This window comes from Plectropomus leopardus, chromosome 11, assembly GCF_026936395.1.
Source record: "Plectropomus leopardus strain MGB_pleo_1.0 chromosome 11, ASM2693639v1, whole genome shotgun sequence".
Classification (NCBI taxonomy): Eukaryota; Metazoa; Chordata; class Actinopteri; order Perciformes; family Serranidae; genus Plectropomus; species Plectropomus leopardus.
The window spans coordinates 18,392,632-18,679,161 of record NC_142186.1 but is presented as its reverse complement, the minus strand read 5'-3'; the positions used below and the strand labels follow the sequence as shown (position 1 = coordinate 18,679,161).

The window sequence follows — 286,530 nt, the reverse complement described above, 5'->3', positions numbered from 1 at the left end:
ACATCTTCCCTCTGGCAGCACCGAAGATCTGAACCATCACCACAGTTTCATCAGTTCATAGCTGAGTCCAAGTGAATGTTTGTGCCAAATTTAAAGAAATTTCTTTACAGTGTTCTTTAGATATTGTGTTCATAAGAATAAAATGGACGCAAGGTTACAGTGACTTTGATATAATACTAAAGTCCAATCAGTTTACCCTTGAGTCCAAGTGGACATTTGTGCCAAATTTGAAAAAAAAAAATCCTGTTCATATCCTGTTCATGAGAATGGTATGTACAGATGGACAGATAACCCGAAAATGTGTATGTTGTTGTGCAGAGGTATACAAATTTTACTCACAGTTGTTGGCAATACGGCAGAAGTCCTCCTGCAGCTTGGCCACATCAAAAGTGGAATCCAGGGATTCGGTGTCGGCCTTGTCATTGGCAAGTGCGGCGGTGGAAAGGTTGGGGTTTGAGGCGTGGAGGCGGATAGAGCCGGCAGAGATGCAGCTGGGTACCTACAGTAGAGCAGGAGGAGGAGAGCTTGAAGGGACTCGTACTAAAAAAGATGAAATATAGTCACACTTCATTGCCACTACCTGCAGAGTTGTTTTGACATCTTTGTTGTAGTTTTTACTGCGCCACTTCCTTGGTAGTCTTTTTTCCTTTTTGGGGCTGTCAAATGTAGATGCCTATTGAACACAAAGTAAGACTGATGGCACATTTAAGAGGCTTTTTATAGGAAATGATTTCATGGCTGACAGTGAGGTTGTATTCTATATTTAGTAGGAAATGGCTCAAGGGCAACAAAAAATATGAGCAGAAAGAAATGATAAAAGACAAAACAAGACAGGTTACTTTGCATAAGATTCCGAGTCATCTAGTATTTTGGATGTGATTAGGTTCATTTACAACACAGTTTCCCAGAAATGCAATTCTTATGAATAAACCTGCCCTACTTGCAAAAGTGAAATTACTTACGTATAACGTGCTGACCTGTAGTGCCTGGATAGATGGAGCAGAGTAGGTACGGTGCAGGACTTCCATACTCTGAAGCAGGTGGCTGAGCTCCAGCAGGTAGGCCTCACACACTGACAAATCTGTTGATAGAAAGAAAAAGATCCACAGATAAGATGATTAAGAAGCAGGTCAGCAAGTCAGCAACTCCAGATTTCCCAGGGTGACTTGGGCTCTACGTATGCTCAAAGAGTTACTGTTACAATGTATACTTGCTTACTTAGACTCCATTAAGATGGCAATGCTTTAAAATGTACATTTCCCTCAATATGGGGATGCTTTTGCATCATGTGAGACTCACATACTTGTGCCACAGACAGCCAGCAGAAAGCTCACTGCAGGAAGCATAAACAGATATATTTAGGTATCTGAATATGAATTTGAATAAGGAATGGCAAAGAGCTAAACTTCTGTTTATGAATGTATGCTCAAGAATTTTTGTTTCCAAGCTTCCTGGTTTAGAAAAGTGCAACTTCTGACTTAACATCTAAAGTAAATGCTGACAGAGCACATCATTAGAATCCTAATGAACAAAAAATGAAACAGTTTTCATCGTCAACATCATCCTGTCTTTATAAACAAAACCTTGCCAGTCCTTTCTTACTTGCAAATGAGACAGCAGGCAGACACAGTTATTGGTGTTAACTGAAGTATTGGACAAATAAAAAAGTTCAACTCACCAAGGTTGGAGCTCCTGCCTATCTCCTTGCCAATAGCAACTTGACTGTGACTAAGAGGCTCTTAATAGAGCAAGAAGCTTCATGCACACTGAATAATAGAAACCTCCCTTTGGGTTTAATTTTATTGATATTTTGTTCATAGGTCTCTAAAAAACAGAAATTAGGGCATTCTTTTACTATGGCCCATTTTAGTCTGGAAACTTTTAGAAAGTCACATATTTAGATAAATGTACTGATACAATATTTTCAGTAAAAGAACACTGGCATTGTCATTTTCATTAACACATGCCTTTTCCATCACAGTAAACAAAGTGGTGAAAATGACTGTTGTGGACAGAACTAGCTTGCCAATGTCCATTTTAGCTTTAGCAATAAATAAATAACAAAAATATCCAATATATATTTTTTGTTATTATTTGTACATTCAAAGGAATTTGAGCCATTAACAAAAAATATCTGATTTCTCCTAATTCAGTCACCCCTATGGAGCCAACTGTCAGTGCTTTTCTGTCACATGCCTGTTGCTTGAGTCATCTAGTATACAAACTCTAAAAACACCTCCCTAAATTTACATTTTTATACAGTGTAGTGGAAATGTCAGCTACCCAATGGGACAGGTGTTCTTTTCATAAAAATCAATGTATCTGAATATATCTCACAGCAGTTGGTAAATTTCATTAAAATTGGTGTTTATGTGTCATTTGTATTTGACAGTAAGTTAGATCAATATTAAATTCAAAAATTAAGCAGGGTTGAATACCCCCAATCAGCCTCACAGACAAAGGAAATATAGTAAAACCCACATGTAAAAGGTCAGTTTTTATATAATATAAATAATAACTGATCTATCATTTATTTTTTGTAAGTTTCTTTTGCTGTCAAGTTAGTGTTACAAAAAAACTTGAAAGAAAGTTGTCAGATGCATATCGCATAGTTGCAAGGCTATCCAAAAAACAGCGTAAATGAGGAAAGAACACAATAATCCCAGTAGCTGAGCAATCACCCAGTTACAACAATTTTTATCATCCAACTTGAAATGTATCCATCTATCCACCAGTACAAGAATGTATCTTATAGCTTAATAAAAGTGTGTGCATTATCTCTGTATCGAAAACCTAGATTTCACCAAATATAAACCAAAACTTCTAAGCATGTTTTAATTTTGCTTACAAACCAAGACAGAAGGGAAGCCACATAAACTGGTACAGAGACATCAGTATGGTAATGACTGTGTAGAAAGAATGAGGGACAACTCCACTGTCTCACCTTTGGAGCATTTGTCCATGTCGTCAGATGACTGGAGCCAGGCTGCTACTTTGGCCTGGCTGTTGCAGTTAAAAGGAAAGGCTCCTGCAGAATGCACTGTGGACTGCCTTCGTATGGGCATGCACTGCAAGAGCAAACACACCCAAAGGTCAGTCCAATAACAATTTTGCTTCCTTCCGTCCTTCCTTCTATAATAGACAGACTTCAGTAATTATTGTAGATTAAATAATGATATGCATGAGTAGAAGCAAAGCAGAAAGCATTTACTACTTTTAACAGACCACATAGTTTTCAATAACAGTGCGCTGTGGTGCACAGGTATACCTTTCTGATAGAGGCACTCTCTGCAATGCTAGGGGAGTTGGGGGAGGGGTAGTGCGGATAGTAGAAGGACTTCTCGGCAGGGTACATGGCAATCTCATTTTGCCGATAGAGCCGATGGTGACGCAGCTTGGAAACCCATTCGTCAAACAGCTCCTGTGACTTAATCTGCAAAGCAGATACCACAATCAGAAATCAGCACAAGGTGAAAAAGGCGTGAAGGTGAAAAAGCTCACACATACAGGTACTGTAATTCTCCCTCACTCACATACAGAACACAAGGTCATTTTAAAGACATTTCAATGTTAGCATCTGTTCCAGGAAGGGAAGGCAGAAGGGAATATTCTGAATAATCCATGTTTAACATCACTTCCTGTAAATCTGTAGGGAACACTTCATATTCATTAGCCTTGCGGTTTACCTTCAGGTGATAGATGTTTTCCTCAGCATCAAGATCGATGCACTTGGCTTTTTTCTTAATGGCCATGACAGAGAGACCCACGTCAATGCAGCCATGCAGTTTCCCCTTCTCAATCTGCAGGGCAACACACACTGTTGGGAATATTTTGTACTGTTTTTTTTTACCACAAATGCAATCTGATGCTGTTCAGCTCTATAAGCACTATTATCCTTATAATCCTTTCACTGGCTCCCACAACCCTGGTCAAGCTGAGTCTCTGCATGGGTGATATATAATTATGTGAGATTGGCAGGTGCAGAGCACTTTGTGATTCCTATCAATGACAATGAGATTGTGAGGGAATGAGGGCCTTTTGTATCTACGGGCACAGACAGATATTCTAGGAAAGACAGCAAGCAGCAGTGCCACAAGACCCAAAATGTCCTTTGTATTCTTCTGTAACAAACAAACAAACAACCACGCAATATGCAGCCAGCAGGCTTCTGTACTCACATCAGCACTGCACTTTCCATACTTGAGGATGCCCTTGTCCAGGAAGAAGTATCTCTGTAGGGAGAAGGGAGGACAATGAGTAAATGAGATGCAGCCGGGATGATATGCAACATCCCTGTCAGTGAGTCAGAAGCCACTATTATGACTCACTGATCATGACAGAGTCTGTCTCTTGTTAATGTATCTTGTTAATGTCTCTGCAGTGAGATGTTTGTCATCCCAGGCTCCCGACTTGCATCTTGTCTGCCTTTATTACTCTTACCCCAACTCTGTTGCAATCCTTCTCCTCTACTCTCTTTGTAAATCTGACTCCTGGTGCTCCGTTGAAAGCGCAAAGACCTGAAAAGCTCTGACTGTGAGTCAATACTAAATGTATATAGCTCTATTAACCAACAGGCCATCAGCTAATGCATCTGAGAGGAACACTAAGATATCTAGCTAGTATCATCCCAGTGAAAGCTTTCAGACGGAGCGTAAACAGTCATTAAACAAGGTCACATGTGACTCTGCTGCATAAGTTCATTCAATTATTTTAAAACCCAAATGACTAACATCAGCAGATTTTTCAGGAAAGGGACCTGGAAAGCACAGGGTAAGACCAGGTAATGGAAGTGACGTTAAGCTGAAACACGTCATGATGTTGATCACTCTGATCTCTGAGACAGACAAGTGTGAGGGAAAGGGGGTCATTTACCTTATGCCAACCCTTCATGGGCCACTTTCTCCTCTTGAGCATGTAGCCCTCCTGTTTTTGGGGCTCCAGAACATTGCTGAAGCCTCCACGCAAGCCCTCAACTATTTCCCAGCTGTCCTGTGGGCACAGATGGTTTGTGAGAACTCTGAGATGGCAAATAGACATTAGCAGACACTCAGCATGTGCACACACATGCAGATCAAAGTTGCAGGGAGGTTTGGCAAGACAAAACTAATGAATCATACACACAGCAGAGTCAAGGTCTGAGTCAAAAGCAAACAGCAAATTGTGGTTGTTTCGATTTTTCAGTCTCTCCCTCAATGTAGTGTCAGTCAGTCAGTGGGAGGATGTGGGAGTGGAAGAAGAGCTTTATTGCTGATGGAAAATGCAGCCCGGTGAGGTTTCGTGTCCAGCATGGAGCTTCACACACTGCTTTTACCTCATGGTCCCATTTACAAAATTAGCTTACCTGTCAAATCTAAACTTTTCCCAATAATCATTTCCTGACTGAGATTAGAACGCTCAAATCCAAATCCGCCGGCAAATACAGAGATTAAGGTGAAATTTCATCATAGACTAATCCAGATAGCTCTGTCATGTACTTCAGCGGTGAGAGTTCCAGGAAGGCAGCAGTATAAACACGGGGTTTTGTAACATATTTGTGGACACAGAGGATTGCATTATATGTGGTTCCTATCACTTTTAGTTTCTATAAGCGCAGTATCGCTTAGCTTTTAAAAACAGGTGTGTAATGTATTTTTTGGCTGTAGAAGGAGTGTATAAAAGTTTGGAAAAATAACCCCTGAAGATGCCTTCAGAGTTATCTTTCCTTGGACTTGGAGATTATCAGTGGGGGGGGGGGTGCATCCGCCTTGTAATGAAAATCATCAAAATCCACCTTCACAGTGGAATATGACAGGCAAGTTGAAAAAAATCTAGAAAATGGATTGCCTTGAAAAATATAAATAAATATAGCTATTAATCTGAATTTATGTGTACTCTATATCTATATATCTATATATCTATATCTCCGCCTTGTAATGAATATCATCAAAATCCACCTTCACAGTGGAATATGACAAGTTGAAAAAAATCTAGAAAATGGATTGCCTTGAAAAATATAAGTAAATATAGCTATTAATCTGAATGTATGTGTACTCTATATCTAATTGTTAAATTTACTTAAAATTTAGTTGTATTTATTTAACGTTGTGAAGTTGTTGCAACTTAAAAATGACAAGTTCAATTAAATAAATCTTTTTAAGTTTTGGCAGAGCCAAAAATGCCTGTAGTAGCCTGTTTTATGATCATAAACTTCATAGATGTATCCAAGTGAGACAAAAGCTCAGGATCACGTTCACATCACATCACAGCTCTCCAGAGGCACTTTGGGTTCTTGGCAGAGGTTTGAGGTGACTCTGTGTTTGTTATCTCAGTGTGCCCCTGAATATTCAAGTGTACAACAGTTCTGGCTAAACAAACTGTATCAGTCAGAGAGGCTGACTGCTGGAGGTGAGGCCGTCTAAAATAAACTCATTTCTGTAGGAGGCTGGGGGGGGGGCGTGGCTTGTGGGTTGTTCTGTCACTGTCCCTGAGCGCTCGTCACGGTTCCCACTGACACAGTCACACTGTGAGTCATTGTCACACACTGCCCGGGCATTTTTCTTCAAGGTCGAGGGACACTTTCAGAAACAAAGTAGAGACATAACTGACAAGAAGACATGTCTGGTTACAGGGATGGCTCTCAGCAGGAGAAAACTGTAAATAAAAAATGTTTCCAAAGTTGTCTAAGATAGTGTATGCCCTGCTGCGTCTTCAAGACCGCTCTGTGTAGAAACATAGCACAAACTCAAGAAAACAAATTACAAAAAAAAATGTATAAATGACGATTTGTGGTTAAGAGGGTGTTATGGGTTCCAGTAAGTTACTCCATTGAGCCAAGAAGTAGTCCAGCACAACTTTTTGTACAAATGGAATAAACTATGTAAAATGGATCAAGATAAGCTTCAGGGTTGTTTCCCCCTGTCCCCAGTCTTTATGCTAAGCTATGCTAATGGTTTCTTCATATTTACTTTATATTCCTTTACTGTGAGTGTTATGTTTTATGAGTTTTGAAACAGCCATTTTGTGTAAATATTTATTTCTTTGTTTGTTTGTTTGTCCAGAGGTGCTCTGTGAATTAAAACCCTTTTTCAGCCTCTGTTTTTGTTGTGACTCTAAAGTGATGGACCACTAGTGTCTGTGTGTCCTGTGGGCAGGACCAGAGTGAAACTTTATTACTTTCATTTCCAAACAGAAAAGCTGTTGTGGGTAATGAAGAATCAATGAGTGCTGCCTGCAGATATAAACACACGAGGCAAATGCAACAACAGTCTGTTCATGCTGCTAATATCTTCCCTAATTTGTGTGTGAGAACAATACCTTTGAGGAAATTGTTGCAAATTTGCATTTTAAAAATTCAGAGACTTAACACAGACACAGACTCTAAATTTGGAGAAAATGCAGAGGTCTGAGACTGAGGCAGGGAGAAAGTCGTTCTCATCTTGGCAGCGGTTAGTCCTTGTTTTGAAGATTTAGGATGCAAGCGGAGCTCAGTTGAGGCTGTCTCCTCTGGCTTGCACTTACACAGAGCCAAATAGAGCCATGCAAAAATTCTCTCAGAAAATTGCAGGGCCTATTAGCAGAAGTTTATGCGGTTAAGGCATTTACTGTCAGGTCATTCTCTTCCCATGACACAGAGAGCTCCCTGAGGACTGGCAGTTGCTTTTTTTGCAATACACAAACTGTATAATCAGAAAAAATAAGAATCTTCAGAAGCTAATAGCTCAAAGTTATCAAGTGTAATCGCTGTTGTGTGTTACCTGTCGGCTGTCAAGTTTGGAGGAGGAGCTGCTGTTGCTGCGTGACACGGAGTATATCTTCTGCGACATGGCTGAACTGCGCTCCTCTGAGCACATCTCACTGCAGACCGGCCAGTGCAGGCTAAGGCTGGAGTACCAGGAACATTCCTCTACTAAGAGCAGATGGGGTGGAGATGGGGTCAGGAGGAGAGAGGGTGGAGACAAAGATTCTTAAGAGGCGAGCCCTTTAAAAGCCTTTTAGCTGTGTCTCACTGAAAAATGCATTAGGTTATTTGGAGCGATTAGTTCTACCATCTTGACGTAGCAAAATATGGGACGTAATGAAAAAAGCTGCACAGAAGAGTTCTCAACATAAGCAAATGAAATTGACAGAGAAGACGGGAGGACATAAATTGGTCTGTGATAAGAGTTTAGACCGCAGGTTTGAATAATTAATATCTCACCCCTTACAGACAGTGATGGATGTCAGCATTTAAGGATCATATGAATCTAAAGCATCAACTAGAGGTACTATGTATGTACAACAGTGTTTGAAGACATAGTCCCAGCAGCACACATCAAAGGGGAAGCCACAAAAATTGGGGACACGGTGCCTGAAAAATATAAATATAGCTAGGCAAAATGCCTAGTTGACAAAACTTGTTCCAAAATGAAAGCGAATTTTGAAGTTGGCTGTTACTTTCTCTGTTCCTGACAAGCACTGAAGGAGAGGATAGTAATAAGAGGAGCACAGAGTTGGCCTGTTTTCTGGTGGTCAGGTACGTGCAGGTGGTTCGCTTAGTTAGCCTTTAAAGTATTGGCTTTTTCATTATAACAAATTTAATATTCCCCCAAGAGTAGCCTACAGTAGCTTGCAATATTTAAAAGCAGTGTAGGAAGGAAGCCCCAAGTTTAAAGTTGTGTTTACAGACAATAACTGACAATTCCTGCATTGTATAACTTTTATCTGCCTACAGTCATAGAATAAATGTAGGAGTAGAAACTATAGCGTTTTCCTCTTAATTGTAAAGGAGTAGAAGTATAAAGTAGCATAATATTGACAATACACATTTAAGAACAAGGTCTTCAAAGTTGTGGCCTCACTCACTATGCATCAGCTCTTTCTGAGGTGGGATTTCAACCCATGGTTCAGCATTTCAGACCTCAATCACAGCTCAGTGACAAAGGAATAAAAGGCAAGCATCACATGTAAAGATGCAGTGAGATGTGAGACAATCAGTGAAATGAATATTGTCACTTCAACAGAGTGTGAAAATAACTAGGCCTCTTAAGGAAATGGCAACCCTCAGTCAACTGCCACACTTCACATGGAGTAATTAACATTATGCGCCCGGTCTACCACGTCAGCACAGGGAGCCACATTTTGCTAATGCACTGCGAGCGGCACTTTGTCATAGTATGGAAAGCTGATAAACAAGCAGGCACGATGTGTAAATCATCTTGGTCCACGTGGGAACAGGCAGTATGTCATTAGCTTAGCTTAACTAGGGATGCACAGAGGTACTGAGTGTGTGGACCATTAGGTTTGAGATCATTGCTGCATTAAATAGCCATCTGTTAAACTAACAGACAATGCCATGATTATACTACAGTCTGAAATTGAAAACTTTTTATCAAAGTAGTATCTGTTTCCCCTTTTTATGGCTAATATATATTCTCAAGTATTCATTAGGTCTTTTGTTTGAATTTAAAAAGAACATTTTCCCCAAATTAATATATCTATGCAGCATCCAGCATAACATAATTTAACTGTAATTTATATTCATAACAGATTCATCTTTTTTTCTATTAATTTATAAATAATGTAATGTATTAAATTTAGAAAGTCGAAGTGCCCACCATAGCCCAACGTGACATCTACTGTTTGCTTGTTTTGTTAAAACAATGAAACCCAAATGAGTTAAATTTACAACATAAAACAGAGAAAAACAGCAAATTCTAACACTGGAGAAACTGTTATGTTTGGCAAATGTTGTGAATATTTGCTTGAGAAAGCATAAAACAGTATTCAATTTTATTATTGATTAACTTCCTCATTCCTCTAATTGACTTATTTGTTTTTGCACCAGTAAAATATAACAAATGACTTCAATGACAAACTTCAGTGATGTTTTGAATTTATTTTTTTTCTAATTATACTTTCCCTAGAACAAAAAATGTAAACATTGAGTAGGACTACAGAATTTTGTTAAAACATGACCTTATGTGATCATATTATTCCCTGTATTGTGTCAGTTTCACTGAAAGTTGAAAAATGTTCCAATGAAACAAATAATTAGCCAGTCCAAGAAACCACATGGCACATTCTACTACAAGTACATATAAATTTGTAAAAATATAGTACAATGCTGAGGCACTATCTCCCATGACAACTGAGCAAAATCCATCTTTTTTAATGAAGACTCCAAAAGCTCCAAAAGATCATAATAAGTTGATTTTTCTGTTTTTTTTTTTTAAATATTTTTTTCATTTTCTTTCTGCCACTAAAAACTATAAGATAATCATACAGACTGTTTATGCAGCTCGTACTAAATCACACACACCGCTTGTTGACAACCACTTTGAGGCAGCAGCAAGGTTAATCACATTACCTGCACTGTATCTGCACGCTTTGTATAATGGCCACAGCCTCTCATGTTGGACAGACAAATCCACAGTCATGTGAAACCTTCATGGTTCAGCCAAACTTACACCACTGCTCTGTCTGTGGACCGCAGGCTGCAGTTAACACTGACAGAGCCTGACACCAAAGGGCAGCCACAACAATGGATCAAAGTGGCAGAACACACAAAAGGAATCCCTCAATATAGCACATATTGTGCATTTTGTTAGCTCAAACGAACCAGAACAGACATTGACAGTCATGAGTAATCTATCTATCTATCTATCTATCTATCTAATCCTACCTTTCCATCTCATATGATTTATTCATCCATTTTCCACTGATCACACCAGCTACGCGTAGGTCTATCACACCGTCACCCTTGAGGGCACCCTCTCATCTGACACAACAACACCACTTCTGGGGCTTTCATTGCTGTGAGGGCAGTATTAGACATCACCGCTCCAGTAATTACCCTTTCTCACTGAAGAATACACAGCCTGTGATGGCAATGAAGAAATGCAGTAAATGATTGCAATAAAATTGTATTAGATTACAGGGGAGTGGTGCTGCTGGGGTTGGGGTTACTGTTAGTATGGATTTTTACTCCTCCTGACAGTTGTAACCTTCGTTTACAGACTAAAAAACACCAGTAAACAGAGAATATGACAGGAAAACAGTGTAGTCTAACATGAAGACAGTGCAAGTCTCACATAAGTAGTTTTGGCTCATGCTAATGAGCAGCACAGCCATGTTTGAGACCACAGCGTGGTGAAAAGAGCGACAGGCAGTGAGTGCTGAGTGTGTTTGTCCAGTGGTCAAACATACAGAGTGGATCGCATGAACACTGACAGTGACTGAGGACAAAAGATAAATACGAGCCAGAGGTAAAGTTCTACTGTCATCAAGATGGCCTCCCTTTTATGTATGAGCGCATGAACACAAAAAGACACATGGACATATGTGTAGTGCACATGAACCCAAATATAAATGAGCAAATGCAATGTTTTGGGATCAGGAGAGGTAATACAACAGAGGCAGACAGTTGTTTCTTTTATCAAAGCTTGTGGCCATAAAATCAAAAAAGCAATAGAAATATAGAGCTGCTCACCAACTGCTGACTGCTGTATTTGAATAGAGGAGTCTTATGTAATAAAAATGGTGCTGACCTTTACAAAGAATGATTGTGATTCATGTGTTTCATTAAAACTATATATACCAGTATGGACAAAATCCACATCATGATAAACGTCATAGCAACATAGAAGAAAAAGTCAAATCCATATTCATTACTTTGAGTAACTGGTAAAGCAATTTTTAGTGGACAATGGCTAAATCATTTTCACAGAATAAACCGTATCCTCTCTATTTTTTACACCATGAATTATTTAAAATCTAATGGTAGCAAAAAAAAAAATTATGAAGATATTAAAGTATTAAAATATTAAAGGACGTGGCATTAATTTACATTAGAGTTGCAACGTTTAATCAATGACTTGCCAAGTATTAAAATAATCCACAACTGATGTGATAATTGATTAATTGGTTTTAGTAAAAATATGCTTATTCCAGCTTCTTAGAAAGTGAATATTTTGTGGTTTCTTTACTAAACATGAAAGTAGCAGAATAATTTTATTGTGACAAATTTAAAGACATTTACAGCATAAATTGATGCAGAAAATGAAAAAAAGAAATGGGGCAAATCACCATAATGCAAAAAAATAAAGTGTTTGTTGCTCAAATTTTTCTGGCAGAGCACCCCCCTTTGTGTCCCTCCACCATTGTTAAAACAAAATCCTAAACCCTTCCTCCTCTATGACAGTAAAAATAATACCATCAATGAAACAAGACATTTGGGATGTCCTATTAGGCTTTGAGAAACACTGATTGACATTTTACACCATTTTCTGACATCTTATAGACCAAACAACAAACTGGTTAATTGACAAAAAATAACCAACAGAGCCCGTTTCTACATCTCCTCATTAAGTGTAAGTTCTCTGAGTGACTAACTGGAGCTCAGTCTATTTGTAGTATAATATAAGAGCTCATGTAAATCAATAGTTTGCAGGCCATGCTACACCCTGTAATCTGTCTGTTAAGGAAACATATATATATATATATACGCACAGGTGTTCTTTTCAAAGTGTCTCTTACATAATATGCTAAACAAGACGTGCAGAGAGGTGATAGACATCTGTTGAATATTCCAGTAAAGTGTGGGTGGATAGAACCCACATCTGTTCTATAATGAGAAACCAGCGTGACACTTGGAGGAGGCAGATGTGTAACTAGCAGGAGCTTTAAACTTATACTGTTTAACAGTTATTAGCAGAATTGTCATCTTAATGGAGAACCTCCATCTGATCCCCTGACAGTGAAAAAAAAAAGCATCCACAAAGGTTCAACCTCTCTGAGGAGGCAGTGTCAAAGTATCACAGCATGCAGGGCTTCAGGTGGCTCAGTGGATAAAGCAGGTGCCCCATATTTGAAGGCAGTGTCCTTGCTGCAGTGGCTGTGGATTCGATTCCGGGTTGCAGTCCTTTGCTGAATGTCATCCCCTCTCTCTCCCCCTTTCATGCTAGCAATCTCCTGTCCTATCTAATACAGGCAAAAAATGCCCCCCCCCCCACAGCAAGCACATATTCTTTTTTAGGGCTTTATGGATGGCAGTGCTGGCATGCTGGTTGGTTGATCCAGACTGAAATATCTAAACATGTACTGGATGGATTCCCATGAAATTTTGTACAGACATTTATGGTTCACAGAGGATGAACCCGAGTGGCTTTAGTGATCCTCTGACTTTTCCTTTAGTGCCACCATGAAGTTAATATTTGGTATTTTAAGCATAATATTTTGATTATTGCCATGAAAATTAATATAGACAGTCATGTCTCATTTAGGATGAATTGTTTCTTTCGTGATCCCCTGACTTTGAACTAGTGCCACTTGCAGGTCAACATTTTTAATTTATGCCCAAATACCTTCAAGACTAATGACATTCTTGTCAACGTCAAACTTGTTTATGCCAATTATCATATGTAAGCATGCTAACAGACAAAACTAAGATGCTGACTATGGTAAATGTTTTACCTGCTAAACATCAACATGTCATGTCACTGAGAACATGTTGCCATGCATATGTTAGCATTTAGCTCAAAGCACCACTGCGCCCGAGTGCAGCTCTCACAGAGCATGGCAGTAACCCTGTCTCCTCAAAATCAAATTTGTATGTAATTAAACTGCTTTCTTATTACTTCATTATGACAACATAATCACTGCCTGGATGATATTTTGAGTAGAGCTGTCAGCATTAACGCATTTTTAGAAGGTCCGTACATAACACATTAATTCTTTTTTTATGGCGTTAACTGCCAGCTGATATTCTGCTGTTCCGGGGTAGGTTTAAAACTAGAGTGATGATATTGGTCTCATACCAAACTAGACAACCAAAGTTGTACCAACCATGCCAGAAAGGGGAGCTAAATAATGCTCCAAAGTTAGGTTGAATTTTGGAAATGGAAAACCAGCATAGTCATATCCAAATAAAAAAATGGGTTCTATGGGAACCTCCGTCATATGTAGGCAACAAAAGCACTTTGGTTAAGGTTAGGAAAAGATTGTGATTTTGGTATAAATAAAATTGCCAAATTAGTTAATTAGCAGCATTTCTTCAATATATTAATGGAAAATGTAATTTGCATTATATTTCTTTACAAATGTATTTGCTGTTTCAAATCAGTTTTAATTTCTAGGAGACAGGGATAATATGTTTTAGGGGTGTTTTTTTGTCTTTTATTAGATAGTACGCAGTTATAGAGCAGACACGAAATGAAAGAGAGAAATGGGGGATCCCATGCCATTTGTCTTGCTACCAGCGATTATTATTTTTGGTCTATAAAATGTCAGAAAATTGTGAACAATACACTACAAACCATGTGAAATCTTAATTTATTGTTGCCTGTTTAGCATTCTGAAACAGTATATCACGAAAGCTATGAATACTCACAATGGAGAAACTAGAACCAGTTGATACTTGAGATATTATTTTCAAAATAGTTGCCAGCTAATTTTTCGTCAATCAGCTAATCATTTCAACAAGTTCTCACCACAATAAATCATGTAATTCAAATATACAATGAGTAAATTGTCCTGTTGCAAAAATTCACTTAAAATATCTGGCAGGTGCCGACAAAACACACATCATTAGCTGCTGACATGTTTGAATTTTAAAATTCGTATGCCAGGTTATGTTACTTTAAGGCATTTCATACAACTGTCAACAAATCCAGTGATGGCTTTAGATCTAAGCTGAAGTTATAGATGGCTTAATGTCCTTTTAAACTTCACTAACTAGATTGACAGAAGCTGAAAACCCTGTATTACATTGTCCAGTCCATGTAACAGACGTTCCTCTGTCCTGTCACTGTCTCCAGAGTCTGCCAAAGGGCTGAGGAGTCTAACAGGCTCTCAGTTATCATTAGGATGTGACTCACCAGAATAAACGTCTCATGGTTGAACCCCCACAGTGCAGCGCTCTCAGGAAATAGAGTCCCGCTTGCAAAAAAGAAGTTGGGCTGGAACGTACTCTTGAACACACTCCCACTACTCATAAATATGAAGTGAAAGTAGTTAACTAACTCAATTTAGAGAAGACACAGTACTGCTGGTGTCCAGTAATGACAAGTGAGAGAAAGTAAAGCTGCACTGGAGGTAGGCGTGGTAATATAGGTAGAATATTGACTTCTACTCAGCTGATAAGAAGATATTTAGATAACCTTTAAAAACATAGAAATTTGCATAATGTCTTAAATAACATTTCATGTGGAAAACTAAACTGTGAGAGTTGAATTATATTTCATTTCTAAACCATGAAAGCAGTTTCTCTGTTTATAGTGCATATGTTTATAAAATAGCCAATGTTTATGCATAAAGCGAACAAAGCTGCAGGACATACTTTATATGAAAAAATATTTTTTATTAGATCTAATTTAATTTCCCTTGATGTGTGACGGCCTGGTTTGATGGAACTAAATTATCTAAATTGAAGAAAATCAATGTTGGTTTAAAATTGCAGCGAAAGGCAAAAATGCTTGGAGTTCCTCCCTGGTCTGTTCAGCTCTGCAACAATCAGTATAAACTTGACAAAACAAATAACCTCTGCAATCACCAAACACCTAACATGGTGTTATGGCAACCAGCTTATCTCCACAGTCCACCAGCGATTCTCTGACAGATCATTCCTCTCAATACAAAGCTAGCAACAAAGCAAACTGGTAACTCTGATGAGGCAAGTCATTTACCTTTCCTGTAACACTGACATCCATCCCTCTGGATAAACCCAAATCAGTTTGTGTCAGCACACACATTTGTCCTGTTTGCTTTGGAAACAATGCAGTCATTAAGGACATTTTCTGATAGCTGCTACCCACCAAAGGAGACACACTGGACTCTCATTTGCTGCGTCTAAAAGTTACCACTTCAGTATTAGTAATTGTATTACATTTGTGCATTACCCTGCTGGGATGATGCCACTTAGTCTTTGTTATTTCATTATGTGAAATGCAGAGCAACTCTCTTTTGAGAGGGGAAGAGAAATCGTGACATTAAAGGAGCAAAGGATAGGGTGGGATCAGAAATAAGCAGAAAACAATATTCTCTGGTTACCACTTTGGCCATAATGAAATAATTTGTGACACAGAGTGCTGTTTATTTCATATGTCAATATACCTGCTTTTCATTGTTTCATATTTCTTTACTTTCTTTACTTTACTTTGTCATACTTTGTTGGGGAAAAGAAATAAACTTGATAAAACGCAAAAGATTTTGTGTCATATTTAAAAGTCCAGTGTAAGAATTTATTGACATCCAGTGGTGAGGTTGCAGAACTGAAACTTCTTCCGTTTGCCAAGAGTGTAGGAGAACTAGCAGGCTGGCAACTGGCAGCCAACATGAAAACACAAAAATTCGAATGGCCTAGTCTAGAGCTAGTGTTTGATTTGTCTGTTCTAAGCTAATGTCCAAAACATGTGGTGCACTGTGTGGATGTATTAGGAGACCTGGATATTCCTATGAAAGTTGCTCAGTGGTGCATGAGACCAAAATCATTCAGCTGCACAAAAAAAAAAGTATCCAGTGACTTATAGACATTTCCCGATGAAAAATTATTTTGTGGGATTTTATCATATATGTTTTCATATATGTTTTCAAAGATGGTGCCTTTTCATATCAAACTAAGTCTGAAAAGGAGCGTGAGCTCAAAATGTCACTTGTGGATATGAGTTAATTGCACTTAAGGGAGCTACAGTGTGCCATTTTTTTCGTGTTGTTGACTGTTATTCTTTTGTTCAGCACCTGCCTTACATGGTTTTTGGATGTGTGCAACTACTATGCTTTTCAGAAAGTCTTTTTGGGCCCAATGGTATCACATAATACACTCAGGGCTGTAATTCCACTATTTGGCCACTACTAAAATTGGCTTCAAAGCCCAGCGCACTTCCTGGGGGCATGCCCTGTTTATATGCAGCCTACATATAATCAGCTCACTCTAAGGTAACCAAAACACAATAATTCTTGGTTTCAGGTGACTTTACACCAATAATAGCATAGTTACGAATACTATATATCATTTCTACTGGCTGTAGCTCCATATTTATCCCATAGACATGAGAGTGGCAAGCATCAATGTTCTCATGTAACTGTCTGCAAGAAGACTATTAAGTGTATTTCTCAAAACATCATATTACAGCATTAAAATTTAAGGTATTTCAAACTTACTAACATTCAACTTTGAGTTTTTATTTTCAGAAACTTTGCTGGAGCACTTGAAAATGAGTCATAATGCACACTGAATACTTCACTGAATGAACATGCAAACTCATTTCTTTAAATGCAGATGTTTGAGCACTCTCTTCATGCTCTCATCAATGGTGTCTCACTCTTAGTATGCAATCTTCATGAAATGAGGATGACACCATCAACAACAGTATCTGGGCTCTGATTGGGGACCACTTAAGAGAGGAAGACAGGCAATCAAAATCTGAATGCATTGTTGTGTCATTCAAATCTAATGTGATGATAAGGTCCTTCATCAGCTGATGAGCAGGAGTGTCCCTGCTGTCTGAGTCAGAGTTTTACACGTTTAAGTTTGAAGAGTTATCCTGGTGAGCAGAACACTTTGCAAGTGCAATTGCAGTCCTGAAAGTCTCTCCTTTCTCTCTTGTGAAAGATTGTCACTGTTATCAGGCGCAGTACCATCTCCGAACATTACTTCTGTTCTGCCCTATCTCCTTCCCCAAAAAGATCTGAAAAGTGTAGCTGGGAGCAAGGCAAAGTACTCTTCTGAAATCCATCTGCAGAACCAGGGCACTGCTGAGTCGATATGATTTTCTTTCTTAAAAAATAGTCAGCAATATCACAGGTCAGCATGGCAGTATCCAGCAAGCCATTAGCCCAGATAATTGACACAGAGACAAAACTGGCTTCATCCCAGCACGAGATCTATTATTTATTACATCTCTCGACCAAGCACGTTTGCCAACCCAAGTCTGCGTGTAGCCTACTGCCACACCTTCTCTGAAAGAGACACACAGATGGCAACATATGCCTCCGATCTGCTTAAGGCATCGTGGTAAAAGGTTGCCATGGCCAGAAGGACCCACTCCAAAAACCGGGCTCATGCTGCTACACTTAAAGCGCACACGTCTGTCTTCACTCTCAGCGATCTTACATTTTTATCGGGATGAAATGGAATGTGAAGCCTTCTCTACTCATCATATTCACCCCTGGAGAAAATGCTTGCAGAGTTATGATTGTAATAATGAGGAAGAGACAGATAGAGTCCCTCCTTAAGAACTTCCTGCAGCATAAGACGTCTTTTCATTCATGCCTTCTACTCTCTGACATGCAGGCTTTAAATCATGCACTCTCACAAACGCATCCTGTTAATCAACCACATCCTTGATGCGCTCCCTCCCTCAAACATCCTCATCCACCCTCTCTCTCTAAATCTAGTTCTTTCTCATGCCTGCGAGTGAGGCAGAGGGCCTCTCCTTTGTTTTTTTCACAGTGTGAGTGAGCCTGACAGCCTCATAACTCAACACCAGCTCATTAGGACGCACAATGTTGTCACAGCTTAGCTCACTGACAAAAGGATGGGGAAAAAGGTAAATGTGCTCTACTCTACATCACGCGCAACAACCTGCGTGACAGAGCGATCCAGCTGTTGCTTTTCGAAATTAAAGATTACACTGCTTATCACCCACCCAACCACTGCTCTTACCAGGATACATCAGCAGCATCTTTACCTCAATCATCACGATAATTCAGAGGTGTTGACCCAGAGGAGACGATGATGACATTGACAGGGTCCTTGTCATTTTAAGCATGCCAATCCTTCCTCATAACAATGGGGAAAGATAGGCCTAAAAACAAGATATCACAAAAACTGGAAAGAACATCTGCACTGCCATAAGCAATCTCTAAGTCCTTCGAGTGCAGATATATTTAGACGTGGCATCGTCTTCCATTACCTTCCATTTATGGACAGACAGAGATAAACTGTCCGACTGAGAAGAGTACCACATCTTGAGAGATTTACTTCATACCTAAACTGTGGAGTGGAGTATGGGTGAAATCACAGCATGACTCTCTGCCTGTCACAGTTTATCATAGAGGATAGAGTGTCACAGCAACAAAAAGTGACTCAAACTATGGCTGACAAGCTTGTGTTTTAGTGGTTTGACTGCATGTGTATTTTTGAGGGCAACATTTGCACGGTGTGTTTTTAAAATGTAGTGTCATGTCCTCAAATCTTTAAAGCTGGCCTGATCTCATTTACTGTTAAGTAGAAGAAACGTATAACCCCAGAGTGACATTTTCACTAGATGATAACAACAACAACACCACTTATTTTTGGGTTGACTTTATTGACTGAATCATCATGAACATTGTGGTTCTTAAAGTTTTTAATTATTTTTTCTTTATACTAATGCAGATGCAATGAAGTGATGAAAGCAGTCACTGTATACCAACAAGGCTAAAAGTCTACAGTCATGCTAGCCGCTCTGCGAGGCTGTCCCTAGGCACAGTGGCGCCTTAAACCATATGCTGCTTTAATGAGCATGCTAACACACTCACAGTGACAGTGTTAACAGGTTGTATTTACAAGGTTCAACATCTTAGTTTATCCTGTTAGCATGCTAATGTTTACTATTTAGCACTAACACAAAGGTTCATCTCATGGCAATCTACCCAGCAGCTGTTGAGTTGTCTGGATCAAAGTGGTGTATTGACTGACAGACAGATATTAATCATCCTGGGAGCCATGCCTCTTGAATGACTTACAATGCTAGATAACCCTCAGAAAACAGCACTGGATATCTATCAAATGCTGCATGAAATGTTCACAGTCTACAAAAGTGATGCTCAACTTTCGGCTCCATTGGCCATATAGGGTACTTGGTGGCCTGCACAATGAAAATATATTTTTTCCACACGAAAATGTATTTGTTATACTTTGGTGAATACATAAATAATAAAAATATAGCTTTGAACACTTTAAAAAGCACTTTATGGTGACATCTAAAATCCTAGAAACACCCCTGCGTACACCTGAGTTGTGCTGCAACTGGTTTTGCCTTTTGGCAAAGATGAGTGAGGACAGCAAATGTAGAAAAGTGGAAAACAGGCATTTCATTTACAATACATGATGATAAATATCATTCCTGTTTGTTTATCAGCTGGCCCCTGGCCTCCTGTCATTCAGCAAAAGTGGCCCCTGAGCATGGCAAACTGAGTATTCTGGTCTAGAATCTCTGACCCCAGATGTATGAGGTGCTGACCTGGGATGTGATGTGTTGGGTGAACCAATTAGACACCTGGACTGTTTCTGGACTGACTTGTATTTTGTGGTGCACAACATTATTATATATAAATGTTCTAGTTTTAAATCACTTCAGATGAAACTGTCTCTCTCTGTGAAATATGATACTGCCACTGTTGTGTCAACAAGCGGAGGTTGAATTTAGTTGATCCTTTGCAGACTGAAACAAACTGTTGTTGGCAGAATTTGAACAGAGGTAGCTCTGGTCACAATCTGACAATGATGGTCGACAAGTGGCTGTCAGGAACATCGATAATTTAAAAAAATACATTTAATAGTTTTCAAAACAAAGTAATAGCAATCACAGTCTTTACAAATGTATACAACTATTATTAGGTATTAGGTATTAGGTATTAGCTGAGAGGATTTATGTAGTGTAAAAAAATGACATTTGCAAGTCAATACTGGCTCACCACTGACCCTTTGTCCAAATGTAAAAATGAGTGAAGATAAATTGAAAATATTACTCAGAGCTGCCATCGTGTAAGTTGGTGAACATTTTGAATAATTCAGCCAAACCAAGCGAATGATCAAGGCCGTATGGACGGGTTCGGGCATCTGTTATTGTTTTAGTTAAAAGTATCTGCCAGTGCTGCCTTTGTTAAAATTTCATGTTGATATCTGATCTGAAATCTAAGAGAGTTGTGAAAACAGCTTCCTTCAGCCTCTCTGATGCCTGGAGGAGGCTGGAGACAAGAGCAGCAACCTGCCATTAAAAAAACATGTCGCTAATGAGATGGTCCAAATCACTCTGACTGCAAAACAACCAGACAGATGAAATTATGTAATATCAGGACACTGATTATGTTATTTATTCACTAAAAGTGAAACTCTAATGTTTTTGTTATTTCATGCTTTTAGTTCTTGAGATATTAAACTATATGGAACAAACTGCTCTCAACAAAAACTGCCTAAGTAAAATGTAAGAAAGAGCAAACATGGTTCATAACTTTATCTGTGGTCTAAAACCACATCTACCTGTTTACATGCGAAACCGCATGAATTATTTATAGAGGCCTAACCACCTACGCAAGAAGTGGCAACACCTGCCACACGCACGATATGCTGCTCACAGCAGCTGCTCTGCTACTTCTATTTATCCACTTCCTGCATTATTTACTTGTTGTTTAAAAAGAATATTTTTTCTTTTGCTGCACAGGTCACTACAAAAACTTTAACTGAATAAATTATTGGTAGTGCACCTTTATTCAAAGATTCAGCTCAGCACTGGGGGAAAGCTGAAATTATCATAGAGGTGACCTCATGAAATGCTCCACTGCTGTTTTAAATATATGTCTTGCACAAAGACGTTTTTTTTTTTTTTACTTTCGTGCTGCTGCATTCCACAGATTCTATTGATTCCTCTCCGTCAGAGTCTCCCTGCGTTTGACTGCAATTACTGACCTGGGTGTGATAGGAACGAAAAACCCCAGGAGCCGTAAAAATAACATACTGGGCAACAAACAATCCTTTGAGCCTAGTAATCATAGCTGACACAGTAGAAAAAGAGAGGTCGTCCATATGCTGAAATTGACCAAGTATTAATTAAGGGACAAAGGCTCCACTGTTTGTGATTTGTCCTTCACCTGTTTATAAATATGAGGCAGAATTTGCAGCATCCTCTTTACTCCAATCCATGCCACGTCAGATATTTTTACAGAAACTCTCAGTGGCCCCTCTTGAGCCCCATACATGTTCCAACACACACAAGCACTCTCTGAAAAGCCTCCTGTGTTGCACTGTTGACACAACACTCAACAGAGCCAAGAAAATCCTGTTAGTCCTAAAATTATACTGTAGCTACTCCACAAATGCACCACAGTACCAAACAAAACAGCTTTGACTAAACCGATCTTTTTAGTATTATCAGACATTTGACAACAAAGTTTTGGAATAAAGCCCATATTCAGCATGATAATCACTAGGGTGGATTTACACTGAATTGTAATTATCAGGGTGTGGGCTGATAGATGGCATACATATTCTCTCACGTCTGCCATGTTCTTAGTGACAAATATACTGTGAAATCCTCCATATTTATGTTTTTGCCCCAAATACTGTCTAGCAGTGGTGAAGTGGCAGTTGAGGTGGGTGTACCACTAGGTAGACCAATGTTACTGAGGAGGATGTGGGTGTACTCTCCTATATATTCTAACTATTTTCGGCTGATCAGTGGGTATACTGTGGTGGGTATACCCCATATACCTGTGTGTACCCTCCACTACATCACTGCTGTCTAGTGAGTGAGCTGCTGAGCTTAAGCTCTGATTAAATCTGAAAATGGATCCTATCTGCACTCACTGTCACACCTACATCCACTTTCACTCAGCATTAGAGATGCAGCCACTCATACACGAGGGCACATTATTCATACTTCTGGCTTGCGACTGGGTTAGCTTGCTACTGTTGTGCTGTGTATTGATTCATCTGGAAACTAGTGGACTTATCCTCCACAACTTGTCTTTACTTGTCTAGAAAAAGAGGAATAGGTGCTCGGAGTTACCATGGAGACAACAAGAATCTATTGGTGTTTGTTGTATGAATCACATGTTGTGATCACAACAGGAAAATTGGGAGAGATTGACTGATTGGAGAACCCAACAAGAGAGCTTAACTCGGTGCCTGATGTAGTTTACTGTGGGCTGTTTTCACTTTGAAGCTTTTACAAGAGCGCTCTGAATTTTTTAAGGCCTAGCTGTTTGAGAAATGTCTGATGCTGCCTCAAAGAGCAAGAAAACAAACACTGCAATCAACTTTTAAATGACTTATTCGACTGACATAATTTGACAAAAAGGATACAGCAAAAGGAAACTGAATTTCACTTATCAAAGAGAAAAAAAAACGCACTCACCTTGACAGAGTTACAGACTTGAATTTCAGGTGATGAGGACAGAGTTACTTGAGATATTCGGTTTATCTCACCCAAAATAGAGATAACACGGCCAAAGAAGAGATACTCAAACTACAGCCTCAAACACACAGCCTGCCGTCTCCACACTAGCATGTACACACATGCACCGTCCAGCCCCACTCTGAGAAGCATCAATTTCTCCACCGCTGTATGTAGGAGGCCAGGGGCGCGTGACTGACTGAAGCCTGCTCCAATTAAAATGTAGGACAGAGCCCTGCGTCACTTTACAGGGGGCGGGGTTTGTGTCATTGACAGCATCGCCTATTTCCGTGACGTATTGCAGAGGACCCCAAAAGGACAACACACGGTCAAACTCATCACTTCGCAAGTGAGTCATTTAATTGTGTGTGTGTGTGTGTGTGTGTGTGTGTGTGTGTGTGTTTGAATTTTTGATTAAATGCAGTTGTATTTACGTTCCAGGACTAACTTGCAGATAAGTAGCGCAATTACTGTTTTCAGGTTTTGCAAACGGAATGAGATAGTAGGAATGGTGTAAAACTCATAAAAATGACATGATAACTATTATCAGAAAAAAGGAAAATGAAGTCAGAATGATAAATGGCAGAACTTGATATCAATATTGATAATATACCGCCACCTGCTGGACATAGTGCTGAATCACAGCTTTTTAGTCGTGCTGATGACATAAGAAATATTAAATTTTTAAAAAGCATCTTTGTTTTACATTCTAATTTTAAAAAAAAAGAAAAATAATTTGCATATCCCTAGTGAATGAAGCATGAAATGCTATGACTTAAGATGTGATATAAGTGCAGGTTTTGTTGTGCATGCACAATGGCAAAAAAATAAATAAACAAACAAAAGCAACAATTACAACAACGCCAATCATTTCATGGTTAGGAACAGCTTTACAACATGTCTACAATATTAAGGAAGAAAACTGTGCTGGTTCATTTTGCTGTGAGAGCCATTATCATAGTTTTTTTTTTTCTGAAAGTCTGAATGAGGCTGTTATATCACACAAGACTGCGAGCTGTTGCTCAAGGACTTTCTATCACAAAAAGAAACCTTTCACTCAGAGTCCTGACTGCTACAGATTATGCGTGAGAAAGGCATTTTTCCTTTCACAGTGGCAAGCTGGAAGGTTACTGCAGCACCGACGACACACAGAGGTTGGTTCAATAACTCAGCCAACACAATGCTCTGTGGTGAACTCTGTGTGACATTTGGGAGGGGGAAAAATCATCTTCATACAAGTTTTCTCTTCTGTAAAATTAGAAAGGTTGCAGTAAAGACCAAACTATTAATCTGTCCAGCATTATGAATTTACAGCCGCTGAATATTCTCTCTGTGTGGACTGTGCAGGCAGGCTGAGCTCAGAAGTGAGCTTTGAAGGCTGTTCCTTTTATTTCACCCTTGCAATCAGCCGTGGCTTATGGGAGCCTTATATAAGACCATTATTCTATAATACATCCGCTCTAATGAATATTGCAAATTAAATGCTCAGAAGAAAAGAGCCAATTGACAATGGGCTGCAAATTGACTGTTTACTACAAAATATTGCGAAAGTACTGCGTTAAATAAACAACCTGGAAGGCTGCTGGAACACAAATATTTTGTATTTATTGTGAGCATATGAGAAATTGGAAAGCCTTCATTGTCACTCTGTTTCTGTGCCAATCAGTTTCCATTATGAATATTATAAAAGAATATTATAGACATAATAACTGAATCTTAGAAGCAATTGAACATGTTATCCAGAACCGTAACCATTTACATAATGATGAAACTGAAACACCTTTGAATTGTTTGCACTCAAATATTTTACTTTTACTGCCATTTAAAAGAATGTAAGTGTTTAAACTTTTGTGGGTCTCTTCTATGATTTTTGTTTTTGTTTTACTTGTCTCTCTCTATTTTCTTTTTTAACAAATTCTTTTAGAAACTTAAATGTCCATAATCAAGTTTCTCAAATTCTAATTTAGAAATTAAAAATAAGCCAAATTCATGTTGAAAAATTCAAACTTGAACATCAGAAGTCTGATTGATTCCTGTGAATTTGACCAATCTAGTTAGACTAACTGCATTTTTGACCTTTTTTTTTTTATCAGAACAAGCAATGAACTAGCAACTGTGCAATCCTTTAAATATTAGACACTTGAAGTTTCTACCTGAGACGTATTACAATTTAAATTCTAAACCTTGAAATCTAATTTTTAAACATCACCATTTTAGATTATCTTCTGGAAATTCAGAGCACACAAAGTCAGACAAATAATTTTTAAAGTAAAATAATTCAATACTATAAACTCTGTGGTAATAAAAGTGGAAATAGAAAAATGTTTTGCTTTAACTTCTGAAGTAAATATTGATTGTACAGTGTAATGGCTACAGAATAACTACATCATCAGCATTTAGACTGGTTCCTAATAAGCATCACTTTCACTATGCAATCCTAAAAACAATGTCTGTTTCAACTTTAAAGTCTGACTTTAAAGTATTCAGTTTAAGTTTGAGGTATATTCTTGCTTCTAAGATTCAAATCATTATGACTATTATCTATAATGGGGCGGCTGTGACTCAGGCGTTAGAGTGGGTTGTCCACTAATGGTCCACTAAGTGCATGTGAATGTTTTCATTTGAGTAGCAGGTGGCACCTTGTACTGGTAGCCTCGGCCACTATGTGTGTGAATGGGTGAATGTTGCACATAGTGTAAAAGGGCTATGAGAGATGCTATACCAGTGCAAGTCCATTGATTAGGTTATCCATGCAGGTAGTAATTGTTTATGCCATAGAAGTTGTGTTTTTTCCCGGTGACTACATTATCCCTGAGGTTCACAGCAGCATGTGTGATGGAGCTGTTAAAGTCGTGATGAGCCTTTGACTTACTGAATGAATTTTGAATGTCTCGGAGGCAAAGAGCTGCGTGTTCTCCACCCACAGTCGCAACTCTGTCCCCTGAGGGAAGGCCAGGCAGGACAGGGGGCCTCGGCAGAATGCAGGGGTTACAGATACTGTGTGGCAGCTCTCTGCTCTTTGCCAGTTTCTCCTGCTCTGAAGTGGCCCTTGATGATAACTCAGCATGTGATTCACTACCTGCCAGGTCTTTGGCCATGGCTGACTGACTAATGCTAGATAGATTTCTTCCAGCATTAAAATACTCCTTTTTGCTCCTTGGTTCATCCTTTACGCACAGGCTTTTCTCCCTGTTGACCTCCATCTCTTCCTGGGAAAGTGGGTAGTTGTTCACGTCCAGGGGTCGCTCTGTGGTAGCGTTAGCCTCTTGGCTGCTCTGTGACATAGATGCTTGCATCGAACTTACATTAAAATGGACTCGGCAGTTTTCTCTCTTCCTGCCCCCATATGCAGAGCTTTTGCTCTCAGTTTGTTGTTTGTGTAAGACCTCCTGGGACAGCTCAGCGCTCTGTGCCTCTGTGGAGCCAGAGCTATACTTTGATAGACTATGACCTCTTTGGTTTGGATATGGTGCCTTATTACTTCGAGCTGTGATCTCTTGTGGCCTGTGTTGGTTCATAGTAGCTGAAGCAGTACCTTGGTCTGGAGCTATAGAGAGATTTGGGAGTTCAGTAGCAGCAGGACAGCAGGTGCTCCCCTGTCTTCTTCTGCATCCTCCTCTGGGTTTAGAGGGAACAAACACAGGAAAGGACTTCTCACTCTGTAGGCAAAGGAATTTAACAGGATTAGTGTTGCACACTGTAAATGTTGCTGTAAAAAAGGTACAATGTTTTCATGGATTTTACCAGTGGTGCAGTGCATGAATTTGCCCCAGGAATGTCGCTGATTTTTTCCTTAAAGTTATCTATCTTAAGAGGATTCGCTGGACCTGATCCTAAAAAAAAAATTTAAAAACCAAATAAAGAATAAATGATTTTTGATGTTAGAATTATGGCTATCCTGAATTATTACTTTGCAATGTAGCACACACAGGTTCACATCATTACTAATAACAAAATGTGGCTTTTGTTCTTATACATGCTTTTTCAGCTTCCTGATGAGGGACTATACAAAAAAATCATTGGGGATGAGAGAAAAGAGAAAAAGAGGGTCATTTTTTGGCCAATGAATGGTAGTCTAATTTTTTTTTTTTGACAGAGCAGGGGATGGATTAAATTTCATTTCAGTCTTCAACTGCAATAAGGACGACTTGCATGTTAGTTATGGTTCATCAAGATTTCCTTCACCATTTGAAGAGAACAATAGTCCTGTTTCTAAATCTAAAGCTTCTGGGGCGCCTGGTGGCTCAGTGGATAGAGCGGCACCCCACATACAGAGGTTGTTTCCTGTCCGCAGCGGCCACAGGTTCGATTCTGGCCTCAGCCCTTTGCTGTATGTCGCCCCCTCTCTCTCTCCCCCGTCACGCTTAAACTGTCCTGTCCATTAAAGGCAAAAAAGCCCCAAAAATAACCTTAAATCTAAAGCTTCTTTCACATATAGTTCCGGACTATTACTTGGATAACCTCACAGGCACCGCTAGTGATTTTCAGTATTCACACGTGCACTACATTCAATAACATTTCCATCTTGTGCCTTTTCATTCATGCCGTGGCAATGATGGAAACAATGGGGCTAGGAACTGTTTCTCACATGACAATACTGCAACACTCATGGATGCAAACTGCCATAAAACTCAACAGAAGAAGAAAAAGATGGAGGGCAAGGCCGGATGTACACATACACGATGGAAGGCATCTTTTATATTTTCAGGAACATCATGGGTGAGGTGCTGTTTTTGTCCAGTGCTAATGCTCTTGCAATGCATTGAATATTCAACAAGTTTGCAAGACAAGTAATGATTTACAACCAAAGCTAAACCAAAAACAAGTTTAAGATTCAATATGTCATCAGTGGAGTCTTGTGATTAGTTTGCTCGCTCCATGTGAAAGCATCTTTTTATCAGATGGACATAGCCCTTTACATGCCTGTCACTGCAGAGTGACTATGTTCTTTCACAACACAGCTGTACTGGCATTTTCCCTGAAATATTATCACAGCCCCTTTTACACATGCACTGCAAAGCTGGAATTATCTTGACATTACCTGGAGGTAATGCAGATACTCACTACTACTGCAGCACTACTCAGATGCCGCCCCTCACCTCACTCACACAATGGACTATTTTCATTAGGTGAGAACACATCTGAAATGGACAATCCCCTCTTGTGTGCTAAAAGTGTGAAAGGAAAACTCTGGACAGTTTCTGGATCTGATTCTCCGGACGTTGTTCGGAGTTCATGAGAAAACAGCTCATATCTTGAGACAGGAAATTGGCAGTACAGATTTCTGTGAATACTGATCCCGGCTCCCACTCACACATGACCCCATGCAGGAAACTTTCTTGAACATTTTAGGGATATACTGCATCTGTGAAGATTCAGGTCAACACCTTATCCCTATAACTTTTGTACAGTCCCTAACATATTAGTTTATTTTTAGGCTACTTTACCTGTGTGGTGCATTTGGTAGGAGGTGATCCAGAGTGACCTTTCCAAATTTTTCAGCATGTTGCTAGTCCGTTCAGATAACGACAAATCCCAGTCACGAAGTTTAGGGTTGGGCAGCACTGTCTTTGGAGGAGTGGGGTAGAAAACTTGGTTGTCTCCCTTCAGTGGCTTTGTATGCTGGAGGAAGAACATTTGTGAATTTAGAAAATGATCAGATCAATTGTGATTTGATGCATTGGATAACCTTAATGGTAATGTGAAGCCATATTTCATTACTTACATCCAAGAAGCCGTGTTCTCCAGTCCACATAACAGCTTTCTTCCTGGTTTTCATGGGTGTCCTCAAGACCTCATGTCTGTATGGACTACCTGCACATGGAGATGAAGCCATCTGAAACCTCTCTGAAAACCTCTATTTTATTGTCTCCTTCACTATAATATCTATAATCTCACCTATAGTTTTGCTCAGCAGAGTGACGTCCGGCGCACTATAAGGGATGAGCTGGTTGAAGTAAGTTTGAGAGGCAGCTCTGACTCCTGTTTCAGGATCATCTGGGGAGCAGAAGGATGGGAACATCGCAAACTTGGAGATGTGAGACGCATAGGGATGCTCTTTTGGAGTTGCAGTCTTTATCATTTTCTCCCTGTTAGAGGTGCCAGGAAATGAAATGAAGAAGATAATTAAAGTAAATTTGAGTCACAAGAAACCATAAAAACAGGTGTTTAAATCAGTCTAACAATCAGAAAGTACTCACGCCATATTTATATCAGTTGGTTTTGGTATGCTGAGAAAAGAGACAGAATTGTGAATGTTGTCATTCACATTAATAATGACTATATCAAAGATTATCAATGGCTACTCACAGCTGGTCATTGAGACGAACTTTACTTTTTTGCCTGCTTGTATTGTTGTGATAGTGTTGACTGCTGATGTGCCTGTTAAGGTAAAACAGAAATCTATTATTAGGCTACATTTGATGTATTACATTTATTATTTCTTTGCAGAATGTTTTTACACTCACCCAGATATGACGGCTGCTCCATAACCTAAATGTCCATTTAAATGAGGAGGGATGTCGTGCTTCAGTGAGGACTTGGGCTCCATCTGGCTGCTGGAGCTCTGAGTCAGAACAGAGGAGCGTGAAGGCAGGGTGATATAGGGAGGGAGTAGTGAATAAGGCTAAATCTGTGGTCAAAACTGCCAATCAGTGTTAGGCTTTTTTAAATGAATAAATGTAATTCACAGCAACATATCATGAATGTTATATCTGCTGGATTGTCTGAATTAAAGGTCTTTTATGCTTTTCAAACCATCCTGAGTGCCTGGACCTGGTTCTTTTACACCACAGTGTTTTGGTTAAAATTCCTCCCCTTTTTTAAAAATGTTTATGATACTTACACGTTTTGTTCAGCAAAATTATCTTCACAAATTAATACCAAAACAGGATTTTTAAAGTATTAATGTAATCGCCAGAAATGAAAAGCTATTGTTAGGCTACTAGGAACTACACTATGTTCACATTGCCACAGCTACAAGGCTGCAAAGTTGTGTTCACATGGCTAGATATGATGACTTTCTGTAATCTAATTTAGCCACTTGTTAGCAACGGCCTTTTTTAAGACACATAAAAGCTTCAGAGTTTGAGAGTGGGGTATTTAATGACATATTTTATAGCGTAGAACAAAACTCAAAAGTCTTTTACGCTTGTGTTAACCACAGACCTTATTTAAGTTTTCTAGCCAAAAACCCATCCAAAAGATCCACTGACCTTATGACAAGAGAACCAGAAGCGCAGAAATAATAATTCAGTTGCAGGTTTTGGGACTCACTGGGGTTGTCTATAGACAAATATTGTATTTACTGCCTATTTAAAGATAGTGTTGCTGCTAATAGGTCCCACTTTAAGCTTTCTATGCTTAAACTAACAATACACAGGTTGGTTCAGTGTTTGGTTTGTGTGTTTTGGGCTACTGTAGAAACAACAAGGCGTATTCCAGGGAAGAGGGCCCGCTACATATGTATATATAAAAGGCTCATTGTAAGGTAAGGAAAACACAACGGTCCTAATTTTCAGGTGATTTTAAACAAATGAAAACATAGTTAATAATATTACATATAATTTCTCCCAATATATCCCCCTGAATCCTACTAACTAGTGCTGTAAATCAACCTGTTTTAACTGTTACAAGATTTGTGACACATCAGTGAATCACAAAAACAACACTGTCATATTCACTCACCTAGGCAGTGGTAACAAGGAAATCAGTACCTTTTGTGAATGGCAGAAAAGTGGAAGCGGTCTTTTTTATTCTCCTGGTGTAAATATGGGAAGCAGCGTTGAAGCTTTCTTCGACACGACAGCACTCCCCCGTCTTCACTAGTGACCAGCGAGGTGGGTTTGGATTCCTGGGACAGACAGAGTGATGGTGTTACAATAAACAATAGGATCAGAGTGAGTGACATCCAATCCAGCCCACAGAACAGTGTGTGTGAGCAGAGGTGTGGTTTAAAAAGCTTTAGCAAGACTGAAAACTGAAACAACATCCCATATTTGGTTTGATAAGACCAGAAAAATTCAAACTTCTGAAAATAATGTTGGTCCCTGTCGTGTCCAGTTGTGACAAAAGTGTGTTCATGATTTGCTGTTATTTCGAACCATGTCAATATTTTCATACCTGGAGGGCAATCACTGCTCCAGATGCCCGTCATTCAGTCATCAAGTGTGGATCTGATAATATTACACATTCACAGTTTGGTGAACTCATACACCTAAGCGTGGGGTGCAATGAAAATTGAGCTGGGTCTGCCTCAGCACACCTGACACCAGATCCAAGCTGTGTGGTGTTTGGTTACAGGAGTCGTGTTTCATTGTCTCCATTCCTATGCAACATAGAAACAGTTATACATTCAGACTGGCAGCCTTTGACAAAGCCACAAAACCTGCTCAAAGAAAGTGTCAGAACAATCTAGGATATGATTTCAGTCTGAAGATCATCATGTTCGTTATGGTGGTCCGTGGTGTTCGCACTCTGCCATGACTGAGCTTGCATGAATAAGACCTTTGCTTCCCACTGAGCAATTTACTGTTGAAAAGACATTTAAGAAATGTCTGTTATATGTCTATTTGTGTTTCGCTGTCTAGATTTATTTGTCTTTCACTGTTTAGATTTCAGTTATTTGAGGTTGGAAAGTGAAAGTTTAGTAGTAATCCAGTCTTAGCCTCGATAAATGAGTAAACAGAATCTGTGTATATGACCAAAAAAAATAAACGTTCAAAATACAAACCGGGGGGTATGCAGTACTTTTGTTAATCATTTACAGGTTTTATTTTAAGATATTTAATGATTATTTTACAATATAGTCTAAAATTGGCCTGTATGTAGCTGATAAATCCCAGTCTATAACAGGACTAAAGCTTGGAGGAGAAATTTAAAGGACGTCTATTGCTTAATGGGTTTAGACCACACATAAAACTAAGTAAACTAAAAGTAAAAAAGGACAAAAAGTAAGCATAATGCAAATAGATTTCAGTGACAGTGTGTTAAGAGAGTTCCCCTAAAACTTCTTATCAGAGGATTTATATAATCCTCAAACTCCATTTTGTCCCTATTAAGGAACCTCACTGTGTCAGCCCCCACTGAGGGAAATAAAAGAGAAACAAAATAATCCCGAACTTTACTAAGAGATCCCAGAAGGCCTGACAGCAGCTGGGAAATATATCGATATTATATCAATGTCATGACACAAGACTGAATATCATCTTAGTTATGAATATTGTAATATCATAAGTGTTGTCGTTTCCTGGTTTTAAAGGCTACATTTCAGTAGAGTGGGGTATTTTTTTTAATTTACCAGACTGTTCTGTTTGTCTTCAACTGTTTATTGATTATATCAACACTGCTGATTATTATTTCTTAAAAATCTCATTGTGTAAATATCTTATGAGAGCAGCAATAATTAGTCCTACATTATCAATATTGAAATATGAAAATAAAAAAGTGAAATATAAAATAATATGGTATTTGATTTTCTCCATGGAGCCAAGCTCTACCCACATGACGAAAGCATGAAAACTTGAAATTAAAAAAAAAAAATTAAATAATGTTATCAAAAAAAAAATAAAAACAATTAAACCATCAGCAATTCTACTTCATCAGGACTGTGAGGGCATGATTTGATCAGACTGTATTCACAGTGACCAAAAAGCAGCTGTCATCAGATTCTGATTTAACTGTTGGTGCACAGAGGTGTGTGAATTCACCATTTCCTAACTGAGCCAGTGAGAAAAGAACAGGAAGAGATACCAAAATCTCTCAAGTGAAATATCCAAAACTTTAGCAGAAAACACTCTGATTATGTGCGATCCTAAATGAGAAGTTGATTGAGAAAACCTGCGTATAAACATCAGTTTTCAGCACACCGCAAAGATTTGCAGTATAATCAATGCAGATTCCTGTCTTTGGACATGACTGCTTTCCGAGCAGCAATGTTTGCCTTGTTTGTTGGCTTTCACAAGACCCATTCTGCATTGTGCTTTTTAATTGGGATTCCCCAAGGACCCTGTCCAAAGTCTCAGCAAAACACCCAAGACCCATCAAGCAGCCTAAGCTTAGTCCAGTAACCAATTACCCGGCTCTGCCCCAGCGGAGCAGCCGCTCTCCGGATTACGTTTCCTTGCTGCTGCATTATAAATGCACCACAGCCTGCTGTGATTTTCCTATAATATTTACTCATTGTGCACATGCAGGTTAATGCTCAACCCCTGCAGGGTTATTCACATCAACAAAAATCTAATCTCGATTTAATCTGTAGCTTTTATAGCTGCATCTTCAATAACCTCTTAAACACTGATGAATTAATTCACCTTTCTGTCTAAACCAAAAATGAAACATTGGTTATTTTCCTCTATATCTTCATCTTTAGAAGTCTTTATCTAAAAATTTCTCTGTGGAAACACTAATATTATTATGGATTATTAATTCTGCTTAGCATTAGGCCCATATATACAGCTATTTATAGCCAAATGCAATCTATGATTAGCACTATTGCCAATAGTATCGGTATTAGTTATCCACACTTTCATTTTTAAACAACAAAATTACTGATGAAGACATTTCAGCATTCTTGTATCTGTATTCATATTCTATTTTTATGTTTAATTTAAGTTTTGCTGTGCTAAACACTTGTTAGTTGATAGGGAACACGGCTGTTTACAGCCCTCCTGTGGCCAAAGTAAGGAACTGCAGCGCATTAAATTAGCTTTGCTAACGTAAACATAATCACGACACGACTTCTGGTAAATACTTCCAAAGTACAGTGACCAAACTGAGGCAATCACACATGACATGAATAGCACTGGAACTATGATGAAAAACAGTGTGTAAGTTATTCTGTAGTGATCTCAATTAAAGAAAACAACTCCAAAGTTCTCTGTGGGAACATTACAAATACTTACACTGACTATCACAGTCAAGTTAGCAATAATGCTAATAGTGTCTGTACTAATAATTAATACTTTGTTATAAACCTTCTTTAAACTGTGAAATTACTGGTGAAGTCATTTGAGCACTAATGTAACTGTATTTATATTTAATTTCGTATTTAATGTAGGTTTTCTGTGCTAAATGCTAGTAGGAAGTTGCAGTTTTACCTGAAGATTACGTGACCACTGCTGTTTACTGCCCTCCTGTGGACAAACTCAGGAACTGCAGCACAGAAATTAGCTAAGTTAACGGCAATACAAACATGGCAGCGTTCAACTACTTCCGGTGAATATTTTCAAAATACGCAGACCAAACTGCAGCAATCAGGCATGACATGAACAAAACAGATATTATAAGAAGATCGTGAAAATTATTCTCCAGTGATCACAATTAGAGTTTTTATCTCAACATTTGTCTATGGGAACAACTCCAATATCAACAGAGATATTGTTTAGCATTACCAATAAAGCTACCCCTGTTCAAGTACAGGCTATGATTAGCTGTAAACATACTGCTAACAGTATCTGTTTTAATCATTAATACTTTGTTGTAAAGATTTTATTTAAAACAACAAAGTTACTGGAGAAGTCATTTTGGCATTCTTGTCCCTGTATTTATATTTCATTTAATTTTTGTTTTGTTGTGTTTAATACTAATTTGAGATGACATTGAACTGCCCTCCTGTGGACAAAGTGGGGAACTGCAGCACACTAATTTTGTTTTACAACTTTTATTTATTTATTTTAAAATTATCAATATTAAGCGTAATTATTAATATTATTTTGCATTATCATTAAAGCTATTTATAGTCAAATTAGTATTAATGCTAATAGGATCTACATTCATAAGTAATAATTAAAATTAAAATTAATTAATTAAAATTAATATTGAAAAATGAGAAGCAATTTTAGCCTTCTTGTACGTGTATTCATATTTCATTTAATATTTAATTTGATTTTGTTTGCTAAATGCTAGTTTGGAGTTGACAAGGAACATGGTAATTTACTGTCCTCCTGTGGACAAAGTGAGGAACTGCGGTACATTATTTTTTTATTTAGTAAATCGTAATTTGCTTTAAACTTTTTAAAAACAGCAAAATAACTGATGAAGACATTTTAGCATTCTTTTCCCTGCATTCGTATTCTATTTTTATGGTTAATTTAAGTTTTGTTGTGCAAAAAACGCTTGTTAGTTGGCAGGGAGTATGGCTTCTTACTGCCCTCCAAAGTGAAAAACTGCAGCACATACAGCGATGTCTGGTAAATACTTTCAAAATATATTGACCAGACTGACGCAATCACACATGACATAAACAGAACAGAAAATAGTGTGAAAAACAATGTGTAAGTTATTCTGCTGTGGTCTCAATTGGAGAAAACAACCCCGCATTTCTCTGTGGGAACATTACAAATACTTACACTGATTATCACTGTCGAGTTAGCAATAATGCTAACAGTAAGTAATAATAATAAGTACTTTGTTTTAAACCATTTTTAAACAGTGAAATCACAAGTGAAGTTATTTAAGCACTACTGTCCCTGTATTTATATTTAATTTCGTATTTAATGTAGGTTTTCTGTGCTAAACGCAAGTAGGAAGTTGAAGTTTTACCTGAAGATTACGTGACCACTGCTGTTTACTGCCCTCCTGTGGACAAACTCTGGAACTGCAGCACAGAAATTAGTTAAGTTAACGGAAATACAAACATGACAGCGTTCAACTACTTCCGGTAAATACTTTCAAAATACGATGACCAAACTGGAGCAATCTGACTTATATTTCAGATTTATAATAGATCCACAAATTAGACATGACAGGAACAAAATAGATATTATTATAAGAAGATCGTGTAAGTCATTCTCCAGTGGTAACAACTGGAGTATTTATCTCAACATTTGTCTATGGGAACAACTCCAATATTAACACAGATTATTCATATTGTTTAGCATTGCCAATAAAGCTATCCCTGTTCAAGTACAGGCTATGATTAGCAGTAAATATACTGCATTTGCGTCCCTCTATTCATATTTCATTTAATATTTCGTTTGATTTTGTTTGTTAAACACTAGTTTAGAGTTGAAAGTGAACATGGCTGTTTACTGCCCTCCGGTGGACAAATTGAGGAACTGCAGCAAGTTAAATTAGTAAGGTTAACGCAAATACATAAACGGTAGCTGCCAGATTTGAAGCAGGGCCTGTGCAGCAAGTCTATACTGAAAAATGTTGTTTGTTTTACGGTAAAATGCACCACATGACCACAAAACTAAATATGTTTTTTGATTTGCCATTTACATGGTTGAGGTTTGGTTAAATTTGAGCAGCTTAACACCCTTGAGTAACCCTTTGAAACCTGAGCAAATTGGTTTGATTTCTGAGGGCATCAAGCAACTTAACACATAGCATGCTGAAACATAAGAAATTACCTGAAAATAATAATAATAAATTATAATAATAATAAGCAAGAAAGTGGCCTGGGAAAAAAGTGTGAAAATTAAAAAAAATATATGTAGCCTATTTTTTTTTTATATGATTATACTTTTTTTTTGTTTTACTGACATTTTTTCCTTTTTTTGATAATTTTGTAATAATTGTCACCTTTTTTTTCTTTTTCTTTTACAAAACTAATTTTCAGGTCATTTTCTGCATCCCCTTTGACTAATGTTTTGCTGTGTGTAGGATATTTCTTACCATGTTGGTCATTGCATTTTCCCCCATGTTTGTAAATCAAGCTCATGTTTTCAAGGGGTTAAATAAACTGTGAAAGGAGTCTGACAGCTGCACAAGAAAAAGTGATGTCCAACCAGATTTTGAAGGGTTAATGTTAGGAAAGGATGCACATGGTCAGAAGACACCAGTGTTGACTGTTGGTCCACAGAGTCAGGGCCAGACTCTTAATTTCCCCAAACATGCTCCCACATCCTACCCGAGGGCCAGGGGCCTCTGAGCAGGGTGCCTACATTGCCTAGTTGGTTTCACAAATACAATCACAGAAGTAGTGTGTGGGTGTTTGTTTTTGTCTGGGTTTTTTTTATTTACATGCAAACATTTTTCTTTGTTGACTTAATCTCTCTCTTTCATACAACCGCATTCCTCCTATTGCACACATACTGTCTTCTTGTACGTTTCAGATGTAAACGAAACATTGAATTGGTACTGGGTTTTGATTGGATCCCTGCACACAGAGTCTCTTGGCGGTATAGAATAAAGACAGCGAGTGAACAGCCTGCCCTGCAGATTTTTTTTTCATTTTCTAAGGAGAATATATAGGCGCTGTGTTTTTCTACACCTCTGCATAGTATTGCACGGAGAGCCCCAGAGACAGAGCTCAATGTCGACTTGACTGACAGCTCTCTCAGGCGTCATCGGTCCGCTCCCAAACAAACTGAATCTGTTTGACCACTTTTGCTGCGTACGATGGACTGACTCATAAAGGGGGGCGAATGAATAAATGTTTTGAGGACATCACTTCTCTGAGAAGCTCGTCTGCAGCCGCATCACCCACTCGTCTAACTCTTTGAGTGTCTCTTTTCCACAGCAGCTCTCACCATGACGACGTTTGACTTCTCGGATATTGAGGCGTTTTTGGACTGCCACCCAGATCTCTTCGAGGAGTATCTGGTTCGGAAGGCGAAATGTGATCAAGTTACCAGATGGCTGAAGGAGCATCCACCATCGAAAGTGTCCACAGCGGAGGACAAGAGCGGCGCTGCCAGAGACCCACTCTGGCCGACTAACCCAGACGGGCTCCGGCGCAGATCGTCCCACATGGAGCTGCGACGGAACTTCGCCCGGTCCAAAGCCACCACTGCGCACCGGACCTACGATGAGCATGTGAGCCTAAGCGAACACGAGTCCCAGTCCAGCATGAGGCGCCGAGCGCTCCTGCGTAAAGCCAGCTCCCTGCCTCCGACCACCGCGCACATCCTGAGCGCCCTGCTGGAGTCCAGGGTCAACGTGCCCCAGTACGCCTCCAGCGCCATCGACTACAAATACAGACTCAAGGAAACCAACGAGAGGGAGTTTTTCTTGGAGTTAGTGAAGGATATCTCCAACGACTTGGACCTCACAAATCTCAGCTATAAGATTCTGATCAACGTGTGCATCCTGGTGGATGCAGACAGGTGTTCACTTTTTCTTGTGGAGGGACCCGCGCATAAGAGGACGCTGGTGTCCAAATTCTTTGATGTGCACTCAGGCACTACTGTCAGACCATCATCCAGCACCCTGAACTCCAACGAAGTGCAGGTGCCATGGGGAAAGGGCATCATCGGATATGTGGCAGAGCATGGGGAAACTGTAAACATCTCAAACGCATATGAGGTAAATGTTAACATCTTATTATACTAAAGTTAATGCAGGTGTATTTGCAGTGAGGCAAGGCAAATTTATTCATATTGCACATTTCATACTAGGCACCCAAAGTGCTTTACAGATTAATAAAGTCAAAGTTCATTGTGTATATAAATTTATATGTATATTTATGTGTGTGTGTGTGTGTGTGTGTGTGTGTGTGTGTGTTTGTGTGCCTGAGTGTGTATAAACCCTAAAGTGAAGTATTTTTCTAATTTTGCACAATGAATGAATATTACATACACTGAAAAACATTGCATTTTATTTCTCCATCTGCTGGTGGGCCATCACGATAAGAGTGTGTATAACATGATGTTCATTCCAGAAGAGACCGGATGATCACTAAAATTAGGTGGGGATAAAAGTGGATATATTGATATCGGTATCAGTTATCGGCCAAATGAATTGTTATCCATCTGCATATCAAATTACTGCTAAAAATAGAGTAAAAATAGAAAAAAAAAAAAATCAGCCTCGGGCGGCTTTACAACATATGACATACGAGTGAATCAACTGATTAATGATCACTGACTGGTTTGGAGATCATTTATCATTTCACTATTGGGAGTAAACATAAACACAAACAGGGGTGGCCCTTTGGATGCATAAAAAGTATCCACAAATGTTCACATTAATGGAGGACATTCAAATGAGCTGTTTTTTAATCAGAACTCTGTGAGTTGAGCAAATAGTCACTGACACTGGGTTATTACCTCAATTATGTCAGATTAAAAAAACCTCTCTATAACAGTGAAAGCAAAAGGCAGGAAAGCAAGTGTGATAATTCTTCCCACAAGCCAGACCTCATCTTATACGCTACCAGTTGCGCTCCACATCATTATATCATGGCCCTGGGCTGCATGGGAGGCTAAGGGAACATGATGATGTGGATCCCCTTGAGGTCTATTACTGCAATAGTGTAGATATGTGTCAGGGGTATTATATTTTTTTCTGCGTATAGTGAAAACAAGAGGTCTCCCTCACAGCCTTGAATTTTAAATATCCAAACAACTGCACCTGACACAAGCGCAAAAACTCTAAATATTTGGACAAGACTACAATGTCAAATGAGCAGGCATTTCCTGAGTACAATGAGGTGTCTGTTAATGAACTGTGCATGTTTTATTTATGTGTTCACTATTCCAGGACCACCGCTTCAGTGATGAGATAGACAAGTTAACAGGCTACAAGACTCAGTCCATCCTCTGTATGGCCATCTGCAACAGTGATGGAGAAGTCATCGGTGTTGTTCAAGCAATCAACAAAAATCCCATGGGCACTCCCTTCACTGAGGATGATGAGAAGGTGAGCCTTGTGATTTTCACATTCTCATGCATTTTATTGCCCATTTAACATCCTCAGTATTATTGCAGTTGGTTTGACCATTAAGGGCATTTTAGTGATGCAGTTAAAATTGGATTCTTCAGCATCGTGTAACTGGCCCACCACCACACACACACACGCACACACACACACACACTAACACTTATTGCACAGAAGCTCTTGAGCCATGCAGCTGAAAAGTTTGTACTGTGAATCTTCTTAATGGCTGCGGAGAGGGACAAAGTGTTCCCTTGGAAGCAAAAATCCAGAGAAATGAAGGGAGGAGGTCAAACTCTTACTCAAGTGTGGAACATTAAATATGTCTAGCTGTGTAATATAGAAAACACATTTTTTGTGGATACACTTTCAGTTGCTCCCTGCGCACTTGGGATGGGTTTACTAGAATCTGCATATATTAACTTTTTCTTTTTTACAGTTCCTTGGCTCGTGAATACAATTTCATTTTCCCAGCTTGTTGATAAGAAAATAATACTTTGATTTTGTTGTATTAGTAAAAAGTACTTGTTTCTTGTTTGAGGATGTAAGCCAGGCGATAAAAAATAATACTCATTTGACTGCCTGGGGTAAAAACGTCACCAGGACAGAGAGATGCTGGTGAAGTAAATCTAGTCATCAAACAATTTGTTAATTCACCTTTGCATGAGTTCAGCTGCACTGAGATACAACACTTTGTCCACAAGGTGGCAGAATGAAGTTGTGGAAAGCCATGGCCTCCACTTCAAAGAAATCAAAGTTTTGAGTTGTTTGCAGTAATTCAAACCCTTTTTAAATGATGTTTACTGCATGTGAATTGAAAAAAATACCTATCTCTAAATAAAGCTAAAGAAAAACAACTTCAGTGACTGCTTTTGAGCCACGGACACTGAAAACATTAAAAAATCCATCTTGATCTGCGGTCTTATCTAGATATTTTAGGGCCATTGATGTCTCACTAAATGCCTTCTTTCTTTAAATCAATACTTCATTAACAGGGAATCTATCTGAGAGAAATTTGTGCCGAGAAGCAGCTAACTCCATCATGACTCTCTACTCCCCTCCCCCCTCACTCTTTCTTTTTCTCTTATCCAGTTTTATGCCTCTTTGTTGAGCATACAAATAGCTAACACTGTTATTGATTATGCATTCCTTTCACTACTTTTACTCAGGTACTGCAGATGTATCTACCTTTCTGTGGAATATCGATTTCCAATGCCAAGTTGTTTTCGGAGTCTCGCAAGGAGTATGAAAGGAGTCGGGTAAGAGAATGTAAAATGTGCATTCACAAAAAGATGTTTGGTTGTTTTACAGCCATTGGAGAATCAACAGTAACATCAATATTTTTTATACCTAATTGAAATATATATATTTTTAATTAGATATAATAAAAAAATTATATTAATTATACCTTATTAATATATATATATACATGTAATGACTGTGCAATGCTCATGAGTCATTAGTGTCCTTTGTTGTGGCCACAGGCTCTGCTAGAGGTGGTCAATGACCTGTTTGAGGAGCAGACTGACCTGGAGAAGATTGTTAGGAAGATCATGCAGCGAGCACTGACCCTGCTGCAGTGTGAACGCTGCTCTGTGCTTCTCCTGGAAGACAGCGACTCACCTGTGAGGCTCAGCTTTAATTTTTTTCTGCCTCAGAAAAATATTAACTTAAGCTTTTCTATTACAACACACAGCTCTTCTTGTGTAAAACTCTCCTATCTTTGTTGCTAAATGTTGTTGCTGCTCGTTGTGATGACACATCTCTTCTACAGGTTGTGAAGTTCTCCAAGACATTTGAGCTCATGTCTCCCTTATGCAACATGGACCGTGACATCAGGTGAAAGCGAATTCGTGAAAAACACAGCAGCATGATAAATTTAGAGGGATTCTTTGAGGCATGCAAAATCAGCAACACACACCATTAATGAAAACAAATGGTTGTGATGTGCATTCATAGATCTCCATAACACAAAACTAGTTAAAAAAATGAATTCGCTCAATATTTACTGCTGTTACGTTGCACATTTGAGTGCCCGGACCTGACTATTGTTTCCGTTTGTGTTACTGGCCACATCAGCATGGAAAAGCTTTCGTGTTCCGATTGGCTGATCAATAACAGCATTGCTGAGCTGGTGGCTTCCACAGGACTTCCTGTTAACATCAGTGATGTGTGTCAGGACCCACGCTTTGATGCTGAGGTGTGGACACAATCGTCTCACTATAAGACCTATTAGAGCTCACACTAATGCACAAACATGCTTTTAACTGCACCAAGAGACACAGACACATACCACAAACACCACCAAATAAAAATAGATGTGTTGTTTTTTAATTAATTCCCCAGTAAAAGAGAAAAACTACAGGTGCAATATAAATTTCTCAAGCATGCATAAACTCCGTTGATGCTGTCTCCTCTCTTTACAGGCGGACCAGGCCTCAGGGTTTCACATCAGATCAGTGTTATGTGTCCCAATCTGGAATAGAACTCATCAGATTATTGGTAAATATACCATAAATAGGCAATTTGTGCTCTGAAACCAGTTTTCAACAGTCAATTGTGTGTGTGTGTGTGTTTGTGTGTGTGTTTTCTGCAGGGGTCGCACAAATTCTGAATCGCCTAGACCGGAAGACGTTTAATGATGCAGATCAGAGACTGTTTGAGGTTAGATTTTTAAAATTCAAAAATTTTTAAATTAATTAGTTTATAGAATTTAAGGGCATCTATTGGTAGAAATGGTATATGATATTCCTCACAATGTTTTCATCAGTTTATAATTAGGTGAAAGTGAGAATTGTTGTGTTTATATCAATATGTGGAGTGGGTCCTCTCTTTAGGACCCTTTAGGAAGTGCGGCAGACTTTAAAGCCAATGTTTCATAGTGGCCAAATCATGTAACTACAAATCCAGGTCCATCATGTGATGCCATTAAGCTCAAAAAGGCTTATTTTTTCTCATAGACTTACATTGTGATAGAGAAGTCTGTAAATCAGTAGATACATTTTTTTGAGTGTCATAAATCCCTGTAAAATGACTAATTTCACCATGAAGATTTGCTAAAATTGGTCTTATAACATTTAGAAAGTCTAGAAAAGCTGCAATTTTATAATTTTCACCCATTCAAGTTAGAAGCTGGCTAAACTGAAAGTTGCCAGCTCGTCCAGTGTAAGTCTTTAGTGCGTCTGTTCTATGGCCCATGTGGAATTTGTGGATAATTTAACACTCAGGAAGTTGAAATTTTTTTAGCCTTCATGTGCCACTGAGCAACTTTCAAAGAAATGAATGGGGCCCCGCCTCCAATGATGCATTCAGTTCTCCTTAAACATTCGTGGTCCTCTTCCACAAAGTCCACAATGTTGTTTCTACAGTAGCCTAGAACAGACAAATCAATCACTGGCTCTAGATATTTATGTTTTTGCATTGGCCAGTTCTCCTACACACTGGGCACACGGCTGCATGACAATAAATCCTACACACAGGACTTTTAAGTGTTCATTGTTGCATTATTGCAATTTTTTAAGGTCACATTTATTTTCCTTTGTGTGCAGGCTTTTGTGATATTCTGTGGACTTGGAATCAACAACACTATGATGTACAATCAAGTTAAGAAGACATGGGCCAAGCAGTCTGTCGCACTGGATGTAAGCACTGCAACATATTGATTATGGCAAAATTTACTTGTTTTTTCAACTCTCACCCCACCTTTTTTGAGGACGTCAAATTTTTATACAGATTTGTCTCTTTTATTGTCATTCCTGTCTCTTTAAAAATGTGATACCAAAATTACAAAAAAAAACAGAGAGATAAAATTGCAGAGATATTACAGAAATACATCATTCTCTTCCTCTCTCTTCCTATTCATTTCAAAGCACTTGATGGGCATATAAATGTATTGTTTACCAGCATTGCAACTACACTGCATTAAAGTGGCTCTAAATAAGCTGGACCTATGAAAAGTAAAGAGCAGTACCTGTTAAAACAAGTTGTCCTCTGAAATTCAGTCTAAATCTTGACATACAACAAGATGAATTTCATAGGCTAATGTATGGAAAATATCAGGTATCCATTCTGTTTAACCAAAAATAAATTTAAACAATCTAAAATACACAAAATTTTAACAAATTCTGCTAAACATTAAAATACTTTAAAAGAAAAACTGTCTTTTGGTTACACCCCTAAAATCTATTCAAAAGGAGTGCATGAGAAAATAGTGATTGAAGAAAGTGGTGTCACTGATTAATGCTAATCTTAACATTGGCTCTCCACATGAATTAGTGTCTCTATCTGTGTTCCACTCCATTGCCCGGTATCTAACCTGAGCAGTCACATTATCCTCACCAAACATTGTTCTGCTTCTCTACCATAAATATTTCAGCTGCTATCAATAATTCACGATAAATACATGTGCCAGTCTGCTCACCTCTCATCAAAGGCAACACACACTCATGTATTTCTGCCACATAATCTTTGCTGTTTCTTTCAAACATCTGCTGTATTTTCTTTTCTGTCAGGAGACCCAAAGTACGGCAACAAATTGGTTTTAAAAGCAGAAATATACTTTCTTTGATCCGGATTACATAACGAGTGAAGTAGGAAAGATAGATAACGTTCTTGGAACATATTGATCATCTTCTGTGGTGGTGTCTTTTTCAGAGTTGGTCTCATTTTGTTTAGGACATTCATCTCATTAGCATCAGTCTTCAACAGCTATTTTGCATTTATTCTGTTTTTCTCAGATGTTGTCCTACCATGCTACCTGTTCCAAGGTAGAAGTTGACAGACTCAAGGTAATCTCAGACAAAACATTTGTAAGTGCACATCATCGATATAATGACTTTATTAAATGTGTGAAATCTAATGAGTGTGAGTGGTTGAAGGTGAAGTGTAATTTGAAAACTGTCTGCAAACGTGTTTGAGTGCTTGCTTCTTCCTTCGCTGGAACTGTGTGTTTGACAGCGCTGTCCTCTGTCCCCCTAAGGCAGCTAAGATCCCCCTGAGCAGTGAGTTGGGCATTGATGAGTTTCACTTCAACGACTTCTCTTTGGACAATGATGCCATGATCACTGCGTCACTACGGATGTTTTTGGAACTCGGTGTCGTCCAAAAGTTCAAAATTGACTATGAGGTGAGGCCCTGAAATATGTGGTGCTGTGAGATGTTTGTCTGGCGCCTAAGTCCACAGTGTCTATGCACATATAGTTTATCACCTATATGTTTGTCTTGTAGGTTCTGTGCCGCTGGCTTTTGACCGTGAGGAAGAACTATCGAACTGTGGCGTATCACAACTGGAGGCATGCCTTCAATGTGTCGCAGTGCATGTTCATCATGATCACAGTAAGTTTCTAGATCCTTTCTCATGCAAGTCTTACCCACTCTGCATTCGCTCTCCGTGTATACTTTCACTCCATAATGTCAAACTCTTTAATAAAGAAAATGCCATTTTCCACCAAAACAAACCATCCAAACTTTAATGAGTATAACAAGCCCGGGAAGTCATTTTTAGAGCCTGTCATGAAAGAGTAAGTCTGAGTGGACTCAGTAAACTAATCATCAGTCATTAAACAAAACATCATTAGGGCGAAATATCACAGGAGCAACATCATTAAGAGAAAATTAAAAGGAGGAACATTTGAGTTCAGTTGGTGTCCTATCATATGCCATCCCATCTCATCCTACCCTATCAAATGACAAAAGCTAATACAGTGACTAGAAAAAAGCATTCAGTGGAGTGCAGATCTCAACCAGATGTGATTGCAGCCACTCTTAGAACTGGATCTAGGTTTGGAGGAAGTTGCTCAGTGACACCCAAAGCCAAAAAAGTTCCTCTTACTGAGTATGAAATTAGCCACATCTTCCATATAGTTGGGCCCACTGAGAAAGGACATCAGGGACTTTCGCTAGCCAAGCAGCTAAGTTATGGTTTTGTGCTCTGCTAACTTAACTTGGGACAGAAAGATTTAATCATTTTTAAATTGTTATTGGACAGAATTGATCGAATTCTAATAGTGAAACTAGTCATTTTGCAAGGGTTGTATCCCCCATTTTACAGACTGTCACTTTGTAAGTCTATGGAAAAAAAGACTTTATGGGCTTACTGGCATCATGTCATCATGTCCCAGAAGTTGTAATTCCATAGTTTGCCAATATGTAAGACTGGCTTCAAAGCCTGGGGCTGTTTCTGGGTAGTGGAGCTGTACCTGGTGAGCAAAGGCCAAAATGTTGCCTGCAACAGACGGCAGGGCTTCTTGTTAGCCAAGACGATTTCCAGAAATGCCTTTTGCTTTTCTTCTTTTGCAACATGATTTTATTGATAACTTGTGACCCAAACGGTCTGGTTAATAGTGAGTCGATAACGGCAAAAAACAGTCAATAAAACAAGTTTTTCAACAATTGTGAATCACCACAACCACGAGAGCTCCTTGAGCACACAGTCATAAATGTGCACACAAAATATTAGGCTGACTGGTCCAGTAGTTTTGAGAAGTGTGTGTAGACAATTACAATCATGCACGCACACACAACCAAACCCATGGTCCCCCCAGGCTTATGCCTGGTGGAGATAGTAAAAATGAACAGAATAAACAGAGAATGCTGTCTGTCTATCTGTTTTACTTTCGGCAGACAGCCAGTTTCCAGGATGTCCTGTCAGATGCTGAGATACTGGCACTGATGGTTGGTTGCCTGTGTCATGATTTGGACCACCGAGGCACCAACAATGCTTTTCAAGCCAAGTAAGTGCGCAGGTCTAAAGTATGACAACAATGAGCGTACTCCAGGAAACTGAAAGTTTCCATGCTCTGTCTTGTCCTGCAGGACAGGTTCTGCTCTGGCTCTGCTCTATGGGACATCAGCCACCCTGGAGCATCATCATTTCAACCATGCAGTCATGATCCTCCAAAGTGAGGTCAGACCATTATTCCTAATCATAGTGATCTATTTATTCAGAGGTTTACTGTATTAGCTGTACTGGCTTATATAGCGAGTTCTTCTTCTGTGAGCTTGTAGTTTGCGCCATACACACTCTACTCAACAAGAAAACATGCAAAACGATCAAGAAATATTAAATGGCTAATAAAAAAGCACCCGATCATCCATGACTATATGTCTGATCACTCTTTGGAACAGCCCAGTCGGCAGAAGATGAGGTTGGCGTTGTATGTTTTTTTTTATGTTATGGATGTATTACATTTGTACATTTTATTAGTATGATATCAACATTTCTGAAGTGACATAGTTGGGATTACATGTATATGACCTTAACTTGTCATTAAGAGGTGGAGGGGTTGATGGAAGGCGTGAAAGCTAAATGATCATGGCCTTTCCAGTGGCGATTGTGTCACTAAAGTGTTTTTAGCTACACATTGCCACATTTTCTGCTGTGACTGTGGCACCATAAATTGATATTTTAAGCCAAAGCATGATATTTTCCTTATCACAACTAAGGCGTTTTTGTGCCTTAACACAACCACATAAACCACAGGGTTGTTGAAACATAAAGAAACATAAAGTTTTGACGTGTCTGGCGATTGTGTTGTTTGGAGACAAGATTCAATGTGTCTTAGTGAGCCAGGCTTTCAGAAAGCCATTAGTGTGCAGTTTGAGCTTTGGGACGGCGATGGTAGGCGAGGATGCTTTGATCAGTTTGATCATCAGGAACCATTTTCTCTATTGATTTCTTTTAACGGAGGACAGAGAAAGTCTATACACATTGCTAATTAACAATGATAATGAGGACTGCATTTGACAGTGAGCAATGACTTTACCAATACATTGGCTGGAAGGAGACATTTTAGCCACTATTAATCTGCTTTTGTGCATGTGCTTACTGTATGCTATTGTATTCTGACTCCTCACAGGGTCACAATATCTTTGCAAACCTCTGCTCGAAAGAGTACAGCCACATGATGCAACTGTTGAAGCAGGCTATTCTCTCAACAGATCTTACTTTGCACTTTGAGTAAGTGGTCTTTTTAAAAATGAATGAATAAAAAGAACTGAAATAGATAATGACAGATTATTGGATACATTCATACATGTAGAATAATAAACATGTAGATTTCTGTGTTGTTACAAAGTGCTCCTATGGTGAAAACTCTCTTTGAAAGTATTCTTTTGCCTTTTCACATTTTCTGTATCCTTGACTGTCTCTTTGTAAGGCGCAGAACCAAGTTCTTTGAGTGTGTTCTGTCTGGAGAATTCAGCTGGACAGATGAAGGACACAGAGAAGTTCTCAGGTTTCTAACTTTTTCCTGTGCTAAAATCACTTTTCTCACTTTTATGAAGAGAAAAACAAGTAGCGAGAAATGAGTTTGATGTCATCAACAGGTCCATGCTGATGACAGGATGTGATCTGGGTGCAGTCACTCGTCCTTGGAAGATATCAAAACAGGTTTGAGTTCCTATCACAAAGTTTATCACGTCTGTGTTAGGGCTGCACAATATTAGGAAAAAATGTGTGATAACATTGTTGAATTCTGCGATATATTGATATTACTTGCAATACTGTTTGCCAAATTGAAAAATGAACAGAAATTATTTCCAACGTTTTGTTATTTATCAAATTTAACTGAACACAATGATTTTTTACAGTGCACTTTTCTGATGATACTCTCTTTCAACTAACACAAAAAATCCCTGGGTGCATCAGTCTTGTGTCATTCACAATGAGGTTATCATGCAAGTTGACATCGTGATGATCAAAGAAAATAGCCATGTCTCCTAGAAATTATGTTTATATACAACTCATTTGAAATGGCGAATACATTTAAAGGGAAATATAATGCCATATGTAAAGAGATCTGCACACCAGGATTTTTATTCTGCAAAACAAGTGATATTTTGAGCTAGTATGTTCTTCCTTAGACTTAAATTTGTTCATCTTGGACCCAGCACCTACTATGGGATGTGCGTGTCTTATTTTAAATTTCTCTTCATAAACGTAATGCCAAACAAATAACCTTTATGTTAGCATAAGCTAATCAGGTCATGTTGCAAGTTAACGTAACGTAATATAACGTATCTGTTGATACTGAACGCAATCTTGTAATACAGTATCCGCTTGTAGGGACTACAGAAACTTTTTATTACACTTTTTATTAACACCTTGGCAAAATCATGATCTCTTCATAATCTTAACCAAAGTAAATTGTTGCCTAAACCTAACACAGAAATCTGGACGCTAACCTAAAGTTCTGGTGTCAAGGTCCTACACTTTGTGCCCCACCATCCTTGCCAACCACCTCCGTCCGAAGCCTACATGGTACATGAATGTAATATTTAAATAGCTGAAATAAACATCCCTGAACATAATCAACTTTCCCACAACAACATTATTAATAAAGCATTCTAGAGTGACACAAACATAATATTCAGGAAAGGGTTGCGTCTTTTTGCATGTGCTACACTTTTCATTCAAGAAATGTGCATGATCTCCCTGAAAAATACCAGAATTTTCCCTGCCAAACCACTAAAGGAAGATTGAGCACAAAATGTAGCAAAATGCATGCACTTTCTAGCTTTGAGCCCACATTTTAATATGAAAATGTTACATCATGTTTGAGTGAAATGATTAAATAATGAAGGATGGCATTGATGTCCCAAGGTTGCAGAGCTGGTGACGAGTGAATTCTTTGAACAAGGTGACAGAGAGAGGTCTGAGCTGAAGTTGACCCCAGCGGTAAGTAATCATGCTTTCAAAGTCTTTTCATTTGGATTTTCTCACTTTTAACAGCGATTTCTATTTCATACAAGTTGCCAGCATTAAATTCAAATCATATTCTTGATGTGAGCTGTTATTTTTTCTCAAATGATTATGATGAATGTTTTTGGTCATGGATGACAATCGATTGTCCCTTTCTGTAGGCCATATTTGACCGTAATCGCAAAGATGAACTACCTGTTTTACAGCTGGAGTGGATAGATGGTATATGTAAACCTCTTTACCAGGTAAGTAACCCCTGATATCGAAAGTTAAACTTTTACCGTGGGTCTCATTTTAAAAATCACACAAATAAAAGCATTATTTTGAGAGTTTAAATATGTACAACTCAGTTGCCAGAATAAATGCTGATACTGGACATTTCTGCAAACCCCAGATATGTCACATTTGTAGTTGTCATACATTTAGCAGATATGTTAAAACTTTTTGTGTTTACACATTTCGATTTTCAATTTTATGTTGTGACAACACTGTGGTTAACATGTGGTTATGTTAAGGCACAAAAGCACATGGCTAGAGTTAGGAAAAGGTAATGTTTTGGCTTAATTTACCCAGTTTAGTTGCTATAAACACAGCACACATGTCCTGAACAGTTGTTAAAAAACAGCCATTTTTGTTGGCCTCCAACAGTTGTCTGCTGCTTGGCAGCTGTCTTGCCTACGTGGCGAAGCTCAAGTAATATACTGTTACTCCTTTGCCACACTCATGTGCTGCAAATGTTTTTCTATCACACAGCACGGCAGGTAAAAAAAAGTTAACCTGTTTGAGAGGTGCAGCTCTTATCTAACATATCACTTTCTGCTTGTAGACTTAATTTTTTGTGGAAAAGCCGCCAACTGCAATCTGCTAATTGAGTGATTAACACATAATTGCTGATAGATTATTTTGTAATGGATGAGATTTTATTTTGAAGCAGCAAAATAAGGAAATGCTGGGTATTCATCAGCAGTAATTTAACACGTCTCCTGTACAGCTGAGAGCATACATAAAACAGTAAAATAGAGCAGATATCTAAAGTAAAACATGACGCTAGAGAGAAACTACACTCCAGACTACAGAGATTCAGTTACAAGCTACAAAAGAATTGAAAGCTGAACACAGAGACTTTAAAAAAAAAAAAATTTTTCTTTCTGGTTTCCTGCCCAGAGCCCACATTTGTTTCAGGGGGAGAAGGAGGGTTCGTCAGGGGTTGGCTGACTTGGAGGTGATCGGGTGCACTTTTAGCCCTACTTTAGAGATGGTCCATTTCTGGCATGGCTTAGCATCATTCTTCGCTTTTTTACCGATAATGGAAAGACAGATCTGTGAGGCATGGTTTGACTCAGAACAGAAAAAATTGATAATGTAAAAAGGGTAATTATCATGCATATGACACATACAAATGTAACATATGCATAGTTTGCAGAAACAAACAATGCAAACATTTTCTCATGGCAAATGGACTGACATATATCATATATATTGTACTCTCCTGTGTCACTCCCAGGCACTGCTGAAGCTCAACAGGAAGTTGCAGCCAATGGTCGATGAGATCGAGGCCAATCGAAACAAATGGCAGGAGCTCTGCTCGTCCTATCAGGAGACACGCAGAGCCTCAGTATCCAATCGGAGTCCTGAGCTCCATGAAGAAGCAGAAAGTAATCAACATCCGGACTCAACAGAGACTCTGAAGCCAGTTAAAAATATCAAGTTTGGGTCAAAGTGCAGTCAGGATCTGAGGAGCAGAGTGAGCAAAGGTTCCTGTGATGATTAACCAGCATCATCTGCCAACAAAACAGCTGCAGGAGAGAAGTAAATCAAGCTAAGGGTTAAGTAAAGATTTATCCATTAAATAGCTCATACAAGACTCTCCCTATACCCTGTGATTTTCTGACACATGCACTACTCTAACATGATTTTTAAAAATATGGGTAAATTAAAGGCAGTTTTTTATTCTGCTGAGCACATTGCCTCTGCCAAGTGTCACTGTGTTAAACTCAGGAGTAAGAATTCCCGTTGGTCAAACCCTACTTAAAGTGCAGTTTCCCATTTCTTGCTTTCTTTCTGCTTTTTATCACTAAGATGAATAAGAATGAGAAACTACTGTTAAAACCAAAGAGGGCACTTATTACTGTATTGTTTCGTAATGTAAACTGCCTCAAAATCACAAGACCCATTGGAACGCCTTTACAAAACAAAAAAGGAATCACTGTGATTTCCCTCACATATAAACACAAATCGCCATTCTGAATGTAGACCAGAGCATGATCTTGTTGTGTTTTGTAGTTATGTTGAAACTGCATGTATCATTGATACACTGAATGTTGATACTGGACATTATCTTGATGCCTTTGACTGCCCTATGAGATTTGCTTTGCATGAAACTACTGTAAGGGAAATAGTAAGTGTTGTTATGTAAGAGTATTGTTGTTGCACTTTTGCTGTTAAGAACAGACAAAGATTTCTATTTTCAATCACAGACTGTACTTAAGTTATACATTCATTATTTTTCATACATTTGAACTCTATATTTATGCAAAATGTAAAATTGGCATTTTCTCCTGATATTTATAAATTGTCCACTACAAAGACAGTCTTGAAAAAGACAAGAAAGAACTACATTTGGGATACAAAAAAAAGGAGGAAATCAATCTCCAGCTGGCTATGTGAATAAAATGTGGCATGGAAACTGATTACTTTTGTAATTTGTGATTGATAGATATATGTAGACTTTTATAGATATTGTTCACAATTATTGTAAATGTTACTTAATGGAGCAGACAGTAGATTATTGAAAACTGCAACAACAAAAAAAAAGAAAGATAAAGCCACTGTGAAAGTGCCAAAAACTGCAGTTCATTCATCTTCTCACTCCTCCACAGGTAACCTCTTGCCTAAATATGGTCACTTCTGCCTCAAAAAACAAACAAACAAACAAAAAAACTCAAGATGGCAAGAGACAAAATGACAAAGTTTAGGCTTTAAAACGGAAGTCCACAAACCAGTGGGTAAAATAATGTCAGTTTTTTCAACAGCATTCATGTAATGTATCACTACTGGACACATCTCTTAATATGGGATTTTACTGCTTTGTAGTTGTGTAGAAAAAGACAAAAAGGAATATATGAAGACGGTTGGTCACTATGAACTCAAGAAAAAATAAGTAGACATTGGCTGCAAAAAAAAAAGCAAAGCAGTGTTCTCAAGTGTTCTCAATCGTTAAAACAACAATGGAACAAAATGAAACCTAAACATGGGAAGGGAAATCTCAGCCCCCCATGGCCGAAAAATTTCACGATTTTCTGAAAAAGAATCGATGCTGAACAGTTGTTTTTTTAAAATACTAGCATGTTAAGACAAGTGATAGCTGTAAAATCAACTCAATTTTTTCATGCCTCAGAACAATGCACATTTGATGGATGCAACACTTTCTCCAATGAAAAAAGAAAAAAAGCAAAGATCAGTGGACTAAAAAAAAGCTTGTAAAGTAGTGTACTTTGGTGAAGTTACACACCATGAAAATAAAATATTTAGACAAGCAGAATACATTCGAAGAGGAGCAACTGCCAAAGCTCTAACCACTGGTGTAAGCAATTATTATTACACTATGTTGAAAAAGATACTGGTAAAAAATATCTTGGCTGGTAACAAGAAGTCTTACCAAGGATGTTTTGAAGAAAAGCAGCAGTCATGCATCATGAAGGGACTACATTAAACACCTACAAATAGATTCTTTTGTTGTGCATTTATACACAGAAACTGGAATAAAAGGTTTAACCAAAAACTTCAGGAGACCATTACTTATCACCAAATTGATGCTGCAGGTGGTGTTGTGGTACATAAAATCCCAAATGAAAAGATACAAGTTTTCTGTTACGCTCAAATTGTCCATGCATGGGCAATAGTTAGCCTCTCTGGGAAGTGCACTTACATTTTGAGGGGCTGATGCTCTAACTTAAAAAAAGACAAACCAGCTTGTATTTTAGGCTGGGCTTTGCATACCTAAATGGTGTAAAACATGGTTATTTAAATTACCACTTATCAATTTTATATTTGTAAATTGTTTAAGAGTTTAAAGATTAAAGAAATAAAAAAAGCACACTGTTATTGTAAGTTAGTATAACACCCACATACAGAGTAAACCAGGTTAATTTGAAAATGCACCATGTATTTCTGCATTAAGTGATTTGTACAAAGCACAACCAGTTTATGCAAATGTTGTGCTTGCCTTACTTTACAACAACTAAATATTTGCCAGTGAATCCCAGGAACTGGACAGAAGTAGGCTATAATCTAATTTTGTATGTAAAAATATTTAAGCTACTAGAATACAGAACAATCACAAATTGTCCTAATATAATTAATGAACATATCTTTTGGCCTCACCATGCTATATTTCCCATATTTGTCATAGTTAGAAGTATTTCACATGACCAACAAGAGCTTTTGGGTTTGGAATAGCACTCTCTTTAACATTAGGTTAAATATACAACTATAACTTTAATGTACTGTGTAATCATTGCTGATTGAAATAGCCTATTTGTTTTTGTTTAATATAAGCATACTTTCAGCCTTTTAAAAAAATGCTTCTGTGAACTTTAAGCTTTAAACTTACTTTCCGTTAAATAAGTTATGTCGGAAATAGTTGTCTGGCATTCATTTCATAATCCATCAGCTGCTAGTCTGCTGCTAGTCTGTATCTGACTCTACAAAAGTGCCAAGGAACAATAATGCAAACTTTAACTATTGTTCCGTTCTCACACAGTTTATTATGACTGTATCACGTACAGGCAGATTTATTGATTTCTATGTTTATATTTGACATTATTCAAAAAGTACACAAACACAACTTTGTTACATTAAAAGGAGTAGCCAATTCATTACTTCCACTCCTGCCGACAACTAGGTTCATAATGTTAGTACGCAACTCATGAGTGACCATGAATGAAGCTCACAAAGGGTTAACAGCATTTTTGCTGTGACACCATGTATTTTCTAAAGTGTATTTGTTTTTTTTTTTCTTGTTTTTTATTTTTTATTTTTTAAAGAAAGACCATTTACAGTTCAAAACATAAATTTCACCATTTGATGCACTGTATCAGGTTATGATCATTTTCATTTGCAGGCCTTTGGCAGATCAAAAAGGAAAAGGAGCACAAAAACAAACAGTACAAACTACAAAAACTGCAGAAACTGCCCTCATGCATCTACAGACTAAATTGGATGCACTGAGCGATGCAGGAAGGAGGTCTGTGACAGACTGCTCACATCGTTGATAAGATGTCAATAATCTCATCATGGAGCTAAAAGAACAAAGGTCACTTGTGAATAAGAAAAAAACACTGCATCACTGAAAAGTGATGTTAAAGGTTAACTCATCCATGTAGCAAACAGAACACAGCCATGGCCTGGCAGAGAAGCGCATTGTCGAGTAAATCCTTACATATTCATACAGTCTCTTTTAAATCCTGTTATTCATCTATGGGGAGTGTTTGATGTTGATTTTAATAAGGCAGAGAGGTGAGGCAACAGTAGCAGCAGAGGCAGAAGTGTGTAAAACTCAGTGCAGCTCGACACGCATGCAGCCGTCAGCTGCCAAGCCATAGCCAGAGCCGGGCCTTAATCTATAATTTAACATGGATTGAGTTTATTCTCTTCAGGGTCGATGATCAGGGGAGGCGGATGGAGAGAGGAGGGAGAGCCTTCCAACCTCATTTTTGATACAGGGCCATAGTCTTTGATCTATCCCCCCTCTCTTTCTCTTCTCTCTTTTTCCCCTGTTTTATCCCCCTCACAATGTATTCCCTCTGACGCTCAGAACTATATGTACACACTGATAAACAGATGCAAAGCACTAAATGACTGGCTGAAAAACAAACACCCTCGAGAGACTTGTGTGTAATGTTTAATAATCTCTAAGATATTCATGCACCTGGCTTGTATTCTGAGTCATTTCTTATGAGACGGAGGCTGAGAATAGAAACCAAACAATCAGGCAGTAACCACTGAGAATGAGTTACATTGAAGGCATTAAACACTGTGTGTAAACATAATCACAGTAATGAGATCACTCTTTAGAGCCGCTTTGTAAATCTAGAGGAAATGTCCTACATCCATTTTAAGAAACTGTAACTGTGGCGAGCAAAGCCATGCAAATGTAATAGTGTGAAGTAGACTATAAATATTAATACACACTCTCAATACTAATGTTAATGTACCAGGAATAGCTTTGTTTGCCTCATGGTTATTTATTTTGCTTTGTGCTTATGTTTTTTATAATTCAACACTGAGACTCTATAATACATTTAGAAAAAAAGACAGCACTGGCAAGAATCAGTGTGATGGCTTCAATAATCTTATATTCACCAGCACATCATGAATTTAACAGCTTGTTGAGCCTGAACACTGTCAACAGAAAACTACTCAGTGCAAACACTTACTGAATGGTAAAAGTTTGAGTGGTTTTGCCTTATTTCTATAAAAGTAAGCTGATGATTTAGAAGCCAATGTTCAGAGGTGGGACCAAATAAGTGTTTTGCAAGTCACAAGTAAATCTCAAACCTTTGCACTAAAGTTCCAAGTTAAGACAAGCAAGTCCTAAACTTGGATTTAGAGTCCTTTACAAGTCATAATGCGCTCTTCACCAAATGTAATGCCATTTCAACAAGAGTAAAAAATAAAATGAAATTTGCAAATATCATGAATGCTTTTTAAAAACTGTATTTACAGTATATGTTAAAAAAAGTTACTGGGAAAGGTTACAATAGGCATTCAGTCATGGGTCAAATGACTCTGCGGTACTTGTAGGTATTTATCGGCTCTAGCTTTGATCGACCCAGATATGCAGCAATGGAAATATAACACCCAGGTGGACATGCTAAATTAAAAAAATAAAAGGGTATAAAGTCCTCAAATTTGTCACTCTTAAGACCTCTGCAAATGTTTGACGGTTATTTACATATTCATTGCAAACTCAAGCTTTTATTAATAATGCAGTTAACAAAACAATTTCACCTTAATTGTCTTATAAGGAAATATGTTCTGGCTGTGAGTAAATTGAATGTGTGGTAATACTTATGCTGATTATCTGCCAATTTAAACTTTCAACAGTGAAAAACTCTGTCTGAAATTCATTTTGTGTGTGCTACCACACTCTACAGACCTCCACAAGGTGATTAAACAGATGATTTCCTAGACCAAGTGAAGATTCACCATTGATCAAACTGTCTGTTTTATGCAGCCTGTACATTAAGAGATTATGCTTATGCTGTACTGGTATAAAACAGACCAAAACCAGTAGGGGGCTTTGATCATAGTTCCAGTGACAGAGGTATTAACCACTGCGCCATCACTGGTTACCAGATGGTGCTTTGCAGAGCCAAAACTCAACAGAGCAAGTACAAAGGAAGTGGACAGGACAGGGTGTCTTTATGAGGAATGGCGAGTTTTAACCTCATGATTTACTGTGAACATGAGTAGAGCTGTTCTTCATCCCTGAGTGCAGAGAGACGATCACAGCCACCTTAAAAACAAGCCTTTGAACATTTACAGCTCATCATTATTTCATTCTTTCTCTGACTTCAGATAAGTTGTCCAGAACATGTGGTTGATTATCCTGACAGATAAATCAAAATGTGCTGTACTGCTTGACCTTTGAACCAACCACTGTAGTCAGTCAACACCACCTGCCTTGAACTGGCTTATAAGAGATGCCTGAGACACTTTTGACAAAGAGGAAAATACATCTGGCCTTCTCTGTCTACACTAGACTTGAATCCCACATGGAAAGACTTACAGACATTTGCTTGTGTGGAATAGGCTTGTGTTGACTCCCTAACTGCCAGGGGCTGTTTTTTTAAATCAAGCATTCATGCAGCCTTTAAGTTCAGCAGAGACACACGTCTTATTTGGAGGTGCTTTCCCTCACATGACTCAGTGGAGATTGGTGCGTGTTTGCTTATTGCCATTTACTGCACTGCCTTGTCTGGCTGTCTGTCATAATCAAAGCATCCTCAGTGTTATGACATGGAGATGAATAATTGATTCACGCAGGCGGCTCACTGGTTATGTAATCGGAGACCCAGTGAAGCATCAGATAGGACTCCAGTCTGACACTGTGCTGCAAGTGAAGACAGAAATGTTACAACAGCTTTTTGATATTTGCTGTGTATGTACTTAAAAAAACACAATTCATCAGATTGCCGTTGGTTACAATGCACACTTAACGAATGCAGAGATGTTACATTACACTACAGTTTAAGTTTTTTAATGTAACATCATTTCACAGTATCTCCTTAAAGGCACAGATTCATGGCATAGAGCTATTACCTGATATTATGTCCATGTTTTTTTATTCACATACACAATGTATATAAGCTGTTTTTTTAATAGTAGTTGCTGCTTTTTCCTTTTGATCCTGGTCTCTCAACTAAATTGATACACAAGAGCTGTTATCTGATCCCTCTCTGCAACTATTATGTTGTATGTTTTTTCTCCCCTTAACACTGTGTAGTGTTTTTATTTATTCCTTTTTCTTTGACTTAGTACATACTTGGATTTTTAAAAAATGTTTTCTTTTTTGGGGAGATTATTAGGGCTAAAACAAATTTAATCAAAATTATTTGTCAACAAGTACTTTGATGTAAAAAAAAAAAAAAAAAGCCAAACATTTAATAATAATAATAATAATAATAGCTTCTTAAATTGAGGATTTGCCATTTTTCTGGCATTTTCACTATTTTATAATGTTAAATCAACCAAACAATTAATCAATTCATCAAGAAAATAACCATCACAACAATGGACTATGACATTACTGATAGTTGCAGTCTATTCTAATTTGTTTTAAACCTAGATAAGTTAAGTTATCTTAATCTGGGACAATGCAAAATGTAAAGGTTCACAAAAGCATGTGAACAATATACATGATGTATTAATATTAATATCAGGGTGGTAGAATGGTGTTAACTTGTATCTAAATATTTCTGAATAGATTTTATAGCAGTGCTAACGCTTGATATTTTGTTTAGTTTTGCCTCCCTCAAGTGGTGAATAAGAGCATTGACAATACTGACGAGCAAGAGAACAGTATGTACACTGAAAGTCAAGGCTCCATATAAATATAGGTAAGAAAAGTTACACAAGCTATGTAATGCCTCACAACACAATGGCATTGTGGACAACAGCTGCATTAGCTTACAAAAGGGGAATCCGAGAGAGAGAGAGAGAGAGAGAGAGAGAGAGAGAGAGAGAGGCGGAGCATGTGGTCTTGACCAATGTAATGGATTTGACCAGAGACTTTAAAAAAAAAGGGGAGGAAGGACAGCCCCACTATCCCCCTGTCCTGCTGACAGCTGGGAACGCCCCCTCCCCGATGACAGGCCAGAGCTGGATTCCTTCAATGAAAAGCCCTTTGATTGTTGGCAGGAACTCCTCTGGTTTGGCTTAATGGCTGTCAGCTCTGTCGGGGTGATGGACGGGCGGGTGTGTCACCCCTGATAGAAACAAGCCCCTTCAGCGAGCCGCTGACTTTCAGAGAGCAGGACCTCTGCCAGTCAACTTCTAACCTCGTCCCAAACATATGGAAACAACCACAAGAGAGAAGAAGGAGTGTAAAAGGGATGCAAAGTAATTGTAAGTTATAGAAGCAAAGAATGAATACTGGTCAATCCAGAGTTATATCAAGACGAGTGATGTTTTCTTGGCCATTTTTTACCAACTTTTAAACTGTCTTGTAAACATCATTGTGAGACAAGGATCAAAATCATAATATCAAATCAAGCAACAGAGAAAAAGCCCTTTGGACTTCATTCACACACACTTTGAGTTACTTGACTATTTTATAGGTAATCACTCTATTATTCAACAAGGCCAGAGAGAATTTTTGTTTTTGCCTCTCTATCTTATACTAAAAACATGTTTCTGTTTCTATGCTCAATTCTTTCGACATGTATGTTTTTAGATAAAAAGATCAGAAATGGTTTAAAGCAGGGTCGTCCAGGAGGTGTTTTGAAAGGGGCCCAGATTAGACAGTGTGAAAATACCTGGGGGCCAGCTGTTTCTCGTATCATATGGGTCACTAAAAAATAAAAACACATACTAATGATACAATGATGCAACTGTTTTTTACCTTTAAGTGAAAAGGTATTTAACTTTCCAACGCTCTTTAAAGCAGCAGCCCTTTCTATGGACTTTATGCTTCTTTGCTTCCTTGCAGGAAATATTTGGTGTTAGGTAACCATTCATTGGCTTGTTTGCCAGCTGTTTATGAAAACACATTAGATCTGCCTGCATAGTTCCTACTTGGTGCATGTCTACAAACTGTATGATTGTCCTGCTATCATGAGGTGACTGAAAATAAATGCTAAGTGTTCTTGCGTAATTCACAAATATTGTGTTCAACATTTTGAAAAACAGACCAAGGGCCATTTAAAATTGGTCTGATGACCACAATTGGTGGGGTGGATTGCAGACATGACAGGATTAAAGTTAGGGTAAAAATGTTTCTGTCTGACTCTGGTGTCACTTGTCTCTGAGACACCCATTGCTGCTGCAGTGTTCAAGCTTGAATTGCAGCCCCTTAACGCTCCATTATTGGTTTGTGTTCCATGGCCGGCCCCACATAAGTGCTAAAGTAGAGCAGCTCAGGTCATCACAGTTTGCCTGTGAGAAGAAAGTATAAACAACACTGAGCTCAAATCCCACTGAGCTCAGTCAGACAGCAGTATTTCTCTTTTTCTCTTGCTTCATCCCTCTCCAACTCACATACACACACTCAAACTACATCAACTGTAATTGTTTATATTGACTTCAACTTAGCCCTGAGCTTCACAGCATGAATCACTGCTCGCCACCATCGTGTCAGGCCTTCACACCGAGGTGGTCTTTTGCATCGGAGAGGGAGCTCTGGGTTTGTGTTGGCATTCAGCCAGTTCTGACCTTCGAAACATGTGAACACAAACAGGAAATTTCTTTCTACATGAACCTCCGTCAGCTGCCATTCTGTCTTCTCTTTCACTATAAAGTGTTTTTCCTGCACATTACAGCCTTGAATAATATGCTACCGTTGTTCCATTATACTCTATAGCAATAAGGCAATATAATTGTATTTACATTATGCTATTGGTTGGTCCACCACTTTTTTAATTTTATTTAGTACAGACATTCATGCTCTCCCGAGGATGAATCAGACTGAGTTTGATTATCCCCCTACTTCTATAGCACTACCATGTTTTTTGGGGGCGGGGTTGGTGGGTTTTTTTTTTTACATTTTTCACATTTAAAATATAGAAAGATAATATGCTACACATTGGTGATAATTGTGATTACCTGCTAAACATCAGCATGTCAGAATTGTCATAATGAGCATAAGCAGTCTAACATTCGGGGTGGGCAATTAAGAGAAAATCAAATATCACAATATTTTTGACCAAACACTTCAATTTCAATTGAGGCAATATTGTAAGGTCTACTACTGCTACTTTTATAAATATTTATACAATTTTGATAAATGATCATCAGTATTGTGAATACAATGACTATTTAAGTAATGGCAATGGAAAAAAATTAAATAGCTAGAACAGTCCAACACCTTCTCATCCCAACTCCTCAGATACTGCCACTTTGACAGTGGACCTATACGTCAAAGTCAAAGTCAGAGTCAAAATCAAAATCAAAATCAAAATCAGAATCAGAATCAAAATAAATTAAAATCATCAGTTCAAGAACAGTGTGTCAATTTATGCTTGATACATGCACTGTCCTTTTTAATATACACTGCCATTTTCACAGGAAATATACACACTCTGCCTGTTACACGCATATAGTCATTTTCTAAATGAACTTTCAAAGAAGATAAAACACATCGTTTTTACATTTATTCCCTAAGGTTTACGCAAAAAAAAGTCTTGGGTTTGGTTGAGAAAAGAAACATTTTGGTTTGGCTTAAAATAAGTATGGTTATTGTTAACATAATGTAAATTCATGCAACATACATTAATAACATAGGATAACACCAGCCTATTCTCATCCCAAAGTTGTCAAATGCTGCCACTTTTGCAGTGTTTTCAGCATAAGATTCTGAAGCTAAAAGCCAGCTTTCATGTTCACATGATACGTTGCTGGACACTTCAGCTGATAACACGGTCAGAGAAAACCATTCATGGTGTTATAGCATGCTGACGGGCTATGTCAGGTCAAAATGCTGCTGGTAATGACATAATATAAGGAGCATGAAAGTCCCTATAGGATAGGCAGGATGGGCGGTGGATGGGTCCAATGAGTCCAACAAACCCTGGACTTTCATGCAGGAGTCCGGTGTTCACTTCCCATCTGAATGTGATGGGTTTTTTTTCTACACCAATCTGTGCCAGCATGTGCTTTTGTTGATGTCCTGACATTGGTTGCCATGTGCTTGTGCTGCCTAAACATAACCACATGCAGCGTAATCCAACCAATCTGCTTGTTTTGACATCACAGTAGCTCGATACTTAGTGCATAAGAAGGGTACCTAGTGCATAATATGTAGACACTGTAAAGGGGCAGTATTTGACAACTTATGAGAACGTGTTGATGCTACACATTGCAGACTACTTTGTTATTAAAATCATTCTTGGTTTCCCATGGGAAACAAATTGCAGGCTCCTGGTTGAAAGTCTAGAGTTTGTTTGTTTGATTACCCAGCCCTAGTCTGATGTTAGCATTCAGCTAAAAGCAGCACTGTACCTAAGAACAGTCTCACTGAGCTACTAGCATGGCTGTTGACTCTGCTTCGACTTGTTGTACACATGCTGGTCATGCTTCACTAACAGAGTAGATATAAATGTGCACATATTTGAGCTTAAATATTTGAAAGACCTTTCTCTAGAAGTACTTCTACTTGTTCTGAAAAAGAAGCGTAAAAGAAAACAGCAAATATTTTAGCTCATCATAGCAGGAGCAATTGATTATATTAAAATATCAATAAATCAAATAACCACCCCCACTTCATGAATAAATTGCAATTATAAGTTATTGTAAAGCTTGTCTAACTGCCCATAAAAATGTATGACTTCCATGTGGTTTGAGGTTTATCTGATATAGATATTTTAGAGAATTCAGGTTCAGCCTTGGTTTGACAAAAAAGTTTGTTTTCGCTCCCTCTTTGCTGGCAGCTGTTGGACTACATTCATCGCTCTGAATCAAGGTGAGTATGTTGCTCAATAGGTCTTTCTGTAACACTAGCCTTTGTTTCATTTGTCCTTCATGCAAGCAATTTATGATTCAGAGTATTGATTGAGATGTTTAACATTTTATCTAAAGGACATCTCGTCATAAGCAGAGGATGATTTTATCTTCAACTATTCGTCAGCAAATTCATCTTGTGTAATAGCTTTATCCATTAAATCCTGTTTTTTATTTATTGTTCCATTGTAACATATATTCCTGCTTTGTGGATTTACATAAAAAAATGTCCATAATTGAAAGAGAAGAGCAAACAGGACAAAAATGTAGAATCTAAACCAAAGGTATTTTTGAACTACTCTTAAAATGAAGCCACAAATGTCATCCATTAAACTTAAGTCGGAGAAGTCTTTCCTCTCAGTTGCACATAAATTAGTTTCAGCTCTTTCAGATCATGACCATTGACTCCAGTCCCTCTCAAAGACACAGGGGGGGCTGGGGGGATGTGGAGGTCTGAGAAACTCAAGACCTCATGGCAGCATACCACTCAGCCATCACAAGCACTTAAAGTCTTTTAAAAAACCTTGCAGTGTTGTTTACTATTGGCTCTGTGTGAACAAAAGCTGGAGCCCGGGTGTCTCTGCACTAACAAGGCCCATCTGAAAGCAAAAGGGAAATATAAGCCGGCCCTTGCTTGCCACTTAATTTCCTGGCTGGTGAGAGCCTGTTTCCTGTGCATCAGCCTAAACATGGCATTTCACCGGAGGGACTTTGCCACTTGCCCCCCCCCCACCCACCTCCTTTAGTTTTGACTCTCAGCTGCAAACAATTTATTTTCAAGATGCACTGAGTAACAGTTTCCAGATCAGCCCCTGATAGAATTTAAATTGAAAGTGACATTTTGGAGGATGGACAATCTAAATCTGCTTCATGTTTTGTCAGCTCCAGGCAGTGGTTCAAACCAAGGGAGTGTTTGTGGTTTTTCAGTGCTGTCTACCGATGAATGGAAAGCAAGCTCTGGAAACTAATTTTCACACCCAGCAACTATTTCATGGCAAGTATGAAGCTGTTTGCTTCAGCAAGAGCTGTCTTGCCTACAAACAGTGGTGGCTTTGATTTAAACTAACTCAGAGTTGTGTGCCGCATATGTGGGACAAAAGTTACATGTCCTGCTTTTTCCCTGTGAATTCAGAATGAGTAGTTGTACATATTTGGAAATGCGCTTTCTTGTCAATTTTGACGTTCTTATGTTTATGTCTCAAAATTAACAATTTCATACGACATGTTGTCTGACCACAATGCAAGGCAAAGGGTTTATAGATATTCAAAATGGCCACACTCATATGCGAAGCAGAAATCCTGTCAACATGAAGAGGGAAGAGACGTGATAATTGTTTATCACAGCTATTACACTTTCAACCATTTCCATGGAAAGCATGCAAAGTTTTGTACAGGTGAAAAGTGACATAAATAGTTGTGAAGAATGTGTATTTAAATAAGAGCTTGAGGGAGATCCTGCCAATTTTCTCACCTATGCAGACTTTGCCGATTACTGTGTAATATGGGCATGATGTCTGGATTGTTCACTTTGGAAAGTTACAGAAATGGTTGGACAAAGCCATTGTGGGAAGAGTAGGTTTACAGTTTCTGTTGGAGTTACTGGCGCCTTTAGCTTAAGTGTAGCACAAAGGCTAGAAATGGGGGAAAAATATAGCCAGGCTTGTCTAAAGGTAAGAAAATCAGTTTATCATCAGCCAAGACACACCAAAATAACATCAGAGAACTAACGATGATGAAGACTGACTGAGTTGTCTGATGTCACCTGTGTCTCGGCCAAAGAACACTTGAACACACCACAACAACAACAGACAAAAGCCAACTAGCACATACGTTCTGTGCCTGCTTGAGAGGTAAAAACTCTCCATAGCTGCATGCGTTAGTAGTCTGACATTCAACATGACAGCCAACATGACTAGATGCTAGTTGCTAGCTAGCCAAATAGCACATTAGCAACACAACCTGATGTCGTAAGAACAAACGATATTTACTGTGTGTTAGCAAACAATAACACAAACAATTACGAAACATTTTTGCTTAAGAGCTTAATGGCTAGAAAAACCCTTTCACATATGACACAACTTTGTTTGGATCATACTCTCTCTTGACTTAAGTTGTTTGTTTAAATTCTTCACTTCCATTTCAATTTTCGTGGGTTGAGCTGAACTGCCAAACTAAGTGGTTTAATACGTCAGCGGGCTACGCAATCTCTGAAGTAGATTCAACATGCTATTTCAGCTGAAAAAAAAAAGCGAATAAGTGGCAACAAGGGGTGACTAGTGCCAATGGTGCAGGACATACCACAAAACTAGGGCAACAGACGCTCACTGGCAACCCCACAAATTGTTATCAGGGCCCTCCACTAGTTAATTAATTAAGTTCACTAATTAAAATGTGTATTAAAAAAATTGGTTTTCTATGTATTTTTTTGGACCAAACTCTCTTTAAAAAAAAAAAGATTCCTTTTAATCTTTAAGACACTCCCTTTAACCACTATGTTACTTTCCCTGAATTATGTGTTTGCTGTCATATAAACTTGAAAAACACCTATGAAGTACTGTATGTTATAAATGTTACCAGAAGTTATTTTAGGTGCAGTGGTGTGGCCAGGTATTGTTTTCAAGCATACAACAATAAACATATTTTTATATCTAAAATGTTGCACTTTTTGGGGTGCCAACTCACCTCACTCATCTAATAGAGCAGGCTTGCCATGTACAAAGGGTATGTCCTTGCTGCAGTGGCTGCAGGTTCAGTTCCAACCTTGGTACTTTCCTGCATATCATCCCCTCTCTCTTGCCCTTTCATGCTGAATCTATCCTATTAAATAAAGGCCAAAAAGCCCCAACATATTTTTTTAAATTGTGGACCTCCTGTTGATTTTTTTTTCTTCTGTACCTCGTCAAATACAAATAGAAATTCTCAAACCTGACTACAGTGTTTTAAGGCAAAACTCAACTGTTCACTCATCAAAATAGACACAACATAGACCAGTTACTGTGGCCTGTCTTCATCAATTATCCAGATTTCACCACACTGTGTTCTGAGCCTTTGTTTTGAGTTTGCAGGGTAATTACTGGCAGGACTTGCTCAAAGTTGTTATTTTCCAGATGGTAGGCAGGCTAGACCCAGGAGCTGGTTAGTCCCACCATGTGCTCACGCTGGAGCCTATACAGCAAGCACTTAGCCTTCAGATGGCATGAAGCTGCTATAGGCCTGGCTGAGCTGAAATGGGTCATGGTCAAAGTACTTTTGGCTGGGGAAGAAAAGCTTCAGATCCCCAGGACCCAGCCAGCAAATGCTCTGTATTCAAAGGAAACAGCTCTGCATCCAGACCTGTGCAGAGCAGACACAGGGTTTGATTGCAGATGGGCCAGTCACCTGCAGCCAAGAGGGGGCAAATGTGGAGTTTAAGGGGTTGAATCCTGATTGGATGTGGAGCAGAGCTAAAGTTCAAAGCGTACAGCTGTGAGAGAGGGAGAGAAAGAGTGGAAGGTCAACAGACTGGTTTCGGTGGTTTGTGGAGCCACACTTGATGAGAGTTGACAATCAGCAGCTGCACAGTGACAAGATTTACCAAGGCAAAGGTCTATTCAACACTCAAGAATGAGATACTATTCAGCTGTCTGCTTGCTAAGTGCAGGAAGAGTCTGGCCATTTTTAAAAGCCTTCGTACTCGTGATAAATACATAGAGGTGTTGTTACGTATATGTCATGGAAGAACAGGGAGAAACAACTAGCCTAGCTCTTTCCAAAGATCCTCCGAGCAACCCCTCTAAATCTCACTTATTCATTTTTCATGTAAAAACAAGTGTTTGATGAAATGTCAAACTTTTTCAAGGCAGCTCTTGTTGAGCCAATCCATTAGGAGAGAGACAAGTCAGGGGAGCACTCCTTGTTTGGGTTCACTGGATGGTGATGGGCAGTCGTGAAAGGGAACACTTAACATCAGGAGAAACTGAGATGGAAAAGGATGTGTGACAAAGGCAGGCCACAAGAAAGCAAACAGTCACCGTGGAGACAGCAGAAATCATTGCTTTGTGAGTAACCAGCGAAGAGCAACCCATTAAATGTGAGCTACTGTTAGTATATGTCTCACTTTTCTTCACAAACATCAATCATTATCATCATCATGCAATATCAAAAATGCCACCATTAAATCTGCGTGAGATTACTCTTTGCAGGTGTTATGAAAAGTAAAAAAAAATCCTTTCTAAAATTTCATCACACTAAGGGGAATTTTACTCATAAATCCCTTTGCAGAGGAATATGTAAGATTCAATGGCAGTTTAAAAAAGAAATTCATAAAAATGTATGCACAACAATATTAATTTCTTGAGATTCAAATGAGTGTATACTTACTTTTTTCTTTAAAAAATGAGGCCTGTGAGCTGACTGACACATTCCTCCATGTCCCTCTGAAAGGACTTAATTTAACTTTACTCCTGTCTTACTCTGCCCCGAGTCAACGAGCTCCATCAGCCAAAAAACTCACAAGAACAAAACACACCCGCACTGGGAAAAGAAAGAAAAGTGAAGAGAATGACACAACGAGAGAGTGGGAGAAAAGGAGAAGTAAAAGAAGGGGGAAAATAGTCTTTTTAGGTTCAAAGACGATCTTTCTCAACTCTTCTCCATTCATTTTGTGCCACATTGGCCCCTGGGGAGATGGGGGTTGCTTGTCACTGGTGCCATTCACCTGCCAATCAGAGTGTTACAGGATCTAATGGGCTCCGTGTTGGGTAGCGGAAACCCCCAGCCAAGAGGCACATGGGATGAAGTCACCACCTGTTTACACAAGAAACAAAACCATCCCCGCTATCTGACTAGTTCTGAAACTTCTTCATATTCAGCCCAGCTGACTCTTATACTTTACTTTATGATGGTGGGGGAACTACTTTTATTGTTATCTGAAAACTACTTGCACAGATGAGTCATCAAGTCTAAACTGGTGTATGATGGATAGAAATGACATAGTTGTCATTGGGCATAACAGTAATATGTCCTTGAGCAATACATCCAGCCATTGCAAATGACTGATCTCTGACTTCAGCACATGCCAAATATAACAAACACAACCCAAGTCCAGGACTCAAGTACTAAGATACTGTGGGAAAGGTATAAGGTGTTTTACTTGACTTTTTAAATTTTACTTTATAATTCCCCACTTTTTTGGCTTTTTTCCTTTATCCAGATTGGACAGCAAGTGTGAATGGGGGAAAGAAAGGGGATGACATGCAGCAAAGGGTCGAGGTTGGAGTCAAGCCCATGGCCGCTGCAGCGAGGACACAGCCTCTGTACATGGGGCCCCCGCTCTACCAGGTGAGCTACTGGGCACCCCCTTCCACCTCACTTTTGAGGGTTAGTTGTGTCTTTGCAAATTTGAATTTTACAAAACAGATCAGCTTATGAAACATTTTATATAAAGAGAGTGAGCTTAAAAGGACAGTTCACCCCCAAATATATAGTTTTCATCTTACCTGTAAGTGCTGTTTATCAATCTAGGTTGTTTTGTTTTGTGTTGCTGAGTGTTGGAGATGTTGGTTGTAGGGGTAGGTCTGCATTCTCTTGAATATAATTGAACTCTAGGGCACTCAGCTTGAGGTGCTGAAACCACAAAAACATGTATTTGAAAAACTCACAGCTATGACTCTTTCCAGAAATCATATCCTGGTTACTAAAGATAATCCACAAACCTTGTTGTGAGCAGTTTTATGTAAGAGCTGTTTTCTCTCCAAACTACAACTGCCAACTGTATCAATGCGCAGAAGGAGGCGTGCATCTACTCATGGACCAGGCTGTTCTCATGCACTGTTAGTTCATATAGCCATAAGTAATGCACACTAATTTAGATATAACGCACATAATCAAGACCCATTCATTTTTGAATAACACACATAATAGGGAAGGCTGGGATCATGTGATCAATGCATTGGAGTAAAGAAGGAGGTAGTCCAAGTAAGGAGACAAGTTGGGGAGATGGACTGGTCACAAAAACCCCACAAAGGACTTTTTCCCCCAGGAGGTCATTGTGTGAAACCAAGTGAGTTTTGAGTTATTTAAAGGTGCGTTATCACCGTGTTTCTTTTCCTAATGTTATGTTATTAACTTATGTTAAGTAGGCCTACGTCACTGTACATCAAGTACATAATGTAATTCATGGGGTGCTATTTGTGAGATATCATACAAACTCTTATATTAGGAGTCGTTGCATGGAGGAGAGGCTTATGCTCGTGGCAGTGCGAAATGTAAACATTAATGGCATCCTCCTCAACTGAGCTGTAACATTAGCATCAGTAGTGCTTGGTCGCTAGCAGTAGATGCATACTTCCTTCTGTGTTGTTGGCAGGTGTAGTTCAGTAGAGAGAAAACGGCTCCTACATGAAACTGCTTACAACAAAGTCTGTGGATTATGTTGAGTAACTGGGTCATGATTTCTGGAAAGAGACATTGCTGTTGAGATTTACAAACATATTTTTTGAGCACCAAAAGCCAAGTGACATCTAGTTCCATCATATTCTAAAAAAGTAGACAACTCTATGGCCAACATTTCAAACACTCAGAAACTCACACCAAAACAATCTATATCTATTAAATTACACTACAGTAAGAGGAAAATATATATATATTTAAATTTCTCTGGGAAATGCCCCTTTAAATCCCCAAGTATATATGAAGTGGCTATTCTAGGAATCTATATACAGACATTTACGCTTTTGAAAATTAAAATCTGCTGATCGAAACCTGTAGTGAAACAAATACTCTGGAGATAAATTCCTACTGTATTCATTCCCAGTAACTCTAAGACACAAAGCATCACAATAACTAACCCCCCCTCCCCAAGCCCTCAATGCCAGAATAAGGTATAGAATAACACAGAGGGAAGTATCTGGGGGCACTGTAAGTGTCCTGAAACAAGAGACATATTCTCGTAAGCAATCCCAGGTGGTCTACCTTCCCACGTCCTCTGTTACTCATGAAAAGTCGTTTTTCTCTCTGCAGCATTCATACAGAGGACATAAACTGCACTGGAGCCTATCGCACCAGATGCAGATTGATTCAGTGTGTGACTCTGAATGTGATCTGAGGACAGCGTGTGGAGCTGATGAAGGTGCTGAAGGCTCCTGCAGTGGGGGTAGAGTTGGTGACAGCAAAGCATCTCAGCTCTCACACTGCTGCTTTTACTCCAAATATGAGTCTGCATTACATGTGGGAATGATCTCCAAGAAAACACCATATAAATATGCTGCCAATCAATCAATCAATCGGTCAGTCATGAGCTCATGTAAATCACTTTCCCCTCCAGACCAGCCATCAATATTCCTGTTTCATTGCTCCTTAAACAACCAGATTAATGCTCGTTAAGAAAAACAGAACCAACATGAATGTCTTCGCCCTGGCTGTAACCCGAGAGCCTCAAGGTGGTACTGAGGGAATGCCAGGGGCCCTCAGTGTGAAAAGGGTCCAGTCAGGCTTGGCCCGAGCCACACAGACCACTACTCACTCCATCCACAGCCCCTCACAGCAGGATCCAGCCATCTGGACTTATTTCTGTTCTAACAGGGTGGCTCTCAAGGCCCATCTGTATGAGGGCTGCATTCACAGTGGGCCCCAAGAATGTGCTTGTCTAGGAGAGAACCAAGCAGATTTAAGGGATGACGGCACAACGCAATATATCTTCTCACCCTGTACACTGGAGCATGTCATTTCATCAACATCTGTATTTCATTTTTAGTGCTCTGGTCAATTTTAGGTTTAGTCCGTTTGGTTTTAGGCACAAAAATAGGCCTTAAATCACTCTGTTATTGCCTGTTGTTGAGTAATTTAGGCTTCAAACACATGAAAGACATGAAATATGCTTCATAAACCATCCCAAATCATTCCTGCCCTTGAACTCAAACTCCTTCAATCCAGGATGTCATTTATTTGTTTTCATGGTTGCAGAATTTTTGAAAACAGATGATAATACAGATTTTCCTCAGTCACTTCTCGCCAGTTGCTGCATTTCGTAGCTCTCTCTCCCATACTCTCATATCTTCACTGTCTGTTCATCCCATAAAGGTGAAGTTAAAAAAAAGTTACCGATAAAGAAATCATCATCCCACATTTTGGATCATTGCTTTGCTAAAATATTTTACTTGCTTTCTAGAGTTTGGTTAAGATAGCCCAAAGGGATCCATACTGTAGCAGAGCAATAAATCCAAACAGCACCTCACTGCATGCATTACTGCCGCTCCCGCGCCTGCAGCGACAGCTTAACCCTATTAGCTGCTCTGTTACTATGGCAACTAGCACTAAAACCCCAAAAGAGCCGACAGGAAGGGGTCAGAGGGCAACAGCAGGTCATATGGCAGATAACCAACACATGTCTTGCCTTGGATTCTGGGTCTACTCACAGTGAAAGCATACTGTGACCTACTGTGGATAAAGATGTAACATATGGTTGAACTGGCTCTCATACCCCTTTCTAATAAGGCGCTCTTTAGACAAGTAGAAAGTAACAGCTTCATTATTGGCTAATAAATCCTCAACTAATGTCCACATCAATTATATGTTATTCATAAGAACAAAGTTTGAATTTCCATGTTGTAATGAAATAGCTCTGGGTGGTTTATCTACCATTCAGCTATCCATTTATTAGATATTTTTTATAACTACAGGCTCAACCCAGTTGCCAAGAAAAACTTGGCAATGTTCATCTCAGATGTAGTATGATGTAATGTTTAGGCTGACTTTGCCATCAGGATATGGAGGGGATGGTGAATAATTTTACCAAGATGAGACGTCTGCCAAGCTGCAGACCACAAACAGCGAGTCATGTGTTGTCATGGCTGTGTTTTCAGCGTCTTTTTAGGCACCTATCATCACGGGCATGTCTAGTGAGTGGCACTGGGTGGCCTGTGATGATCACCCCTGAAATGTGATTCGCCATCCTTGGTGTCACCCCGTTATGATTGACTATCCGCCCAGTCAGTTCGAACTGAGTAAAATCCATTTTTGTTTATAGATGCAATTCAGTCTAAAACTAAACTATAAGCAGGAATGTAGGGCCATGCAATGTTAGTAATTAAAGTAGGTATGGGTAGTGGAGACAAAAAACGGTAAATTACAGCTCTGCAGGCTTGTGTACCCGCAGCAGCGCTCGTACTTCACGCCAGCCCTGTATAAGTCAGTGCCCCATTTGAGCCACCGCCATAAAAAAGGTCTGGACACGCCACTGCCAATCATGGGTATTTTGTAACGACCCATCACTGTTTTTACACTGGGAATAGTGGCATGAAAAGCAGATGTTTTTACAGAGGCATCACTGCTTTTCCAGCCAGAATTGTGTGCACAAAACTGGATATTTTATGTAAAAACATTATCTTTTGACATAAAGTTAACCAGTGCATTGTTGAAAATATATCTGGTTCATAATAATGTGGAAATGTAAGATATCCAACATGGGGTTTTTTGGTGATTGGGTTGGCAGACTTAATAGACTGTAAAGCAAACAGTTTACTACTGATTTATCAGTATTTTTATCTGCAGAATTATAAAAGAGAAAACACCAGCCAAATGGATTTTTAACAACTTGGCCAGCCAAAAGTTGCTCCTATGGCTTATAAATGAATTACAAAGCATAACCTAATTATTTATTAACCATTCAGATAGTATATAAGAATACAGTATAAGACCACTTATACATCCTTTATATAAAAAAGTGTGTCATTGCCAAAAGGATGCCCTGAAAAAAACAGTTTTCTAGTTCGCCAAAACAGTAGAGGCTCATCACAGATCAGAAGACAAGGAGAGAGTTTCTATAATGACTTATGAGCTGGTGTGGAAAGACAACGTGTCCACTAGATGCAAGCGCTGCTCTGAAGACAGAAAATCAGGTTTAATTGTTGAGAGCATTTTCAGCATGTTGTTAATAATTAATCACAGAAGAAAAGAGCAGCTTACCAACTTCTTCAATAGAAAACCTACAATTCCTGATGATCATACCAACAGTCTTTCGCTTACATTAAGTATCCACTGCACTGAGAGCTAAATGGGGCATATGCATTGGGTCCAAATGACCAAACATTGACTTGCAACCTGCATAAGACCTGTATCCTGTCCCCTCTGAGACCCTGATCAATAAGCTCCTTTTCTGGATACGATACACACCACATTCATCTTCCATGAAGGCGTCTGCCAGCCTTTTCACTGAAACCCCTTTTAATCACATCCCCAGGGCCTCCCCACTGTTTTCTCATTGAAAATAAAACTAAGATATTAATTCTCAGGACTCTGACACATAACCATGTGCTGATTTTACTGTAGGCATATCTGTATATGTGTAACTTTCTTATGGCTTTGTTGCACTGCATGCATAAGTACATTTCATGAACAAATGCACCCAGTGTTACATAATCCTGCCTTGAGGATGAAACGGTATCAGAAACAACAGTGCATCAGAGGCAGCTCCGATGTGAGTCCATCTCCGAGTAAAACCTTTTGTTCTGCTGCCTTTTGCTCTGAGCTTTCCAGCATAAATCCATTCTCATTAGTTACCTGGGGTGCAGGAGCTGAACATGGCAATTCGACACAAGCATGCAGCGTCCCCCAGTGGTGTGTTACAAAACTGTTTGGAATTACTGTTGGGGGAAAAAAAAGATTACATTGGTCAAGTGGGAAGGCGTGTTAGTGGTCCTTACTTAGCCAATCAGTAACTTCGGGGCCTCCCATTGGCTAACAAGAAGCTGTCAATCAAATCCTCCAAAGGGTGATTTTCTCTAGTGCCTTCAGTGTTATTGAGGAGTTCGTGGAGTAATGATCTCCTCCGTGAAATCTAAGGTCCAAGTGGCCTACTTTACTACGCCGCTTCGCACTTTTTAGTAGGCTATTCTCTTATCCTGAATGTGATTATGCACATTATGCATGTCATTCCCTTTTATGAAATATTGTTTAAATTTGACAAAAGTGTTTTTCTTCAAACTAACTAAAACATAATAAAATAAAAACAAAATAAAAAAAAAAGTAAATCCACAGTACAAAAATATCCCATTACAAGTAAAGGCCCTGCATTCGGAAGCTTACTTAATTAAAAGTGTTTGCAACAAAGTGCACTTAAATGAATTTATAATAAAACAATTAAAAGTAAAACTTCTTAACAATATTAAGGAGAATTGCACCATTTCATATAACACGATCTCCATCATAAATGTATATTTTTGGAATATTGCTTTTGATGCAAGATGAAGATTGTTACTACTTTTATTGTGTTGGGATAAATTAATCTGTAACAATTATATTTCATGATTTTTCATATTTTATTTTTTCCTGAGCTGCATTGTAACTACCAACTGCAGAGGTAAAATAAATGTAAGTGAGGAAATATAATGATATAATATAATATAATATAATATAATATAATATAATATAACATAGTATATATAATAGGGCCCTGCGATAGTCTGGCGACCTGTCCAGAGTGTACCCCGCCTCTCGCCCAATGGCAGCCGGGATAGGCTCCAGTCCCCCCGCGACCCTTACGAGGACGAGCGTTTACGGACAATAAATGACTGACTGAATAATATAATAGCTGGTATGAATGGTATCAAATATTATTTTGCAGCTAAAAAGGCGCTTACAACGATAATAATTATAAATGCAGAAATGTGATCAAGTGTCAGTTGCTTTCAAAGACTATAAAGATCAAAGAGTAAAAACAACCTGGAACCAGTCTAAAATCCCGGTGAGACGCGTTAAGTGCACTCAGTCCCTTGCCATACCCAGCTAACGCCCATGGGTGGCAGGGCTGTTCCAGACCACTGGACTGGGGGACGGACTGCTCCCTGATTGGTCGGCGCTATGCGCGTCCCCGTCGTCTCCTCCCGGTTTTCCTGGCATGACCTTTTCCCTTGGCAACCACTTCCTCCGAGCATCCACGGCCATCTTTAATTTTAACTCATTCATGAAAAGTTGTTTGGCTCATGTAAACACGCCGAACGACACATTTGCGCACAGAGCAGCATCGACGGCGCTGTGTGCATGTAGTTTTCCAGCGACCTGCTCCACACAGAGCCGAGCAGCACCGCAGCAGGCTGTCCGCCGAGATTAAGTAAACACCGAAAGCGTACGTGCATATTGTTCAGTGTAGCGTCTTGTGCAGCAATCGAGCACATTTCCGCACATGTTTTCACGCTGCTGTTTGCACATTATGCTCCTAGATAAACTGTCTGAATGAGCCGTACACGTGTGTAGATACTAACGTGTTGCGTTTTGGACGGAAGGAGTAGTATGTTGTGCTCCCGAAAGAAACAGCAGGTGGAGCGCTAGAATGAGTGTGTGGATCATTGTCTGAAGGGCATAGCTTAGTACTCACCACTGCCATGTTGTTCTGCAAATATCCCAGCAGAATTAAAGAAAAAAAGTCTGCATCAAGTCTGGAGTTTTAATTTTAAGCCACTTTTTTTTCTCATGTGTTAGTGAACTGCTAGTAAAACAAGCTGGTTGTCATTCATTTGCTTCTCATTTATGGCAGGATGAGAAAGAAGCAGACTGCCAAACAGAGGAAGACTGAGGAGACTACAGTTGTCCAGGAGTTTGTGGTAGAAAAAATAATTCGCCGCAGGATCTTTAATGGGAGAGTTGAGTACTTCCTGAAGTGGAAAGGTTTCACTGAGTGAGTGAGCTCTGCTTCTTTATGTACTATGGCTTTTTTTTGTTTTGTTTTTTTTATGCAAGTGTTTTCTCCCTTCCTTTTAATTTATTTACAGTGCGGAAAACACATGGGAACCTGAAGACAATCTGGACTGTCCTGAACTTATTGAAGAGTTTCTGAGAAACACCCATTTCTCAGAGGGGAATGAGGAAGAGCTAACAGAACACGAGTTGATTCCTAAAGAAGAAATGACAGAGCAGGAGACGGAAATAGTGAGTATGTGAGAAATTAAGTGTTGGAGTGTCTGTGAGTTTGTGTTGTTTCCATGTTATTAACAGAACTTCCACATCTAAATCTGTAAAAAAGGAAAAAAACAACATTATTATAAGGATGCTTTTGATGTAGTACATCACAGTCAGAAAATTCAGGAAGCTTTGTCTCTAAGTAAAATGAAGCAGCACTGGAGTCAATTAAAAACTTTTGACTATGTTGGCAGATTTTATTCCTTCTTTTTAGGGTTTTAGGGCTGAATATGAAAGTAAATGGTGTGTGAAGGTGGGTAGTTTAACAATGCCCTTGAAAGTGAAAGTAATAAAATTTCCCTTTTTTTCACAATGACCGTGTACAGCAAAATGCGGATGTTGACTTTGTGGTTTCTTCTAACTGCTGCATCTTTGTCCTTGTCACTCTCTTTGCAGTCCTGCATGCAGTCTCAGCAGCAGGCTCTCACTGTGCAGACCAACAGCGAGCCAAATGACGAGCAGTCAGACACCCCGACTAACCTCAGCAATTACCTCGAGCCTGAGTGCATCATCGGCTCCACAGACAGACAGGGAGAGCTCATGTTCCTTGTCAAATGGTAACTGCACTGCTTCCTCTTTTGTGTCCTTGCCAGGGGTTAAGTAAATGTTGTTTAATGGCAAAAGTCACTGTCGTTCACATTCAAAGCTGCAGGCTAAATGTTTAAACTACAGAGAGGATGACAGTGCATATGGTGTCAGGTATATGAGGGTGTTTAGTCTTGTTGTTGTAGGTACACAGTGAAATATATTACGTGATGCGAGTATATCATTAACTAAGAAGACAAGGCGAGACAACACTGGCAGTGACCACCTAACATTCCTTAGATTAGTAACAAATTATGGGGAGCATGCTTCTATGATAAAGAAGCAGCACGCCCTCACCAACGCAGCCACTTGCTTTTTTTATGTTTTTGATCGGAAAAGATGCTTTAGTTGCATCATGGGAAGTAAAGGATTTAGTGTTTTGGAGCTTGATCCATATAAGACAAAGAATTTAACTTAATTTGTTGGCACCTTTCAGGCACAGAGGCAATTCAGACTGCTTTACATGTGATGAAGACATGCAATAAGATAACATAACTCATCTTGTATTGTGCTGAACCTGTGTGGATTGTAACTAATCGGCCATGGAATTAATCTGCAGATTTTGTAGCTCAAAATTAGACAAAACTTTACTTTGGGTGTCAGTTCTTAAGCCACGATGAAGGCCAAAAGTGTGGCCTGCAACAGACAAGTAAGGCTTGTCGTTTTTTAGCCGAGCCGTTTCCCGAAACCCTGGGGCCCCTACCGACTGTTGTAGACGAGTGAACAGTCAGTACTAAATTATGGTATAAATTAGTTCATAATACAGATTTTTCTACAATTGTGAATTACTGCCACCAGATAGATCCTTGAACATAAAAGTCATTTATGTGTAAACAAAATATCAAGTTGATTGGTCTAGTAGTTTGCAAGATTAGCTGCTGACAGAGAGATACAGACACGCACACACACAACTAAACGCCTAGCTGATACAAAAGTAGAATACAAATAGATGTAGAAAGTACAATACAAATAGATAAAAAATAATCAACCAGAAACAATTAAACATCTGTTGTGAGTCCAACAACTTCAGTGCAGTACTTAATATCTGTGTTGCCCCTTTAAGCCAGGAAAACTGTCAATGGATATATAAAAACTACAGTATTCAGAAACTGATTGTATTTTCTCCTACACAACAACTATTTCCGAACTGGCACAAGTGTGAGCTGCTGCTGAAGCATTTTTACACTTATAGATTTTTTGCGTGTTTCCCCGCAGGAAGAACTCCGACGATGTGGCCCTGCTGCCAGCACGCGAAGCCAGCGCCAGGTGTCCCCAGGTGGTCATCGATTTCTATGAGCGGAAGCTGACTTGGCACTGCGGAGACGAGGAACAGTGAAGTGCGTGTGTGGGTTGTGTACAGAGGCGAACTGATAAACAGCTGCACTCTCATCTGAAGCTTAGTTTAACCTCCATTGAGTGTCCTCCTTCAGCTGACATTAGAGGCATGCTGTGTGAAATTACGCCACAGGTAGAGTTTGTGGCAGGTGCGAGATCCTCAGCAGGGATGGATTTTATAGTGCTCTCAGTCCCATGGTGCTCAACGAGGTCTCTGTGCCTTTGCAGAGACTGTGATGGAGTCTAAAACTAACCTTCTGTGCAGAGAAGCTGATTTGAGGTCAGACTAACTTGTAGCAGCTTTGGTCTTGTGTAAGCAGACACAATCACTGTGGTCATGTGTTTTGTTTTATTGTTTTGTAGTATTTTGGTATTTATAGTCCCGCTGAGCTACATCTTGGTTGTTTTGTGTGTGCTTTATATCTTTTTTTTAGCAACATTATGTAGACAAAGTGAACTAACAGCTGTCCAATCAGTACCTCCAGTTCATGTAGCTTTTAGTTAAAACTGAAGATTGTAGACATGTTGTTCGAACGTTTGGTGTTTGAACTAGTATTGTGTAAGGTGTTTATAGCCACAACTTTTACTGTGTTTTACTGTGTTTCTGTATGATCCCATTTTTGTTGCTTTTAAAAAATGTTGCCCACCACAAATTTTCCCTTATTTCCTATCAGCTGCTAAGAACCAAAAAAATCTTCTCCTCTATTAAATTATAATAGGAATATTATTGAGTTTTAAAAATATATTATTTGTTGTTCACACAAAGTGAAGTCCTGGCAGAATTAGCCAAAAAATCAGAATATTTCTAAAAGAAATCTATTAAGATTAATAGCTTTTGTGGGCCTGAGATAGCTAATGAGATTGTAAAAAGTAGCACTTTAGATATGACACTGTCCAATTATGTGGGGCATTTTTTTTCAGTAATCATACAGGTCTGTTTTACCTGTATCCTGATGGCACTGTTCTGACTCGACATATCTCCCATGACTGTTATGGGACACACAGCTGAACCTTAAACCTCTTAAAACACACCTGCTACTGATTTACTGTAACTGTTGACCATGGATCTGTGACGTCTCTTTAAATAAAGGAAACATTTTTGTGAAGCTTTTCACTTTAAGTTTTTTACTGTCACATTTGTCACATGCTTTATCATATGTTAGGATAGAAAAAAATACTTTACTGTCTACTTTTTCATGCAAAAGGCAGATTTTTTGCATATGCAAGTCCTGCTCTTTAAAAGACATGTTGAGAATATCACATCTAAACTGGAAAAATTAAAACACATTTATGTAAAAACAATACAAAAAAGAAGCTACATCACAAGGAGCACCAGGTGCTCGATGGTGAGAACTGAATCGAGGTTGAATAAATAGATATAAAGTGCTAGGTGCTAAAGTGGCAAGTCAAGGTAAGTCTCAAGTCTTTGCACAAGTCCCAAGTCAAGACAAGCAAAGCCCTTAATGTACTCTTCACCAAATGTTGTGCCATCTTAATGCAAAATGTTAAATGTACAAAAATCAATGTGTTTTAAAAGGTGTTTTTATTTGTTAAAAAGTTACTTGGCTATTAAGCTATTATTAGCTAAGCATTGGCTCGCTAACTATGTTAATTTTTGTCTCAACTTACTGTTCTTTGTGCAACTTAAAATGTCGAACTACTTGGAGATGGTTGCGTCCCCATCTGAAATTGGTGACCTACATGTTTTGCATACTAGAATTTTTTTTAAATTATTTTTTTGTTGATGACTGCATAGTTTTTGAATGCGAACAAAATTATCTTTGGTATCACGGCACCTTTTAACATAATGTTAGTTCCTCAGTTCTCATACGCAAATTATTTGGATACTGTAATATTGTTTAAAATTATTTAAAAACTGGTGTTAATGTTACTTGATTAAGGAACTGAATTGTTTCATGGCACTTATCAAATAACATACTTTATAATCTTTGCAATTGGGGGAAAGTATCAAGTATTTTCAAGTCAAAAGGCTCAAGTTCAAATGAAGTCACAAGTAATTGGTTTAAGTCCAAGTTGCATGTATTTTTTTGTTTTTTTACAAGGCGGGTCTAAAGTCATCAACTTTGTGACTCAAGTCAAAGTTATGTGACTTTATGTTATGTGACACCTCTGCTGATTCAGAAATTTCATGGTGACGGACAAATTCTCTAAAAAAAATTTTCTTTGCAGGGAACTTCAGTTAAGTGATCAGTTAAAAAAAACAGTAGCTGAGGCGTTGGATGTGTTGACAGTTTCTAAATGAGTCAATAACAATACACATGATAAGAAGTAGTAGTTTGGTACCGTCATGTTGGCACCGAGACTATTGTTGAATTGACAGTTACAAGGAGGAGCTTATCTCAGTCTTGTGACTTTATTTTGAAACCTTTGCTCCTGGACAATAAAAGTTGGAAATAAAAGGTATTGGCACATTGCTAAGCGCAGCATTATCTGGCTGACCTTGACATTACTGATATTCAAACAAGATTATTGGAATTATGAGAGAAGAAACTGACAACACTATGAATGAGGTAGGTCTGAAGTTATTGTTTAATTCTGATGAGAGTTTTTAAAAAGTTACATAGTTATTTAAAAAATAACAAAAAAAAACTTTGAGCTCAGGAGCTTTCAAATCTGGTACGGCCTATTTTTTTGTCCTGAGTAATAAAGGATATTTGATGGGATTTTCCAATCTGATTTTATTCCTGTTAGTCATTGCACTTCCTCTATCTGCCAATAAAACACTTCCCCTTTTTCATAGCAGATTCAGTTCAGTGCATCACTGTCTTCCCCTGCCTTCTCCATGCAGCAGGTGATCAGTGTCTGGGTGCGGGACCCGCGGATACAAAAGAATGACTTTTGGCATGCCTATATAGACTACGAAATTTGTTTGCATGTAAGTATAATGATAAAATTCAGCTGTTTTGATCTTTATAATGAAATAGGTTAACTTACTGTGACATGTGCGTAATGCTTGTGTCCCTCAGACCGACAGTGTATGCTTTACCAAGAAGATCTCAAGTGTGAGAAGGCGGTACAGTGAGTTTGTATGGCTCAGGCAGAAGTTACAAGCAAATTCGTTGCTATTGTAAGTCCTTTTTACTGAATTTTGAACCGACAATTTGAGAAAAAACAAAAATTTTACTTTCCATGTTAAAAGTAATCTGCACTACAGTTGCTGTCATTTTTATGGTGTATTTGTGTCTTTTGCAGGGTAAAGCTACCAGAGCTGCCCCCAAAGAACCCCTTCTTCAGCCTGAACAATGCCCAGCAGATCACTGAACGGATGAAAGGGCTGCAAAAGTTTTTGGAACAGTAAGGATAATCTCACAGATCAATAAACACATGAACTTTGACATACTGCAACACAAACACAACAATACTGGGGAATCACAGTTTCTAGGAACCCTGGGACTCGTGTCTGCTGTTCTCACATCAACAAGCAATACAATACACTCAAGTAAATGTATAGTTACTTCCATAAAAATGATTCAAGCTAAATGAATATTACCATTTGAGAAACCTACTCAAATAACAGTAACAAAGTACCTGGTTAATAATTACTCCACGCTGCCTAAACATTATTTTCTAGGGTGTGTGGCCCAGTGCAAAAAAAAAAAAAAAAACAACTTTAAAAATGTAATCTTTTTAACCAAAACATGTAAGCTCTGTCCTTTTTAGATTCTGGTGCAAAGAGTGTGGCCATATGTGGTCAGGAATTATACACTAAAAGCAGCCTTTTGCTCTGAGTTTTGCTCCATTGTTATGCAATTATAGTCAAAAGACAAGTGATACAATTGCTTCTGCAGTAGAGGTGCTACTCCTTAGGGATGCATGATATTGGATGTTTTGCCAATATCCAATATGCCTATATATAACAACTAATTTGGCTGAAAACTGATATTGATACTGATATTGATATATACACTTATACATTTAGTGCATTGTGTTACTAGCCATCCCTAAATATAGGCAACTATAGACAACAATCTAATCCTTATTGTCCTTATTCTCTAGGACCCTGCAGAACCCTTTGCTGCTGTCCGACAGCTGCCTGCATCTTTTCCTACAATCACAGCTCAACACATCCAAGATGGAGGCCTGTGCTGCTGGCAGGACCCATTACTCTGTGGCCCAGGCAGTCAAGCGCTGTGGCCTGAAGAGATTTCACTCTGAGGAGGATCTGCAGAAGGACCTCAGCATGTCCTGTGACTCTGACTCCGACAGGTATTCTGATGTAAAACTTTTTGTAGTTATTCTCTACTCAAACAGTTCTTCGATTCCCCAAAAAAACATCACTAGAGCTGAAAGCCATTACTTATAAAGATCTATTTTATATTTGCTTTGTTAGTAGTAAAGCAAAATATGCTTTAAAGTGTACACTCACTTGAGCTGTTCAGTGGAAAGAGTGGGTGCCCCTTGTACAAAGGCTATGCCCTTGCTGTACTGGCTATGGGTTAGTTTCTAGCTCGTGGCCCTTTGCTGCATGTCATCCCCTCTCTCTCTCCCTCTTTCATGTTTAAATTCTGACCTGTCAAAATAAGGCAAAAACGGCAAAAAAAGGAAAAGTGTACACTCAGTGATGTATTTTCCAGGACAAATAATAAAATATCTCCTTCTCTAAATTATAAAATTAAAATTACTTTCCACTCTCTATTCTTGTCTCTTTCATTCCAGCTCAGAGTGTAGAGATCCAGAGCTTCGAATTAAAGATTTGGCAATAAATACAGCACACAGTACGGCTTCACTTGATCTCATGGGAACCAGCCAGGAGGAAACCCTCAGCTGCTCATGTGGTTCAACATGAAAACATCAGCAGCAGCACAAATATTTGGACCGTACAAGAAGAAATTTGCCTGTTACCTGCCATACTGCACTTTTGGCTGCATTCTCGCTCCTATTTGTTTCACTTCCAAAAAGTAATTTTGTTCAAGGCATTTTAGTTTAAAACATGTAAACATGTAAAACATGAGTGGATAGTAATAAAATGTATCTATGTTGAATACCAGTGTTTGGTCTGTATAGCTATAACGTTTTAGCAACACTGTGCCTGAAGATGGCAGTGTTGTCACATCAATATGTTTGTTTATTCACTTAATCCATGAACATATGCTGTAACTGTCTATATTTACTCCATAAAAAAGCTTAACAGGAGCATCGCCAGTTATGGTCATTCACAAGGTGTATTTTGCTAGATATGTGCAGATAACAATGCAATATCTTAAGCTGTGACAGCCTGATGTCTCTCTGTGGCTGAACTTCCCCTCCTAATAAAGTGTAAGGTGTGGGAAGCTTGTCATCTGGTGGCCACTGCAGTGCTTAGCAGTATGATGTATAATAGGGTCTCTGCAGAGTTTTTAGACAGTCCCCCTGTCAGGTGTATGGCTGGTAGGAGGTCCTGCGGGATCCCCATGGACTTGCTCCTGTCTGAGAGGGCTACGAGGTAGACAGGCTGCATTGGTCCCTCGCTGAGCAAAATGCCAGCTGCACTGACAAGCCACCTTTTCTACCTGTCTTTCACTTGCTTTTCATTTCTATGAGCCATTTGTATGACACATGTCTCTGTGTGTCTGCACATGTGTGTGTGCTAAACACATGTGCTCCCACAGTGAGCAGCACCATGCTTATGCAGAGGTGATGACCACTAACCAGAGCAACGGCAGGCTGACATATCTGCACAGCTAATTACATTAACTTGGTCTCTGTGCAGTGGTTGTGATATTCATTATAAATTCAGAGCAGACAATAGGCTTGTGTTGCATGGAACAGAGAGGTGACAGCACCTCAGACCTGCTCTGAGCAGCAGGACAGTTCAGACAGTAGAAAAGCCCACTGACTCAAATTGGGGTTGTGGGATGTCTTTTCTGAAGCAGTGTGGGTGCATATGTGTGGTCATGCATGTCCATATATGCTAATGCAGTATTCATATATGCCTTCTTTTCAGTGCTTAACTGCGTAGGGCAGCATTACCTTGCAGTTTCAAACACTGAGTATGTCAGTGCTGCACATGTTTGCTTTAGCTAGATATTCAATAAAAGGTTATGCCTCAAATACATAGAGAAAGCACACCTTAAGTACATGGGTGTATTACCAAATGGGCCTACCAAGCCCAGGCCCAAGGGGTCAGGGGGCCCCTAAACCAGAGCCTTTGCATAAGGTTGCTGTTATCAGCTTTAATGTAAAAAAGGACTTAGTCATTATGTCATAAACAGAGCCCTTAAAGTCAGAAAAAAGAAATCTGTAGTAGTTTAATTATTCACTTTAAAGATGTTAATAGAAAGAAACTGCCATAATACATTTTCAGACAGTTTTACTATCACTTCACGTTATCTATAGGACTTTGGATGCACTGAGTGCTCTATTTAGGCCCTTCAATTCTGTGGGAAGAAATTCACCATTATAAATATGCTGGTTCTCCTTCACTTAAAAAAGACAAATATACATATTTAATTTGAAGAACACCTACTGTTAGGGGAAAAAAATACTTGGAACAAGCCTTCAAGTCACTTATTCCAGTGTACAAAAATTAAGCCAGAGTCTCCATGGTATCAAGTTCCCGCCCACACATCATTCTGACCAGTCGTGAGGAGTGCCACTGAATGTGAGCACACGGGTTGGCACATACAGCTGTCAGTTATGATGTAAATCCCCTTTAACGGCATTAAATAACTAATACAAAACTATACTTATCAGAAACTGATAACCTCAGGGTGATGAGAACAATAAGTATGTTCTCATCCCAACTTTGCCACTTTGTCAGTGGACTTCCAGGTCTACATATTACAAGTTAGGTATCCTTCTGCAGCTGTTATTTACAGTCTAGGATGCCGCTACTGCGGTAAACAAATGCATATGGTGAGATGCTGCTGCAAATGTTTATATTTAGGCAACAACAGCACATGGCAACACATGCCATAATGTCAACAAACATATACTGTATGCTGAGATGTTTTTGCTTCACTTTTGGGGACTTTATGTCATCCATTCTTACATAGAATCTATAATTGGTACAAATGGATGCCGTAGGTTGTCTAGTTTTAGAAATTATCACTACAATCACACTAGCTTAAAAGATAAAATTGTGCTACACCCTCTTAAATACAGTAATGCCTTGCAGTAAATGAATTAGGGTGACCATGTCCCCCCTTGGGAGAACTACTGATGTTATCTTTGGGAGACTTGTTCCCTCAGTATTTCTGAAAACGTTCTAAATATGCATCAAAACAACTCTGCAACTGCTAACATAAAAGAGGCTATTAATCGTTCTAAAGATGCACAATATGTCACATAACTAGCAGGAAGTGGTATTGTTGAAGTGGTATTTTGAGCAGCTTTAAAGATGATGTCCGTGTCTGTTGTCTCTGCTAAGTAACTTAGCAAGTTTCCTCACACGGTTCAGAACATGTAAACAGGTCTCTGTAGCAGTAAAGCTTTGATTGTTTCTTATCGTCTCATGGATTGAAACGTTTACATTCCTAGTTTTAGTCTGACCTGTCCAGGAGTATTGACTCCTCTTTTAATGGTGTGTGACTCTGCTCCACTGGTTGTTAACCTTGAGCCACTCTAGCCTAGCCTGTCAGTGCAGCTCTGCTGCCATGACAACACTGACACATTTAAACCCACCAGATCGATTGGCTAACAGCTCCCTGCTCCATGTTGCGTGACCCCGAAGAGGTCAAATGGAGTGAAAACACATGGAGCGAATAAAATGTCTATGTTTTCATCTTCTTCTTTTTTTTTTTCTTTTTTTCTTTAGCCAGACATAACTGCGATTATTCAGAAAGGTACAAGATAAAATCACATTTTCATTAGTTCCACAAGTGCTTCAGCTCAGTTTAATCTAATTACCATGCTTATTGTTTGACACATAAACCAGTAGAAGATAAGATAAAGGAAAATGGCTCCTCAGGGAGGTGCCCATCTGCCTCTGACCAAGTCAGCATGTCTTTCTGCAGCGACAGCTCAAATAAACCCCACCTCATGTCTATGATCTCACGCTTGACTTACTATTCCCTCTGTTGTGTAATTAAAACAGAATCACAAAAAGCAAATAAAAAAACCCATCTTGTGTTTTGTATAGAACAAAATTGTCAAACTGGAATGCGACAATATGAAATCCCAATCAAGGTTCATTTACTGAGCGGACCGCACAGAGCCAAAAACAAATGGAAGTATTGAGGCAGATATGCACCAGTGGAGGCAAATTACAGATAAATCAGAGGCTGCTCATGCATTTTAAGTGCCACATTATACAGAATCCATTAGTAGCAATAGGAGTTCAGCACCACTTGAGATATTAAATCTCTTTGCCTGCAACTCAGTGAAACCCGGATGAGTCAATATCAGAGAGGCCCAGCTGCACTGCCAATAGATAGGGGATGAGACCTCAAGCAATGATGCCAGAGTTTTGCACCAACAACAGTCATATGTTAATGGCACAGGCTGGTAATACTGAGCTTGTTATAAAGCAAGACAATCGCATTCACGAGGGGGCAAGAGAAGGAGCAAGGTAAATGATCTGGATGTCTGGGGTTAATTGAATTGTTAATAACATATGCCGCAGCTCTGAACATTTTTCAAGGTCTCCCACATTTCATGCCAATACTGAGCACTGATTTATAGCGGGTCACAAAAATTCCACAACCTGACAGCAAAAAGAGGATTTTCAGACATTACATCTGTCCTTGTAGCTTTGTGTCTTTGTGTGTGTGTGTGTGTGTGTGTGTGTGTGTGTGTGTGTGTGTGTGTGTGTGTGTGTGTTCAAAAGCTATATTCTAACACCTGCCTCAGTCTGGTGGAAAAATTCTTCTTCTCAAGGCTGAAACATTTTTCTCTATCACTCAGTTGTCACAAATGGAAATGAGCTGACTTAAGAGCTATCCATCATTCATCAAATCCAACACCCCCGGTACCTTTCTTTTGGTTCTGCATGGTACATACCTGCTATTTCTTCTCCAAATGCTGTCGCCTGTTGGTGCACGGATGTAGCAATTACTGGAGACGGGCGTGATCACTGTACCAAGGCGAGCAACAGCTCCTCGTCTCCTGGAATCAGGGCTGATCAGCGTGAAACCAAGCTCCTCTGCCTTGAAAACACAGGCCTGAGGGGAAAAACAGAAATTGAGATTACTGCTTTATAATTTCCTGAAATAATATGGTGAGTAAAATCAGACATGTTTCCTCTGGAGCGTACAAACAGATGGAGAAGGAAGGGCATTGTATTAAGATAATAAAGGGATACTCAACTTGCTTTGCTTGGGGGCCACTTTTGCAAAAAAACAGGATGCCAGGGGCCAATTGCAGCAGCATACATGTTTCTGAGATTTCAGGATTTTACTATGATTTTAGGGCATTTCTGGGATTTTGGGACATTTCTTGGATTTTAGGACATTTCTTGGATTTTGGGACATTTCTAGGACTTTAGGACATTTCTCGAAATTTAGGCTGTTTCTCGGATTTTAGGATGTTTCTCAAATTTGAGGATGTTTCTAGGATTTTAAGGCAATTTTTAGGATTTCAGGGAGGTTTGTAGGATTTTAGGGATGTTTGTAGGATTTCAGGACATATCATGGATTTTTGGACATTAGGAGCTTAGCTAGGACCTCTGTCAGTTGCGGGCAATCCTTTTATGCTTTTTTCTATGCACTCTATGGCACCTTATGTATACAAAAGTACAAAAACAATTCCCAGTGTGAATCACATTATTTTTTATTGTGAATTAGAAAATGGTTGGGGGAGCACCCAGCTCCCTATCAAGGGCCAGATTGGCCTGCTGTAAGTCGAGTATCACTGCCTTAGTGTCTATGATGCCTTTGCTCATACTTACATGAATGTGTGTCTTGGCACAGGGGAACAGCCCCTCTGTGTGTCACAAGATCATGGGTGGATAACAAGCCCTCCAGACTAACGTCTTGTTAGAGATGAGGAGCTGGGAGAGGGGGAGCTCTTTGGTCAGACCCGGCCCAGTGAATGCAGAGACGCCCGTTGGTGGCAGCGAGAGGACGACAGAGGGTGGAGGAACTAGGGGAGAAAAAATGGAGGGGTAGAGGGCACCGTCTCTTGAGGCCTCTGTGCTTCGCTGCCAGTGTGTGTAAATCAGCAGGCAGCTCACGGCTGCAATGAGGTAGAAAATAAAAAAAACATAAAAATGTCCAAGTGAAATAAGAGGCAAGGAGAAATCTTTTATGATGAGTCTAAATTCTCCTTACTCTGCAGTAGATCCACTGGCCGGCTCAGCTTGTCTTCTCCAGACGCCGTCCATCATCCCAGTGTCTGCATAAAGCCACAAATTACTCAAATTACCCCACCTGCTATTCATGTAATACATATGTAATGAGTGTCCTAAATTCACATGATTATCATTCATGGTATGTTAATAGGGCCCATGTCAAATTCATTAATATGCACATGAAACAGTGTGGACAGCCAAACCAGATTGTCTGAAGTTCTGCAGATGTGGTTTAATACACATGAAGTTCTGGACAGAGGTGTATCAACATGTTTAAACTGACAGTACTGAACAGTTTTCATCAGTTGAGCACTGAAGTTCATTTTTAAACTTTCTAAACAGTATTTAGTACAGTATATGTAACCAAAACAATTTAAACGCAAGGGTCTGCTTACCAGCTTTTGGAGCTTTCAAACTGTTCCTTACGATATTTTTCAACAAATAGGTTTAGGTGCCTTTAAGTTCTCACCCTTTAGCCATTAACATGAGGTAGACACGTTTTCTTTTATAGTGTCTATAAAAAGAATTCAGATCCCGTGAAAGTTTCCATATTTCATTGTTTAACATCCAGACATGGCAGATTTTTTATGCTTTTTTGACACCGAAAAGTACTTAATGTCAAAGTAAAAACAGATCTCTAAGGTGATCTAAATTAATTATCATTATGCAAAATACATGGTTCTCAACCAGAAGTCTAGGAAGCCCCAGGGGTCCCAAGAAAAATCTGAAATCTGAATCTGAAATTGTGTATTGTCACTGTTTCATTCACTATAGAAGTGAGCCCAATGCAAGTGTCCAAATGAGAGACATAAGCATGAGTGTAGATTGGAAAAAAAGATGGAGAAACTATGCACAGTTAAATCAGGAAGTACCATAACATTTCCATAATTGACTAATGTAGGAAAGGCACCAAGTTATTGCATAAAAATTCACCAGAATGCAGGAAATGAAATGTTTGATGCTCATTCTGGTATTTTGGTGTTTATTATATCAGTCAACCAATATCTTTTCCGAGGTAGAACCCTGAAGCAAATTTTATCAAATGAGGGGGTCTGTGACCTAATGTGTTTCAATTTAGGGGTCCTTGACCTGAAATGTTTGAGAAACATGAGCTTAAGAATTCATCCTCTTCAACAGGACATATCCAGTTTATCACTGGTGCAGTCAATTTGTTTTAGAATTTGCATAATTAGTTAACTGATTCAGTGACACTACAGGGGGGCAAAGACAAAGAATGTAAATGAATCAGATGAAAAACATAACTTTTACAGTAAAAGTTTCTAACAATGCTACAAATGTTGGTAAAATGTGTTATCTGGGTGGCAGCAGATAACAATTTCCAGCCATAAGATTAACTATCAACACTAACAGTAAGTTTTTAAAGAAACATTAAAATGACCAGCAGGCAGAGGAGGCCCTAACATCACTGAAAGAGCAAGCAAAACTGAAAAATGATTTGAAGGGGGTGAAGGGAACTGCACTGACACCAAAGGAGCAGCGTAAAGTTGAAATGTATAGAATGTAATACTGTAAACAGATGTTTGCCACCCACCACATAATCACATAAATTCCGCACCCCACCCTTTCCTCAAACACTACATATTTTTATGTTTATCTGTTTTCACACTGTATACTTAGTTATGCTCTTCATTTCACAGCACTGTTTAGCGCTATTTTCTCCACATTCCTCGTTCTTATGATTTTGTTTTACTACATTATTTACATTTGTATCCATATTGTCATGTATCCATAAAAACTGTTAGACTGCTCATAATGCTGACTGCCTGCCAAGAAAGGCCCATACTGAGAGATCATTGCACCCTGCTGTGGCTGAGTGAAGCAGCACAGGCAGGGAGGACCCAAATGCAGGTCACATTCAGAAAAGGTGGATTCAGAAAACACACTTTAATTGAAGAAAATAGGCTTACACGCAGATGAGATGGATATCAGATGGTCAGGTAGGAACTGTCAGTAGGAAAACCCAAAAATGCTGGTAACCCACATGGCAATGTGAGCAGATACTCCGACAACAAGCTTGAGACAATGGCAGGAGGTTGATGAGGTAACTGGGAACATTTGTGTGAGTGGGGAGGGAAGCCCAGGTAATAGAAAATGGAAAACAGGTGAAGATATGGGCCTGGAGGAAAGTACGGGGCCAACTGGTGGTCGGATAGAAAATTGCAGGTCTGAGAAATCCAAGAGACAAATTTGATCAGAGAGAATAAGCAGGAGCTGAAGATAGGGGCAGAGGAGAGCAGAGGAGCAGACCATGACACACCCTTTTTTCTGCTCTTTGTCCATGCTATGCACTTTGCTGTACTATGTGTTAGCTTCTTGGGCTGGGTAATTAAGTTTCTGCATACCCTGTATGTGGAAATGACATGTAACCTTTGACCTTTAAATAAGTGCTGATTTGGACAAACGTTTAAATATTTTCTAATCTTGTGCAGTAGCAGAAATACTGAATTCCTCAATTCAGTTGCCACCAGAAAGTGAGTGAGATTTTATTTCCCCATGTTTTGTATGTTAATTTAAGTATTAAGATAAAAAAAAATGCCATTTTTATCTCCCTGCATGATTTTCTGGATGCTTTTTGGTCTAAAACTGTCAGATTTAAGAATTTGGAGGCTTTAAAACTCAGTATGTGTAATTTGTGTCTAATTGCAGCAAATAAACTTTTGTTACCTTGGTGTTATTACTCGTAATCCGCATGATGTATGTTACTGTCCACCCCATGAGCCTGTTCACTTTGCACTGACAAGCAGCTCGTGGTTTACACTTTGCACTAAATTAGCTCGGGTTAGCTTGGCAGGACCAGTGTTTGGACACATACCAAAGCTGACATTAAGTGGGAGTGATGGTAGCAATCTGCAATCCAGTGTCTCAGTTAACTCAGCAAGCTCCTGTAACTCAGCACTTATACCTTTACTTCCTGTCAGAGGGGTGTCTTACGCAAAAGATGCTATATTAAGAGCCGACATTGGGACCCTGACCTCAATGTGGGGTCAAAACCATTGAACTCTGTAGGGGGTAAAAGAGAAGGAGTGATCAGTTTGCGGAGGATTGGCAGGCAGTCAGCTGCAGTGAGAGGTACAGTGAGGAGAGGGCTGTAATTACAGTTAGAGCATCTCTGACCTCCCCTGATTACAAACTATCCTCCCAGACCATCCAGAATCATTACTCACCTCACTAACTAGTAGAGTAAATCAGTGATGGAGCGCTGACCTGATATTAGAGTCACAGGTGGAGAGTAAACAGGGCCAGAGAACGGAGGCTGAAGCCTTGTAAATAATCTGTGCGGGGATAGAGCTGGAGCGAGGCGTGGGAGATGTTTATAGCAGGCGGACAAACACCTGTCACTTTGATAAACCTGATTTATATTGAATGACATGTTTGCACATAGCTCTACCTGGCCTGTGACAGCCTGGACCGCCACATCCCGAGACATGAGACCTGTTGGTAAAAGTGATGCATACAGCAAGTGAGAGAGATGACAAGCTGCAACAACAACAGCTTCATCACTGTATGGTATCATTATGGTGTTAAAGGTAACATCCTCTTCGAGGACTATGTTAGCGTTTTTGAGGCCCGAAACTTGAGTAGGAGTTTGTCTCCTGAGATATGAAGGTCTTTCCTCGACATCGCTGTCTGCAGCTTGCAAAAAGCAATTAACAAGAAGGAAAAACAGACAGTGACAACATGGGAGAAAGGTAGGTGTGGCGCTTGTAATAAATGACCTGTCTAGACTCATATTTACTGGCCTGCCACTAACCCCAGCTCGTAATATTGCACATTATATATAGAAAAATCACTGAAAGGAATGAAAATCTAAGCCTCAAATTCCAGAAATATGAATTTTAAGAGCAGCCTGTCATTAGCTTTCACTTTAAATACGCCATGTCTTCTTCTAACAATGTCATAAGCCAGCTGAGGAAACCTTAATTTGTCAGCTGCCATGAGTTATGTTAACAGAAACTGACCTCAATTAAGAGTGACTTGCATTTAAAAAGTGTCTATTTCAGATTTTAAGATTTAGGCCGGCAGAGGGGAGAGGCTTTAATGGAATGCTGACAGAGGGCCAGTTGGAGAGGTAATACATTTCCTGCAAAATGCCAGGGGATACCACATAAATAAGGCAGTGTTATTCCTGACAGAAACTCTCTATGAAGCTGCAGTGTGATCTATGGCTGAATGACCCGGTTAAAGAGCAGCAGAAACAGCTGACAGCTTGATCAAGATTACCTCTCTAAAGTGGTATAGATCAAGTCTTAAGTCTTCCCGCCAACCCCAGGGGTGATGGTATGAAATGGTGATGGTACATGATGATATTCAGCTGGGATGAGCAGCTTTCATTGTGAGCATGGGGGTCATCAACACTATCCTGAGTTCAGACAACAAGGTCCAGTGTGTAGGATTTAGGGGGATAGATTGGCAGAAATTGAAAATAATATAAGTATGTTTTCTTCAGTGTATAATCACCTGAAAATAATAATTGTTGTGTTTCGTTTCTTTATAATGAGCCGTTTATATCTACATAGGGAACAGGTCCTCGTCTTCAGAGATTGTCATGTTGCACCCCCAGGTTTCTGCAGCATCCCAGAACATACAATGGACAAACCTAACACTGGCTCTAGATTGGGCCAGTCTCGTTTTTTAACATCAGCCATCATAGTTTGCAGTCCTTATTCAACATCACCTATTTTTTTAAACTTGAAACTGCTTTTTGTGTTTTTACTGATATAAATCCCTGGGTCCATTTGTTTTGGAGAAGAATAATTTGGAGAGGATAATTCAGGTCCTCCTAAATCTCCTAAACCTCTGGACAGGAATAAGGTGAGCACACATTGAGTTACCAGAGAAAATGAGTGAGCGCTCATTAGCAAGTGCTTGGCTAGCAGCCCATTTTCAACGTGCCAAACAGTGTAGGAGAAACACTGTTACATGTACCTGCTTTATTCAGTGTTTTTACTAGTACAAATCATTGGAATCCAACTGTTTTGGAGGAAGAGACCTCTGCAGATAGTTTGGCTTCCAGTATAAACCTCCTGAGTGTCTGGATTTTAAGTCATGTGTGAAAAAAGGTGAGCACAGATGAGCCGGTGCTAGGCTAGTGGCTGTACTCCAACATGCTAAACAGCTTCGCAGAAACATTGATTTGTTCTCTGATTTGCTTGTTTTGGAAAGTAATAGACCTCTGTGGATACTTCAGCTCCCAGTAAAAACCACCTGATAAATGAACACTGAAGAAATCCCAACTGCAAAATTTCAGCTGTTTGTTCCTCACCGCTAGATGCCACAAAATCCCCCTAAATCTTACACATTGTTCCTTTAACAGAAGATGAGCAGCAAAGCGTTTCTTACTGAAAGTATAAATGCATGTTATCATTTTTAGGCTGTGTAATAATTAACATATGTGAGCTCTAAATTGTCAGAACAAAATGACTATGTATGTATCCTGTGCTGAAGGGAAATTTGTTTTATATTTCCATCATCTTTCTCAGCAAATCTAATTTTATTTATTATTACTCAGCAGCTCAATCTATATGTATTTGGCTGGTAAAAGTGTATCTTTATGGTTGCAAGTATTAATTAGTGATATTCTGGTATCATTAGTGTAATTTAGTGCTCACAAGATTAATGACACAGTGGCATTTATCTATGAAACATTATATCTTGATGTTAAATTGCAATAAAAGAACCTGTATATTCTGCAGATATGGCTGTCCAAATCTAACGGAGGGGGATGGGGGGTGTAGTTGACATCCATTAAGGAAATCCTTTATTGGCACATAAAAATGAGAGGCAATATTTAGCCTTACTTGCCTTTGGCAACCTAACCCATAGCCTGCCATTAAAAGGATGACTAAATACAGAGCTATATCTAAAGTGAAGAAATATTTGTGTTTAACATCAGCACCACAACATTTTTTTTAAGTGTTACATAATCCGCCTAAATGATGGAAATATACACACTCAGCCACAGTCAATAGTATTATTTGGTGATCCCCGTTCACTGAATATCACATCGTTTCACTACATCCCTTCCCTCCCCTAAAACAAAGCATTCCCCCTCTATATCCAATGTAGTATATTCAATAACTAATTATGGTAATTCATTACATCTCCAATTAGTAGAGAGGCTTTATCGCTGCACTACACCGTAAAGAGCAGGATTTATGTTGGCTTTGAATGTCACCCAGAGGACAGAGGACTAGCTCATCACTCAACAGGAACAAAACAGAGAGACAGGAGCAAGGAAAAAATAGAGGGAAGAAGGAGAGAAAGATACAGTGAGTTATTGGTTAATGAATGCATTTTGCTTCCCATTTTCTCTCAACCTTCAAAAAACCTTGACAAGGCCCTTTTTGTCCGCAGCATGCCAAAAAGAAGCAGATTACCCTGACAGATAAAACTGCTGTATAACTTTGGCATTTCAGTGAGTGAGGCTGTAAAAAGATATGTACAGTATGTATGTAACCTCGGAGGAATATACCCAGCTAACGCCACCTCGCCTGCTGTCAAACAGCCCCTCAGAGGGTGATAAGCATCCCTGCTATCTGTGTGGGTGGCTGTCTTATTAGTGCACCTCAGCCGTTTCACTCAGGCACGCAGCACAGCCAACCATCTGCCACGCTGTGATCCTCTGCCCAGCACAGTCTCTCAGGTGCCATAAAAACAGCCCAGTGTCCCTTTGAGGCTTGGAACAAAAGTGCTGACCAGATGAATAAACTCAGTTTTTAAAACAGAAAAATAATTTTTCATTTATCCAGGGGGTTGTGTACATATATTTGGTGTGCACACAGGATTTGATATTGATAATGGCCTGATGTTAACTGCACAGCATTACAGAAGGCAAGAAATTAGATTCAGTGAGTTGAAATATTATATATAGATGCACTTATCCACAGGCAATACTCCAACAGACCACCATCACACCAGTTTTTATATTGATTTCTGCTATTAATCTTTACCTTAATGTCTCTTATTAACCGTCATTGTTAATTCGGTCTGTAAACATACTTTCAAGATTTGTATCCAAGGTAAAGAAAAAATAATAATAATAATTACTAAAAACAAAACAAAACTGGTATGGGGTAATTCTGCCTTGAGCAGCTCTCCAACATGAGCAGTAATCTATGACCTTTAAAGAGCCTCTATTGCCACCTTGTGGCTTAAGCAGCAGGTTAAATAATGAAAAAAATATGATCTGATACATGAGTTTTGTTTAAACCTTTATTTATCTTGGCACAAGCAGTGTATGAAATTATGTGGAAAAAAACTGTACCTTGGAAAGGAAATAAATACAAAAAAGCTGTGCAAAGTGCAGAAACTGTAGAAAAATACTCTTAAACATGTATTTCAGTCATATGAAAATATTTTAATCCAATCATCAGTCTGTTTGAATCGATTTTTGGGGGAACGGTCCTGAAAATGACACACTATATTAGTTATGATATAGTGGATTCATGTCAGTTATACATTTTGATCCTCAAACAACTGTATGATCAAATTTGTTCATTGCAGTTCGGGCTGCACAATATGCAAAGAAAAAAATATCATGTTGCATTTGAGGAAGCCTTTGAGTCGCCATTTCAGAGAGAATGATCATTTTTGCATTTTATTTGCACTGAAAAAAAAAATGTAAAAATGATGATGGTATTGGTAATTTTGCAAAACAAGCATGTTCCCTTACATCTGAAATATGATTTGTAGATGAGGGCATGCTTCACTTATAATGGTATGTTGGAACGTATTCACACAATTCTGATATTGTGATTTATTGAATTGTGCAGCCCTAACTTCAACCATGATATCTGAGTGACTTACATGAGGTGTATTTATAGAGCATAAAGCTCCATCAGGAATTCTTTGGGGACTATTCCTATTGTTCCGTCTTTCTCTCCAACCCACCAGCCAAAGTTCTGGTACTCCTGGAAACAGGTGGAGACATTGAGAAGATGATAAGAGTGTGTTGATGTTTCCTGATGATCAAATTCAATTCATGTAGTTGGGAACAATGGACAAACATTATAACAGTTTACATATGTATTTCATCTAGGACTTCAAGCCAAGACAAATTTGTGACCACTGTCCTTGATTTGGCTGCTATGCTTAAAGAGTGCAAGATTTGTAACATATGATCATTACTACAATTAGGTTAAATTGGCCACATGATAAATAGTGACATGATCATATAAACTATTTACAATCACATTACAAATGTTTTACACATGTTGAGTATGTGTGCATATTGGGTTCCCTAATCCATCCATCCATCCATCCATCCATCCATCCATCCATCCATCCATCCATCCATCCATCGTCTATCTATCCATCTATCTATCCTTGTGTGGCCTTTGCATGCATGTATCTATGTTTAAATTGGCATATCCATTTCTCTATCTGTGTGCATGATCAAAGATCAATAATTGTAGGTTTGGTTGTGTTTCAGCACGTGTTTCACATTTTCATGAGACATTTTCAGATCAGTTTGTTTTTTCACCATCAATTGTCACATCACAATGCTGAGATTAATCTTCAAATTAAAAGTATTGTCTCATGGGTCAGTTTCATTGTTACAGAAAAGCATCTATGTTGTTTTGGAGACCTTGAGACTGACAGTGTGTCTAACAGATGGAGTCAGAATTAGTAAGGATAAGGTGCACTAGTGGTATAGCTTTAGGGCACCATCTGTGACCCACAACGTCCCCAGTTTGTGTCTGGTCTGGGACCTTTGTTGTATGTCATTCCCCATTTCTCTGTCCCATCATTTCCTGTCATCTCATCAACATTATCTGTCACTAGCTTCAAGCACTTTCATAACCTTTAGATATTCACAAAATCTCTTGTTTTTCTTACACTCTCACCTCCAAAACAACACCTACATCCCACCAACAAGTTCACATCTCCTGCTCCATGTCGTGCCTCTCTACCCGCTGTCGCTTTTGAGACTGCACACACATCCCTCCGCACCACACAAAAACCTCAGTGTGTGCAGAGCACATCACACATAAATCTGTCACAGCATGACAAGTAATAGCTCCAAATGGCTGTCAGCATGCTGAGATGTGAGGGGGACGCTGGGAGGAGAGATCTGAGAGACAAGAGGAGAATACCCCTCTCTCCCTCTCTCCCTCTCTCCCTCCCTCTCTTTCTCTCTCTCTCTCTCTTTCTTTGGCCAAGAGCCTGACCTCACATCAAAGTCTTCCCAGGACATGAATCAACTCGGGAGATCACGTCCTGACAAGGTTGAAGGAAGAGGAACCTGCACAATGTTTCAAATCTAAGCCCAAACTCGGGGGACTAGGAGGGACCACATCTGTGTCCAGTTATTCCCAGGAGAGAGTAATGGATGTAAGTGATCTCATGGTGGTATTAGACACAAGAAGATTACAATAACAACAGTGATGGCTGGCATTGACTGTTGTCTGGTGATGGGTCATTCATCATGGCAGATAAAAAGGGGCTTGACTTACAAGCCACATCAAATATGTACACACAGGACATGAATACAATATTAACAGCAAATTAAGCATCACAAAAAACAAACAGAAATAGGTCATTTATGTCACTTGATTAAGGGGACATTTCACAAGCCCCTGAGGGATAGTATAGCAGATTGACATGAGGTGTGTGTAAGAGAGTGTGTGTGCACATTACTTCCTGCAGCAAGCCTTTGAAAACAGCAACACCTCATTGTGCAGTTCTGGCTGACAAGTAAGTTGTGCAGGACGGTGTGACTCAAATTGAGAACAAATACACACACTGTGACAACACACACATTATACAAATAGTGAAAAAAAGCACTGTTCTCTAATTTATTTCTTCAACAAAATTAAACACTCTGCAAATGATGCATCGAGCACAAATTATCCAAGTGATGAGGTGAAGAGCTGTGCAGGGATGACGACAATAGTGGCAACATGTTTAAATGGTGTTTACTTTTTATCAACCCATCTAGCCACTTAAGTTAAGTGAGATGTTACATCTCTCGATTAGTTTTATGTGCTGTGACTTGAACGAGGGGGTGGTGCAACATATCCGGACATCACGCTCTCTCTCACTCCCAGTAAGGCCCTATAATCAACACCCTGGTCCTGACTGGGGGGTCTCGCAGCTGTAACACCACAGCTATTTCTGGCCTGTGGAATGGGGGAGGGATGCAGGGAGGAGGGAGAAAGGAGAATGGGGGAGGAGGGAGTGACTGGAGGGGAAAGGAGTCGACTGTCCCTTTAGCTGCAGCTGGCTGCTGCAGTCCAGACAGGTTTTATGGTCATTGCCCTCGCAGCAGGCCACAACCCCCAACACCAAGGTTTCAGCTAATGGCACTCCCAGTCTGAGTGAAAGGGCAACTTGATTCTTGGTCCTTTTCCACACACGAAGAAGGAGTCGTAAACAGGCATTTGGCCAATGAGCACTGATGGTGTCTGTCTGCTTTGTGCATTTGTTTCCTTCCATTAGTGCTGAATCAATTAATCAATTAGCTAGTCAAGAGAAAATGAACAACTTTGATAATCCATTGTTTGCTTGAGTCATTTATCAAACAAAAATGCTGCTTCTCCCATTTGAAGATTGGGTTCCTTTCTTTTTAGATTTGATACCACTGGTTGGACAAAAAAATCAAAAGATGTCACAACGGGCTCTGGTTGGCACCTTACACCATTTTCTGACATTTTCTAGACCAAGCATTTCAGAATCAGAATCAGAATCAGAAAAAGATTTATTGCCAGGTATAGTTAACACAATATGAGGAATTTGTTCTGGTGGGTTGGTGCAACATAAATGTAGAATATTTAATATGCAAATCAGAGATATAAATACAGTGATTGAAAATGAAAACAACTTGTAGCTGCAGCACTGTCTTATACTCCTGACTGAAAATTAAAATGTATTTTAGTCAAATTTATAATTCAGGTTTTTACAAATAATGTTTGGAGCCCATCAGCCACATGCTTTAAGTCTTCATGGCTGCCACTAGATGGCAGGCTTGAATTTGAAAATGGACATGGCCAGCTGACAATACTATGTCTCAGCTGAATACATGCTCCATAGAAACCAAACCAGACAGGAAATATAGCCTGTCTCGATGGTGCCCATTTCACACTTCTTTTTATTTTTACACAAACCACAGGGTCGACATGCATCTGTAAAAGTGCAAAACTCCTTGACTTATTTGCAGTGCAATGTTCAAAACAAGCTTGTTAAATGAATCAAATCAAAATCCAATTCCATTTTCATATGAACCAGTTAAGCACAAAAGGGCTCCTGTTTAGTTACATCATAAAGGCAAAGAACGGCCCCTCAGTTCTCAATACCTGGCACCCACACCTAGCCGACAAGCCTCGGAAATTGTGCGTCCACTACACGTCCTCACCTGCTCTGACACAGAGCAGCAGACTGAGCCTGCGTTTCCTGAGAACACACATTCCTATTTGGCGAGGTGAGAGAGACGTCTGAGAGGTGTGTGGGCTGAGCGCTGCACACCGCCTGGCATGGCAGCAACGGCAGCGTGCTGAAACAGTCCAGATGGAAGTGATGGAATGGTGCTGTGTGCCAGCTAAGCCCAGCCTCCGCCAGCAGCACTAAAACAGTTTCCGTTGTGACACAACTAATCCCCATCACAGTGCCAGAGAGAGAACCTAGCCCAGTCTGCCTCTTACCATCAGCCGTCCACCTCCAGGCGGTGGGCCAGGTGCTGCCAGTAAAGAATACGAACAGTCGGTTCCTCTGAGGACCTAGAAATAACTCACTTCAGGTGGTCTGAGACCAGCAGAACCACTCTGACTACAAACCTCAGCTTGCATTTTCTGCATCACAGTTAGGTTTGAGCTCATCCTGGCTTCACCACGCATCAAGAAAACACTCCTTAAGGAACAAATCAATGTTTTACCAGGGGTCTCCCCAAGCCATACCTTGCTCAGAACGTAGATGGCATCTCCACGCTTGAAGGACAACTCATCCGGGTGGTCCCCTGTACAGTCCCATAAGCCCTGGTAGAAGTTGGGGTAGTCTGTGCTCTTATCAACTGGATGGAGAAGGGGAAAGAAGATGATTAGAGATACGCTGATTTATTTTCTACTGAGAGTAATAACAAAGTTTACAGGTCTCACACAGCAGTGATTGTTTGTGTGCAGCAAAACCATCAGGAGGCAGTGGAGAGCCTAAAATGGAACTGGAGACAGACAGCAGCTGTGTGCCAAGTTCATACTACATGTACTATACAAGTACTATACTGACACTGGCAAAGTAACAAAATTAAGTACACAGTAAAACAGTAAAACAGTTAGCATACAGAGTACAAAAACAACCTATTTTTGAGTGTGCTGTTGATGAACACAATTTCACACAATGCACAAAAGAGAAAGAGGAGTAGCTTACAGCTGGAAAATATTTTTAAAAATGTGGATGTATGTGAAATAGCTCCAGCAACACCTCAGTAATTTAAATATATTTTCTCTGTTTTTCTTAAAGTTTTATTTGTAGTGCCATTGTGAAGTAAATGATTAGTTAATGTTTTGATCAACAGAAAACTGATCTGCAACGATAGCTGATACAATGTTTAAATGTTTGTTTTTTTTAATGTTTATGTTTCCTTCTTCACTGTGAGGAGGATTTGCTGCTTTTTTATTTTATTTTGAGACTATTGGTCGGAGAAGACATTTGAGCATGTTTTTTTTTTTAGGGCTTAATGTCTCTATCTCTCAGTCTAATTATTGTTCTGAAGCGAGACTATCTCCTGTTCATAGGCTGCCTTCAGTGTGTTAATGTTGTTAATATTTTTATAGATACAGTAGATCACGATAGATAGCACGGTATTTCTGCATATGCAAAACGTTAATACGTGACTTATTGTAAAAGGAAGTTGGCCAAAAGTTATTTCCAGCATTGTGTTAACTTTCAGTTGCACATGTTCACAGAAACTTCCTCTGTTAATGTCACTTCTTCTTAACTGTGGCTCAGAAGGTTGAGTCTGTTCATGGCCACAAAAAACGGTATGGCCTAATACTTACTGATAATAGTTCCATCCAATCATCTGTATATACAATATATATATATATATATATATATATATATAAATAGATAGATAGATAGATCAATAAAAAAAATAGATAGATAGATAGATAGATAGATAGATAGATAGTGACAGTCTCTACACTCTTATCCACAAAATGAATATGTTGCTTATATCTATGCAGTCCTGACACATATTTCTACTATATACCTGGAGCAGGAGGAGCGGGTTTGCTCGCTGGCTCCACCTTTGGAGGAGGCTTTGTGGGCACATCATCCTCTAGAGAAACAGACAAAATATTTATGGGTGAGTGAGATATCAATTAAAGTTTATCATTATATATCTATTTAGTGGTTTCTTTAGCTGAGAAATTTGCAATGCCAGAAAATAAAATGTCAAAAGAGATGACATACATGTTTGTTTATGTTCGGTATGTTAGCACACAGTCATAAACACTCAGTCTGACCTGGGAGCTCCTCATAAATGTCTTCGTCGATCGGCTCAGACTCATCTGCATCTTCTATTTGTCCAACATCATCGTACACTTCCTGTTCCTCCTCTTCATCTACTGGGATGATGCCTGACATATCTACAGATGGGAACATATTATGTTTGACTCATGCATAAAGACATGAACACTTGGCAATGGCGTTGAGAGAATTTTGTTCATTTTTGGTTTATGATTCACAAAGAAATGTTGCCATTTCTGACATTATAAAGCATTATGTTGAGCTGTTATGATTCAAGCAGTCCAAACCTCTCAAAACAAAGTCTATCTGTTTCACCCACTCCTCCGCCTCTTTCACCGATGACGCACAAAACTGTGATGAAAGAGAAGAGACATGAAAACTGCAGTCAGTGCAATATGCAGTTCCACATATATTAATTAACATAAACAAATAATACTGCATTTATGCATAATAAAATGTTCCACATGGAAGAAACTGGATGTTAGAAACACTCATCTAGACGTTTTAAATATGCGTGTCAGGTTGAGCCATTGCAAAGGCAGCAGTGTCAAATGAATGAATAGCTTTTTAAAAATAACAACTTAATGAAGTGCATGTACACACATGCCTTGCCAAGTTTTAAACATGGCACATCTCAAGGCCACATTTGTTTTTCAATTAGGACGTACACTTAGAACAGCAGTGACTCAAGTGATCACCGAGAGACAAGCACACCTGATAAACTCGCTTGTCTGGAGCCGAAATTTCAAAGCAGCAGTCTTTCTTTGAGTCCTTCCGTAAGGTGCTGTTCATTTTGACAGTGTACCCGTCGATACTGAACTCCCCCTTCTGCTGCTTGTCTGGTTACAGGAAATTAAAACATCATTGTTAATGGTCTGAATAGAACAACTGCAATATCACTGTCAAAAGCAGAAAGCCAAATATCCATCTGCATCAATTTACCTCAACAGTATGTGAGTCATAATGAGATGAATTGTGAAAAAAACTGAAGTACCTTTCTCACTGCCGTAATAGTAGAAGATGTGATGGCTAAGAGCGCACCATCTCTTCTGCCACTCAGTGCCAAAAAAGCTGTGATCTGTGGAGGGAAAACAATAATAATCTCAACCTGGAAGAGATATATCTGTTTTTATGGTTTATTTAGGAAGCTGTGTATTTTTTAAAGTTTTTTTTTTAAGATTTAAGTGTGCCACATCCTCTCTGTTAAAAAAAAACAAATGGTATTATATGTATCTTATCATTGGAGCACCCACCCTTTCTGCGTTTCTCAAGGTATCCCGCTTTAAAGACAGACGTCAGGTCCTGAGCCGCCACAGGTGGAGACTGCTGGGCACCTGGAGAACAGTTGAGGAAAGCCTTCATCATCCTTTAAAAGTGTTTATAATATGCAAAGAGGAAATTGCATTTGTTTATAAAAAGTTTAAGGTAAAGTTCATCCTCAAATCAAAAATACATATTTTTCCTCTTACCTGTAGTGATGTGTATCGATCTAGATTGTTTTGGTGTGAGTTGCAGAGTGTTTTGAGGTATCAACCATGGAGATTTCTGCCCTCTCTTGAATCTAATGAACTAGATGGAACTTGACTTGTGGTAGTCAAAGCACCAAAAAAAAACTAAACTCCAATATTACTGTCAGAATGCATGCATCTACTCACTGATTAGATTCTCCTACTGATAGTGCAAGATGTAAACATCAATAGTATTCTCCTCTGCTGAGCTGTAACATTAGCTTGTTAAGCTTCTTCTGCATGGTGGTACAGTTAGTGGGTGTAATTCCACAAGCATATACAAGCACCTCAGTCTTACTCCCATCTCATCAAATACTGACGCTTGGTCAGTGGCCATCTGCATCAGATATCAACACACTGAAGCAATCTTCAGCGGCCACAAGAGACGTACAGGATGTTGGCAGTTTTTGGCGCTCTGAGCAACTGCCACTGTATAAAGATCAAATAAGTCTGCATGGAGTGGGCGGGAGGGGAGGTGGCTGGGTGACACAAATTCTGAATTTCCTCATGAATATGAACAGCGGCCTTTTGGGTTAATCGATAATTTTAATAACAATGTAGTGCGCTAGTATATAAAGAATACTATGCTAGTGGCGCATGTCACATGAGAAACTTCACAATGGCCACGCAAGGGTACATTACATTAGACACAATCATACTTTTTTTCAAGCTGAAGCAAGACTTTTTTTCTAAACCTAACCTCTTGCTTTTGTTGCTTTAACCAAAGGAGGTAAACACCAAAATTAAGTTTTTAACCAGCGTTCTAAGTATACTTTAAGAAGAGACTGTATGCATTTCATGTAATAAGTGTAAACTGACGCTGTGTCTGATTTGAGGGTGAACTGTCCCTCAAAAAACATAAACAGATGGGTTTCTGAATAAAATAATAATGTATTCTTCAAGTTTATCATGTAGAAATTTGACTGATGTTAAAATAAGCAGTCAAATCCATGGAGGCTACACTAAGCAGTGTTTTGCTTCACACTGGAGGAGATTCCTCTTGCAGCATGCAACTTCAATGCAAATGTTCAACTGCTGTGTCAAAGTTGCTTTGTGTGAAAGAGCGGCCATAAAACTGGCAGCTGCTTGCAGCCCATAAACCCCAGACCCCTAATCGCTATTTCACAAGGATTTCCCTGATACTCTATTTATAAAAGTAAATACAAAATCTCGCATAGATTGCCACAATGGAGCGTACAGAGTTAAAGCTACTGTACACTGAGGCATGTTTTTTCTCAGACTACAGCCATGGCAGTAATGTTCAGTCCCCAGACTGCAGCTGAGAGCAATAAAGCATGCTCTAGCTGTCAGAGGGGTGGGGTGAAGGAGGTGGTGGGAGTAGCAGTTGTGCCCCCAAATTGCTTCCCAAGTATGTTGCCAAGTTACAGCTGGAATGTCTCCCTCATTGTGCCACTCAAAGTCACTTTCTCCGAGGAGCAGACCCAAAGATTTGTATATTTTCATGCCAAGATGCAATTTTCAATACTTTAATCCAGAGCTTGTTAGCAGTTAGCAAGTCAACTTTTGGACATCTGCTAAGTGCTTGTGGTTTACCTTCGCAAGCCTCTTCATCCTTGTCTGTGCGCTCAGACTGCAGCGACCCTCCATCATTGTTGCTGTCAACTTCCTCCGAGTCATCCGAGTCATCTCCACCTTTAGGGTACACAGAAAGTGTTGTGTAGCAGTGCCACATGTTATGTTTTAATACAGTGGTTTCCAACTTCATGTGCAGATCTATGAGGTGAGAGCTGTTCATTTGAAAGGTGTTTTTTTTTTTTTTTTTTTTTTAACTTTTCAGACAGTTTGGAGAAGTTTTAAAAGTAAGTAAAGTATTTCATCTGGAAAGAAAAATAGAGAAAATTCAGACAAAATAATTATCAGTAGCAGAGTTTAGATTCCTCTAACACTCTAAATTGGTAATAGGGCTATAATTAATGAATATATTCACTATGAATCGATTAGTTTATTAGTCTATAAAATGTGAAAGGAAAAATGTGAAAAATGCAAATCATAATGTCCCATAGCCCAAAGACATTTTAAAATTTCTTCTTTTTTCCAACCAGCAGTCTAAAACCTGAAGACTCTTAATTATCATGAAAGATAAAGAAAAGCAGCATATTCTCATATTTTAGATGCTGGAAACAGCAAATGTTTGACTTTTTTGCTTCAAAAGTGACTGAGATTATTAATCTTTTTTTCAATAAACTAATCAATTCACCAGTTAATTGTTGTACCTCTAGTTGGCAATCATGGGTGTGAGTTATGCATTGCTGTGTTTTGTCTGTGTTTTTATCTTTCTTTATATGTCTAAAATGTTATGCTGCGGTTGTTTGTACACTGTCATAAGCACATTGATGCTGCGTTCACATGATATCGGAGGGACTGTAGACAGCAAACCGGATATCATTTTACCAAGAGCAGGAAGGTAAAAATTAGGTGAGACAGAATTCCTGTGATGGCAATACAGCTCTGCAGAATGTACAACCGGGTTTACATAGCTCCCTCACACAAGAAGAAAACGAGAGCGATACGGACAGTTATTGGAATATTAAATAATAGGCATGAAATAATTTTATTTAATATAACTGTTTTTCAATTCTTGGTAAAAAAAAAAATACAACATCAACATTGCAACATACTGCAATGTGTGTTTCTTTTTACCCTTCCACTAATCCATCAGTTTGTATGTATCTCCCTTGCTTCCAAAAGCTGTTTTTCAATCAGCTGTCATACATTTGCCTGATTCCAAGTGACTGCAGAGTAAGTTGTATGGGAATAATATACTGAATTTTGAAATTGTTGAGTTGTCATTCTTGAGTATGAGGTTTAGTAAAAGGTTTATCCTGATTTCATAAAAATGTATCTTGTGACCCGTTAGATTCATGCAGTGACCTCTTGTGTGGGTCCTGAACCCCAGGTTGGGAAGATAAAGCCTAAGAAACACTCACTTTTGTCCTTGAAGTCTTGTGGGAAACTGTTGGGGAGAAATGAGGAGGCATGTTAACAATTTTAACATATTTCATTAGAATCTTTAAATATCAGCTTAAGTGACATATTTACAACCAAACATCATACAGGAAGTGATGTTGTGAAATGCAAACAGACATACCCCAATTTGACCTCTTTAATCCGTTTGATAAAGGCTTCCCTCTTCTCTTTTGCCTTCTTGCTTAGATTTTCCCCTTTTAATCCATCAGAGAGGAAATATTCTAGATCTAAAACAAAAAAGACACCAGGTATAACATTCATACTATGTGCACTGTGGCGTTTTGTTTCAGCTGTTAACTGGTCCAGTCCTGCTGGAGATCATATTACCTTAAAAAAGCACAACAGCACAGCAGCTTTGACGTCAAACCAGCATTGTACGATACACAACAACATGGATGAGTGAAATATAGCAGCACTTAGGTGCTGACGAGATGGACAAAGTGCAACAGACTAAAAACTTAGTCATCCATATTGAGTCTGCGCTTCCTCTTTCTAAAAAACGGTCTCTTAAAGGATGGACTTTGTGACACAAGCTCGAGATAAACACGGAAAACAAACAAATAAACTCTGATTTAAGATGTTTACCTGAGATGAGCGTGGTTAACTCCTCGGGAATCGCACGCATTGTCCTGAGAGTTTGTTGCAGTCAGCGGTGGACCGTCCGGAGGCGAAACTTCACACGACACGGAAGCAGCACACGGAAGTTAATCTGCTAATTATTTATCACTGACCACACAGTTCCGCTGCAGAAAACCCTTCCTGTTGTTCAACACTGACGTTTATTGGTCTATCAGCTTTTGCGTGTGTGTGTGTGTGTGTGTACATAGTTTGTGACTGCTACTGATGACGGGAGTTGATGCTTTAATGGAGCAGCGGGTCTTTACAGACTAATAAAGTCAGCGGATAAACGCATGATCATATTTGTGATTGATTCCAGATAATATTTCTTTGGCACTTAAGTGTGACTGACTAACTGGACACATTGAGAGTGTCTTTTTTTACAATGATGCAAGCACTTTGGGTTTATGAATATGTCAACATTGTAAATCTAAACAGGCATTATTAATAGTAGAGAAAAACTGTTCTGGAGGTTTCTCTGCCAGTTTTTTTTTTCTTTTTTTTTTCGTCTTCAGCTGCACTGGTTTATTCTTAAATCACGTTTTGAATGTTTGCATCATTTGCATCTCATTTGTAAGATTTAAATCAGTTTCTATACAATCAATCACAAACAGATTTCTTCTTCCATATCTGAATCAAGTATGAACAAAACATTAACTTCTTTTAGTCAAACCTGTGCCTGCTGGTGTATTCAGTGAAAGCAGCTGCTTGTCATATTGTTCATAAAGGTGTCAGTCATTCATTAGTCATTTTTGAAGGGCAGTATCACCCAATCCAGGTTTAAACACCGAGCCTTTGAACTGTATAGCCTGTTGTTGTGGAGGAATGACACAGAAATGTCAGTGCAGCTCTGGAGGGGCTGAAGAGCTTCAGTTTGTACTTGTAGCTGCAGGTGGTGGACGGTGTATGTCAGTGCTGCCAGGAACACCTCATTTACTTTAGTTTCAGCCCAACAGCTTTGGAAAGATTACCATCAATATCTATTTTGGTCTTTCCTATTGGTCTATTTGTCTTGTTTCACTTTGTGGGAGAGGAAAAAGTTTTGTTTGGTGATTGAGACCCAAAGATACTTGATAAAAATATATGGGTGATACTTCTTTTTTCACTTTTTATAGAGGCCCCTAAAATCAGAATCATACTGAGAAAAAGCACATCAGACCTTTGGATTTAGGTGGTGATTGTCATGAAATATACAACTGCATTCTTCACTTTTTAATACAAAATTAAACCTCAGATCATTTTCTGCTCAAATTTTAATTTCTGCATACATCATCTGATGTCACTTCCTGTTCAAAGTTATCTGAGTAGCCAATAAATTCTTTATGAGCCGCAAACCCTCTGAGGTCATTTAAAACCTGACCCCCCTCTGACCTGGCAGTAGCTCCTCCCAGCTTGGAGAAGGAGAGGAGAGCCAGCTTGACCTCTGACCTCTATGTGTGTGTGTGTGTGTGTGTGTGTGTGTGTGTGTGTGTGTGTGTGTGTGTGTGTGTGTGTGTGTGTGTGTGTGTGTGTGTTTGTGTGTGTGTGTGTGTGTAGGGAGAAAGGGAGGGATTTGCTGGCATGGAGTTGTATCTAGTTTCCCATAAAGTTTCCTCAACTTTTCTGTCATCTCACAAACTCCTCCTTGCAGTTGGTTTCTTCCCCTTTTTATCACTCATACCTCTTTGTAATCTACTCACTGCACAAAGTCACCACACTCTTTTCATATGACCACAGAAGCAATTGAATCATGATTTATGAATTTGATTATGCAGTGATTAATTATGCACATTGCGGATTTCATGGTGAAACCTGTAAATGAGGGGGAAAGGCACAGTATGATATTTGTGCTCTAAAAAATAAACTTTAAAAAGTTAATAAATATCATGATATGTCCTAATTCTGGTTAGTGTAGTCTATGGACACTACACACTGTTATTTAAAATGGGGTCAGTGGCTTCAGCACCAAACCCAATCTGACTGCCTTTCCTCTCCTGTGCTTTCTAGACTTTTACTATCTACTTTTAAAATGATTGCAATTAGCCATCATTGAGTGCCATATCTTAGTAGTAAAAGCAGTTTACCACCTCAACTCACATCTTTTTTTTATTTTTATTGCTATGAGGTTCTGAGTCTGACCGCAGCATCCAGAGAGCAACGCGATGAGTAGCCTACAGAGACACAGAGCCTATAAATGAATCACGCTGCCTGCAGACTCTGGTCAGAATAATCAATCGGTCTGATTGTTAATCTTGTGATTCCTGGAACAATATTTGGCTTTTCATCAACCACTTTTCCTAAACATTTAATAACTGTCCTTAATAAAGAAACAGCGGCTGTGGCTTTATCCAGCCGATCGAGCCTGAACTAGTCGGCGAGGAGATCCCGCAGCAGTAAACAGGGACGAAAGCCGGTTGGTCCACATTTACATAATTTACCTTCATTATGACAATTCACGATAAATGAATGCAATAAATACACTTTTGTCTGATGGTATATTTGCGCTACTGTGTTATGGTTACATAACACTATTAAATTATGATTTACAGCAATTTGGAATAAAAGAAAAAGTCTTATGTAGGCTGTTTTGAATAAACTTTCCATAATTATAAATCATTAAAAAAAGATTTTGGAAAAAACGGCGTATAAAACGCGAATATTAATTCAGAAAGATTGTATTACACTGCGGATCAGGCTATAAACAAGCACCCTCAGTGCTGTGAGTTTTATAGCCAATAAAATTTAATTAGAGAGCCAAGAAAAGTCATAGCTTTTGGCCTGGGACTCATAGCAGGCAATTCTCACTGCAAATGTTCTTTTTCTGGGTTTCAACATGCGCAGGTAATGAATCTGCGGTTTTTTCTTCTTTTTTTTTTGGTTTTGTTTTGTTTTGCTGGGGGTTTTTTGTCAGATAAATCACTGAGGTCTGTAGGGGAACCTTGATGATGTTAAAAAAAATCAATTAAACCTATAAAAATAAACAAAGATATTTTTTTAAAAATCAGGGATGCAACTATATAAAATTTTAAATTTATATAATTTGCATTTTTTTGTATTTCATATTGTTCACTGCCCATGTTTGGCTAATTGTTTTGGGCAAGTTCTAGAGTTTGAGATTATAAAGTCAATAATGCATTTATGCAAGAGCATAACTTTTAGACTATGATTTAGAAAATATCCCGTGGTTTTTAAATTAAACAGTTTATATTACCCGTACATGAATAGTGTGAGAGAGTACACTCAGCATTATGAATTATGCATTAACATAATTCATTTCTCTCATGGCCAATATTGTAACATATATTTTTATGTTTTATTGTATAGGCCTAAAAGTCAACGAGCTCTCGAAACTTTCTATCCGTGAAATAAGACAATAGTGCTGCTGATTGCAATCAATGTAGAGTTTTATTTCAAGAAAAATATTCTGCTCAGATATAGTCCATAAAAAAATAAACTCTTCTCTCACAGCCTACTTGAGTAAAAAACCCATACAGGCTAATTTCTTTTTTTGCATTAACTTACCTTATTTGTGAGATCTATTAACGCTAAAACTGAGTATATAAACTGAGCACAAGTGTCTCATTTCAAATAAAATAAATGTTTCAATAGCTCAAGTTTTGCAGGTCGATGGTTGTAAGTGTTTCTGAGAAAAGGTCAAAAGTTTCGGATGATAAAGGCAGGGGACTCGGCGCTGAATCTGAAAAACTTGGTGAGAAAGAAGAGGAGGATGAGAAAACTTGGAAATCCTGCAAAGAGACGTCCAGGCCCGGGGAATGATCATTGTCCGGGCCTATTGTTGACACGCACATTGGAACAGTGGGAGCCGGGTTTGGAAAATGTTTCAGATTTTTCTCATTGCTGTTCAAAGGCGTAACAGCCGGACTCTGGTTCTCATTGTGCCCGTTCTGACAATGTTGTGAAGTTAAGGTATTCTGGTGGGAATACCTCTCCCTCTCCAGGAGCGTCCCGGCTGCGCTGCTGTCCTCCTCCGCCTGCTCAAACTCGTCCTCCGGCCCGTCGTCCAGACACGCGTATTTCCCCTCGCTGTCCCGGTTTTCCTTGCAGTGCGTCTGCCTCTTGTGCTTCATCCTCCGATTCTGGAACCACACTTTCACCTGCTTCTCCGTTAAATCCAGCAAAGCAGCTATTTCCACTCGCCTCGGTCTGCACAGGTATTTGTTGAAATGAAACTCCTTCTCCAGCTCCAGAAGTTGGGTGTTGGTGTACGCAGTCCTCAGCCTCCGGGATGCCCCTCCACCGCCAACACCGACCTCTGGTACCTCTGGGGAACCTAAAAAAATAAACCATTTTTTTTAATCACAGAAGAATAAAACACGGTTGTGTTTGGAGAAAATAAGCTCTGTGGGGTGAAACTTGTGGTAAGCAAGCACCGGCACTGGGAAGATTTATGGGCATCCGGCAGAATATGATGGGTCTGCGTGGACAGGACAGGACGGAGGGTGAAGATTAATGAACATGCCAGCTGCTGGCCCGTGTAGGAATAATCTATCACTCTCCATTACTGTCAAACATTAACACTCTTACACTGCATCACAAGTCAGTGCGTTACTTGATGAGATTAAGCATGCTTAAATCAAAATCCTATACTGGCTAAAAGGGACGCCCACGTTGCTCAAGGCCCGGGATGCAGCTCCGTGCTGAGGGGGAATCCTCAGACAATGAGGAGCCTTTTACATAGAGGTTATTAATCATTATGTCTTGCCTTGGGGGGAGAAGTAGAGTGGTGAGGAGTCAGTCGCTGTCGCAGAAGAAGAAGCAGCAACAGTCTGGTTTCTCTTGATGCTTTTCTTCTCCTTCATCCACGGGTACTCCGGGGGTAGGGATGCAGCCTGCAGCGGGCTACAGCCTTTCAGAGTCTGCTTTGAGCGGCTGTGGCGTGGGTGGATGCCCGGGTGCAGGCCGGGGATGGTCTGCTCAAAAGGAGGAGGAATCAGTGTCGACTCTGAAAGCGCCGAGCTCTTGATTGATGAACTTTGAAATGCATCACCGACAGGGTTAGTGAGAGATGTCAGGCACTCAGCGAGCGACGGCTGGCTGTTGATGAAACCACTTTCTCGCCCAAATTCGTAATTCATCTCCTCCCGCTTGTCCCGAAACTCGCTGATTTTTTTAAAAGTTAATTCAAATTATTAAGCAGTTTATTGTCATAAACTACTAAACTGGATATAGTCGTATGGAGACCTCTATGCCATAAACTATTGCTTTCATGAGGACATGGTTGGAATTAGACCGTGCTGCTTGTCACATGATTGCATCTGCCCAATGACAATTTGGGGTTTTTATCAAAAGAAGCCACTGTCCCCTGTGATTGATCGAGAAACTCGGAGGGGTAACGCCTTATTCCGGGGGTAGGGGTTGCTTTATTTACACATTTTCAGGGTCAGTTTGTTCACCACTGCCCCCCCCCAACCCCACCCTACACACACTCCACCCAAAAACCGTGCCTTCTTTGCGCGTCCACGCCGTATGATTACGCGTGGGTGAGCCCTGGTATGCGCGTGCACGTGTGCATTTATTTGTAGCGTGGCACTCCACAAATCATTTCAGCAGTCACATTTGTGTCTCATAACGCGGCGACGCCTACAGTCGTTATCAGTGCCAAGGCGTTAATCTTGAGACTTTGTTGAAGGTGTGCTTGGAGAGAAAAAGCTGCACCATACATCCAACGACATGTCCACCCCTCCCCCAACACACATTTACACACACCATAGAGGAGAGAGAGAGAGAGATAGATAGAGAGAGGTAGATAGACAGATCTAGAGATAGAGTGGTAGAGATGGAGAGAGATAGTTTTTAAAAATAAATTTCAATGTGATTTTGGGTTCATCCAATTTTGGCGCAATTAAATATCTAGTTAGACTTCTCCATACATAGATATTATAGATGTATACAACTGTATAGCTGTATAAGTGAAGTCTTTAAAGGATATCTCCTGCAAAAATGTGTCAATTTAAGAAAGCAGTTTAGGTTATTTAACGATCATTTGCCACCATTTTACAGTTTATAGCTCCCTGCCCCACATCTCATTTCATTTATTTTATTTCACCTATAGGGATAATGTTGACCTAAGTCATCATCCTTACACCTCAGCATTATTGGTTATAGCATAGCGGAGAGAGCAGAAATGATTTGCCACTGTAGTGTGAGGCAGAGGAAAGGTGGGGATCTGATGGCTGTTTATTGCTCAGGCTCTAAACAAAGAGCCCTGGTAGCCTGCGTGTGATCAATCTTTCTCGCCAAAAGGTCTGACAGCTCCCTGCCCTAAGAACACATTTAAACCATCTAACACTCCCTTAGATCATATATAGCCAGGACGAGGACAGCCACTCTAGGTGATGCTGTAGGGGAAGTTTTCAGATTAGAAATGTAGGGATTTCTTATTGAGGCGCGGATGAGACGCACGGCCATTACGCACAAAAGCTTTTTTTTACGCACGCTCGATAATGAATCAGAAAACCATTTTAAGACGAAACTGACACCTTTTTCCGTTTTCAAAAAGGACTAAACTGGCATGGAGAAAACAGAAGAGAGGAGAGGACGTGGTTAGTGGTATAGAAACGAACGGAGCAGCTTTTACATAGGATCAGTTGTTTGCTGAGGTGAGTGGGTGTTGGCATTCAGCAGAAATCCCATTCAGTCTCATGTCTTTCTCTTTCACTGGCTTCCTCTGTTTCCAGAATAATTCAGTTTTACCAAGTTTGTTTTATATGTCTGATTTAATTAAAAGAAATGTATAGTTTTACTTTGTTTTTGTTTTTTGTATGGGCGTACTCTAAATATTATGCAGATCCTGCTGTGAACGAATAATAGTCTATAATAGTGTAACTGGAAAACAAAATCTGGCTTAGAAATTTTAGATAACGTATTTCTTGTCATTTATTGCTAGTAGTTTATCAAATTCCATCTGTGCTCATTGTCACACATTTGCGGGCATTTTTGCAAATTATTATCGAAATTAATCATATTCATTATTTTTTTTATTTTTCATCAATCACAAATTGTGTCTTAGATCGTATGACTAGAGCGCAATTGATACAGGTGCAGAAACAGAACAATGGTGCAAAGAGAACAAAGAGCCTTCAGAAAATTGAATACACTACTAAAACATTTAAGAGAACCTGAACACTGCACGCTGAGATTAAAGGAACACTTTATATTGCAACTATATTTTGTAAATTCTGATTTGTGTCCTGTTCTTTTTCGGAGATTTGCAGACATAAAGCTGCAATTTGCTGCTTGTTGATCGAATGCAGACAGAAGACGGTGTCTGGAGGAGCTGTGAGGAGGAGCGGCGCGTTTGCCGTCTGTTCTGAAACAACAAGAGACATCTGGGAATCAAGCAGGCCAAACGTGCGACCACTGTTTGTTTTTTGTTTTTTTTTTTCAGTCACTCCTTATAGCCTATACTTTTGTTTTGGAATTATTTCCATTTATGATAAGTGTGATGCAAATGCATAACCAGGCTAAAAAATAAATAAGTGGACAGTTACAAAATGTGCATCTGTTTAATTTTTCATTGCGCAAAAGAAGGTAAATACCCAATTGCAATTGCACTTGTGTTAAACTAAACATTCTGCACAGACGAGGTTATGTAATATTTTGGAAATATATTTGGTAAAATTATAGTGTTTATTAAAGTGTTTATTGCATGTTGTTTGTTGCCGTCGTTAACGCTGCATTGTATCACATTATATTCTTATAGTCACACTGTGGGAGGAATCTAAAAAAAACAAGTTGAGCTGCACAGTCCTTCTGGAAAACACATTTAAGCCAAGCCAAGTCCGCGTGTCTGTTTCTGTGTGTGTGTGTGTGTGTGTGTGTGTGTGTGTGTGTGTGTGTGTGTGTGTGTGTGTGTGTGTGTGTGTGTGTGTGTGTGTGTGTGTGTGTGTGTCCTGGAAACAAAGCAGTGTTCACGACAGGATTTTCACATTACACGTTTATTTATTGAGCTCCCTGGAATTATGAGAAGATTTGACAGATACTTCAGGCGCGTTAACGGGCCGCAAATCAAACTGTTTTGAGCGTGGACATGTGCAGATACATCGTGATAAAATCACAGATACGGTCATTCTGGGAGGTTTTTGTCGCCTCTCAGGAAATCAAAGACGACAAAATTATGAAACATGAGGGATCATAACAAAGGAATAAAACAGATACCCACCTACACAACCCACCTTTTAAGAAGTCTGTCAGTTCTCTGCCTCTGTGATTCAAGTGTCTTTTCTTACTGCTCTGTGGGCGAAATTTGATATAAAAATGGTTTAAGGAAGGGTTGAAACAAATACTATACTTTCACATTTAACTACTACTTTCAATTGATGTGAGATTGACAAATAATAATAATAATAATAATAATAATAATAATAATAATAATAATAATAATAATAATAATAATAATAAAGCAGTAAATTGCATTCGGGATTGTAAGCTGCTAACAAGCTCTCTAAAAAGCAAACTCCAAGCTTGTTTCCTTTAAAAAACTACATTAAAGGGGAAATACGTTCATTGTCAGAACTCATAATGTTATGGTCTGAGGCAGTCCAGGAATATTACTAAACATAAACAGCTCTCCTAATTCCAAAAGCTAAAGTGCTGAAACTCAAATTCCTGAAGTCATTGGTTATAAAGTCTGGAGCTGCTCCATAATGAATGGTGAAAGATGTTAAAGATGACACTGAGAGCACCCATGGAATATTCTAAGTAAATGGGTACATTTGTGTAGAGAACACTACAATAGAATAATGTTTATTTGGTTATAAAAAAGTTTTGGGGTTTTTTTTAACTGAAAAAAAAGGAAAACAAACATGGGTCCACAAAACCAGGCTCCCATTCATTGTCTATGGAGCAGCTCCAGACTTTATTCCCTCTGACAACACAAGTTTGAGACTCACGGCATTGGTTTCTGGCTTTATTAAAGAGAAGCTCATGTTCACAAATATTGATTGAACTGTCCTAGGTTATAAAACTCACATATTAAAATTCTTAATTGGTGCTATTTATCTTGAATCTGGAGAGTCTAATCTGGAGTAATCTCACTATCCACAACAACAGACTATTGGCAGCAGTGAGGGTAAGTGGATGAAACAGACTCACATGTGCTCATGACTTTACTCCCCTGAACTTTTCCTCCAGAGTTCACTTGTGGCCTCCTCTGTCATCAGCGATGTCATGAGGTTTGATGTATGGGGGTCCTGAGAGGTCACTGCAAATGGCATCCAAGCAACTTTCTGTTTTCCTGCAGGAGGGCTCCTCAAGCAGCTGTTTACATGGAAGATATGCATCCAAACATTCGGGAGGGATCAGACAGGAATGCCATACACTTAAGAGGCTTCACTGAAGGCTTGTGTAGTGTAATTTATGTAGTATATTTGTAATGTTACTATTTCATTATACTTATCTTTACAGTTTTCCCCAAAAAGGAATAAGAGTTTTAATGAGCTGCATGTGGGTGACCTTTGGGGGTGAGGGAGGGGGAAAGGGTGAGGTTGAGGGGGGTGTTGAGGGAAACCAGGAAGGGAGAGAAGGTTTGGGGAATCTCACACGTTTTAGGACCTCAAGTTCATCGCTCAGTTGGAGTCCAGTGAAGTCCTGTACAGCTCCTGGAAAACAGGGAAGTGATGACTTGCCTCTGGAAAATTTTGCATGTTTGTTTGGATTATCAACATGTGTTTACACATACATGTGTTGATTATTGATTATTTGTAACAATTTAACCATTTGAAACCTGAACAAAATGTCCCAGTTTCTTTCAGAAACATGGGAAGAAGCAATGAAAGAAAAAACGACCCAAAAATTATCAAGAAATTAGTTAAAAATAGAAGAAAATTACCTGGAAATTAACAGAGAGAGAGAGACAGAGAGACAGAGAGACAGAGAGAGAGAGAGTGAATGGCCCGGGAAAGGCGCTTAAATAATAATAATTAATAATAAAATTATAAAGATTTCCTAGGTTTTTCTTTTTTACTCTAGATATTTTCCCCCCACCTTTAGAAAATAATTTTCTGAAGCTCCAATTTTCTTGCAATGTGTGGAGCATTTCTCGTGAAGTTGCCTTTTTCCCATGATGTTCAAAGAAATTGCGTCAATTTGCTCAGGGTCTGAAGTGGTATATCTGTGAAAGGTGTCTGAAACCAGCACAAGAAAGGGGATGTCAGTCCAGGTTTCAAACAGTCAGTCTCCCATTTCTGGTATTTATTGGAACATGTATTTATTTGATTGGGCATTTAAAAGTAAGTGCATAGGTTTTGTTTCAACATTAGGGGAGGACACATGACACTTTGGATTTTGGGTATTCCCTAGGGACATTTAAAGCATCAATCACTTAAATTTTTTGCAGACTGGTGCATCTTTATGCACAATTTGTATCTTTTTTGCATCAATTTTTGGAGGAAATGCCTTCAATTCCGTCAAAATAAAAGTCCTCTAGCTACTTTCATCTTTTTATTAGAGAGGCCACATGACTACGTTCTAAAAGCATAGCATAAAAGCATAAGGAATTTGATAAACAGTTTCAATAAAAATGTAAAGGAACCCCTGACCAAACAGAAACGAACTTTTAATTGAATTCGGATTTCTTAAGAAGAAATTTATGACATAATATACCACCTTAAAATAAAACACAACATGTAGCAGGATCAGATGTTTTACGACGAAAGCGACACAACTCGAACAGGTAATAACTGAGGAGTGGGCTTGGTGTGCCGTGAATGCATCATCCAGTTTGAACATTGTTCTTCAAATGAGCCGCTGCCTCCACCTGCTGGCGGACAGAGCACAGCAGCACTCAGACCAGCAAGTAGCTCTGACCAGGACCAGGACCAGTATCACCAGGACGCTATTGTTTTTCATAATTTAAGATTCGGTGTGTTTTAGACTATTTTTAACTGAATACATTTCTACTTTTCTACGTTTTCTCATAGGTTAAGTTATATTTGTTGTGTTATTTATTTGGAAACTATTGTTAGTGTGCATAACATGTTAGTGTGTGTGTGTGTGTGTGTGTGTGTGTGTGTGTGTGTGTGTGTGTGTGTGTGTGTGTGTGTGTGTGTGTGTGTGTGTGTGTGTTTGTGTGTGTCTGTGTTGTCCTGAGAGCTCTGTTGCTGCACAAAACAACAAACGGTCGTTTCTGCACTGAGACAGACTAATTGTTGGTAGACGGTTGTAAAGTAATTAGACATTTTAAGACAGACAGACCCATCTGCAGTCCTGCCGTTCCCTCCACCTCTCCTGTGTGTGTGTGTGTGTGTGTGTGTGTGTGTGTGTGTGTGTGTGTGTGTGTGTGTGTGTGTGTGTGTGTGCGTGCGCGCGCGCTACAGCAGTGCTTCAGAGCTATCTTACAACAGTAATATCACGAGCCTTATTGAAATGCTGGTTTACTGCTGTCACGGAGCCTCTACATGCTTTGCTGTTTTCGCACCTTATAAACAGTTGAGGTTGTGATCGTTTACTGCAGGAGGGCATCTCGTTACACACACACACACACACACATATATATACATACATATATACATACAAACACTGTTGGTTTATATACTATTGTGACTTTGAATTTAAAATGGTTGCATTCCTGTATGGTGTTAGTTTGCCTCCTCAAGCTATTCGATACTGCGGATTTTATTTATGTAAGAACTTCTTAATGTTTTAAGCTTTTGGATCAAAGGATATCCCAAAAAATATTTATGTATTTATCATCTTAATATTTCGGGTTAACGGGATGCCTGGACTCTTTAGAGTTATTGGTCATATTACAATTAAGATTTCGCACTAATTTCCACAATAATATTTTTGTTATCCTAATATATAAATATTATTATTGTGAAAGCAACTTTCTTCCAGTGAGATTAAAAGAAAAGCCTTTTTGAGAGGAAAAAAATATCTGCACAGGATTTGGGAAGTTTTTCTGTGGCTTGTTTGGGTTGTTTGCGCCGTAACACTTAGTGGTTATAAACCAGAGGAGTATTCGGGGTTTCCAATTTAGTCCTTTTTAATTAAATAAATAAGGGGAACGTGTATTTTGGGGGAATAGTTTTGAAATTTTTAAGGTGAACAGAGCACTAAATTGTAAAAAGGATGAGGAAATGAAAGGAAAAGAAACAGAAACAGAAAAAGAAAAAATAGTATTTAATTAATTTGCAGCATTTTTTGAAACGTGTTAAAATATCTGTTTTAATATTAAGCAACAAATGATAGCAAATAAATAATCCATAATAGTTTTTTTGTGTGCTAAACAAACTACTTTTATTTTAGATGAAACCAGGAACGACGAGGTATTCGAAGTGTGCACAGTGTTTTCACAAATGGATCAAAACCCGTTGGGGTTTAAAAAAAAAATAAAATAAACATCTAGATTGCAAAAAACAATAACTTAATAAACAATGCAAATAGGTAGCTGAAAGACATTCAGGTAGTCAAAGGTCATTTCATGCAAATAACAAATGGCCTATAATAACTATATCTGTGCGCCAAATACAACACATCTAAACTCTGACCAGACACTTTGTCCTCTCACAGACATGAAACACTGGATCTCATAGAGGAGGAAAAAAACATCCAGCATCGTTTTTAACAACACAAACTTTACAACAACATGTGTAACAGGTCAGGAATATTAAAGACAGGCTCCCCTCTTCCTCCTCTCCCTCCCCCTCCTCCTCCCTCTAATCCACCATCAGTCCAAAACCAGTTAACTGTCCCTCCGCCGGTCTTTGTTTTCTTTCTTCATCTTCATCCTGCGGTTCTGAAACCAGATTTTCACCTGTCTCTCGGTCAAACTCAGCACTCTGGCTACCTCGTATCTACGATCCCGGGGGAGGTACATGTTAAAGAGAAACTCCTTTTCCAGTTCGAGGATTTGATGCTTTGTGTATGGACAACGCTTTTTTCTGGTGGGCTTTGCGTGAAGCCAGTTGGACGATGGGTTATCTAGAAACAGGAGGGGGGGTCAAAACCAGAGAGTTAACGCTCTCAGAATAAGACTCATAAACAGCACTGAAGTCTACTGACTTTGTCATTTGGGAATGACATGTTTTTTCTGCATGAATAGAAATTATTGTTTTATTTTCAACCTGCACGAGCAATTTGAGGATTGGGAATGGAAAATTCCTCACTAAATTATTGTTAAATTTGTGTAAAATTATGCCGTGAAGTGTGTCAATCACCTTGAAGAATATGCATGTTATTTTTTGCAGAAGATCAAGTCACTATCTCTTTGAGCCTAAACACCGTTTGATATACAAATACTATACACATTTCTATACGAAATCAAGCCTGTGACATTCCAAACAATTCCCCCACATCCTCAAGCTTTTAATGTCATTTCCGTGCGTCTAAGTACATTCATAAAGTGAGAGTCAAATGAAAACAATGTATGTCTTACTTGCATCTGTGTCCCTCTTGTCCTCTGCTGTCGGGCTCTCCTCTGTGGCTTTAGGAGCGGATGTGGTTTCACAGGGAATCTCCGCAAGGGACGCTCCGTTTTCAATGTCAGACAAAAGAGGTGTGTGCGTCTCCAAAGTTGTACAATCTGCACTCCCAATCAGAGGCTCGGGTTTTATCTCATAATGCATGGCTGTCGATGGTAATCCCGTCAAACACAGAGACGCAGACACGGGATCCAACGCCCAGGAGCGCGTAAACATGCCATCGCTGTCCCCGCTCGTGTAATGGTGATGTATGTAGGTCGGTGCGGCTGAGCTCGGAGGATGAGCTGAGATGGGACTCCAAGATCCGCCAAAAATAGAAGATTTCGTCTGCAAAGGGCAAGATTCCTGTCCGCCATATTCGGTGAGCATCGCCTGCTCCACCCCTGCAGCTGACGAGTATCTCGGTGCCATATCTTCCTGCTCAGGAAGAATAGGCGACTCAACATAATAACTCGTTCCTAACGTCGACATTGCAAAAAAATGCACAAAATAACGCGTTATAGTCTTGCAACACCTAGAAAAAACACATTCATTGCATAAAATGTGCTTCTTTTCTTGCACCAGCTAGAGGCTCAATGCGTCCAGCAAGTTGAACCTTGCCCAAGACTGGATAGGGCGCCCCAAACACGTGACCGTGGGACAGAACAATAAATAATAAATCAGCCTGCTGCTCAACTAAATGGCCTCCATTTTCCCCACCATATTTTAATAGCAAGTCCCCGCTCCTTTATTGGGAAATATTTCGTTTTATAAGCAATAAATGTTATGATTTTTGTGAAAAGATTTGATGTTGTTGTAATCGAACACCGTTAAGATAAAATGAGCGGGGGAGGGGGTTGTTACTTTAAAGCCTTACTTTGTAAAAGCACCAAACAATCTTCCTTTAAATAGTAATGGGATTATTTATTCTAAAAAATATATAAGACTGATATTAGTTTAATGATCTCCATCTGTAAGCCTCTTACTTTGGGAAGATATTTCTGGCTCTTGTTTGGTTGATGTATAAAACATTTTCAAGACCTTTTAAATTCAATTAAACAACCAGACATTTTTTAAAGCATCATTTGGAGTTTGCAATATCAAAACATATATTAAGGGACAGTTTCCAAGATGCGCAATGCTGCGTCTGCAGGGTTGTGGTTCTACTTTGAAGGTAATCTAAAAACGGAAAGTGGGGAGAGGTTATTTGGGTGCTATATAACAGTCATTTTTATCACGGGCAATTGGGTTGTTTTTCTTAAGGTTACAACCTGGCTGTCTAAGCTAAATATCACCAATAAAGCTCGGCCTTTGTGTCCTTTCTCCCGGGCAAGCAGACGCATCCGGCATTTCCTACAGCGAGGCAACTGGCAGACTGCAATGATCATAACCGAGGCCTTGTCTGTCCTTTAGTCTTCCCCTGGACACATGCAAGTCTTAATCCTTTCATTTCCAAGCCTGCGTCTTTACTTCCGACTGTTTGGATCACACAGATGCGCTCAAAATCCTCTGCAGGTGTTGTTTTAAATTACAGACATGTTGAAACTTTGTATATCTTGGATTTAGTGTAACCAGATATAACAGAATGTAGCTTAATTGTGAAAAACCCACAAAGAAAAAAAACAGATAAAGAGTTTCTTTTACGCACAACAATAAAACACTTTATTGCACTTTTTGGAATAATAATGTTTTATGTGTTCGCAGTATTCTGCGCCAAATTATTAATAAATTCCACCATTAATTAATAGTGATTCACTTTTCATGATGCGACGAGTTTTACTGAGGTAATCAAGGCAGTTTCATGTTGTGGGAGAAATATTATAGCCCAACAACATGAGACTACCTAAACCACTCAACAGCATGCTCTCCTCTTCAGGAATATCGGTGTACATAACATGTTTAAGTGTTTTCAATGTGTGGAAATTATGTAGTTTCTTGGTTTAAAAGGTCAAACCGAATTTTAGAAAAATGAACGTACGTAAAAGACAATAGCAATTTAATCATGACTCTGCGGCAGTCCTCAAATTGTTTTGGACTGTTTTAGTCCGCTACCTATGTCTTCAAATAAAATAGTTTACCGTTAAAAAATAGTTTGTCTTCGTTTTGCAGCAAGGATCCACTTATTCACAGTTTAAAATATTTTTAAATAACAATAATTATAAAGGGGGAAAACAGGTTTTACTGGTTGTGTGGTTTACATTTAAGTCTGATGTCAAGGACAAAAAGCAACGAAGTGCGCACAGCCGCCAGACATCTATCACAGGCCTAAACTATGAAGAACATTACCCTCCACCACTGTTATAATATTTACTGTGCACAGAGCGGACCCGGTCCAAAACACAAAGACATTAGCACCATGCACTGTACCTGTGCCAACTTTAAGACTTAAACAGTGCGCAGCTCCTAGCCTGTCATTCTAAATGAAATAAGAAGTCTGCAGTTGCAGGGATGGTTTTATTAATTTGACCAGCAAAATGTGCAAATATTCATCAGACCTCTCGGACTCCTTAGCTGTCACACAAAGGTCTACATGTAACTGTAACACACGTATCCCAAAGGGTTGGTCAAGCATGCAAATTCCAATGGTTCACTCAGGTTGACTATACAATCTGTACAAGTCTGAAGCTCTGAAACATTGTGGTCACATTCTGAACATCTTAAACACAACGATACAAATGTAGTCATTTATAAATACATATCCACGACAAAATAAAACAGACGTGAAAATAAGGAAAGAACAACAATCAATAAGTTAGCAGTAGGGTCCTATTTTCCATGGACATTCTCACAGTTGGGTTGGGAAGGCTCTGCACAGGCGCCCTTGCCATGGATGAAGGAGGGCGCCAAAGACGCACAGTCTCATGAGAAACTGAAGTTGCTGGAGAGCTCTCGGATCCTATTCTCCCGGCTCATTTTTTTCAGTTTCATCCTCCTGTTTTGGAACCAGATTTTGACTTGCCTGTCAGTGAGGTGCACACTACGGCTGATCTCCAGGCGACGCTCTCTAGTCAAGTACATGTTGAAGAGAAACTCCTTCTCCAGCTCCAGAGTCTGGTGCTTGGTGTAGGGGCAGCGCTTCTTTCGTCCACTCTTAGCTGTAAGCCAGTTGGCCGTGCTTTCCATTTTACCATCTCCTGTGATGAAAATGAAGCATTATATTAGGCAACAGGTGAGGCAAAAAAAAGATCATAGATCATACGAAGACATTTTTTAGAAAAGATGGACTAAGAAGATTTAAAATCAAATATAAGGAAAACTTGACATGTCGTATTGTAAATTTGTGTTTTCACTATGTAGAATTTGGTGTTTAAATTCTACTATTTGGCCTGACTCTGACAACACAACCACACAGAGTATAACTACCCGTATAATGGCTGGTTTTTGTGTTCTATTTGATTTTACAACCATTTTACGCACAGTCACACACCTATGTGGATTTCCCATACAGCTGCAATTCAGCATTTTATCAGAAACTATTTGCCCCGTTAAGCAGTCTGTGGCCAACTGCACCTTTATTAAGACATAAAACCCCAGACTACACAGTCTGCTGAAATTATCGCAGGGCCTGTGGCTTTGATGCGCGGACAAATGACAACAGAGTCCTGCACGGGACAAATGGATACACTGGATTATCCGTTGTAGTTTCCCTAAATGAAGATATCTACAAACAAAAGGATAATTCGTGTGTTTTTTAATAATCAAAACTTCAAATAATTGCTTGTTAAATAAACCAATAAGGCTTTTTTGAATAGCATTGCAATAAAGCACAGATATAGCAGTGTATTTGTGATCTAAACGCAGATATTAGGAGCAAAATAGCTCTGCTCCTCGGCGCTGATTGGTTAAGTCACGTTCAATTTTGCCTCATGCATGATAAACCGGTAAATACGTGCTAAAGGCAAACCTGTGAGTGGCTGACTGTTGACCTAGATAATAATACATTAATAGACCATGAGCATTCGTGCATTCCATAAGCCATTGGGTAGAAAACACAGGAAGTCTAAGAATTATGCGTGCATGCCCCTCTATGCTGGTATTCCAGCATCGCATTCCTACAATCGACTCTTCACCTTTGACGGGTTTTTCTGGACACTCCGCGCTACATGTCTCAGCAGGCTCAGGGGAGGATGAGCCCTCCGAGGACAGGCGGCTGTCCTCCTCTCCGGCCGGGGCGCAGGGCGCAGGGACAGGCGCCTCCTCGCGGCTCTCCCTCCGCTCCGGCTCAGCTGAGGCAGTCTGAGGCTGCGAGGGCTGCTGGCTGTCCACGCGGGCAGGTCGTTGCAGTGTAAAGTGATTCATGTTTGGCTGAATATCATGGTAAAGCCTGGAGGACGCGTACGTCTGAGACAGGCGGAAGTAGCCGGGGACTGGCAGAGAGCTGCCGGTGACCGGGCATGATGCAGACGAGTAGGAAATGTCATCTACTGTTGCTCCTTTAGGACATTTGTCAGACTCGTAAAGGCAATAAGCGCTCTCCTCTTTTATATTCGGGGAGAATGAACACTGAGCCATATGCTGGCCGCTGCTGGGCTGATCCACCCGGCAGGATCTCGACGTTTCCAGCCACGTTTCCATCCCTTGAACATACGGAGCAGAAGACGGGATCACGCTTTGGGTGCTTGGCTCGTTGCGTTTACCGATCCCCGGGAAACAAGAGCCACCGGAGAGTCCATATGAATATTCCGACGCCGGTGGCAAATACACACCGTTACTCTGGTAATATGAACCGCTGTCGGTTCTCACGTTGATTAAAGAGTCCACGAAAAATGAATTTCCAGCTTGGTTGTTGGGGCATGTCATCGTTGTGGTATAATTTGACGGAGGATGAAGATAGCCCTTTCTGGCTGACATTTCTTGTGCAAAACATTGCTGAATAATTACTGATACTCACGCTTCTCACTGTAGCCTGCAGCCAATTAAAACACCAGGCGACTACAGACTCCTCCCAGTCCGAGCAGACAGCTCCACTGTGTCGTATATTTTGTTTTAGGCTAAGTAAAGAGAAAAGTGTGTGTGTGTGTGTGTGTGTGTGTGTGTGTGTGGTGTGGGGAGGGGGGGGCATCAGAGGGTTTTAGGTAAATTCTTTAAATCTTATTTGGAGTTTCACATCCTGAGCCTGGATCCTATAAGCCCAGAGCTGCCTGTGCCAACTTAACAACAACAACCCCTATTTGACAACTCGGTTGTTGAAAGCTGTCCCTAACAATTATGTACAATGCATAGCTTTATGGCCACTTTTACAGCACTGTAAAAATGAAGGGTGCCTCTGAGAAGCACAGGGTGCATCAAAGTTCCAAAAAGGTCCTGTGTGACTCTTTGGTCGTGGGACTCTTAACCCTTCTTGTGCTGCTCGCATGACTATTTTTGGACCACCCCCCCACCCCTCTTTTTTTTTTTATTTTAAATTCCTCATGGACTGTCCAAAAGTAGTGTAGACTGTGTTTCATGTCGCTACATTGCTGGTCAATCCCGTGCAAAAGTCACTTCCTTTAGAGCCCTGGAGCTTATCTGATTGTGGTGTGAATATTGCGGGTGCAATAGCCATGATAGCATCCAGACACCTTTTACTGCAAAGGCTCTGTTGAGCATTCAGAAAGGTGACACGCAGGCACAGTGAAGTAATCGCCAAAGCTGAACAATGCCCTGGAGCTACATTTTTTCTTAATGATCATTTCATATTGGCAAGACTGTACGAAATGTAGGTCGTTACTGCATAGATGACATTAGAACTTGCTAATCTTGCTATTATCTCCTCACAGAAACACCGAGAGTTTGTATGTCACTAATTTACCTACTGTCTATTAAGAAACACACACACACTCTCATTCTAAGGCCTATAATCCCCCTCCTTCTAAATTTAATTTAGGTTAAATGTCAAATGGACGTCTCCTAAAATCTATTCCATTCACAAGTAAAATACACCTTTTAAACTTTATTTATATTTGTTTTTGTTTTTAATACATGAAAGACCTTCGCCGTCTCTGCCTTTATGGTATTTGTGCCTTTTACGAAATATATTCAGGCCTACGCATCTGAGGCTGAGGTAATGGGAAAAATAAAAAAAAACTATAACCAGAACAAACAAAAAATAAAAAATACCCGCATTGCATGCAAAGCACGAAAGTAATTGTTTAACATTAAGGACGTCCAATCGTCTTTATCGTGTACATTTTGCCCTCATTCAAAATAAGCAAGAGCAAAAATTGGTCATATTGTAAAACAACTTCGCCACTGAATTTAATTTAAAAATGATATGACAAAGCAGTAAACGGAAATTGTTAACCTGGATTGCTGCAAAAAAATAAGAAATTTAAAAAAAAGGTCAGACATACATCAACTCATGCCTACTTAAAAGACAATAGTTAGGATTTTATAACACAGGCCTCCAGATTTAGATCAGACCAAAGATAGCTCCAAAGGTTGGTGAAATACAACATCGGCTACCTCGATTTTCCTTGAAGTCTGGAGCCATACAGTCTAGAAAACAGAGCTGCAGTTTATGTACAGCCATTTTATATGGCGTCAAACCTGCAGCATGTCTGGCTGCGATGAATGATAATAATCATTAACCCTACTGGATTATTTCCTGTGATGTTTCAGTGTGCGCTGTGGGTGAGCTGCTCTTATATTATTCCCATAAAACTTTTTTTTTTATTTAATTATTTATAATTATTTAATAATTCAATTAATTTAATCAATTTAGTTGAAAAAACAGGGTTAGAAAATTAATGAAAATCGTACAGACTGTTGTGCGTCAAAATGTCTCTCTGTTGGTGTCTGTCCATGCCAGCGCGCACGCACAAGGACGCACATACAGGACGCATACAACTTGTATCAAAGCTGCATCTTAAAATCAAAGTGAACAAATGGTCCATATACTATCCAGGTTTTCACATTTTTACATTGTTCACGTTATGATTAAACACCATAAATCCAATTTGAGATGTATGAAATTATAGGTATACGTTTTAAACTGTGTGGGATTCTAAAAGTCAGTGAGCCACGAAGTGTTTGTAATGTAGGCCCTTGTGATCTTATTTCTTAGTGCGCATTAGTCACTCCAGGCCTATAAATTCTACAAAACTGCAACCTGAGAACCTGCATTAAATTTGATCCTCACAGAAACAAACTCACTGCTTACTGATGGTAATTCTGCAAGCACATGCTTTCATCACATAATAACATTTCCCCATTTTTAAATGATAAAATGATTTGTTTTCAGATGGGGATGAAGTGGGATAAACAAGAAAAAATAGACCCGCTTTCTTAAATCACATGAAGAAACCCCTCTCAGTGATAAAACGCTCGTGATAATATTTCTGTGCCTACCTTAACATTGAAATCCTGATGTGTTGACATGTTTTAAAGCAGCTGAGCGGCGAGTCAAACTTCTTTTATATCTCAATTCACGGCAATGACATTGATCGGAGCAGCGCCACCCAGTGGACAGAGGACAGCAGGGCCTAGACACCGCAGCGCGACTCAAACGCAGAATATTCCGACCACGGTAAGATGCTGAAACAAATGACGCCGGAAAGGTCCGTGAACACAAGCTTTCAGTGCTCCCAGCCGTTGTTTTTCAGCCCCTTAGTCACAGTTAATAACCTTGGTCTCAGACGCTTTATTGCACTACACTCCAAATGCTCCAGACGAATCCGCGTTTTATGGCCAAGTTACTGGAGCAACTGGGAGGATGTGCAGCAATCAAAGCGGAATTCCTGGGAGCCTCACAGGATGCACGGTATAAGGAAGGAATCAGGGCCCTTATTAGCTTATGGCAGGCCATTCAAGTTGTTTTCAGGGGTCTAGTGGTGGATACAAAACCACCTGAAGCCATTTTTTACCCATCTTTTTTATTTGCGCGAGCTTCATTTGACCTTTATTTGCAGATTGACATGAATCCACATGGTTTAAAATCATATTCAGTATCAGACTAATGTGGGATATTTGGGTTAAACCACGTCAGATTATAAACACATGACAATACAGGATTGTAAGTGATCTGAGTCCGCCCCTTTATTTATCCCAATGTCACTGCCTTATGGGTCAGCTGACTTTGAGAGGATGAAATGAATGAAGTCTTTCAGAAACTATATAGCCTACTTTGATGAGAGTAATCACAAAAATAGATTTTCTTTATTTATTTTTTTTTAAGAGGCGGCCTGGTATATCTATAAGAATTCAAACAACTGTCAAGATTGTTTCAGTAAATTTAACAGGCATGTTAGGTCAGAAATCAGCCTCCTTTGTAATGGATATCAAACAATAACTTCAGAGGATCTAATTTCCAGCCATGAGGGAATAAAAAAGCATCCGACCCACATATCATGCATCTGATACGATCCACGTGCTGGCATATAAAACAAAGTATGGGATTATGTTTCATTTGGGGGTTTGCGCTTTCATCAGCGGTTGGACTTTTGGATGAAGTTCGGGAATAATCCCACTTTACGGCCAAGAGCTCAACAAAGCGCCTGCACTGAGGGTCAAGCACACATGTTAAATATCACCGAATATCAGAGTTAACATGCATGAAAAGGATGAACTGATATCAGATTATATTTTAACTCATTCTCTAACTATGCAGCACTGACCGGTACATTTTGGGGTCAGTTGCCAACAGTGTCAGATTAGGTCTTCACCGCCAACAGTGTCAGGCGAGGTCTGATAGTAATTCCAAAACACACAAAATAGATTTACAGTCACCGGAGTTGTATTTGTACAATAAAGTTAAAATATTAAGAGAAAGAAGAAAACACGAACAGTAGTTTGATGTCAAGATTTCTGGCCTCAAAAAATGCGTGTGCGTGCGTAAATTTGCGTAAATGTGCATAAAAACAAAAATAAATTCTACAGATTTATATATTCTACATATTTAAGGGGGAAAAATACGTTTTTTTTAATCGCAGTAAAATTATCTCCATGTGTATTATTAAATAATATAAAATTAATCCGGACACATCTGGTTTTCCGCGTAAATCATACACCCAACCACGTACCTTAAAAATTTGGAAATTGTTGATTGGTCGGGCAGGCAGAATACCATGTCTAAATAATAATAATAATAATAATAATAATAATAATAATAATAATAATAATAATAATAATAATAATAATAATAATAATAATAGAGCCAACGGTGTTTAATGACAAAATAGTGTATAAATAGTAGAATTCTTTATAACGTCTGGCACATTAAAAAAAATCGTCATCCCGTCCAGGTAACGTGAAATCTTGAGTGTGCGAATGGCTGCATGTGAAAGTCAGTCTTTGTTGAATGTTTATAGTAGGGGGTTAGTGGTGAAGTACTGTAAACGGTCTCTGTTCAGTTTCTTCTCCTTCATCCTTCTGTTTTGAAACCAGATTTTGACCTGGCGATCTGTCAGATTGAGCATCCGAGAGAGCTGCATGCGCTTCTCCTTGTTTATGTAAACGCTGAAAAAGAATTCCCTCTCCAGTTCCCTGATCTGATATTTTGAATATGGACACCTCTTCTTGCGCGTCCTCTGGCCACCTGAATTGAATGATAAATACACAAAAAGGCAAATGTCAACACGAGATATTATAGGCACATTGCAAGTACATGAAATCATTAGTCTATTTCCTGCTCTGCAGCAGCGGTGGTGGTCTGCAGGAGCAGAGTTCAAGTGTCTCCCTCCACTCAGGCCTACAGGACCGAGATTTGTAAACAAAGAGTGGACTTGATAGTGGGGCATGTACGTTGTGCATGGAGGGGCTGCATGTGGGAAGTGTGCATGTGAAAACTTATTGAAATCTGTAACACCATACCGGCTGCTTTTTAAGAGTAAGGGCGCGGGCCTAAACCAGTCATGGGGGTCGTGTATATATGATATGCTTGTATTGTCCCCTCCTGGTTTTACTGTGCGTAAAGAGCTGTTGTTTTAGCTTTAGTGACAGCAAATTCCATGACAAGCAGTTGTTGAATTAAATCCAACAAAAATCCAGTGAATCTCTAAATATTTATCTTTGAATAAGGAGCAGGGGTTAAACCTAAATCCGCTCCTAAATCACATTAAAATGCCACAGCAGCCCAGTGCAGTCAACCCAGAATAAAATAAACTGGAAATTCAAAAGCAAGCACATTAAAAAGTTAAAAATAATATATACATATGACGAAACTAAATATAATCAAGTGGACACAAACATGGGAGATATATGTTTTAAAAACTTTTTAAAAAGGATATAATATTCATAAATATTATTTGGCATACTAATTAAATTTATAGGCTAACTATACGAGGATTTTTACGCGCACACTTAAGGGAAAAAAAGTGGATATCTTGTTTGAAAATCTTGGAAGACAAGCTTAACGCCAAAGTCTTCACGGCCAATTTCAATCCCAAGCACGTGATCTTGTCGTTTATAACATAGTTTTGTTATAGGGTAAATCTGCAGGCCCTCCATAAACCTTACGTGCTTATAAAACAGCATATAAAAAGCTTTAAGAGCAACGCGTTAGATTTTTCTCCTTGTTGCATTGAACGGGGCTACTCACTGCTGCTTTTGCTCTGTTTCTCCTCGCTGTGGCCGGAGGACGACTTGGGGCTGCAACTCTCCGCCGTGTCCGAGCCCGGGTGAACCGGAGCGGGGCTTGTTTTGGCCGCGTGTCTCTCTGTGTCTGTCGCTTGTGCTGTGGACGTCGTGCTGCTCTCCGCGCTCCCGTAGGCTGTGTCGAAGAACTGGTCAAACGCCTGGGGCAGGACGCCGTTCCTGCCAACGCTGCCATAGAAGCCCGGCGTCGGGTTGGAGGAGCTGGAGGAGTGGCTGGCGCTGGAGCTGCCTTTCACCAGGACCTCTCCCCCCCTGGAGGTCGCGCTCGTCCAGCCGTCCCTGTGCACGATGTCATCGGGGTAGCAGTGTGACAAGCTCCCTCTGCTGTGGTGCCATTTACTGGAAGTATCAATCCCATAGTCTCTGAAAGCCACATCTCTCACGGACGGGACCTGTGGCAGCGCTGAGGACTGGTAGGGGTATGTCATGGGGCAAGAGGACTGGCTCTGGGTTAAATAATGAGGGAGACCCGAAAAGTCTGCTCCGGAGACGTAGTAAGTGCAGCTCGGTAAATACATATTAGAGCCAGAGATCCGCTCATCAAAATCCATATTCTGCTATTGGAAACGTCCTATAATAATCCTCGCATAGTTCCTCCGCGGCGCTGCGCTCCAGTCACTTTGAGGCAGACTGGTGGAGCAGAAATCCTTAGACGTACAAGCTGACGTGGGGATCCATCTCTATCCATTCCTGAGGGCCAAAGCCATGTGACCACTGGCACAAAATGACAGATAGCCTACGCCTCAATGTGTAGCCTATATGAGTCAATGAGTTTATAAAGTAGACCTTTGACTATATGGGAAGGGAAAAATACTGAGACTGAATTTTGCTCAGACACAATTTAGACTATTTTGAACGTTTTAAAAACGGGTTCCTTTTCATTGTAGAGCCTCCGTGGAGTTACTTCTATCTGGCTGTGGACTGCTATCGTTAAATTACCAAATTACAAGGTGGACCAGAACAGAGAATTACATCCAATTTCACGCCACGCTGCTTAACCTGCCAATTTGTATCTATAAGTTCGTTTTAAACCTATAACCCCCACCTTAACCTTAACCTCAGAGCCGTTTGAAATATTTTACAGAGGAAGACGTTTTAGACCAAGACGACTTAGTCTTCCCTATGCACGTGAGGCTCAATCCTTGTGGCACAAAAGTTTATAGGTCAAAATAGAGAACGCGTTTGATTGGGGTTTGATATGGCATGTTACAATGGAAGCCTGTTACGCACATGCGTAAAATACTTTGGAAGCTATTTTAGCCAATTAAATCTATTTTTAATGATTTTATCATTGAGCAAATGGCAGGTATGACTTCGTCGTGTCTCTGTGTGACTTTAACATAGCTCCTCTCGCTATATTTAGTTTGGCAATGCGAGCCATGTTGCACTTTTGTCAGGCATCAGTCCAGTTTGGCAGCCGGGGACACAAAGACAAAAGGCCTGGAAAGACAAGCTTGGTTATCTCTCTTATGGCTGTTATATGTAAGTTTGGAGTTGCATTTTCGGTATAATTAAAATTTGGCAGCTCGACTCTGTTGCAGACTTCAGGTGCAAATTTAAGTTCACGATGGATTTGTCTGTTTGTGCACGTAAGTAGGCAAGATGACCAAAAGCAGTCTCAATGAAGCTCATATGAGGCTAAGCAGCTGGTATATGCATGCAGTATATGCAGCAAAGCATCCTTAACATTTAATGTAAACATACAGATTATGTTAATAGGCTTAGAATAATGTAGGTTTATTTCCAAGGGTGCTCCAGTCTTTGCATCGCCTGTACCCTCTTTGCAACGCCCAATATAAGCCTTTGGACACGGGCTATTTCCTACACTCCAATCCATTTTCATTTGTCATCACTGCTCAGTAAGTGGGCACATGTGTCACATATCACTTATCCTGTTATGCATCCAATTTCGGAATTTAGTCCAAATTCAATTTTCATACATCAAAGCCATGTGAATTTGTCCTGTGCAGGGAAGCATTAAGAGACTGTGTAATATTTCATTCCGCCCAGGTGGTTTTCTGTTCGACTTCAACAGTGAAACTGTTATTCATTTGGCGATTAAAATAGTCTTATATGATAAATTAGACGATAATTCCTGTTTTGATTCTTTGCAGGCCCTCGTGCGCAGCAACAGCCTACAGGCCGAAGGTGCGGGAGTGGCCCACTTTGTCTCACTTAACTTTTTTTACAGCACGGTTTTTCACAGCATCAATGAAAATATTTGGCGACGTTATTTATCCCGAGCCATGCGCATTAATATGAGAGAGACGTTTTTTCAGTATCTCGTGGCTGGTATGCATGTTGGCTGTATGTAAACAAAACACTGGTAAACCTTGACCTCCAACCGGCTCCCAGGATGAGGAAAATAAATGCGTTAAATATATAAATACATTTCCATGAAATTAACATTTATCTTCTTCTATAGATGTACTAGCAGGCTATCATTGATTATCAATCAATCCAAACAAGAAATTGAGGTTAAATGATAATTAAATTTAATACACCAAAAGATTTTGTTGATGTCTTTTTCTTTCTATCTTTTCTGTCACTGCTTAGACAATCACATGAAAGTCAAGGCTGGTTTATTGTGTCTGAGTCGCCTTGAAAGGTTCAGATGCAATTAAGTTGGAGGAGGAGATGAAAAAAACACCTGTGAACTTAAGCCTGCAGCACAAGACCTCCTGAGGTTTATATCATACATGTATTTTTCTGCAGAGGAATAAATGTATGATGTATTTTTTCAGTGTGGCTGAAAATGCAAAAGCTGAAGGTACAAAAATACATTTAAATGTAAGCGTCACTGGTGCGTGATGTGGCTGTAAGGAGGAAGTTAAAGGGGAATTTAAAAATAAAAGCAGTTTTCTTGGTTTTCCTGAAATTTTCTTCGACACTTTAGGAATGTGGTTTGACTTAACTGCCTGAAAATCTGTGTGCGCCTCCTGCCTTTCCCGATTCCTCCGACCATTTCAGAGGGGGCCATTTTATACTATTTAGGTAAAATGTGCAAGTAAGATTTGCACTTTAAATGTCCAATCTGTTCCGTACTAAATAAACTACAGGTAAATTTATTTAATTTAGAGCACTGTAAAAAATAGCATTATATTCTAATTCATTCCAATGTTTGTAAGCACTATACTGGTGTAAACAAAATCAGTATCAAAACATTTCATTTAAATGTAGTTTGTCTGTGTATTGATTGATATTAAATGAGTTGTAAATAAAAAAAGACGGTGACACCAGATTTCAATCCTGTGTTTTCGATTGTGGTTGTGGTCATAGATTATGTCTTCAAAACAGAAACCAAACAAACAATGCCTAAATCTCTACAATTTTGGATATTTAGAATGATTGAAAGAGTTCATAGAGACGGAACAATACTGTAAATGGATTTATTACTCAAAATGAAGTATTTTTTCTCCCACGGTTCTTTCAGTGTTATGACTACAACGTTGTTGGCATTATTTATTTAAATATACTGTATTAGTTAAGATAAAAACGACTTGACTATCAGTCAAGTCTTGTCATGCTATAGACTCCATGGTGTCTAAAAACAAGGAAATCTGGTTCTTCTTATTAAAAGTTAACTACGGTGGAATGCAGGAAAATAAGCACATTTCTACAACCAGAAAAAATATAATTGGGTGTTTGAAGTCATCAAGGTGTAAAGACACTGAGGAGAGAAGAGCGAGGGATGGCGCAGTCTGACAGCACCAACAGCACCTATAGTGGAGGGGAGGGGGCCTCTCCGGAAGCAGCGGTCTGTTGGGGGTTTACAGCTGAGGCTGCTGTAAAACACAACAACCTAAAAACCTAATAAAACCTCCTCGATTCACAAATTCAACCTCGCATTCATGTGTCTGGCTGTCAAGCAGATGCTATAAGGTCTGATATATATATACAATATGCTTATATTAATCACTTTCCGTCTACCTGTCCTCACTTTAAATTGTTTTGTTATTATTGTTCAGCTAGGTTATTATATTGATGAATGCAGTTTTGTTGTATCAGTCGGCAATAAACACTGAGAAAACAGAATGCGTGATGTGATGCAACAGATATGAAAAATCTTTCAAAATAAAATTACTGCACAGACAAATTTAAATTCACAAATAAATGTTCATGTGAAATGTGTTCAAGCACTTAATTTTGGTGTTTGGATATTCAGCTGCATTGTGTCAATGCTACTCCGTCCTATTGCTGTACGGATTCACCCTATTTGTTTGGGAATTATTTGGAGTTGTTTTGCTTTTTTCTGAAGTTCATTACACAACACTCAACACCACCCACCCTAAACACACACACACACACACACACACACACACACACACACACACACACACACACACACACACACACACACACACACAGGAGAGGTGGAGGGAACGGCAGGACATTGTAACATCTGAGAAGTTGATCTTACTTAAAAAAAGTAAATATAACCATGAATCTTAATCTATGTTTACTCTATATATAAATGTTAACTTTACTCGACATTTAGCTTCAGTTACTTAATCTTGTGAAGTTGCTGCAACTTCAATGTGACAAGTGAGATTACCTTGTTCCTTCCAATTGTTGGCCAATTCGATAAACCAGATTAGTCTGAGTTAACTTGATCATGACAAAGAGGATTTTGCCAGTGATGAAGTTAGGAGATCTACAGAGTCTGTTTCCTTAACATGTTTAAAAATACACAAATATGATTGACTAGTTGGCAACCAGCAGAACACAGATATATAACACAGTATACTTTTACTGAAGTTGTTAAAAACTACAAAGATAGATTTAATTGAACTTGTCCATTCTAAGTTGTAGCAACTTCATATTGAATAAATAAACAACAATTAGATATAAAGCAAACATAAATTAAGTTTAATAGTTATATTTACTTATCATTTTTCAAGGTATTTGGTTTCCTTTTTTTTCATTTATTTTAATTTTATAATTTACTTTTTTTGGGGTCGGGGGGCTTCTCAGATGTAACAGTGTGGTTCAACAGGCCGCTTAACTTATACACTTTATTTAAATAATTTACTGTATGAAGTTTATTGGATCCAGTGTCCTGCACGGAATGTTGATTACGTTCAGCAAATGTTCATTATTAGATTTGGGATTTATTTATTAATTTACATATGCTATTAGTTATTTGGTTAATACCAGTGCTGTTACTGATTCCAGGAGTTAAACGGTTGAGGCCTGAATACGCTGCTTTTTTTTTGGACTGAGGTGCATTAACCTGTTGGGCTGTTAGGGGGAGCAATGACACAAAACAACAGAGGGGCTTACACAGGCAGAGGGTCTTAAGGGGAAGAATATCTACACCATCATGATTCCCATTAACCCCAGACAATGAGTCAGTCTAAATGCTTGGGAAACTATTTCAACTCTCTAAAATTATTAAGAAGGCATACCTATCTCACACCAATCTATCAGTAACCTGGCCTCTCTAAGTGCTCTTGAGCAAGACGACAAACCTGTCTTTTATTGTTGGTCAGATGAGCGGGGCGGTTTCAGTCCTTTGTCTCAGTTCTTAATATTCTTCAATCTACAGCAAAATCATGAATATTTAACATCGATCGTGTTTTCAAAGAGCCCGAAAATTAGCCTATGTGAAAGAAGCTGACTCCGTAGGCTATATGTCGATATGTGATTATCATAAGATCACAAGGATCATCTCAACCCCATAACAGGCTGCATTCATAATAGGAATTCAGCATTTATTTAAAGGTAAATCACCACGTATCAATACTCACAGTCACAGAAAACAGCTGAGATGTTGTTTGGACGGCGGATTAACGGACCCTCCACGAGTTTACACACACTTTTCATAACATAAGGTTTTGTTTAAATACAGCTTTTAAATGTAGATTTCCAGTTTTTGTCCCAAAATGAAATGAATGTCTATAAACGCCGTTCCGTCTTAAACATGCGCGTCATGAAGAGCAGGTCATGGGAGAACTTGGTGGACTTAGCCTGTAGATAAAACAGTCTGCACCTTTAATATTTAGATTTTCGACTGAGTATTTATTAATAAATACAAGTTTGGATTGGATGGAGTTTTCAAATTTTTTTTAAATACTGAAAATTTGAATTTCAAACAACAAAAACATAAAAACATTAAGGAACAGATTAAAGTTTGCACGTGCATACGCTAGAAAAACTTGATAGGCCGAAAACATGAATGGAAACTGAATGATTCGTCGGAACAACTTTTATCATAAAGAAAGGATATTGCTAAAATATGTGTATTTAAAAGGAAGTTTCGTGTGACATGTGGTCATAATATTAACAGGAATAGGCCTAATAATCATAATATAATAACAAGGATAATAATAATAATCATAATAATGTAATGATAGCCCAAGAAGAAGAAGAGAAAGAGGAAGAAGTCATCATTATCATATTTTTAAGCTGTTTCATGACTTCAGAAAAGCTTTGTCTACATTTTGTCAAATCTTTAATTACTTTAATATCCGTATAATTTCTCTGTAGTCTTAAAATTGTTTGTTAATGCTAAAAAGATTAAGGAGTAGGGTTTTGAGTTGTTAACTCGTTCGTCTAAGTTAAAATATGACACTTTTTATTAATATTCGGTAAGATAAATAGGTATAACTAAACCTTTGCACATAGTTGCACACAAACACATGCATGTGAGACAGCAGAACCGGCAGATGCATGTATACAGATTAGCATCATGGGCAGCCGCTGTGCTGACAGAGCTTCGCCACTAGATGGCGACATAAACTGTTAATGTTTGAAGCGCAGAGACTCTGAGCTCTGCAGGCCTGTTGGCCTACACACTCATCAATTCGTTGAATAATGCTGTAGCCATTTGCAGTTTTTCCATAAAAAGAATTTGTAAACACTGCCCCTGATCGATGAAGCATACATGTCCAATCTAGACTAAAAAAAAACTATGAATGAAAATGACAAGATCACATTGCGTCTCTCAAACATTTATTGTCAAAAACTTCGGCTATTGCAGTCAAAAAAAGGGATAATAGATAGTTGCAGTCAGATAGTATTTACATGTTTAAATATGCATATGTTTTCAGTACTCTTCTTGACTGACAGGCAGTAATTGCATAGTTCAACCTGTTCGACAAGAGTTATTCTGAGTAAAACCCTGTTTATAAAAAAGACAGTGACGTGGACAAAGTGTGGAAAAACCTATTGAAATGTTCAGGTATAGTTTGATAACGTTGTATCAGATGCTTGCTATTTAAGTAATGGACATGGGCTTATTTTAGATAGAAATGGTGTGGTGTGAACTCTTTTCAACCTTGGAATGGAGTTTAAATAAAAGATTGATTTGTGCAGTTTACCACTTGAAGTGTTGCAGGCTAAAGTATGGAGACTTTTTTTTCTTAAGCGTATGAATGCTTAAAATATAATTTTAAAAATGTATTTTCTCTCACGAATTATTTGTTTTTGCATGTTTGCATTGTGATGATCACAGACAGAAGGAGACAGTCTAGCCACTTATTTGTTTTCCGCTCATCACTGTAGACAAATATTGCTGATTACAGGGATTTTAATTTTTGAATTAGACTAAGTGGAATAAAAGCGCAGATTTATCCGGGGCCTCGTGCCTTCATGCTAAATGTTGTATTGCTTGGTGAATATTTTAGGAGATCAGTCATCCCTCGCAGAGTCGCCTTGGTCAACATGTTGCAAACCATTTCCGATCTTGTGTCAACAGGCCGCATCGACTGGTTCCAATTAAAATGTGAGGAAGGAAATGTGTAGGTCAAAACAGAGCCGCTCTGGCGACAAAGAACCCGTTCATAATGTAATAAATTATAGCACAGTTTTATTTTCTTCAGGTGAAGGCCCTTCACCTCCTGTTGCAGCAGAGCTAACTGGAGCTCTTAAATTTATTGACGACTTTCTTCTCCTTCACGCGCCGGTTCTGAAACCAGATTGTCACTTGTCTCTCTGTCAGATTTGTCTGCGCGGATATCCTCCTTCTTTTGTCTTTGGTGATGAATTTATTGGCGGCGTACTCCCTTTCCAGTTCTTTGAGCTGCACCTTGGTGTATGGCACACGCTTCTTTCTCCCACGGCGGACAGAGCTGTCTCCACCAGATATTGTGTCTGTGGAGGGAAAAAAATAAAGTATCACATTTTAATGTGCTCGGTTAAATCTGAAAATAAACGAAAATCTTTATACATTTTCTCTATTTGTTTTTAATCTCTCAGGCGAGTTATTATACATCAACATACAACCGTGAAGAAAAATAGCCTTTTAGGTGCACATATTTTTGCAAGTTTTACCACACATTCCCATGACATTTTTTTTGTTTTAATAAAACAATATAAGTACCTTGTAACGAGGACTTCCACAAAGGATTTGACTGTGGCTGCTCCTTGGTGCAGTAAACTTGACCGCTCCAGCCATTAGTGATGGCCCATGGCTGGTAGGGTTCCATGGGCAACAGAGACTCATGTCTTGGCTCAGATGGAGCACTGAGCGCAGGTACGACAGGCACGTCCAAGTAGCTGGGCTGGTAGGGACCCGAAGAATAGCCCTGATAAAACGCAAATTCCTTTGCTCTTGTTGAAAACTCCTCACCAGAGACCGATGAGTCCATGTATTTCTCGCCATAACCAGAGGGCTGCGCGCACGCTTTGACGCTGCCGTGTGACATCCTGCATGGGTAATAGCTGCTGCCAAAATATCCATAAGGCAAAGATGCATTTGGCGAGTTCTGAGTGGCAGAACAGGGGCTGCATTGTTTGACAGGCTCCCCCATGCCAGAGACTGGCACCTCACTCGCAGCGTAGGTGGTGCTCGGAGCCAGCGAGGTCGGATGCGCTAACAAATTCCTGCACTGGTTTGCAGCAAAGTTGCCTCCAGTAAATCCCTCCATGGTCTTGCTTCTGTCATCCAAGCCGTTGTCGTAGAGAAACATCACCGGGTCAATCCAGTGCGAGTGGAGGAGTAATGAAGCGGTCATAGCATGCCTTACATCGAGACGACCAACTCTTTTTCAAAATCCCCTCGACTGAGCAGAGACAGGGACTCGGGCAGAGTAACGATACCAACACGCCTGAGTACATAAAGATCGCAAGGTTATTGGCCAGGGCCAAACACGTGATATGCAAAGGAGATGATAAACGTCTAGACATCAGATAGTGCAAATCAAGCTGTATATTTCTGAAGATGTACTGCACATCAACATATCCATATTTTACGCAAAGAAGCCCTGAGGCATTTTTCTTTACATAATTACAAAGAAATCTCGAAGTGAGTGTCAATGGGATGGAGAAGAAGTTTTATCCGTCATGTTCTGCCATCAAAAAGCGCTTAATCGATGGACTGTGTAAAATATGTTGAGAAAAAAAATATGATTTATGCTTTTTGTAAATGCGTATTTACGCGTGCCATTCTGGTTGCAGAGGCTCTTGGAGAAAAGCAAAACATAATTAGGTCATGTGGATTTGAAATGTTTTTGATCTAATATCTAAAGATTTGAGCTTTTGCTGTGCTTTCATTCAAAATTGAAGACATTTTCAAAATGCATCATTATGTTCTTCAATTATCTGAATTGATTATTTTAGAGGAAAGCTTTTAGGGCGGTTATGCATGCGTTTTTAAGCAAATAAACACAGATATGTATGCTGTTGATACATTTAAAACGAATATTATAATAATAATAATAAATGTAGCCATCCTCACATTTGGCACTACAAAGTATAAATACAGACACCAGAACAGTGTCCTAAAATACCCAAAATATGCCACATATGGCTGCACTCTTCCTCATAGACGCGGCTGGAGGCCAAGGTCAAGTTGAAAGTTGCAGTCTGGCCAAATATGCACTTCACGCCAGGAAGCCCGAAGAAAAAACACCGCTGAAAGCTGCTCGTTTTTTAGACAAGTTACATAAACGGGCTCTCATCTCTTTCTTTAAATCAGACTTTTGCGATGACAACAATATATTGGCATTTAATTGCCAAAATTAAGCTCAAGGTGACTCATATTACCCTTCTACTGGAGTTAAAAAAATCAACCAAAAGGAAAATAAACAGTTGTTCCACTCTCCCACATTCTGTGTAAAATGCCTCCATAGGTGGGCTCTTGTTTAGAGCGCAGAGCTAAAAACGTAGATGTGGCATTGGGCCACATACGATACTCAAACAAATCCCTCCCATGTATGTAGTGCAAGAATAAAAATAAAATGTTGTTTACGGTTTAGCCTATATGGCACTAAAACATTAAGCCGTGTGGGTGGATTCGTATACACTCTAAAGGTCCAGATTAGTGTCAAAGTAAATAATGCTTCAACCTTCAGGGTTCATTTTTGTTCTACATTTCTAATGTGAGACCACAGACGCAGAGAAATGTCTACCCACCTAAATTTGAGCACCTTTTTATTTTTAATAGAGTTTTCCCACCTTTTGAGGCTGTAAATCTTTATGGCCCAAGTTCAGAGCTTGTGGGCAAGACTGAGCAGTGGTCTACATTTCACCAGAATGTTTTATGTTACTGGGGAGATGTGTGTCTGATTTTTGTTTTAATCGCATTGTTTTGATAACCGACTGTAGAGAGGCTTTTTTTAAAAAAAAAATAATAATAATAATAATAATAATCACATTGAATTTTGGATAGAAAAGTAGCCTTCTTTCCTAATTTTTGCATGAAACCAATGTAGAGAAAGTGAGTGATGTCTGGACAGGAATCATCTCAGCTACGTTGTTCACACATTAGAGGGCGGCTGTCTGTTTCAACATATAGCAGCTGAACTGTTATATGAGCAAGTTAAACAAAAAAAGATAATCCATGTCCTATGTACAAATAAGTCACGAATTGTGAATGAAAAGGTATTTTCATTTGTTCTTTTCTTTTTTAATTTCAATATGTCGTCAAAACACACACACACACACACACACACACACACACACACACATAGTAATATTTAACATGAAAATATTTTGTGTTTAAAAATTACCACATAACCGAAATGGTATAATTACTGACGATGGCTGATGGCGCAATTAAGACAAATAAAAAAATAATGCGGTACGCTACTCTATATTTATCACATGCAAATAATATGTTTAACATCAAAAGTGAAGGTCTAAACCTTAACGCCAATTTCAACTCAAACAACAATTTCAATACACTCATAGAAAGAATAAAATATTCTGACCTATTGTAATCACATTATTTAAATTAGACATATATAAGTCCAAAGCCAAACACATCCGGGTTTCATAAAAACATATCAGCCTATGAATTGGGTTGATTATTGGATTTTGGCAGTGTTTTGACTTGCACTAATGAGTCTGTTACATGAGCGTCCTTAACAGTTCTCTAAAAATGCAGCATTTAGTACCCTTTTCTTTTTTTTCTCCTCAAAATGGCACACACTCTTAAACTAGACTTTCCATTGGACAATGAGGTAAAATTTAAATTTGACATTATGTCTAAGGTCTATCATCCCATCTGCCATTAATTCGACTGTTAAAAAAATCGGAAGAATATGGATTGAATTCAATAAGACAACGGAAAAGAATGACAAGTCATCCGTGTTAAAAAAAAAAAAAAAAACCAGCATCTGCACATTTTCCCCCACAGTAAAGTGGGGGGAAAAAGCGGTCAACTAACTTATGCTTTTGTCGATGTTACTCAACTAACTTATCGACAAAACAACAGTTTTTGCTGATGCATGTAGGTTATTGTAGTTTCTCGCAAAATGAAATATAGACTACCAAATGCAAAAATGCATATAGTATAAATCTATATCATCACCGAGCTCGAGAATACACACAAAAAGACGATTAATGCAAATCTCATTAAAAAGTGTTAAAGAAGCTATAAACTGAGCAAGAGGGATGATGCGTGCTGCAGCGGATGATGCGTGTATCAGTCTGCTGGAGGCCTGAGACCGAAGTGCTGCTCTGTTTGCAGTACCTATCAAGTAGATGACAACACAGCTCTTAGCCTCCAGTGCTTAATGGACTTTTTATGGGTTTGTCTTGTGATCGCATGACCTATGGCACCTTGGCCCCTCAGTGGCTCTTGGCAAACTAGATCAGAAACATGCCGCCCTCCTGGTCTGGCCTAAGCCCCGGGGATAGAAGTCTACACATCACTACAACTGCTGAGGCTGGCAGCATGATGCAACAGTGGGTTATAACTTTTTTTATAATGATGCAGTAAAAAAAACCCAAAAACATTCATATCTTAATCAGCAAGGAAATTGTGTCGGATGATTTAGTCCCAACTAAAAAATGGTTGATTAGTCGTTTTCGTTTGGATCAACATAAGCAGTTGTGGCGCCGTGTTTCTTTTTACGGCGCTCCGCATCCCGCCGCTGCATCTGCTCTGCAGCCAAGCTTTGTTCAACGTTTCATCGTGACTTCTGAGTCAGTGGGACACACGATGCAAACTGGAACATTTGGGAGCTATTTAATTTACTAGCGCTCAGACATGGAGGGAATATTGTACAGTGCGTGTCCAGGCTTTCAGAATTTAAATAGGCATTTTCATTATGAGAATAAGTTTCCTTCATCCTCTGTGTCAGAGGTTTGGCTGCATTTTCCTGTTTGTGGACTGCATAAAGTCACTTATTTAAGCTGTGTACCTCACAAAGCTTTCCCTGTTGAATCAATGATAGATATTTCAACCCACACAGAATATTTGGCACTACTACAACAAATCAGCAGCTATCTCTATCTCAATGTGGTTCTTCCAGTTGTTTTATATAAATATTTTAGGTTATTTCAATGTAATGTCCAAATCCAGACATGAAAATTGAAGGAAAATTAACAAAGTTCAAGACATCACAATTTGTCTTTATTTCCTAACAGGATATGATATGACATTCTTACCCCAAAGTAACATTTCCATTGTGAAGAGAAGTAACCCCCCATGGAAAGAAAAAAACTGCAACATAAAGAAATAATCACAAACATAAGATAAATATGTGGAGACTAAACCGTGTTGGAAACAGACCTAATTAATTGTCTTCTTACACCACAGATTCCCACCGGACTCTTTGCATTAAAAGTAAGATCTGCAGAGCTGACACTACTTGACAGTCTAATCTTTTGGATCCTCTGTATATCTGAAAGTATACTTGCTTCAAAAACTGAAAGGAGTGTTGCATATTAAAAAGGCTAGATCACACAGGAAACATGATTTCCAATAGGAGAGAAGTGCTCACATGATCTGTCACGCTGTGTTGGAGCTCTCTTGGCTTCATGTCTTTCACAACTTTGAAAAAGAAAGTCCTTGGGGCGAAATGCACCCTAACTACACTATGTTAGTCCTGTGCAGGGCCAGGCCTGGCAAGGCTGTGGACGGGGTGGAGGCTGACATTACTGGCCCTCCTCCTCGCGCAGAAACTGGAACACGGAGGAGAAATCTTTAGTGGCATATCCACGTGCGCACATCATACGGTAGATCTGATGCGCTAAGGAGCCCAGAGGGACAGGAGTCTTTGTGTTGGTGGCTGTGTTCTGTGCGAGGCCCAGGTCCTGAAAAAGAAAAGCAAACATACATTAGAAAACCAACAAAGCTGAAAATTAAAACTCTAAAACCAAAACCACCAGTCCACCCACCACAAAGAATTTTTCTTTATGTTGCAATAATATGGCCTTGATTACCTTTTAAGAGGGATGTAAACTACTGCTGAGGAGTTCACTGCATCATTTTAAGTGGCATGACCTAAGAGATTCTTTTTCCCAACACGGTCACTTAAATCCCTGTCACATGCACAGCATATGGCAGAGAAATTATTTCCTGTCTTACTCAGCTACATACACAGTACATCAATGGAAACTTAAATCAAAACATGAATACACTTATGTCTTTTTATGTTTCTAAACTTGGAGCTAGTAGACACAAATTATTTATCAAGGAAACAAAGCTATGACAGCCACAAAACATTAAGGCTATTGCGCTTGCAAGAATCTGGCGACACAATACGGATCATGATACAGGGGTTACGATTCAATACGTTGCAATACTGTAAGCAGGCAGATATTCTGCCATTTTTTGAAATTTAATTTTAGGAAAACTGTCATAGTATTAAGAACACACTGACATATGCATACAAACAACGTTAAAAAGGCAACAGTTACATTGGAAAGGCAGGGTCAAATGTCTGAAGAAAGATTATAATAGTGCCGTCTAGTGATCAGGGGTTCAAACACAATTTGAACCTCTACCACAAATCTTTGCATGTAAACCACTGGCCTTCAACAGGGGTCTGTGACCCCTTGGGGGGTCCTAAGAGTTACCTAAATGGGGCCGCCAAATAAGCAAGTAAACAAAAAAAACAGCAAACAACATTTGCATTTGCAGTACACAACACTGACGGTGGACTAACACTTACCATTCTCTTCCTATGATCATGTGAGCTCGTAACCTCCACTGAATCACTGTCTTCCTCATGTACTTTTATTATTAAAACATGATGTACTAATATATGAATCTGTTAATAATTATTTTGATAGCTTAGTACTACGTGCGCCAAAAAAGGTATGTTTATACAAGGCACATTAGACCGACACACATGTTATTGTAGCCCCAGGAATGTGCTAGTAAATTTTATACAATACATGTAGTCGGAGGTCCCTGCTGTCTCCTCTGACCTTTGATATAAACTATTAATAAAAAATTATTAGTGTTTCTGACCATTGGCACAGTATCAAAACTTTGCAACTGCAATACTCAAGTGTATCGATGCTTTCTTAAACCCCAATAGAATATTTATTTCCTCATATTTGTAAAGACAAGGTCAAACCTGAGGATAAAATGTTTGTGGAAACACCAATGGTAAAAAATCATCGCAGGGTTAGGAAACAGAGTTCTGTTCAGTGTAACAGGTCATTAAACTGACCTTAGCCATAAGCTGAGTGCCGAAGCCTCCCTGGTAGTTATTTCCAGAAGGGACTCCCTCCATGACTCCAGGCACGGGGTTGTAGGTGTCACTGGACCAGCACCGACCGGAACTCATGTTCAGGATCTTGGCCAACAGTTTAGGATCAAGGCCGAGTCTGTGAGCGAAGACAAATCCAATGTTACTTACACAAAGTGTATAGCTGCTGTGTCTACTGCCAAAATTTAAAATGACTGCATGTTATGTTATCGTAACCAAGAGAGTGTTTACCTGATTCCCAAGTTCATCGTCTCTGAGGTCCCAATCATACCAATGGCTAGAAGCATGTTGTTGCAGATTTTAGCAGCCTGTAACAAGATGGCAGTGAACTCAATGACCTACAAACCACGTAAATTACTTGTATTTTATGACTCCAATTTTTTCAGTTTTTTAAACAATTGACCAAGTGTGTGTGTGTGTGTGTACACACACACACACACACACACACACACACACACACACACACACACACACACACACACACACACACACACACACACACACACACACACACACACACACACACACACACACACACACACACACACACACACACACACACACACACACACACACACACACTGCTGTATCTTTACACACTGAACACTATAAAAACCCTGGCATGTTATCTGAAAAACAAATGCATTGCAACAGTTCTTAAAAATGTATAATATCTGTTCATACCTGTCCAGTTCCGACCTGACCGCAGTACACCACGTTAGCTCCCATGCAGGTGAGCAGTTCTTTGGCTGCAGTAAATTCCTCTTCTGCTCCTCCGACCATAAAAGTCAGTTTACCCGAGCTGGCAGCACCCACACCTAAAAACGCAAAATGGTGCTCATATACATGAACCACGTGCAAGCATGCAGAGTATATAGTGATCCTTGGTTGAAATGTGGTGAACAAAAGGAAATTATAAGCAATCACATGTTAAAAGTAATCATAGTCAATTACAGAAGCCTTCTTTAAGTAGCTGTAATAGCAGCTACCATCCTATATGTTTGGCAATTTGTGATTTTTTAAAAATGTAGCAACTACAAAAGAACTTTAAATTCTTTAGAGATGTAACACTGAAGTTCACAGTGTAACAGCATGAAAGGTCGAAAAACCTCAAAGACGTTAAGTGTTTTGTTGTCTGACAACAGCCATATGGGTCTATTCATTCTATCTCAGTACCCTTTCTCCACCTGATTGACAAAGCTTTTTTGGAACACTGAGGTGCGGTACAACCAGAGAATTTGTTGTTCCCCCCTCTCTTCACTCGTTTCCTGTCAGCTCTGCATGCTATTTAATAAAGGAAATAGTATAAAAATAAATATACACCTCTAAAAAGAACAATCACCTGGCTACAAAATAGATTTAATGATTTCAAGTACAGGCAAAAAATAAATAAATGTAGGGGCATGCCCTTGCGAAAAATGGGTGCATTTCCTGTAGTAGGTTGGAACTACAAGGACTAACTCTCTGCCAATTTAAGCTACCTATGAATGAAAACTAAATAACTGTGTACCTTACTTAAAAAGTAGTACAAATGAGAAAACAGTATAGCATGCAGGGTTAAATTCTACATACAAAAAATAAGAATAAACACATAAAAATAGCAAGGCGTAAGATATTAAATTAGTTTGTAGCACTTTAGGTGTTTACAATGAGTCTGTGAAAAAGGTCTTCAGAAAAAGCATTTAGATGAGGACAATAAACTGTTGCCTGTCTTTATTTGGCCAGGCAGTCCAAAGTTTTGGGACAGAGTTGGAAAAACTTTGTCAGCTTTTTTCTAGATTTAAAAACAGCCATTTCTAAATCAATTTGTACGCGCGATGGCGTATTCAGGTTCATATGGGGTTAAAAGCTCAGTTATATTGAATAACCAGGTGCAAGCCACATGGGTGCCAAGAAATTCACCAACATAGTCTTGTAATTAATCCTTAAGTTTACAGGAAGCCAATGGAGAGAAGCCAAGATGGGTGTTACAATTTTCCCTCCCTGGTCCTCATGAGCCGTCTGCCAGCAGCGTTTTCTACAAACTGGAATCTAGAATGACTGAGCCTCTGGAGACAGGTGAGAGTTACAGTCAAGCTGAGAAATAACTCAAGAATGGATAATGGTTTCAAAATTCATGCAGAATGGCAACATTTTTTTAATATACTGAAATGTAAAAAGCAAGATGTACCAACTGAGTGAAGATGTCAAAGTGACAACGATTTCTACCATTCGTAGTTACAATATTTCAAAGTAGTATGATGAATAGCTTTGTTACAATAGATAACTTATTTTTCTTCTAACAGACTTGTAGTCTTTCAGAATTTGAAGACAATTATCAAGATGAGGAATCGGCATAACACTGAAAGCTGATAGTGAATGTGTTGTCCTTGTTACAGTAGAGATGCTAAATAAATCTGAGCTCAAATAATTAAGCAGCTGCGTATGTAGGCAAGTAATTAATAATAGCAACTCATAATAATTCTTTCATGATTGATAACATGAATTCTTTAAAAATGACTAATTTCTAAAGCATCTGAGGAACAAGTTACAACATAACCTGTAACACAAAAACCAGTAAGACCTGTCCAAAAATATCCAGCGCGTTGTTCAAAAGCAGACAGAAGGTGCAGATCTCTCTCATACGAGACCACTTGTGCTCACTGTATATGTGACACACCCTTTGGTAAAAATACCGAAGCTGTCAGAAGGTAAATTTTGTGGATTTTCTCCAGTGGAAGCATTCCTGTTAACTGCAAATGCTTAAACTTCACTCATGCATTTTAAGTGAGAATTGATAAGCACTGCTGTTTACGCCACGCTATTTAAGAGAAGAAAAAACACATTACAGGCAGACTTTGTTTGTCAGACAGAATCCATTTGCTCCTCAGGAAGGTCTACAAGAACATCACTTCCTATCAGAGATCTAGTATAATCTTCTCCAGGAAATTGCCACATACAAAGTTTCTTCTTGATACACATTTCACCTCTCTACCACCTGTTGACCAGTCTGTGATTTCAGCCCTCTACTCTCTACGGTATGAATTCCAGTCTGAGGAGAAATAAAAGATGGCCCTCACAATTTTTTTCACACAAAGAAACAACTATCAGACACATGCTGACTCAATTATTAACCATGTGTGCTTTTATGTCTAAACTTTAACCACACTGGATTAAAAAAGTCTCTACCATGCCACTGTACTACTTTTGATTTCTGCAATGTTCAAAAAAGTTTCATTTAGGTCGTGATATATCAAAGTATGACATATACTTCAGTTTGCACTAGTTAAACTGCCGGCACCACACACACACACACACACAAGTTCAAGGTGGAAAGTTGGATAACTTTAATCTATGTGCACTACCACAGGACGGAAGAACATAAATCATTACTAATCTTTAGGGCCAGGCTATAAAATGGACTGAAATCCATTCACAGAAAGTGGCTGTCCTGACGTTGACGAGGCCAAGTTCAAACAAACTGTGTTTCTGTGTGGACCCCCATGAAAGTCACAGAGCACACACACGTGTACAGCTTGGAACATTTGGGCATGCAGACATGGCTCCTCCTTTACTTCCATAGATAGATACTGTTGGTGTTCCTTATTAAATGTGACTTTTGCAAAAGTTTCTACCGTCAAAAAATTAGTTGCTAGAAGCCAGTGTCTATTCACAGTTCAACTTGACATGGCAGCGGGTGAATTGAGTTAGTGCGTTCCCCCGAGAGCAAAAGTCCCTTCCCTGCATTCCACACATACAGTACATATACTGTAACACATATCACAACACATGATCATACAAGATAGATTGTTGAAACTGCCTTTCCAGTAATGTAGAGCTAAAACGACTAGTTGATCGAGCAACAGAAATTAAATCTGCAACTACCTACTTTAATAACGGATTAATTGTTTAAGTAACCTTTTAAGCAGAAATTCAATAAACACAAGTTCTTGTTTCAAATTTTAAAGGTCCAGTGTGTAGAATTTAGGGTAATACAGTAACAGAAATTGAATACAATATTCATAACTATGTTTTCATTAGTGCATAAATCACTTGAAAACTAAGAATCATCATGTTTTTGTTACTTTAGGATAAGACCTTTGTATCTACATAAAGAGCAGGTCCTCTTTCACAGAATCCACCATGGAGTTTCTACAGTAGTCCAGAGCAGACAAACCAAATGCCTGCTCTAGATAGAGCCATCTGCATTTTTGCATTGGCCACTGTAGTTGTCATGCTTGGCATACTGGCAAAGTTTCCGTTCTGCAACCTCACTGCTAGATGCCTCTTAATCCTAAACACTGAGCCTTCAACATTTTCTGGTTTTCTCAGAATTATATGATAGTAAACTAAATGTTTTTGGGTTTTGGACTAATGGTATGACAAAACAAGGAGGAGTCATGGTCACAATGGACACTAGGAGCTAGGGGCAGGATTCTCTGGCATTTTTTTGTGCATTATTGCCATAGCGAGAAAGACATGAAAAGAAGTAAGATAAGGAAGGACCTGCAGCAAACAGCCCTGGAACACACTTGATCCTGAGCCGCTGTTGTAAGGACTCAGCCTGAATGGTACATGCTCTACCTGGTGAGCAGCAGGGCACCAACAATTTGATTTGGGTTTTTTTTTTTTTGCTATTTGCTTACATTTTATAGACCACACAATTAATTAAGAAAAGAATCTGTTGATTAATCACCAATGCTTAAATGGTTAGAGTGATTTTTTTCCAGAATAACAAACCTTTTAACAGATAAGGCATGTTGTCATTAATAAAAAAAAGTTCACACTCAGTTGCAAGTTGATTGAAAATTGCAGTATTTCTACACCCATTATTTCAGTAAGGGCTGGATAAATATCAAAAACCCCATTCAGTAATGCATTCCATATCTGCCTAAAAAATGACTACAAAGGTGAATCAACACCTCTCTGAAATAGTTTAAACCAAATCTAAACATTGTTACCTTTAAAAAGAGAAAAGTATTCCCTGACCTATGTATTAGGCTAGGTGGAGGCTAACCTGATAACCTGTTAGAAGTACATTTCAAGATTAGGCAGTGAATTTTAATAGATATTATACCACCTATATTGTGGTCAGATATGTAAAATGTACCTCCTGACACAGGTGCATCCATAAAAACTGCCCCCATCTTCTCAGCAGCAGTAGCCATCTCTTTTGACACAGCTGGGTCAATGGTGCTGGAGTCAATGAGTAGGGAGCCTTTCTTCACCTTTCTGTTGAGAAAACAACATGATTTAGAGTGTTACTTTAATCCATGAGGTTTTTATTTATGTATCAAAATAGAAATCAAAATTTACTTGAGGATGCCATTAGGTCCGGTGTACGCATCTATGACATTTGGGCTTGAGGGGAGCATGGTGATGATGCGGTCAGCCTTGTCTGCTACCTCAGCAGGATTGTCCACAATCTGAGAAAACACAAAATCACAAAGTGGTTTTTTGGGTTTTTTTTTTTTACCTGTTTTCATAGGTGAAAATGTGAAAAAAAAAAAAAAACATTTAAAGGCTTGTGCATATTTTGAATTCCCACCTGAGCGCCCAGCTCTTGCACTTCCTTGCAAGACTCCGGGAACACATCAGTAGCAATGACTGGGTATCCATGCTTCAGCAAGTTCTTTGCCATTGGGTTTCCCATATTGCCCAGACCGACAAATCCCACTGATGTCTTCGAGGCCATAGACCTTGTGGAGACTGCAACACACAGGCAAATTGATCAATGATCTTTGTCACATAATTAAGGACAAAAATGCATGTTCGCTTGTAATTAAACAAAATACCTTGTTACCCCCAAAGCTGTGTGTAATCTCTTAGGTAGTTTGTATTTTACAAATCATTAAAATAAAAACTAACTAAATAAAAAAAGCTGTCCAATCCAAGTCATGAAAAACCTTAATAAAAAGCAGTGGCTGCTTACTAAGTGTGAAAGTCCATGGTACAGGCTGGCAGTCCAAAAATGCATCCAAGGAACTCTGATTGTGTTTAAAAATCATACAGAGTGCCTGAGATGCATTTTTGGATTGAAAGCCTGTACCATGGACTTTCAGACTAAGTAAACTGGACAGTCATGCTTTTTATTCCTATGTGATGACCTGCCCTATCACAAAGAGCACCAGATTTTCTTTACAATCACCTCAATTAGGGAGTGCTGCACTCTTGAGCGAGTGCACTCTGTTTTTTCTTCATAATAAAATACCTTGTTCAGATGTAATGTAACATGTGTCATTCGGGTTTGCAGTTCCAGTCTAATCGCCCTTCAGCCCAAAGTCATCTGATCTGATGGTATAAAGTCTTTTCGGTATTTACTTAGCGATTTCTAGATAACAGGAAATTGCTGTTAAAGACCAGCGTGCTTGTTGAGTTTTAAGTTAAAATTAACATGTCAACGAAATAACCTTTAGTACAATCTTCAATGAAAAAACACAAACAAAAGGGTATTCATTGGGGTTGTCTTACTATAATTAGTTCTCTCGCAATACTGCATCTAAACTAACGCCTTGTGTGTGAACTAAAAGAGCACGCACACAAATTACATAAATAAGGATTTCTTTCTTTTCAGGTAAAAACTCGTTGTCGGGTTACAGTCAGAGCTCATCTATAGCTCATCTGTTTAAAGGGCTACAAAGAGCCACCTCCATCTTACTGCAGAGAAATTAACTTTACAGATTGCATTGTGACAGATTACATAATGTACCTTAACCAAAGAGACGGGACACAGAGGGACACAAAGGCATATGCGGACAAATTTATCGTTTTGAAATCTCGCAGACGAGAGCACTGACTGTTAGCACGTAGCTTCGGCGCGCAAACACGACTTAAATTTAAAAGAAAAGCTTCTTCAGCAGTAAACTGTGAACTGAAGGTCCTGCAGGAGCAGAAACTAAACCCAGTCTAGTGGCGATAATTCACTCAAACTTCTCTTACAACATTTCATGGGAAAGTCGTGTTTTCACGTCACGAAGAGTCTTCAAGTAACACCTTAAGCTTGTAAAGTAAGCAATGCGCCGTGCACAATGTGTACACGATGTCAGTTAGTTCTCCTTACCAACTGCAAAGTCAACATGCTTGCAACACCCTCCAACCAGGTACCGAGACCCTCTCAACACAGCGGCCATGCTTCGTTCCTCTTGACCTTACGCCTGACGTAACAGTGCGTAAATTAATGGCATTTCCGTCGTCCAATCAGATAACAGACACACGCAGCACGGCCTCCCAAATCCAGCCACTGAGCTGCAGAGGAGGGCCCTGGATGGACCTGATGACGTGTTTCCGCATCCAGAGATATATTGGTCATATATCTTTTGTAGCGCTTATGATTTTACATTTCCCGACAACCATGTGAATCTCTAAAGCTTACTGAAAGAGGTCAGTCTTGTCCACAGTGTTGGGAGAAATAATAGTGCCACCATGTAAAATATAGTAATAATTATTTATTTAGGCCTATGTTATTATTTAAACATTATTGTGACAATTTAATATGGAAGCATTTAACCGGGCTTTGACTATATTTACAGTTCAACTTATATTCTTATTTATTTCTTATTTATACTATTCATGCATTTTTATTTAACACGCTTATGGATTCATTTGTCAGCATTTTTATTTTCATATTTCAATCATTTTTAATTTTTATCGACACTGTGGTTATATATTGTAGTACACGATGCGCATATTTGTATTTATTGCTTCATTTGTGTGTTGTTTTTTTGCTGTACAATGCACAGATTTTTTCATAGATTACAATTTCTCTTTGGTTAAATATAACAGCTTATGAAGATTTCCGATTCTAAAAGTGGTGGTCTTAATGCACCATATCTTCTGATTGAGTTGAAATGGAGCTTGATATGGGAAATCTTTATGTTCGATGTCAACAACTAAAAAATAACTTCTGAAATAAATGCCGTGAAGTTAAACACATAATATAGTAATTAAGTATGGTGAAGCAGAAGTAAGTAAAGTACGAGTACTTTAAAATTGTTTCACCACTGCTTATAGTTTTCATATGTTTCATGTATGTGAATCTGTAAGAGAATCTGTTTTACTGCTGTGTAGATTTTCACACATAAAGATCTAGCTTTACTGTATTGGTATATAACAATAAATATAATAGAGAAAATAAAAGCAAGTACTGCAAATGTCAAGAACTATATATTTAGAATGGAAATGAAGAATGCACCCAAATTCAAAATATTCATCTAATATAGACATCATGTAATATATTCTAATACTATAATTAATTCTGTAAAGGTAACCTTTGCTCCCGTGATGTCATCCAAACATATTATTTTCACTTGATTTTCCATTATGTCATACTCTTCTCTTTCACTGTCCGCTTCCTGAGGTTATTTTTACATTTTTAAAAAATCCTTTCAGAGGGATGGGAATCCCAAGCAAGTCCCCCTTCCGGAAATGACGTAATGTTGTTATTATTCCAGGAAGAGGGCACGGGAAAGCACTGAACTGCGTCAACAATTGTTTTTATCATACCTTCGGATTTCAGCTGCTGATCATCATGGCAACCAGGTATCTCCAAGGCTTATTTTATAAAGATTACTCATATTGCTATTGTTGTTGACAAAAACCCCTGTTTAACATGATTTTTTTAGAAGCTAGCTCGAGAGACATAGCTGCTAAGTGTTTACGTTAGCTAACCTTGTCCTCCAGTTGATAGCATGGCTCTCGAGTTAGCTGCTCTCTTTCCCGTTTATGGCGTTATATATTTCTTATCCAGCTCTAATGTGTTTTACTCGTTTATGTTGATATTTTGTATGGCCATCTAAGGAACAGATGGCTCTATGCTCAGCGGGTAACGCGCGATCTCGTCCAGTAAACTATGTAACTAGCGTTAGCTTGCTAACTAGCCGTAAGCTAACTTAGCCTGATATAATCTGTTTTCACATTAGGCCTCGCCTCGTAGCTTGTACTTGTGGGCTGTCAGTTACAGCCTTTAACGTTAACTTTTGCCATATGTTTTATGTTGAAATTGTACATCAGGTTCGGCGATTGCTGTCACGTCAGATGACAACAGTGTTCAATGTTTCCGATCATCATCCGATGATCTGTTTTGACTGTCATAGGCCCAATTACGTAGGACAGAATTATATCAGCTGAGGCCGGAATGGAAGATCCACCCTGAAACAGATCTCACGATAACCATGCGGTGTTTTTATAGCGAATTTATTTTTTTCCCTTTGTTGTCATCTAATTTATCGAGAAAGAGGTGGCGATACTGAAGCTTTATATACCTCAAAATAAAGTGGTCTAAAAGGAAATTAAAATGCATAGTACGTTGATACTGCTTTTAATACTAAATGTAAAGCTATTTTGCCAAACACTCAAATAAAAATAGATGTCACCTACAATGATGAAGTCTTATTGTATGAACTGTAAAGTGTAAAACTAAGTTGTGCTTCATCATCACTGTTATTTTGTTATTACCTTGAAAGGTAACAGCCAGCTCCAAGTACAAAATCCAATAAAATTATAATAATTTTGGAATGACAAAATTCAATTAAGAGTTAGTGTTTACATAAATTAATGTATGTACTGAATACCGAGGTATTTTGGGAAAATTTAAGTTAAGTGAGTAAAAATAGTGTTTTCATTTTCAAAACTTAGGAAAGAGAAAGTAAGATAGATAGATAAGAAGTCCAGTACAGTTATCAAGTAATTCTTTTTTTTTTTTTTTGTAGAAATCAGATATAATCAGATATTTACACCACTGATGATGGGTCTATTTTCCTTTGTGGACCAGCTGTTTCACTTTTGCATTCAAGGAAAAAAGTTATCACTTGAGGACACCTTATCATATAATCCTCTGCATGCCAGTTGGTGCGGTCAGTGTAAATGTGTTTCAGCAATGAATACATGAGCTGAACTGTGCCTATTAAAAGGCCACTGAAAAGAGTAAGTAACTTGTAGTATGCACCAAAACTACTTAGCATATTACAGATAAGTTAAAGTTTTATGGATGTGGCTAAAATACCATAAACCTGTTGCATTGTTTGTCAATCATGTATTGGAACGGAAATGTCGTGATTTGTCCTGTAAACTTGGGTGTCATATTGCCTGCATTTTCAAATTAACATTTTGCTGGTCATATGAGAGCAACTTCCTGGTGGCAAATGTGGAATTTTTCTGAGTTTACATCATCGTTACAAAGACTTTCCGACAGTCCTCATGGGGGGGGGGGGTCTCATTCACAAACAATATGACTCATGATAGTAATGTTCATGCACTGGTTGACATCCCTTGAACGCTTAATAATAGCTAATAATAATAAATAATAATAATAATAATAATCATAGCTTAACAACTGCCGGTGTTTGAGTCGAATGGGAAACTACAGCAGATTGGGATGGCAAATTGGGTTTGGACTAAAAAAATAATATCCTTGAATAATTATTATATTTGCTATCTGACCATAACAGCAGTGTTATAGAGATATGATTGAAATGGCTTTTGCTGTCTGCTAGACAATTGATAAGATAATATGATATTTTATTCAATAACAATACAGTAATTGTTGGATTCTCAGTGCTGAATAAGTTTTATTCTAAAGAGCTGGTTTGCTTCTTTACCCACTCTGTAGTTGCTATAGTTAATTATCATATATTTTGTCGCTTGTCTCCTTGGGTGTAGCCACTGCTGAGTGATTTATGGAACTGTTCCTGGACGGGACTTTATTAAGCAACAACATGGACACATCAAACTTTGCCCACGTCATCTTCCAGAATGTGGGGAAGAGTTACCTGCCCCATGCTGCACTGGAGTGTCACTATACCCTGACGCAGTTCATCAAACCACATCCAAAGGACTGGGTTGGCATATTCAAGGTAAATATCCCCCTTGAATGTATTAAAAAAGCCTTTGAAATGTAATGGTATGTTCCAATGACTAGAGCAGTGGTTCTCAAGGTTTGTCATGTCAAGGACATCTAAATTTATACAGAGTAGGTCACAGACCCCCATTTGATAAGATTTTGGATGTGAGATATGAACAGGGTTTCCACTCTCATGAAATTCCTGGAACAGTTATGAAATTAGAAAAACAGTTTTCCAGGCCTGGTAATGGTTTGGAATTGATAGAATGTTTTGTGAAAGTTTTGAAAATACACTGTTTTGGCTATTGTTTAACTTACATAAAGTATTGCAGAAACATGAGTAACATTATGCTAAATACGTTGTATCAAATCTGGTGCTGCGCTGCGTGACCATTGGTTTGATCTTCATGTTTTTAATCACCCAAAAAGAAGCATGGCCTTGATGTTTTGCAAAGCAGCCGCAAGTGTCAATCTGCTCTGTTTGTTGCAGGAATGTCTAAGTTATGAAAAAAGATAGGAAGTTTGCTCATTTGCAAACGCCTGGGAAGTGTGTGGTCATAGGCCTACCTGTTTTAAACTACTTAAATAAAGCTGTGGAAAAGGAGTGAAAGATGATGGAAAAATTATGGAAAGGTTTTGAAAATTAACTGATGGAATTCTATAGTTGTCAACAGCTGAGGAGAGAGGGAAACCAATGATCAGAACTTACACCCTGACTCTTATTGGACTCACTTCTATAGTGAATTCAATTGTGAAAATAAACAATTCTCCCATTATTTGGGCCCCCCTGAAACTCCTCATGCACCCCTGGGGGACCTCTGGTTGAGAACCAGTGGACTGGCGCATATCGTGTGGGATATGCTGGGAGGTAAATCTCTAACAACCTATTCTTAGGATTTTTATTCTATTTTTCAGGATTTTTATTTTGTAGAAATTTCAGTACTGAGGTTTTACTAAAAAGGTGGAAACAAGATATTCATTCAGTAGTAAGAAAAACTGAGTGACTGTGAGGTGAAGCTACTGTTGTGTGTATATGGAAAATAAGCTTAGAAGATGGAATAAAGCAGTCTGACCCCTGCACCACACACTTCAGTGTCCCACATGGATCTTGTTATAGGAGTACATTAAATCCAATACAGTGGCTGTAATTTATTTTCGCCGCATCGGTAGTGAATCGTGGATGTGCACAGAAGAATATGGCTCTGGGCTCCTCTAGACCAACACGTGTTTTATCTTCCGGAGATGAGATGGAAGCTGGATATAAAACGATACAGATACAAATATCAAACTAATGTCTCTTTCTGTTTGTGTTGCATTTTGCATGAATGTGCTTTTACTGTTAAGAGTCAGGAATATACTTGTATGAAACATTTCCAAGACAAACTGTTGCAGTTTCGCTGAACATGAGAGACTTAAATTGTTCATATCTTTGTAACATAGATGAAAGCCTGATATTTATTCTGTGTTTGAAAGATTTATGGCATTGATTGATATACCTAGTGTGTGCTTATTCATGATATGTTTGTGGATCTGTGAAATGGCTGAAGGTTTTTTGCCAAGTCTTACTGAGGAATGAGGTCATTTTAGGCTACTGGAAAAGGATCCAGTAATGTCTGGAGGCTGTTTAAACACTGGATTCAGCCCTCTGTTGTAGCTGGATGCCACATTATGTTGTGTTTAGCCTCAAGCGAGGCACACATTGGCAATATAGATCTTAAAATTGCTAATTTCTTGAGCCTCTAAAACACAGCTGAGCTGGAAAAGGCTGAGGGCAGGATCGTAAATTGTGTAAATGTTCCTGGCAGTGCTGACAGATGAGATGTTTGGTGCCAGTTTCTTGCGTTTGTATGCATAGAGATGACCTGGATACACTCTGCATCAGTGTTAGCTCCTTAACACACAATTAGTTGCTAATGGCTCCCGGTCAAACAAAGTATATTCTGTCAGAGATTGTTTTGAGTGCTACCAACTTTCGAGGGTTTTTTATCTATTTGATTTTAATATGGAGCATGTCTACTTTAGTGATGTGGTTAGACGGGAAATTTTCCTATTGTTCAGTCATATGAAATGTAACTTGTCAGCACTGCCATCACTAATTTGGTTCAAGCTATTCCAAGTTTGAAGAATTATGACTACACGGACAATTTTTCCCACATTTTTTAAAATGCTCTTACACGTCAACCTAAAATAATTTACACATCTTTAAATTATACACTTTAACATGGCAAGTCAAACAAACTCAATAAGCTATTGGTGATAAATAAATGGGAGACAGGTTCTTGTTTGCACAGGGACAAAAGCAGCCTGTGGCCCTTTTGATGTAGGAACATTTAACATTTGCAAGCTGTTCTGAGCTCCATGGAGGAATGTTGTTGGGACAGGTTGTCACAGTGGCCTAGGAGAAAGCAAGCACTGCTTTATAATTAACCTGTCTTCGAGCACAACCTCTCTGTGTGATTCATGAACAACCCGCTCCCTGAATTTATACAGTCAGACTGGCACATAGACAGTACATTACCTCCTGCAGCAACATTGCCAGCGGCTTCTGTCAGCTTTCTTGCAGTGGTATGACTGTGCTGGAATGCTGGTGAAATTCATGTGTAATCTAAAATACATTGGTACCCTGTATGGCCACATTACTTCACATCACTTGTATATTTGTAGATTTTACTCTTGCAGTTTTGAATGTGTTACCACGTCATTCAGCAGTCCAGTTTTTATGGTGGCTCTACATCTCTACATCCTCTCCTCTTATTTATACACACTGCAGACCAGTCTGTTGGAAGTGAAAGAGTTCCTCTCAGAGTTTTCAGCCACCACCACCTCTGCGGCTCTAATGAGTGGACTGGTACAGGCTAGCCTTCAGTAATGACACTCTCTAACTAGGTGCATGTTTTAATTGCTTCCTGTTCTTTACTGCTGGAGGCCGGAGCTGCACTGGCAACAATTGGGGGGTTTTGGAGCACCGTGGCTTTCTATCTCTGGCTCTGATGAACACTCACAGTATTGTAGCTGTAGGCTGTTTGTACACAGGTGAGAAAAAAGCCCAGATTGTGGAAAAAAAGCCCGTATACATCAAAGCAACATCTGCAGCAGTATATATTAAAGCAAGATTGGTTTGCATGAATATTTAAAATGTAATTTGAGCACATCTTTTAAGACTTAATCTATGTTCAGTGGCAGAGGCTGGTGTAATAGACTGGTTTGGCTGGGCTTGTTATGGATGCTCGTGTGTGCCTGAGTGTGCACACCGAGAGCCAGCCAGCTCGATGTGACTCTGATTTTGTTTGACAGTTTTATGGCACCGGGCTTAAGTTATGGATGTATTTTCTGTACTCCCCCCTCATCAGCCATCAGTTAACAACACATAAAATACGTATAATTACATTTTGGTTTTCATTTTCAAGTCACCTATGTATAAAATTTTCACCTATTTTCCTCTTCCTGTTGGAAGTGAGTTGTAGCTACATTTCCACAAGGGCTGGCCCACATGCATGTGGTGACCAGGAGTTTCAGCGGTTTGCAGAAATGGTGATTTTTCTGGTGAGAAAAAACAGTCACAGTAGACATGGTCTTACGCTATCATCCCAGCATGGATTTAAAAAAAAAAACCTTGATGACTGTAATAAACCACACTGAGATATTTTGGAAGAGTGCGGATTCTAGGAAGCCTCCTTGTTAATCCTCCATTGTTATTATCTTACACTGATGTGGTGAGAGTGTCTGGATGAATGGATTCCCCACAATGTCTCACAGGTTGGTTGGAGCACAGCAAGGGACTATTACACATTCTTGTGGTCGCCTCTGCCTGAGAACTATGTGGAAGGCACCGCAGTCAACCGAACAGTGGTCTTTCAGGGTAAGATCATACCATAGTTTTATATAACTTTGACACCTTTTAATAACTGCATATGAGAAGGCTGCTCAGAGGATTGTTAAAACTTTAATACTGAGCCAGTGGGTAGAGTTAAATGAGAACATTTCCCCACAGATCTTTGTTCTAGTGTTAAAGATTTCAGTTTATGTGTTTTTTAAAATCTTAATACTAGTTTTTATAAGGTAATGGTGAGTGACATGAGTAAGAGAGAGACATGGCTTATTTGCTTTTCAAATTCAACCCCACAACATCACAGATGCCCAGTCCATGATCCAGATCATGGAACTGCTGCAATATAACAGTTTCTGTGCTTTTTTTAAAGTTATGCAAACACTTACCAAAAAATTGTAACTGAACATTTTGCAATAACTTTGGAACAAGTGTGCTGTTTAAGAGCACCTAAGGACTGAGGGGTGTTTAGGGTAGTGGAAGAATAACTTTTGCTTCACTTCTCTGTACTGCTGTGCACCGAGCTCACTGACTGGTTGTCATTTTTCTCCAGGATATTATGTGCCCAATGACGATGCCGAGTTCTACCAGTTCTGTTATGTGACCCACAAAGGGGAGATCAGGGGAGCCAGCACCCCATTCCAGTTTCGTGCCAACAGCCCCTCAGAGGACGAGCTGCTGACTGTGGAGGATGAATGCAACTCTGACATCCTGGTGGTCACCACAAAGGCAGGCTTCCTTGAGGTATAATATGCAAGTTCATATTAATTTGATAAAGGCCAGTGGATCATGTACTGTGGTGAATAGCATTATATGCTATTTGAGCATGGTGGTGTAATTTGTTATAGGATTGGTCAAAAAGGAGAAAATAAAATATCACAATATTTTTGACCATATACCTTGATATCAGTATTGTGATGATAATGTTGGTCTGACTATCGATGGTTTCACAAAATATTTACAGTTAGATTTTGATAAATCATAAATAATGTGGATATAATGATTAAGTGGTTAAGGCAAATAACAGAAGAGCCAGAGCAAAAAATGGCATCACTTTACTGTAAAGCAGCCTTTAAATCCAGGAAAAGACAACACTTTTGTTATTATCATACCCACAATCTGAGACAATATCTAGTCTTCTATCATGATATTGATGTATAGCCCAGTCCTACATTGTTAGTGAAGTGAATTATTATGTGAAAGGCCCGAACATTTTAAAAAGTTTATCTTTCTGTGCAGCAAAAGATGGAGGAAGCTCAGAGAGAGAAAGAGGAGCTGGTCAAAAACATCGCCCTCCTGCAGCAGGAGAAGGAGCAGGTGGAAGCTGAGAAGGAGAGCCTGCAGAAAGAGTGCGAGCAGGAGAAAGAAACCTGTGCCCAACTGAGAAGAGAGAGCCAAGTAAGCTGAGAATGGACTAAGTCATTTTTTGAAGGCAGGATTGCCAGCAGTGAGGAGTGGAGACAAATATTTGTTGCTCTTGTAAAACTTTTGTCAGTAAAGCAAATACTCTTTTTGCCTTTTCTGTTGTTTAGTATAGCTGTTCTTGGTTGTTGATTTAGCAGCTCATGCTGCTAAATGTGCTAAATTATATGATTGATGCTCTTTTGTAGTTCTTGTAGTTATTCCAAACACTTGTTACTTTTGGCCAAACAGTCTCTTAGCACCCCCTAGTGAAAGACTGCAGACATGCAGAGCAATCCAAACTCGTGATCCAATAAAAGAGTAAATCACACTCTGACAGATATGAATGTCTATATTATCAAAGTTGTAATTTCATTTTTTATAGTATAACATTAAGTCTTAAAAGTAGTGTCAGTAATAATTCATACGACTGTCCTCTGTTGTTAATCTGCTGCTTTTATAACAGCTTTCAGATGAAAACATGATTACAGATTTTGTGGCTGTTAATTTTATGACCATACTTTTATATGATTTTTTTATATGGTGTGAATATAAAGATTCCAAAATTCTGCTCATAAACAAACTGTAAAAAAAAATCCCATTGCTTTTTTGATGTCATCTTTTATATTTGAAAACTCTGAACTGAGGCCTAATGTTCATTTAGATTTAGGCAAAGACAATAAACTTTTTATGCTTTGCACTCGTTTTCCACAAGCATAGAGTCAAAGACTTTAACCCGTCTAGATTTATGTAGGCCTCTGCACAAATTGTATTTGTTATCTTTTTTTTTTTAATATGAATGATAAGATAATTAAATAATTCATTTGATCATGCACATTATAAAACTGAAGCATTTTTTCCCCATACTATATTTATTCTTTGGCCTTATTGAGATTTATTGCACTTGTTTTTAACATTACATTTTATTGTCTCCCAGGAAGCACAGAATTCTTCCCAGGCTCTGCAAGAGGAGAAAGAGGAGGTAAAGAGGAGGCTTGAGGAGGCGACAGCCAGAGTTATACAGTTGGAGGAGGATCTGATTGGAGTTACCCAGAAGGGCCTACAGAAGGAAACTGAGCTGGACAGGTGAGTTTGGGATGGTGGGACTTTTGCAGATTCACTGAATTGCTGGTTTTGGTTACATGCATCTCCTGTTTTGTCCATAACCTACTGCTAAGTCAAGAAGGCTTTACTTTTTCATATTGCAGCCCTTTTTGCCTGTGAGTAGTGCATGAAAACAGCGTAAACCATAGACCATAATCTATGGTCACTTTTCAGTTATTCCAATCACTGAATGTGATGAGTTATGCAATTGGTGACTAAACATTTTTATTACCTTTTCTTCAGTCTCAAGGATAGAGTGAAGAAAATTACATCAGAGAAGGAGGCACTTGAATCTCATCTCAAGAATGAGAAAGATGAGAAGGAACTCTACAAGGTAATTCACGTTAAGTTAAATAATAAAATAAGAATGTCATGTTTCAAGTAGGTAGCAGATGGGTACTTTCATATATTTATTATGTCTGTTGGGTTTGCTTAGCAGTGTATCAGTTGACTGCTTTGTTACTGACAGTTTTACAATCTGTGCAATTAACAATATTTTTTATATTAGATCCCCCGTAATTGGATGTCCAGTTCATTTACTTTTCCTGTTTCTGTTTTTCATGTTTTACTACCGTGATTATTCTGTATACTCTTGCCCTAACATTTAGTCCAAACAGGGCATGCCTTATTCTGGTCCGTCTGGCGTTTCTGGGTCTTTGTTGTGGTCGGCACCGCACAGGAACTGGGAGTGCCACATACTGTAGTGTCGCCATGGAAATTAAGCCAAAAGCCCATACCCAGTTTAACTTGCGCCATCACACTGGCGCTGTTGCACGAGGAAAACTTTATGGGCCTATTTCAATCTCTGTTTTATAATTGAGGTCATGCAACATTTATTTTAATAGTCATATGCTCTTTGGAACATGATTGTGATCGGTGTTGTATAAATGAGGCAAACGCCAAGGACTCTATGTTTTATAACTTCTCTCGTGTTTTATAACTTCTTCTGTGTGTGTTTGTGTGCATGTGTTTACATACTAGATTCACCTGAAAAACCGGGAGCTGGAGAACACGAAGCTGAGCGCAGAGCTGCAGATGCTGAAGTCTGTGGATGTGAACAAGGAAAATACCATCGCCCAGTTTAAAGAGGAGGTGGGCCGTCTGCAGGCGTGCCTCACTGAGAAGGAGAAACAGTACAGAGAGATCCTGGCCAAAGTTCCCCCCTTGGTACAAATAATTTTCAATTTAAAAAAAAGTCCCAAAACCTTTGTAGTTTGATCATATACAGTATTTAACTTAATGCTTAATTAATAATACCGATAACATAAGAATGAGTAATAATTATAATAATAAAAATAATTTAAACAATAGCAATAATGACTAATTTATAGTGAGCTTCTGGAAATGAAAAACCTTGCCCTAACACAGGTTTGTTTTTGGCAGGGAGATATAAAGGCCCTGAAGGAGCAGCTGCGCCAGAAGGAAGAGCAGCTCCAGGCCAATCAGCAGCAGTCCGCCTTGTTAGCAGCTGAGCTAAGGGATGCCTCCAGTGCCCGCGACCGTACCATGTCTGAACTCTACCACATGAAGCTGGAGGCTGATGCTCTTCGCCAGGCCAAAGCTGAAGCTCAGGCGCAGTGTGTCCGCCTGGAGCGCTTGGTAGAGCAGATGAAGGCAGAGGCCAAGAAGGAAGCTGTAAGGATGATAATCAGTCTGCTAACAGGCTTAAATGATTTATTAAATGAAACATGAATTATATTATTATGTGTGTTTAATATAATGATAGGCAGAAGGTAGATGATAACAGTGTGCACAACCTATAGTATTCTAACAATTTTTATTTTTTTCATGAAAATACAATCCCTTAATGCCTTAAAATGGCTTCAATGTGACCCTACAACTTTGCCTCACTTAATATGCGCGGATCTACTGTTTGCAAATGAGCTCCCGCCTCTATTTCTGCTAGTCGCTCACCTGTAGCTCGAGTATAACTGATCACCTTTAACTCTGCTCATTGCTCTCTTTGGAAACAGAAACAGAAAAGAAACAATAACAGATAACATGAGCTTTGTTATCACACAGCCAATAACGTGCTGCTTACGTTAAATAAACATAGTTCCATATCACCAGCTCTGACAAGTTGAAGTGGAAGTGAAACTTGGCTTGAAAATACAGGTACAGTTTCTTTAGTGAGTGCTTATTCTTTTCTGGAGCACAAGTTTCTTGTGTTAAGTTGAAATCCCCGTCCGTGTGACGGGGAGGAGGGGGAGGTTGCAGAGCTTTCAGCCCGACCCGGCGAGGATGGTTTTTAGTCCGTTCAGACCTGCCACTCTGGCTCTGCCTCCTCTTTCTTTCTTTTCTATTACTGCTCTCTGGCCTTTATATTTAAGTCATAACTGCTGATCAGTGACCTGAGGATCTTCATTGAGTGCTTATCCTTTTCTGGAGCACAAGTTTCTTGTGTTTTAGCTGAATTCAGGATTGGTTCATTGGGTTTGTGATGTATGAAAACCTTGGCTTTTTAAATATGTGTTTTTGAGACATACATTGGTACACTGTAGTTCAAAGGCAGAAATGCTCAGCCATGGTAATAACTTATTGTTTTGTAAATGGTATGTTTGAGCATATAAAAGACAGCATATGGACATGTTAACAAGGTTAAAAATGTGATTTTATCTTGAGGGGGTCAATAAAAGTAGAATTCAGAATTTTGATAAGAATATTTAATAATGTTTGCAAATATTTTACTACAGAACAAGTACATTAAAAGATGATAAATTATAATAATACTGTATGTTAACGTCCATCCATATACGCCGTGTTTTGCTGAAGACAGTGGGAATGTAACTTCAGAAGAATAATAATGAAAACAGAAACTATAATCAATCAGAATCACCATTAATAGGGGGTTCCTCTTTGTTGGTTTAACTTTACAGGGATCTTTGCAGTTAGCCCATTCCTGCGTTAAATGTCTAATCTCTTTTTCTGTCATGTCTGTCATCAGCAGGCCAAAGCAGAAGAAGAGGCTGCTGCAGACCCAGCTGTTCTAGCAGAGCTGCAGAGAGAGGTTGAGGACCTGAAGCTGCGGCTGCACATGGCTGCAGAACACTACAAGGAGAAGTATAAGGAATGTCAGCGACTGCAAAAACAAGTGCTTCGATTCTCTGATCAGCAAGGGGTAGGTCCCACCACACACTGACAGACATAATGTATACTGAATTTACATGAGATATCTGTAACACAGTGTCAACATTTCACATCCTATTAAATGCCCTGAAGTGAAAGCTTCTTTGACCACTCTTGTTAGCCTTTGTTGCTAATATCTGGACTGGAATGAATTTTACTCTGAGATTCAACTTCGTCAGCATTCAGTGAGCTTGTTCAAGACATTAACACATGCAGCGTGTAATGTATTTTTGCAAAATAAAATTGTGTCATGTTGTAACTGCTTTCAGTGGCAGTGCCATGCTAATTTTTTGTCCACAGATCCTGTGTGCATCAATTTACTGTTTTTTTTAGTTGTTTCTGTCTTTTAGTTGCATTAAGAGCTCATTTTCAACACTTGTTTTTTTCTGTCTGTAGGATCTGAAGAGAAGCTCAGCACAAGAGGCCTCAACAATCCCTGCATCAGTGAGTCCAGATACATCAGTGCCAGGTATGTCATATTTCACTGTGCCAAAGTGTAAGTCATGGAATGAATAATTACATTTAAACTGCTGTCATGCCTTGCCAAGCTGTCTGACTTGCCTTCATTGTCTTCACAGGGAGTCCAGGTTCTGCTGATCCAATGCTGGAGGCCATCATCCAGGAGAAGCTCAAAGGCATCAGCAGAGAGGCATCCGACAGGAATGACAAGTACAGGAAATGCAAGCAAATGCTGGTGGTAAGAAACATATTGCGTCCTTTTAGTGGTCATTCGTCCCCAAATTAGATGTTAAAAACCTGTTGTAAAATTCTCATGTTCTCCAAATGTGTTATACAGTTTGAGCTCTCTGCATTGTAAGATAGAGGAATATGATAAAAAGAGACTTGGTTAATATCTGGCTGCTCTTCAGGAGGAGAAGGAACGTAGCTGCATGTTTGCTGATGAGCTGGCCAAGATGGAGGTGAAATTTAAGGAACAACTGAAGATGAATGAGAACATGAAACTGCAGTTGGCAGCAGAGGAAGATCGCTACAAGGTCAGTTCATCCTGTAGGCAGTTCGCAGTACAGATACTTAGCACTGCGGTCAGGCCATTCACTGCCAGTGATACTCTACTAGTCTGTCTTTGGACACTTAGTGTGTTTTTACCGCTGGGTATGGCTGGTCTAACTCAGGAATGGGGCCTTTGATGCTATCTCTCCCCTTGAACACAGCCGCTCTGACAGTGTTGTTTATGAGCAGGCCTATCTGTGAGACGACATTTTACTGCTGTTTATGTCAGACTCTGGAGACAAGCGAAGCTTGGCTCTGAAGAATCATCTCCAGTTGCCTGGCTAATGCTGTGCTTGGCTCAGGTCAGGCGGATATTTGCGTAGTGTCTCAGAGGAATTCAAACAGGTTGTTTTTCTTTGAGCAGCATTGTACATAAATCAGTCCTCTGCAAAGGGAAGCCTTTTATGGCTATGATCAATTAATGTCACATACTGAGGCCAGAGAGTATTTCAGTGATGCAGTTTTCAATCAGCAGCACATGTCAGATGTTTGAGAATTGAATGTTTCTTTTCATTCTTCTGTGTTTGTGTCTTTTGTTTACTTCAGAGCCAGGTTGCCGAGAAGGGACGGGAGCTGAAGGAGCTGAAGGACACACTAGCACTTGTTGTAAAGGAGAAGGAAAAAGTGGAGGGGGTTAGTGGCAGCTTTCATTTTCTTTTTTTATGGACTTCTTCCACTCTAAAAATTCCATGAGAAGTGCCATTCCCCTGCCATTTTCCCTCTCCCAATCTGCTCCGTGTTTAATATGCCTCTAATTGTAGAAGCAGAGTAAATGAGTTCTTATTTTCCATTTCATTACTTTGGACCACAGCAAGGTCCTCACTGACCTAAAATATTGCTTCGAGGTAATGCTGTTACAGCTAAGAGGAGCAGAATGGCCCAATTTGAGGTTTAGACTGTAAATTAAATTGGCGTCTGCAACTAACATCAATAAAATACAGCGTCACAATCCCTTTGAAAATGAGAAGAGTTTCTTTTTTAATGAAGGCACTAATTAAACTGTTTGTGTGAGTGAGAGAAAAAACAAGAACTCATAGCTCAGGAGTCATAGCTCATAGCTCTGCTGTGTGGTTGCGAGCAGTAATGTAAATACTTTCCCGGACAGACTGGGAGGCAGATATTTAGCTCTTGAGAAAAAATTTAAAATTTTGACACTGGTCTTTGTTGTTGTGAGAATGTTTTAAAATTCTGCTGATTCCTGCCCAGGAGCTCCAGAAGGGCAGCAGCAGCAGCAGGAAGGGAGATCAGGGGGCCAGCGAGAAAACCAGCTTGGAGAGTCTCCAGTCCAGTGTGCCTTTATTCCTGCAGTACCCTGTCCCTTACACCCAGGATGCCCCCACCCCCCTGCTGGTCTCTCAGAGTCCCAGCAAGCTGCATTTTGGGAACCCTTACTCCATCTCAGACTCAAAAGGTTAGAGATAGATAGAAGATAGATTCAGACAGACTAATTGCTGAAATGGTTCACTTGTTTTTACAGCATTTATGTTTCTGAATTCCTTCCCTGCAGATGAGGAAGATGAGGAATTTTCAGATGACCAGCTGCTGAGGTTGCCCCCTGTGGGCCCACCCTCCTGGGACAGCAATGTGGTGTGCATCCAACCCACCCGCAACCACAGCCGGCCAGAGGGCCATGAGGAGCCAGAGGAAAAGCAAAACAACAACAATGTAAGCCTCTCTAAGTCTTCCGGCAGTTTTCTCTCCCATGTGCCGTTAAATACTTAAGATAGATTTCTTTTTCTCCTTTGTTTTAAAGCTGGGGTTGGCAGTTTTTCATAAGGGCAAAAAAAACTCAAGAATTTGAAGATACAGCCCTGCTGCTCTCCCCTCCCACCAGACGAGCACGGGCAAATGCATGAGCTTCATACAGTAACCTGTATGAGTGCTACGCATTCATTACAATAACCTCGATCATGATTGTGATCCTAATGCTGTTACATTACGGCAGTTTCATGAGAATTATCGTCCTTTTTTCTTTGCAGACTTGTGGGTGTGTTTTCGAACTACTGTTTGATACATAAACATGAACTTGAATTAGCCTCAGCTGTGAGTCTTTCAATACCGTTAGCAAAAGTCTAAACTATGGACCTTTTTGACAGCATACATTTTGACTTGTCATAGTAGGAAAGGCACAGGTGAAACTGATAATATAAAGGATGGCGCAGTTCCATTAAGTGTGCCAGTGAGCTATTCTAGTGAGCCAGCATGAACAATACAAGGACCTCCCCTAAATAGAATGTATATGTCATTAATGTTAATAAATACACCTGTGCTTTTCGTAAAATAACGTGTCAAAATGTCTGCCATGAAAAAGGTCTATCAGCAACATTTTCTCTCCATTTCCAAAATGCTTCTCCAATAATGACATGTTTTGTTTCATTCATGGTCAGATTCTCTGTAAGACTCTTTTTGATAAGTCCATCTCTCCTTTTTTTGGTTGTTTTGCAATGTGGGAAGTTGTTGACAGTGGTAGAAGAGCAAGTTTTTCTGCAGAATTTCCTGCCATTGAGTGGCGGTTTCAACGAAGGGATGTGCACTGCTTTTTTTAACATCTGATAGGAATGCCCTCTCTCTGAAATCAATTTTCTAAAGCCTGAAAACAGAGGTCAGAGGAGGTGCAGAAGTCTAGTTTTCTCTCAGTCCACTTGAATGACAACCGACTTAAAGATTATTGAGGCAGTATTGACCACTGACGCTAAAATAAAAACTGCCTACCCCAGCTTTAAGATATTCACAAATGCTCACAATTGAAGAACGTTCTCTCTCAGGGTAATACCAATGAACAGCCCGCAGCAACTGAAACTCACAGCCGATTTGTGAACGATGGACAAACTGCCTTCTGCTTTGATCCAAGGTAACACACCCTCACATGCTCCAACTCTCATAAATGCCATCTGAGTTTGCTGCGGCCTACATTTTCTAAACCTGTGCATTGTAACATGTGTAAAGTGTTTGCTCTGCTGCACAGCCCCCTTTTGTTGGTATTAGTCAAGCAGCGGGCCACCCACATCGCATCACACAGATGCTCTTTATTAGCCTGTGCTCCTGGTTTGCCCACATCATCACTACACTGCTTATTAACATGCGTTTTCTCTCCCTGCCGTTCTCCTCTTCCGTCCTCTCCCGGTACGCAGCATGGACATGAAGCGATGTCCACTGTGTGAGGTCATCTTCCCACCCAACTATGACCAGAGCAAGTTTGAGGAGCATGTGGAGAGCCACTGGAAAATCTGCCCCATGTGCAGCGAGCAGTTCCCGCTGGACTGCGACCAGAAGGTGTTTGAGAATCACGTGCTCACTCACTTTGATGGCCACCAGCTCAACTTTGACTAGAGAAACAGAATATCAGCACATCCGGTCTGCCTACTTCCTGTCGCCACTGAAATAAATCACTCTGCACTCTTTTCTGCATGTAATGGTGTGAAGATCCACTCTTTAGGACTATACTGACTTTCGCTTTGTTACTTCAACTTAGAGAAACACTTTGAAGTGATGTGACATTTTGAAATGACATTCTAATTCAGTGTATATGGCAGGGCTACATTTTTTATAGGTGAAAATTTTCCCTTCATTTGGATTTTAAGAATGATTTAGGGGGATAAGACTGTTGTGCATATAAACACTGACTTTAAATGGACTCTGCTCACACAGATCTGTCAGAGTACTGGATGTAACGAATCAGGGAAAGAGATAAGTGTTTACCAAACTTACATTTAAAACATCTAACCAAATGGTTCCCCCCTTAAACATCACTGTACAAGTCATTTACTCATTCTTTATAGAAAGCAGCCTTGGTGCAATATATGCAGTCAGGGAGAATCTTCAGTGATTACCTTCAGACATGATTATACAGTATATCATCAGATCATCTATTTTAGAATAATTAAAGCCAATGATATCGTGAAAGCCTTGATACTTTGTGTATGATATAGATTTGTTTCATGTTAGGTTTCCTTTGTTTTCAGTTTAAATATTTAATTGGGTTTTTGTGTCAGACTCCTTTAAAATCATCATATCATCAGCTAATCAATGCATGCTGAGCTTCTGTTGATTTCCTTCTTTATGTTCCCTTTTACAGTAATAAGTTATTTTATTCATAGAAATGTTTCATTTGTTCAGTGAGATTCATGTATCTAATATGAACTAATAAAGTCTGTTTGAATCGGAATCGTGGTAATTTGCAGTTAATAACACAAGAGTCCTTAGGCACACATCAGAGGAATTTTTATTCTAAATGTAATAAAAGTTTACATGAAGCAGCTTTTTGAAGAAATACAGTACATCACCATTAGTTTCTCCAAACAACCTCTGGTGTTGCCTTTTCATACACATTATACTATTGTTTTTTTGTTTTGTTTTTAAATTCCAGAAACATATGAAAATATAATTTAATGCACTTGACACATAACAATACATTCACTGTACACTATATCAAAGACTTCCCTCTGTATTGGCAGTACAATACTGTCACAATTTTCAGTTGGACCGTAGTTCCTTTACATTAACATCCATGCAGTGAAGATGTTTACTATAATGGCTCAAAGTTGAAAAGTCCCCCATCTTGTGGCATTTAAAGGGGAATTCATACATGTTATGGTCTAACACAGTCCAAAAATATCATTTAACATGCACCACTCTCACCCCAATCCCAAACTATGGTGTTAAAACTCAAATATGTAATGTCATGGAGTAAAAAGCGTGGAGCTGCTCCATTAACAATGAATGATGAAATATGATATCAATGGCACTGAGAGCACCTGGGGGAATGTTCTGAGTATAGACCGAAACACAATGTTTATTTTACATAACGTCTGGGTAGAAACCCTAACATTATGTGCCTAAAATAAAAGAGCAAATGCTGCCTTCCACCCAAAAAAAAAAACACTTACCAAAAGAACCCAATATGAGATTAAGTGTATGCTATATTTAGAATATTTTCATCGCTTTACCTTGCTGTCAGACAGCCCTTTCCAATAGTGTACTAAAGTTGTTGTATCAAAGCCACCAGACTTAACTGATAAAACAGTCATTTTATTTAGCAGAACACTGGAGTTACTGGTCTGGCATGGCTTTGATTAGTTATTTTGTGAGGTAAAGCGATGGTATACACTTCAACTGATGGTGATTTTTTTAGGTGGCTAAAATGTGTTTTGCTGAGGCTCCCGTCTACAGCGATAAATTGCTTAGCTCCTGTGTAGTACATTTGGTTTATCAAAGATAGCAATAAGCACAGAAGAAACATCAGATATGTCTGACCACCATGTTTAACTCTCTCTCTTCAAATGTTAGTTACAGCTGAAAATAACAAAAAACATAAACACGTTTGCTGATGTCTTAAATCTTCGCAATTAAAATAATTTTCCAGTGTTCTACTTGGAAGTCGTTGTTGTCAGTGTGACATCACTGTGATTCGGTCTATACGGGTACATTTTCTGTTTCAAAGCTGAGAACACTACCACAGCATGAGGCTCATTTGTGAATAAAACACAAACTTTGTGTGGGTCCATAAAAATCTGGCTCCTATTCATCATCTATGGAGCAGCTCTGGACTTTATACTTGCCAACATCATTAGTTTGAGACTTCTCTGGTTCCTGGCTTTAAGAGAGATTAGCCCATGTTCACAAATATTGATTGAACTTTCCTCAGCCATGGAAATAACATATTGGAATTCTTGATTTAGGTGGTGTTCCCCTTCAATGATTTGCAGTTCATTAGTTCAGGGATTAGGTTTTACATACTGTCATCTGACATATTTTTATGTCACGATGGGAGCCGCATGTGTTTACCTAACAGCCCAACATAAATGTGCTAAATACATGGACCCAACTTTCTTCTATCCATAACAAACACAATCACATGGTTTCATTAGACCGAGGAGTCGGTAAACAGCAGACAGTCTGCACTGAGCTGTCTGTGTAATATCTGCATTCAGCTGAATTTGTCTAAACTGTTAAAACAAAGCTATACAAAGACCTGTACTGATTGGAATGGTTTACAATTCAAGGCAACTACTGTACATACAGAAATCTCACAATACTGGAAACACTGGAGGTTTGGCATACATCATCCCTTGGAGCAATGTAGAACTTGCAAACTTCAGCTCAGAAGGCCTTTTGCCTCGTTTTGGTAACCACTGTACACACACCAGAAACGAGATATTGGCAAAGAAAATGCTTATATATGTTGGCAACTTGTTACAAAAAGTGCTTCAATCCCTTACTGTAAAAACAGCAAGGAAAACTGCTTAAGTCCTTAAGGAAAGTGACCGGGAACATTAGGCAACTATGACACACAGAGTTCCCATGATCCCACTGAACAGCAGAAATACTATCAGAAAACTTGGGCAGGATTGTGGTGCTGAAATGCTTGCAAACGTCACCTGAGATCATCCTTTGGTGCTCACACACAAGTGTTTGCAGTAAAACAGATGAAAAAAGGCTTGGAATACTTGTGATATGAAAGGAAAAGTAACTGAGTGAAACAACTGATTATTAACATTAAATCTGATAGAGAACATTATACCACACACATTCTGATTGTTTTCACTTGCCTCTGTTGCATTTATGCAACAGATGCAAGGTAATTGATCTTCTTTCCTTTAAAAAACAAAAGAAAATCAATATCTTTCCCGAGTTTCCTCTGACTTTCCACTGCCTTGAAAGTAGGATGCCCTACTGTACATGTAAGGCTACTCGTGACTTGGTGTGACCAATCTCTAGTCTACAACTAGCCCTCATCATCAACAAGCACCATATGTCAAAACTAAATAAAGTCTGATAGATAAATGATAGCTTAAATGTGCAAAAATACAAAACTGTGAACTACATTAAGATTCAACATTCATAATAAAAGTTAAGGATGAATAATAACACATTTATACCATGCAATCAAAAATAGTGTCATAGCAAAGTGGGATAAAAGAGAGAGAAGGGGGCCAGGTTAAAGGATGGAGGGTGTGAACGGGGAGGAATGAGAAACAGCCATTGCTGGTGATGGTGGTGCTCAGATGGTCGGGAAGTGGCCTGAGGGAGAGTGCTGGTCACTCACTCGGTCTCTACTGCTGCATCTTGCGGATGATGTCAGTAGAGATGGGTGGGTGGAAGTTGATGGTGTGGTGGCGGAGACCCTGAGACGTTTTGTAGCTCTTCCCACACCGGCACTTGAAGGGTTTGCGCACCCTTATCTGGGTTCGGTGGCCGTTCTTGGCGTGATACTTAATACCGTTCACATTCTGTAATAATGAAGCAAAGAATATGACACTCAACCATCACTTCACATTTAGTTACACTTGTTTCAAATGTTTTAATTGTGAAGCATCACTCTCAAAGATAATAAAGCATGGTATTGCTTATATATATATATATATATATATATATATATATATATATTTTTTTTTTTAACATATAAGTGAACATAATGTAAACGGACCACAGAAGAACACACTTAAAAACATAAAATTAATGAAATAAAATAAAAATAAAAATAAAAATAATTAATAAAATAAAACAATAATAAAATAAAAGTAATAAGAACGACACATTAAGTGATTAAAACCATGGAAAAATAAAATAAACAATGCCAATAATGCTTTCACTTTTAACATTACCTATAAAAAGTTCTTGCCTGCATATCAAAGAAAAACGCTCTGCCCTTATCTTTCCTATCACCAATCCCACCCCAGACTGCAGTTAAGATTCTGTTACTTCTGCAAGATGAGAAACTAAAGGTTGCCAAATTTTCTCATTATCTTTTAACTTATGTTTAATGATAAACTGTATCCTGTGTGCCCATCAGTTCTGTGAGCAACTGTTTCAATTAGCTAACTGTGATCCAACAACTATGTCTAACATGAATAAAAAAGTGGATGCATGTTGACAGTAGGCTATAGAGAGAAGAAATAAAATGTGTTCTTCAATCTTGTTCTGCCCTTAAACAGATGCCTAATTCTGCCTGCTGCCTCAGACTAAGTCATCGCCCATAACCCTGTCACTCACGTCAGCAATGCAATTTTCTCAAGCTGCACATAATTTATCCCAACCACACATACCAGATGTGAACGGAAAATCCTGTAAAACTCCACATCACTGAAGTGGACTAGATGTATGCATCTATGTTGACAAGCTTTAATGCTCAACTAAGATCTGATTTTCCATTGTCAGTAGCAGGGAATCCAATTTAATTATGCATGAGCAAAGACAAAAAACATACCTCACAAATATCTGATTTTTATTTGGGCTCTCTTTGGGCATGTTAAAGATTTTTTACACCATTACCTTATGTTTAATCTATAGTGTGTATTTTCAGAAGAGATGCTGGGTGAAACCTACCTTGTATCTCTTTTTACAACCTGGCACAGGGCAAGCAAAAGGCTTCTCGTCTGCTCCATTCATGCACATAGAACTGAGGATGGACTCGGAGCTGATGGCGCTCTCTGTCGTCCATGACTCATCACTGTCAGACTCCTCAAAGTCTACCTCCTCCTCATCACACTCGCTACCTGTGGGAGGGTGAAACACAGAAAATCAAACAGGGGTTGACTCAGAGCGTTATGACAAGACATAGGATCATACAAACTGGAGCTCTGATTTATGGACACTGCATGACTAATCCGTGGTGATGAAATGCCGGCCTTTGAGAATTCAGGCTCACAAGCGTGGACCGTTCTCAACATGCGCTTTGGGGCAGTGTTCCCGTAATCTCTGCTTTGTGTGTTGCAGTGCTCACAGTGCTCAAGTTTCCGGAAAGACTGAAATATGCCAATCGTGGGAAAGAATGTTTGCATTTTCAAAAGGTCTTGGGATCTGAAATTTGTTTTATCGATTAATTACAGATGTTATGCCAGAAGACAATCTAAAAAACCACAAGAGCTAAAAACAAGACAAAACATTTAGGACAGCATACTCTACAAAACAAGTACATGAGTACATGGGAAAACATTGAAGGGGAAAGCACCAAAACATTTTTCTGTTATGTAATGTACACTCAAATGAATTAGACCAGTGGTTCTCAACCTTTTCGTGTCAATGAACCCTAAATGAACACACACTGGGTTAATTGGATAAGATTTCGCTTTAAGGACCTCCATCTGAAAAGATTTTGGTTGTTTTATATTATTCAGACCATTCTTCTATAGTTGTCAGTTGAGGAGATAAACGTGGAGAAAGTGAAATCTTTGATCAGAAAAAGCCCTTGACTCGTATTCACATTAGGCTCACATCTATAGCGAACTGAATAGTGCATATAACATGCATAAATCAACATGCCAACCCATAACAACCAAAACTGATTTAGGAGGGTTCCTAGCATGTCACATGCATATGCCAAGGTCCGCTGACAAAGGGGCAGTATTTGACGAGTTGGGATGAGAACGTGTTGGTGTATCATGCCTTTGCTGTCTGCAGAAACCCCAGGGCCCCCTGTCGAGCAAATGAATTAGACTAATCACCTAGATTATGAAAGCTGCCTGTCCTTCTTTGAACATGAGTTTTATTTAAAATAATCTCCTAAACTATACTGCTGAATCTTTAACACAAAGGATTATTAACTGGAGTATTACCTGTTCATCAGCCACGTAATGGGAAACATTGAGATCTTACCAACAATTATTACACTAAAATATCACACAAGTGGGATGAGGAATATTCCACAAGTGACAAACAATCATTTCATTTCAATTTTAATATGCCATTAAAGCCATTCCAACTGACAATTCATATTGTATCTCCTGAATGAATAAAGGGTAAAAATTTAACAAGCTTTTTTCCAGTACGCTTTGGCTGTTAGAGCTGCTTTCTCTCTGCCTTTCACAGTGACTGAGCCATCTGTTTCATCTTATATGATCTTTTATGTGATAAGGCTTTTGTGATTCTTAATTTTTCTCTGAAGCGGACATTTAGCCTTTGCATCATTGCCCTCCTTCATAAGAGCATCATCTAAACTGGCAGATATTAAGATACTTTAGCAGGATGAATGCTTGTCTTTAAAGTGTCTTGAAAACAGACCTCCTGGTCGAATGTCAGTCTCCATAACTGCTACACCGCTCTGCTGCTTGCTTGGTAAACAATAGATAACTTGTATTTTACTGCCAGCAGACACATTCGGCATCTGACTAGAGAGGTGAGCATGTTAAAGGACGTTCTTTTCTGGGTTTTTCAAATCAAAACACCCACTCAAGTGTTAGCAAAAAGCAGTGATGTAAATTAGAGGACCAATAACTGAAAGGGATAGATTTTTTTGAGGTGGGGTTGCATGATGTATGCCTCTATCAGTTAGTTAGTTTGTGTCATTGTGAGACTTTCAGATGCAAGCTATTGTGGCGTCCACAGCAGTTCTTTGCTTAGCTTTTGTGCTGGTCAGGGAATTAAAGAAATACAGCTAATTTGGAAGATCGATAACACTTCTCAAAGAAGGCTTGGCTCAGTCACTAAAGGCGCATAAAGCAGGCTAGGGGATTTATGTGTTTCACTGTCATCAAGCAGAAACCTATGTCAGGTCAGGGAAAACATTTTTAGAGGTTGGGAGAATACCACTATGATGCTAAAACACATACATAATGTTTTTACTGGAATGCAAAAGGAAAACCAGTGGGAGGACACAAAATGACAGATGAACCACGAAAAACAAACAAAACGCAAAATGATGGACATGCTCTTTAAGGATTGTTATGTACCTGTAGGTGTATTGCTGCGGAAGGAGGAGGAAGGGGTGATGGGTGGGGTGACTGGAGGGGTGAGATTTCCACTGGTGTGGCGAGGAGGAGTGGACACATTGCTGCGGGACAGGCTGCCTGTCAGAGACAGAGACAACTTGGGCTGCACCTTCTTTTTCAGGGTCTCATGCTCTCGCCGTGCAGCATCTGTCATGAACCTGGAATTGAGGGATATAAAACCAGTCAGGATTTGCAAACTAGGAAAAGATGGTCATGCTCTTCAATGTACAATGAGCTTTTTGTTACTGTGAGACTGTCCCGATGTTTACTAAGTTCTGCTATTGAAGATTTGCTACTGTAGAACACATGTTTGGGGAGAAAAACATATAACTGGCTCCATTCCCATCAAAAAAAACTTACACTGGGTTTATGGTGGATAGTAAAGTCTTTGGTAAATGCACATCATAAAAATGAAATGTTAACATAGACATTGTTAAAGCAAAAGTGGAATTAACAAATTAAGCGATAACCACATCAAGATGTGTTTGTGGAGGCAGGGAGACAGCGGCAGACCTTCTTGTATCCCGTCTCTTGTTGCATAAGACTTTTAAAACCGCTATTCAACCACCATATCAAAGACGACTGTGATGAATCTAAAGCAATAAAAAAACAAAACAGCTACCAAGCAACTCATCTAAGCAATCCAACAGATGACATTTGAAACTCCTTGTAGAACCTCATAGGAGCTCACAGCAGCAGTAATACTCACTGATGCAGAGGTCTTTTGAAGCTAAATCTTTACGAGGCCCAAGACTAATAACATCAATGTCATAATTAAGTCAGATTTATGAAGCAGATTTACTTATGACTGAAAAAAACAAACTATTTTCTTTATTTACCTGTTGATGTAACTGAGGGCAACATATGTCGGCTGCTGCTGCTCCTGCTTCTCCAGAAGACGGGGGTCTGTGTCTGAGCAGGTGAAAGAGACATAGAAGGGTTAAATTTTATCATTTAAGGCAATATTGAGAAAAGCAGTGTGCTTTTTTTTTTTTTTATTATTCATGTTGCAGTTTTTTGTTTTCCTCTCTGTTTGGAATGACCAGTTTCCCCTGCACGGCAGTGTTTGCTTCACTGGCAGAGGTTTGCACAATCCAATCCATTTTCAAACAAACATCCCGACCAACCAGAAGTTACTGGTACAGTGACAAGGATTCTTAACTATCTTCCCACCTACTAATTCTGCCACTTGTTTTTAGTGAAGTGTACCACCATGCCTTCAAGGTTCTTGCACCGCCCAGACAGAGATGAAAGGTGCAGGGATGGTGTACATTGACTTTACTGACTTTCAAAGGGGCTTCAACTAAAATCCAGGTTTTATTTTGGATGTTATAACTGTGTCATCAGCATGAAAACACACTGACACAAAGGAAACATCATCCCTGCAAACTTTTCAGCAAATACACAAAATCAATACTCAGAAGACTTTTGGACTCTAGTGGAGCCTTTTCAAAACTCTTGCATCAGATTACCAAAACATGATAGTACCATACCTTCTCTAATCTCTATAAACATATTCTGCATAATGTATGTAGGTGGAAAGCACAGCAATCTCTGAACTAATCTTCTGATAATAATTTAGCTTTATACTATTTTTTTTTAAAAATGTATCTGCATTAATATCCTGTGGAGATTAGCCAAATTGATCAATGCACAGAAGATATTTGGCTTTGCCCCCAGCTGCTTTTCGTCATAGCCGATGGGTTCCGAGACATAAACTACTGATACATTGCTTACTTTTGACTGTCGGAGGCTACTTTGTATCTTTATGGCTGATCAAAATCTGACCTCATGAGGCCCCATTGTGTATCTGTTCATAGGTATGGGAAGGTGAGGCATAATGCACAGTGGAATAAAGTAATAGCAAGATGGCAAATTGCATAGATTATCTACAAGCTTTTGTTCCATTATTACAAATATATTTATTTTTATCCACAAACAAGCATGGAAACTATTAATGCAACCACTGCAAACTTATAAAAAAGGGGTATCTGTGGCAGACAGACTCTTGCTGATCTGGGTGCATCTCAGTTGTGAATGTGAGCACCTCAGTGCGAAGAGTTGAGCTGTCTAAAAGCATACATGCTCAGCTGACTTGACAAATAAAGACTTAATCAAAATGCAGGATATTGTGCAACGTGCAGTACAATTAGTTTGAACATGATGTCATGCACCACTGTCTAGACTTCAGTCACTGTTAAGTCTAAAGTATTGCTGGAGAAACGCCACAGTTTCCAAGCAGATGCTGATTTTTCAACTTATGTCATCTTGACCTATGTATGCTTGTTTTTCCTGGTAGTTGATTTAATTGCCTTGTGTGCTCTTTATTGCATGATTATGCCACTTGACTGTTGGTAAAATGCAGAGTCCAGTCTACTTTAAGCCATATTCTGCTACACTGTTACTTTAATTTAAACACAAAAAGAAAGTAACGTATTCTTCTCTGTTGAATGTCCATGGTCGTTTTTGAAAAGCTGCTCGGCAGACGCCACATTGCTTATACATGACCACACTTGACACATACTGTGTTTTCCCATGCTGTGCTCCAGACATTCATCTTGCTCAGCGGTGCTAAATGTACAACAATAGCCAATCTCCACACCCTGAGGTGAAGCGGGCCTGACTTCAAACGCTCTTCCCACTGCCATCCATGTGGGAGAAGAGAGATGCCCCATAAAACAACAGTGTCTACCACTTACCAGCTGAGCCTCCCTGTCTGCCTCTGACAGAGCTGTGAAAGACTGCCACCCCCATGTGGTTAAATCTACTGCTTGTTTCCATCCACATGCTCATTTATGCACAACACTTACACCTAAGGCTATTTGTAACATTAAACTTTCAAATTATGCTTTTGCACTGCACAGTGACTACAGTGCAGCTTTAATAAAATCTGCATATTCAGCAAGGAAGAAACAAAAGTCTGCAGTCCTCTATGATATAATTTTAAAATGACTATGGCAACAGAAAACATATGGAAACAGTATAATTAAAGTTGTCTTGGTTAAAGGGAAAAGCAACACCTTTGTGGGGTTGTAATAAAACACTGAGTCATACTCAGTTATTGCCTCCACAATGTTGGGCTTTTCCTCCTGTTGGTTTGTTTGGAACAAAACACCTAAAACAGATTTCCATTAAATGTCTGCTGGACAGGAATATATTGTTCCAAAGGACAGGAGATCAGACTCTGGTGGTGCTCTCTGATATACATGGGATTTCATAATGAGATGATGTACTTTTTTTGCTTAATGGGACAGAAATTTGACTCCAAACTCATAAGATGTAGCCGAAGGGGGACTACTAGGGCTGGGTTATAGGCTTGGGCAGTCTCTATTTTTTCATACCTTCTGGACTTTTCACCAGGGTATAGGGTATTTGGCAGTATTTTTTTTTAATAAAAACCAACAAACAAACAAACAACAACAAAAAAAAACAATCCAAAAGCTGACCTTTTGGTGAGAGAAGTCATTGTAGCATGTAAATCGCTGATTTATTTCTATTGTAATTACCCTACTTCCAAAAATATTGCTATATTTAAATACTTATGACCTATTTATCTTGAGATGACTTATTAACGACATCATTATATTCAACATATCATCTCCATTGTTTATGACAATTGTTCATTCTAACAAGGCCAGAGGTATTTTTTATCATTCCTGTAACGTTATCACCACCACTCAGAGTTGCTATTCTTCTCAGCTCAGCTGCCTGTTTCATGAGTAGCGACTGCCCTCTGATGGCATAAACTGAGAACTACAACATATTGCCTCGATACAGCATCTCCATATCAGTTTGACAGAAAGAGGAGGATCTATATTTTTGATGGTATTGAAGATCTTAATACCCTGGTATTAAATGTATGGTTATATTAAGTCTTGTTTACTATTCATTTTATTTCAAACTTCCTGAACTAAAACAGGAAACTTTGCTTATTTTAGACATTATTTTGTTTAAGTAAAGTTCTACTATTAAAAAGTTTGTATCTATTTTGTTAAATGGGGGGAAAAAGTATTTGGTAAAAACATATGTTCATGTTCTTTAATATTAGGTATCCAAAAAAGTATTGTTAAGTCAGGGATTGTCACCAACTGGAAATGTCCAGACAAATGTTTTGCATAAAATGCAAATTGGATATTTGTTTATGTTCTGACATTTCAGTTCTGACATTTTAAAATTCAGTAACCGTGACTGTTAATTTCTGACTCAAAATGAGCTCTCAAAATAGTTTAAAGTGAATTCAACTTCTCTTTGCATGGAGCTTATCACGAATGCTCATTTTGACATCTAGAAGCGATAATGAGACATCTATTAATGTTGACAAAAGCTAAAACTCTTTATAAGAATACTAATATGGTCTATAAATTGAAAGTACAGACAAACACACACAGAGAAAACCATCAATAAAGGAAACAGCACAGAGTGCACTCTCCTTTTAAACAGCGATTGGCTTAATTCTGTCATGAAGGTGAAAGTTGATGTTGACCAGTAAAACTCAACCCAAACCACATTTAAGTATATGTGGGAAAGAACGCATTTTAGAGGTCTAACAGGAATCTAAGTCAACAAACCAATGTCAGTCTTACTGAAAAGTAGACATGGTGATGAAAGACGCAGGGCATCATCCACTCAGTGGTTACAGCCAAGCTGCTTGGTTGACGATAAAATAGTGGCAGAGTTTTATGACACTGGCAGGTAGGCTGTAAGAACAGCTTAAACCTCAGTGCTTAAGGCTAAGGAGGGTTCTCTCAAGGCCTCAGTCGTAAGCAAGTGTTTCATTAACAGTGGCTTTATCCCCAGTGAGAAGGACAGCACACCTCTCTCTACTCTCTCTCATGGAAACACAGAGTAGGACGGACACATTCATAACGGCACTAGTCCCCTGCCAAAAGCCGGAGGCAGTGCAAAGACTTTTCTGAGTGCTGTGTTGGTATGTATGTGCGTGAGTGCACAAGAAATCCCTCCTAAGATCCCTAATGAGACTCAAGGAGTGGAATGGCAGCCTGCTCACAGACTGCTCAAACAGCAGTGGATCAATCTGTTCCCACACACTGTAAATCACACACACCTCAGGTGGGGACTGGGGCAAGGGAGGCCTGCAGGGGCCAGTTCCCCCATAGCCTTTGCTATTCTTTTGGGGCCACCAGCAGTCAAGGACCAGGACGAAGGCGCCTCAAGTAGAGATGAGAACCCCTCTAATCAAACTACACAGGTGGTCCACCTTGGTGGCCGACTGTTAGAAGCCTACTAGGAAACAAAAAGGGCATTTATTCATCATCATTAATTACAGAGACAAACGTTCAACTCCTATAAGCCCCAGTGATTGTTTATGAACAAGTGAGGTCAGGTCTGGGATAAAGAAGAAAAGGCTAGACAAGGATAGATTTAAAACATATGCAGCTACAACAACTAATGAATTAAACTAATAATTAATCTTTCAATATTAATATTTTCTCATTTCTTTGCTCCTCTGTGAGAGTAGACTGAATATCTTTGGGTTGTAGACAAAACAAGACATTTAAGGACATTATCTTGGGTTTTGAGAAAAACTGATCAATATTTTTCCCCATTTTTCTGATATTTGACAGAGCATCTAAATGATTAATAAAAAATAATTTATCAACAATGAAACAATTAATATTTTTTGCTGCCCAACTCTGTTTCAACATTTCTGTACTCAAGCAAATCTAAAGCAAAAGGTTTCTACTTTCAGCAAATTCCATTTTCTGAAAATTGCAGTTGTCTCTTGGCAAAGTGAAGAGAAAAATCAGGATAAAATAAAATAAAGCTGCTGATTTGCCCCAAGTCTAAAAATAAAGTAATTCAATTTTTTAAGATTTTTAAAATGTGTTTCTTTGGTTATTTCACAAAAAAAAAATCAAAACCCTAATACAACCCTAATAAAATCCTAATTAAAAGGCAAAAAAACCAACACTAATATGCCTTAGTTCTCATTTTATCAAACCCGCTTAATGCAACAGTGCACACAAACCTTACTTTCTTTTGAAACATTGACTATGCCTGTTGTTTGTGTGTGAAGCATGTGTATTGACTGAGTCATTGGTTGCTGTGTATGAGTGCAGAAAACATGATGCAATAACATGTTCTCATTAGGGCCCCTACGATGGCCTATAACAGGAAACCAAGAGACGATCACAAAACAACCTTCCTAGGGCAACAGGGGAAGTGACGCCTGCTGCCCTCTCATAACGCCCTCCGCGACCCTCACTCACTCACACACTCTCTCTCTCTCTCACACACACACACACACACACACACACACACACACACACACACACACACACACACACACACACACACACACACACACACACACACACACACACACACACACCAGACGCACAGCTCCCTCTCTCATTTCAACCAGTGTCTGGCTCTCCCATCCACCCTCATGGCCAAATGCGCTGTGGGGTAGAGCAGAGTGGTGAGCATTATGGTGACATGTTTATGGCGGCTGTGAGCAGCAGGGGACATTACCAGGAGTAGTGGCACAGGTAATTCATTACGATGTGACCTCTGAGGAGGAAATGAAACGGAGTCAAGCTCCATGTGCAAGCTGCTTTTGCAGATTACTGAAAAAAAACATGGGTATAGATACATTGAGCACAGACAGCAACTTAACCATTCATGTGCACTAAGTTGTACACACACATCTATACAAAGACATGTTTGCACAAGCACATGGGCAAACACAAGGGGAAACCTACAAATATACACACATTTATTGCTGCATATTGCAGACATGTGGTAGTTGGATTTGTGATATTCATTAGAGCGGCAAGTAATGACAATTTTCATTTATAAACAATCTGGCAATTATGTTCTCAATAAATTGTTTTGTCTGACCAACAGTCCAAATATTCAGTTTCTTTTTTTAAATTATTTTTTGGCTTTCGCCCTTCTTGTATAGGACAGGTTAAGCGTGAGAGGGGGAGAGAGAGGGGATGACGTGCAGCGAAGGGCAATTGAACCTGCGGACACTGCGGCGAGGACCCACCCTCTGTACATGGGTCGCCCGCTCTACCAGGTGAGCTAATGGGTGCCAGCAAATATTCAGTTTACAATGACGTAAAACCAAAACTAGCAGCAAATCGATACAATGGGAGAGCTGTAACTGGTGAATGTTTGCCAATTTTGCTTAGGAATTAACAAAATTCCTAATATGCATTTTTCAATACAGTATTTTTAGACTGTTTTTCAGCATTTGCCATCTTTAAATATGACAGTGTTCATGTATAAAGTGAAGGTACTCAGTATTCTTAAACCTTCATATTTGGAAAGCTGGAAAAGCAAAGTGACACATGGGCAGATTATAAGACATGGGGCCCTGGGTACAGATATACAAAGGGCCTCACCACCTTCCCTACAAAGGAGCAGGACAAACAGACTTCTTAATGGCTTGCGTCTCTTTATTGTTGTGTATCTTTTTGTAGTCCTTTGGGCCTCTTTAAGGAAATTTTGTATTTTTCTAGTTGTTTTGTGTTGCTTTGTAGTCATTTTTGTCTCCTTGTGATTGTTTTGCATTTCTCGGTGGTCATTTTGAGTCGTAAATCTGATCGTGTAAATCTGAGTGATATTTGCAGGCATGGGTCCCTTACATTTTGAGCCCCTAGGCCTGTGCCCCGTAGGCCTGTTCAGTAATCCATCCATGCTTAATTCCATAATAGTTACAATAGTTGGACTATCAGCTCTCATGACCATACTTATTTATAAAAGTCAGAGAATTTCAGGGACACACTAGACTTTTAAATCAAGAGTTGATTGCAAAACAATTCATGAAAAAAAAAAAATGTTTTCAGTTCAATTTGACTTTTACAGTCTAATTCATGTTGCTGTGGTACAGGATGAAATTTCATATCTGCAGTATTTGACACAATATCTTGTGTTTGACATGATCCACAAACTTTCATAAAAAAGCAACAGATTTTAGCAAAAATATCACATTTGTTCAGCGTTAAAACTACACACCCATGTTGTGTGATGTCAACACAGGTCGTACATCATCTATGAAGAATGTTTTATCAGGCACAGGAGCCCCTCGTGTCGCAGTCACCGCACAGGAACAGGAGCACTGGTGTCTGGGGATGGGGAAATGTAATTAGGCCCACCAGGTGCACAGATCAGGGAACTAGTAACTGCTTCCCAAATTTATTACTTCCGTGCAGATTTTTGGGGGTGCATACCAAAAATCTACTAAATGAGCGTCCAGCGAGAATTGGCAACAAACAGACTCATTGTTACTAAGCCTAGACACTAAGGGCCATCAGTGTGCCAGGCAACTGCAGCGCACACACACACACACTCACACAGGTCTAAATAACACGGTCACTATTTGCTTCTGGTCTACAGTGGCCTGGTCGCTCTGTGACAAAGTAAACATTTCACTGCCTTAGTGAGTGCAGTTTTAATAGTATACCAGACCACTGAGAATATCTTTCAGTCTTAACATGACTCTTAGATTTGGTGTTAAAACTGTCCTCTGGTCTTACTGCTGTTTTCTGGGGCTCATTAGCATATGCTCTCTTAAAGTTAGCTGCATTTGTTCACAGGTCTAAGTGGGCCACCCAATACTCTTTTTATTTACTTAAATCTGCTGTCACAATGATGGACTAACAATACAAGATCCATTTTGAAATTTTTCAAAATTGATGTGGAATGGAAATTATTCTATATTCAAATTGTATTTCATATTTGTTTTTTGAGATTAAAACGTCATTTTTTAAGGGAAAACGTGACCTTTCTCCACATAGCTGTATGTATTTTTTTCTTATACCATGGAGCTTTTAATCTGTATATTAGCTATGAACAATGAAGTCCTTGAGCTCTTATATTTCTGTTACTGTAATAATCGTCAAATACTGATGTATGGGTAGATAACTTTTCTGGAAGGCTTTTAATATATCCACGTATAAGAAGTTTTCCTTAAATTGTCAATTATCTCTATAAATAATTTACCGTTGATCATTTTCAATATGTTTTCATTGAGCTGGTTACTGTATGACACATCACACTGTGTCGTTAAATGAGCCCAGCAAGTAAGTTTTGGCCAATAATGTCCACCATAAGCTTTTACTGCACAGACCAGGCGTCTCAGGAAAGGCCTCTCAACCCACAGCAGAGCAGCGCCACCTCTTGTTCACAGAGCCGAGCAGCAGGCCGGCTGGGGAAAATGGGGACAAGAATGTGTGCTTGTTTTCCAGGCGCCTAATTATAAAGGAGAATGTGCTTTAAGCAGCAGGCCACCAGATGAGGAGGAAGACAGGCCAAATCAAGCACTCTCTCTGTAATTATGCTTCACAGGCACTTGGCACAACGCGCAAGATTTCGCACTTCTCAGAGTGGGCACAGGCCAGCGGACAAAGGAGGGGGGGCAGCAAAGTTTTTCCACTCTGAGCCAACTAATTGCCTCATTATTCCCCAATAAGTCATTTGGAACCATTTTTTTCTGAGGCTAACACCTCGGACACATGCACAGCACACAATCGGAGGGCAGAGGATATTAAAGCCAGTCAAGCAACAAACAAGAACAACAGAGACAGCTGGGCCTTGTCAGCTTTAATAATAAGAGTCTGAAATATTAGATTAGGAAACAGATGTAGGGACTAAAAGGGTGTCAAACTGTGAGGAAGGGGAATTCACTTTGTAGACTCAGCCTAACATATAAATGCTTTAGCACATCACAGAGACTTAATGTCCAGACTATATAATAGAATATAAAGTATATGCAAGGTAGAAGTAAATTAATTTGTAGTTTTTGACCTTTTGTTAAGCACTTATATGCACTTCTAATAAATACACTGATGTAGCAAAATGGTATGGACTAAAATCCAAACTACACAATAAATAAATAATACAGTGACATGCAAATTTCTATATATAGGGATTAAAAAATAAATAAATAAATAATAGCATAAAAAGAGTCTTGTGACACTACACAAAAAAGATTAAGTTCTCATATATAATATATAGTTAGTACCATACCATACTTTTTTTTTTTTTTTTTTTTACATATTACTAAAGTAAATAAAACTATAACTTTTCCCCTGTATAAAGGGGTGACTTAGACCAATAAAAAGTGCTTTGTAAGCACATAAATAGTTTACAGATAATGACTGCATTTCACACACCTATGTATTTTTCTAAAGAGCAAATTTTAGATTACTTCATTCAACACACAAGCTAATGGTGATCTAATTAAATGGGCTCAGTTTAGATTTTGCCATTAGTTGCTGCACAAAAAAACTTTAACAAAAGTCTGAAATTTCACTATTAAGAAAAATGTATCATGTCATGATCCTCAAGTGGCTAAGACAAATAAATGTTTTCTTTGCTTGATCCATAGTGTCATCTTTGATTTCCCATTCTGCAAACACAGGGAGTTTTTGTTATTGTCATGACCCACATGAACTACAGGTGGCGCTGTTCATTGTGGTGGGACTTGAAATGCAGTAAGGAAGGCACCATGTGAGTGTATATTTAGTGTGCACTGATAGTAATGTTAAGCTGGTTATGAGCTGGTGCAGGTGTGCTGTGAACCAACACTCTGGGATTGGATATGTATAAATACAATAGAATATAAGCACAATAAAACTATCATTTATCGAACTGTGGTACACCTGTTTATACTCCCAGTCACAAAGCAAAGTCAAAGTCCAAACATTTACATCACCATGGCAACACATTCTCTAATAAACTGCTGGAGTCTGCAATAATTGATTCAAGCCAATGACACAACTGTGTCTTTAAAGGCACTTTTTTTTACGTTTTCAGGTGCTGAGATTTGGTGTGGCCTATCCTTTCAAACCACATGACCTGAACAACTGCTTTAAAAAAGTGACAAATAATTAATTATACAAAGTTGTTTGAAGGAAGCTTTATATGAGCTATATTTTGTGGGCTTCTGATCATGACTGATGGCATCATATGTTCTCAAGGGTGATTGTTTTTTTAAAAAAATGAATGCTGCAGCTTTTGGCCTTTCAAGCAAATGTACATGACTCATAGCTGGTCTCCTTCAATAAGTGGACTGAAAAAAATCTAAGGCTGAACATGATTGCTGGCTATTCTTTTTCTGAAACCAATTCAGCACCTGATGATGTCCAACTTACAGAATATGAAATGACAAACACCAAATGTGGTTCAAAGTACCATGGGTTATATAGTATATGTACAAATGGAAAATTATCCATGAATGACTATGGAACTTTTATTATTAGTAGTATTATTATTATTACCCCGCCTCTCGCCCAGTGACAGCTGGGATAGGCTCAAGCCCCCCGCGACCCTTATGAGGACAAGCGGTTACAGAAAATGACTGACTGATTATAATTCTAATGACTTAGCATGTCATAAATATGAGTATATGAGAAACTAAATGTTGATATTTTACCTTATTTTAAAAAGTTGTTTGTACCCGTGGTCGAAAAAGCTATAATAATAAATAAACGGATAAATAAATAATTTAAAATATCTTGTTTTTCATTTTTTTGTTTATATGTTTGAAAATGCTAATGCAGATTTCACAACCTGCATGACATTATCACACAAATACCAACACTGATTTTGAAATATGACATAGACAAATATATGTGAATACACTGTGCATATAATATGAAATCGCCTATCCTAAACTACATAATAAAGTGTGGAATCGTAACACTTATTTAAAGTTATAAAAACAGATAACAAATGTTCGATACTGACTTGGTTTTAGAAGTCCATCCTTAATCCCAGTGAATAATTAAACTGCACTAAAGTGTCAGGCGGATTAAAAACGCTGATAAGTAATCAGTAAATCTTCATTGGCTCATGTAGGCTGCAAGTTAACTCACGACGCTTCCGATGCAGCTCTGCGCGCGGGCCTCGCGCTGCAATAATCTTGCACGAGCGACCCGACGGCACGTAAAGAAACTGTCCCCCTGTTGGTGACCCAGTGCGGCTCTGTGTGTGTTGCAGCTGTCTAATCGGATACATCGTCGACACATAGATGCAGGTGGTGACCATGAACTGTAATATCAACATACAAACATCAACAGCCACCACACCTAGCAACAGGGTTGTCAGGACGCAGGAAGTAACTTGCTAGCTTGCTAACTTAGCCACTTCTGCTAGCTGCAAACCTCGGCCATTGCTGAGTGCGGCTGCTCGTTACTCTTCGGCTCTTACCGATGTGGTTATCCTCGATGTGCACGATGAGCTCGGCCAGAGAGTCGAAGTGGAGTCCGCACCCCCCGAATCTGCAAGCGTTGGAGAAGAAAGAAGCAGCGGCGATGCCTGTCATGGTCGCTGCTGCATTGGAAATGAGGGCAGCAGGCAGCAGCAGCAGCGAGCAGCGGGTAGACAGCAGGCGGACAGCGGTGGGAACAGCTGGAGCGGCAGGGGCGGTGCGGTGACTTCTGCGAAGCTGCGTCAAACCAGCTGGAGAGAGACAACCAGACCGGAAGTAAGGCAGTGTGGCTCTCATTCATGCTGTCATTAAATAGCACGAACTGTATTTAAATAAATTCAGCATCTGATCTCATAATTGTTCATCTATATAACCACATTAATATTCAGTGGTGGATGAACTACCTAAAAGCCATACTTGAGTAAAAGTCTTAAAGTAGGCCTATTTTATATTTACTGTACTTAAGAAGAGATTTAAGTATAAATAAAGGATTTACAAAACAAAATCCAGTTTCCCCTTCCTTCTCATACCTTCTTTTGTTTGTCCATCCCCTCCTTCTTTCCTCCCTCCCTTCCCGTTTGTGTAGTAAGTACCTAAATGGTTAGGGGAAATGTAGTGTAGTAAAAATACACATTTTATTTAGGAAAAAAAGTGAAGTAAAAGAGAAGGTTGTCAGAAATACAAAAACTCAAGTAAAGTACAGATACTCCTAAATAATCTTCAGTACTGTAATTTAGAATTTATCTTAAAGTCAAAATAAACAACCAAACAAAACTATGTCTGCTACTGACAATGAAATAATAATACATTCCAGTTACCAAACACCAAAGTAGCTATTGTAAGGTAATTGCGGCTCCTAGCCTCAAATAAGTGGTGGATGAAGTACCTGAAAACCATTGCTTACGTGAGTGAAAGTATGATGACACGTTTGGCATTTGGGCCTTGGCCCTGTAGGCCCATTGAATAATCCATCCATGATGAACATAACTGAAATACATTTATTTTCAGGTTGATCTTATCAACTTATCCACTTAAATAGTACATTAGTCAACAAATCAACTAAACTTTTTCATCACTAACTATTTTTCAGGGGATGAGTTGGAGGGTGGGGGTGGGCTCTTATGTCCTTGGAAGTTTTTAAATAACCTTAAGTTTGTTTCCTGTTTGTTCTGTTTTGTAGCCTGCGTTTTGAAATAGACGCTGTAACTTCACTTGACTGCAAAACAAATCTACCTACGGGTACAAATACAGTAACCTGAACGTGAACCTGAACTAACTAAATGTTGCCACTACAGTACACTTATAGCCCACTCTTTACTAAATATGTAGGCCTATTGTCAATATTATAACAATGCAATTTTTAACATGTCAAGTGACTGTATTGTCTGTTGGGACATTCTCAAACAAATTTGTGGATTTATTAGAATATTAAATTTATCAAAGAAACGGAACAATGTGTGTAGTGGCTAGGTCCTATACTTTTAGCCGCTACCGGCTGCTAATTGGGCTACTGTTGTTTCGACGTGTACTCGGAAAAGACGGTCCGGGCTCACAGGTTCCTCATCACACGCGTTTATTCGTCGTTCCGCCATCACATCAATAATCCGGCACTTATCACATCTATAATCCGGCACTTATCACATCTATAATCCGGCACTTAATAAACAATTTAAAGTATAAAGAAAACATGACGATCTTCCCTGAGCACAGTCAAAAACTGATTGCTTTCACCCAATTGCAACACCTGTTACTGATGCTCTTTGGATTAAATGTCTTCCGGCAATACCAAACCAATACACCCCCCTAGCGTTTGGAGGAGGTAATTACATACAACATAAAATAAAATAAAATAAAATGGCTCCTACAATGTGTATTACAATACTATGTTACTGTCCAAAGTAGGCATATAATAAAGTTAAACATTCATTAAAATTACAGCAAAGGTGCAGTCTTTTAAATTGTAGTTTGTGTAGTTAGCACAATTGTCAGGACAAAGGGGATAAAGAGACTGTCAGTAAAGGGAGTGCTGTTCTACTGTATATCATCACGGCTGTGATTCGGTCATAGCCACGAGCAAACCTAGTGCTGAAGATAACCACAGCCGTGATGATTTAGGCTACAGTACAACTGCACAACCTCCAGTGTAATATTGCTTTTATACAACAGTTCAACAAGCGTCTCTTATTAGTTAACAGTATTTTGATTTGATTGTTGATCTAATTATTTTTTGGCTCCGCTGACACAACTAGTTCCGTAACTGCTGAAAGTGATAGCTGTTGCCTACCAACACAAACCCTTTTTCTACAAACTAGTATGTTACTTTGTGTTAGTTAGGTCTACATGTTATCGGCAGGCGAGCTGCTCAGTATCGTGAAAAATTATCTGTTTGTTTCCGGTGAAATAAGAGCCTGTTGAGTGTAGCAGACTGTTGTCTCTCTTGAGTTGCCGAGGTGAGTAGGAAGAATCCTACCGGCATTAGTACTGCAGTCTCCGCCGCCCCCAACTGAGGAAACGTTGGCTCCCGTCGTCAGTGAAGGAAGAGGGCATGTCAACCTGAGTCCATGCCGGAGAAGCGTCTTTAAAACATCTCCGTGCCTGGTTTAAAAGGGTCCTCGTCTCCGCGCCACATCTTCGTAAGGTAGTTATGCAGTGTTGAAGCACCCGGCGGAGGTAAGCTAGCTAGCTAAACTGAGGCAGCTAAGCTAAAAGCAGTGCGAGGTAACGGCTCCATGGCTGCCTTTGAAGAACACCGCTGCCACTAATGCAACCAAGAGTCCTGGGTCTGCCTTACTGGATAACTAATAAAACTATAATTGGAACGGGAAACGGTGTTACAGCTCCAACGGTGACTGCTGCCCCTCTGTTTTCCTAAACTAAAACCCCCACACATACAGGAGCCCCGAAAAGAGTGCAAGTTCCCCCGTGACTTTTTTTCCCGCCACACGGAAAATCCAGAGGGATGTACAACAGGTCTCCAGAGCAATCTGCTAAACTACAGTCAGCATAATTACTTCAATCTACCTAACAGCTTCTTCTCTAAAGGTGTGTGCTGCTTTAACAAACTCAAGTTTGTTTTGTGGTAATTCAGTCCTATCTAAATCTGGATTTGGACAGCCTATCCACACTAAAATGCTTTATGAATTACTGTATTTTTATTGTGACACGGATTACACTCTAAAGCAACAAGTAGCTGAAAAACATCATAGGGCCACAGGGTGGCAGTGTTGCTCAGTATTTAAAATGAGTCATGTTTCTTTTTTGTGTTCAGTGATTTAGAGGTCTTGTATTATCATCCCAACATTTACCTACAAAGAGTGTTGCGACATACACAATGCTAATAAGTAGTCAAACGGAGCAGCATCAAATATGTTTTTAATACAGGTTGCTTCAAGATCACTTGATTCATCATGTGCTGTGAGGTAATTGTGTTTATTCAGTAAGACAGGCTAGAAAAGAGCTCATGCCATTTTGATACATTAGGTGCTCTCACTCATAAAACGTTGCCAACTTCCAGTAGATTCTCTGATGTATGGAATCAGTTTAATTTTCAAGTCACAGAAGATAAAGAGCTACCACTTATGTTCAATCATGTATTGATTTTTTTTTTTTTGCCAAAGCAGCAAGAGATTGTGTGTATTGTTACAAATTCTCTGTTTTATTTTTAATCTGTTTTCAGTGGAAGTGGGGGAATGATGCAATTACATGCAAGGCAAAAACTGGATATCTGCACAATGAACATGTAAGTATACTACATAACACCAGTATGTAGATAGTGAATAACAATTTTGCTTGTATATAGTAATGTAGATCTTAAGCAAATTGGTCATAAATCAATTTTGAAAATGCAAAAGTACAGTAATAATATTTACTAACATAGCTTTTTGCATTCATTGACTGTGAAGTAACTTTATGTGTGTGCCTGTTGATGGTGTCATAACTAGGCCCAGCCCATGTTCAGATCAGGCACTATAGAGTGTCTTTGGTAAAACTATTTTTCCTCTCCTGCTTTTGAGAACACTGTGGGATATCACTTGGAAAGCATTACATCACACTCAACCTCTTGTTTGAGGAGGCTGATGGCTTTCGTTTAAAATTCTGGCATCGCCTGTCCTCAGTCATTTATTGATGGTTGTGCTTGATGAGCGTAGCTGCAACTAATCATTACTCTTCAGCTTGTTACAGCCCATAAATGTAGTTGAGGTAATAGATGTGTTTGTGATTTTCTGCGCTAGAGATTTACTGAATAGGTTGTTTAACTTCATTGTGGAAATACATGCAGGGAAAGTCACATATCACAGCTGCTGGTTAGTGACTAAATCCAGTTGCCCTTTGTGACCTACCGATCAAGTTCAAACTAACTAAGAAGATGATCAGCTCTCTGTGAAAAAAGTTATTTGCACTCCCACTTAAGTTCTTCTTGTTTATATAATTTCACCCTCAATAACACATGTAGTATCATCTACATATCATTTAACACTGTAATAATTTAAAATGAAAATGACTTGAAATGAAGCAGAAACAGGGATTTTCCAGCTCCAAAACTCCTCTGAGAATTTATTCCAAGCTAGAATCATCTGTGTCAGTGTGATTTATTTATGAATTAGTGTTTTGTAGGACATGAATAAAAAAAAAGAGCGTTTTGCATGCCAAGGTACATTTTGGAAGGAAAAGCACAACTGCAAAGCTGCTTTACAAATTGATCCCAAATATAATCCATGCAATTCTGTAATACAAATAAAATCTTAAAAATGAAAGATATAGAATTATTACTGTCATCCATTTAGATGACACTTTTCAAAAACCCAGCCAGAGAACATTACAAATGTTTTTACAAATGACTTTAATAATCCTGCATGAGCACATACAGAAGCCCAATTCAGATGTCAAAAGAGTGATGTACTTACCCACAAATGCTGAGCACAGAGGACATCACCCATCACGGTTATAAATCTATAGTCATCACACAGGCAGCACCATTCACCAGCCACCTAATGTAAATGTTATAGGGTTGAGTGTTTGAGTGCGGAAATGTCACTGGGGTTATCTACTGGAAACCTCCCAGCATATATGTCTTGTTGAAATAGGCTCTCAGTTCCACCACAATGCTCTGGGGATGTTTTACATCCCAGTTCACAAGTCTCTCTGACCCAATGGAGTTCCTTACTCTTAAGTTAACGTTAAATTCCCACAGCCTTACACAGAGTTTTATCTATTGTATGGCTTTTTTGCAGTGCACTGAAGAAACTTTCACAGATGCTATGACACCGTAGAGCAGAGCACGACAAATGACTTAAGATTCTCTTTTTAGGACACATAAATATTTTTTTTGCAACCCACTCCAGACTTTGATAAACAATGTCAAGAATGTCATACTTTGGCAGAACTATTAACAACTGCTGAGGTCTGAGTCATTATTCAATATTTCCTGATCTTAAACCACAACAGCTAAAACATCCATCTTAGGAGTTTGGAAACTACATTATATCAACAATTCCAGGCTACAAGTCTGGCTAAGAAGAATTAAAATGGAACTTGGCCTTCATCTATTGGTGAAACAAGCTTGACAGTCAGTCACTGTGTGTCTGTGAACAAAACTTTGATCAAAACTTCTCAGTCCTTCTTTAAAATCATCGGCAGATTATGAGACAATCGGCCCCTGGACACAGACATGCAGAGGGCAACACTACCTCCCCTATGAAGGAGCAAGAACCACCGACTTAATATTTCTTCAGCCTTCACTTACTTCAGCCTTCACTGTAGTCATTCAGTCTCTCTGTGTAGTCATTTTGCATCTTTCTTTGAAGTAATTTGTGTCTCTTTGTGATTTTGCATCTCTTGTTGTTTTGGTGTCTCTTAGTGGTCATTTTGATTGTCTTTGCAGTTATTTTGCATCTCTTTGTAATTGTTTGGTTCACTTTGTGGTTATTGTGTCCAGGTCAGTGTGATGCTGTTTCAGTGACATTTGGCAGGTTCGGGGGAGGGGGGGGGGGTATGCATAGATGTACCTGTTGTTTGTAAAGGGCAAGGAGAAGTATTTATCCACTAAAACAACAATTATATATTAAATTATACTACTATATATTTTGAATACCCTTTTAAGAAAAAAAAATCCATGCAGTGTTTTTGCCCTGATATTTTATGCAACTTAACACTCTGGACAAGTAAATCTCTTTGCTGGAAGTGAAGATAGCATAAAACTGAATATATGTCTGCCACCATACTTTTCTTGCAGAGGTGTTGTAATGTGGAATGGCATGCAGTTGTGCTGAAAGCCCAACATTTCCATCCCTGCAGGCACAACTGTCGCTGTTCAAGGTGTGACGAGCAGGAAACAATGTTTCACAGTTGCATTCCATTTGTTTGAACATATACTTTCCATCTTTGATTGTTACACAAAGTAAAATATTTCTGGGGGTGTTTTATATTTTGTTTGCAAATTGAAAACCTGTGTGACACTTTTCTTATTTAGCCCCCTTCACCTTTTGAACCTGCTGCAACAAAGCACGCTCGCTTGTGCTAATCTTCCCAAGGTGATCTTACTCAAAAGCATTGCACAAAGACATAATAATAAAAGGTTTAGTATAATATAGATCAAATCTGCTTTAGTGTGGGTCACTGACCCAAACTGTATCGGCTCTTTCCAACCTTAATAGTCTGCTCCTCTGGGAGCATAATATTTGGATTGGTTGGGAAATATATTGGCAATAAAGAGACAAAAGGATGTCATAAACGTTGATTAAAGCTCTGGTTAAAAGACAGAGGCGGAGAAGCTCTGAGTTATGAGGGCTTTTCAGACTGCGTTATTGTTTCAGTGACAGAGCTCTTAGTGCGTCTAGTGGAGTGGTCGCAGGCGAGTGGTAAACATTTCTCAATGTGCGAGGAGTCATTAATCCCTGAAGCCGAGGATGGCTTCACTACCGGTGTCTGTAGCCCAAGAAATCACAGCCAGTTGGCACCGGCAGGTCACACACAGCTCCAACATAAATGCTTTGTACTCCAATGCTGTTTAAATCTCCTCAAATGTGCTGTAACTAAGGCACACATTTCAAGAAAGGCAGTGTTGAACAACTAACAACATTCAATTCATTTGCAAGAGAAGCTTTTGATGATGCATACAGCCTGCCCGCGTATGGCCCTTTAGTGAGATATACACTTTGTTAAAGATCCAGTGAGATTTAGGGGGATCTAATGGCAGAAATGGAATATACTATTCATAATTATGCTTTCATTAGTGTATAATCACCTTAAACTGTTGCACTGCCATGTTTCTACAGGACAGACATGCTGGTTGTAGAGAGGGCATTTTGTGTTTTGTTTTTTTAATGTTGCCTAAAGGCCTTTGTAGATTCTCTGGTGTGCTTTGACAGGAAGGGGTTACTGGAGGGGTATTCAGTTGGTTGCAATCTTCAACCTCACCACTAGATGCATCTAAATTCTACACACTGGTCCTTAAAAAAATTAAAAATAAGTTTGACTAGTCACCATAGCTTAATATTGCATAAAGAAAAAATGTGTATTTATTTAATTCAGTAATCCTTTTCCATAGAAGACATTTTGATTGTATGCATATTCTACTAAAAGTTAAATTGGCTGAATTGCATCAGTTTCAGGGCATCATTATTGTGTATACTTGTTATCACACTTACTGGGACACTTGAATAGAACAGCAGCATCATTAATGTTAATTGTATCGGCAATGTTTTTCCGTCTGACAGGTCACAGTGTCTGCAGTAAAAATGCCTATTTTAAAGGCAGTTTTTCTGTACTGAGTGGTTTCTTTATTCACTATTAAAGGGTAGAAAGGGAAAAAAGTGCATTTTATTGGTGTATTGGTTGTCAAGTTATGTATTATGTTTCCTGTATGTTACTTGGAGTTTGGTACAGATTATGTGAAGTCCAAAGTGGCCAAATGACTTTCAAGAGATGGAGTCTGTCAGACTTCTCATCAGAGACAGTTATTAGCTGAGAGGATGCAGTGCGGATGGCTTATTTGCATGACTAATTGGTGAATACTGGAGATCCAGCTTTGCACCACACCCACTCTAGGTCCAGTACTGTCCATCCATGCCTCTGGGTGTGCATTTGCAAAAACTCCGCCCCGCTCGCGCCGCCTCCAAGCGGACCGCAATGATTTAGAAGTTCAGGAATCCCACGTGACGTCACCCGGGGGTGACGTTATGCTTCTCTAAATAGATCGTATTGTAATCTTTTCTCAGTCCAACGTGGTTTCTTCTGAGAGACTGCTTCACATTTTCTACACTTGTTTGGTAAGTTAAAAAGCTCACACCAGCATGCAGAGGACCGTGCACGCGCCCCTGCAGGTTTGTTGTGTTTGTTAAAAGCGATCCTTGTTACTTTTTCTGCTCCTTTTTTTCATGCAACAGCTTGTTCTTGTATTCGCTTCAGCAGTGCTGCTCGAAGGTTTTTTCTTTTTGTTCTCATCTAATTTGTGCGTGCCAGTATGAGAGAAAAGGGATCGTGTTAGTTTGGTGAGAGTAGGTGCATTGTCATCTCACTTCGGTGTCCGTGCGCTGGTCTATCTGTTGACTGTTGTTGAAGTTGAACGCGGAGTCAAGTGCCGCTGCTGCTCCGTCTGTCAGGTAGCAGCGGCGGCAAGTCTGCAGGAATTCATCTCAACTCAGACTGAAATCTACATTATGGGCCATTGCAAAGGATGGTTTTCATTGCACTTTACACCAGTTTGGCACGTCTTTCAGTTTTTCTTCGTGCTCCATAGACCAGAGCTGCATCACTGCCATGCCTGTCCCATCTCGGGATACGCAGAGCCGGCGTTGGTCCCGGACTTTCTGCCTGCTGCGGTTCACCAGTGATCGTCTGGAAAATGATAGCCCGGTGGTTTTGCTGTCATGCCATTCAAAAAAGAAAAGAGTGATGCTACTCCTCCCGTGAAATTTACGTTCCCCCTTGTCTCTCTTGAATGGCAATGTGACCAACATTACGTCATTCTGCAGGCCAGTCGATATTTGATTAACCGCTGAGATGTTGAGGGTTACTTTCAGGAAGGTTGTGCTGACGAGGCGCGCTTTGTGGCTCTACGGCTTGATAGAAGAAAGAAAGATGTTTTAATCATTTCGTTAGTCTCCGCTGTCATTACGTTTATGTGACAACACTATCAATAACCACTTGTTTCTCATGCACACTGCTGTAGATTAATGTGGAGGCTTCCGGTTTTATTGTGTGCCTTTTAAGTGGTTGTGTTAATAACAACTGGTAATAAGGCACTGAAGTTTGATGATGATGTAAGTAATTAATTTTATACAGTCCGAGAAGAGGTTTTATTTATTTATTTTAAATGTGCTTTTGAGAACAGGCGCTTGCAGGATACTTCTATAGGATAAAGTTACAATTGATGAAAGCAGCACTTAGAAAAAGTTTGTAAGATGAATGCTCTTTTTACATTTTCCTCTTCTTTGTTGCAAAAGGCATTGGCAAAAAGGCCTATTAGGTTTGGGGACTGAGTTAACAATTGTTAATTATTATTATTATCATCATTAATAATAATATATGGAGCACTTTTTCTAATTGTACAAAATCTTACTTTCAGTAATACAGTAGGCTTTTGTGCTAAAGTTCAAGAGTTGGTTTTGTTTAAACATTTTGGGGGGGAAACATATGAAACGGGAGGTTTGGATTCCTGCGCCAGAAAAATTTGAGCATCAAACGCTTAATTTCCAGCATTCTGGTGCATTTTTATGCACGATCTTTGGCCTTTTCTGCACCAATTTATGGTTTAAATGTCTTTAATTTTGTCAAAATAATAGTCTTTTGCCACTTTCATGTTTTTATTGGGGTGAAAAATGCTTATGTTCCAAATATTGAGGGGAAGTGTCCCCTGCGTCCTCTGAAATCTGAAGTGAATTGAAAAGTCAGGAACACAAATATCAAACTATGAATTATTACACAAAAGAGCAATGATTGTGAAGTTTGAATTTACTAGATAACTTGAGTTATTTTGTAACCTTGATGCAGATCTAATTCTTCACATATTTTTCATGTTTAACTTGATTGCAGTTATTTGTAGATGGTTGTTGCATGTTACTCAAGGTGAAACATTCCTCTGGTAATAATTGCACTAATGCAGAAAGAGGTCAAATAACATAAATCATAACACCGATCAACAGTTTGACCACAAAAGTTTCACTTTACTTAAAAAACAACAACAAATAAACAAAACTTTTGCGCATACTTTATTATATTTACATTTTTAATATTTTAATTCTGGGACTTTTTCCTCTGTTTAAGTTATGGTATTAAACATTTTGTGAGTAAGAATGATGTGAACGTCCTCTGAGGAAGCTTCTTTGTCTTTGTTATGAGTTTACATGTTGTGGAAAAGAGAAGTAATTGATAGGTCTTGAGGTTTACATCACAGCTGTCTTTCTGTGGTGCACTCACTTCGAGAGCAGAGGTTCAGGGGAGACATTGTCTAAGAAGGCCATGTTCCCTGCCTCAGGCTTCGCCGTGATCCTACCTTGAACTTGTGCTGTCAAAGGCCCAGGCTATGGGGAGCTGGAGATTTGAATTGCTGCGCGTGTTTGTGCTTGCTTTAACCCCGTATGCCTTTGCACCCCAACCCCTCTTTTCCTCACCATATTGTTCAAATTCTAATACGTGGGTCTACCTGGAGAATTCCTCCCCAGCTTCTCTTGAAATCGAACGCCAGACCTTAATCCTTCCCCTCGCACACATCAGGATATAGTTAATGTAAAGTGTAACCAAATTTCCTCTGCTAAACTAAAACATCTATATCAAATGAGAGCCAAGTGCCTCTTCCAAGGAAAGGGGCGTTGAGTACTGATAATTCTAAGTGTGAGAGCTGTTGGATAATTCACAGAGGCATTCACGGAATTAATGGTTAAAAGTTTTATGCGTCATATGGTTTAAATTTCCTGGTAAATGTGATGAAATGACCAAGTCCCATTTTAGAAACAAGAAGGTAATAGCACAATTTTTGCATCTGTTTTCATAGTCATGGATACTCTTTCTTCTCCTATTACTGTCAGTTTTTGTGATTTATCGCAAAGTTTTAGATTTGAATGAAGTGACTCAGAGTCTTGCAGGTGTTCAAGAGGAAACGACGGTGGCAACAGGAATTGTACGAACGGCATAAAGTTTCATGTAACTGTACAAGAGATAAAATATGGCCTTAAATGTTGAGAATAATCAGCAACATGTCCGCAGGCTTTTTGAGGCAATGGTTCTTCGGTCCTACCTGCCATCATCCTTGCTCTAGTTTGGGCTCGGGGTTAGGATCAGCAGTGTTAGTCATGTTTGTTGTGTCAAAGGAAACCAGGTGAGTTGCAAGGGGCCCCGTAGTGAGGACGAAGTGAGCTGGCGACAGAAAGAGAGAGCAGGGCTCATTGCTCTCTGACAGAGAGACCCTGTCCAGACCCTGTTCTGCAGGCTCGCTCATGAAGTACAGCTTGTTAGGAAAACAGCACTGCTTAGCATAACACAATATTTGAGTGTTTTGACTGTGCTTGAGGAAATAGTCTGTAGCCATGAAAAAGACACACATGTACATAGTGTATGAGGGTATTCATGCTCAACACGTGACGGGCGGCAGTGACGTGAACTTCAGTTCATTTTTGTGAATTGATGATAGACGTAAAGTGATAAACTTTGTGTTGTATATCACATACATTTGTAGATGACAACTGTTGGATGCAGTATCGCTGCTGTAAATAATTTAGATGTTCCAGTCATTATCAAGAGCGCATATGATAAACAAACACCTAATGCTGATGATTGAATTATTAGCCCTTTAAGAGAACCATTTGTTCTGATGGTGTTGAAGCAGTGCTACATGAGGAGACAGAAAAAAACAACAGAAAAAAATGCTGTGTAGTTTACTTTAGGGTCTTTATCCACAAATTTCCTCATTTAGATTTACTTTTGTGGTGTCAGAATAAAGATGCAGTGTGTTTTTGCACACCTACCAGTTTTCCCAATTCATCCAGAGTTATGGTGTCCATAACTCTCAGCAGCATGGACATTCACATGCTCTCCGTGAAGCATTGGTTCAAACCTCACAGCATAACTGGGACCGTCCTGTGTGGAGTCTGAATGTTCATTCTCTGCATGTCCCATACCATCAGGCCTTTATGTTCAGTGTTAAGAATCTTCCTGCTATTGATGAAGTAACTGGATCGAAGATAAAGGCGCCCCCTGGGTGCTGTGTTATGGCTGGGGATTAACAGAGACTACCTTAATACTTGTCGCACTCACTTAACATCTGTTCAAACATCTGTAAAAGTGAAAGTGTTGGGCATCTGTAGAGCTGGCATGTGTTGGCTGCTCAGAGGTTGTTTGTCAGTGATGAGGATAGTTTACACAGTAATGTACCGGACAATGCCAAGGCCTTAAAACAAGAAATACACTGTGATACAATGGCCAGGGGCATTAAATATATGTTAGAGGCAAGGACAATAGCTGGAATCCAAATAATACTAAAATAGTACCTTTTCCATATTGTAATTTACTAGGTTTAATCAATTTCTATTTAAAAAATTACGCTGTTAATACCAACATCCTAATGAGAATTGCTTAAATAAAATACAGTAAACAAATATGCAAATAATGATTTAAAAAAGGAAAAAGTAAATAAAGAATAAGTGAGATAAGTAAGCTTTCAGTGCCGGCTGTTGGTACTTGACAGCTTTAATACTTTCTTCACGCCCTATTCAAAATTTATCTGGCTAACCTGTTGCTTTTTTACTTACCTTTTATTATAAAAATTTAAATGAGTAATAATAATGTAGGCTTTTTTGCCCTCATTAATAGAACAATATTGCTACAGATACTATATCCAGGAATAATTACGAGGCTGTTGCAAAAGTTAATGGTTTAAATATTTAAATATGAGAGAGACATCAAATGCATCAAATGCCTCGATTGATTAAAGTGCACTTCAAAGTCTGTAAATAGCATGTCATTGGATTGCAAGCCGTTAAAATGCACCTGTTTTTTTGGTTGTTTTTCTCCCTGACATCTTGTCATAAATATAGTCAGTCTTTTTTCAATATTCTTTTAAATCTGAAGGCAGACTGCATCCTTGTGTATGGTTTAGTTTCTGCAAGTAAACGGAGGGACAGGATAACTGCAGAATCTGTTTGATTTTTATGTGACTTTTTTGTTTTATGTTTTTATGTTTTTAACAGAGCATGAGGTACTGCTATTTGACGGGAATATATGCTCTCTTTTACACTTTAAATTATTAAAGCATCTAAAATAATAAGTGAAGCTATTACACATTTGAAATGATGCATGGCTATAACAGTGGTGTACAGTGAATTACGGACAAAGCACAGATTTGGCAGCGGTTGCAGGCAAACAAATTATTTTTAAGTTGTTTTTTAGGACAAATAACCCGCACCTTGTGTCATCCCTCATGCAATGCTGATCTGCCACCACTTCCTTTTCTCATCCTCACTATGAGATGTATACCAACTGAATAACTTGATTAAATACCTTCGATTGAAAGTTAAATTTGTTACTTAGTGGTGACAATAAGCATGTGAAGACACCTTGTTGAAACTGTTGTTTCAAGTGTTGCAAACGTACAGCCTTTCTTGGTCTGAGTTCATCACTCTGGCCACCTTCTCATAAACTGTGGTTTCAACAAGGCGTTGTGTTTGTTCGGACATTTCAAACATCGTGTCATTGTTTCCACTCAAATTTAATCTGAAAACCGTCACAATTGTTTCTAGACAGGTGTATGTGCCTCTGTATACACGGTTGGCACAGCAGAGCTGAATATTAAATGAGTATAACAGTTATTGTAGGCTTTATAGACTGCTATAGCAATATATTATTTTTTGTTGTTGTTTTGGCTCGAAAATGGCTTTAGAGCAGCATAAAGTCAATATGATAATGTGTAACAAAAGCAAAAATGTAATTGCTTTCCCTTTAAGTCCAGTGTTTCCAGTTGTTTAGTAACCCAGAACCTTAGCCTTGATGTTATTTTAGTGGACCCTATACTACTGCAGTGTGAGAAAGCTGTTTATTACTTAAAATAACCACACAGCTGTTTCAGGTGCAATGGCAATTTTATGTGTAGCGTGACACTATGAGTGTATTTTTCCTCTTGGAAGCAGGCGGGGGAAATTCAAGTCATTCAGTTCCTCTCTCCGCTTTCTGCTTTTGTCTCTTTTTTTGTGTAGTTTTATGAGAAGGTGGCCAGAGTGATGAACTCAGACCAGGAAAGGCCGTACGTGTGCAATGCTCCTGGCTGTTCTCAGGTAAGTGTGTCGAGACAAAACAACACAACAAAGTGTGTGTGTGTGTGTGTGTGTGTGTGTGTGTGTGTGTAATATGAAGAGGTGTACATTGAAGAGGCCTGAGGAGTGGGTTACTGCCGCATGCATAGGGGAGAAACAGAATAGCATGGAACTGAGTGTAAATAATGCTGCGGTGAAAAAATACCTATAGAAAAAAATGCTCTTTGAAGTCAACACCAGGGTCTTTTAGGACACACTCTTTATATGGAGAATAACAGCGGCGGTTGTTTTGAACACTTTTTTGCCATTTGACATACAATTCTTACTACCCTACTTTTTTAAAAACTCAACAGCGATTCCCCACGGAGGACCATCTTATGATACATCGACACAAACATGAGATGACCCTTAAGTTCCCCTCCATAAAGAACGACAACATGTTATCAGGTGAGTTACGGCTGCATCATTACAGAAGCACACACACTACCTCAGCAGGGTTCACGGGGAACTCAAAGATCATTTGCAGGTGTGCATCTTGGTGACTCATCCTCAGACTCACTTGTCTATCATCAGAAAACTACATGGCATGTCTATACCAGTTGTTTACAGTAATGTAAATTGTAAGACACACGTCAGCTTGTAGCTCAGCTTTATTCTGTGATTAGCGTTTACGCACACTTTAGGAGACACTGAACTTTGACTGGAGAAATCAGCATATAAAGTTTAAGTGTGATTTGCATTTTCCTATCATCAGAGGCTATATGCTCTTACTGTAGAAGGAGTGGGAGATGGTTTACAAAGGTTTTATGGATGTCACCCCAGGTGACATACTGATGAGCACATTAATCTGCTGTTCAAAGGAACACCAAATCATAGATTATGTGCTGAATACACAAGTGTCAACCCAAGGCCAATCCATAAGTATAGATCGCCGTTCCTAGAAACGTCCAGGCCACACTAGATGACAGCACTGGCCATGCTGCCGAGATTGTGTCTTCTTTATTATTTACACTCAGTGGACAGCAGGATCGGATTTTCTAGGCCGGGTGTTCTTATCGTCTGAGTTACAGCTCTGACCATTTCTCTTATTGAGACCTTGAACGCAGGATAAAATACTGTTTGTTACAGCTCAGCCACACATGGTAACATGCTTTAAGCTGGTCAGCAAATGGTCTTCTCTTTAAATCTTAGTGTTATAATTGCTGACCTAAATTTAACCTCCTGCTTCATTGACTCATAGGTGATATCTTCAACTAAAAACGGACATTACTCGCTTTTTTAATAATAGAGCTTGAGTTGGCCAACACAAAAAAAAGTATATTTGTGGTAAAACTGTATTTTGGGCACACAGGTCATGATGAAAGTTTGAGTCAATCCTCAGTCTAGCCAGAATGGATAAACACACCATGAAGTATGCTTTTAGCCTTTGAAACAAGCCTGATCCTAAAATCACCTTTGACTGTCTGAAACCTGATCTCTGCGCACCCCCCACAACGTCAAGTTGAATACCACAGCTCGACTGAGCTCAACAAATGAAACCCCCACTCAGTAGGTGGGATCTGGACTTTATCAGCTGAAATGGACCTGTCAAGCTCAGTATCTCTCCCTTGCTAACAGAGTGGATGTTATGTTTTCTCGAGCTCATCACAAATGCGTAATAACAATGTCCACTCTTCACACTTTAGTCTGTGTGGTGATCTGCATTGGCTTTCTTAAAGTGTTTATAGTCTGTTGTCCACATAGAAATAACAGCTTTATAACATCACGCTAAATCAACAGGCCTAAAAAAAAAAGATAAGAGAACAAGAGAGCTGATTTCACAAATGTAAGGTTAAATTGGTCAAACGTATACTGTACTAGTTTCTAACATTGTGTGGATTGTTTTGTATAATTATTTGTCATGTGTCCTAATTGATTGTTTATTGCTGAAAATTAGCTGTAAGCTAATGCAGAACATAGACTTAAGCAGTATATTCCTACTAAACAACTCTCATCTAATGATAGTTAGCTATTCTACATTCTACAATAAGTATTTAAATTTTAAATGCATGTTCTATTGATGATGATGATGCTGTAGAACATAGCTGCCCAAAGTGGAGCCAAAGTTGGCTGACCATAAGTTTCATTTTGGCCTGGCAAATGTTAATAATATAATTCTTTGTGTTGTAAAATTGTTCTTAATACATATGATCCCTAATTATGAATTATGAATAAATATTTATAATTAAGCAAAGCAGGCAGAGCGACACTTTGTGCAGGAAGTCAGTTTGGTGATAGTGAGGTAAGAAAAAAATAGAGAAGCAGGATAAGTAGCACACAGACGAGGCATTTCAGTTAAGGGAACTTGGGATCCTGGTATGATTTTGCATTTTAAAAGTACAGTAAGATAACTGTTTGCTTTTGGCTTGTGGGCCATCCTTAAGTTTCAGTTTTATCACCTTCCAAGGGGAGAAGTCTGCTCACCCCTTCTGTAGAATGATGCAAATAACATGATACTAATCGATATTTTTGGACCGCTATAATCATTTTTGTAGGTGCAATTTTGATTTTTATTTATTATCAATTATTCACTCAGTACTGAGACATTTTTTATTTTCTTTCTTCATATAAGATCTTGGCTTTGGTTTCACAAGCTAGAGCTAGGTCCAGTGTGGTGTTGTATTGTCTTTTGTGTACTGTACACAATACCTTATGAATAATGATGATAATTTTCATGCTGCTCTATATCTTATGCTGTAGTGCTTTTCTGTCCATGATTAGTAGTTGACTTAAAAACTAAAACTTGATTCATGGACAATTATAAAGCAGCAGCCAAAGATGTAAGAAGATGCAAAATGGACTAAATGACAATGCACAAGTTAAAGGAGCTGATGGGATCCCATTTCACTGGAATTATACAGTATATTATTTCCATGTAACAAATAAATGATGATTGACTGATGGCTGAAAAACCTCTCCTTGATTTCCAGACCAGACGCCCACACCAACACGCTTCTTAAAGAACTGTGAGGAAGTGGGATTGTTCAGTGAACTGGACTGCTCCATTGAACAGGAGTTTTGCAAGGCCCAGGAAGAAGAGGACAGTAAACAGGTACTGCAGAGAGGAGAACAAAGCCTCAGGCTGAAAAAGATAACAGAGCTGAACCCAAAGCCACAGCCACCCAAAGGGGTTAGGTCAGTTAGTTGAGAACTGCTATCTGGTGCTACCATCAGTCATGTCACCAACAGCAGCCCACACACTGTGAGCTGATGCTCACACTTTAAATAGTTTCAAAACACCTAGGCCTCATGTAACCACAAGCTGATAACCACAGGTATGTGTGCACCAATATCTCTGCTGTATTTTCTCACTTCCACCCAAAGTGCAGTGATGTGTTGTTGTGCTGTAGACACCACGTTCCCCATTCCTCATCCCTCGTGTTGACAGTGACAGACAGGGCTGGCAGGTGGAGATTTGTCATCCACCACAGATGTGGAGAAAAGAGATCAGGTTCTCCACCTGTAACTTCAAACAGCTTTATGTGCATCTCTCAGGGAGGGAGTCCTATTTCTTCTTCAACTTTTGTAGCAGCAATAAAAGACCTCGCCAGACATTCTCACATTTGACAAAAGACATGGTCATTTATGCATTATGGATCTACCCCGAGGCACCTTCACTAGAAACATGGGTACTAGTCAAATCACCACAAGACAGACTGCTTATCTAATGTCTGGAGAGATGTGCAGTGTGCGTTGCAGCTAAGCTGTCGTCTGGGTGGTTTGGCTCTGGAGCTCGTCTGTGCTCAGGTCAGCCTTGTCTAGCCTCCCCAGCCTGTGTGGTTTATGATGGGAGGCTCTGCTAAGTCAGCAGGAGGCGAGTCAGAGCAAGACTGTCCGGGAGTGCATAGCACAATAAGCAGGAGCACAATAAGGAGTGAAAGCTTCAGGAAAACAGCAAGGAAATATTAATTTACAGAAACAATATGAAAAGAAGAGTGAGTGACATAGTTCAGTGGTAAATTTAATTTCCTCAACTGTAACATGTATATTTTAGGGTCAATACTTGTTGTGAGGTAAAATATTTCTGCCTGCATTCTTCTTTTTGGTCTTTGCCAGTGGCTGTTTCACAATTGACTCAATGCAAATTATTCCAACTTGCTTTTTGTTTTATGCCAAGATATGTGCGTTGAGCTTGGAGATATGTTTATTAATTGCGGTTCAGGCTTATTTTGGAATGTATATACAGTTACATGTAACAGAGGTAAAACAAAGAAACTGCTGGGCAAACAACAATAAGCAAACCTGGTCTCCATTAGACTTGCAATGTACACTTAACTTAGGAAAAAACTGTGGATGATAGTTTACATAGTTCCTCATTACCCATTCAAACAGTTGTAACGCTTGAGTTGTGTTTTAAATACAACCTGCTGGGAAGAATGTGTCAGATTCCTAACCTTGTATAATCTTGCTTGCTTTTCTTCATCTCTGCAGAACATCTCACTGCACGGCCAGGCGGGCCAAGGCCAGCACCAGCAGTCCCACTCACGAATGGGCAACCATGATACCAGCATAGTAATCCAGCAGGCCCTGCCCTCTCCTCAGTCCAGCTCCGTCATCACTCAGGCTCCATCCACCAACAGACAGATAGGGTGAGTAGGCCAAGCAGTTGGAGAATCCAGCAGAACACCAAAAAGTTACAAAGAATTTATCAGACTTGGAAGAGAAAGGGAGGTTTTTGTGTTTTTATCTCAGCATCTCTTTTAGTTATGTGCTTTGTGTTGGAGTAGTTGAGACACTGTTGAGAGCTACTGACAGACTGAAAATTATCTGAGTGCTGTGATCGAAGTGTATTCTCCCACCTCAAGTGCGCCTCCGTTATAGCGACAGCCTCAGGCTTGGCCTTTTGTGTCCGTGCCGATTGTCATCCCTCTGTAGTCTCTGAGGTAATGTCAGGGTTTTGTTACATTTGGAGCGTTGTGTGTATGGGGGGGGGCTTGCGATTCATGTTTTGCTGTTCATTCAGCATTGTCCCACAGCAGAGCATGCCAAAGAGGGTCCCAGAGGACAAGATGAGGTCATTGTTGAAGCCTTTAGCTGTGGCTGCTTTTACAGCAGTTTAGCATTTCATGCTCTAAAATAGTTCCTTTCACTGTATGAGAATGTCAGCCACAACCTTAAAGCTCTGTGTCTCTGATACCTTTGCGCTGCCGTGCTACAGGTGTATAAAAAATCAGCAGAAGTAGACAGCTGCAATCTGTGCTGCTTCAGTTTTTGCCTGCAGAGTTTAGTGGTCAATGTGATGGAGTTAAAGCATTTCTAATTATATAGTCATATTCTGATGATCCATATCTGCATACTGTGTGTAGTGAAGCTTTTATAAACTCTTCCAAACATTATGAGTCTTTGAGCTAAAAGTCTTTTGCTCTACTGACTTTTTGTCTTTTTATATTAGGGACATAATCATTACCACGCAAACAATTATACACACTTTTTCCTCATGAAGACACTCCACTGACCTCATTCATTCCCTTAACCCCAACCACCTTCAAACTTGTGCCAGGGCTTTGTTACTGTAAACCAGACCTGTGGCAAGCAACTCAGACATTGAGATGGCTCAGTGTTAGGCCTGTGCTGTGTCGAGGTTGTCCTGTGTAGATTTACAGCTTGAGGAGCTAGTGAATATTGGATGGGAGGCCCATCACTAAGCCTGACTGACACCCCGTCAGGCTCTTTGTCGAGGTAAGGGATGGAATTTCACCCCTTTGGTGGAGAGGCAATCACTGCCAGTAACAGAGACTTTACTGGGCCTGCTTCACCTGAGTTTACCTGTCATTAAAAACTCATCACAGTCGATGTGCCATGTGGCGGTGGTGATCAGCCACAGAATTGCACATACCTCAGCAACAGTTTAGTTAAGCACATTACATGAGGCATTGAATTTGGATTTTGGATTTGTGACGTACCAGTTTATTTTGGTTTATCTGGCTCTCAACTTGTGCAAGTTTGAACTTATGTCACTATTCCAAACTTTTTGACATCTTGCTAGCCAGTCTTTAAGCTTGTCACATGTGGTCAAACTGTCCCACTTTAGGTAGTACTGGACTGTTAGTAACTGACATATGATGAAAGTGAGTCAAGTTCACAAAACTATCACCAAACTTAAATGTTCTTGTCTAAAAAAAAAAAACTAAGAATAATGAAGACTGATCCATATAGAATAATATTGTGTAGCTAATTCTTACTTTCTGGGATTTTTGGCACCTATACAAATGGAGCATTCAAATTCTGATTTTGATATTAATAACGACGGCAATGATAGACACTTCGAAGTTTTCATGGATTTAGATCAGTCCGACATTTGAACATAGCTGGCATTTTCAAATTTCTTAGCTCCACCAAATGATGAAGAAGCTGCAAGTTAGGTGATAATGCCTGATTTTGCGTAACTTTGTGTTTACATTCTGTGCTTTCCAGTTATGGCTGACAGCAAAACATCAAAAAGTGTCACCTTGCCTTATGAATATTGTTTATAAGTTATTTTCTGTGCTATTTGTGTCAGCTAGAGGCTAAACTATAGTTCTTCTTTGGCATTGTGTAATATTGTTTAAGTTGAGCTTCTGGTAGTGAAGCACCGTTATGGCACATCACCACCAGAAATTTGTTGACCAGACCTTATAGCAATTACTCCTCCTTCATTATACATACAGGAAATTTCTTTAAAAAAAAGTAATAGAAAATAACTATTGCATCTTTTTAAATTTTATTACCATTGTGTCTTTATTTTTCACACCAAATTATGGAAAGTAGTATCGCTAAGTATTAGTATTAATAAGCAGTGTCAGGATCAATAATGATATCAATGAAATTCTAACGATACCCCTTGCTATAATGCAGCACTGGGATGTTCTAAAAATGCAAAGGCGCCACTTGTTTACTGGGACAGTGGAATCCTCAAACTTGAAAAAGATGAGTCGATTCACACGAGAGGAATCTGGAAATGTTCACATCAGCAGGAAAATGGGTTAAGGAAACCCCTCCAGTGAGAAGCGGTGCTTCCACAGGAAGCCATTAGGGCCAACCAAAGGCTTCATGCACAGGGTCTCTCCACAGGAACTTCCCACATACAGAGCAAGCCGGACACTTCACAGGCAAGCTGTGCTCTGTCCAGACTGAGAGTTAGGGAGCCTACTGAAGGTCAGATCAGGGGTTCCCCTGTGGTCCTATTAAGCCCCCTCACCTGTAGTCGCCAGTATATTTTGATTTCACGTCTTTGTGAAGTAAAGATAATCACAACTTGTTAACCCACAGTGCATACATTCTTTACTGTCCAAATGTTTATCATTCATTCCAAACATAATAATGTGAGAGACAATAAGGAAAAAGTTATCCTCGTCAATGAATCTGGCTCATTTGTGTATGTGATCATTGCAGGCCTACAAAGCTTTTAATCTTGACACACTTTACGGAGCTCTGTGGTGAATATATCTCTGAATGAGAAGAAATCACCAAACAAAATCAGTTTAATCTCGACTCCATCTGCTCCCTTCGTTCTCGGCTGTGCTGAACGCGCAGCGTGAGCATCCAATGAATTAGGATAACAAGTCATTTTCATTGCTCCACAATGTTTACTAAAGAGCTTTGAGGCTTGGAATCAATTAGGATTGGCTTTCCTCAAGTCCATTTACTTTAGGGTTGAGCTGGGCCTGCAGCTGTGAAACCTGAGGACCTCTCTCTTTTTCTCTCTCTCTCTCCTCCTGCTCCGAGTCCCTAAACAAGGTCTTTGGGGAGCTGCACGGACACAAACCAGTGTTAAAACCAGGCATAAGAAACAGCCAGCAGATCTTAATGTCACGGCTATCATTATCATACAAAGTGAAGCGGCGTCCAACAGATTTGAATGCTTTCTGCTTCTCGATTATAAACATCTGGTGCTGAGTTATGTCAGAGTTAATTGCGTTGGACGTTACTAGCCAACCATGTGAGATACAACATTCTGTGGAAACCTCAACCTTTTGACTCGTAAGTGGAGATGTGCGGTTGTGGGTGTGGGCACAGGGCATTAAAAATGACATTCTTCTACTCTGCCTCAGCAGAGGAACTCAGTCCAGTTGTTTCCATCACAAAGCACAAGCAACCTGAATGCAGCTGGATGACGTGGGAAGTTATTACAGTACAGATGTGGTGAAATATGTGCTCATCAGTTTATGATGATGTGGTGCTAAATACTAACCTCAATTTTGGCTGTGTCGAAGAACAAGTGTCATTATTAAATGTGGACACTAAGCTTCAATAAATAATTATCAAGAATGTTGAGAACTATGTGAATTTAAAAGGTGCTATCCTCAAAACCACTGATTGTTTATGTTAATCGCTTTCGTTTTGTCACCATTGATTTAAAATTTTAGAAGAGAAGTTTGTACCATTTTGTTGACACAATTTATTTTACTTCAAATTAGTCCAACAGACTTGATTTATTTTTCTTTCAGCTTTCTAAGCCTAACCTGTGTTGTTGTTGATGTCCCAGCCTTGGTATACAGCTTCAGATTCGGTTGTCACATCACCGTGCAAGCTCAAGGGGAAGTTGATTTGCGTTTTTATTTCCCATGGTGCTTTAAATGCACAATATTTTTCACACCTCAGAGCCACCCAGCGCTTGTGTTCCTTGTTTTTGCCTATACGGGAAGTAGCACTAATAGATGTTGGTCTGCGTGTCTTCTAAACAGCAGGGTTTCATGCAAAGCTCAAAGTGTAGGGTGACACATTTTCTGTACTTCCTGTGTTTTCTCAAGAGGATTTGGTGATATGCTGATTGATTATTAAGGACCACTGGGTGAAAGATTTAATCCTGATACCTGCCATTCTCTCCACTTCTGTTCTGTTTCAAATAATCTTTCATACAAAGCACATTTCTTTTTGCCTAACACACATTCTCGATAGTGGCTTGCACTTTATTCAAAGTTACTGGACAACAAATACAGTTAAATTAATGTGCAAATGCAATCTGTGCATGATCTCTCATGTCCAGTACATGTTCTTACTGATGTGATATTCAGTACTTCCCTCAGTTGTTTACAGTTCTGCTAGTGATTAATAGTAGTGTTGTGGTGCTCATAGTCTTTATGATTCTGATTCCAGGATGCATTGCATATCATATTTTTATAGATTGCATAACACTTTTTCCCATGCATGTGATAAAACAACTGTGTCGATTTCAACACCCATTGTGCCAGCGCCAGAACAGAGAAAGTCTCCACACCTCTACGGAGAGTTATGGGCTTTCCATGGACAAACTTTGACCTCATGAACTTCGCAATTTAAACAAAACTTCCTTTATTATTGTTTATGATTAGATTGCATTCAGAAAGTGGTGATAAGGAGAGAGGTCCACCCTGTGCAGGAGTGCAGGACCTCAAAAAAATGCCTGAGGTGCCCTCATGCTCTGACTTGACAAATGCCCTTCTCCACAGGCAAATATGGGCAATAGTCTGTATAAACAGCTGGGCTAATGCACACAGAGTAGTAGCAGGGCAGGGAGATGAGAATCACAAATAAACAAAGGTGCAGAAAAACAAAGGTGTACAGTGTAATCAATTACAAAAAAAAGGAAGGAGAGAAAAAGAACGAGAGAATGCAGGATGTACATCTGACCTGAATTAAGATGAGCTCATTGTGTACTGCAGTGGGTTTAATAGTGCGTTTGTAGAGGAACGCCCAGACTCTGTTCCCTCTCATTCCAGCGGGGCTGTGTCATCCCTGCCCCGGGGCCACCACACATGCAGGCTCCTGCACAAGCAACTCACACACAGGGACATGCCTCACAGCTCTGGGGATCACAACGCCGGGAAGTGTGGAAAAGGGGGATCAGAGGTGGACAGAGGAGAGGAAGAAAGGGATCAGAGGTGGATGGAGGAGAGGAAGAGGGGGATAGGAGGTAGATGGAGGAAAGGAAATGAAGGATCAGGAGGGTGGAGGAGAGACAGGAGAGAGAGGCATCAGATGTGATGGGGCTTTCTAGCAGGATGGTGGCTAGCCGGGTGGAGGAGAGGATAAAAGACATGTCTGTGCAAGAAAAGGAAAAGATAGATCATGTTTGGATGGAAGTATGGATAAATCAGAGGAATGAAGGTGTGGGAAAAAAATGCACGGAGATTGTGAAAGGAAAGTTGAGATGGAAAACTGAATGAGAAACATGATGAGACTGACACTGAAAAATAGGCATCAGGTGGCTGGATGAGAGGACGGGAAGCTGGTTACAGAGGAGAGGGACAAACAGGCAAATTGATAGTGAAGTTTAAGTGGATAAAGAGGGAGAAGGATGAAGTATCATTAAAAGTGAAAGGGGCGGTGTAAGCCAAATGTTACGACATCAGTCAGGTGCTGCTGACAGATGCCAGGTTAGCTTGTAACAGCTTATGACACTGTTTTTTTTCTGCTTCGCTGCTGATAGGAATGTACTGACATGCTTTTTACTCTTGTTGTAAATGAAAGACAACCCGTCGTCTCTCAGCTACAGTTATGGCATCTAATGAATCAAAACAATATCATATTTGGTGCATAAATACCACAACACTCATGCTAATTTGCTCCAGAGTATCATCCACCACCATTTCTCAACTGAGCTTTGGCACGCCTTAACTCAGCTTGAGGCTCCCTAATGTGAGGACACCCCATCCCAGATCCATCCCAGTGCAGCACCCTCCCAGCATCCATCCCTCCTCTAGCCCGCTAATAAAAGTCAGCCTGTGTCGTAACCCATTAGGGCTGATTTATTTGATCAGATTCGTATTATTTCCTCAGTCCAAACCCCATGGCACTCTCCTCCCACCAGTGATTAAAGGCAGTAAATCAGGGGCAGGTCCTGTGTAGTGTTTACTCAGAGAGCCAGGCAGCTGCAAGCTGTTTGAGGCCCTTGTTTCTCCCTCTGTTTACCTCCGTTCCCATGACGACTGCACCACCGTCTCCCGAACGTCTGGAACTTGGCCCTGGGCTGTTTTGGTTACGTTCAAAAGTTTTTAGCTGCTGTGTCTACCCAGAGCTCGCGGTGACTTCACCCAGCGAGGAGTGAGCGCAGAGATGTTGGACGAGTCGAGGAGGGAAAGAGAGGGAAAAGCGAGAGGAGGAGAGGAGGGAGGGACGAAAGCGGGGGGGGGGCAGGCACAGGGTGGGGGGAGGGCGAAAAGCCAAGAGCATTACATCATTGCTGGAGCAGAGTCAGAAAGGGAAGGATATGAGTCAGTGGACTGACTGCACCTCTCTCTCCCTCTCTCTCCCTCGCTTGCTCTTCTTGGACGGCAGCCAAGCCCCTTGTGTTTAAGTCTCCCAGTGCTTGAGTTGGAGTTGGGACTGTGGGGATTGGGACAGTAAAACTCAGTGTGTGCAGACTGTAGGATTTGTAGGTTAGAGCAAGCAAATCCAGAGGGGCTTGAGTTGAGGTGTGGGCACCCTGAGGGGTCCAGAAGACAGTTATAGAGGATTATGAAGACAATGAGAGGAGGGAAAAATGGTGGGGGGGGGGTAACTTAGAGAAATAGACTACGGAACAAGATTTAAAAAGCAAAAGAGGGACTCAGGGAGAGAAGAAGGTCTAGCAGCGATGTCAGGGTGGAGAGAAGGTGGGTGGGTGGGGGTAGAGGGGTGATGCGGTGGTGGTTCTTGGGCGGGGATTTGTGGAGGAGAGCTGGGCTGAGAGCGAGGCACTCAGTAATGTGAGAGTGCAGGGTCAGGACTGCAGAGTGTCTACCTGCTCTCCCCTGGGGCCCACAGCCCAGGCTATTATCAGTCCCCTCAGTGGAGCCACAGCCTGTCATTATTCACACACACACACACACACACACACACACACACACACACACACACACACACACACACACACACACACACACACACACACACACACAGCTGTGTGAACATGCACACACTGGCACATGAACATGAGTCCACTAATCCACTGTACAGTGTGGTGCATCACGCACTCACAGATGTAAACACAGAGAGCAGAAGCGAATGAAAAGAAGAAACACCTCAATTAGAATGTGTGTATCATATTGAAACCCTGCATTACCAGCTAAAGCTGAAATTATGCATTCAATTAAAGTATGTTGATATTTAAGGCTTAAACTGACATTTATTTCCTCCACCAAAGAGCTTATGTTTTTGGTTTTGGTTTATTTGGTTTTGGTTCCCAGAACCAAATATGACATCTTTAAATAGCTTGTATTGTCCAACCAACAGTTTGAAACCCCAAAAGATCAAATTCATCATTATCTAAGATGAACTGAAAATCATTTCAGGGGGCTGGACCACCTGATAACTGAAAACATATTGGCGTATCATAGACAAATGTTTTGACCCTGTAATACACATGAGGAATATTTATCATGTACATTAATAAGGCAGAAAATGGATACATTCTTTCTAACAAGTAACAACTTACATCTATTCATTAATAGTGTCTCTTTGCCTGTTGGTCCAGTTGGTCTAAAACATCTTTATTTATCAACAGAGTCAGCACAAAGCTGAGTTAATCCCCAGAGGAAGCACTGTCAGATGTTAGTGTTGTTTTGCCTCCCCCCTGGACAAGCAGGTTGTGTTCTGGTGTGTGTGGTGGTGACGGACATGGTGTTTGTCCTCCCCCTGCTCTGCTGCAGGTGATAGGCACAGCAGTTCAACCTGTACATGCTTCAAAGGAGCCTTTCTTCTCTAGAAAGTGAGAGCCTGACCTGCAACAACCAGCGACCTGTGTGTTCTGTGTCTTGACCTCTGTCTCAACATAGCTCTGTATTAGTGCGTATCACTGTCTTATCTTGGATGGAGACGGACCGCCACGCTCTGATTTAACTTTCCCAATGAGAATATAAGCATTTTAAAGCATTCATTTGATCTGTTAATGACTTCAAGAAAGTTTTTCCTCCACAGCTGAAGGATCTGCCACACACTAAACTTTTTTTTAATGGCTACTTACAAACACTTCAGAAACCCATATTTAGATCCTTTTGCAAATTTTGCACCTCAGATTCTTGGTTGAAAAGATAAGATTTCCCCAGAACCATGTAAAATTGCATCAGCATATGGACAATGCACAATGTTACAATGGTCATTTAAATGTCATACATGTTTGCATACAATAAAATGTACTGTACAAATGTATGCGAGGGACAATATTTTCATGCATTTTATATTTAGATAAGCTACATTATGCAGAGAAATTAGATATATTAAATATCTAATTTTTGAAATTAAATTAAATTTTGTAGCTGTTAAAGCTATGTAAGTAAATATTTTACTTCATAATTTTAAGGATATGTTCTCTTAAAATTTTTATCCCTTAGTTTGGGACAAAAGAGAAATCACCATTGGAAATCTCATTCTGCAGCTGCATTGCTAAAAAAAACCCTTCATGGATTAATCTAAATACAAATCCAGCAAAACAGTTTTTATGTATAAAATCAACAGCATGTCACTGCCACGGCCTGGTGACTGTTATTTCATCCTATTAGACGCTGGCAAAGTCTACAGGCAGGGGGAAACTGTGTTGATGTAGCGCACAGCTACACTGCATACCTCATTGTACTTTCATGACTTTTCCCATGTGGAAATGTTTGGATTCGCAGTGTTGCTCAGATGTCATACGTACTGCTAAATGAGTGTGATTGTGATAAATTGGGATGTTAGACAGGAATGACACACAGTCGGAATGGTAATGGTCCTGTGTGTGTGCAGCAATCTAAAATGTCTGGAGCATAAATGCACATATTTAGGGTCTGGAAAAATACAGGTATTTATTCAGGTGGGAGAGCATTTGCTCTGGTTGCCCCCTCCCCCCCCATATGGCCATTACTCCCTCACTACTCACTATTACGGTAATCCAGGCGATGATGCAGTGAGTCGATTATATTAACCTGTTGAACACAGCTAACCTGAATGCTTCTTGTTTGCATTTATTTCTAAATGCTCAAGGAAATGCAGCTTTATTGACTGACGTTTATTCTGATGTACTGATAACTGGAGACTTATTGATTCTTCTGATTCAGGCTATTTAAGAATCAAGTCATGAATGCTTTTTATTTAAGCTGTAGGGACTGAATAGTTACTCTGAATTAGGGTGTAGCAGCACCCTGCAGCTGGGAATCGGTGTTCGTACAAGCAAGGGTTTGGTGGCAGTTGTATAAATGATGTCATGGCATGCAGATGGAGCGGTTTGGCTGTTTGTTTGGCTGCAGCCCTGAGACAGAGACTGTGACAAGACTGCTGTCAATGGTTTAAGCTTTGCTCGGGCCTCATCTGTACATGTGATTTATCGATGTGGCCGTGAGTGTGGATAGGCTTGTTGGTCCGCACACACTTTTGTGGTCACCAAGGGGGATTTTTTTTCCCCACAGGGCTCCCACTGCTGTAGCAGTTTCTAAAAGTGATTCCTGTCATGCATGTTTCGTGGTTATTATGACAAATATTAGTCATTCATCATCACCCGTCATCGTTATTCATCCATTGTACTACATGAAGTGGGCTTGTTTCAAGTGCGTCCAAAAACTCCCAAGATGCCCCAGCTTTCAACTGCAGCATGAATACGTAGCCACGCACTTTTTTTTTTTTCCCATTCTGACTTTGTAGCCGCAGAAACAAGTGGAAACTAAAAAACGGATGAAGTTTGGGGGAAACATTTGCTCTGAAGTAGTGCAGATGTGAAATCAATAAATTACACAAATAAAAGATGCAAAGGCAGTGTGGTGATCTCACATCGTGGAATTAAATAGTCCCAGGGTTCTTTTCAGGATAAAGCATTTTGTAAACTTCTATTAAACTAAACATATTTATATAATTAAATATGGTAAGAGTTTATTTTAACCTTTTTGTATTTACACGCAGAAACTAAACACAGAATGAGTTGTTCATAAAACATTATACTGTAGTTATAAGTAGAGCTACAATAATCAATTAGTTGATTAGCTGTCAACTATTACATTAGTCACCATCTAATTTGATAATCTGTTAATCAGCTTGAAAATTTCTACAAGGAAAATAATGTTAAAATTTTCTTGTTCCATTTTTAAATGTAAATATTTTCTGGTTTCTTTACTCTTCTATGACAGTGAAAAGACCATTTTGGGGTTTTGGACGAAACAAGACATTTGAGGACATAATCTTGGGCTTTGGGCAAAACTGATCAACATTTTTCACCACATTGTATAAACCAAACAACTAAATGATTAATCATGAAAATAAGCAACAGATTAATCGACAATGAAAACAACAATTAGTTGCTGTCCTAGTTCTCTGCTAATATAAAAGTAGTATTTATTTTTTTATTTTGTCTATAATTATAACTCCTTCTGTGAAGACAGATACAGTATATCTTCATAGAAATACAAAGTATTTATTTAACAGGTATATTTGTTGTATTTATTGACAGTTATGATTGTGATATTTATCAGTGTAAGTATTTATTTATTTACTTCTTTACTCTCGTGACAATGGTGCAAACTCCATATTAAAGCTACAAGTTGGGACCAAAATCTAGACAGTGGATCTTAAATTATGAAGTCATTATGTGTCATCAAGCAGTCACTGTGTATTTATACACAGGTTACAGATGCTTCACAGGGGAAGTTAAAGCTAGCACCATGGAGGTGTTGGTAGTTGGATTTGATGTTGTTATATGATAAAGCCCAGAATAACAACATCAGTTATCTGTTGTGAAACCTGAAGTTCTCTGAACATCTGTCTCCCTGTGTCCTCTCAGGCCCGTCCCCGGCTCTCTGTCCTCATTGCTGCACCTACGAAACAGACAGAGACAGCCTCTGCCTGCCTCCATGCCTGGAACTCTGCCAGACCCGACCATGCCTGGCTCCTCCGCCGTGCTGATGCCTGTGAGTACAACGGCGCACTGAGCGCATTCACTCACGGGTGCACTCACACACTCAGTCACTTATATGGGACGACGGTGTCAATTCAGACTGCACATAAACTATAGATTAGTTTGGGATGTTCTCTGTCACAAATTAAATGATTTACTAAAGTTTACAGGGAAGTTATCTCCTGTAGAAATGAAGGATTCTACCTCTAGAAATAAGACTGTTTTGTAATTAGGCCAGAAAGACTTAGAGGGCCCACATTGGGAAGTGAGGAATGATAACAAGCTGGAGAAACCTCCTCCTATCAGGATTCTAATGATACAACATATGTTCTCATTGTAACACAAGACAGCTTGTGTTTATGGTATGGAGAAAAAAACCCTCCCATGTTTATTAAATTAAGAGCTAAGCGATTTGGGGGAAGATTGACGGTTCAGGAAAGGGGTGCAGGTTTGGGTGATATTTTTACACAAAACACACTTAGTGCAATTAAGGCTGTGTGTCAGGTTCTAGTCCTGAGTCTCTGTGGACGAGGGGGAGGAGCGGGGGTCAGGCAGAGGGGGGTGGAGTGGGACTGTTCCCAATGGAGACAACCACACCACCCAGAGTTCAGCAGCTGGGAGGCCACAGCAGAACACACGTGTGCATGTAGACACTCACACAAAAGGTTTCTTCTTTCCTGCGTGCACTGCTCACATCATTGCCCTGCACAGGTACCTCTCACCCCAGTCGGCTTAACCAGCTGATTTCCTCACATTCAGGTCTCAGCTGTGACACATAACCAAACTGGGGTCAGAAAGAGAAGCGGTAACCACACACACACATGATTCTAATGCTATCATGCAAGTAATTTACACTTACTGGCATCTCGTTCACCTTATTAATACATCCTGCACCTAGAGTGGCTTGGGCTCTGATGTGTTAGTCTGACTGACACTCACCACACCGCATTATCAGAAACACACACACCCCTGTTGCACCGGCTTCCTGTGTTAAGTCCCTCCGTGCTAGCTTCCTGTTTTGGGTCAGCTCCAGTTATCATCACGCAGAGCTGTGCACAGGGCAGCCTGTCATGTGAAATCAGGATCTCATGCTCTCTCATCTTACCCCCCTCAGCCTACTGTGCAGGAGGTTGAGTCTCATGCTTTAAATGCTAATTTTTCTATGTCACAGCAGTGATAGCATCTTGTTAAGACATAAAAATAGCATAAATCCTAAGTTTTTAATTGATTCATCTTGTAAAAAAGTTTTGTAGTATTGCAATATGTCTATACTTGTGAGTATGACTGTTGTCATGGTGTTGTATCTTCAGATGGAGAGACAAATGTCCATGGGCTCCAATATGATGGGTATGCAAGGACCCGCCCACAGCAGCTCCTGCTCCTCCACTCACATTCCCTCCATGCACTCAGAAGCCAAACTGGTGAGTATATGCATGTATTCACATGGATACGTACACTTTCATGCACACACTCAAGCTCAAAGTGTTGCAACTTTCTTTTCCACTGGGCTGTGCCAGCAAAGCTGTGCTCTTAGGTCTGTGTGGATTTCATCATTTGGTGTGTAATCAAAGCTGTGTCTGAACCTGCCAGTGCAGCACTGGAGACTCTGGCTGGAATAAAGGGCCCTTTATGTGGTTGTGGCTGAACTGCCCACCGACTGCCTGATGTATATCTTAATGTACAGAACATGTTCTGTAGGTCCTGCAACTTGTTAGCACTAGTTTAACACAGCGGGGGAAAAATCAAATGACCTCATCCTTCACAAAGCAGGCAGTTAGAGCAGTGGGAATGAGACGTAGCTAAGAGAGGAGAGAGACAGAGAGGAGAATAAGTAAAGAAAAGACAAAAAAGCTCAAGAGAAAGAAACCTCCCACTCAGTTTGCATGTTAGCACTGCTAATACAGACGCCAGTGACTGACAGTGTACGTCTGATTAACGTCAGTTATACTCTAGGTGATATGAATTGATTAATACTGTAGCAACATGACCACCAGCCAACCTTTGTTTTCAAAATAAATAACTCTGAAAATGGAAAAGGCTCCATAGAAATAAGAGCAAGTGTCATGACTTAGATATCAAAAAACTCACAAGTGGTAATGAAAAGCTGGCCGCTCTTTGTGTTTGGAAAGGTTCACTGATAGCTGAGTTTGCTGGACTGAAACATCTTGCAAAGAGAGAGAGAGAGAAAGAGAGAGAGAGAGAGAGGAGGAGGTAGCAGCAGAGGTCATTAGAAGAGTTATTGCTCTGATAGAGGAGAGCGGGAGCATTCCCAGGGCATTTAATTCTCCCTCTTCCTCCTGCTCTCTCAAGATTGATCGTCTTTGTAGTCTTTTGAATCTCCTCAACTGTTCCTATGGTAACACGCTGGGGTAACACAATATTAGTGTATTAGGCTTATCTCTCCCCTGGCCATCATCCAGACACATCTTACTCTTTTTTCTCCTCCTATCTATGTAATTGAATTGTAAATGCTCTGTTAGGCCTCCCATAAACATATGCAGTCACTAAATGGCTACAGGCCCCTCAGCCATGCAACTTTCTGGTTAGTTGGCCATTCAGACACGGGGCACAGCAACCAAACGTGGATCAATTGAGATTCTGCTCCCTGATGTCTGAACGCAACTGATGGAATTCCATGATTGTGGACAGAAAGTGAGAGACTAATTGTGTTATCAGGGTGCGATCTCCAGCGTGGGTTTCATAAGCATAGACGGGGGTCTCTAATGTCTGTAATATCCGCGCCCGGGCCACGTCGATAAATACGGCCTCGCTATCGGATAACTGGGCCATGATCAGGCCCATGTGTCCCCTGCGACGTTCTCAATCCGGCTCTAATCGCATTACCCTGACCATGTTGACTTTCCGCCAATGGGAAATCTCCGCACTGTAACCCCACACCCCCGAGGCACGGACCTGGATGCACTCTTTCTGCTCAGCGTTTACATTGCAAGAGCGGAGGAAGGGGATTGAGTGGGACTTTGATAGACATAAAGGAAATAGATAGACAGGCAGAGTTAGCAAGGGAGTTGAAAGGCGAGAGACGGTATCGATATTGTGTGTGTGAGAGTGAGAAACTGGAGGGATTCTTTGTGAGTGGCATGAAAGGACTTCTGCTCGGCCTAGTTTCATTCACTCCACTTCATGCGTGCATGCATGTATGCTCATATGTGTGTGATTGTTTGATATTTTGTGGTAACTGGAGGCCTTGGTAGCAGGATTAACCCTCCCCTGTCAGAGAGAGCATGCCCAGAGCCTGGGCTAATGAAGGCTAATTGATTTTTGTGGTGGGCCAGAGCAGCAGGGAGGCCTGTCTCTGGTGTAAATAGTTAATGAGCCAAAGGACTGCTGTGGCCCCTTGGGGACTCATATCTTGCTCTAAGCTCTCTGTTTGTGCTCTCTGGGCCAAAGACTGTATCTGCATCAGTGCCCATCTTTGTCCTCTTGTATCTCTGATTTTCTCCTTAAGTGCCACAGTTTAAGTGGTACAGCAAAGTCCGACAGTGCACTAACTGACTTGTACGTTTTCTCTTTTTGCTTTTAGCTGGTTGTCTGGGAGTGTTGCTGAGATTGGAGTGTTTTATTAGTTTTGGTTCAAGTGTTTCTTTTCTTCCTGCAAAGGACTGGGTGCTCATGGTGCCGGGTGTGGTTGTGTTCTGCTCTGTTGTGGTCTGGGGAATAGAATGGTGCGTGTTGTGCGCTGGAGGTTGTGGGATAGTTGACCCTCACAGCGTAGAGGAAACGCTGCAGAGAGGAGGCCAAGTTCCACAGCACGCTGGCCAAAGCATTACGTCAACGCTCAGAGCCAGTTCTCCACAGGGCCTCGCGAACAGTCGCACACACACTCACATGCTTGCTGACTGCTCAAGCTCTGTGTCATCCTCCTCGCATGGTGTCACATATTTAGACAGCCACAGACATTCGTACACATGCAGGCAATCAGGTACTTCAAAACAACAGCCAATGGAACATTCACAGAACACATGCATACATATACGTAGAGATGCACATACACACTTGTGCATGTGTGCACTGTATTCTCCTACAAATACTCCCTCTTCTGCTCAGATGGTTTGATATCTTTGTTCACTATCATCTCTCATCTGTAGCAAGGGAAGCCCAAACAATCCTTATCAAGCTTGCTCCAAACAACATCTGCGAGTGCCGACTATGAGACCTGTCTCAGCTCATGTCACTGGTGGAATTCTGTATTGTTTTTGTGTCCCTTTTTAAATGAGCTCCATGCTTTCCACACATCCTGCCTGCCTGCTAATTTCAGACAGAGGGACCTTGAAGCAGTTTGGTGCTGTTGTATGAAAATGTGTTATTTATTATCTCCCAATTATCTATTGTTTACATTGTTACTAAGGACAATAAATTTGTCACTAAGCATCGGGCTAGGTGCTGAGTTTTTTATGAGGTAAACAATACTATATGTTCCTTCACTGCAGCTCTCTTGGCTGCGGAGCTGGCACTAGATGGGTGGATGACATAATTCCTGGCATGGTCTAAATGTACTCCTTTTTACTTGAGGAGGGGAAAAAAACAGTGCGTCTCTTAAAGAAACATTTCATGGGACACAGGAGGACCAATAATCAAAGTGTTTCTACCACACTAATGTAGCTTTTTACATTTCATTTACACAACCCATACTGTTCTTATGTTTCAGTGAAATTACAGAATTTTAACAGGCATTTAGGTTAATGGGCTTAAAGTTCAAGTGTTGCCCTTTACAGCGAACAAGTGAAAAGTGAGAAAGTTACATTAATATTCTATTCAGAAATTCCAAGAAAAGTAAACTTGTGAAGCAGTTTTCAGATCTACTACAAGGTGATTGATTGAGCGATTAGCTCAGTCTGAAGTCATTTGTAAGCAGTTAAAACTATTAGCCTACATGGTAACTCTATTACGTGTTCCATTCATTTTCTTCCACTGTAGTAGGGGAGCACCTCTGGCTAAACCTCTTGTTGTGAGGAGAAGCAGCACACACAATAGGAGTCTGACTCCAGGTTTTGTAAGCAACATCTGTATGAATGGTGGCATTGTCAGGGTATGATGTCATTGGAGAGGGACGGTGAGCTAAGAGCACAGCTGAATCTGCACGCTGCTTCCACTGAGCTCTTGAATATGTGCATCTGTATATGTTTGTGTGCATGCTCGCAATTGTGTGTGCAAATGGCTCACTTTCAGTATATTGGCACCCTCTCTGGCAATCACTGTCCTTGGAGTCAAAACATCTGTGGACTGTGTGGGCTAAAACAAACTTTAAAGTTAGAGTTTGCAGATAGCATTTGATACAGATCTGTTATGTACATATGTGTGGTTTGTTAAGTAAATGTGTGGATGTGCGGTCAACGGAAGTCAAACAAGGACACAAGACACATGGCAAGATATGCTGAGATACAGTGTTACATAGCAAGAGCAGCCGGTGTCAGAGTGTTGGACACAGAGAAAGTTTTGTAGATGATAAACATGTGATGTTTCTCTCTATTGCCATGGAAGCGAGTGGTTAAGTGGAGTGCAGCGCTGAGGAGCTGCTGAATCGATGTGCGTCTGCCAGTTTATCAGTGTTGGACTCAGACCAGAGAGAGGCCCCTCTTTCACCGCCTCCTCTGTGTTAATGCCAAAGTGTCGGACCACAAACATACTGGTAATAGTGAATCAAAGGTAAATGGACACGCTGTTTTTCTTTTAATAGGCAATATTAACTGCATTCACTAATAGAATTTCTTTGTTGGTAATGATGAGCAATGTTCTGTCAAGATGCCCCATTTATACACACTGCTTTCAGGTTAATTTATTGCAAAAAAAATAAAAAAAACAAAACAGCGGTCTGCACCATACACATCACTACATCATCACAGGACAATAGTAGATCTTTTACTGATACATTTGTTTAACATAAGTGGCAAGATTGCTGCATTTTTCTCACATTAGAGGGTTAACTTGTCAGAAGGCATGCAATGCGATACAATTTATGAGATTTGTTAATCTGCATTATCTAATAATAATAATAATAATAATAATAATGACAGAAGAAGTACAACAACTTTATTTATAAAACTCTTTCCAAAAGAATAATTACAAAGTGCTTTAAAAGACAATAAAGCAACAGAAACTTAAAAAATAAATACAAAATAAGAGTAGAATTGATACAATAATAATGATAAGTGAGGTGTAAATGACTAAAACACAGTGAAAACAAGTAAATGTATAAAGGAAGAGTAACCAATTCAAGAGAAAGTAAGGCTGAAAAAAATGTGTTTTAAGAGAGATTTTTAATTGGGAACAGAACTAGCCTTCCTGGTTTCCTCCAGCACATCGTTGTACAGTTTCAGGGCTGTGACTGCAAAGTCTCAATATCCTCTGTTTTTTTATCCATGACCTAGGAATTACACACAAGTTACAAGGTACAAGGTAGATTTATTGTCATTTTTCTTAAATGGTCAAAGAAGAAAGGAAGTGAAGGTAAATAGGTAATACAAAAAAGGTAATACAACAACCTACATTATGTGGTCATGTTCAAGTAAGTATGAGAGGCCACAGTCACTCTCTACTGTATGTTTATTTAAAAACATTTACATTCATTTTATAGTAATGAAATAGTAGAAATACATGTCACATACCCTTTTATCATTTTTCAGTGTTAGGAACAGGGTTTTGAAGCTGCTTTGACCCATTCAGGTCAAAGTTTAACCAATGTTAAATCGCATTAATTTAAAAGGGATTAAAAGTGACATGCCTAAATCCGCATGAAATTTACATTAAACATTTATTAAAAATGTGAACAACCCCCTGTTGGAACGTCTTGGTAGAAATAGATGGAGATACAAACCTAAGCTGTTAGAGCACTGTAGTTAAAAAGATTCTGACATACGAAGTTTGATAGAAAGCAGACAAACTTTTACAGCTGAGAGTTCAAGGTTGATGTTGTAAAGCTACTATACAGCAAGGTCTTTTAAGGACTGTGTATATTTGAATGTGTGTACGTGCTTGTATGCCTAACTTTCTGCATGTGTGTGACTGTGTGTGTTTGTGGGGTGGGGGTTTGGACCGGGGTGGCAGTTGTGGCGCAGAGTGTCGCATCTGTTTGTCTTTGGATGACTGCGTGTTGTTTTAGCTGTGCTGATGGGAGGTGTATGTGAAGGCCATTTGGTCATGGTTCAGGGCCCGTGAATGGGACGGGGCTCCGGTAGAGCCAAGCTTGGGTAAACCAGCTGCCATCCCCACACGGGCCAGACTGAACTGGTCCAGTCACCATGAGCCCCCCTGGAGCCTGGGCAGCCAGCGAGATCACTCACTGGACTCCAAAATAACCACTCAGACACTGGAGGGGCGATTGGAAAAAGTCTGTTGTGTCAGAGATTTTCAGTCTGATAAAGTGGAGTCAATGTTGAAATGTTAGGCCTCTACCTTATTTCTACAACTAGTTCATGCTTTTTTCATCATGGTGATAAAAACTAGCAGCCTTCTTTTAATGCTTCTTGTCTTTGCTTTTTAGTTGTTTTGACATGTTGGAGCACATATAATGTGTGATCTCAAAGCAAATGTTAACGAAAAATATATTTAATATGTTGATGCACAGTGAGTAGGAAGTTAAGAGTCCTATTTCAGCAAAAATACCCAAGCATTTGAGGTCAGTTATTTTCAGCATTTTTAAAATGATTCATCACATTTCAAGTTACTTTTATTAGCATGGTGACACACAATTTGCCCATTGCTTTTGATACCACAAATTAAGACATATGTTAGCGTTTGTTATCGTATTCATGCTCTGTGTGTCTCCCTCGCTTTGAGGCATTCCCTGTATTCAAGATTGTGGCAGTGGGCGTAGTGATAACCGTGTAGGCTGCACTGGAGCAGGGCTTTACAAGAGAGGGAACAGTGGGGATATACAGACTGGAGTCAGAGGCCCATCCATTATAGTTGACAGGGTGGAGAAGCTGCCAAGAGTATGAGTGCATGCTTTGGAGTATGCTCCTTGGTGGGCGTGTGTCTTGCTGCGCCCATACCGCCACGGTTCCTCTGAGCACCACCAGAGCGCCGGGCCCTGGCAGAACAGCCGGTCTGTGTCCATCTCGCCGTCTGTGTCTGGAACCACAGGGAGGGTCTGTTCGGCCCCGGCTCTGATCAACTTGGCCCAGAACCGGGTAGAGGAGAGAGGGGGCGACATTACAGCCCTCCCATCAGACTGTCTGCCTCTCCATTCCCTAAGGAAATCAGTTTAACAGTCCCCAGCTCTTGGCAGGCAGAGGGAGAGGGGGTGGAGGAACAGGGACGAGGTGTGTGTGTGTGTGTGTGTGTGTGTGTGTGTGTGTGTGTGTGTGTGTGTGTGTGTGTGTGTGTGTGTGAGTGTGTGTGTGTGTGTGTGTCTGTGTGTGAGAGAGAGAGAGAGAGAGAGAGAAAGAGAAGGGGGGGATGTTACTGCCTCTCTGGGCGAAGAGGGAAATCTAATAAAATTGAACTAATGGGGGTGTGGAGTTTTAGGGCACAGAGAGTGGGTTTTGCAGACAGGCACTGGTGGGTAGTGGTGGTGGTGGTGGAGAAGAGGAGGATGGAATTAGATCCTCTGAGTGCTTGGCAAAGCAGCAGAGCCAAACTCCGGCTTTTAACTGCAGATGGTGAACCCGTGTTGGGTTTAGAGAGCAAGTTATGCTGCGAAAAACACGGCCAGGAAAGTTGCAGCAATGATATATTATGCAATTAGAAATACTGTGCGCTAACACATGATCACTGTGCTTGTATGGTGTCAACAAAAGGCTGACAGAGACAGACAGAAGCTTTAATGTTTCTCCGTGGACTCTTTAATGTGAAAATCTCTATGTGAAACTGTGATCTTTTAAACAATGACTCCTCAGGCTGGTTAAATATTTCTAACCTGCTGCAAGGCGCCAGAGGGCCACAGGTCCCCTGATAGCACACTGCTCCACTTTTAAAGGGAATAAAAGTGCTCACCCTGACCTCGCTGGGTGTGATTTACCCATCCTGAGACGGGCGTGGTCTCCTCTCCTTTGTACCTGCTCCGTGCTCTTGCTTCCCTCCTCCCAGGGTTAATAGATATGAAGTCATCTGGCGAGGAGAAACCTGAGTGTGTTCTCAGGATGTGCCCAGAGCACTCACAGGGACATCACTCAAAGCCCCCAGTGTCAGAGAGGAAGCAGCCATTAATAAATATCATTAATGGGTGATCACCTGGTATCCCTGAAACCACATAAATGAGAAAGGACTAAAAAAAAAAAGAAAAAGGAGTGGGAGTGGAGAGGTCAAGGGGCAAAGGTCTAAGAGGAGACAGCTCCCCTCTGGGCAAAAGATGGCTGAACCTGGGATGGTGTTTTAACAATGGAAAATCAATAGGCTTACTACTTTAAGTACACTTAAAGAATACATAAAATGCGGTGTCAAACGGTTGTGATTACATATATAGACTGCTAGTTTATAGATTTATCCTGGTAGAAGCTGACATGTCGTTATGGTTACAATGTAAGAAGGAAGCACTGTTTGGCTCTGATGGCTGGTCCGACAGGTGCCCTTTGGTGGGATGGGTAAAAGTACTAAAAACAAAATCCCAGGAATCTCAAATCAACGCACACAATCATGGAAGAAAGACCAACACCCTGTGTTCAGATGAATTGATCTCATATATTTTTACTTTTTTTAAGACTACCATTTGTTCTTGATGATGACCCAGAGTTGTTAGCATTGGTCTGTGAGATTGCTTGTGCTTGGCAAATAAAGATATGAGATTATTGCACCCAAAGTTTTGGGTTTTTTAATGGTTGTTTGCATTAAATTGAGACTTCTTGTTTTTATGTCTCTCTTTGGGTCATGTACTGCTTATTCTCGTGTCGTGTTTTTCCAATTCTCAACAACAGCAGGGCAGACAGCGGTAGGACAGACTGGGTGCCATCCCATCTGTGAGCGCCTTGTGCCGCCGCAGGCTAACACCTGCACTGATCTAATGACTGTTTTCTGTAGCGGCCATGTTGCTGCAGGAGAAATGTATATGTATGTGTGTGTTATTAAGAGAAAAATGAACGTGGTGGTTAAGTTCTTGTGCTTAGTGCAGTCTGGGGGGGAATACAACCATGTGTTAAAGAGTCATTAGGGAGCTGATGAAGGTGTTTAAGAATCACAGCCTGCTCATCATCGCTCTGCTAACGTCCTGTAGTTGCGTCACTGTGGTTCTGGATACACAGACTTAAGTTTTTGGCTGAGGCAGGTTTAACTGTGTTGGAGTCTCCAGATGGAGCAGTAACAGGCACAGAGATAGCCTCAGGAATAAGGTTGTATCACGGTAAGGGTTTTCTCTTTTGACACAGTATGACAGCTTTTGTGTTTTTTAAATCTCTGCTGTTTAGTTTGAGTGTGTTAATATAATATCTGTCATATACGTTATCTTTTCTCACATTTATTCCTTTATCTCTTGGATCTGTTTGTTCTTTGGGATAGATTCAGCATCAGTTATGCTGTCTTGGTTTAATAATGTAAAAATTCAAGGCACAGTTTGCCTCAAAATCTAAAGTGCATATTTTCATTATACATGCATTATAAAGTGCATATTTTTCATACTCTTACTTGTAGTGCTATTTATCAATTTATCTAGATGGCACTCGGCTTGTGGTACTTAAAGCGCCAAAATGTACTTTTTAAAAAACTCAACATTAATGACTCTTTCCAGAAATCGCGACCCAGTTACTCAAGATAATACACAGACCTTGTTGTGAGCAGTTTTATGTAAGCACTATTTTCTTTTGACTGAACTACACCTGCCAACCGTATCACTGTGCAGAAAAACAAGCATGCATCTACTGATAGCTCATTTAGCAGAAATGAGCTAACTAATGCTACAGCTCAGCTGAGGGGGACATTATTAACATTTACCTTGAGCATGTTGAGCACAAGCCCCTTGTCCATGAGTGCTATCTAGTACCACTGTATTCAAGAAAAATCTTATTAGCAAACCCTCGGCCACTCACATCAGAACAACCTAGACTGATTATAAGCACACAAATTGGAGGAAGAATATGTATTTGTCATGTATATGTATTTTTGGGTGAACTATCCCTTTATCTTGTGAAACAGGTGTGATCTTCTAATCATGTATGGTCCTTTTCTTTAGTGTTTTGTCTCAATTCTGTTTGTAACCATCCCCACTAAGGCTTTTGGAGTGGCCCCTCAGCTCTTTGACCTGCCTCTGTACACTGACACTCATGGGCCTCTTTGGATGCACACTAATTCAATTAATAAACAGATAGTGCTGCACTGCCAGCTGGACAGCTTACAGAGACACTGATAAATGAGCACTAGCTGTCTTGGGCTTATGTGTGGGGAGGAGACACTAGAAGCCATCTAATCTCCCCCCACCCCAAGTCTCTCTCTCTCTCCCACTGCCCCCCTTCACCTCCTTTTTACCCTCTTTGTCCTTCTCTCCTGGCATCTGGTTGGCAGTCAGTCAGATGAGCATCTTACCCACACACAGACAACTTTACTAGAGCCTTAAAAACACAGTAGAGAGGCAGCCAGCAGATTCCTTTGACTTGTGTTCGTTCAGGTAATTGCCTGCTCTGTGACTAAGTGGCAGGAGATTGTCAAACTCTGATTGGTTTTCTCTGTCACAAGAAGGGTGGGCCTCACCTCTGTGGTGCTGACTGACAAGCTGAGAGCTGAAGGGAAGTTGTTTAGTGTGAGCTGTCAGCCTCAGAATTCATCCTGTAACACACGGAAGATGTCCTTGTCAAGGAGGCTGGTGACTATGATTAATATCTGTAAGCTTGTTTAAATCCATTTTCTGTGTTAGTTGCATGTTTGGTATTTCTGCATGTTTATAGAAAGATATTCAGTACATAAACTTGAACCAGCTGCAACTTAAACTGTTGATAGTAACAATATATTACAGTAAGTCAGAGCCTTTTCCCTGCTGCCTGTTGCCCTTAGTGAGTTTTAGTGTGACTGTGATGCTGTGGACAGCTGCAGGACTGCGGCCGCCCGCTGTGTGTTAGTGTACACGCTCTGTGGTATTTTAACCCTGTCAGGGACTGGGGCCCCTGAGAGTTGTGCTGCAGAGGCTGTGGTGAAGGTGGTCATCAGGCTGTGATTAGATGGAGATAAACTCTACGAGAGCAAATTTAAAATAACCCTCACAACAAGGAGCAGCAGATAAAATCATGTCGCTTTGGAAATGTAGTGTTGTTTCACTGTCAGGCATCCCTTGGTTTCACAAGCAGAAACTATACTCAGCCAAAACAGGCTTGGCAAGGTCATAATTTCGCTGTGCTGGTTTCATGTACAGTTCACTATCACACAAGCTGTGTATAGAAAATCAAGTACAATTATGAAATCCTCTCATGAATACATATATGGAATTTATAAATATAATACGCACCTGGAGGGGATCTCCTTTGTGACTGTCCCATTTCTAAGGTGATTTATTTGCCTGTGTCTCCTCCCTCCTGGTAAAAAGCTTTCCACTCATGAACAGTGTGAGAGAGGAGTGGAGGGCTGATGTTGTGCTCTGGTCATGTCTTAGCGTCGTGATCCAGACCAGCTGGATGCCATTCCCTATGGGAATCATGAATGTGAAGGTTGTTAAAAGATATGGAGCCCTGGATACAGCGTGGACTCACTGACAGCAGCTGGGAGGAGGGGGAAGGGAGCAGAGAGAAGAAAGAGAGCACTGGGAAAGAGAATAGAAAACTTTGTGGAATTCACAACAGTAGCCTTGGAATGAATGCCTTTGTTTTCAGTTTGTTTGTTTTTTTGTTACTAACGTTTTGCTTAAAATTGACAAGTAAACACATTATAGAGGGATTTAAGCCTGAACTACAGCATTTGTTCAAGTTTATCAAAGTATTCATCAGTAGTGCACATCAGGAGTGCACTTGATTAAAAGATTCACGTTAATCAAACAAGGTTCTGGCAGATCCTTAAAATTTTTTAAAGGCATTGGCTTAATTCATTTAGAAATAAGGTCTTAATTGGTAGGAAATTATCCTAAATCAATACTTCAAAAGTCTTAAAAATACAAGACAAGGGAAGTAGAGTTTTGTGAATCAATTGTTTCTGACGCTGCATTATAAAATCTCAAAGTAATTGGTAACATCTATTTTTCAAAACAATTTACTGAATGGCTCTTACATTAAGGTCACACAGATTAGGACAGCACTAATAACACTCATATATTGTTTCTGCTCAGAGCAGAGGATCCACTTTCTGCTAGCTGCCATTGTACCTTGGATGAGATGTCAAACTTCAAATTCAACAAATATGGCTATTTATACAAGATTTTGTGGCACTGCTGAAATTGGTAGAAGACAAATGCATATGAGGCTCAGTGCATTTTGGAAGTCAAAGCAGTGGAACCCCACATGCAGAGTGAGAAACATCAAATCAGCCAAAAAAAACAAACATTGCCAACAAACGCCAGATATTTCCCAGGCCTGTTTTACCCTCATCTCCACCACATGACAAAATAAATAAATAAAAATCATGTTTTATGCTACAGTAAACATTTGGGCAAATTGATAAGAAATTTATTTCAGTTCATGTTTTTTTTAAATTTTCCTTCAATTTTTGTTAATGTAAACATGGTCTTCAATTTCATTTGAAGTCACATTTAAACAGTCTTTAAAAGTTTTAAATCTAACTTGCTTTAAGCTTTAGAAATCCTTCAACTGTATCAGCACCCTCTCAACCTGTTATTCTATAAGTGGTTAAAATGTAAATAAGTCATTTAGGGGATCAGACATGGATCTTTTTATTTTGTCTAGGTTTGTGTACAACAGAAGAAGCCTGATGACATATTCTGGTACTTGTATGTTTGGATAATAATTTTTGGGTTTTTTTTTCTTGCTGGTCTTGCGGTTGTCTTGATGTGATGCCTGTAAAAACAGACTCTTGAGGAGAGGCGCATTCGGTAAACAGGAGGAACACAAGCGCACCTTTAGAGCTTCTCTCTGGTCTCTCTCCCAGGCCGCTCTGAGACACCGGTCCAGTCAGGGCTAAGTAGACCACACGCTTAAAGCAACAAACATCCTGCTGGGTCAACAGCAAGCGAGAAGTCTCGCAGAGACCCACACCTTGCCAGCAAGCTCATCTCGTGGGCAGACATCCAGACACACACACATATGTGTACAGAGGAGAGAGAGGCTATTAGGGATATGAGGAGGAGGGCTGGTGGGGTGGCAATCACAGAAGGTAAAGGGGGAGAGTGACAAGACTGAAGGAGAGACAGAGGACGGCCTAAGTGGCTTTGATTTGTTCCTCTGGCGTATGGATTTATGGAGCCATTCATCATCTCCTGGTCTGCACATGAATCTGCTCTCTAACTGTTGATAATCAGCACGCTGATAAACGAGAGCACGTACAAACTTTATTTAAATATGTTTTGACAGAAAATGATGTTAAACTTTGTGTTTGGTGTCCATTTTGTCCACTCAGAGGCTGAAGGCTGCACTTTCACACCATCCGGGTGCCATCGCCAACGGCAACATGAACTCCATGGGCCACATGATGGAGATGATGTCATCGCGGCAGGAGCAAGGCGCTCACCATCATATGCACCCGCACCAGCACCTGCAAGCCCCTCCCCACGCGTACCAGCACCACGGCCATCACCACCACAGCCAGGGCCACAGCCAGGGAGGACACCACCACCCGCAGGGACACAACCCCCATCACAACTCCCACAATCCTCACCTCCATCCTGGGCACCCACACCAGACCTCACCGCACCCTCCAATGCACTCTGCATCACATGTAAGCAAAAAACATTCCCGGGAGAGCCGAAGCTTTTAGACAGAGCCACAAGTTCAATAACACATTAACTACACTGCACATTTAAACCACTCATAAGCCACTGTATATCATATATGTGTATCATGACTAAAACAAGGCAGCACTTTAACAGTCCTTTTAGCAGTTTTAAATTCAGCTATTAGTGGTTTAGTGAATCACAGTACAGTATAGCTGATATTAAGCTTTAAAGATCATGTAAAGCAAAAATAAAACTGTGTTATGAGTTTGTCACACCAACAGAAAAATGTGTCACTAGTCATCTAGCCAAATTTTTTTTAGATGATTAGTGACAAAAGAAATCGGCAAGTATATAAAATGGAGTTTCGAAATCATGAAAAAATAAGCGTGTTCTGTGCTCTGAGACACTGGGGACGTGCCCGCAGACAAACAAGCCACTGCAAAGCAACAAATTCATGTTGGGTGTAGCACAAGGCACAAGCCACCGTGCAGTGACAGATGCATTTTAGTAGCTAATTCAGTAGCACAAAGCTCTCATCCAGCAGTAGAAACAGTAGAACAAAGCACACCTGTTCCCAAAGCCAAGGAACGAGTCACTGTGCTGCGACAATCTCTAGTTTAACAGCCACAAACAACCAACGTACCAACATACAAAGCACACACCCACAGTAGTGAGCAGTAACTTCCAGGCAAAGTAGCTGATTCAGAACAAAAGACTGAAAGTTGTGTTAGTGGCAGCTGTTTTGCTTGTGTTCACGATTGTAGCATTTAACAGACTTGTTTATTCGTGTATTTATTAAACTAAAAGAGCCACAAGAGCTTGTTGAACATAGAGAACTCTGTACTCACACACAAGAGATGCTCGAGAGGACAGTGATTCTATGCGCTCCAATCTTCGCTTTTATGTAGTGGGGGAGGGGTTATGTTAAGGATGGCTTCAGTGCGTCATTGAGCCATGATATCAGGCCAACACAAAAAATCTTGGACACAGAGATGGTATTTAAAACCAAACAAAAAAATCTCCACAGTAAAGTACTTTGTAGTTCACAGTCTTTTTCACACATTCTCAGTGAGTACATTGTATCCTATAATATGTTTCGATAGAAATTTCTGATTTTACTTTACCTGGACTTCAAATTTACAGTAACTCAGTGGATGAACACATTTTCCCATGCTGCAGTCATAATACCAACTAGTTTCCTGGAAACCATCTCAAAAGGGTTTTTTTTCCTTTGAGGTTGGTCAGCTGCAGGTCAGTGTCGGAAGTGCCCATTATGAAGGATGCTCAGTCCTGTCTCTTAAACTATGCTCCATGTCATTCGGCACTGCCAAGCTGCCATTATGTGGCCACAACATTATCCAGGTGCAGTTTCATAAATGCTGGTCCTGATGATGACCAGACAGCCTTGGCTAATAGTGCTGGAACAACTTAGCTGTGGATTTATTTTGGTTTATTTCTAATTGTAAGTTTGAAAGTATTGCTCACAGCAATAAAAATAACATGATGTGGGACACTTTGTCCTTGCATTGTCTTAAGGCCTCTGCAATGCCAGGCATTTTGGATGAAGGACATCAAGAAATGCAATTCACTGTATATTCTGAATGTATCATTAAGGCATTAAAACAACACTCTCTGTATGCACACAGGCCATTAAAGCAGCTTGTATTTTCCATGGTTCTCATAAAAATGGTAATGATCTGAAGACTGAAAACACTTGACCTTGCCAAGTATATGTCAAGATCTGTCAGTGCACGTAGGGTTTTAGAAATGAGTCTTTTGACTGTGTCTGGTGGTGTTAGTCTGAGTGGAAGTGGGCGGTGGAAAACTGCCTCCTGACACCTCTTTAACAAGGTGGGCAGGCGGGTGAATCAGCCCAGTCACTCACTCAGTCTGTCACCCCTGACGCCCACAGCCCGGCTCACAGGGCACGTGGCACAACCAGATGTTGTTTTTGGGGAAGTTGCCAGACATGGAATAGCTGCAGGAGGTAATGTATAGATGCTTGTTTTGAGGCTTTGAGGTGCAGCAGACAGGTGGCTGGCTGTTTTCCAGGTGTGTCAGAATGGTTACATGTCTGGATGGGTGGTGGCAGACAGACACGGTGTCATCATTGATGCTGATACCTTTCCCGCTCCGTGTTTCAGATGTCACCTGCAACCCAGCAGATGCAGCCCACGCAGACGATGCAGTCTCCGCCACCCAGTGGTGGGCGGCGCAGGCGAGTAGTAGACGAGGATCCTGATGAACGTCGGCGAAAGTTTCTGGAGCGGAACAGAGCAGCAGCTACAAGATGCAGACAAAAGAGAAAAGTGTGGGTGATGTCATTAGAGAAGAAAGCGGAGGAGCTCACTCAGACCAACATGCAGCTTCAGGTATACAATAAACTTTATGTGTTGATAAACTACAGTAACCCTGTAAACTTCTAAATGTGTGCACAGTAACACTCACAACAACCATTGTGTATCTTTGACTCAGTTCTTTAAGAACTTGATGCTGTTGTCCTGTTTTTCACCAGTGATAATGGCAGTAAGTTGGATTGGTATGAGAATGTCCAACAATGGCATGATCTGCTGGTAAAAATCAAAACTACAGAGCTCAGAAAACAATACAGTTCCCATAATGCAGCTGAGTAGCATTGTTTGTTTACTGGTAAATGCCATCAATTTTCAATCTCCATATAAAAGGTCCTGACGGGTTCAAAATGACAGACTAGTTATTTAACTGCCAAAACGTTCATCAAGATGGGTACAACATACTGTTCTTACCCATCTTACTTTATATAATGTTTAATGTTTCTATTTTTATTTCATTTTATTCAACTATCAATTACTTTGTTGTTGTTGTGATGTGAGCTGCTGTAATGTCCTAATTTCCTCAGCTCAATATCCATCTTTCCTTTGTGCCTCCTTCAATGTTTTTCACCTTAATTTCTCTCTTGTAGTCTGATTCGTCAGCCTATTCATCACAAATATTAGACAGAGAGTGCTCATGATTAGCGCTGATCATGTTTTTTCTCAGATCCACCCAGGTATGACATATAACGATGAACAGACCCAGGACCTGCAGTAATAGAATGGGACCCAACCTCTACCCAGTTGACCATAATAATATGTGATCCCGAACCCCCTATGATTCACGAGTCAGGTCTTGGATTGATCTGTGAAAATTTTACCCCACTTTGCAAAATCACAGCACAGGCTTTCAGTTAAAACATGAAAAGTTTAAAGCTCAGTGGAAGATATAAAATAACCCTGTGTTGTATTAGGGATATTGTTTTTGTTATTCATACAAGCGATTTAGGATAATAGCACGGTTTTAATTGTGGATTCCTTGGATGACAGTCTGAGAGTATTTCTGTTTTTTTCCTGCATTTCAGAACGAAGTGACCATGCTAAAGAACGAGGTGACCCAACTCAAGCAGCTTCTCCTCACACACAAGGACTGTCCCATCACCACTATGCAGAAAGAGTCCCAAGGTTACCTCAGTGAGTAGCTCAGACATAAACACAGACACACACACACTTTGGAATTTGACCAAAAACACACCTTCATCAGCGTGCCTTAGACCGACAGTGCGGATAGCACTGCGGGGAAACGTTAATTGTCTTGCCAGAGGAAAGATTTTACCTCTACAGACTGAACTGTGATGGACACACAGTGACTGCCAAGACACTTCGCTCCTATGTGCTGGTATCCAGCTCCCACGCTCGTGGCAGGACTCTTCCTTTCACAAATGGGTGTTGCACACTCTGGTAGCCAGCCTGGACTGGGAGTTGCTAGTCTGAATCCCGTATGAGACCTGTTTTTCCATCTGACTGCACTTCAGCGCACAGAAGGCAGCCGAAACTCAACGTGAGAAAGACGTCACAGGCTGCACATTGGCATCCAAACTCTCATGGATGCCCCAAAATCTCACTGATTACCGGACTGTGCCTCGGCTCAGCCGCGCATGACATCAGAGCCCCACCCTTTGATACGGATACAAGTGACATTTCCATGTAATTAGGATGAGGCACCTCCCTGTGTGGCTGTAGTGCAGGAAAATAAGGCTCACATCCCCGTTGGCTGAATGGCTCTTTTATACAGAGGAGAGCCAACTCCCAGACTGGGCTGGGAGAGACTTTCATCGATGAGTCTAGCTTGTGTACAGATGTCACCTTCAATGTGTCCAAAATTCATCAGGCGTGTTTATGGAGTTTGAGTGATTCACTTTTCCATTTTTCTGCTATCCATCTATGGTCTATTTTGGGGTGACAGGTGACACTTTAGGTGTTAATGTAGCATGTCATGTCTTTAAAATATATCTGCTAATAAAGCTTTTTTACAATGAGATTTGTGTTTATTGTGATATTTATTATAATTTATTTTATTATCACATTATTTTGAAGCCTTTGTGTAGAACGTGACGGTCATATTTTTTAATGTGCGCACATATTGTCCATCCTCACTAACGTCTCTGCTGTGTCCTCAGGTCCAGACAGCAGTCCAGCAGGCAGTCCAGCGCCAGCGTGCTCCCAGCAGCAGGTCATTCAGCACAACACCATCACCACCTCCACCACAACCGTAGGGGGCAGCAGTGTGCACGGGCAGACCAATCACCGCACAGACATTAACCCCATCCACTAGGGACAAGAGAGACTTTAACCCCAAATTCCCCGCCTACTACCCCGCTTTCTGAGGGTTGCCAGCTGCACATGCTGACCCCCCTCTCCCTCCATCAAGAAAAACCTCAGAGGCCTGAGAGGCTGTTCTTTATACAGTAGCTACAGTATGTATTTTTATAGACCAACCCTATTAACGCATAAATGTTCTATGGTTTGTTGCATCTTTTTTTAATCTGTTTTTTGTGCTTTTAGCAAAAAGGGAGTTTTTGCTAATCTCATGCAGCATTTAAGTGGCTTTTTCTGTTGTGTAAAGGTACAAAATGGACCACGGTGGTCATGGAACCAGAAGACAGAGACATAAGCCTCAGACTGTCATCTCTATTAGCAGACGTTACATCTCTATATGCCTGATGGACTGAAAAATTAGTCATTCTCTGAAAATCACGTGGACAGTATTTTGAGTGCATGCGACAGATACTAAGTGAGTGGGATGTTGCTGCTTTTAGTTTTGAGTTTTTCAAACTGTCACTACGATTTCTTGAAGACAACAATATGCAAGCAGATGTAATGATCTGAATATGACTGTTAATCTTTTCCCTGTCAGCGTCAAGGAAACTACTTTTTAGTTTCCTTGGTCAGCGGTATTCTTAAAGAGTGTCACAAAATACAGCAAGGCAGTGAAAACATGATCAAATGGAAGCAATACATCGCAGTATTGATAATCTTCTCTACTCTATGTCCATTCTATGATCAGCATGGCCAAGCCACTCTGGTCCCAAGGACATATGATGCTGTTACAGCTACAGAACTGTACACTGTGATACCAGTGAGGCAGCTCGGGAGTTGAAACAAACTCCTCCGCTCTCCAGGACCAACTGAAGCTTTAATTATTGAGGCCTCTTGTGTGTTTGCGCATCTGGATTTTAGGATCCATAATTTTAAGTATGTGTGTGAATTATTATGTTTTTGCCTTCTATTCCTCTGCAGAACAAAGTTCAGCAGGTGTGGACAGAAAGAAAAACAAAGAAGTGCGTGAGAAAGTGACAGTGAGCATGATTTGTTTTTGTTGTTTTTTTTGCCTGGCATCCCAGAACTGGCAAAGTGTTTTAAAGAGGAGCAGTTTATTATGCCTGTGCTTTCCAAAATGTCACAATGTGCCTGAATCTTGTTTTGTTTTTTTGTTTTTTAAAATTTTGTTGGCTTTCTCTAGACGGCAACTGTTTTTCTTCAAACAATCAAAACCCATTCTCAGTGTATTATTAATGATTTTTCTCTGTTTTTTTGTCACGGATGTCTGCTGCATGTAAGCGCAAAACCAGCTGACCAAGAAGAAAAATAGCAGCTTTCCATTTGACCTCTGACCTCTTCATCAATTTCTCTTCTTCTCTTTCTCAGGCCTCCTATGCAGAGCCATGGATGTACTAACTCTGACTTTGTTTTTTATCTCAGCCTTTCTCACCACGACTCATGTTTCTCTCTTTCCATATGACCAGGAATGTTGACTCATTAGCATGATGACCATAATGCACTGTGTTTTACAGTAGGATGGATGAAATACATTCCACTGACAGGTGGAGCGATCGCAGAGCTGTCTATGCACTTTGTCCTCTGTCATGCCAGAGGGTAGAATAGCCATATTAAGGTCAGAGTAATTCTCAGTGATCCCCCCTTTTTCACACACCAGCGAGTAACTTAACTGTGTTCGGCTTTGTAGAAAGACTGTGCCTGGCATGCATCACATGTCTGTAGATTGAAAAAAAAAAAAAGGAACCTAGAGCTCATTTTGAAGGATGAGGCTCAATTAAGGACCCTGACTGTGCCCTTTTTATTCTGGAAAAAAAGATGAAGGATGTGACCTGAAGAGCTTTATCCTCAAATTGGGTTACATCTACGTTTTATCCAAGTCTTCGGACTGTTTGTGTCACATATTAACCCTGGAGACTGTGTGTGCAGTTTGATACGTGTGTTGATGAGAAACTGATTCTCTTGAAAAGGGCTTAGTTGTACCAACCATTTGAACTGAAGCTTGCCTTATTTTAGTTTTTTTTTAACCCTATCTAGACCATTCCAAATAAACCTTATGCATGTGAACATTACTGCAATGATTTCAAAATACTGTTAACTGGAATCATTTTGAGGATGTTGTTTTTTAAAGTTTTTGACAGCGGGTCCAGATTCAGAAAAAGGCATTAGTTACTGCAGAGGCAGACAAAAAAAGGATAGATGAACGTGCAGTGTGAGTGTGTCTGTGTGGATCTGTTAGAGGTGGAGAACAGTTCCTATGTATTAATGATGTTATAATTGTATTATTTTAAATCTAAAACTATAAATATTGTACATAATGTCGTTGATTTCTGTAATCCTGTACATGTAATGCAACCACCTTTCTTTTTGAAGGGAGTAAACGTGTGGTACATGTCTGTAAATAATGTTCCCATAGCACTTGTTGCCTTTTGTTGTACGTCGAGGCTCATTTCAGCGCTTAAATACATTGTTTATATGTAATGAACTGATGAATCCATTCTTGCCTGCATAACTTTGTACATGTTTCTTTGTGCCTGTAATGACATTGTCTCTGTTTTTGTTTTGTTTTGCATTTGTACAGATGTTAAAGTATCACTGCAGTTACATTACGGTATGAAAATAAAGCACTTGTTCTGTAACATAAAACTAACTGATGGGATTTGATGTCACAAGTACTTGTGCTTGAAATTCAGAGTTGGGTAGTAAGAGATTACATGTCATTAATCAGAAGTAACGATTATTAGCCCAGATTACATTTGACAAAACATGTAATTAGATAGTAGTTAAATTGTCAAGAATTACTTGATTGCATTTTTTAATTTTGTCCTGAGTGAAAAAAATAACTTAAGGGACATCAATTTAATATTTGAGGATATTTCAAGAATCAAAACTAATCTTCACATCAAATGATCAGCAGAACTTTCCCTGATGTTTGTCCTTGAGAGATAACTGCTCATTAAATAGTTAGGTGCTTTAAAGGTTTAGAATGCTCATTAATTATTTAACTGTCTAGACATCTTGGTAGTTGCCTGATGAAATAACATGGCAGTTAACTTCAGTACACAAACATCTTTTAAGCATTCAGTCAAAAATATGCAAAAAAAACCCCACCTAAAACTACATATGAATGCAGCGTATAAATACAAATACATTTTACAGCCACAATAGCAAAAAGCAATTAAATTAACAATCATTATGTGTCATTGCAACATGTCAAGTGGGCCCTGAACTATTGTCAGAAATATTTAATATTTGTAGTGCTTTTAGGACCTAAATTCAGAGAATCAGAAATGTAACAGTGATATCTTTTTAATACATTGAATGCCTACAGTAATTTTGAAATGATATTTTTGTTCAAATTTTGGGCTTTCAAATGAAATGTCTTTGGAGCACAGGGACCCCTGGTGGCCAGTTGGTTGATCAGCAAAACAGCACTTGCCAGGAGAAATCCCAATCAACAACAGGTGCTGCCATTTTTGTAAAACACCACAACAGAGGTGAATTAACTAAAGGTGTCTGAGTGCAAAATCAAATGATGCCTCTGATCATTAAGACACTCACATCAAAATAAGAACATTTCTTTTATTTCAAGACATTTCAGCTCTGGTTTCAAGATGGTTATTTTTCATCATTGAGAATGTTTTACTGAACGCAACAACGCTGTATTTCCCCCTCACACAATCAAGCAAAAATGATGACATGAGAAGAATATTTACTTTTTGAAATGCTGATGTGGGCAGCAATTTAATAACAGAAATTATTTTGCTTGCAGTGCATCAGAGATCAGTCCTACCTGAATCAGCCACAAAAATATATGTATATAGCACCAAAACACTTTATATCCAGCCTCGTGTTGAAAGGAATCTGTCAATCATGTCAAAGGTCCTCTCCGGTTGGTCGTAAGGCAGAACGTGTCCTCCTCCTCGGATGATTACCTGCGTAATAAGAGGACAGATCACAGAATTTAAAACAAATGCTTACTCAGGACTTTTCACATTGTCTATCCACTGTGCGTGCTTACCTGGTAAAACTCTCCCACTTGTCTCACATAACCAGCCACCTCTGTGTCGCTGGGCTGAACCTTCCAGTGGAAGCGTGGGGTTGTTTTGTACTCAGCTGCCCCGGTCCAGTTGACAGTAGGCAGGAACCTCTCAGTCAGTGGAGCCGCAACAATTACATCAAGCTGACCACTGTACATTAAGACCTGAGTGTATGAAGAAAAAGACCAAACAAGTAAAGAATGTAAATGTAAGCATACCACTATTGTAATTGCTTTACCACTACAGTTGATAATCCTCACCCTATAGTTATCCATCAGCACCCCAAGCCACGGTTTGATGCTCTTCAAGAAATCCTGCAGAAGGTGCTTCTCCACCTCCACGCTGTTATGGAATGTTAGGTTCCCCACATGGATGGCGCGTCGCACCGCTGGCAGAGTCACATAATGCGAGTAGTACCGATAGTCTTCAGGATGCTGTGGTGCACAAAAGAGCAAAATCTAGTGGCTTGTGGGCTGCTTTAAAGGGGTCAGCACACCCAAAAATCAAGGATGTGCTAATTATCAATCTAGATTGTTTTGGTGAGTTGCTGAGTGATGGTGATATTGGCCATGTCTCAAATATAATGGAGCTAGATAGTGCTTTACTTATGGTGCTTTAAGCGCCAAAAAAATACATCTGAATAACAGCCATGCCTCTCCCACATGACAGCAAGAAGCGTGTCCTTCTCAGCTGAGGTGTAACTTTAACTTGCTCAGTGGTGCCAGGTGAGGTGCCAGTAGATGCACCCTTCCCTCTGTCAGGTGATACAGTTGACACGTAGAAAAAAATAGTTCCAACACAAAACATCTCACAACAAGGTCTATGGATTATCTTGAAAACCCAGGTCATGATTTCTGAAAAGAGACATTGCTTTTGAGTTTTTCTAAATGTTTTTTTGACACATTGAGCATTACAAGCTGAGTGCCATCTAGTTCCATTATATATAAGAGAAGGCAGACATCTCTACAGCTGGTATCCTCAATATTCAACAACTAGCAACAAAACAATCTAGACTGTTAAATAGCACTACACGTAAGAGGAATAATATCTATTTTGGATTTGGGGCTGAATTGTCCCTTTATGTAATAACAATCTTATTTGTATATGAAGTGTTGAAATTTCTGCTCAAAGGAGACACAGGGGCTTTGCTTCTTAGTACCTGACATGCCAGGTAGTTGAAGTAGTTGCTGCAGCCAGTAGCATTTTGGAAGAAGGTAGGATATGGATTCACATCACCATTCAGCAAGCTGTCAAAAACCTAAAGACAGATGTTAATCAAATGGTCAGCTATTCACAACTTCACAGCTTGATTCAGAAAGATGTGATAGTAAAAATGGCATTCATTCATTAACCGATTAGAAATGATTGTAAATCCAGACAAATTAAGAGAAAATAAAACGGACTTGTATTCTGACAAATGTAGGAGGCATTACCTGAAAAGCCTCCAGCCACTTCTCTTGCTGGATGAGTTTAACTGTGAGCTCTGTCTGCTGGTCCACATACTGTTGTTGTAGTTCGTCTATCATGCCTGTTTGGAACATGAACTCACCATAACCACCCAGCATCTGAGATGGAAAAAAGTGAAGTGTTAACTCTTTTCTTAGACAAACAAATCCATAAGTCATGATGATGTAGTTTAAAGAAAGTGTGGCACTTTGCGAGATACGCACCACTTCTGGATCGCAGAGCCCATTACCAATGGCCATCCCCTTCAAGTTAATTTTCACTTTGGCAGTGGGGTTGTTTTTATGGATGTAGTAAGAAACGGCAGGAACATACTTCCCTGCATAAGACTGCATGGAGACAGATAAGGTTACCACATAATGCACATAATGCTTCAACTATAAACCAACAAAATGTTTATTTACGAAGCTTGAAACAAAAAAATAAAAATAAAAATAAAGACATACCTGGCCGGTTGCATAAAACTCATTGGACTGATACTCAGGAAAGATCTGGAAGAACTGTGTTAGGGCACTGTTAAAAAGGAAGAGATGGAAATAAAGATAGAAGTTAGTAATAATCAGATTAAAGGTCAACTGTTGAATGTATGTTGAATGTAACCTTACAAATATCTAAGGACTATTATTGATTCTTAACTGAACTTTGAATAAAACAGTGAAGCTGTTTGCAAAAAGGGGCACCAGCATTGGTATTGCTTGAGGAAAAGGTCTTATTTCCACATTGACAAAACCATGCTAACATCATTTCATCCTGCTTTTACTGAGTCTGTTTTATCCTTTTCTTTAGAGTCATGGTTTGGTAACCTGTCTTTGAAGGCAGAAACAAACTCAGATTGTTAAAAGGTCCAGTCAGCTAATTAGTGAGTCCCAGCTGAGCAAAGAGTCCCTGTAAGACAGACAGTTACAGAGGACAGCCAGCTCTGTTTCTAATGATGACTCACATCCTTTGCACGGGAAATTTCAGCTTCTGCCTTCTAGTCGGAGGTCTATACTCCAAAGATGTCAAACAAAACGTTTCAGGAAAAGTTTTGCTCCAGTTGCAATTGCTCAATTGAGCAATTTATGGCAACATTTGTACATGTTTTTATATACATATTATGATTTTCGACCTTATCCTAAACATCTATTGATAGCAAAGCATCTTTATGCACTTTATGTCATGAATTATTGTGTTTTGTCTTTCATCAGTGTATATTTTGAATTGTGTCTGGATGTATGCTTCGCTTTTTAACTGCAAAACAAATCTACCTACAAGTACAAATAAATTAGCGGACTTATCTAATAGATCCAAGTGATAAGAACAGTATGTCTGAGTTGGACTGTCAGTTGTTTCACCTGTACAGATCTCTGCCGACATCATCCTGGTTTTGAGCAAAACCTTGATCATCATCGGTGAAGCTGAAACCGGTTCCAACCTAGAAAAACAAGTAACTCAGTCAATATTCATGCACATTAAAAAAAAAGTCAGATGAGAGGAGAAATCTTACATGCAAGACATGCTTCATGTAATTAGTTTGTAGCATTTTTGTCTGAGGATGAATAAGTAATACCTACTGGATTGTCGATGTACAAAACCGAATATTTCTTTGTCCAGGCGTAATCCCTCAAACTGACTGTAAAAATACAAAATATGAGCAGATCAGAAGCAGTGCCCCAACACAAACTATACATGCTCAAGTTTGTTAAATATAAGTTGACAGTGCATATTTATGTATGCTGTGGTTGTACCAAATCAGGTCTTACCAGTCATGTTTTTATTCACCACATATGGTCCGTGTTCTACAAAGAGGCCGAACATGGAGGTGCTACCAGGCCCACCTTGCAGCCACAGCAGGACTGGAGCTTTATCTTGGTTTGCCTGTCGGTCAGCGCATCACACAGAAAGTTGAGATCTCAGCACCACCCAGTGGTGACTTCAGTTTATTATCAAATGTAAAAAACCAAATCAAACCAAAAGAACCACACTCTGTTGAGAAATACCTACGTTATCACCATTACCCAACTTTCTAAACAGTGATAGTAACAAAGATTAAATGGGGTCACGTTTAGGTCTACTGGACTGTAGAGATGTGGCAAGCAAGCAAAGTAAAATGTCAAAAATCTGTCTTTTGTTACCAATAGGAATAGCAATGCCAGCAAACTTAACAGTTTTTCTTCTGAAATTACGGATATTTTAGGGATTTTGAGGTTTTTAAAGGGAAACTTTGGTACTTTTCAACCTAAATCCCACTTTCCGCTGTTTTTGTTTCCCAGTGACCAATAGAGACTACAGTTTTGGAAACTGGTCCAGTATTGAGGGGGACCGCTCCAGCAGCAGCGGCTTATCAGGCTGCAATATAATAAAGGCTGCTAGAATTATCTTTTTTACAGTGTCATGGAGGTGGCATGTAGCATTGCTATATTGAAGTATAAAATACAGATATAAGAATTGGTTACTGATTCATGACTTTAACAAACAAACCAAAATAGCTCACTCTTTCTGTATGGCCTTGGATTATAAAACAAAGTTTAACATTTTGGCTAAAGTCTAACACCCCCACACTAGCTGCAGATGACTAAACACACACAGGTGCAATTCCTTATCACAAACTGACTGAGGGAGTAAACATAAAACAGTAAACATACCCAAAGTACAATCCATTTCAGTTCCAAAGAAAACAAACACAAGAAGAAAACTATTTTTGCAAAAAATTCTGTTCCCTTCTTGGTTTCCTGTGCTAAACTGCAGCACTGACAGTAATGTGTGATTTGGAAAGCCCCTGTAGTAAACAAGAAGCCTACCATCAGTGCAGGGAAGAACCAGAAGAAGAGGTTGCTGTTGTATGTCTTGTTGACAGTGAGGTACCCAGCATAACTCTTGACGTTGGCACCTGGCAGATCTCCTACCAGACTCAGTTTCCTGGCTGGAAAAATGTGATCATTTAAAATTTGTAAAACAATAACCTTGCTGACTGCAGAATTAAGGTAGTATTATGCAATGTGGGTCCACTTATACCTTCATCTATGGCACCATTCTCCAGGTACGGAGTGAGGAAGAGAGGAGACCCTGAGTTGACTCCATTCAGGCCGCTGTCTCGATATTGGTCTTGATGAGATTTTTGGCAGAAAGACGACGAGCAGCCCTGCGAGTGTGCAGAGTGCAGACAGGACCACAGTATGAGGAGACCCGCAGTCCCCCTCCAAAACCTGCCAATATTCACAAAACACATATCAGACTACATCTCAAACACTGCAAAGTCACTCACATTTCAAAACAGTCTGACCATGAGCACAGCACGAGCCTGACACCACGCGGAACAAGAGGAAAATACTTTTAAATGTGTTAAAACTCACCTTACGTTCATTGTGGTTTCTATAGCAACAGGAGTAATACCAGCCTTTAGTCAGAGAGGTGTCCTAAATGGGTCAGCTGTGGACCACAGGCTGCGGATTGACTCAAAGGCTCAATCCCAAACCAATCCGTACCCACTCCCACTTCACTGCCGAGTGTCACTCCAAACAAGTCACACTCGCAGCTGTGGAGGGCACTTCTAATGAAAGGGGAGGGTATAAAATGAGGGTGTGATTATGGGACGCTCTCTGTACTTCACCGGAAGGAAACAGTGGTAACCATGGCGATGGATGGATGTGGATTTCATTGAATAAATCTGTTGGATAAGGTTAAATGTGATTTTATCCCACACACAGGCTAGTCATGCACGTTTCTGCTATGAGGCTACTTAAAGTGATAAAGAAATGATAGTTCCGATATATATAAATATAATAGTGGCCATTGCTGACAGTGCCATTACTCATCAATCTGTCTTCACATATTTGATGTAGGCTACATTATCAATTCAGGAAACACAATATATTAGCATATGTGCTCAAATGAAATATAAATTAAGCAGGTATGAATCAAATATGTGGTAATAATTGATCGATTATGTAACCTAAGTGATGCACACAGTCAAACTGCTACTCTAGTGCATATTAGTGTATCTGACTTAACTGCCTTGTCTTTTCAAGTGTCCGTGTGAACACAACGAAATAATAAAAAAAAACATGGCAATGAGATATGAAGTAAATTTCACGTTTTCATTTATTTTGATGTAGCTTATGCATGCATACAGGTATTTGTGGGTTTACTAGAAATCAAGCGGCCATAGGTACAAATTGATATTCTCCTTTTTTTGTTTTGTTTTATCTTTTAGCACCTTAACACATTCTGTGATTTTGATTGGAACTGTAAAGTCAGCGTGAGTCAGAACAAAAGTGTAAGTGCTTAATCTAAAATACTTGACAAAGTAGAGAGGCGAAACTCACATTTGTATGTTGTTTCCTCCATTCTCCTGATTCACGTGCCCTTCTAGCTATGATCATCTTCAGCCTTCACCGGTGGCTTGCTATTTAAGGGGTTAAAGGTCGACTTCCACTCCGCCTTAATTGGTATGGGACATGGCGAACGTCCGCGCGAACGCGCAAACGGAGGGAGAGTGGATAGGGCAAGGGGACGGGGACCGGTTTGGGACTGAGGGATGGCCTGGGTCACGTTGTCAGCTCTATGCATGGATCTATTATAAATCTATGCGGGTCATATGACCTGACATGTTAGGTCACGTGGTCGGATTCGTCGCTTTTTCGTTTAAACCTTTAAATCCTCAGCGCGGTCTTGCAGGAAACCTCCAGCGTCTTCACCAAGTTGACGAAGAAGGAAAAGTAAAAATACATTTTTTTATTCTAAATGTTATTATATATCTGCGTAGTAAAACAGCTGCTAAACATAACAATATTTCAAAGTAAGTTAGGTTGTACAGTATTTAAACTGCTTTAAGGTAGAATTGAAAGCTGTTAAAGCAAACTGTCAGGTGTTCAGTGAGCATGCTTTTGCAGGAGGCAGCAGTGCACGCGTCACGAGCATGGTCACGAGCTCTGTAACCGTCGCAGCCCCGCTAAGCTCGTGCTCTGAGCGGTCGTTCATGAGTTTTCCGTTATGGATGGAAAGTTTCGTTACATGAGTACAAGAAATGTAAGTTACAACTTTCAATTTTCACCTTCCAGTCTTCAGAATGTGCGAACAGGTAATTCGTGCCATGAAAATATTGGATGAAAATGACTGTTGTCGCCTGTCTTAACCGGTAAGAAGCTAACTTTACACCTACGGGTTTCCTTTCGAAAGAAACGCTTGGTAGCATTTACGTTAAATTGGTTAATCCTGTTGTTAATTATAGAGCCCCAATGTGTGAAGCTCGCCTTATTTTAGGTTGTTTTTAAACCCTGTCTCGAACATTCCAAATAAACCTTATGCATGTGAACATTACGGCAATGACTTCATGACTTCAAAAGTACCGTTAACTGGAATCATTTTTAGGATGTTGTTTTTTAGAGTTAAGTTTTTGACAGCGGGTCCAGATTCAGAAAAAGGCATTAGTTACTGCAGAGGCAGACAAAAAAGGATAGATGAACGTGCAGTGTGCGTGTGTCTGTGTGGATCTGTTAGAGGTGGAGAACAGTTCCTATGTATTAATGATGTTATAATTGTATTACTTTAAATCCAAAACTATAAATATTGTACATAATATCGTTGATTTCTGTAATCCTGTACATGTAATGCAACCACCTTTCTTTTTTAAGGGAGTAAACGTGTGGTTCATGTCTGTAAATAATGTTCCCATAGCACTTGTTGCCTTTTGTTGTACGTCGAGTCTCATTTCAGTGCTTAAGTATATTGTTTATATGTAATGAACTGATGAATCCATTGTTGCCTGCATAACTTTGTACATGTTTCTTTGTGCCGGTAATGACATTGTCTCTGTTTATGCCATAGACCTACCATTAAAATTAGAGACTGTTTATTTCTTTGTCAATGGGCAAACTTACAAAATCGGCAAGAGATCAAATAATTATTTCCCTCACTGTATATATATTTATATATCAGCACCAAAACACTTCATATCCAGCCTCGTGTTGAAAGGAATCTGTCAATCATGTCAAAGGACCTCTCCGGTTGGTCGAAAGGCAGAATGTGTCCTCCTCCTCGGATGATTACCTGCATAATAAGAGGACAGATCACAGAATTTAAAACAAATGCTTACTCAGGACTTTTCACATTGTCTATCCACTGTGCGTGCTTACCTGGTAAAACTCTCCCACTTGTCTCACATAACCAGCCACCTCTGTGTCGCTGGGCTGAACCTTCCAGTGGAAGCGTGGGGTTGTTTTGTACTCAGCTGCCCCGGTCCAGTTGACAGTAGGCAGGAACCTCTCAGTCAGTGGAGCCGCAACAATTACATCAAGCTGACCACTGTACATTAAGACCTGAGTGTATGAAGAAAAAGACCAAACAAGTAAAGAATGTAAATGTAAGCATACCACTATTGTAATTGCTTTACCACTACAGTTGATAATCCTCACTCTATATTTATCCATCAGCACCCCAAGCCACGGTTTGATGCTCTTCATGACGTCCTGCAGAAGGTGCTTCTCCACCTCTGAGCCGTCGTGGAATGTTAGGTTCCCCACATGGATGGCGCATCGCACCGCTGGCAGAGTCACAAACTGGGAGAAGTACCCCTGGTCTTTAGGCTCCTGTGGTGCACAAAAGAGCAACATCTAGTGGCTTGTGGGCTGCTTTAAAGGGATCAGCACACCCAAAAATCAAGCCTGCGTATTTTCCCTCTTACCTGTAGTGCTAATTATCAATCTAGATTGTTTTGGTGAGTTGCTAAGTGATGGTGATATCGGCCATGTCTCAAATATAATGCAGCTAGATAGTGCTTTACTTGTGGTGCTTTCAGCGGCAAAAAAAAATACTTTGAAAAACAGCCATGTCTCTCCCGCATCTACTCATGAAGAGAGGCTCATGCTCATGACAGCAAGAAGTGTGTCCTTCTCAGCTGAGGTGTAACTTTAACTTGCTCAGTGGTGCCAGGTGAGGTGCCAGTAGATGCACCCTTCCCTCTGTCAGGTGATACAGTTGACACGTAGAAAAAAATAGTTCCAACACAAAACATCTCACAACAAGGTCTATGGATTATCTTGAAAACCCAGGTCATGATTTCTGAAAAGAGACATTGCTTTTGAGTTTTTCTAAATGTTTTTTTGACACATTGAGCACTACAAGCTGAGTGCCATCTAGTTCCATTATATATAAGAGAAGGCAGACATCTCTACAGCTGGTATCCTCAATATTCAACAACTAGCACCAAAACAATCTAGACTGTTAAATAGCACTACACGTAAGAGGAAAAATATTTATTTTGGATTTGGGGCTGAATTGTCTCTTAGGTTATTTGTATATGAAGTTTTGAAATTTCTGCTCAAAGGAGACACAGGGGCTTTCCTTCTTAGTACCTGACATGCCAGGTAGTTGAAGTAGTTGGTACAGCCAGTAGCATTTTGGAAGAAGGACGGATATGGACTCACATCACCATTCAGCAAGCTGTCAAAAACCTAAAGACAGATGTTAATCAAATGGTCAGCTATTCACAACTTCACAGCTTGATTCAGAAAGATGTGATAGTAAAAATGGCATTCATTCATTAACCGATTAGAAATGATTGTAAATCCAGACAAATTAAGAGAAAATAAAACGGACTTGTATTCTGACAAATGTAGGAGGCATTACCTGAAAAGCCTCCAGCCACTTCTCTTGCTGGATGAGTTTGACTCCGAGGTCTGTCTGCTGGTCCACATACTGTTGTTGTAGTTCGTCTATCATGCCTGTTTGGAACATGAACTCACCATAACCACCCAGCATCTGAGATGGAAAATTGTGTTATTTTTTTTCTACTTTGAGACAAACAAATCCATAAGTCATGATGATGTAGTTTAAAGAAAGTGTGGCACTTTGCGAGATACGCACCATTTCTGGATCGCAGAGCCCATCACCAATGGCCATCCCCTTCAAGTTAATTTTCACTTTGGCAGTGGGGTTGTTTTTATGGATGTAGTAAGAAACGGCAGGAACATACTTCCCTGCATAAGACTGCATGGAGACAGATAAGGTTACCACATAATGCACATAATGCTTCAACTATAAACCCACAAAATGTTAATTTACAAAGCTTGAAACAAAGAAAAATTAAAATAAGATTAAAGACATACCTCCCCAGTTGCATAAAACTCATTGGACTGATACTCAGGAAAGATCTGGAAAAACTGTGTTAGGGCACTGTTAAAAAGGAAGAGATGGAAATAAAGATAGAAGTTAGTAATAATCAGATTAAAGGTCAACTGTTGAATGCGTGCAACCTTACAAATATCTAAGGACTATTATTGATTCTTAACTGAACTTTGAATAAAACAGTGAAGCTGTTTGCAAAAAGGGGCACCAGCATTGGTATTGCTTGAGGAAAAGGTCTTATTTCCACATTGACCAAACCATGCTAACATCATTTCATCCTGCTTTTACTGAGTCTGTTTTATCCTTTTCTTTAGAGTCATGGTTTGGTAACCTGTCTTTGAAGGCAGAAACAAACTCAGATTGTTAAAAGGTCCAGTCGGCTAATTAGTGAGTCCCAGCTGAGCAAAGAGTCCCTGTAAGACAGACAGTTACAGAGGACAGCCAGAAAATGGACTGTCAGTTGTTTCACCTGTACAGATCTCTGCCGACATCATCCTGGTTTTGAGCAAAACCTCGGTCATCATCAGTGAAGCTGAAACCGGTTCCAACCTAGAAAAACAAGTAACTCTTCCTCAGTCAATATTCATACACATTAAAAATATTATTATATAATAATATTCGTGTAATTAGTTTGTAGCATTTTTGTCTGAGGATGAATAAGTAATACCTACTGGATTGTCGATGTACAAAACCGAATATCTCTTTGTCCAGGCGTAATCCCTCAAACGGACTATAAAAACACAAAATATGAGCAGATCAGAAGCAGTGGCCCAACACAAACTATACATGCTCAAGTTTGTTAAATATAAGTTGACAGTGCATATTTATGTATGCTGTGGTTGTACCAAATCAGGTCTTACCAGTCATGTTTTTATTCACCACATATGGTCCGTGTTCTACAAAGAGGCCGAACATGGAGGTGCCACCAGGCCCACCTTGCAGCCACAGCAGGACTGGAGCTTTATCTTGGTTTGCCTGTCGGTCAGCGCACCACACAGAAAGTTGAGATCTCAGCACCACCCAGTGGTGACTTCAGTTTATTAAAACCCAAATCAAACCAAAAGAACCACAGTCTGTTGAGAAATACCTACGTTATCACCATTACTCAATTTTCTAAACAGTGATAGTAACAAAGATTAAATGGGGTCACGTTTAGGTCTACTGGACTGTAGAGATGTGGCAAGCAAGCAAAGTAAAATGTCAAAAATCTGTCTTTTGTTACCTATAGGAATAGCAATGCCAGCAAACTTAACAGTTTTTCTTCTGAAATTACGGATATTTTATAGATTTTGAGTTTTTAAAGGGACACGGTATTTTTCAACCTAATCCCCACTAAACCTCCCATGTTTTTGTTTCCAAGTGACCAATAGAGACTACAGTTTTGGAAACTGGTCCAGTATTGAGGGAGACCGCTCCAGCAGCAGCAGCTTATCAGGCTGCAATATAATAAAGGCTGCTAGAATTATCTTTTTTACAGTGTCATGGAGGTGGCATGTAGCATTGCTATATTGAAGTATAAAATACAGATATAAGAATTGGTTACTGATTCACGACTTTAACAAACAAACCAAAATAGCTCACTCTTTCTGTAAGACATTGGATTATAAAACAAAGTCTAACATTCTGGCTAACACCCCCACACTAGCTGCAGATGACTAAACACACACACGTGTAATTCTTTATCACAAATTGACTGAGGGAGTAAACATAAAACAGTAAAACATACCCAAAGTACAATCCATTTCAGTTCCAAAAACTCGAGAAAAAAAAACTATTTATGCCAAAAAATCTGTTCCCTTCTTGTTTTCCTGTGCTAAACTGCAGCACTGACAGTAATGTGTGATTTGGAAAGCCCCTGTAGTAAACAAGAAGCCTACCATCAGTGCAGGGAAGAACCAGAAGAAGAGGTTGCTGTTGTATGTCTTGTTGACAGTGAGGTACCCAGCATAACTCTTGACGTTGGCACCTGGCAGATCTCCTACCAGACTCAGTTTCCTGGCTTGAAAAATGTGATCATTAAACATATATACAAAATTAACCTTGCTGACTACAGAATTATGGTAGTATTATGCAATGTGGGTCCACTTATACCTTCATCTATGGCGCCCCTCTCCAGGTACGGAGTGAGGAAGAGAGGAGACCCTGGGTTGACTCCATTCAGGCCGCTGTCTCGATATTGGTCTTGCTGAGATTTTCGGCAGAAAAACGACGAGCAGCCCTGCGAGTGTGCAGAGTGCAGACAGGACCACAGTATGAGGAGACCCGCAGTCCCCCTCCAAAACCTGCCAATATTTACAAAATGCATATCAGACTACATCTCAAACACTGCAAAGTCACTCACATTTCAAAACAGTCTGACCATGAGCACAGCACGAGCCTGACACCACGCGGAACAAGAGAGGAAAATACTTTTAAATGTGTTAAAACTCACCTCACGTTCATTGTGGTTTCTATGGCAACTTTCTATGGAAATACCAGCCTTTAGTCAGAGAGGCGTCCTAAACTGGTCAGCTGTGGACCACCGGCTGCAGATTATCCGAAAGTGTGAGTATTCAGGTCCGAGTCACGTTATCGGCTCTACGCGGGTCATATGACCTGACATTTTAGGTCACGTGGTCACATTTGCCTACTTGCTGTTTCAACCCTCAGCGCGGTCTTGCAGGAAACCTCCAGCTTCTTCATTAAGTTGACTAAGAAGGGAAAATAGAAATACATTTATAATTATTGTTATTACTCTAAATGTTATTATATATCTATGTACTAAAATAGCTGCTACACTACAATATTTCAGAATAAGTTAGATTGGCTTGGTATGTAAACTGTTTTAAAGTAGCATTGAAGGCTGTTAAAGCTAACTGTCAGGTGAGCAGCCCGGTCGGTGGTTTTGCAGGATGCAGCAGTGCACGCGTCATGACCATCATTGTCGCGAGCCCCGTAACCGTCGCAGCCCCGCTTAACTCGTGCTCTGAGCACTCGTTCATGAATTTTCCGTTATGGAGGAAAAGTAACGTTACATTAGTTCAAGAAATGTAAGTAAATGCAACTTTTAATTTTCACTCTCCCGTCTTTGGAATGTGCTAACAGGTAATTCGTATCACGTGCCATGAAAATATTGGATGAAAGTGACCGTCGTGTGCTGTCTTAAGAAGCTAACTTTACACTGATGGGTTTCCTTTCAAAAAGAAACGCTTGGTAGCAGTTACCTTAAATTGGTTAATCCTGTTGTTAAATAATAATTTTTAAAAAACCCAAGGTGAGTTTATCACCAATTTTAATTTAATCTCACTTTATCAATAAATGTTCAATTTACAATTGAGTGTTTGAAAGCTGAGACGGATTCTGGGTTGCTAGCATGCTAAAAGTACCTTAAAGAGAACCTTTTTCAGCTAAGGTAGGCTACATTGGCAAACAATGTAATAAGGCTATTGACTAATGACCTTTAATGTTAAATACTTTGTTTTCTTATAATTTGTACATTTGGTCTCACACTTGTTTACATGGAAACTGATAGTCTGCTGTCCGGGCTGGGCATGATGCCAACACGACACTGATATCAGAATACACAGACCCCTCCACTGTGCTAGCAGTACAAGGGTTGAGCAAATTTCAGTGTTTTTTCCCGTAAATGTATGAATATAGAATTAACAAAAGCATCTCGGTGTGAAGTTATAGTTGCACATGACTTCTCCTGAAAGTTTAATCATGGGGTTAAGGAAAATCTCAAGTTAATAAACAACTTTTAAGGTTACGCTTTGCTAGTTAAATGCGTATCAGGCACACCCCACTGTGAAAAGAAGAACGTAGGCTCCGGTCCCGGGAGAAACCCCACAATTTTAGAGCGTGCCTGAATAAAATGGGCATTAACAGAAATAGGCTGGCCTATATCAAATAACTTACTGGCTTTTTAAGAGAGTAAAACTGGTGACACGGGATTTTCTTGTATTATTTTTTTTGTAACTAAAGCAAGCACATACACTTATGCTTGGTCACATTTTGAGAAAAACATCTAAAACAGGACAAAAGTGAAGGTAGGTTACCATGGTTAATAAGCAGGGACTCGCATAAGCCACCTTCATGGAGCAGATAACTCACTTTAACTGGCAAGACTTATTAAAATAAATCACGCTTTTCCTGTATCCACCTTGATGGAATACCCCTCAGATGACAGACATGTTAACAGCCAGCTATGTACAAAATATGAATTTAAAATGTATTTTTCAGGAGTTGGTGGAGACCAAACCTGAGAGACAACTGAACAATGGAATTGGATTCATCAGTTGGCCAGAAACACAACTCAAGCTGGATGATAGTTTTTCTCCGTGTCTGCTGGATTTGTAAGTTTGTTTTTTTGTTGCAAATATGTTATCCAGTAAAACTTAAGTTGGTAATTCTAAAGGTGAGAGCTGTCTGTCTGTCATTTTAGTAGTTGATGCAGCTTTAAAAATGCTGCCATGTATCCTAAAATCAGCCCGAATTTCTTATAATCTTTACTGTAAGACTAATATACCAGTATAATTATAGAACGTGTGTTAGGGCAGACATTTTTACTTGTCATAGTAGGAAACGCAATGACACAATGACAGTGAACCAGCATGCACAATACCAGAAAAAGAAGCAGCTAAATTGAATTGAACCCTCGTTAATTTGATCATTTACACCTGTGCTTTCCCACTGGGACATGTCAAAATGTCTTCTGTGAAAAACTTCTATAAGCCAGCATGCACAACAACAGGGACTGCAACTGCAAAACATAAATGGAGAGCACTAGTTATAAATGTTACTACTAAATTTTTTTTGTGTCTATCAGCATCTAACTCAAAATGTAAGTTTAGTGTATTGTTGTTTTTTATTGTTTTTATATCCTTCCCTCCTGGCAGATTTGTTTTTTATTTATTAGTTTTATTTAACTTTTTCATCATTTAACTATTTTTATTGCTGTTTGTCTTTCTTGCCAGGAACTGCTCCAGGTTATTGTATCCTTTTTCATCACTTAATTGCAGTTATAATATATCATATATTCTTCTAGTCCATATGAATGTGAAGTCAGAGCACTGCTGTAAAAGAGTTAAATGCTCCATCACTTTTTCCCTGCATAAGTACTCGTTGATGATACATGCTGGGATTTTTATAGCTGGAGTTTATAATGTTTGGCCACAAGGGGGCAGAAGAACTCCGAGCTAAACTGTGTGTTGTGTTCACAGACACTACAGTGGAAATGAAGTTACCCACAGCTGGGGAGAAGACTGTGGACTGTGATGTGACAGTTTATGTGAGCAGGTGGGGAATGCAACACACTTGACTGCTGCTTACAAAGCTGTGCATTAGTAGCTGATTTCACTTATTATTACACCTGTTTTTGTGGCAATTTTAAAAATCTGATAAGGCTTGAAGATAGGTATGTTTTGAGGTACCTTTTTTGTAATCAATATATACATATATAGATATTTTTTAAGTTACACACACTGATCTGGAAGCTGTCCACTACGACCACAGGACATCTGTTGGCCATGTTTAGCATTTAAGTGCCTTTGCCAAGAGCAGCAATATTAAAGCAGAAGGGATGCTGCTCTGTCACTTAACTCAGATTTATTTGCAGATTTATTTACAGGCAAAATAAAAAATTGCAGCAACCAAGTTGTTCATCAATAAAAGAATATAAAGCAATAAAGGAGTAGGAAGGCATAAAAAACCTTGGGTTTCAAAACCTCCCACTAAAGTATGCAGTTAGTACCACAGACACTACATCAATCTTTTTCTTTTTGATCCCAGGGAAAAGAAGTGAAAGCAGCCCCACCAGATGGCGCAAAACACCGACATTCATACTGGCATTGTCAACATAACATGACATCTAATGAAAATATGCCAAAGCTGGAACCATGTGGTTCAGCCAGTTGGGCCTTTGCATAAATCTAATATATCAGATAAAAAGTAGCGTTTGTTTTGGGTTCAGCAAACAGAGCTGAAGTCTGTTGTTCCGGGCTGCCAGTCGGGCTTGCTTACATCTGGAAACCCTGCTCCAAACTTTCACTTTAAGAAGGCGCGTCTACGCTGCAGTGTTTATTACAACCCTTAAAGTGGCACATGGAAACCATAGCTGATTTCTGCATGGCACAAATCTAGACCTCCAGATTCCGTGTGTCCGGTGTGGGTGAAATGTTTTGGAGAAACTGATCCACGGAGTATATTCCTGTGGCTTGTCTTGACTATTTTTATCTGTGGCGGCAGCACCTTCAGTGAATGCGGCAGCGCGAGCTCCTCACCGAGGCGCGCGGCGAGCCGAGGAGCAGGATCGGCGGATTCAGACAGACTGCTGGTGGGCTCGGGACCAGACGAGGCATGAAATAGTCACCGGTAGGGCCGTCAAAGGTGAACCACATTGGGACACGAGTGAAATGGAGGCACCGCCGGGCACGAGCTGCTGTGAGCGCACCTTGGCCAAACGGGAATAACCGAGCCGTGAAACGGGCTGGGATGGCAGCATCCAGTAACTCAAGTCTCTCAGGTTCATCTGTGTCCTCTGGTAAGAGTTCACACAACCCAGATTCTAACTACACACGGAGGCTTTGCACATAAACTATAATAATGAAGATGATAATGATGGTAATAATAATAATAATAATGTGGTATTTTTTAATTATGCATGTTCGTGTGCTTTAAAATGAATGCCCTTATTTGGCTTAATTCAAACTTTTTAAATTATTTTGTCTAAAACACCCCTAACATATGATCCATGATAAATGACATCCTTTTATTTCTCCATCTGCATCTCACACTTGCTTGGTAAACATTAAACAAGCATATCATTACAATAGCTTCCTGTGGCTGCTGTGATTTAGGATTAACGATAAGTGAAAAGCATCATCTGTTATGTCTGGGTTCAGTGGTGAAAACATTAGAAAGAAAGGACACCTTTCATGTGCAGGGGAATTATAAGGTTGTGAGATGCAGTCAGTCTGAGGTTGGGTTTTTGGATGTTATGATTAGATTGCCAATCATCTCCACAATTCTCTTATTTACTTTCCACTCGGCTGGCTTTAAGGATTATCTTTGGCCTGCATAGTCTACCATTTTCCAAAATGCAGCACTAGGATGGGTTATTGTAAAAAATCCTAATATGCTACGGTCCAGTGACATAATACAGTTCATACTGCCACAGTGTGCACAAAACTTCAATCGAATCCCCATTGCTTATAATGGGGTATAGCTCAGCAAGTCGCGTCTATTATATATTTTTAAAAATTTCAATTTCAAGGTTGAATTTTCACAGAACGAGAACTGAAAGTGGGTTAGCAGCTAATCAAACAAAGCCAGAATGAAATAGCTGCTCCATGCTTGTCTCTGTGTATATCCCATTCAGTGTTGATAAGGCGCATTGCTCTTGTTTGCCAGGGTATAAAGTACAAACTCCACTATCACAGGGCTGTTTGATGTGGAAGCCCCGCCAACAACCAGAGGCATGTGTGTGTGAGAGAGAGTGTGTGTGTGTGACAAGGGGAGGGATAGGCTGTTTATAATGTCAGGCTCAGCACTTTGGTTTTATGTTTCCACCAGTATTTTACAATTCACTGTGAATAGTTTAGAAAACGTTACTTTTTTCTCCAAGAATAAAAAAATGTTAATTAAATATTGCACGTCAGAGATGTAGGTTTATTACAGGGTGAGGACATTGTATAGTTTACATAGTGTTTGTTTTACTTTCTGACTCTCACTGCATCCCAACCACACCACACAGCAGAGTCACATTTCCCTTAGGTACTGCCCAGTGGGAGGGAAAGACGGTCGTTTCCAAGCTGATATAGCCTGTGGCAACCACATGCTTCACAGAGCATTATCTCATGTGTGCGTTTCAGAGAGCAGCGGATTTACTGTTTGACCACTGCTGCTTTAAGAGGAAAGTCTTTTCTCTCTGTGGCATTGGAGGGTTGTCATTACTTTTGGGCTCTCAATATAATTATCAGAGGTTACAAGCTGCGCTGCTGCCAGGGATAGAGTGGTTGTCACAAGGGTATTATTATTTTCATGCGAAGCTCTTTGGCAGTCAGACACAACATTTGAATAATCTAGTCTATGAGGCATATGACTCAAAAAATGAATCTCGGCTCAATTTCTGCTCCATATTAGGTCGTCTATTCTGGCTGCAAACAAAGTGCTCTCGGTGTAGTTATTTCAGCTGCTCCTGATGATAAATTTATCTGGTAATCTTGTTTAGAAGCTGTTTTTGGGGCAGAGTGAATAAATAAAGTTTATCCAACCTGTGTGACTGATGGCAGCTTTTTCTGCTGGGTATTGATTTATGATTATAGCAACAGTAATTATGTTATGGGAGCAGACATTGATTTATTTCTGTACTTCCTGCAAATTTATTGAAATTAGGGAACTATGGTATGTATGCAAAACCACCTTGTAATGTATAGCCTGGATTATATACACACAGTCTATACTGCAGCCCCGATACACAGGTGAAAATTACAGATGAGGCTTGACATAAAAAGATAATGACAAACTGAAGGGATTGCAACACAATTGCAGCATTTATGTTGCAATCTCTTCCTCTCCCTGCAGAGATATTTTCTGGCTATTCGTCTAGATCAGGGAGATTCCTACACATTCTTGGCACGGGTGGGCACTGAAGCATGTACTGTACCAGCAGCACACCATTTGCCAGACGGCTCCAGGAAATAAAGCTTTGAAAATAAATTGAGGGATAGAGCATGAAAGTATGCCTTCAGCTCCAGGCCTTAAATGACAAAATTGGTCAGGGAGGCAGAATTACAGCCATGTATTACAGAGAGAGGCTGTCTGCTCAACACGATCCTGCACATGTGTCTGCAGTTCACCTCCAAATCTTTCCACCACATCTATTTCTTGTCCTTACCAGTGTAAATCACGTAGGACTGGATTTGTGTCATCTGTGCTGACTGACTGAAATAGTCTGCATGTTTCACAGCATCAGCTAGGGTCAGGGAGTTTGTCCCCCCAAGTATTTAAATTCTGGTTGAACATATCCCAGTAGTCAATCCTGTGTTAATTACAACAACAGACTCTCAGTGGAAGACACAAGGCAACGCCAGAATCAGAATAATAAGTTACACTTTTGCCTCATCCAAATTCACCCAAAAAATCCTGTTCAAAACATACACTTTCTTTTTATTTTGTCCAGCCCAGTAGCACATAAACACACTCTAGAGACCCTCATACCTGTCACATATTATCTGGTCAGCACTATGGCAGTGTTGAAATGCTTGTTTTGGACCAGTGTAATACACAGATGGTCTCCCTGCTGTAGCTCTGCTGCATCCCACTGACAAGATAGTGTATGCATGTGTGTGTGTGTGTGTGTGTGTGTGTGTGTGTGTGTGTGTGTGTGTGTGTGTGTCTCTTTATGTGAGGGTCTGCATGTATCTGAGTAGTCCAGAATGTGTTGTTTCTGTATGTCATTTATGTATTTGAATAAGTGGCTGTGAAGTACACTGAGGCTTTTATAATCTGAATGTTGATACCTATTTCCTTTTTTCTCATCTAATGGATGGGTAATGAAGTTATTTAAAATTAATTTTTTTGTGTGTCAAGCCTGTCTAATGGCCAATGCAGATCTTCTTTGCTTCCCTCGCCAAGTTTAATCACGTTTGCAGTTGCAGGCCTTTAGAGAGCAATTTTTTAAATCAATAAATTAATATGATACCCTATATTTTAAGACACTCAATGAGAGTGAAAAAAAGTTTTCAACCCTCCCAGAGCATTCCCAAGAGGTATGATTGTTGGCACCATGCAAAGACAACCAGATTGCTTTCCGTTTTCTCCAGTCTAGTAACAGAGCTGGGGTTTTTTTGCCAGGTAGAGCCATTGCTATTTTTGCTACTGGGGATAGTAACTTCAAAGAACTCACATTGATAGTCTGTGCTAACTGAGGATAGCTACCGATAGCTACCAGGGAAAACAAAAGTGGTATCCTCTTCCTGTTTTGCTTGCTTAATGGCTGATGTACTTCCTTTGTGCTGTAAATCAATCCTTCATTTTCCCTGGAGATCTTACCTGGTGGCAGACAGAATTAAGCAGAGAAAATGAGCCTTACATGGAACCAGTCTAAACACAGATGGTGTCATTATTCTATGGCCATTACTTTGTGCAATCAACAGTTACTTCATAATAAGTTATAAGTAAAAAACTGTCTATTTCCTCTTCAAAATAAGAAAAATACTTAACTGGAAGTAGGAAAAGTTATGAGGTACTGATAACATTCCAGACATGAGTAGCCAGGTAGCCCAATGTTTGAACAAGCCTCTTTTTCTGAGAAGCCTCTCCAGTTCTGGCAGAGCAGAGAAAAACTCCTGACTAATGATAAAAATGATGTTGTGAAATATGTGGTTGTGCACCAATACCAGCTTGATCATCATCATCACCATCATCATTTTTCAGTCAGGGTCACCATAACGATGACCTTGAAAAGACTGGGTCACAAAGGATGTGATCATTGCCCAGCACACTCACAGCCTGAAATGAAAAAGACTGGAGATCCAGCAAAACAAACAAATGATCACAAACTCATTCACTTTCAGACAGACACCCCCAAATAGATGAGCCAGTCCTATCTCCAATTATGTATACAATTTTTTTGAAACAGCAAAAATGTTTTGAGGGATGCGTAATGCTAAACAAGTTATATTCTCTATTAACCTAATGAGGAAATGTTACTAATTCAATCTGCAAAATAGTCTCTAAAATCATTTTTCAGTTGTTTTTCCGCCATAATAGGCAGTCTTGCAGTAGTGTCTCTTTGTAGTGACTACAGCATTAAATTTACACACACACACACACACACACACACACACACACATATATATATATGTGTTTTTTTTAATCAAAATGTAAAAGAAATCACAATGTTTTTCTCACCTTCACCAAAGTGCTTTTGTTACTCAACCTAAGACAGCAGTCTGGACTCAACCCAAGGTCTGCTGTCAAGGACCTGCACTTGTGCTGTTACTGTACTGAACGCCCACTATCCGGCCTAACCACCTACATTTAAAGCCATGTGTGATACATGAATGTAGTGTTTCTTTACCTAAAAGAAAGAAGAAACGTCTCTGAACATAATACAGTCAGCTATTACATTGCAATAACATTGTAAATAAAAAAGTAGTAACTAATTTCTAGAATGCAGTGCTTTTATGAGCAGGTGCGTGTACACCATAAAAACATGGGGCATAAAAACGGAAATCAACACTTGAGGTTACTATCTGGTCTTAAGTTTTCACATAAGGAGACAGACTCATATCCTCTGGTGTGTAAACCTTTACAGCTCACAAGGTGATAGTGACAACACTCCAGTTTTACGTCGTCTGTGTTTCATTTTATACCTTTTCTTTAGCTGTGACAATAGTTGTGTTGCCAGTATCTTGCAATGAAACAGCACACAAGATTTGTTGGAGTGACAGCTGTGCAACTTATATTTCATGTGTTTACAGGCGGACCTTGAAGTCACATCTTGTATTAATTAATAACCAGCATAGGGAGGAGAGGATAGATATTTTATCACTGAGGTCCAGTGTTAATATTCTTGTTTTGATCCTTGCAGGAAAAAAAATATAAGCTGAAGACTTAAAGGGTTAAAAAACAGAAAACAACTCAAGTGTTCAAAGAAAACTTCACCATCAATTATGTCTAATTTATTATGAGTTTTTTTAGTCTTTCAAAAACAGTATAAACTCCTAACCGTCTGGTACTGTACAGGCTGTTAGAAAGAGAAACCCCCTGGTCTCATACTTAAAAAGTCTGTGCATCAGTGTGCCAAGTACTTCAGGTTCTTAAATCCCAAAAAGCAAGTACTTTTTCCTACCTGACAAATGTGCAGACACAACAGACTTTGAATGAATTGTTATAATATACAAAAGCTAATCGATGTTTACATTATGCCTTGCGCGGAAAGGGCAGGTAAAATCAGCTCCATATTCCCTGTACTGATTCACTGTCCATACGCAACAAATAAAACCACAAAATATTACATGTTATTTAATTGCCAGCCATGCCACATTACATAAGTTAGTTAGTTACACTAATGACGACAGCATGTAGGTTTTTAAGTCAAAATAAAACTATTCAATTTGCTGTGTCACCTAAAATAGTCTAGTGGGATGTTTTATTTGGACTTGACATGGTTGCATCTGGATAAATGAGATGTCTCCACACAGACAACGTTAGATCCTCTCTGTTGACATTTGTCTTTTTTCACTAAAATAAGTGACACTGAACATGACTCTGCTCAGGTCATAAAAGGCTCCAAACCTGTTGTCAGCTTGTACTCGACATGACTTATTGTTTTGTGTGCTGAGGTAGTTTTCTTTTTTGTATGTGTGCAGACTCTCGAGCAGACGTTATCTCAGGGGATAAAAGTCTAAGGCGAGCTTGATCCTCATTCATCACATATTCTCTTTGTCACCAAAGCAAATATGTGCTGGTAATTATTTTATTGAATGCCTCTGACTGGTGAGTAATGGAGGGCAACACAATTAATAGCTGTTTCTTTGGAGGGGAAGAACCCTTCGGCTGCTCCAGAATTTTAAATTCTCCCTGATCATCAGACGCTGCACAAACTCTGAGCTGCTTGGAAATTCTTTTTGATGTTCTTTTTCTGTGTGTGTTTGTGTGCATGTGTGTCTCTGTGTGTGTGTTTGATTGAGAGTGGGTATGTACAGTGTAGCCTGATGTATTTGTGTGTGTGTTGTGAAAGTGTGTGCTGGTGTTTGCATCAGAATCGACCCTTAAGAGCTCCCTATTCCGAGCCGGAGCTGCTGCAGAATTCCAGACTGAAATGCCATTCGTCATTAAAAAGAATCAGATTGAAAAGCGAGTATTTGGCAGCCAACCAGAAGAAATCACATTCTTTAAACAAGCCGCAGTGGAATAAATCTTTCAGACTGTAGCCAGCGCAATACACAGTGACAAAGCTTCAGCGTTAGGACAATACATTTTCCAAGGCAGCTTGGCCACACATCGGCAAACGGAGCCTGAAGCCTATTTATTTGTATTTGAAGGCACACATTCTGTGGAGCTTTCAGCAACGTTTACTCTCAAAACATCCACTTATCAGTCAAGCTGCTTTTTCATAATCTACATAATTATTCAGCATTTGATCATATGCACCTATCTTGTCTTTCCTGTGTAATTAATTCAGCTCTTTCCAAAGTAACAGCGTTATTATTATGAGGAGCAATGATGAGCTTTGGGTATGTTTAATATTGTTGCAACCAGCCTCCAGTCGAGCTCCTGCTGCAGTGAGCAGACAAACCAGCATGAAGGATATACTCTGATTGCCTGCTCTGTAAGCGCCGTCACTTAAACAGATAAATATAGCAGAAGAATATACAGAGACTTTAAGAGAACTAGTGATTTGGTTTGTGCCATTTATGTGAGTAAGTTTCACAATTTTGCTGTCCATACGTCAGTGCCCGCATCCAACAAGTGCTCACTGGTTTTCAGGCTTGTAGGTGTGTGTCATTATTTTCCCTCAGGCCAGAGGGGTGTGGCACTTGATCTGCTGATGAGTGCAAAGGAATGTTTTAACAACATGTATCTTCTGGACCAACATGATTCATTATTCACACAGTCCTTCAGTTCTTCAGAATTGGTGCAGCAAGTTTAAAGTGGTAAGAAACAACTTTCTCCCCCTAGCTATTTTAATAGGGGTGGGGGGAAAATAAATTTGGCATAGTATCATGATATTTTTGCGTTGCAGTATTATATCAATACACAGACACAAAGTATTGATTTTTCTATTGTATAAATTATTAACAATGCGAACAAAAATTAAACTTTTGGCAACTTATTAAATTAGCCTTTACATTCCAATAGATACATTTTGCGGCAATATAAATGACTGAAGAGAGACTAGACTGAAACTGTAATCTTATTAGATAAAACAGATGCTGACAAAGTGTTAGGACATAACTTGCATTTGAAAAACAGTTAATAAATCACAACATGCTGCAATATATATGTAATCAAAATTCTCAGTCAGCATATTACAAAATGTTTAAAAGTGCAATAATATTGTATTGTGACATAAATATCATGATAATATCATATTGTGGGCCTCTGGTGATTTCCACCCATAGTGTTTCCAAGTGGTATCTCAGTTGGCGCCACTCTCGCAAAGATAGCCATATTGCTTTCCATTTGCTTCAGAGCATAAAAATATAAGAAATAAGAAATTGCTGATTTTTGTTAATAACATGGAATTATTACCAGCAAGTTAAATGATTGTTATTAGAGGAATGGTTATTACTTTCTCTTGGGTATGCTTTGCTTCAACCAATGAGTTAACAAAAATATTGTGTTGTAATATTATAATTATAGCTTTGTTTGTAACATAATACAGAGGCAACATCATTATTTGAGTTTAAAGGTTCTTACCTGACCTTAGAAACAAGACCGTCTTCAACATATGGAGTTGCTTTGGTGTGAGATGAGGTTCAAACGTTTTGTCACCGTGATTATCATGAGTGAAAATATGCCGCACTATTTATGTCATAATGAAGGCCAGGCATTTTATTACATCACTTGCAGTGTAGTACGGTAGCCAATTTTGCCACAATTCTGACTCGTTTAGTGACACATTTTATTACGGGTCATTACTTCGGTACTTGGGTACTACAGTAAATTATCTCTTGCTACAGGGCATTTACTTCATCACCTCTCTAACTCTTTTCAACGTAATGCAACAGCACCATCATATATTTCAGGAATGTGTTCACATAATTATAAATCAGCCATCATGTTTCCCAGAGGAAAATCTTACTGCTGGTTGTTAGTTCTAAATTGTATTTACTTACAGTAATTTTGATTGGTGTGTTTGTGTGTTTTTTGGGACCCTGCTGGCGGGTAATATAGATCAGGTGTGTGCCGACAAGATGTTTAGCGAAACAAGCGGACATTTGTATCGATTGCCCTTGAAGTAGAGACGCTGATTAGAAGTGTATTCATTGATGCATCTCAAGAGGCAGCTGCACAGTGTGAGGCCATATGCATAATTATAACAGAGAGATAAACAACAGTGACAAAATCATGGCGAAGGGCTCACAGTTAGTCCACTGGGAGATGGATAGATGCGGAGATTATAATGAGAGAAAACAGGGCACAGTCTATTAACACCACTGTGAGTTAATAACAGAAACCTGCTTTATTTTTGTGTTTTACAGACCCTGAGGATTACCAACCACCCATATGGAAGTCCTACTGTGAGTAACCAATTCATTTTATATGTTGATTAGCATCTTTTTGACTGACTTGACCTGATTCTGGCCTTTTGTGCGTTTCTTTAAATATCGGCACATTTTTTTGGGTGTCTATAAATAACAAAGCAACATTTTTTTGTACTTGGAAGAATTGGGTTTTGTTGTATATAGTACAATTAAATACCGTGCAGGTTCCAAAAGGCTTGTACACACACACACACACACACACACACACACACACACACACACACATTGCACACACTCAAACACACTCGCCCACACAACACATCCATGCATGCACAAATGCAAAGCAGTGGATTCCTGATCTCTGAGTAAAATAGGTTACCATCATCCGGGGAAAATAAGATTTTCTACCTGCAAAGCGGCTCAGCTGAAATAGGGTCCTCAGAACACCCACCTCATTATACAATGTTTTTACCATGTGGGAGGAAATGGATTGACTACTCAGAATATATTCAGAGCATCTGTTAAAGCAGAGCACACATAATTTCAGCTGAGTCTGTCCTAACACTGATTTCAGTTTAACCAATTACAATTTATACCCTTCATATACATTTTTTCCTGTAATTGAATGTCTCTCTCTGTATAATTTTCCAATGATGCTGTTTCCCATCTTCTCTGGATTCTACTGGTCCTCTGCTGAGGTATTTTTAGAGCTCGCTGTGTCACAGGAATGGATGATGTCCAGATCTTGCTGATTGGCTTAAGTCAACCCGACAAAACATGAAAAAGTCACAGCGAGGAGTCTTCCTTCCCCAGCCTGGAGAATCTGCTGCGGTGAAGACTTAGCTCAGCCTCAAACAGTGATTTCTTTGCTGTAGTACCGGTTGTTGGAAATGGGGACACTGTTGTGGCATTCGGCCCACATCCACATCTCACAAAGTTATAGATGAAGCCAAACAAACAAGAGTGAGAGCATTAAGTATCAAACAGTAAAGATTGTTATTCTGTTAAAGAAGCAATGTTTAGGATTTTGTGGTATCTAGTGGTAAGGATTGCAGATTGCAAGCAGCTGAAACTTCTCCATATTAGGATTCCTTCATCTTCACTGTTTAGGAGGCTTTTACAGCGAGCCAAATTATCTGCAAAGATCTCTTCTTCTCCAATACAAACAGACACGGTGATAAAAAACCCCAGTAAAAACACAGAATAAAGCAGTTTTGCAGTAGAAATCAGTGTTTCTTCGATGCTGTTCAGCTCATCACAGACAGGCCACAAGCCCGCCCAGCACCTGCTAATGTGTGCCCACTGGTTCGTGGGCTCCCGTTTTGAAGACTCAAGTCAGGCATTTCAGCTAACACATCTTGGTTTTTTGGAGCCAAAGGTGACCATATTTGGCTGGAGCTGTGGAGGAGCAAGAGGAGGATCTGTATTACAGACTGTAGAGACATGTTGCAGTCAGCCCTGCCCTTTAATATGCCTCAATTTGGGCCTCAACAAAATGTCAACGAGTGAGTTATATAATAATTCAAACCCTGTGCATGTGTCATAAAGAGGCAAATTATATGCATCAAAACTGTTTTTTGTACATGGCTGTAAACATTATATTTCTGCTGTAAAGTTGGGCATTTGAACATGGGAGTCTTCAAGGACTAACTTGCTTTTGCAGCCAGCCTCAAGTGGCCATTCAGTGAAGTACAGTTTTTGGTACTTCCGCATTGGCTTCATTTTTCAGCCTTTGAGGTTGCAGCTTGATGTAGAGCCAGTGTTTGGTTTGTGCGTTTTGGGCTGCTGTGAAAACATGGCAATGCAATATGGTGGACTCCATGGATGAGGACTCACTCCCTATGTAGATAAAAATGTCTTATTCTAAGGTCACAAAAACACAATGATATTCAATTTAACTGAAGAAAACTTACTCATTACATTCAATTTCTGCCAGTATATCTCCCTAAATCCTTCACACTGGATCTTTAGCATCGTAGGATTCTATAAAGAGTCTGGTTTGGAAATGTGGCAATTTGTCAGATAAAAGAGAGACTTAAGCTCTTGACAGATAAAGGATTAAAAATCGAATATAAAGAAATGAACCGCTCTCAGCAGAAACAGCAGCAGTGCTTCAGCTTCTCTCACTTTTTATTCACTAATCGTAACATACTCATTCTGTAAGGCTGCTGAGGTGTTTGTGGCGATTTCTCCGACTGGCACAAATCCCTCAATTCCATTTTCAGTCGCTTCACTGATTTACTTAGAGTTCTCCCAGAACTTTTTAGTACATCTGATACAGAGGAGCTTGGATTTACAGTATGTGTATTTAGAAGTGTTAGTATTTATGTTTCGCAGGATTGTAAGTGCACATTCAGTAAGTGCACAACAGGTCTTAATTTACACAAATGGATTGCAGATATATAGCTCCTGTCATGTAAACCACTAACTGCTTAGCTTTGCATATATAAGCTAATTGCTCCTGTTGTACCGTGTTACCTCTGAACTGAGTCACAGCTTCAGTCAAACTAAAGGCTGTTAAGTGGAGATGTTGTTTGATGTCCAGTGTCTGAAAGCTGCACTGTATCATTTAATTTCCTGCATCTAAAGTGTGTATTAAGTTTATTTTGGTAACAAACCGACATCATGCATGTAATTATAACTTGTGCTGAGCAGTGTGCCCAACTCAGAGGGGCACAGCGCTTTAATTAACATCCATGTGTTTCTCTAACAGTGTACCAGTTACAGCAGGAAGCCCCGAGACCAAAGAGGATCACATGTCCTCAGGAGGTCAGTACATCAGTAAATCTGTACACAATCAGCTACTGTTTAGGACTACAATGTTCAGTTTCATATATTTAACTATTTATTTTTAAAATATGAACACATAATAGCAAATGCGAGTTTCACATTCTCAGAAACCAACCAAGCTTCAACAGTGTCAGCAAAGAAAACCTGTTATACCTCATAAATGGGAAGCCAGACACAGTTTTTTGGTATTTTACGATCAATGACTCATTGATTAATTTAGTCATTTTTTTCAGCGTTATGACCGTAAATGGTTGAAATAATGTACACTAACTACATACACAAAAGTCATAATAAAAAGTTACATAGCATACTTCATACCACAAGATGTGATACAATGTGCTTCACAAAAGTGAAAAATATCCCTTAAACGACAGAAGCAAGAGAGGATAGTTTTTTTTTTGGTCATGTGACAATGAACTACTAAGGTTCAGACTAAACCACCTGTGGGCTCCCTTTCTTTCTTTTTACAGCCACACTGCATTTTGCAGACTCAGTTTTGGCTCTCAGGTTTTAGCCTGGAAAACATTCACTGAGAAATGATTGAGCCCGGCAGCTGGAAGCCAGACCAATCAGTAACCTACAGGGAGTGACTAGCTGCTTCTTGAACGCCCACCCCTCATGAGTAACTGTTAAAACCTGCCAGTATACTACAGTTAAAAAAACTCAAGTATGATCCTCTATTGCATGGTTTATTCTTTGCCTTCTATGTATTTAAAATGTCTTTTGGTAAATTGTTTAGGAGAAATTTGTAGTTTTCAGAAAATTGTGCATGTTTAACCCTAAAAGATTTGGAGGATGTGTTAGAAATATTCCATCTCTACTAAAAAGATCTGTAACTTTTGATGATATCGACTTGATTTCTCTAACTCAGACAGCTGAAAACTAATATAAGCTTCAGTTTAACTTTGTAATTTTTGCACAGAACAGTAAGAGTGGATTTTATGTTCGGCCATCACTTACATAGAAAGCACATTAGGAAGGAATTGACAGTAGTGCTGCAATGCTGAATAGTTAGTTAGGGTTTATTTGTGATAAAGCACATAAATTAAATATAAGCTATCTGTGAGATTGTGGTAACAACTTATAATGGCTTATATAAAATGTCACACACAAAGGACATAAATTAGATAAAATTAAAACATTCTAAATCACTGCTACATTTTGAATATTAGCGTAGATAAAATTAACATAGAATAAGTGCAGAGCCCATGCAGCCCATGTTCAAAGGCTTTGTCCTTGCTACAGCAGCCACAGGTTTAAATCCACCTATGGCCCTTTGCTGCATGCAATCCCCTCTCTCTCACCCCTTTTCATTCTATAGCTGCTCTATCTAATGAAGGCCAAAAAAGCCCCCCAAAAATCTTTTAAAAAATAAATAAATTTAAAATCTGTAGAAGTATAGTTAAAATGGAGAGATGTTAAAAAAGAGGAATAATTACCATATTTACAGTAAGACCAACAGTTTCTAAGCACACGTTATATCTCTTAAAAATGAATCTGCAACTAATTTGACAATTGATTCATCGGTTTGAGGTTTTCTTTCAAAATTCTCTGACTAGAGCTTCTTAAATGTGAATATTTTCTGGTTTCTTTACTCCTTTATGGCAGTAAACTGAATATCTATCTATAACAAAGTTTTAACTATTACATCATTTGCCAACTAATTTGATAATCAATTGATTGGTGTGAATATTTTTCTAGGAAAAAAAGTGTGAAATTTCTTTGATTCCAGCTTCTCTAATGTGAATATTTTTAGCTTGTGAAATAACTCTCTTTGATTTGTTGACAAAAAAAGAAAAAGTTGCAATCGTAATGGAGAGGAAATGATCAGAGCATGCAGAAACCTGTTTCAGCGATCATACATGTGCCTGACTATTGTTTTAAGACTTGAGCATTTTACCAATTTACAGCAAGAACAGTAACAAGTATAGTAACTGGGAGCAAGCAGCGGGGACACTTTTGATGGACAGCACAGACTTTATTCCCTTGGCTGTGTGAACACAAGAAGTTACTATACTTGTTACTGCCCTCGCTCTGCAAACTGTCAGGCTTCTATTGTACAGCCTAGCAGAAGTGATGCATGTCTCATCCTATTTTGAGTCTAGCCACACTATGATGAGCAAAGTGAAAGCTGTGGGCTGGCTGTATGAAATTAGTGGCTATCCATTAATTCAAACTACAAAGTGATGTTTGACATATTACAGAATCCACTATGATCATAACTGTGAATTCTATCTTCTTTGAAGGTGTATGGAAAGAGGATCTGGATAGTAAAAATGGTCATATGTGAGATGACATGTACAGGATGAGAAATGTGTTTTTTTAGCCATATCCTTTGATTTTTTTTAATGCAGACACACTACACACCCCAGCGTGACACAGTAACACACTAAATATTAATTCTTTGCAGCTGGCTGTCATCACCAGCTGTTTTCCTGCACTGCCTCTAATTCATCTCCACACTCTGTGATTTGGCTTTATGGTTTGGTAGCTGCAAATAGACGTGGGGGCACAGATGGAGATAATCTGTTCTGTGGTGTGGAGTCCTTTATCTTTCACACAGGCTGCAAGAACAATTTGCAAAGCCATTTAATTGAGCTTTCATATCGTATCACTCCAGCCAATATGTCTTCTGCTTTACAGATGGAGAGCAGACCCAAATACTACGGCAGAGAGTGAGTGTGATTACTCTCATTGTTTTTATGCCTTTTTTTCAGATTGTAATGTGCTCAGAATGGTTTTATTTATCATTACTGCCTTATTAGATGTGGTTTAAGTGGGTGGATGTGTATTTTGTGTGTGTTTTTGTGTCTTTTTGCTTGCTGACCGAAACATGCAGACAGTTATACATGCTGATTTTTTTTCCCACAGGTTTCATGGCATGATCTCTCGAGAATATGCAGATGAGCTTCTGGCGGGAGCAGAGGGTGCTTACCTCATCAGGGAGAGCCAAAGACAGCCAGGGACACACACCTTGGCCTTAAGGTACCAATACCATCAGTATGCAGCACAGAATCCCCTGAAAGGTCGGCCTTATCAGCAGCCCGGTCCTCACTCAGTCTCCACATTGTTCACTTTTATTCATCAGCTGAAACAACTCTGTCTCTGCTTATCTTCACTCCCTCTGTCTTCATGCATCTCGAACCAGGTTTGGGCACCAGACCCTCAACTACAGATTGTTCTATGATGGGAAGCACTTTGTCGGGGAGAAGAGGTTCGAGTCGGTCCATGACCTTGTGACGGATGCCCTTATCACTCTCTACATCGAGACCAAGGCGGCGGAGTACATTGCCAAAATGACCACGAACCCCATCTATGAGCATCTTGGTTACACCTCGTTGCTCAAGGACAAGATGGTGCACAGGCTGAACCGCGGACGCACAGAACCACGCAGGGTCACCTTCCAGAGAGATGAAAAGGTTAGTTTTATGACTGATGATTTCAGTGCACTGTACTTTAGTGCAAGCAGTGGGTGGTGAGACTGGCTGAAAGGTTTAAAGTTCAAGCATTTACCTCGCTGACGTATCTTTGAAAACAACACTACTTCACAGATGCTGTTGCATTACTGAAACGTAAAGTCAGTGAATCAGTTAAAAGGTTGACTGAAAATCAAGTGACAACAATTTTGATGATCAGTAAGTTCATCAGTCAGTCAGTGTAATGATTTGTCAAACTAAGAATGCAAACTTTGTCAAACTAGTAGCTCTTGGCTGTTCTTAATTAAAAGGTTTAGTTTTGTGTTTTAGGAAATAGGTTCATTAATTTTCTTGTCAAGAGTTAGATGATTAGATCAATATGCTCATGTTTGTGGGGTAAATACGAAGCTACAGCCAGCTAGCCGTTAGCTTAACGTAGACTGGAAACAGAGAGAAACAGCTGACCAACATATACCTAGGACCACTAATTAAAATGTTATATCCCATTTGTTTAATTTGTACAAAAACCAAGGTGTACAAATACTAGGGTTTTTTGGCGGATTATGTTTCAGATTATTTCTTGGCTTCCTATCCTGGCATCACAAGAATGCAAAAAAAACCATGAGCTCGCAGATTAATCTTGTTTCTAGGCTAATAACTTTTTTTTTGTTTTGTTGTCACTGTAAATTTGCCAGGCAACTTTCATGAGAGTGGTATCGATCTTGTTATCTAACTCTCTGCTAGAAAGCAAATAAATGCATATACCGAAATGTCTAGCTATTCCTTTTAATTTAATATCATTGAGTTTTGGTCTGTTGATTGGTCTTAGCAAGCAAATTGAAAATGCAACCTTGGCCTCTGTAAAATTGTGATTGGCTTTTTATACTACTATGTGAAATTTTAGACTAATCAGTGACATTAAGACCAATTATTAATAGATTCATTTAAAAAAATCTCTATCTCTTTCATCCTTGGTAAGAGAACCCTGTTAAAATAAACTTTACTCATTATGAAATTGTAATAGTCTAGTTATTCCACAATGATCCATATTCAATATAAAAGTAAAAGTTGATTGAAATCAAGCTTGAATTTTGTCATTGAATATTTCTGCAACATAAAAGAAGCTGCCTTGAAAACCGTTTTCAGTTTGTTATCAAAAGCCTTTTAACTCTTTGAATTTCATTATCCAAAGACATAACTGTCATAATGAGCCAAAATTATTTTATGACTACTTGTTTTGATTTTTCTAAAGTAGCACATCTAATCTAAAAATTCTTCATTAGTTCAGCACATGTAAATCCTCTGGTACATTTATCTCGGTCCTTTGACAGAAACTTCATACTGCCATTATTTTATTCCATGCTGCTGAACATTTCCAGTAGATTTTACAGTAGGATGAGAGTGCTCCTGAGAGGACACTTTGTCCTGTGAGTGAGACGTACATTATCCCCGTAGCCCCTGGGTGTGTTCACTGCTGCCATGCTTCGCTGCGTCCTCTGAAAGGTAATGATGACCAAGGGGACTGGGACTTTGCTCTGCCTGCCATGCATATCAGACACACTGATCTTTGGTGAGACAAATTGCACATTGTATTCACTGGCACTCGTGAGCTGTTGTTGGACTGAAGTCTGTGAATGATTTATCAATGAGGGACGAGGGATGTCTTGTTTTCATATTGGAGAAGAACCCTAACTATGCTTCCACTAGGTGGCAATCTTAACTTGTTTCCTCTTTTCTTTCTGGCTTAATGATGGCACTAAGATTCACACCCAGCCCTCTTTAATAACAGATATTAATATTTTCACCTTCAGAGATTAAATGAGTTGTATGCTTAATGTGTCTCTCAACTTGAAAACCAGATTTATTGATCCAGGGGATTCCATATTTTGAAGATGTCAGTCAGTGACATACACATGCAGAATGTGTCAGCAGGAGCATCAGTTGCAGTATTAATATCATCAGTCTTTAGTCTCTGTAACTTGAAACTTGAGCCATTAATGCTACATTTTTGACCTGGGTCATTCAGCAGCACATTGATTTATAGTGGTTTCATAGAAGCTTAGAGCTACACATGCCACTGTCGACCTCTAGGAAGCCCTCAGAGCCGAGTACTGCCCTCACAAGTGCTCTAAGACTCACAGACTGACCTGTGTTTGCTCAACATACAGTGCTTTATTGAACCGTGTCCAGTGCTGTTGCACTTTGTTTGATTTGCAGCTATAATGTTTGAAATTTTGTGGACTGCAGCCTCCAATTAACCTCCGCTTGGCAAGTAAATCTGGAGCACGTCTCTGTCTAAATGTCACATTGTCAGTTATCTAGGCGCTTTTGTAAAACTGACTTCATATTTCTCCTGCCAAGTTTTATACACGATGATCTGAGTCAGTGACAGCTGTGATGATGACAGGCTTTGGCAGACAGCGTTTGAAAACCACCTGCCAGTCAAGGGAGGAAAATGTTTTCTGTCTGCTCCAGTATTATTCATCCAAGAAGCAGAGACCCAGCTCAAATCTGTGGTTGCTGTTTGAACTTTGTGTTTACCAATTACACAGCCACGCCCTGAGGCATTACAGCGACAGTGGCTTCACTGTATAGTCTACACCCATGTGTATTTACTCTGTGTCAGGTTGATAGCACCATATTGCCGTGACTGCAAATTTTTGTGTAATTAAAATGCTCCCAAAAGGGGAGGGTAGGGGGTGCTTAACTCGACCTTTAGATCAACCTCCTGAGTTTGCTTCTTTTACATGTGCAGGAATTTTCTCAGTGGTCAGGACCTCTGCCGCATACCTTCTGATACTCACCACACTGGTTTTCTCAGTGGGGCTCTCTTGACAGGCTTGTCTGCTTGCATGCCCTGAAAATATTTCCAATCAAATTGTCATGTTGTTTGTTAGGATAATTACCTGTTCTCTCCTGAGATTTTCACGTTATAAAAATGCAAAGAACAGCCATTTATGTGTTTTAGCTGCAAAATGTAAAAATGCTCCTCACACCACATTGTAAGCATACATTTTCAGACTTTTAGACGTGGTTATTTCTTTTCAGCCGCAGCCCCAGAAAATAGATCAATTTTCAGTGTTCATGTTGGATATGAAAGTGGCAATTTCTCCCACTTTTGAATAATGGTCAATATCTTTGACTGCTTTACCCTTCACAGTATGTCTCTTTCTCTTTTTGTGCGAGATGCTGTTAGGGCTGTTTTGTTTGGGATGTGGGTAGTTGTACCCTGTTGTCTTAGTGTGTCAGCGCCTACTGTGCCATTTTCCCATGATTCCAAGTGCTCAGTCACAACAGAGTCCGCTCAGCTGTGCTCTCACAAAGCCTTGGGGGAATAAAAGAGCCAAACCATTGAAAAGAAAGCAGAGCTTGTTGTGTGACCACCTTTTGTGTCCTTTCTTCCACACTCTTCTTTAAGAGACAAGAAGCCATCTGCCTGCAGACAAAGAACCCTCGTCCTCCCTCATCCTCCCTCCCTCCGACCTCGCAAGGCTAAAATATCTGCCAGTGGACTATTCCTCATCTGTTCCCTCAGACTTTGCTGCAGAGTTCAGTTGTATGCTATGGTATGTGTAGGTCTTTTCAAGGAATGTCAGCCACAATGACAAATATCTTCACCTGTCCTGTCACTCTCTCAGTTATCAGCCCGTTAACTGTTGTCCTCAGAGACAAAAAGAATAGCTGGTACACAAAAGGCCTGCAGCATTTTTTTAAAACTTTGCTACTGTGTCTGTAAGCTGCCAATCCTTTCATTTTATCTCGGCTTTGCAGTTGCCCTTTGGGTCTTTTGGCTCTCTGCTTCACTGCTCTGCTTTTTCTCCACCTCTTTATCATCACAAATCCAGTACTTACTGGCTTCATGACCTCTCCTCCCAGTTTAATAAATCAGTTCAACCTTATGTTCAGGCTTAGCTGTTCTGTTATAGCTGTTTGGCATAAAATCTTGCAGATGCTTCTATATTGACATGCGGTTTCCACTGCTGTCGGTGTTGTGTGCCTCGGTTCAGAGCTTCTTGATTAATTAGAAAAGCCGAAAGCCTTCTGGTGCCGTTTATTGGTTGTTTACAAGCAAAGCTAATAGGGACAAATTCAGCATGAACATAGCAACAGCCCCCCACTGCCGAAATACTGTATGGCGGCAGACCTGCAAATGAGCCTGCTTTGGGATTTTATTTGGATTTGGGCACTGCAGGATTATTCCCTGTGTAAGGATTATGGCAGTAATCCCTCCCAATCCCAGTTGATGGTCTGGCTCTGCTGGTCTTCTGAGACAAATGATTGTGATTGGCGGGAGTAGTGTGCAGTCAGAGTGTCTGGGAGATCCAGTCTGGACGGCAGTGTGGGGAATTCCACCAGCCGACTGACATAGCTGGAGGTGAAGATCTGTTGGAATTACGAGGACACAGCTTCGTCTTCTCTGTCAGACCAGAGAATCTTCGGTCAGTCTTTGAGCAGTCCACTGACCCAGTTTGGAGACCCAGCGCTGACGGAGAGCTTCTGGCAGTTGTGTATTATCTCCAGTTAAGTGAAGTGGAGTGTGTCCGGAAGGCAGTGTGCTAATGGGAGTGTGCTCTGTGCTATAAAGAGGGCGTCTGCACTATTGATCCTGCTTTACAGAGCTGTTGAGCTGTGTGAAGCGGTCCTGACAGCACCCGACCGCCCTCTCTCTCAACCTCCTGGCCCCTCCCTATCAGGGACCCTGTCCGCTCTCTCTATCCTTTCTGGGCGTGTGAAAGAGGGCCATTGTGTGAGGCACACTCCTGCCTTCAGGCCGCCCACTACTGGTCCCGTTCCCCCTGCTCTTCTTGCTCACTGCTGCCACTGGATTCAGACCAGATGCAGAGTCAACCCCGTGCTGGCTGTCATCAGTCACCCTCCTGGGTCAGAGGGGAGTGGAGTGTAGTTGCCGCTTCTGCGCTGGGCTGTTGTCGGCAGCGTCTGCTGCACAGCACCCACATCTCTCCTCCACATCTTTCCCCAGAGGAGATAGAGAGTCTGTGGGAACCCGACCAGGCGAGCATGGAGGCTGAAGAAAACAGAGGAGGGGAGTTGATTACCCATAAGGCTAAAAGACAGGAGAGGAAGCGTCAGGAGCTGCTGGCTTTGGCTCTGGGCGTCAAACTGGGCAGCAAGGGAACACTTCTGTGGAAGCCTATTAAACTGTTGGCCTCCTGTCCACAGATCTCCTCACCTCTGGTGCGACGGAGTGCCTTGAAAGATACACCGGAGAAGCAGTGCTCCTACGAGAAGATACACAACTTCAAGGTAAGCCAGTTTTTGTTAATAAAAGTTTAATGGCTGCTGACACCTTGATCTATTTATTAATACATATATATGTATTATCTCGCAAAGAACAAACACATTTTCAGCACTTTTTACTAGCTCTCACAGGTTTTTGCAGTGGTAAAGGGGAACACCACCTAAATTTAGAATATCAATACATTATTTCCATGGCCTAGAAAAGTTCAATCAATATTTGTGAACATCAGGGACTCTCTCTCAAAGCCAGACACCAGTGACGTCTCAAACTTGTGATCATCAGGTGTTAGGAGCTGCTCCATAGACAATATATGGGAGCCTGATTTTGTGGACTCACACAATATTTTTAATATTCAAATGACTCTTTTTATATCACTGAATAAGCGTTATTGTACTGTTCTTAGTAGTGTTCTCACTTTTGAAATAGAAAATGTACCTATATTCTCTAGGGTGCTCTCAGTGTCATGTGTAACATCTTTCAAAATTTATTGTCAATGGAGCAGCCCCAGACTTTGAGCCCTATAACATCATAAATTTGAAATTTAGCACTCTAGATTTTGGATTTGGTAAAGTTGCTTATGTTTACTAATATTTCTGAACTACCTTAGACCATAGGAATAACATGTATGAATTTTGAAATAGAGTGTACTTCCCCTTTAAGTAAGTGAGCTGCATTTACAGATGTTTTTTTTTTGCCTGCCTCAGTGCCCCATCATAGACCATGTCTGTGTGTGTTGCTGTTTTGATGAGAACACACGCAGCTGACACCCATATGCACTGAGGGGAACTAATGGATACACTGTGCTGCAACCCATTAGCAGAGCACATTGATTAGCATTGATTTTAAAGCTCTGAGATACAGTTCTGTTTTAGGCTGCTGATTTTGTAAAAGCAATTATAGAGTTAAAAAGTCCTCCACTCTTAGAGAGTTTAAGTGAATAGTGGATTGTGCAAAGCGGAAAAGAGTTATGGTTCTTTAAATATACAAAGGAGAATTTAGAGATACTTTGCCTCTGGGTGCCTCAACATTCTTGCAATTGTATCTTGAGTTTCAGTTAACAGGCAGGTGATAATGACCCCCAGCTTTTTGTATACTCCCCTTTTGAAGAAGAACAAAAACCATCCACTCACCACCTGCCATATGCCCTCCTCACTCATCAGTCTACTACTACCTATTCAGAGTTCCAATGAAGGTGTGTGTATGTGCACATGCATGCAGGTGTGGCTCCATTTGCAATGTTATCTGTGTTTTCAGGGTGCACAGTGGGTGTGCATCTGTTATTTTGACTCGAAGGCTTGCCTCTGTGCCTGCCTGCATGTATCCGATTGCCCAGGAGCAGATGCCAGACACATTATAGTAAATCCTTTAATCTGCCTTGTATATACAAATGCTGTCATTTGGCGAGGGGTCCCATCCACTGTAGCTTGGGATCACAAAGTAATCTTTGTCCAGAACATCAAAAGGGAGTTTCTCTCCAATTTGGACTGGACATAGCAATGACATATATATAATAGTAATAATATATGGTGTGTGTGTGTGTGTGTGTGTTTGTGTAATCATGTTTTCTTTAACCCCAGGTACACACATTTCGAGGGCCGCACTGGTGCGAGTACTGTGCCAACTTTATGTGGGGTCTCATCGCCCAGGGTGTCCGCTGCTCAGGTAACTATACACTCCAACATCAAAGTTGCTTGTCATATTTCACACAAAGAACATCACATAAGTCTTGGATTGAATAAATGATCTGTGGTTGTCTCTGTTCTGTGACTTTCATCGCTGTTTCAGTTGCATGATTGTTTTCCTTTTTTTATTATTACAGTTATTTTCCTGTTAAAACTGTGACAAACAAATTGAGATCCTCTTGTCAGTGATTCATCAAAGCGCATTCTTCACACTTTTATACAGTATAATCACACCTATAATTGCTGTGACTCTTTTTGAACTCTCTTCCCCACCAAGACTGTTTAATCACAGTCACACCAACTGAAAGGCAACTAGATGTTGTACATGCTATTTCTGATTACCTTAATACTGGCTACTGTGCAAAGAAATGCCATGTAATGCAATATGCTGACATAATTTATGACCAAATGTAAGTTTCTTTGTTAACAGATGTAATTGCAAATAAAATATGTAAATAATGACAAATCCAGGTCAAATGGACTGTAATTTTTGACCAAATATAGTAGCAGATCTAAGCGATTCAATGCATATGAGAGCTCTGTGGGGTTTTCATGTCCTGCATGGTCACAAGATTTGTTCACTGCACAGACACAGTCATGAAAACTGATGTGCACATCAGTGGACTTGGTGGCTTTCTTCCCAAACAGAGTGTTTGTTGTTGAGACATTTGCTATGCTGATAAGCCAGCGGCAAACACTGGTATCATCAGACACCTCATGTGCTATGTGAAACAGGAGAGACTTCTTTGTCCTCTCTCACTCAGTCTAGCCTCTGCTTTTCTTCTTATCTCCTGCTACTCTCTCTCTCTCTCTCTCTCTCTCTCTCTCTCTCTCTCTCTCTCTCTCTCTCTCTCTCTCTCTGCAAGCTCTGACTGAGAGCGAGGACCCCAATCAGCAAGCCAGCGTTAACGTCGCTCAGGCAGTAAAAACGTCTTTGCAATGACTGATTTCAGTCAGACACCCCACATCTACAAGTACGGCTCCTTCAGAACCTTCATTCCAAGCTGTGCCGCTAAACAAGCAGGCGCACTTCTAACACACACTCTGCTCTTGCCAGCTGTCCAGCATGCATCCATGTGACTACAACTACAACAAGAACCCCCGCCCATGCTGCCATGTTCGCTGTTATCTACCTTTGGCGCAGCTGCAGCTGTACTGTCTGAGAGCCCAGTTTATCACCGACTGCTGTCTTAAGCCTGCTGTGATGGTTATGTTATCATCAGCCTGTGACTAATCTGTCCCTCTCTCACTGTTTATCTCCCTGTTGCTCTTGTAGATTGTGGGCTGAATGTACACAAACAGTGCTCCAAACTGGTTCCCAGCGACTGCCAGCCGGACCTGCGCAGGATAAAGAAAGTGTTCAGCTGTGACCTCACTACGCTTGTCAAAGCTCACAACACAACGCGACCCATGGTGGTGGACATGTGTATTCGTGAGATAGAGCTAAGAGGTGAAATTCCATTAATCACATTAAAACCTGTCAATCACCTCAGAGAAAGGAAAGCAGAACATGAAGTTTGATAAGGAAATGCTCAACTCAAACATTCAGTAGTCTGCTATTATTATGCAATGATTAGAAATGTCCTCAACAGCTGATATTTCCTTCGGCTCATTTTTTATGTCTATGGTACAGAATGGAAGACAGGGACGGTGATGAGAGGAGAAACGAAATAAAAGTGAGACAAGCTTCCTAATTTTCTGTTTCAGGTATGAAATCTGAAGGTCTCTACCGAGTGTCTGGCTTCTCAGAGCACATAGAGGACGTGAGGCTCGCCTTTGACCGAGGTTTGTTGACATCAGATTTATTTGCCCCAGGATGCTGGTCTCTGAGGTTTTAGTTCACGGGTTCATACTTTTTGAATGAGAAGCTTCTTTCAGCTGTAGTACAGCACGAAATAGCAGCATTATTTTGTGACGCACACAGGAACATTCAGCCTTTATCTATAATTATATCCATGGATAAAATGCTATTACATTTTCATCAACAGATGGTGATAAGGCTGACATCAGTGCCAGTGCCTATGCAGACATCAACATCATTGCTGGTGCTTTGAAGCTCTACTTAAGAGACCTTCCCATTCCAGTCATTACGTTTGACTTGTACTCCAAATTTATTCAAGCTGCAAGTAAGAGCTCCTCCACTCCATTACTGTGTTGCTGGTTCTCTGCAGTGCTCTGATAGTAATCGTGTTAGTGATGTTTTTGTAGAAATTCCAAATGCTGAAGCCAGACTGGAGGCCATCCACGAGAGTTTGCTGCAGCTCCCGCCGGCCCACTACGAGACCCTACGTTACCTAATGGCTCACCTTAAGAGGTGAGTTTACACACAAGGAAGCAATACAAGGACATGCAATGTTTTTAGTTCTGTGTGAAAAAGTAACATCAAAGACCAAAATCAATGATGAATGATACCTTCTAACAAGCACTGCACATATGGCAACATATAATATTAATTTTCTGCGCCATCAACCTCTACAGTTGTCCAAAAAGTGTTTGCTCTTGAGAATATATTTCTTCATTACACTGAACTTAAGCACAGTGGTTTATTTTGAAATGATAGTGGTGCTGCGATAGTGTGGCTGGTGTTGTTTTCTCCTCATGAGTCTGTGTGTGTCTGTGTGTGTGTGTGTGTGTGTGTGTGTGTGTGTGTGTGTGTGTGTGTGTGTGTGTGTGTGTGTGTGTGTGTGTGTGTGTGTGTGTGTGTGTGTGTATCATCATGGCCAAATGTGGTCCTGGAGACACCTTTTTTACTGAAACTACCACAGAAGCCATTTTGAGTACTTTGCAAGGTGTTTATATGTCTGTCTGTTTGCCTGGGGACAGTTTTTGTCAACACAGTAGCGTCACAGCTGTATACGTAAACTATAGGTGTGTAGCTGAGAGCCCAGTGAAAGTGGAGCTCGAAGATGGGTGTAGTCCTAGCAGTGGAGTCGGAAGTAGGGAAGAGGCCATTGGACCCCTCCCTTTACAGCCTACAACTGCATTTGTTTTAAGTGACAGATTGCTGTATCATAGTTGGTGTGATCCCATCGCAGGATTGTTTCTGGCTAAAGATGTGTTGTATAGATGTGCCATATAGGCTGAATGCCACAGAAAGAGCACAAGGTCGGAAAGTATTGAGAGACATGCTCTCATTGGTTTTGGTCTTTTCTTGGGATTTGTTGTGGACAAGCGATTTAATGCCAGGTTTGTCTTTTAATTTAAACTCACCTCATGACCAAAAAAGAAAACCACAATCAATTACAGTCCATCTTGTGATGGGATCACTCCACCTGTGATACAGCCAACAGACTCAAATCAAATGTTGGGTGTAAAGTGGGAGGGACAGTAGCCCCTTCTCTACTTTCTACCCCCTAATTCTGGCTCCCTTCCTTGGACCACTTTCATCTTTTGACTCGGCCTTCATTTTGATCACAACTACACATGAAGTTTTGTGACTGCTTCTTGTATATTTATGATGTTAGCATGTTGAAAAAAATCTTTCCAAAGACAGACATACAGACATATGAACACCTGGCAAAGTACTCAGACAGCTTCTGTTGTAGTTCTGCCACAATGAGTGTCACCAGACCACATTTTGTCGTAATGACACACACACACACACACACACACACACACACACACACACACACACACACACACACACACACACACACACACACACACACAAACAGATTCACTAGGTTGTCATTGTCATGGCTGGATAATAAATATTAAAAAACATTTAGCTGTTTTTGGATTATGCCTGGTCACCTCTCCTTTTAGACATGTTATCTTTTTGTGTTTTACAGGGTAACACTGTTTGAAAAGGACAATTTAATGAATGCTGAGAATCTGGGGATTGTCTACGGTCCAACGCTTATGCAGCCACCGGAGCAGAATGCCTTGACAACCCTGAATGACATGAGGCAGCAGAAACTAGTGGTGCAGCTTATGATAGAGCATGAAGATGTCTTATTCTAAGGACTGAGGCATGCAGGCCTTGTAACAGAAACGAAGGACATTTATTTATTCTGTCAAAGAGGAAATTCAAGCCACCTTGATTCTCATGAAGTTTCAGAATACTTTGTAAATCAAATTGAACTTGAAATGCTTCTTTCTCGCATGACTGTTTTCGTTGAAGTTGGTTTAGTGTTGACATTGTCTTGTTACTGTAAGTTTTGGGGCAACATGCCCAGCCAAGACCATCATTTTTATATTAGGAACGGATCCAGTATTTTTAACTACCTTCAGTGCTGTTCCCTCCTCTCTTTAATTTGAAGACTGTCACTACCTGGTGTAGATACAGTCATGATGACAGCGCTGTGTGAAATCTGCCCCAGGCAGCCCGTCAATCAGTGCTGGTGCTGTGTAAACCAAGCCTCTCAGCAGCAGCCTCGTTAACGTTCCCACATTACAGATGTGCATATTGTGATTTTAGTGGGAGCACATGGTTAAAATGTCCTTGTTGAGAAAATCAGATCATGTAATGATCAATATTTTAGCTGTGCGTACTAAAAAGTGGGGCTGAGAAATTGGGCGCTCATGAAGCACTTTTTTGCAACAAGTGTAAAGATTTATTTTGTAAAGATGTTTATTTTTGTCTTTTACTCTGCATCATGTTCTTTAGTCACAATAATATATGCTGTTGAGAATGATGTTTGTTGAATTGATGTCTAATAACAAAAGTGATCACAAGAGAAAAAAGAATCAGAGAAGAGACAGTTTGTGGATTTACCATTTTCATTTGCAATGTACTCAGTGTTATGGTGAGGAATGCACAGGTGGGTTAAATACTGGTCTTTTTAATTCACACATCATCATGCAGACATATTGCAAGACTCTTCTGCACATGTTGGTTGCCAGTTTTATACTATTTCTGTTTACATGCTGATATTTCATGTTAAAATATGACCTGGGCCCATTTTTGCTTTTTGTAAGCCAGTAACATTGCTCGGAGCAGCAGTAGTTGCCATTCACTTCACAGTGCCATAGAAGTTAATAGTCGCACTACAGCTGTACTGAGCATGTTTCTTTCACAGTTGGTTTGGTGTGATTAAGTAAATCCTTTCTACAAATCCATTTTATCAGAATGTATTTTTGTGACCGTTGCAATTAAAAATGTAATTTATCAAATGTTGATTTATTAAAGGAAAAAAAGACTTCAGTTTAAAATAGTGCAACCTGTTGTACTTTCTCACAGTTTTTGTCTCCAGATACCACACTTCCTGCAGTGCGATAGCAGGAGAAGAGGTTCAGTGAGAAGACAGGCCCAGCCCTGAGCGAGTCATGACTGCTTATAGCCTGAAGCACAGTGATTCACAGGTATGTAGTTAACAACCTTTTGTGTTTTATCTTTTGACAGTTATTGTCATATCTTTGCCTGGTATTTTACCTAAAAGGCCTTGTCTAATATGCAATCTCTGCCTTGCAATATAATCCGTCTACTCGTGCGGTTTTACCTGCAGATGTGGTAGGCAAAGTGGAGTTTTACCAAATATCATATGCGCTTAACTGGTGAGAAAAACACTGGTGCTCTCTGTGAGAGAATTGTACTACAGCATTCTCACATGGGCTTGCTGCTAAAATCTGTTTCCTGATAATATCATCTGACTATGTCAACCTTCATCAGAATGTAATTTCAGCAGGAAATGATTTCAGTGCAATAATAGTGCCTCTTTTCTCCATTATCTATTTAAAGAATTGCAATTGGATTAGTTCTAGTTTAAATGTCCAGTGTGAGGGATTTAGTGGCATCCAGCAGTGAGGTTGCAGAAGTAAAACTTGCCTGTAGGAGAACTATGGTGGCCAACG

General features: G+C 39.7%; 18 protein-coding genes across 41 annotated transcripts in view; 6 read left to right on the top strand and 12 right to left on the bottom strand.

Annotated features, from left to right (window-relative positions):
- osbpl3b (oxysterol binding protein-like 3b) overlaps positions 1-23,270 on the bottom strand; it is a 36,920-nt gene extending 13,650 nt beyond the window's left edge. Inside the window, exons 1-10 of one of the 8 annotated variants that reach the window (XM_042489206.2) lie at positions 23,070-23,270; positions 7,734-7,885; positions 4,873-4,989; positions 4,179-4,232; positions 3,687-3,800; positions 3,269-3,433; positions 2,945-3,068; positions 978-1,081; positions 581-673; positions 340-499 (exon numbers count right to left, since the gene is read on the bottom strand). In XM_042489206.2, the coding sequence (XP_042345140.1) occupies positions 340-499; positions 581-673; positions 978-1,081; positions 2,945-3,068; positions 3,269-3,433; positions 3,687-3,800; positions 4,179-4,232; positions 4,873-4,989; positions 7,734-7,829 (1,027 nt within the window). In that variant the 5' untranslated portion in view covers positions 7,830-7,885; positions 23,070-23,270. Of the gene's footprint in view, positions 1-339; positions 500-580; positions 674-962; positions 1,082-2,944; positions 3,069-3,268; positions 3,434-3,686; positions 3,801-4,178; positions 4,233-4,872; positions 4,990-7,733; positions 7,886-23,069 lie in introns of all 8 variants that reach the window. The other 7 variants (XM_088084174.1, XM_088084173.1, XM_042489205.2 and 4 more) reach the window with 7 other exon arrangements.
- On the bottom strand, positions 23,075-90,418 carry spmip4 (sperm microtubule inner protein 4). Of its 2 annotated transcripts, XM_088084177.1 has the most exons (16): positions 89,632-90,418; positions 87,684-87,747; positions 87,302-87,588; positions 86,416-86,576; positions 35,649-35,703; positions 31,372-31,434; positions 31,230-31,282; positions 30,824-30,960; positions 29,576-29,673; positions 29,418-29,489; positions 29,309-29,338; positions 29,007-29,197; positions 28,834-28,922; positions 28,556-28,730; positions 26,853-26,941; positions 23,075-26,767 (listed from the first exon to the last, which is right to left on the bottom strand). In XM_088084177.1, the coding sequence occupies exons 9-16, from the start codon at positions 29,656-29,658 to the stop codon at positions 25,853-25,855; spliced, it is 1,644 nt and encodes a 547-aa protein (XP_087940303.1). In that variant the 5' UTR covers positions 29,659-29,673; positions 30,824-30,960; positions 31,230-31,282; positions 31,372-31,434; positions 35,649-35,703; positions 86,416-86,576; positions 87,302-87,588; positions 87,684-87,747; positions 89,632-90,418; the 3' UTR covers positions 23,075-25,852. The 2 variants fall into 2 exon arrangements, with proteins under 2 accessions (XP_087940303.1, XP_087940304.1); XM_088084178.1 differs by lacking the exons at positions 35,649-35,703; positions 86,416-86,576; positions 87,302-87,588; positions 87,684-87,747; positions 89,632-90,418 and adding an exon at positions 34,205-34,278.
- Positions 36,075-52,097, top strand: pde11al (phosphodiesterase 11a, like). Its single transcript, XM_042489557.2, has 20 exons — positions 36,075-38,357; positions 39,534-39,692; positions 40,877-40,966; positions 41,192-41,332; positions 41,482-41,546; positions 41,787-41,907; positions 42,134-42,209; positions 42,304-42,371; positions 43,256-43,348; positions 44,444-44,494; positions 44,686-44,832; positions 44,934-45,041; positions 46,329-46,438; positions 46,521-46,611; positions 47,564-47,664; positions 47,864-47,941; positions 48,033-48,096; positions 49,309-49,383; positions 49,569-49,652; positions 50,912-52,097. The coding sequence occupies exons 1-20, from the start codon at positions 37,584-37,586 to the stop codon at positions 51,176-51,178; spliced, it is 2,763 nt and encodes a 920-aa protein (XP_042345491.1). The 5' UTR covers positions 36,075-37,583; the 3' UTR covers positions 51,179-52,097.
- On the top strand, positions 74,507-78,581 carry cbx3b (chromobox homolog 3b). 2 transcript variants are annotated; one of them, XM_042489564.2, is made up of 5 exons: positions 74,507-74,710; positions 75,134-75,274; positions 75,369-75,525; positions 75,952-76,112; positions 77,356-78,581. In XM_042489564.2, the coding sequence occupies exons 2-5, from the start codon at positions 75,135-75,137 to the stop codon at positions 77,474-77,476; spliced, it is 579 nt and encodes a 192-aa protein (XP_042345498.2). In that variant the 5' UTR covers positions 74,507-74,710; position 75,134; the 3' UTR covers positions 77,477-78,581. The 2 variants fall into 2 exon arrangements, with proteins under 2 accessions (XP_042345498.2, XP_087940298.1); XM_088084172.1 differs by having other exon boundaries at positions 74,507-74,725.
- On the top strand, positions 79,959-82,478 carry snx10b (sorting nexin 10b). 3 transcript variants are annotated; one of them, XM_088084171.1, is made up of 6 exons: positions 79,959-80,006; positions 80,285-80,371; positions 80,463-80,563; positions 80,689-80,790; positions 81,493-81,702; positions 82,153-82,478. In XM_088084171.1, exons 1-6 carry the CDS (start codon positions 79,974-79,976, stop codon positions 82,280-82,282), a joined length of 663 nt encoding a protein of 220 aa, XP_087940297.1. In that variant the 5' UTR covers positions 79,959-79,973; the 3' UTR covers positions 82,283-82,478. The 3 variants fall into 3 exon arrangements, with proteins under 3 accessions (XP_087940297.1, XP_042345500.1, XP_042345499.1); XM_042489566.2 differs by having other exon boundaries at positions 80,240-80,371; XM_042489565.2 differs by having other exon boundaries at positions 80,237-80,371.
- A 4,504-nt stretch (positions 90,419-94,922) lies between the features above and the next one.
- Positions 94,923-106,426, bottom strand: skap2 (src kinase associated phosphoprotein 2). 2 transcript variants are annotated; one of them, XM_042490629.2, is made up of 13 exons: positions 106,267-106,426; positions 105,803-105,908; positions 105,642-105,667; positions 104,248-104,346; positions 102,439-102,519; positions 102,180-102,263; positions 101,900-102,024; positions 101,473-101,536; positions 101,182-101,304; positions 100,926-100,994; positions 99,616-99,728; positions 95,531-95,634; positions 94,923-95,128 (listed from the first exon to the last, which is right to left on the bottom strand). In XM_042490629.2, exons 1-12 carry the CDS (start codon positions 106,304-106,306, stop codon positions 95,542-95,544), a joined length of 1,023 nt encoding a protein of 340 aa, XP_042346563.1. In that variant the 5' UTR covers positions 106,307-106,426; the 3' UTR covers positions 94,923-95,128; positions 95,531-95,541. The 2 variants fall into 2 exon arrangements, with proteins under 2 accessions (XP_042346563.1, XP_042346562.1); XM_042490628.2 differs by having other exon boundaries at positions 94,923-95,634.
- Positions 106,427-109,670: 3,244 nt separating this feature from the next.
- Positions 109,671-111,559, bottom strand: hoxa2b (homeobox A2b). The gene is made up of 2 exons (XM_042490201.2): positions 111,002-111,559; positions 109,671-110,569 (listed from the first exon to the last, which is right to left on the bottom strand). Exons 1-2 carry the CDS (start codon positions 111,372-111,374, stop codon positions 109,881-109,883), a joined length of 1,062 nt encoding a protein of 353 aa, XP_042346135.1. The 5' UTR covers positions 111,375-111,559; the 3' UTR covers positions 109,671-109,880.
- A 6,878-nt stretch (positions 111,560-118,437) lies between these two features.
- Positions 118,438-120,306, bottom strand: hoxa9b (homeobox A9b). Its single transcript, XM_042490727.2, has 2 exons — positions 119,675-120,306; positions 118,438-119,220 (listed from the first exon to the last, which is right to left on the bottom strand). The coding sequence occupies exons 1-2, from the start codon at positions 120,189-120,191 to the stop codon at positions 118,982-118,984; spliced, it is 756 nt and encodes a 251-aa protein (XP_042346661.1). The 5' UTR covers positions 120,192-120,306; the 3' UTR covers positions 118,438-118,981.
- Positions 120,307-122,144: 1,838 nt separating this feature from the next.
- Positions 122,145-124,599, bottom strand: hoxa10b (homeobox A10b). The gene is made up of 2 exons (XM_042490611.2): positions 123,770-124,599; positions 122,145-122,833 (listed from the first exon to the last, which is right to left on the bottom strand). The coding sequence occupies exons 1-2, from the start codon at positions 124,548-124,550 to the stop codon at positions 122,559-122,561; spliced, it is 1,056 nt and encodes a 351-aa protein (XP_042346545.1). The 5' UTR covers positions 124,551-124,599; the 3' UTR covers positions 122,145-122,558.
- Positions 124,600-127,553: 2,954 nt separating this feature from the next.
- hoxa11b (homeobox A11b) lies at positions 127,554-130,936 on the bottom strand. The gene is made up of 2 exons (XM_042490581.2): positions 130,216-130,936; positions 127,554-129,213 (listed from the first exon to the last, which is right to left on the bottom strand). The coding sequence occupies exons 1-2, from the start codon at positions 130,820-130,822 to the stop codon at positions 128,981-128,983; spliced, it is 840 nt and encodes a 279-aa protein (XP_042346515.1). The 5' UTR covers positions 130,823-130,936; the 3' UTR covers positions 127,554-128,980.
- Positions 130,937-137,218: 6,282 nt separating this feature from the next.
- On the bottom strand, positions 137,219-139,291 carry hoxa13b (homeobox A13b). The gene is made up of 2 exons (XM_042490298.2): positions 138,595-139,291; positions 137,219-138,365 (listed from the first exon to the last, which is right to left on the bottom strand). The coding sequence occupies exons 1-2, from the start codon at positions 139,226-139,228 to the stop codon at positions 138,127-138,129; spliced, it is 873 nt and encodes a 290-aa protein (XP_042346232.1). The 5' UTR covers positions 139,229-139,291; the 3' UTR covers positions 137,219-138,126.
- A 3,760-nt stretch (positions 139,292-143,051) lies between these two features.
- hibadhb (3-hydroxyisobutyrate dehydrogenase b) lies at positions 143,052-152,358 on the bottom strand. The gene is made up of 8 exons (XM_088084170.1): positions 152,202-152,358; positions 150,690-150,850; positions 150,458-150,567; positions 150,252-150,373; positions 145,847-145,980; positions 145,394-145,470; positions 145,124-145,280; positions 143,052-143,756 (listed from the first exon to the last, which is right to left on the bottom strand). The coding sequence occupies exons 1-8, from the start codon at positions 152,269-152,271 to the stop codon at positions 143,598-143,600; spliced, it is 990 nt and encodes a 329-aa protein (XP_087940296.1). The 5' UTR covers positions 152,272-152,358; the 3' UTR covers positions 143,052-143,597.
- Positions 152,359-153,523: 1,165 nt separating this feature from the next.
- tax1bp1b (Tax1 (human T-cell leukemia virus type I) binding protein 1b) lies at positions 153,524-170,611 on the top strand. Of its 2 annotated transcripts, none has more exons than XM_042489650.2 (18): positions 153,524-153,679; positions 155,798-155,991; positions 159,735-159,837; positions 160,358-160,548; positions 161,044-161,202; positions 162,143-162,291; positions 162,553-162,643; positions 163,291-163,476; positions 163,693-163,944; positions 165,257-165,427; positions 165,832-165,904; positions 166,014-166,132; positions 166,305-166,430; positions 166,993-167,079; positions 167,653-167,857; positions 167,954-168,111; positions 169,212-169,297; positions 169,578-170,611. In XM_042489650.2, the coding sequence occupies exons 2-18, from the start codon at positions 155,815-155,817 to the stop codon at positions 169,774-169,776; spliced, it is 2,532 nt and encodes an 843-aa protein (XP_042345584.2). In that variant the 5' UTR covers positions 153,524-153,679; positions 155,798-155,814; the 3' UTR covers positions 169,777-170,611. The 2 variants fall into 2 exon arrangements, with proteins under 2 accessions (XP_042345584.2, XP_042345583.2); XM_042489649.2 differs by having other exon boundaries at positions 165,254-165,427.
- Positions 170,612-170,645: 34 nt separating this feature from the next.
- Positions 170,646-189,469, bottom strand: jazf1b (JAZF zinc finger 1b). Its single transcript, XM_042489779.2, has 5 exons — positions 189,336-189,469; positions 177,992-178,064; positions 177,114-177,310; positions 174,772-174,941; positions 170,646-173,675 (listed from the first exon to the last, which is right to left on the bottom strand). Exons 1-5 carry the CDS (start codon positions 189,448-189,450, stop codon positions 173,499-173,501), a joined length of 732 nt encoding a protein of 243 aa, XP_042345713.1. The 5' UTR covers positions 189,451-189,469; the 3' UTR covers positions 170,646-173,498.
- Positions 189,470-189,478: 9 nt separating this feature from the next.
- creb5b (cAMP responsive element binding protein 5b) lies at positions 189,479-241,431 on the top strand. Of its 6 annotated transcripts, none has more exons than XM_088084168.1 (12): positions 189,479-189,612; positions 193,013-193,075; positions 203,520-203,597; positions 203,930-204,023; positions 206,546-206,667; positions 208,047-208,204; positions 219,295-219,421; positions 220,719-220,829; positions 233,842-234,159; positions 236,302-236,529; positions 237,534-237,642; positions 238,629-241,431. In XM_088084168.1, the coding sequence occupies exons 3-12, from the start codon at positions 203,544-203,546 to the stop codon at positions 238,781-238,783; spliced, it is 1,476 nt and encodes a 491-aa protein (XP_087940294.1). In that variant the 5' UTR covers positions 189,479-189,612; positions 193,013-193,075; positions 203,520-203,543; the 3' UTR covers positions 238,784-241,431. The 6 variants fall into 6 exon arrangements, 5 of the variants coding, with proteins under 5 accessions (XP_087940294.1, XP_087940293.1, XP_042345711.1 ...); XM_088084167.1 differs by lacking the exon at positions 189,479-189,612 and adding an exon at positions 191,693-191,974; XM_042489777.2 differs by lacking the exon at positions 189,479-189,612 and adding an exon at positions 192,166-192,378.
- Positions 241,432-242,347: 916 nt separating this feature from the next.
- Positions 242,348-247,804, bottom strand: LOC121945212 (putative serine carboxypeptidase CPVL). Of its 2 annotated transcripts, XM_042489279.2 has the most exons (13): positions 247,622-247,804; positions 247,284-247,474; positions 247,070-247,191; positions 246,032-246,146; positions 245,843-245,901; positions 245,624-245,703; positions 244,736-244,802; positions 244,496-244,618; positions 244,259-244,390; positions 243,985-244,083; positions 243,086-243,259; positions 242,807-242,989; positions 242,348-242,720 (listed from the first exon to the last, which is right to left on the bottom strand). In XM_042489279.2, exons 1-13 carry the CDS (start codon positions 247,630-247,632, stop codon positions 242,622-242,624), a joined length of 1,455 nt encoding a protein of 484 aa, XP_042345213.2. In that variant the 5' UTR covers positions 247,633-247,804; the 3' UTR covers positions 242,348-242,621. The 2 variants fall into 2 exon arrangements, with proteins under 2 accessions (XP_042345213.2, XP_087940287.1); XM_088084161.1 differs by lacking the exon at positions 247,622-247,804 and having other exon boundaries at positions 247,284-247,512.
- A 2,298-nt stretch (positions 247,805-250,102) lies between these two features.
- cpvl (carboxypeptidase vitellogenic like) lies at positions 250,103-254,978 on the bottom strand. 2 transcript variants are annotated; one of them, XM_042489280.2, is made up of 13 exons: positions 254,824-254,978; positions 254,484-254,674; positions 254,270-254,391; positions 253,253-253,367; positions 253,064-253,122; positions 252,862-252,941; positions 252,374-252,440; positions 252,132-252,254; positions 251,895-252,026; positions 251,621-251,719; positions 250,682-250,855; positions 250,403-250,585; positions 250,103-250,316 (listed from the first exon to the last, which is right to left on the bottom strand). In XM_042489280.2, the coding sequence occupies exons 1-13, from the start codon at positions 254,832-254,834 to the stop codon at positions 250,218-250,220; spliced, it is 1,455 nt and encodes a 484-aa protein (XP_042345214.2). In that variant the 5' UTR covers positions 254,835-254,978; the 3' UTR covers positions 250,103-250,217. The 2 variants fall into 2 exon arrangements, with proteins under 2 accessions (XP_042345214.2, XP_087940288.1); XM_088084162.1 differs by lacking the exon at positions 254,824-254,978 and having other exon boundaries at positions 254,484-254,697.
- Positions 254,979-255,099: 121 nt separating this feature from the next.
- Positions 255,100-285,891, top strand: chn2 (chimerin 2). 4 transcript variants are annotated; one of them, XM_088084166.1, is made up of 16 exons: positions 255,100-255,421; positions 256,614-256,726; positions 257,594-257,669; positions 258,618-258,912; positions 267,587-267,625; positions 270,303-270,358; positions 273,023-273,054; positions 273,251-273,364; positions 273,528-273,798; positions 278,977-279,060; positions 280,633-280,717; positions 282,014-282,187; positions 282,445-282,522; positions 282,726-282,863; positions 282,946-283,051; positions 284,529-285,891. In XM_088084166.1, exons 4-16 carry the CDS (start codon positions 258,864-258,866, stop codon positions 284,698-284,700), a joined length of 1,398 nt encoding a protein of 465 aa, XP_087940292.1. In that variant the 5' UTR covers positions 255,100-255,421; positions 256,614-256,726; positions 257,594-257,669; positions 258,618-258,863; the 3' UTR covers positions 284,701-285,891. The 4 variants fall into 4 exon arrangements, with proteins under 4 accessions (XP_087940292.1, XP_087940290.1, XP_087940291.1 ...); XM_088084164.1 differs by having other exon boundaries at positions 257,348-257,669; XM_088084165.1 differs by lacking the exon at positions 255,100-255,421 and having other exon boundaries at positions 255,882-256,726.
- Positions 285,892-286,530: the final 639 nt, after the last annotated feature.

Coding starts and splice junctions, on each gene's coding strand:
- LOC121945212 (XM_088084161.1), bottom strand. CDS start 247,497: ATGTGTTTTGTGAATATTGGCAGGTTTTGGAGGGGGACTGCGGGTCTC. Junction 244,619..244,735: donor AGTTTTATGCAACCGGCCAG/GTATGTCTTTAT, acceptor GTCTCCATGCAG/TCTTATGCAGGGAAGTATGT. Junction 242,721..242,806: donor AAGTGGGAGAGTTTTACCAG/GTAAGCACGCAC, acceptor CTTATTACGCAG/GTAATCATCCGAGGAGGAGG.
- spmip4 (XM_088084177.1), bottom strand. CDS start 29,658: ATGGAGCCCAAGTCCTCACTGAAGCACGACATCCCTCCTCATTTAAAT. Junction 29,198..29,308: donor CCAACTGATATAAATATGGC/GTGAGTACTTTC, acceptor CACCTCTAACAG/GGAGAAAATGATAAAGACTG. Junction 28,923..29,006: donor TCTGCTGAGCAAAACTATAG/GTGAGATTATAG, acceptor CTCCATGTGCAG/GTAGTCCATACAGACATGAG.
- hoxa13b (XM_042490298.2), bottom strand. CDS start 139,228: ATGACCGCTTCATTACTCCTCCACTCGCACTGGATTGACCCGGTGATG. Junction 138,366..138,594: donor GTGGAAGTCCTCGTTACAAG/GTACTTATATTG, acceptor TTCCCTCCACAG/ACACAATATCTGGTGGAGAC.
- chn2 (XM_088084166.1), top strand. CDS start 258,864: ATGGCAGCATCCAGTAACTCAAGTCTCTCAGGTTCATCTGTGTCCTCT. Junction 267,626..270,302: donor ACCCATATGGAAGTCCTACT/GTGAGTAACCAA, acceptor TTTCTCTAACAG/TGTACCAGTTACAGCAGGAA. Junction 282,523..282,725: donor GAGGCTCGCCTTTGACCGAG/GTTTGTTGACAT, acceptor TTTCATCAACAG/ATGGTGATAAGGCTGACATC.
- hoxa10b (XM_042490611.2), bottom strand. CDS start 124,550: ATGTCAGCCAGAAAGGGCTATCTTCATCCTCCGTCAAATTATACCACA. Junction 122,834..123,769: donor TCCAGAAAAACCCGTCAAAG/GTGAAGAGTCGA, acceptor TTTTCATCACAG/GAGATGGTAAAATGGAAAGC.
- cbx3b (XM_042489564.2), top strand. CDS start 75,135: ATGAGAAAGAAGCAGACTGCCAAACAGAGGAAGACTGAGGAGACTACA. Junction 75,526..75,951: donor CAGAGCAGGAGACGGAAATA/GTGAGTATGTGA, acceptor CTCTCTTTGCAG/TCCTGCATGCAGTCTCAGCA. Junction 76,113..77,355: donor CTCATGTTCCTTGTCAAATG/GTAACTGCACTG, acceptor GTTTCCCCGCAG/GAAGAACTCCGACGATGTGG.
- hoxa11b (XM_042490581.2), bottom strand. CDS start 130,822: ATGGATTTTGATGAGCGGATCTCTGGCTCTAATATGTATTTACCGAGC. Junction 129,214..130,215: donor GAAACAGAGCAAAAGCAGCA/GTGAGTAGCCCC, acceptor CATTCAATTCAG/GTGGCCAGAGGACGCGCAAG.
- hoxa2b (XM_042490201.2), bottom strand. CDS start 111,374: ATGAATTACGAATTTGGGCGAGAAAGTGGTTTCATCAACAGCCAGCCG. Junction 110,570..111,001: donor ACTCTACTTCTCCCCCCAAG/GCAAGACATAAT, acceptor TTATTTTTTTAG/GTTCCCCAGAGGTACCAGAG.
- pde11al (XM_042489557.2), top strand. CDS start 37,584: ATGACGACGTTTGACTTCTCGGATATTGAGGCGTTTTTGGACTGCCAC. Junction 47,665..47,863: donor GATCTTACTTTGCACTTTGA/GTAAGTGGTCTT, acceptor TCTCTTTGTAAG/GCGCAGAACCAAGTTCTTTG. Junction 49,653..50,911: donor TATGTAAACCTCTTTACCAG/GTAAGTAACCCC, acceptor TGTCACTCCCAG/GCACTGCTGAAGCTCAACAG.
- snx10b (XM_042489565.2), top strand. CDS start 79,974: ATGAGAGAAGAAACTGACAACACTATGAATGAG. Junction 80,007..80,236: donor CTGACAACACTATGAATGAG/GTAGGTCTGAAG, acceptor CCTTTTTCATAG/CAGATTCAGTTCAGTGCATC. Junction 80,564..80,688: donor CAAGCAAATTCGTTGCTATT/GTAAGTCCTTTT, acceptor TGTCTTTTGCAG/GGTAAAGCTACCAGAGCTGC.
- cpvl (XM_088084162.1), bottom strand. CDS start 254,697: ATGCATTTTGTAAATATTGGCAGGTTTTGGAGGGGGACTGCGGGTCTC. Junction 252,441..252,861: donor GTCGGCAGAGATCTGTACAG/GTGAAACAACTG, acceptor CCTTTTTAACAG/TGCCCTAACACAGTTTTTCC. Junction 252,027..252,131: donor GGCTCTGCGATCCAGAAATG/GTGCGTATCTCG, acceptor TTTCCATCTCAG/ATGCTGGGTGGTTATGGTGA.
- creb5b (XM_042489775.2), top strand. CDS start 197,628: ATGCAGAGGACCGTGCACGCGCCCCTGCAG. Junction 204,024..206,545: donor GAACGACAACATGTTATCAG/GTGAGTTACGGC, acceptor CTTGATTTCCAG/ACCAGACGCCCACACCAACA. Junction 234,160..236,301: donor CAATGCACTCTGCATCACAT/GTAAGCAAAAAA, acceptor TCCGTGTTTCAG/ATGTCACCTGCAACCCAGCA.
- skap2 (XM_042490628.2), bottom strand. CDS start 106,306: ATGCGTGCGATTCCCGAGGAGTTAACCACGCTCATCTCAG. Junction 105,668..105,802: donor ATTAAAGAGGTCAAATTGGG/GTATGTCTGTTT, acceptor TCTCCCCAACAG/TTTCCCACAAGACTTCAAGG. Junction 99,729..100,925: donor ACCCGCTCCTCCTGCTCCAG/GTATATAGTAGA, acceptor TTCTCCATCCAG/TTGATAAGAGCACAGACTAC.
- tax1bp1b (XM_042489649.2), top strand. CDS start 155,815: ATGGAACTGTTCCTGGACGGGACTTTATTAAGCAACAACATGGACACA. Junction 162,644..163,290: donor ATGAGAAGGAACTCTACAAG/GTAATTCACGTT, acceptor TTTACATACTAG/ATTCACCTGAAAAACCGGGA. Junction 165,905..166,013: donor TCCAGATACATCAGTGCCAG/GTATGTCATATT, acceptor TTGTCTTCACAG/GGAGTCCAGGTTCTGCTGAT.
- hibadhb (XM_088084170.1), bottom strand. CDS start 152,271: ATGGCCGCTGTGTTGAGAGGGTCTCGGTACCTGGTTGGAGGGTGTTGC. Junction 150,374..150,457: donor GGACCTAATGGCATCCTCAA/GTAAATTTTGAT, acceptor TTTTCTCAACAG/AAAGGTGAAGAAAGGCTCCC. Junction 145,471..145,846: donor GTCAGGTCGGAACTGGACAG/GTATGAACAGAT, acceptor ATCTTGTTACAG/GCTGCTAAAATCTGCAACAA.
- jazf1b (XM_042489779.2), bottom strand. CDS start 189,450: ATGACAGGCATCGCCGCTGCTTCTTTCTTCTCCAACGCTTGCAGATTC. Junction 178,065..189,335: donor CATCGAGGATAACCACATCG/GTAAGAGCCGAA, acceptor TCACCTGCTCAG/ACACAGACCCCCGTCTTCTG. Junction 174,942..177,113: donor CCGCAGCAATACACCTACAG/GTACATAACAAT, acceptor ACCCTCCCACAG/GTAGCGAGTGTGATGAGGAG.
- hoxa9b (XM_042490727.2), bottom strand. CDS start 120,191: ATGTCGACGTTAGGAACGAGTTATTATGTTGAGTCGCCTATTCTTCCT. Junction 119,221..119,674: donor CAAGAGGGACACAGATGCAA/GTAAGACATACA, acceptor TCCTGTTTCTAG/ATAACCCATCGTCCAACTGG.